The sequence below is a fragment of the Tachyglossus aculeatus genome, chromosome 3 (genome assembly GCF_015852505.1).
Source record: "Tachyglossus aculeatus isolate mTacAcu1 chromosome 3, mTacAcu1.pri, whole genome shotgun sequence".
Taxonomy (NCBI): domain Eukaryota; kingdom Metazoa; phylum Chordata; class Mammalia; order Monotremata; family Tachyglossidae; genus Tachyglossus; species Tachyglossus aculeatus.
The window spans coordinates 64,609,078-64,897,435 of record NC_052068.1 but is presented as its reverse complement, the minus strand read 5'-3'; the positions used below and the strand labels follow the sequence as shown (position 1 = coordinate 64,897,435).

The following is a 288,358-nucleotide window of genomic DNA, read 5'->3' as shown; positions in this document are numbered from 1 at the left end:
GGAGGGTGTGGGCTGGGCTGTAGAAAGAGAGAAGGGAGGTGAAGTAGGAGGGGGATAGGTGATGGAGAGCCTTGAAGCCAAGAGTAAGGAGTTTTTGTTTTATTCATAGGTTGACAGGCAACCACTGGAGATTTTTGCAGAGGGGATGACATGCCCAGAGTGTTTCTGTACACAGATAATCTGAGCAGCAGAATGAAGCATAGACTGAAGCGGGGAGAGACAGGAGGATGGGAGATCAGAGAGGTGGCTGATGCCGTAATCCAGATGAGAGATTGAACCAGCAAGGTAGCAGTTTGGAAGGGGAGGAAATGGCGGATCTTGGCGATGCTGTGGAGGTGAGACCTGCAGGTTTTGGTGACAGATTGGATATGTGGGGTGAATGAGAGAGCGGAGTTGAGGATGGCACCGGAGTCGAGGATGGCACCAAGGTTGTGGGCTTGTGAGACAGGAAGGATGGTAGTGCCATCTACAGTGACGGGAAAGTCAGGGAGAGGACAGGTTTGGGAGGGAAGAGAAGGAGCTCAACTTGGACATATTGAGTTTTAGGTGGTGGGCAGACATCCAGATGGAGATGTCCTGAAGGCAGGAGGAGATACGAGCCACTTTGGCAATCTGCTCCTAAAGGCTCCCACTTTGCATTTAGGCACTAGCATTTTTTTGTATTTAAACCGTGTTTTTAGTCACACTTACTATCTTTAAGATGGTATATTGGTCCATGACCAATAACCCTTTCCTCGGTATCTTCTCTTGAGCACCTCCTGGGCTATTTATTCTTCTGCTTAACTTCAAAACTAATTAGGTCAGTCTCCCAGAATGGGGTGGGAAAAATCCAACTTGACAGGGAATCTAGAAATTTTTTCTTGTGCCCTCCACCTCAGCCATTCCCATCCGCAGTCCCTTCCTCCACCTTGCATAATAATAATAATAATAATGGCATTTGTTAAGTGCTTACTAAATGTCAGGCACTGTACTAATGGCTGGGGCGGATACAAACAAATTGCAGTGGACACAGTCCCTGTGTCACACAGGGCTCACAGTCTCAATCCCCATTTTACAGATGAGGTGAAACAGTTAGGGAGAAGTGAAGTGAGCTGCCCAAGATCCCACAGCAGACAAGTGGCAGAGCTGGAATTAGAACCCATGACTTTCTGAATCCCAGGCTCATGTTGTATCCACGATGTCATGCTGCTTCTCCATCTTATCTGCAGTGGCCTCTCCCTTCTCTTCACTGAATCAGGTCCCTTTCCCCCTCCTCTCCCACCTCCACCAGGAAACATTTTTGATTAAGGCATCCCACTAGGCCGATATGTTCCAAGCACTTACTTTTGTATCTGTCAATGATAAGTTTGTGTTCTTCTGTACCTTTTTCCATGTACAGAGTCTTCATTACTGGTGGGCATAAGACATACCTTTCCCCTTTCAGCCATAAGTGTCTGAGAAATACCCTCCCTGAATGACAAGGGTCAAGAAAAGGGGCCCTGACTATCTTCATGGGCAAGCAGCATGGCTCAGTGGAAAGGAGCGTGGGCTTTGGAGTCAGAGATCATGGGTTCAAATCCCGGCTCCACCAATTGTCAGCTGTGTGACTTTGGGCAAGTCACTTAACTTCTCTGTGCCTCAGTTACCTCATCTGTAAAACGGGGATGAAGACTGTGAGCCCCCCATGGGACAACCTGATCACCTTGTAACCTCCCCAGCGCTTAGAACAGTGCTTTGCACATAGTAAGTGCTTAATAAATGCCATTAAAAAAAACAAAAAACTGTGCAAGTGTGCAAGAAATTCTCTCTTGTGGATACAATCCTACTGTCAACAGCAATGTCCTTGAAGTAGCATGGCCTAGTGGATAGATCATGGGCCTGAGGGTCAGAAAGACCTGGGTTTTAATCCCACATCCATGATTTATAAATGATATCATTATTATTATTTGTCTTTAAGGCAAATTGCTTAACTCCTCTGTGCCTGTTACCTCATCTGTAAAGTGGAGATTAAGACTGTGAGCCTCATGTGGGACAGGGGCTGTGTCCAACCTAATTAACTTGTATCTACCCCAGGGCTTAGGACAGTGCCTGGAACATAGTAAGTGCTTAACAAACACCAAAAAAAGGGCAATGCTACTATGTTTATTAGATGTTTGTGCATATTTTCTCTTCCCTTGTAACTCTTTGTCTTATTAATCCTTTCTAAATCCCCTGGGTGCCTGATAAAGGGCTCTGTGCACAGTACAAGCTTGGAATATACTGTCATCTATCTACAGTTAATAATAGTGGTGGTATTTGTTAAGCGCTTACTGTGTGCCAAGCACTGTTCTAAGCACTGGGATAGATACAAGGCAATCAGATTGACCCACGTGAGGCTCACAGTCTTAATCCCCATTTTACAGATGAGGTAACAGACACAGAGAAGTGAAGTGACTTGTCCAAAGTCACACAGCTGACAAGTGGCAGAGCGGGGATTCAAACCCATGACCTCTGACTGCCAAGCCCGTGCTCTTTCCACTAACCCATGCCCCTTCTACAGTTAATCAATCGATGGGATTTGTTGAGTGCCAACTGTATGCAAAGCACCATACTAAGTGCTTGGGAGAGTACAATAAAGTTGGTAGACAGTTGACATGGGGGCAAGCAAGCAAGGACCCAAGAAGTCACTAGTCACTCTCCCAGGCTAGGCAAACCCAAAGCTGACCCACACAGGTTTTTTTTGGTATTCTCTGAAGTGCTTAGAAGAGTGCTCTCCCAGAGCGAGCATTCAATAAATACCACTGATTGATTGATTGATTGATGCCAGGGAGAAAGCAGAAGGCTTGGGTAGAATCAGCACAGGAGTTGGGAGAATGCGTAGATTTTAACAACATGCCTACATGCAAATGATATGCAAAAAGTACTGATTCTGTGACAACCACTCATGCACTTTTGTATTACGCCTACTGCGTCCTTCTCACCTCTGCTATATGAGTAGGAGACAGTAAGAACAAGGTGAAACAACCTTGTAGGAGCCAAGTTAAAGCCACAGAGCCCATCTGCATCTGCATTCTTATCCCCCAAAACAATTTTATTCAGAAAGACAATCAATTAGGTTGCTGTTTGGTAATGGCTCATTTCCCTTTTTAAGGCTCAGCGAAGACTCAGCGAAATGAAACCCAGCTCTCCCCCACCCCGCCAACCCAGCAGCTAGCAAGCTCTCTGTTGCAGGGAATGAGGTCTGCCCCACTGTCTGGCCCCACCGGCCAGCCCCCTGCTGCAGATCTGAGACCTACCCTGTCCAGGGAGCGGAGGAGGAAGTGACAGGACTTTCCAACAAGCTGGAGAGCCAGCCAGTGAAGCCCTGAGAAAGATTTTCATGGTTTCTACTTCCCCCTTCATTATTTCCAATTGTGGGTGGGCTTTTTGCCTCTCCTGCTCCCTCCTGGGGTAAGTTCAAGTTATTGAACGCTCACCAAGTACATAGCACTGTACTAAGTACTTGGGAGAGGACAACAGACACATTCCCCACCCACATTGAGCTTACAGTCTAGAGGGGGAGCTGGGCATTAATAGAAATATATAAATTATGGATATGTACATAAGTGCTGAGGGGCTGGGAGGGATGCTGAATAAAGGAAGCAAGTCAGAGAGATGTAGAAGGGAGTGGAAGAAAAGGAAAAGAGGGTTTAGTCAGGGAAGGTTTTGGTCAGGGAAGCAGCATGGAATAGTGAAAAAACCATGGACCTGGGATTCAGAGGACCTGAGTTCTAATCTCAGCTCCACCATATGTCTGCTCTGTGACCTTGGGCAAATCAGTCAGTCAGTCCATTGTATTTATTGAGTGCTTACTGTGTGCAGAGCACTGTACTAAGCACTTGGGAGAGTATGATATAATAAACAGACACATTCACTGTCCACAGTGAGCTTGCAGACTGTGCCTCAATTTCCTTCTCTATAAAATGGGGATTAAATCTTATTCCCTTCTATTTAGGCTGTAAGCCACATATGGGACAGGGACTGTGTCCAACCTGATTATCTGGTATCTCCACAAAGCTGAGTATAGTGCTTGGCACATAGTAAATGCTTAACAAGCACCATTATAATGATAATTACAATTAGGGAGAGTAGGGGGTGGGAGGGGATGGAGGAGGTGGAATAAAGAAAATGCTCACCTGGGGAATGTTGTTGTCTTATGCTGTCAAGTTGTGTCCAACCCATAGTGATGCCATGGACACATCTCTCCCAGAATGCCCCATCTCCATCTGCAATCGTTCTGGTAGTGTATCCCGAGAGTTTTTTTGGTAAAAATACAGAATTGGTTTACCATTGCCTACTCTTTGCTCTCAACTCTCTCCCATGCCACTGCAGTCCAGCACAGGTGAGTTTTGACTTTGTAACGGATTGCTTTCCACTCACTAGCCACTGGCCGAGCTAGGAATGGAATGGGTATGCCTCTGCTTGACTCTCCCTACCCTAGATGAGACTGGTAGAGTACCGGAAACTCTCCAGGTGCGACTCTTGAGAGGTGCACCTGGGAAATAATGAGAATGAAGTTTTAGGTCCTGAGAGCAGACCACACATGCTCAGTTCATTTGTTCACTGAGTCTTCCTACTCACAAACACTTGTAAGAACCTGTTGAGTGGAAATCCTTGCTGATTTAGAGCTTTCTGGGGCCCCACCTTAGATAAGGGAGAAGTAAACTTAGTCCTGGGGAATAAAGACTCTGTTCTGGTCTAGGTCATCATAGAGGGATATAGGCAGAGACCCAATGCTCCTGCCCTCTGGGGGTGGGGAGTGAGAGGTTAACATCAAGGAATCCCCGACCAGTGCTTAGTATAGTGCCTGGCACATGGTAAGTGCTTAACAAATGCCATTATTATTATTATTTCCCCTATGACATCATTGTTCCATTGGCTGGATCCACCCGATAAGAGGGACCAGGAATGGTCTCTGCAGAAGAGCATAAAAAAGAGAACTAGTACACACTGGAGTTACTTCTTCTTCAGAAGATCTCTGAAGAAGAGAAGGTTGGCCATTTCCCCTTCTTCAAACTCCAGAGCTAGGCCAGCAGGGCACCATCCACACAGACGGTGTAAACAGAGAGAACAGCTTGGATGACAGCAAGGGAGATTCCTGTTGGACGTCAGGGCACGGATTCCAGGGAACGGGGATTTTTTAGAAACTGGATACATTCCCAGTTGTGGGAGGGGTTGTCTTGTCTGATGGCGGGGACTGGACTAGGAGGCATGAAGCTCTGAAATTAGGGGAATTTTTTTTTTAGTGGGAGGGGTTAGGTGTGCAGGGCAGGAGTGTGGATGGCTAGAAGATTGTACTAATGTCCCATGGATGGACTTACTGATTAAGTCAGCGTGGTCTAGTGGAAAGAGCAGGGGACTGGGAGTCAGAGAACTTGGGTTCTAATCCTGGTTCCGCCACTTGTCCTGCCTCCTCACTCACACTCCTTTCCCCTGTAAATCCGTTTTACTCCCTCACAGAGATCTCCGCTCTCTGGACCCCACCCATCTTTCGGAGCGCCTCACACCCCACCTCGCCGCCCTCTCCTCTCTACCCAGTCTTGATGATCAGATTACTGCTCTCAACTCTACCCTTTCTACTCAGCTAGACTCGCTCGCTCCCCTTTCCCTTCGCCGCTCTCGCACCACTAACCCACAGCCCTGGATCACTGCCACTGTCCGCCTCCTTCGCTCTTATGCTCGAGCTGCTGAACGCTGCTGGCGAAAGTCTAAACACCATGCCAACCTCGTTCACTTCAAGTTTATCCTTTCCTGCCTTAACTCAGCCCTCTCTTCTGCCAGACAAAACTATTTCTCCTCCCTTATTGACACCCATGCCCATCACCCCCCGCCAGCTCTTCCGTACATTCAACTCCCTTCTCAGGCCCCCGGTTCCTCCCCCTCCTCCTTCCCTCACCCCCAACGATCTGGCCTCCTACTTCATTAACAAAATTAAATCCATCAGGTCCGACCTCCCCAAAGTCTCTTCCCCCCTTTCTCCAACCCCCCGGCTCTCAACACTCTCTGCTACTCTCCCATCCTTCCCAGCGGTATCCTCAGAGGAACTCTCCTCCCTCCTCTCAAGTGCTACTCCGGCCACCTGTGCTTCTGACCCCATTCCCTCTCATCTTATGAAATCTCTCGCTCCATCCCTTCTCCCCTCCTTAACTTCCATCTTCAACCGCTCACTCTCCACTGGTTCCTTCCCCTCTGCCTTCAAACATGCCCATGTCTCTCCCATCCTAAAAAAACCCTCTCTTGACCCCACCTCACCTTCTAGTTATCGTCCCATATCCCTCCTACCATTCCTTTCCAAACTCCTAGAACGAGTTGTCTACATGCGCTGCCTAGAATTCCTCAACAACAACTCTCTCCTCGACCCCCTCCAGTCTGGCTTCCGTCCCCTTCATTCCACGGAAACTGTGCTCTCAAAGGTCACCAATGACCTCCTGCTTGCCAAATCCAACGGCTCATACTCTGTCCTAATCCTCCTCGACCTCTCAGCTGCCTTTGACACTGTGGACCACCCCCTTCTCCTCAACACGTTATCTGACCTTGGCTTCACTGACTCCGTCCTCTCCTGGTTCTCCTCTTATCTCTCCGGTCGTTCTTTCTCAGTCTCTTTTGCAGGCTCCTCCTCCCCCTCCCATCCTCTTACTGTGGGGGTTCCCCAAGGTTCAGTGCTTGGTCCCCTTCTGTTCTCAATCTACACTCACTCCCTTGGTGACCTCATTCGCTCCCACGGCTTCAACTATCATCTCTACGCTGATGACACCCAGATCTACATCTCTGCCCCTGCTCTCTCCCCCTCCCTCCAGGCTCGCATCTCCTCCTGCCTTCAGGACATCTCCATCTGGATGTCCGCCCGCCACCTAAAGCTCAACATGTCGAAGACTGAGCTCCTTGTCTTCCCTCCCAAACCTTGTCCTCTCCCTAACTTTCCCATCTCTGTTGACGGCACTACCATCCTTCCCGTCTCACAAGCCCGCAACCTCGGTGTCATCCTCGACTCCGCTCTCTCATTCACCCCTCACATCCAAGCCGTCACCAAAACCTGCCGGTGTCAGCTCCGCAACATTGCCAAGATCCGCCCTTTCCTCTCCATCCAAACTGCTACCCTGCTCATTCAAGCTCTCATCCTATCCCGTCTGGACTACTGCACTAGCCTTCTCTCTGATCTCCCATCCTCGTGTCTCTCTCCACTTCAATCCATACTTCATGCTGCTGCCCGGATTATCTTTGTCCAGAAACGCTCTGGACATATTACTCCCCTCCTCAAAAACCTCCAATGGCTACCGATCAATCTGCGCATCAAGCAGAAACTCCTCACCCTGGGCTTCAAGGCTGTCCATCACCTCGCCCCCTCCTACCTCACCTCCCTTCTCTCCTTCTACTGCCCAGCCCGCACCCTCCGCTCCTCCACCACTAATCTCCTCACTGTACCTCGCTCTCGCCTGTCCCGCCATCGACCCCCGGCCCACGTCATCCCCCGGGCCTGGAATGCCCTCCCTCTGCCCATCCGCCAAGCTAGCTCTCTTCCTCCCTTCAAGGCCCTGCTGAGAGCTCACCTCCTCCAGGAGGCCTTCCCAGACTGAGCCCCTTCTTTCCTCTCCCCTCGTCCCCCTCTCCATCCCCCCGTCTTACCTCCTTCCCTTCCCCACAGCACCTGTATATATGTATATATGGTTGTACATATTTATTACTCTATTTATTTATTTATTTATTTATTTTACTTGTACATTTCTATCCTACTTATTTTATTTTGTTGGTATGTTTGGTTCTGTTCTCTGTCTCCCCCTTTTAGACTGTGAGCCCACTGTTGGGTAGGGACTGTCTCTATGTGATGCCAATTTGTACTTCCCAAGCGCTTAGTACAGTGCTCTGCACATAGTAAGCGCTCAATAAATACGATTGATTGATTGATTGATTGATTGATTGTCTGCTGTGTGACTTTGGGCAAGTGACAACTTCTCTGTACCTCAGTGACCTCAACTGTAAAATGGGGATTAAATCCCCCTCCTTCTGACTTGGGCTATGAGCTCCCTATGAGGCTGGTCACCTTGTATCTACCCCAGCGCTTAGAGTAGTGTTTGCCACATAGTAAACACAACAAATTTGAAAATAACTGTAATTTACTCACTTATATTGAAGTCTGTCTTCCCTCTCAGACTGTAAGCTCATTGAGGTCAGGGAATGTATCTGATATTGTTATATTGTACTCTTCCAAGAGCTTGGTACAGTGTTCTGCACATAGGAATATGATTAAATGAATGAATAATAATAATGATAATGATTGATTGACATGTGGACAGATGGGGCGGATGGACCAAAGCCCAGGTTGCGCCACACTCCCCTCTGCAACAAGAGCCAAAGCATCAGGCAGCACCATCCTGATCTTGGTCTGAGACACTCCACGAGACCCCCAATCCGTAAAGTCTCAGGCCGTGACACTTCCCCTTCCGCACCACCTGCCCTGTAAATCTTTCCCTCGGCTCGGCTGCGTTTTATGTTCCAACAGCCTATAAAGCCTGCTGCCTCTGTTACCAATTACCAACGATCCCACACTAAATACTGCAGAAACACTTCATTCAGTCACGGTAACCGCTGTCATTCACTTTCGACGGATTAATTCAGCGTTGCTGCACTTGCTAGCGGAGCGGCTTCCCCATACCAAACAGCAAAGAGGGGCGGGGTCGGTGGTGCCCTACTTGCACTTCACAGAACACTGGCACCTGCGGATGCTCTCCTGCAGACACCCCCTATACCATGGTTGGCACTGCCAGATGCCCAATGCTGCGTTGGTGGATTGCCCTGGCTCGGACCCCCGACAACCAGTGATGAGCGTCTCCCTCTGTCAAGGGTGAAATGCACGAAGATCTCCGTTGAGGTTGGGATAATGAAGTTAAATTGGCACTGGGGGCCTGGAAGCACCCCAAGACCACCCCACCACATGTGCTGGTCGAGCAGAAGCTATTTGAGATCTTGGGCAGAATGTAGAGGTGAGTTGAATGAATCCTTGGAAAGAAATATTCTCTTCTGGCCCTCCAATCCCAGCAGAGTGTGGGTGGGGGGAGGTGAGAACTGGCAGCAAGGTAAGAGTTTCCCCAGAAGTCGCTGCCTAGTGGAAAGAGTCTGGGCCTAGGAGTCAGAGGAACTGGGTTCTAATCTTGCCTCTGCCACTTGCCTGCTGTGTGACCTTGGGCAAGTCACTGCACTTCTCTGTGCCTGTTTCCTCATCTGTAAAATAGGGATTCAATACCTGTTTTCCCTTAGACTGTGAGCTCCACATGGGACAGTGTGTCCAACTTAATTACCCGGTGTCCATCCCACTGCCTGCACATAGTAAGCACTTAATAAATACCATCAGCATTAATCAATCAATCAATCAATGGTATTTATTCATTCATTCAATCATACTTATTGAGCGTTTACTGTATGCAGAGCACTGTTGAGTGCTTACTGCATGCACAGCACTAAGCACTTGGGAGAGTACAGTATACCAGAGTTAGTAGACCCGTTCCCTGCTCACAGTAGTCTAGAGGGGGAGATGACATTAATATCAATAATTTATATTTTATAACATAGATATATTCCATCATCATCATCAATTCATAGGATTCCTGGAAGTCTGGGGCCTCTGCTAAACTGTTGTCTCTCAACCCCTGTGAGGAGAGAGCAAAGAAAAAAACCTAGAGGGGATCACAGAGAACAGAGCAGCGGAACTCCAACCAGCTTTCATCCCTGTCAATATCCCCAACTCGACCTTCTAACAGCTGATATCGACCTCCATTTGTGAATTCATACAAACTTCCTTGAATTTGCTGATGACTTTGTTCCTACCCCAGCGGTTAGCATAGTACTTGGAACATAGTTTGCACCTTACAAATACCATATTATTACTGATCATTTCTGCCAAACCAATTTAAGACTTCTCCCCACTGAATGAACAACAGAAGTAGTATGGTCTAGTAGAAAGAGCACAGGCTGGGAGTCAGAGGACTTGGGTGGTATTTTTTTAAAGGTATTTGTTAAGCACTTACTATATGCCAGGCACTGTACTAAGCACTGGGGTAGATACAAGATTGCCAGTTTGGGCACAGTCCCTGTCCCACATGAGGCTCATAGTCTTAATTCCCACTTTACAGATGAGGTAACTGAGTCATAGCAGTGAAGTGACTTGCTCAAGGTCACATACCACACAAGTGGCAGAGCCAGGGGAACCCAAGTCCTTCTGATTCCCAGATCTGTGCTCTATCTACTAGGCTAGATTGCTTCTCTCATCTGCTATGTGACCTTGGGCAAGTCACTTAGTTTCTCTGTGCCTCAGTTAGCATCATCTGTAAAATGGGGATTGAGACTGTGAGTCTTGTGTGGGACAGAGACTGTTTCCAACCTGATTCCTTGTAACTACCCCAATGTTTAGTAGTACAGTGCCTGGCACATAGTAAGTACATAACAAATACCATTTAAAAAAATGTTTTGTTTGATTTGAACCTCCAGCCATCTACTTGCCATGGGTGCTTCCTTGCCCAGGAGGAGTGGGATTTGGTAGAAAAACAATTTCAGATTTGCTTTGCCCTCACCCTTAATGATTCTTTAGACTTTCTTTAGACTTCAATTCCTTAGAATTTCCAGACTGAAGAATCCTCATCTCTTTAGTCCTTCCTTTCGGAAGCTGCTCTGACAGCCTTGGCATCTTGGTTGCCCTTAATCCTGCTGTTGGGAACAGGAAATAATGCCCACCAACAACATCATCTTTCAATACAAAGGTCGCTCCAACAACCTTTCCCATCTTGAGATTCACAGGGTTTAGGACTTACTTACTACTCACTTTTCCACTTCAGATTTAAGAAGTAGCTATAGTCTTGTTCAAGCTTTAATCAGAGCTAAGACATTGGGTTTTTACTGACGTTCATCACCCACTCTGAGTTGATTTTCACTTATCCATCGGTCCTCCAGCCGCAGGTCGGCATTTATCTCTGCATCAAGGACTTTCCAGGGAACTTTACTTGGTTCTAATTTGAGAGCACGCAAGGAGAGTGCACTAAGGGGATTTGGTAAGAAAAACCTCTCCTTCCAATCCTCAACTCCACGATGGGCCAGAATCTTCTAGAATTCCAATATAATTCTTTTAAGATTGAAAAGTTCTCTCATGGTTTTTTTTTTCATTTCTTTCCTTGTGAACTTGGATCCTGAAACCGAAGACCTTATGGGGGTGGTGAAGGGAGGCGGGGGATGGGAAAAATACAGTTTGGCCAGAATGAGAAGGGGTACCTTGCACTAAACAGCTCCCACACCAGGGGGTCCAAAGCCAAATAGGAAACAGCAGCCTAATAATAATAACTGCGGCATTGGTAAGCACTCACTGTGTGTCAGGCACGGTAGAAAGCACTGGGGTGGATACAAGCAAATCAGGTTGGACACAGTCCCTGTCCCACATGAGGCTCACAGTCTTAATCCACATTTTACAGATGAGGTAACTGAGGTACAGAGAAGTGAAGTGACTTGACCTAGGTCACATAGCAGACAAGTGGAAGATCTGGGATTAGAACCCATGGCCCTCTGAATCCCAGGCCCATGCTCAATCCACTAGACCATGCTTCTTCTAAGTAGACACATGATAATAATAATAATCATAATAGTAATAGTAATAATTATCAAGCAGTTATGTGCTGGGCACTGTACTAAGTTCTGGGATAGATGCAAACCAATCAGGCTTGACGCTGTTCCTGTTCCACATGGGACAGTCTAAACAGGAAGAATAGGGATTGAATTCCCATTTTACAGATGAGGTAACTGGGCCTAGAGACAGAGTGGAGATTAGAACCCAGATCCCCTGGCTCCTAGACTGGGGTTCTTTCTCTATGCTTCTCTCTTCTGCTTCAGCTCAGAGCATGGTACAACAGGGAGATGAGCAAGGACAAGGGTGGAAAAGCCAGAATGTGAGTCCTACATCAATCCTGGGGATGGAGAATCTTGATCAATGGAAAAATAAAAATCTAGAGAGGACCCCAACCTGAGGTAGTTTGAAGAGGACTCCACTGATGGACAGATTATAACCATGAAAGGATTACTGAGTGGAAACCTCTCGCACACTGTGCCCTTGGGGGTTTGCTAGGTGCCTTTCTGGCTGTTTGACATTTGAGGGGAAAATTTCTTTTATGGTATTTGTTAGGTGCTTACTATGTATCAATTACTGTTCCCAGTGCTGGTCAGATACAGTTCCTGTTCTGCATGGGGATCACAGTCTAAATAGGAAGGACAACAGGTATTTATCCCCCATTTTACAGCTGAGGAAAAAGGCACAGAGAAGTGAAGTGACATGCCCAAGCTCACACAGCAAGCAATTGGAAGAGCCAGGATTAGAACCCAGATCCTTCTGACAACCAGGCCCATACTCTTTCCCCTAGGCCATGCTGCTTCTCATAAGTATTGCTCAGGTAGCTGCGATTAAGAGGGGATATTGGCTGAAGGCTGCCAATTCTTCTCCCCAAACAGAGCAACTAGAAAGGAGCACTACAGACTGCTCGGAACACCACTGATAAGTTTTCCTGCCCATTTGCCTGCCTGAGGAGCTACTGAGCACCAAAATATCCAAAAGATGGACACCAGAAGGGAGGAGGAGAAGGAGGAGAAGCTCAGTAAACCCCCAAAGCTGAAGCAGTCCCTGAATAATCAAGGATTATCTATGTTTCTCCCTTCAGAGCAACAGATGTTAGAGATGGAAAAGACACATTCAATCACCTGTTCTGACCCTACCCAGCACAAAATCCTTCTCGGTCACATATTCTCCCACTCATCCAGGTTAATTGGAAATCATTTTTCCAGTGGCCCGCACATCGCTCCCCTTAGGAAACTGTGTCAGTCTGACAGAATCTAACTACAGGGAGCTTTCAAACAAACATTCCCTTTGGTACAAGTAATTCCTGAATGTCCCTATCCTTTTTCATGTCTAAAAATGCCGGGAGCTCAGATTAGTAATTCCACAGTAACAAACTGCTACGAATTCTCAAGTCTCCAACCCATCGCACATGCTTTTCCTTTCCCAGGGGACTTTCCCCCACCATCAAACCCACCAAACTGTAAACCTCCCTGCTTTCACAACCCGCCAGAAAAGCCACCTCTCCCAAAAAGACAATCTCTAGTAAATTCCTTACCTTTCTACAATGCCAGCCGATAGTCATTTCAAACACTCATAGCAGTAGGAAGAGAAATAGTATTCATTTAAGTGCTTACAATGTGCCAAGCACTATACTAAGCTCTAGGAAATAGACATATGGATGAGGTATATACATGGTCTCTGGCCCCCAAGGGGCTCACAGTCCAAGAATGATGAGGCAGGGAAAGGCATAGGGAGGGTTGAGGACTGGCAGCATGGCCTAGTGGATAGAGAACAAGCCTGGGCTTCAGAAGGACCTGGGCTCTAATTCCAGCTCTCCCACTTGTATGCTGTGTGACTTTGGTAAGTCACATGACTTCTCTGGGCCTCAGTTACCTCATCTGGAAAAAGGGGATTAAATCTCTGAGCCTAGTGTGGGACAGGGACTCTATCCAACACAATTACCTTGCATCTACCCCAGCGCATAGTACAATCACTGACACATAGTAAGTGCTTAACAAATACCACAATTATTATTATTTTTACTGGCATGTAAGCAAAGGCAAACAAAGGCACCAAAGCCAAAGATGATGTCAAACAGGAAAGGAGTGCAGGATTCAGTCTTCTTCATTCATTCAACCTTATTTATTGAGCGCTTACTGTGTGCAGAGCACAGTACAAAGCGCTTGGGAAAGTACAATATAACAATAAAGACACACATCCCCTGCTCACAGTGAGTTTACAGTCTAGAGGGGCTCCTCGCAGCTCAGGCCAGGAGTCCTAGAGGTGGTTATGGCCATAAGTGACCTCATTGTTCCAAAAATTGAGAAGGCCTCCCACTGCTGATGGTTCCAGGTTGGAGCAGGGGCTGGTGGGAGACCCGGTGTCCTGGGGGTGGCGCAGAATCCCTCCTGTTCAGCGGGGCCATGGGATTAGGTGTGAGCGGAGTGGTGGAAGCTCACTTGGGTGTCACCAAGGGAAAGCTGCAGTTTTCAGTGATTTCTCCCAGCCGTCTGGTGGAGCGAGGGGCCAAGGGGAGCACTGCTGTAGCTTAAATCCCGGTGGGCACGGGGTATGTCAGGAGCAAGACCCTCAACGCCCCGGTGGGAAGGCACAGGATTCCCAGGGATTTTGCTCATTGTCTCATGCTGCTTTCTTTTCATGCTGATCATTCACATGTACATTCTTCTTACTTGAATGTTTGGAGCTAATATCTGCTTAGGTCCTCCATTACTTTGCAGGCTTGTGGAGGGGAGAGGTTATGTCCTTTTTGGCTCCCAGGTACCCAGCAAAATGCTCTGCACAAATTAGGGTTTTCAATTAATAGCATTCATTGATAGGCCATGCTTTTTACTTCATTTGGATGTTCCTAAGTACCTACTACAGTGCTCTGCACATAGAATTAATCAAGGAATAATATCTGTTTTGTCCCTACTGTGTGAAGAGCCCAGTATTTAGCACTTGGGAGAGCCACGATAGCATTAGCAGACATAAACTCTGCCCTCTAGGAGTTTAGCATTTAGCAGGGGAGATGGATGCTAAAATAAATAACAGGAAGGAGGAAGTAAAATTAGATATATAAAATATATATAATTAGATATTAAATTAGATATATACATAGGTCTCACAAGCCCGCAACTTTGGTGTCATCCTCGACTCTGCTCTCGTTCCCCACACATATCCAATCCATCACCAAAACCTGCCGGTCTCACCTCCACAACATCGCCAAGATCTGCCCTTTCTTCTCCATACAAAACGCTACCTTGCTGGTTCAATCTCTCATACTATCCCGATTGGATTACTGCATCAGCCTCCTCTCTGATCTCCCATCCTCCTGCCTCTCCCCACTTCAGTCTATACTTCACTCTGCCGCTCGGATCATCTTTGTGCAGTAATGCTGGGCACATTACTCCCCTCCTCAAAAATCTCCAGTAGCTGCCTGTCAACCTATGAATCAAGCAAAAACTCCTCACTCTCAGCTTCAAGGCTCTCCATCACCTCGCCCCCTCCTACCTCACCTCCCTTCTCTCCTTCTACAGCCCAGCCTGCACCCACCGCTCCTCTGCCGCTAACCTCCTCAATGTACCTCATTCTCGCCTGTCCCGCCGTTGACTCCCGGCCCACGTCCTTCCCCTGGCCTGGAATGCCCTCGCTCCACACATCCACCAAGCTAACTTTCTTCCTCCCTTCAAAGCCCTACTGAGAGCTCACCTCCTCCAGGCCTGACCCAACTGAGCCCCCTTTTTCCTCTCCTCCTCCCCATCCCCCTGCCCTACCTCCTTCCCCTCCCCACAGCATTTGTATGTATATTTGTACATATTTATTACTCTATTTTACTTGTACATATTTACTATTCTATTTATTTTGTAAATGATGTGCATATAGCTTTAATTCTATTTGTTCTGACAATTTTGACACCTGACTACATGTTTTGTTCTGTTGTCTGTCTCCCCCTTCTAGACTGTGAGCCCGTTATTGGGTAGGGACCGTGTCTATATGTTGCCGACTTGTACTTCCCAAGCGCTTAGTACAGTGCTCTGCACACAATAAGCACTCAATAAATACAATTGAATGAATGAATAGGTGCTCCTGGGGATGGGAAAGGGGAGAGGAAAGAAAGGCAGAGTACTTTTAGACTATAAACTTATTGTGGGCAGAATATATGTCTGTCAACTCTGTTATATTGTAATAATAATAATAACTGTGGTATTTGTTAAGCACTTACTACGTACCAGGCACTATACCAAACACTGGGATGGATACTGCAAATCAGATTGGACACAATCCCTGTCTCACATGGGGCTCATAGTCTCAATCACCATTTTGCAGATGAGGTAACTGAAGAAAAGAGAAGTGAAAAGTTTTGCCCAAGGTCATGCAGCAGACAAATAGGGGAGCCAGGATTAGAACACAAGTCCTCCTGACTTTCAGGCCCATACTCTATCCACTACACCACACTACTTCTCTATTGTTCCCCCCACAAGTGCTTAGTACAGTGTTCTAAACACAGTAAGCATTCAGTAAATATCATTGATTGGTTACCTAATTGCTTAGGTAATGTGGAAGTACTGAAGTCACAATTAGGATATAAGGCAGGGAGATAAGAAATTAAGTGAGGAAAGCCTCCTGGAAGAGATGTGATTTTAGATGGGTTTTGAAGATGCAGAGAGCAAGTGAACTGCTGGATGTGAAGGGAGAGTGAGTTCCAGGAAGGAAGGAGGGTGTGAACAAGAAGTTGGTGGTAAGATACCTGAGTAACTTACCACTGAGTAGTAAGCACTTAGCACAGTGCTCTGCACACAGTAAGTGCTCAATAAATATGATTGATTGAATGAATGAATACCTGAGAATGAGGGATAGTGAACAGATCGGCTTGAAATGTATGAGGAGTGCAGGCTGCGTTGTAGTTGGAAAAGAGAGAGGTTAAGTAGAAAGGAAAGAGTTGCTTCAGAGTCTTAGGATCCATGATCAGGAGTTTCTGTTTGATGTAGAAAGAGGTGAGCAACCTCTAGGGGTTTTTGAGAAGTAGGGAGATAAGTGCATAAAGTAGACACCAGTACAGTGCTTTGCACAAAGCAGGGGGCCAGACTGTATTCTGCACACAGGAGGTATCTAGTACAGTGCTCTAATCAGAACAGGCAGCCATCGCTGTACTTGGCACACAATAGCTACTACCCAGTACCATGCACTGCACACAGTAAGCATTCAATAAATGCAGTTGATGAAGACGACAATGGTCAGAGGTTACTCTTAAATAAGAGATCTTCTGAATGTCAGAGACAAAATAAACCTCTTAGACCACAGGCAGTTCAGGCTTCCAAAGGGTTATTCTAGGCAATCTGGGGAAGTGAGAAAAACAACCAAGAAAAAAACCCAACAACAAAAAAAAAGGTTTGAAGTTTTTAAAAAGGTTTCAAGTTTCTAAAAATCCTTCAAGAGTGTCCTCTTCAATTCTCTGGCCAGAAAGAGTGAGGTTTACCAGACTGAGACGGTTACGATGAAAGCTGCTGCGGCTAGCAGATTAGTGTCCGTCTCCCATTTTAATCAGCCGTCTGCAGCCCAGGCCGAGGACACTCTGAGGGAGGTTGATCGCTCCGCCTGAGGCTGCTCATCCACTGGCCCGGGGCTCCTTCCCCAGGGAGTCCTGGGAACCCACATGGCCTAGTGGAAAGAGCATGGCCCTGGGAGTCAGGAGACCTGGGTTGTAATCCTGGCTCCATTCTGCTGCGTGACCTGGGGCAAGTGGCTTAACTCCTCTATGCACCCCATCTGTACAATGGGATGAAATACTCACTTCCCTTCTCCTTAGACCAAGAACCCCATGTGGGACAGGGAAGGTACCTGACCTGATGTTTCAGCCCCAGGGCTTAGCACATAATAAGCACTTAACAAATACCACAATAGTTATCATCAGCACTCTTTTGGTCTCTGAAAAGCCATTCTGTTTGGGTAGACTGCTCTTTCTCTGCTCTCATTTGTTCTGCCAGAGGTCCACCCCTCCACAAAGTGCATTCCAAATGCCTCTCTGTCAACTTCCAGGCCTCAGGGCCACCCTGGAGGCTAAATATCCCACAGCTATCTCTTTTCAGCAACCATTTGGAATCTGCAGTGTCTACCAAGCAAAGAGGCAAGTCAAGGGAATCATCCAGCTGATCCCAGGCCAGCAAATTGCCACCGAGGCAGTCAGGGCCTGAGGGACAGACTGGCTGGGAGCCTCACCTGGGTGCTCTAGAGAACTGAATGCTTCCCTCCCTCCGCACAGACACCGCCCAAGGCAGACCCCACCCAGCTCCCCACAAGTGCCTCCCAGGACAGTTGGTAGCTGGGGCTGGTGGATCACAGGAGATGTAGTGAGACTTCATTGGGATGCCCAAGTTGGGCTAACCAGGTCCCCTCGTGCCATACCTAGTCTAAATACTCAAGGAAGGGCAATTGGTTTGAATCTCAGATCCCAGAAGATAGATGATGGGGAGAAAGGGTCTGCTTGACTGTAAAGCCCCACATGGTCGTTTGTTAACTGTCTCCCCAGCTGGACAACACAAATCTCTCCAGCCCAAGCCACGGAATGAGTGAATGGCTGGATGGGGCATGCTGGTCACCAGCCCCGGGCACCCTTTGCCCTGGCACATTCACTCTTACAAAGGGCCTTTCTCACCATGTTTTGGACAGGCCTACCCAATGAGCATTTCCCTAGGAGTGGAGGGCCGCTCTGCTCCTCTAGATGAGATGCACCACGAGGACCGAGAAGGCCGAGCCCAAGGCCAAGCCAAGACTGAGGAAGAAGGACATCACCACCCCGGTTGCCTCTGCCAACTCTTTGGGCATGATCTTGGGTCCGTATATCAGGGCAAGGGTGCTGAGATAGCCATTGCTGAACCCTAGGAGAGAGATGAGGATGATAGGGAACACATCAGAGTTCAGCAGCACTTGGTCCACGTGGGCCCGGGGCTGGTAATTGCAGAAGATGAACAGGGGGATGAAGCAGGTCCTCAGGACCACCAGCCCAGGGAGCAGCTTGCTTTTGGGCCCCGGGACCTGGATCCAGGCCGTGATCTGTCGGCCACACCAGTCAGCAAAGTTAAACAGGAGGAAGCTGGTGAGAGGGACAAAGAATTTGTTAGTCCACAATGACCCCGAGTTCTTGCTGACCGACTCGATGTTGGAAGAGATGGAAGGGAAGATGATGATGGAGACGAAGAAGACGTAGACCACGCAGAAGCCCAGGCTGGCTGTCTTCTTCAGGATGGGGCGGAGGGGCGGGGGGCTCGGGGAGCTGGTCCCTTTGGCCAGCTGGGGGGCTTGGGGAAGATCTAGGGACTGGGCCTCTTCTCCAAGGGGATGGCCACAAAACCCAGGGGCAAGTCGGGCTGGCATCACGGAGCTCCTCATGTAATATCTGATGGAAAGGCAAGGTGGGACACGGTCACGAGAACGAGAAGCAACTGAGTACGATGGTGGGGGATGGGCAGGGATGAGAAACAGAGGCGACAAACAAAAAAACAAACCCAGAATCTTTCATTCCCTGCACATCCCAGCAATCCTGCAAGGTTTAAATCTCTGAATCCGTGGACTTCAGGATTTAGCAAATGCTCTACCTCACCTCTTTGTGTTCTTCATCATCATCATCATCGGTATTTATTGAGCACTATGGGGCTGGGGCTCAAGCAATCACATCATTTTACATCAATCAATCAATAAATGATACTTATTGAACAATTACTATGGGCAGAGCACTGTACTAAGTGTACTGTAGAGCACAAGAGAGTTGGCAGACAGGTTCCCTGCCCAAAACATGCTTACAGTCTAGAGATGAGCTTACAGTCCAGAGTCACCACGGAGTAAAATGGCAGGTATTGGAAGGTGGTAATTTGTCTGTTAGGTAGTAAGCTCCTTGAGGGCAGGAATCAGGTCTACTAACTCAATAGTGCTCTCCTGAGTACTTAGTCACAATAAATAATAATAATAATAATTGTGGCACTTGTTAAGTGCTTGCTATATACCAAATTCTGTACTAAGCGCAGGTGGCCACCTCTCTGCAGTGTGACATTGGGCAAGCCACTTAACTTCTCTGTGCCCCAGTTACCTCATCTGTAAAATGGGGATTAAGATTGTGAGCCCCACGTGGGACAACCTGGTTACCTTGTATCTATTCCAGCACTTAGAACAGTGTTTGGCACATAGTAAGCACTTAAAAATATCATTATTATTATTATTATTACAAGATAATCTGGTCAGACACAGTCTCTAGCCCACATGGAGCTCACTTTTTGAGCAGGAAGGAGAATATGTATTAAATCGTCATTTTACAGATGAAGAAAGTGAGACACTAAGAAGTGAATTGCTTGCCCGAGATCACAAAGCAGGCAAGTAGTATAGTAGGGGTTAGAACCCAGTTAGCATTCAATAAATACTAGCGATTGATTGATTTGTTGTGGGCAGGGAATGTCAGATAACTCTGTTGTACTGTACTCTCCCATGTGCTTGGTATAATGCTCTGCACATAAATGCTCAATAAATACCATTGATTTATTGATTGATTGTGGCAGTAATGCTACAGGACAACCCCAAATGAGTTACAAAGAGATCTGTCGTCTTCATTCATTCAATCATATTTATTGAGCACTTACTGTGTGCAGAGCACTGTACTAAGCACTGGGGAAGTACAAGTCACACTCTGCCTTCTAATTGGCTGGGGAACCACTTCCAAAACACTAACCCTCTTTTGTGCTGCTACCTTCCCAATCAGAAAATGAGAATATTGTCTGATCTCCTAATTTGGGTGTGGGGCAGATGAATGAAATAGCTGAGGTTTGAAGCAATTTGAAGTTTGGGGATGTGCCAGGAACTGTACTAAATGCTGGGGTGGATACAAGCATGTGGTACCCCCCTGTACCACATGGGGCTCATGTTAATCCTCATCTTACAGATGAGATAACTGAGGCTCAGAGAAGTGAAATGACTTGCCTAAAGTCAAACAGCAGACAAGCAGCAGAGCCAGAATTAGAACCCAGGTCCTTCTGACTCTCAGGCCTGTGTTTATCCACTAGACCATGGTGCTTCTCCTTCCAAGCTCTCGCTAACCATGCTGGCCCATGGTTCCCGTCTGCCTGAGACATTCCAAAGAGATAGAATTTGGGCCCCTCGGATGTCCGCCGGACTGTTAGGGGCACTGGGTTCTTCCATCCCACAACCAGGAGTACCCAACTCTGATATTCAAAACAGGAACCAGTAGCTACGCAGCTGCAGGTTCACAAGCTAAAAGCTTCGAAGAAGGCAGGCAGAGGTGGCGAAGTGCAGTGTTACTCCAGAGGGTCCTTCAGACTCCCACAGTCTTTCAGCTCACCTACCGCCCCCACCTGCCGAAATCTCTCCTGAGTCCTTGAGCCTCAGTCCTGCTCAGACTACGGTTCAGCTGGGAGCTTGAAATCATCCCTGGGGGGCCAAGGCTTCGCTGGCTCATGAATTTCCAGCCAGATGCATGTCCCAAGATCTCATCTGGTCTTTCTTTCCCTGAGAAGCAGCAGCATGATCTAGTGGAAAGAGCACAGGACTGGGAATCCAAGGACCTGGGTACTAATCTCAGTTCTGCCACTTGCCAGCTCTATGACCTCGTGCAAGTCATTTACTTTCTATGTGCCTCAGTTACTTCACCTGTAAAATGGGGATTAAATACCTGTTCTCCCTCTCCCTTAGACTGTGATCTCCATGTGGGACAGGGACTGTGACTGACCTGATCTCGTATCTACCCCAAAGCTTTATTCAGTGCTTGCTACAAGTATGCACTTAACAAATTCCACAGTTATTATTTTACACCAATCTCAATCTGTGACCCTAGTTGCAGTCCAAAGAATACCTCACTTAAAATAATATATTGCCAAGTCCCCACTTTGTTCTTTTCTTTCAGAATAATACACTTTCACAGTGATCTGGCAAATCCCTACTCATGACTTCTGCTTCAGGAAAACTTGCTCAATAAATACCTTGATAGATTGATTGAGATGAGAGATTAATCAGGGAAGGTCTCTTGGAGGAGATGTGATTTTTGAGGGGTCTTTAAGGGAAAGCAGTACTTTACCTGGAGTATTCCAGCTTGGGAAGAAGCAGGTAGAGAATGATGCAGGCCACGATGAAGATGTCTGCGGTCAGGAAGAAGGCCAAGGTGCTATCTGTCACGTGTCTGGCTGCTGCCATGTCCACCAATGAAGCCACCGCACTGATGGTCCCCCCCATGGCTCCGCCTGCAGGAAACAACCAGGGGAAAGAACCTGGGAGTCAGAGGACCTGGATTTTAATCCCGGCTCCACCACTTGCCCAGTTCTGTGACCTTGGGCAAGTCACTTCACTTCTCTGCACTTCAGTTTCCTCATCTGCAGAATGGGGATTCAATACCTGCTCTCCCTCCTACTTAGATTGTGAGCCCCATGTGGGACCTGATTATCTTGTATCTACCCCAATGCTTAGTACAGTGCTTAGACTTTGAGCCTGTTGTTGGGTAGAGATTGTCTCTATATATTGCCAACTTGTACTTCCCAAGTGCTTAGTACAGTGCTCTGCACACAGTAAGCACTCAATAAATATGACTGACTGAATGAATGAATGGTACATAGGAAGTGTTTATCAAAATGACAATTATTATTATTATTATTATTAGCTAAATTTATGCCAGGCTTGCCAGAGTTCAGTTGAGCGTAGCACCTCTCCAATTATCTGTTCAGAACCATAGCTCCTCTGAGCGTTCAACTGCAAAGCTGCGGCACCTCTATGCTTGCCACTTCTTTTTCAAACTACTGTATTTTCTGAGCACTCAGTGCAGAACACTGTAGTAAGGGCTTGGGACAGTATGGTCTAGTGGAAAGAGCACGGCCTGGGGAGTCAGAGGTCATGGGTTCTAATCTCAGCTCCGCTACATGTCTGTTGTGTGGCTTTGGGCAAGGCACTTCACTTCCCTGAGCCTAAGTCACCTCATCTGTCAAATGGGGATTACGTCTGTGAGTCCATATGGGAACGGGGACTGCGGCCAACCTGATACTTTGTTTCTACCCCAGAGTTTAGAACAGTGCTTGGTACATAGTAAGCGCTTACCAAACACCACAATTATTATCATCATCATCATTATTATTATTATTACTACAATGTTATAGAGTTGGTAAACACAATACCTGCCCACAAGGAGCTTACAGTCTAGAAAGGGAGACAGACATGAAAATAAATTATGGATATATACATAAATGCTGTGGGGCCAAGGGTGGAGTGAATAAACTGTGAAAATCCAAGTGCAACAGTGATGCAGAAGGGAAAGGGAGTAGGGAAAATAAGGGCTTAGTCAGGGAAGGCCTCTTGGAGGAGAAATGATTTTAATGAGGCTTTGAAGATGAGGAGAGTGATGTCAGAGAGAGAGTCAGTCACGGAGTGGGAAGGAGTTCTGGACCAGATGCAGGATGGGGGCTGGCATTTCTCTCATAATGTCAAAATAAAATCTGTGTTGTACATTAGTAGACATGCTAGCTGTAACGAGCCTCAAACACTCCTCTAGGACTATCCCGGAAGGCTGCTCTTTCAAATACACTTGCGATAGCTCTGTTGGTGGCAGTGATAGTGATGTTGACAGTATTACCCCTGTGCACTCCTTAACATCACTACTAATTGAACATAGAACTAATTGAACATTCCCTCTAGATTGTAAACTCATTGTGGGCAGGGAACTTGTTTACCAACTCTATTGTACTGTAGTAGTAATAATAATAATAATGGGATTTGGTAAGCACTTACTATGTGCCAGGCACTGTACTAAGCTCAGGGATGGATATAAGCAAATTGGGTTTGTACTCTCCCAAGCACTAAGTACAGTGCTCTGCATATAGTAAGAGCTCAGTAAGATGCAGAGTGGCTTAGTGGAAAGAGCATGGGCTTGGGAGTCAGAGGTCGTGGGTTCTAATCCTGGCTCTGCCACTTGTCTGCTATGTGACCTTGGGCAAGTCACTTAACTTCTCAGTGCCTCAGTTACCTCATCTGCAAAATGGGGATTAAGACTGTGAGCCCCATGTAGAGCAACCTGATTACCTTGTATCTATTCCAGTGCTTAGAACAGTTCTTGGCACACAGTAAGCACTAAACAAATACCATTATTATTATTATTATTATTATTAATAATAAAATACCACTGATTGACTGATTGAGGTAAAATGATGTAATCACTTGAGCCATGGCTCCATTGTCTCATGTTCCCTATTACCCACCTGGAGGGGCCAGAAAGAGAAATGAAAGCATTTACTCACGGCCTTCCCTTACTCTACTATTTCCCCTATACCTAATCTATTTCAATCTATTTTCATGTCTGTCTCCCCTGTGGACTGTAAACTTTCTGTGGGCAGGCATCCACCTACCGACTCTGTTGTACTTTTCCAAGTGCCTAGTACAGTGCTCTGCATAAGTGTTCAGTACATATCATCGCTTGATTGATTGAGGAAGCAAGTCGATAAGGCTGTTTCAACTACCAATTCATTTGTTCATTCCATCGTACTTATTGAGCACTTACTGTGTGCAGAACACTGTACTAAGTGCTTGGAAGAGTACAGTACAACAATAAACAGACACATTCCATGTCCACAAAGAGCTTACAGTCTAGTCAATTTCACTTGAGACCCAAGCTCTCTCTGGAGGATGATTCTCCTCTCCCTGGCTGTCTGCATGCACCCTGGTCACCACAAAGGCTCCCCATTGCCCCCTATTCCAAGCCAAGGAAAAGCAGCATGGTCTAGTGGATAGCAGTGGCCTAATTCATTCAATAGTATTTATTGAGCACTTATGGATAGAGCACGGGCCTGGGAATCAGAAGGACTGAATGCTGGCTGCGCTACTTGTCTGCTGTAAGATCTTGGGCAATTAGCTTCTTTGTGCTTCAGTTGCCTCATCTGTAAAATGGGGATTAAGACTTAGAGCCCCACGTGGGATAAGGACTGTGTCCAACCTGATTAGCTTGTATCTACCTCTGTGCTTAGTTTACTACTGGGCACATGGTAAGTGTTGAACAAACACCATTAAAAAAACACAAACCTTACCTTCCAGCGAGATCCATCTCTGATCTCTGAGCACTTGGTATCATCTCCCAAGAGGTAAAGGAAAGGGCACAACAGGCCTGGGCAATTTTTATTACCGCCGCAGAAGAAACCCCCTCATAATCACAGTAGAGTGTACTACACACAGAAAGTGCTCAGTAAATAGAACCGACTGATTAATTGACAGACCTAGGATTAGAAACCAGGCCTCTTGACTCTCAGGCCTGAGTTTTTTCCACTAAGCTATGCGGCTTCCCTAATGCTCAGATTTTATACTTCCCAAGGGAATTAAAAGGGTTAGAGTTTCCCAAATCCAAATCCCCTTTTTCCTCTCCTCCTCCCCATCCCCCCGCCCTACTTCCTTCCCCTCTCCACAGCACCTGTATATGTTTGTACAGATTTATTACTCTATTTTACTTGTAACATATTTACTTTTCTATTTATTTTGTTAATGATGTGCATCTAGCTTTACTTCTATTTATTTTGATGACTTGACACCTGTGCACATTCATTCATTCAATCGAATTTATTGAGCGCTTACTGTGTGCAGAGCACTGTAGTAAGTGTTTGGGAAGTACAAGTTGGCAACATTTAGAGATGGTCCCTACCCAACAGCGGGCTCACAGTCCACATGTTTTGTTTTGTTGTATGTCTTCCCCTTCTAGACTGTGAGTCCGTTGTTGGGTAGGAACCGTCTCTAGATGTTGTCAACTTGTACTTCCCAAGCGCTTAGTACAGTGCTCTGCACACAGTAAGTGCTCAATAAATACGATTGAATGAATGAATGAATTGAGTGGAGCCATCCTACCCGAAGGTGTTATTAACCTGGCTGAAGTTTCACCCTCTAGCAGCTACTTTGGAAAAACTGTATCTCACTCACAACTGTGTTCAACTTAATTAACTTGTGCCTACCCCAGTGCTTAGATCAGTGTTTGATACATAGGAAGTACTTAACAAATGCCATTAAAAGCAAAACAAAACTTGGGGCTTAATTCACTTAAGAAATACCCATGCTTTCCATTAGTAGAATATCTAACAGTCTTCCCAAATCCCCAACACTTGATCTTCCCTTCTTTCTCTCTCCTTCACTGTTTTCCTCCCTCCCACTCATGGAAAACTTAAAATATTATCATCAACAACAGGCCAGCCCCCCAGGGAACCCATCAATCATGACTGGGTACTTTTATCTCATCAGTTATGGAAATGAATGCAAATGCACTTAAAAAAACACCAGCACAAAACAAATGAATTGTTTCCTGAGATCCAGTCAACTGTATCTGGGGTCCTGGTTGATGGTCTGGAGCCAAATCCCCCCAAAACTTTTCAGGATGTGGGCATTGCTCAAGCCCAGGTCGGCTTCCGGAGGGCAAAATCTATGCCAGTGGTATGCTCACTATGGTCATATAATAGTTCAGGCTTGCAAATATGCAAGTTTACCAGCCAGAAATGTTTTCTATCTGATTCTGCTTCCTTCCCTGGGGAAGTACATAAGTAATGAAATAAATGAAACCAGCCTTCTCTCCCACTCAACTGGCATGAATTATGGCTTGCTCATGGCTAGTCTCTTAAAAGTTCCTGAAGTGGGTATGATATTAAAAATGAGCACTCTCTCTCTCTCTCTCTCTCTCTCTCTCTCTCTCTCTCTCTCCCTGTTGCCTCGTTTTTCTTAATGATATTTGTTAAACGCATTCTAGGTGTCAGGCACTATACTAAGCTAATCATGCTGGACATAGTCTATGCCCCACATGGAGCTCACAGTCTCAATCCCCATTTTTACAGATGAGATAACTGAGGCACAGAGAAGTTAAGTTACTGGCCTAAGGTCACATAGCAGACAAGTGGTGAAGCAGGATTAGAACCCAGGTCCTCTGACACTCAGGCCCATGTTCTTTCCACTAGGTCACCCTGCTTCTCACTAGGTCATGCTGTTTTGCCAACCTCTTATAAGGTCCTGAAATATGTATGGCATTAAAAATAAACTCTCTCTCTGTCTCACTCTGCCCACCCCCCCCCAACACTTGTTCAGGTATGGGAATGTCTTGTCTGACTTTGTGCCATGGTGTGGGCAACCACAAGGCAGGATCAAGCTACCCTGCCACGAAGAAGACTGGTAACAGATTTGGAGAAACTGAAGAGTCAGGCCACATGACTGGGGTCTCTGGAAGGCAGCTCCTTGTAAGCCAACTTCTTCCTCTTCTCTCAGTAGGTCATCAAGCCGAGTGTGACTGGGCCCCCCAGACTGGAGAACTGACCTTCCCCAGCCAGGGTCACATGCTGGTATCATAAGGGAAATGCCAGCAGAACAAGAATTCTGAACTTTCTTGAACTTCTTGTCGATACAGATGACTCGGTGCCCCTTCCAAAGACTCCTGCTCGTGGGAGGAAGTGATGAACCATGGCCCAGAGATTTCAACCCACCGAAGGGTGTGGTCTGTCAGTCAATTGTACTTATTGAGCGTTACTGTTTGCAGAGCACTATCCTAAGCACTTGGGAGAGGACAATGTAACAGACACATTCCCAGCCCACAGTGAGCTTACAGTCTAGAGTGGAAGACAGACATTAATATATATAAATACATTACAGATACATAATAAGTGCTGTGGGACTGGGAGGGGGGATGAATAAAGGGAGCAAGTCAGGAAGATGCAGAAGAGAATGGAAGAAGAGGAAAAGGAAAAAAAGACTTAGGTTGGCTGTGTCTGTGCCTGGAGGGCAACTGCTCCCAACTCCACCTGGCTTAAAGCCACCCTAGCAAAGCTGCCACACTTCCTTGCTCTTGCTACAGAGCTGAGAAGCACAGGGAGAGCGTGGGGAATGGTTGAGTCCTTGGAGGGGAGAGAAAATGTGGGAAGGGTCCTACTGGAGGTGACACAATTGACTTCATCATGGTCAGCAGCAGCATAGCCTAGTGGAAAGAGCATGGGCCTGGGAGTGTCAGAGGATATGAGTTCTAATCCTACCTCTGCCTCTTGCCTGCTATGTGACCTTGGGCAAGTCACTTCACTTCTCTGTGGCTCAGTTACCCCATCTGTAAAATGGGGAGCCCCATTTGGGATGGGGATTGTGTCCAGCCTGACTACCTTGTACCTACCCCAGTGCTTAGAACAGTGCTTGGCACAGAGTAAGCACTTAAATACCACAATTATTATCACCAATCCTCTTGTTGGTACCCATTTGGTTTCACTCAAAATACTGAGGGCATCGGAGGCACATCTCACAAAGATGCAGACCTAGGGCTAATGAAACAGACAGAATATTTTAGTGCATTCATCTCTCCATCTAACGTAGAAAGGGACTCTGCCTGTGTCATCTCCTCCTCACTCTTTAACTGACTCCCAGGCAGCAGAAAAGAGGGTTGGGCTTGGGAGGGACAGAGGTAGGGATGGGGGCAGCAGCAATACGGGAGCAGGGGACTGGAGGCAGAGGGGGAAGAAGGAAGAAGGAGGACAATCAGAGGGGAAGAATAGGAGGGAGCAGGAGAGGTAGGAGGGCCGAGGGTTTGCAGAGGGAGCAGGAAGCAAGGCAGGGACAGCCAATCTCAGAAAGGGCATTTCTGCTGGACTTTTACATGGTCTTTTGGGAATAAGGCCATAGGTGTCCACTCCACAGGGATGCTAGGGGGTGGGGTCCACCCACAGCTGTGTATGCTGGACTCCCACCCTCATTCTTCCCTGCCCTTGGACAAGACCTGAGAGTTTCAAGTCACGACTGAAGAGAATTCAGTTGATGAAATTAAGACCCATTAGCCTTTTGAAGACTGCAAATCCCCGCTAAAATTCTAGCCCCCTTCTTGTCCCTGTGCTCACAATGAAAGGCCCGGCATCTCTGAGCTAGAATCTCCATGGGCTGTGGAAGGGAGCATCTGACATTAGATAGTACATCTCTCACCAAGCTGGCCGGCCTTTTCAATCAATTCATCCACCAACCAATTAACCTTGGTATTTACAGAGCACTTACTCCATGCTGAGCACTGTACTAAGTGCTCAGGAGGGTAACCCAGAGTCAGTAGCCATAGCAAAGGGTAGCTCTAACCTGATATCAAAGCCTGGGAATTCCTCATGGGGAAAGAGCCCGTCATGCCGAAAATGCTGCTGTTGAAGATAGTGGAGGCGCTGCTGAGGACCACGACACATGCGATGGTGATGGCAAAGAAGGCGTGGGTCCAAGAAGAAGTGTCCACTTTCACCAGCACAGTCATCACCACGAAGATTGCCAGCATGATGGACAAGGAGGCCAAGACCCGGACGTTGACTGCCACCCTACCGATGAGAATTGATACATTTCCTTTATTTGTGCGTCACAAATTCAATCAAATTTATTGAGTGTTTACTGTGTGCAGGACCCTGTACTAAAGCATTTAGGAGTTTACAATACTACAGAGCTGGTAGACAAGTTCCCTGCCCATAACAAGTTTACAGTCCATAAATGTATTATGGATATATACATTAATGTGGTGGGACTGAGGGAGGGGGTTACTAATGGAGACAAATCCAAGTACAAGGGTGTCACAAAAGGGAGTAGGGGAAGAGGAAATGAGGGCTTAGTCCAGGAAGGCTTCTTGGAGATGGGTTTTTAATAAGGTTTTGAAGGCAGGGAGAATGATCGTGAATAAAGAGGGAGGGAGTTCCGGGTCAGAGAAAGGACGTGAGCAAGAGATTGGTGGTGAGAGAGACAAGATTGAGGTACAATGAGTAAGTTGATGTAAGATGAGCAAATCACGCAAACTGGGTTGTAGTAGGAAATCAGAGAAGTAAGGTAGAAGGGGAAAAGGGACTGAGTACTTAAAAGCTTCAGGAAATGACTTTCTGTTGGATGTGGAGGTGGGTCGGCAACCACTGGAGGTTCTTGAGAAGTGGGAAAACATGGACTGAATGGCTTTTTTAAAAAATGATCTGGACAGCAGAGTAAAGTACGGACTGAAGTGGGGAAAGGAGATCAGGATAATTGCTTGGATTAATATGGTAGCAATTTGGATGGAGAGGATAGAGCAGACTTCAATGTTGTTAAGGTAGAACCGATAAGATCTGGTAACAGGTTGAATACATGAGTTGAATGAGAGAAATGAGTCACGGATAATGCCAAAGTTACGGGCATGTGAGACAATGAGGATGATGGTGCTGTCTACAGTGAGAGGAAATTCAAGGGAAGGACAGGGTTGAAGTGGGAGGATAAGTTCTGTTTTGGAAATGTTTAGCTTGAGGTGCTGGCAGAACAACCAAGTACAGATGTCCTGAAGGCAGGAGGAAATGCGAGATTGCAGAAAATGAGAAAGTTCAGGGCTGTAGATGCAGATTTGGAAATCATCCACAAAGAGATGGTAGTTGAAGCATGGGAGTGAATAATTCTCCAAGGGAGTGGGTGTAGATGGAGAATAGAAGGGGATACAGAACTGAGCCTTGAGGGACTCCCACAGTTAGGGGGTGGGAAGGAGAGGTGGAGCCTGTGAAAGAGATGGAAAATGAGTGGCCAACAAGATAGGAGGAGAACGAGAAGAGCACAGTGTCAGGGAAGCCAGTTGGATAATGTTTCCAGGAGAAGATGGTGGTCAATAATGTCGAAGGCAGCTGAGAGGTCGAGGAGGATTAGGATGGAATAGAGGCCACTGAATTTGGCAAGAAGGAGATCACTGGTTACTTTTGAGAAGGGAATTTCTGTGGAATGAAGGGGGTGGAAGCCAGATTGGAGGGGGCTAAAGGAGAGAACTGGAGGAAAGGAAGTAGAGGAAGCAGGTGTAGACAAAACACTCAAGGAGTCTGGAGAGGAATGCTAGGAAGGAAATGGAGCAATAACTGGAGGGAGCCATGGGGTCAAGGGAGGCTTTTTTAGTTTAGGGAAGACATGAGCATGTCTGAAAACAGTGGGGAAGAAGCCACTGACAAGTGACCAGTTGAAAGATGGTGGTCAGGGAGGGAAGAAGGAAGGGGGCAAGTGTTTTGATAAGGTGGGGAGAGATGGGGTTACATATGCAGGTGGAGGGGGTGGATTTTGAGAGATGGCAGGAGATCTCTTGAGATACTGCTGGGAAAGATAGGAGAGTTGGAAAAGGGGCAGTAGGAGGGAGGCACTGGATTCTACTCTTGGGATACTGTGGGAAAGATAGGAGAGTTGGAAAGGGGGCAGTAGGAGGGAGGCACTGGATTCTACTCTTGAGATACTGTGGGAAAGATAGGAGAGTTGGAAAAGGGGCAGTAGGAGGAAGGCACTGGAGAGGAGCAGCGGAGATTATAGGGAGTGCATGCCTCATGGTTTCAATTTTCTTAATAAAGTACATGGTTAGGTCTATAGAGTTAACATAAAAAATTAGATGGGAGAGGTGGGGGGCAGGGAGTTTGCAGAGGGAGTTAAATGTCTGAAAGCTAGCAGGACAATGGACATGGGAGTCACTAAGGATGGAAAAATAATATTGCTGGGCAAAGGAGAGGGCAGAGCTAAAGCAAGGTAGAAAGAAGTTGGGGTACACAGTTTGCACTGATATCTGGATTTCTGCCAGTAGTACTCTGCAGCTCATGTGTAAGAGCAAAGGAAGCACACTGTGGAGATGATCCAGGGCTGTGGGTTAGTGGTACAAGATTGGCGAAGGGATAGAGGGGCAAGTGAGTTGAGTTCAGCGAGAGGGTGGTGTTGAGGACGTCAATTTGGTCCAAGATCCAAGGTCTCAGCCAAATTGTAAATAGCGACAGCAGCTCCAGCCCCAAATGGGAGCTAGACCACCACCTCATCCAAGACAAAGCTGGTTTGGGAAATGACGGCTGGCAGGGATGAAGCAATCGCGAGCTTGTCCCTACAAGGTAATTAATTGTCTGGACAGGAAGGTGACATAACACACTGACAGGGCTTCCTTACTGGATCATCCCCTGGGTAGGACCCATCAAGGCAAGGGAGAGGAGGGATAAGGAAGCTAAGCACAGAGGGAAACTCATCCCAACCCCCGATGGAATATCCATCATCTAAACGGCCTGCTTCGATTCAAGGCTTCCCGATTTTCCGAGTACATTATACCTTCTAATTACCCGCTGCATAAACTGGCCCCATGGTCCTCGGCCGCCCTGTGTGAGTGTGAGGCCCTCGGTAATTATGCCCTGGGTGATTTGTAAATGCAATAAAACTTTATGAAATGGTGCTAGAAGCCGAGAGGCCCGCCTGAGTGGGTCTAATGTAGCCTCTGGAACCTGTTCAGACATCGGGGCCAGTCAGCTCAGGGGAGGGTCTCACCAGGTCATGATGTTATCCTGGTGGTTTTTGAAGCAGCGTGGCCTAGTGGATACAGCATAGGCCTGGGAGTCAGAAGGTCATGGGTTCTAATCCCGGCTCCACCACTGGTCTGCTCTGTGATCTCAGGCAAGTCATTTAACTTGTCTGTGCCTCAGTTATGTCACCTGTAAAATGGGGATTAAGACTGTGAACCCCAAAGCGCTTAGTATAGTGCTCTGCACATAGTAAGCACTCAATAAATATGACTGAATGAATGAATGTGGAACAGGGACTATGTCCAATCTGATTAGCTTGTATCTACCCCAGAGCTCACAACTGTGACTGACACATAGTAAGCACTCAATAAATACCATTACTATTATTATTATTCCCATCACTTCTTAGGTGTCTGATGACAGTCCCCTCCCCCACTTTTCATTCATAGACAGTGAGCCCCACAAGGGACAGGGACCAAGTCTAATTCCCACCTGTCGCGTATTCTTTCCTAGTGCTTTGTGTCAGTGCTGTGCACATTGTAAGAGATCAATAAATACTATTGATTCCACTACTACAACTACTAATGATAATAACTGTGGTATTTGTTAAGCTCTTACTGTGGGCTAAGGACAGAACTAAGCTCTGTAGTAGCTATAGTATAGGCAGTTTGGACACATTCCCTGTTCCACATAATAATAATAATAATGTTAGTATTTGTTAAGCGCTTACTATGTGCCAAGCACTGCTCTAAGCACTGGGGGGATACAAGGTAATCAAGGTTGTCCCACGTGGGGCTCACAGTCTTAATCCCTATTTGACAGATGAGGAAACTGAGGCACAGAGAAGTTAGGTGACTTGCCCAAAGTCACACAGCTGACAAGCAGCAGAGCCAGGATTAGAACCCATGACCTCTGACTCCCAAGCCCGTGCTCTTTCCACTGACCCACGCTCCTTCTCTCATAGACCTCATGATCTAAGGACAGAAAACAGATGAAGAATAATAATTCATTTAACAAATGAAGAATAATAATAATAATGATCTGAGGCATGGAGAAATTAAGTGATGTGTCCAAAGTTTCACAGCAAGCATGTGACCTTGATTTCACCTGTCTACATGTTTTGTATTGTTGTCTGTTTCCCCCTTCTAGACTGTGAGCCTGTTGTAGGGGAGGGACCATCTTTATATGTTGCCTACTTGTACTTCCCAAGTGCTTAGTACAGTGCTCTGCACACAGTAAGTGCTCAATAAATACGATTGAATGAATAAATGAATGTGACAGAGCCTGGACTAGAACCCAGGTCTACTACTAGTCCTTTAGGCTGTAAGCTCATTGTGAGCAGGGAATGGGTCCACCAACTCTGTTATATTGTACTCTCCCAAGCTCTTAGCACAATGCTCTCCACACAGTAAGTGCTCAATAAATACAACTGACTGATTGATATTACTGCTACTACTACAACTATCAACCCAAGAGGAGAAGCTGCATTTCTCTTGAACAGAAAACAGAGAGGTACTTGGGAATCTCCCTCCCTAGAGATGTTGAGGAGAAAAAAATTTGTACTTTGTATTTTTATAGTTGATTTGTACTTCCCAAGCGCTAAGTACAGTGCTCTGCACACAGTAAGCACTCAATAAATACAACTGAATTGAATGAAAAAAAAGGAAGCTTTATTCCTAGGAAGGTTCCCAGGCAGCCCTGCCCGAGATCTCAAGATCTTGAGATCCCATCAAGGCCTGGGATACTAGGTGTTTGGGGGAGCACTTTGTCAAACGGTTCCTGCCACCCTGGTGGAAATTCTAGCATCCTCTGAAGTTGGTGTATAATGAAGATGGACCCTTCCCCCACCACTCTCCTTCTGTGTGAGTGATATGAACCCCAGGGGACCGATTTCCTCAGAAGCCTCCAAAATGTAAATCTTCCTCATAAGTATTTATGATGCTGCCAATTTAACATAATAAAACACTTGGTGATTATGGATGAGCCAGTCAGAAAAAGCCGGGGTCCTTCTCAAGGAATAGAAGGCAACATTTCAATCTCACACATTAAATAAAAAATAGTTTAGCAAAAAAGCCACCTCCCCGAACCAGATGAGATAACTGAAAACGTTTCCCAAAGCTGGCAATCCCTTCCCCTTCCTCGTTTCCCATTGTTTCATGCCATTTTTTTTTTTGTATTCTAGGGAACTGGGAATGTGTCCACCAAGTCTGTGATACTGTACTCTCCCAAGAGCTTAATACAGTGCTCTGCACATAGTAAGTGCTCAATGAATACAACCGATTGGTTGGTTGGTTGTTTGGTTAACTGATCAGGGATTGTCATCTTCCAGAGACTGACCATTACTAGCCAAGAGTTTCAAAGCCCCATTTGTTTCCAGATGAGGAAGTGGGGGCACTCTACCTCTCTCCTGGGCACTGTAGTTTGTGGCCAATTCATTCTCGCCTTTCTTCCTTGACTTCCTTCCCCTTCTTCTATCGTTCTGAGATAAAGGCCCTGCAACCAGGCTCAGGCTGTTGGAGATTAGGAGTTCTCTTTGTTCTATCTGGGACTGGGGAAACCCTTCTTCTCTGCTTATCCTTTCCTCCGACCCTGGAGACAGGCTGCCAGTGGGCACCAGAGAAATCTTCTCCGTACCACCAGAAGTGCCAAACTGGTCCAGACTCCAGAGTTGGGCGTTGCAGCCCTCCACAGGCCTACTGTGGACTGGACTGGCAGTGTACCAGGTTGGGGGCCCCAGCGCTTAGTATAGTGTCTGGCACATAGTAAGTGCCTAACAAATACCACAAATACCATCTTCCAGGTTCCTCATTTTGAGATTAGCGGACATTATCACTTCCCTACTCTAGGCTTCCCCCTTTGCATCCCCCAGTATATTATTCATTCATTCAATCATTCATTCAGTTGTATTTATTGAGCACTTACTGTATGCAGAGCACTGTTCTAAGCACTTGGAATGTACAATTCGGCAACAAATAGAGACCATCCCTACCCAACAACAGGCTCACAGTCTAGAAGGGAGGAGAAAGACATCAAAACAAGTAAACAGGCATCAATAGCATCAATATAAATAGAATTATAGACCTATACACATCATTAATAAAATAAATAGAATAATAAATATGTACATATATACACAAGTGCTGTGGGGTGGGGAGGGGGTAGAGCAGAGGAAGTCAGGGCGATGGAGAGGGGCGGAGAAGCAGAGGAAAAGGGGGGCTTAGTTTGGGAAGGCCTCCTGGAGGACGTGAGTCTGTCTCCCGCTCTAGAATGTAAGCTCATTGTGGGTTAGGAATGTGCCTGTTTCTTGTTATATTGTACTCTCCCAAGCACAGAGTACAGTGATCTGCACACAGAAAGTGCTCAATAAATACTACTGACTGACTCCCCCAACCCTTAGGAGAGACAATCTGGAGTTTACTGTAACTTTGCATCATGCATGTACACAAAGTGAAAAACAGAGTCTAGTTTTGTTCACAGATATGTGACCTTTTCCAGTTTCTGAGTCTGGATTATGTTTTCCTTCACAACAGCCTTACGTTTAGGTTCAAAAATTCAACCAGCCCAACGCTGACACTCAACTTTCTCCTCCCCACCCCATGTTTATTAAGATCTTTACTTGGTCTCAGCCATATTTCTTTTTTTTTTGGCTCAATTTATTTTCTTTGCTTCAGTGCCTTACAGGCTGAAGACCTCAAAATACATGGCAATCTGGATTCTTAATCGTTCCCAGAGGAAGAATATTTAGCATTTGGAGGTGAAGTGATTTGCTCCAAATCATCCCATGAGTCAGGGTGAAATCCAGGTCAGAAGTCCTGACTCCTGGCCCAATGCTTTAAAATGAAAGGTCCTAGTTAGGGTTAAGGCTAGCAGGGTAGAACATTTAATATCAGGAAATTTCACCCTTTACCAAGACTTCCCTCCTTAGGCCTTTCTCCAGAAAGGACTTCAAAAATGGCCACGAGAAGAGAGAGGAAGAAAACCAGTTTGTTTTAGACCTGGGTCCTCATTTTCTTTTCTGCTGAACCTTTCCCCAGGGGAGATCCCAACCTGGCTTCCAGTTTTGGATCCTGCTTGCCAGAAGCAGAGTGGACTAATAATAATGACTATGGTATTTGTCAAATGCTTACTATGTGCCAAGTGCTGTTCCACATGGGGCTCACAGAAGCTTGGAAACGGACTGTTTTGTATCTGAGCAGGGGGAGGGGGACCAGGTATTGGCACTTACCTGTTAACCAGCAGGAAATTCCCAATGAGACACAGCACTGAAGGCACAGTGGAAGCGATGGAAATGTAGCTCTCGAAATAGTTCTACCCAGACACAGAAAAACCCCCCAGAAAACATGGTGAGACGTGAAAGACCAGGAAGGAAGTATGAGGAAGAGGTAGCTTTCTCTCTGGATGAACATCCCTAGACCAGGGAGCTAGAAGGAGTGATTGGCCAGGAAGGAGTGAGGCTGAGGCAGTGTAGTTCATCATCATCAAAATCGTGATGAATAATTCCACTCAGAGTGTAGAATGCCTGTATCCAAATGGACTCAAAGTCAATCTCTGGCAGGCTTCTAGGAAGTCCTAGACTCATATGATAATCACGGGGGAAGGGGGAAAGGGGAATCCAGGGAGGGCTGCAAGGAAATGAACTGAAAAAGATGGCTGGCTCTCCTTTTCCATTAGAGGCTCCACAAATCCCCTTAGCAATGCATCCCTCAATCCCCCTGGCCACAACTCTGGGGGCAACTTGGTCTCAGTCCTAAGGCCACTCCCCATCCCCAACCTCAATTCACACATCTTTTCCTGCTTGGTTCACAATGAAATCACAGCAGTGCCTTCTGAAACATCTGCAGACATTTGAAGACTGGCATTTGGGGCTACTAAAGGTATTGGGCCACATCAGCCTAGAGAGCAAAGTTTAAGGGGAGTCTGTTCCAAAACCCCCTGCAACTCTCTCTAAGCTGATCTGGCCCAATTCTGTTAGTCCTGGTTCACAGAGGGGAGTTCCCAAACCTTGAATCATTTGAGAGGTGCTAGACCAGCATTCTAAGACTCCTGCTCATCCCTCCATTTGCCCCTGAAGAGCAGGTGGATGTGTTTGTTCCAACTGATGGGCTGCTTCCAAGAGGAGACCGAGGAGAAAATGACCAGTCAAGAAATTGATCCTCCCAATCAAGGGCCCCAGTCATTCACTCATTCAATTGCATTTATTGAGCACTTACTCTGTGCAAAGCACTGTACTAAGCACTTAGTCCAGATGGCCAGCTAGGGGTTGCTGTGACAGGAGGGCTGGTCAGTGAGTCCAAAGACAATGTGGGGAGAGGGCCGGAGGATGAGTCAGAAGGCCAGGACTCTGGTGCCAGACTTGGGTTCTTGGAGGAAGGCTTCCCAAAACAGGATCCACAGGATCATCAGGCTAGACGGCAGAGATGCCCGGGATACTCATTCCACTCTGTGGGGCCCTGACAAGGTGATAACTCAACTTCCAGCCTCAACTTCCTCACCTTTCTACAGTCAATTTCCTTCTCTGATAAATGGGTTAAGCCCACCATGACCTATACATAGTCCGCTGATACCTGGTCTTGTCTTGTCTTATGCTGTCGAGTCGTCTCCAACCCATAGTGACACCATGGACACATTTTACCTAGAATGCCCTACCTCAATTTGCAATTGTTCTGGCAGTGTGTCCATAGAGTTTTCTTGGTTAAAATACAGAAGTGGTTTACCATTGCCTCCTTCCACGCAGTAAACTTGAGTCTCCACTCTTGATTCTTTCCCATGCTGCTTTTGCCCAGCACAGGGAAGTCTTGATGTGGAAAAGACTGCCTGCCACTCACGAGCCACTGGCCAAGCTAGGAATGGAATGGGTATGCCTCTGCTTGACTCTCCCTCCCATAGTCGAGACTGGTAGAGTACTGGAAACTCTCCAGGTGCGACCCTGAGAAGGTGCTGATACCTGGTAGCCCATTAAAAAATAGCCTTCCACCTTTCTCCCCAGCCCCTCAAATACTTCAGCTGTCCCATAAAAGGAGACAGTGGGCTGGGGGTGGAGGAGCAACTCTCGAAAAGTCTCCTCAGGTCTGGTTTTCAGGAGGGTGGGACTGGTCTCCCCTCAATCCTGAGTGTCAGTGAGGCCACTGCAGAGGCTGAGGGACTAACTAGCTTGTGTTGGTCTGCAGGATTACCTGCCCTGTCTTTAAGAAAGGGAAGGACTTTTGATTTTTCTTCCAAAAACAATGACTGGAAGAGTGCTGGATGGATGCCAGGACTCGAGGTCAGGACAAGGAAGCGATTGGATGCTGCTGAGCTCGGAAGAATCACTCATGTAGACTAAGAACCCCTCAGATGGGGAATCCTGGACTACCCTCCCCACCCCCTGCTTCTGGCCCAACTCAAGGAACTTCTTTTCTTCATCTCTTTGCGGGTCTCACCTAACTTAATCCAGATAACAGGCCAACATTGTCCACCTCAACATCCTCCTTGCCTGCTTTACCTCTGCCCACTCCTCTGCTTGGCAACATTATTTCTCCATCCTTATTGACTCCTGTGCCCACTGCCCTCACCAGTTGTTTCAGACATTTAACTCCTTCCTCAAATCCCCAGGCCCCCTACCTCCACCATCTTGTGTGCCTAATGATCTGGCCATGTACTTAATTGAGAAAATCAAAACCATCAAGTGTGATCTCCCTAAAATCTCCCCTGCTCCTCTTCGGTCCCTCTGTTCTCCTGCCTCTTCTTCAACTCTCCCATTTTTCATAGCAGTATCTCAAGAGGCGATCTCCTCCCTTCTCTCAAAATCTATCCCCTCCACCTGCACCTCCAACCCCATCTCTTGGAATCTTATCAAAGCACTTGCCCCTCCCTTCTTCCTACCCTTACTACCATCTTCAACCATTCAGTCTCCAATGATTTTTTCCCACTGCTTTCAAGCATACCCATACCTCCCTTATCCTAAAAAAAAAAAAAACACTTTCTTGATCCCCACAGCTTCCTCCAGTTATCTCCCCATCTCCCTTGTACCATTCCTCTCCAAACACCTTGAGCAAAATGCCTACACTCACTTTCTCCAGTTCCCCTGCTCTATTTCTCTCCATGACCCTCTCCAATCTGGCTTCTGCCCCTTTCACTCCACAGAAACTGCCTTCTCCAATGGCACCAATGATCTCTTTCTTGCCAAATCCAATGATCTCTACTCCACCTTAATCAACCTTGACCTCTCAACTGCCTTTGACACTGCTGACCACCCCTTTCTCCTAGAAATGTTATCCAACCTTGGTTTCACTGACTCTGTCTTCTCCTGGCTCTCCTCCTGTCTCGCTGGCCACTCAGTCTCTTTTGCATGCTCCCCTTCTGCTTCCCACCCACTCATGGTGGGAATCCCTCAAAGCCCAGCTCTAGATCCCCTTGATCCACTACCTTGGAGAACTCATTTGCTCCCATGCTTTCAACTACCATCTCTATGCAGATGACTTCCACATATACATTCATTCATTCAATCGTATTTATTGAGCACTTACTGTGTGCAGAGCACTGTACTAAGTGCTTAGCAATCTACATCTCCAGCCCTGATTTTTCTCCTTCTCTGGAGTCTCGCATTTCTTCCTGCCTTCAGGATATCTCTATTAGGATGCCTCACCAACACCTTAAACTTATCAGATCCAAAACAGAACTCCTCTTCTTCCCACCTAAACCCTGTCCTCCTTTTTAATTTCCTGTCACTATGGGCAGCACCACCATCCTCCCTGTCTCATAAGCCTGTAACCTTGGTGTTATCCTCAAATTACCTCTCTCATTCAACCCATGCATTCAGTCTGTCATCAAATCCTGTTGGTTCAACCTTCACAGCATCACTAAAATCTGCCCTTTCCTCTCCATCTAAACCACTACCACGTTAATCCAAGAACTTAACCTAGCCCACCTTGATTCTTGCATCAGCCTCCTTGCCAACCTCCCTTCTGACCTCCTCTCTGCCTCCTATCTCTCCCCACTCCAGTCCATACTTCACTCTGCTGTCCAGATCACTCTTCTACAAAAATTATCGATCCATGTTTCCCCAGTCCTCGAGGCCTTCCAGTGATTTGCCACTCCTTTCCAACTGCTTTAAAGCACTCAATCACTTTGCCCCCTTCTACCTTACCTCCCTGATTTTCTACAATCCAGCCCGCACACTTTGCTCGCCTTATGCTAACCCACTCACTGAACCTCAATCTTGATTATTTCACGACCAACTTCTCACCAACATCCCACCTCTGGGCAGGGACTCTCCCCTCCTTCATATCAGACAGACGATCTCTTTCCCCTTCTTCAAAGCCTTATTGAAGACCCATCTCCTCCGACAGGCATTCCCTGACTAGGCCCTCATTTCCCCTTCAATCAATCATATGAATTGAGTGTTTAGTGTATGCAGAGCAGTGTACTAAGCACTTGGAAGAGTACAATATAACAGAGTTGGTAGACATGCTCCCTACCCACAATGAGCTTACTCTTCCCCAACTCCCTTCTGCATTGCCCTTGCACTTGGATTTGTCCCCTTTATTCTCCCCCTCCCATAGCCCCACAGCACTTATGGTCATATCTGTAATTTACTTATTTATACTAATGTCTGTCTCCCCTCTAGACTGTAAGCTACTAACTCTGCTAAATTGTACTCTCCCAAACACTCAGTACAGTGCTCCGCACACAGGAAGCGCTCAATAAATATGATTGATTGATCGATCTCTTCAACCAATGCCATCTGCCCAAAATACTGCTTGACACTGAAACAGATTTTTAAAAATTCTAGAAGCAGCATGGCTCAGTGGAAAGAGCACGGGCCTTGGAGTCAGAGGTCATGGGTTCAAATCCTGGCTCTGCCACATGTCTGCTGTGTGACCTTGGGCAAGTCACTTAACTTCTCTGAGCCTCAGTTACCTCATCTGTAAAATGGGGATTAAGACTATGAGCTCCACGTGGGACAACTTGATCACCTTGTAGCCCCCTCAGCGCTTAGAACAGTGCTTTACACATAGTAAGCGCTTAACAAATGTCATTATTATTATTATGTAAAACAAAGGGATGTAGAGGGTGAGGCTTTGAAGAACTCAGATTTTCTTGAATACAGAAAAAAAATATCTAGGAACAGTACATAAAACAATTATCTATACCTATGTCTGTTGTTTCTGAGCTTCAGTGGTCAGGTTTTCTACCTTTGTATCTCCGTGTGTCTGTGGATGTGTTTCTTTGTACCTATGTCTGATGACAAACGTCTGTGAACGTATATGTGTTTGTTGAGTTCACCTTTACCTTCCAGCTATCTCTGACCATCTCAAATCTGAGAAGAAGGCTCCTTCCCTGCCTCTTCCCTCCATTACTGCAGTATTCCTTGTCTTTGTGGGCACCCAAACGAGTCACATGTAACCAATGCAATTGCCAGACACAACGGAAAACAAACACTTTCTGCTTGAGATCAAAATCTGCCTGCCTTTGGAGGGCTGTGGCAAAAAGAAATGGTCAAGTGAGTTCCCATGTTCCTTGTGCACTCTAAAGTCATTTTAAAAATTCTGTTCTCTTGCCTCGGATTTCTATATCACTTTTTTTTTTGAGGATCACAATACTTTAGACACATGGCCTCTCACAGACCCCTGGAAGAAGTACTGCCATTAGAAGCAGCATGGCCCAGTGGATACAGCATGGGCCTGGGTTCTAATCCTGGCTTCCACCACTTCTCTGATCTGTGACCATGGGAAGTCACTTCACTTCTCAAGGCCTCAGTTCCCTCATCTATATAATGGGCACTGAGACTATGAGCTTGTATCTACCCCAGAGCTTAGAACAGTGCCTGGCACATAGTAAGTGCTTAACAAATACCACAATTATTATTATTATTAGAAACCTTCAAAGGGTATTGGGATGAGAGATTCAAAAAACTACCCTCTATTTACAACACAGACTCTGAAGGTTGTTGGCAAGCCTCGAGACTTAAGACAGTAAGAGGGACATTATGATTCTCATTTTATGGATGGGGAAACACACACTGAAAAGAAGGGACAGGTAATGAGACCTATAGTTTAGCAAGGGCCATGTCAGACGAAGAAAGTGCTCTGACTTTTAGTCCCTTTTCCTATACTCACTCGATAACCTTCAAAGCATACAGGAGCCAAATTACATCATCAAACAACTTCAAGTCATAACAGCTTCTTCCTTCCTCTTCCCATTCCCCTCCAGGGGTTGAATGGAGGGGCCTGGCTTGGTGCGTTCTCCAGTGGGTTAAGCTCATTGACCCCCATGCTTTATGCATCATGGTAATAATAATAATAATAATAATAATTACGGTATGTGTTAAGGGTTTACTATGTTCCAAGCACAGTTCCAAGCATTGGGGTAGATATAAGGTAATCAGGTTGTCCCACTTGGGGCTCGCAGTCTTAATCCCCATTTTACAGATGAGGTAACTGAGGAACAGAGAATTTAAGTGGCTTGCCCAAGGTCACACAGCAGACAAGTGGCAGAGCCAGGATTAGAACCCACATCCTCTGAGTCCCAAGCCCGTGCTCTTTCCACAACTCACACTTCAAGGCTGTACCTATCTCTTTTTGCTGGCCACTTCATCTTGCCCCAGAATTTGAGTCATTTTTATTCATTTCTTTTTTCTTCACAAGATCCTTAGCAGAGGAAAAGAATATTAAGTCCCTCTTTGGCTTATTTTTTAGATATAGAAAAATATGTCTACTTGTGAAAGTCTCTGAACAACACACAAAAAGACACAAACATTATTAAAATTTCCAAGTTATATATAACCTGGATAATAGTGAAGGGTCTTCTTCTCCTGGTGCTTTGCTTTTACTTTCTTTCATAGGTTAGGCACTTTGGGAGGTGCACTTACTTCCTCAGACCTCTCTGTTTAGTGGGCTGCCTCATCTTCCCCACTGACTGAGTCCTGATTGGATATAGGACACTATAGCACTTTGTGGGTCAGTGGAAGGAGCATGGAACTGGGAATTGGAAGACCTGGTTTCTTATCCCAGCTCTTCCACCAGCTGCCTGAGCTCAATAGAGCAAAAGGCCTTGGGTAAGCCAATGAACCTCTCTGGGCCTTAATTTCCTCATCTGTAAAATGCATGTAAGATACCTGATCTCCTTCTCTCTTAGAATATGAACCCCATGTGGCTCTGAGCCTGTGTCTGGTTTGATTATCTTGTACCTAGTCCAGGGCTTAGCACAAAAATAACTTAAATACCATAATTATTAATGCTGTAACATACAGTCACTAAAAGATGTGAACCCTGTTCTCAAAGAACTTACAATCTAATGGGATGGCAGCAACAAATGCACCATGTTGGCCTGAAAGCATGGTGATTCTGACACACTACAAAGAAGTATTGTATGGTAGTATTTAGGTCCTGAGATTGTTTTTTCACCATTACACATAGCCAGTGTGCTAGGGACTATTCAAAGTCTCTGTCCCCAGTAGAGTAACACTTACCCTCTATACTGTAAGCTCACTTTGGGCAGGGAATGTGTCTACCTACACTGTTATATTGTTATACTGCACACTCCCAAGTGCTTAATACAATGCTCTGTACACTATAAGCACTCAGTGAATACAACTGATTTACTGACTTACAAAATTTCTGCCTAGGTGGCAGAAAAGGTCCTAAGTAATAGATGAGGGGATCCAGCTTGTCCATGGGAATGAGCTCCACACACGTGGCTCCTCTATTACCAATCTACTCAATGTGCACCGATCTCATCTATGTTGCTGCCGAATCCTCACCTATGTCCTACCTTCGGCTTTGAATTCCCTCCTTCATATCTGGGCGGGAACATCACTAAAATTCACCACTTCCTCTCCATCCAAACTGCTACCACATTAATGCAAGCACTTATCCTAACCCACTTTAATTACTGTATCAGCCTCCTTGCTTACCTCTCTGCCTCCTGTTTCTCCCTACTCTAGTCCATACTTCCCTCTGCTACCCAAATCATTTTCCTTCAAAAACATTCAGACCATGTTTACCCATTCCTCAAGAAACTCCAGTGGTTGCCCATCCACCTCTGCATCAAATAAAAATTCCTCACCATTGGCTTTAAAGCACTCAATCACCTTGCCCCTTCCTACCTCACCTCACTACTCTTCTACTACAACGCAGCCCAAACACTTTGTTCCTCTAATGCTAACTTTCTCACTGTGCCTTAATCTCTTCTATCTCACTGCAGACCTCTTGCCCACATCCTACCTCTGGCCTGGAATGTCCTTCCTCCTCATATCAGACAGATAATTGCTCTCCCCCACTTCAAAGCCTTATTGAAGGCATATCTCCTCCAAGAGGCCTTCCCCGACTACGCCCTCATTTCCTCTTCTCACATTCCCTTCTGCATCACCCTTGCACTTGGAGTTGCCACCTTTATTCACCCCACCCTTAACTACATGTCCATAATAAGCTCCCCTCTAGACTGTAAGCTTGTTGTGGGCAGGGAATGTGTCTGTTTATGTTTATTGTTGGATTGTACTCTCCCAAGAATTCACAACAGGGCTCCACCCACAGAAAGTGCTCAATAAACACGACTGACTGAACAAATAAATTTGTTTATATTAATATCTGTCTCTCTTTCTAGACTATAAGCTCCTGGTGGGCAGGGAACATGTCTACCAACTCTTGTTATATTGTATCAATCAATCAACCAATTATACTTATTGAGCACTCGGGAGAATACAATATAACAGTTGGTTATACTCTCCTAAATGCTCAGTACAGTGCTCTGCTCAAGAAAGCACTCGATAAATTCATTCATTCATTCAATCGTATTTATTGAGCTCTTACTATGTGCAGAGCACTGTACTAAGTGCTTGGGAAGTATAAATCAGCAACATATAGAGACGGTCCCAACCCAACTACAGGCTCACAGTCTAGAAGATAAATACAGTGGATTTATTGATTAAGCTCCAATCTCCACTATAGGCCTCCAACAACGGGGTCCTAGAACTGTGAACGTAACGTCCAACAGCAAATCAGGAACAGAAGTGGTGACTCACTCTTTTTCTTGAATATGTGACACCATAGCCCCTTTTACGGTCCCAAGGTAAAGGAGGTCCTTTTTTTCACGCACACCTTTCGAAGCCAGCTGGCTGGATTTTAGACCCATTTTACAAGGAAAATTTCTTCCCGTCTGCCATGCTGGAGGATCCAGAAGAATTTAATTTGGGGCTCTAAATCCAGGTAAAGAGGTTTCTTAGGGAGCGGAGGCTCTGACATCAGTCAGTGTGTATCCGGCTGGCCCCAGTTAGGCTTTCTATACACTGAATGCCATTTGGGTGCTTTCTAAAAACTGTAGCAAATTAGTCATGAGCCGCAGCAGACTGTGCCCCCGTGCTACCGAGCAGCTTCGGCAAAGTAGCTTTTGTTCAGCTACCGCCTCAAGAACTCCGAGGCAGAGGCAGCTGGGCTCCTGCTGGGTGAGAGAAAGCAATTCAAGCCCAGGGTGGCGGCTTGAAGCAGCAGAGCGTTACCTGGCTCATAGGGCATGAAATTAGCAACAGAATGCAGGCTGGAGCCAAGAAGACTTTGCCGCTGCAAACTTGCCCTCGCCTAGCCAAGTCCCAGTCCTGACACTGCTGCCATGGTGTCCACCTGCCTCTGGCCCGGGCACAATCCCATCCAGAGAGGGCAAAGCAGATGCTGCCAGGCCTGGGGTCCCATTGGACCTAGAGTTGAGTTTGCCCAGCTCAATGGAATGTCAAGAGGAGGCTCGGACTCGTCGTCGCTGGGTTTTGGTTTCCAAAATGGCCTGGGTGATTAGGGCCTTAAGCGATTCATCCTCTCTTTTAAGGGCTTTTGCTCTATGACTTTGGCCACCCTGATGCAGAGTATGTCCACCTGGGAGAAATGGTCCTTTGGGAAATCAGCTTCCCCATAGCCAACATCCAGAGATAGGCCACAGGTTGAACTGCAGCGGTTCTCTAGGCTGTCCATGCCAAACAAACAAGGGCCTCTACCGGGCTTCGGCAATTTTCGGTGCTCAACAAACACTGGCCGATGTCCCATTACTCAGTTTGGAGATCTCTAGTCCTGGCAAACATGACATGGAGGCCAGATACCACTTTCGAGGATAGAAAAGCATGTGGTCATATATACGTTTTTTGAACCTCATAGACTATCAGAACTGGCTTTTTTATGGTATTGAGTTCTAGAAATTTGTGATGACCTCTCAAGAGCTTTCAAGTTATGTGTCACATAAGAGTTCCGGAGGAAGAAAGGCTAGTCTACCTTATGGCTTGATTTCTGGAGCTGTGAGCAGTAAGTTCCATGCTAATCAATCAAAGGTATTAACTGAGCACTTATTGTGTGCAAAGCACTGTACTAAGTGCTTGGGATAGTACAACAGAGTTGGTAGACATGTTCCCTGCCCACAAGGAACTTAGAGTCCAGATAATAATAATGATGGCATTTATTAAGCACTTACTATGTGCAAAGCACTGTTCTAAGCGCTGAACATGGGGAAGACAGACACTAATACAAATGAATTACGGATATGTACATAAGTGCTGTGGGGCTGAGGGTGGGATAAATATCAAGTGCTCAAAGGGTACAGATTCAAGTGCATAGGTGATACAGAAGGGAGAGGGAGTTGGGGAAAAGAGGGCTTAATTGGGAAAGGCCTCTTGGAAGGTTTGAGGGTGAGGACTTTGAAGGTGCTAAACACTGGGACTTTGCATTTCTGCAAACAGCTCAGCAGCCATACAACCTGCTCTTGATAACCTGTGGTGACAGAATCCCCATCCTCTCTCCAGCTATTCAATTTTACACTTCTTCCTGCCTCCAGAACACCTCCACTTGGATGGCCCATCAGTACCTCCAACTCAACACCCAAAGTGAAATCTCATCTTCTCACCTAATTTTCTCATTACTGATAGAAGCATTAAGCTATGTGTTAGACAGTGGCAAGGATACTAGAGCATCAGAATTAGGATGGCCCATCAGTACCTCCAACTCAACACCCAAAGTGAAATCTCATCTTCTCACCTAATTTTCTCATTACTGATAGAAGCATTAAGCTATGTGTTAGACAGTGGCAAGGATACTAGAGCATCAGAATTAGGCATAGTCCCTGTCCCACCCAGCGCTCACAATCAAAGGGGCCCTGGTCCAAAAGCCCACAACTAGCAGCTCTCACACTCAAATCAAAAATAAAATCCTGCCTCCTCCGCTTCTTCCTCTCCCATGTTTGCCCCATCTACCCCTTCCTGTCCACCCAAGAAACTACCAACTCTGGTCCAAACTCTCCTAACCCACAGTTACATTACTGTGTCAAACTTTTCACTGGTCTCCCCCATTTCCCTCCTCTACCTCCTTCACTCTATACTCCACCCCACTGCCTGAATCACCTGCTTGAAATTTCCCTTAGCACTCACCTCTCCATTCCTCAAAACCTCCAGTGGCTATCCATCCATCTGTCTCCTCCTCCTCGATCAATCAATGGTATTTATTGAGCACTTACTGCATGCAGAGCACTGTGCTAAGCATTTGGGAGAGAAGCAGCATGGCTCAGTGGAAAGAGCCCGGGCTTTGGAGTCAGAGGTGATGGGTTCAATCCCGGCTTCGACAGTGGTCAGCTGTGTGACTTTGGGCAAGTCATTTAACTTCTCTGGGCCTCAGTTCCCTCATCTGTAGAATGGGGATGAAGACTGTGAGCCCCACGTGGGACAACCCGATCACCTTGTAACCTCCTCAGCACTCAGAACAGTGCTTTGCGCATAGTAAGTGCTTAATAAATGCCATCATTACTATTACAATATAACAGAGTTGGTAGATGCATTCCCTGCCCACCATGTGTTTACAGTCTAAACCCCTCACCCCTAGGTTGAAGGTCTTTTAGCAACTCTATGTAACCCATCAACTCACTTCAGCTGCTGCCCCCACAGTGCGACTCTTCTCTTTGCCCCAGCTCACCTTCTATTGATACCCCACTCTCGACTCTTCCACTTCTTACCCTCACTCACGCTGTTCTCCTAGCTTGGACCTCCCTTCATTCTCCAGTTTCCCAGAAACACAGCTCTCCTCATTCTCAAAGCCCATCTTGACCTTCAAATCCCACATCCTCCAGGGTTCTTCCCTGATTAATTCACAACCCCCTGGTCACGTCACCCCAACAGCCACCTCTGCAGTATGTTGTATTTTAATATTCAATTATTTATCCAGCTATTAATAGTTGTAGTATTTGCTAAGGACTTACTATGTCCATGCACTTTAATAAGTGCTGGAGTAGATACAATATAAGCAGATCTGACACAGTCCCTGTCCCAAAATGGGACTCGCAGTTTTTTTAACGTTCATTTTAAACATGAGGAAACTGAGGGTCAGAGAAGTAAAGAGTGTTGCCCAAGGTCACACAGCAGACAAGCAGTGGAGTCAGCATTGGAACTCAGACCCTCTTACTCCCAGGCCCATGCTCTACCCACTGGGCCATGTTTCTGACATTTATAATTCTGTTATATCTTTTATATCCTTGTTTATTCTCTGGCTCTCACCCCTAAATTAATTGTGTTGGGTCTCCCCCTTTAGACTGTAAACTCTTCGAGAGCTTCTGTCTCACTCTCTCACACACTTCATATACTGCATTTTACTAAATATGTGCTCAGTAAATATGACTGGTTGATTAGAAACCTAACTCATGAACAATTGAAATGTAAAGATAATTTAAAAAAACTTCATGTTGGCCAATAAATTACCCTCTTCCTCCATCAAACCTTTTATCAGGAGGATTAACAGAAGAAAAATGAATTGGTGTGAGGTTCATTTCCTTTCTATTCTTCTGCCCAGAATACCACAAAAGTGCTAATGAGCAGTGAAATGCCAAAAGCCAGGAGGACAGGTGGGCAACAGGGTCAGTCCATCATATTTACTGAGCACTTACTGTGTGGAAAGGCTTGAGAGAGTACGATATAACAATAAACAGAGACATTCCCTGCCCACAAATGAGCTTACAGTCCAGAGGGTGGTGATTGAACCACTGGTGGGCTAGAAGTAAGCCTCGGATGTTCTGGGGGTACTACTACTAATAATAATGATGGTATTAGTTAAGCGCTTACTATGTGCCAAGCACTGTTCTAAGCACTCAAGTAGATACAAGGTAGTCAGGTTGTCCCCATTTTACAGATGAGATAAGTGAGGCCCAGAAAAGTTAAGTGACCTGCCCAAATTCACACAGCTGACAAGTGGCAGAGCCGGGATTAGAACCCATGACCTCTGACCCTCAAGCCCGTGCTCTTGCCACTAAGCCAAGCTGCTTCTCTAACTCTGTACTAGTTTTACAATTCCCAATAGTCCAGGGGCAACCAAGAGCATATGGGCAACAGCCCCGCAGACTGGAGGCCAGGGCCACTGCCAGTTTGGGCTGGGCTCACCGGCAGTCCACCTCACAACATACTATGGTGAGGGCTCTGCTTGGGCCTGTCCAGACATGACAAGGGCTAGGGTGACCTGTGCTGGCCATTTTTAATCAATGCAATTATTGCATGCACAGCACTGTAGCAAGTGCTTGGACAATGCAGGGCTCTGAGAGAAGAAGAGGGGAACCAAGGAACTTGGAGGATCAGCTTCTGTGTCCCCCAGAGCTGGCAGGAACGGGCCTTAGCTCTCTTTCCTTTGTTCTGACCATGGCTGGAGTGGGAGGAGGAAGAGTATCACGACGGCTCACAGCCTGCCGCTGGCGGCAGTCAGCTGACCCAGACAAGCCTCGTGAGTCACTCCGGCCCTACCCTGCTTCTGCTGGAGTTTGGAATGATTGTTGATGCCGCACTTCATCTGCTTCCTGGTGTGTCGCTCAATGCGGTGGAGAGAGCAGTCCTTTGGGGCTCCGACAGCCAGGACCCTGGGGGGAACCTTGCCCCCTCCTACTTCACCTCACTCCTCTCCTACTACAATCCAGCCCATGCACTTCACTCCTCTAATGCCAACCTTCTCACTGTATCTTGATCTCAGTTATCTCATGGCTGACCTCTCGCCCACAACCTGGCTCTGGCCTGGAATGCCCTCCCTCTTCATAGCTGACAGACAATTACTCTCCCCACCTTCCAAGCCTGTTTGAAGGCCCATCTCCTCCAAGAGGCCTTCTCTGACTAAGCCCACCTTTCCTCTTCTTCCATTCCCTTCTGTGTTTCCCTGACATGCTCCCTTTATTAATCCCCCCTCAGCCCCACAGCACTTATGTACATACCTGTAATTTTATTTATTTGTATTAATGTCTGTCTGCCCCTCTAGACTACAAGTTCATTGTGAGCAGGGAATGTGTCTTATATTGTACTCTCCCAAGCACTTAGTACAGTCTTCTGCATACAGTAAGTGCTCAATACAGTAAGCGCTCAACAAATACAATTGACTGACTCAGCCAGAAGAGCCCACTGGGTAACAAGGAAGGGGCTCGCACCTTCCCTGGTTCAGGACTAGACCTATTCTGTTAGTTGATAGATACAACTGCACCACTGCCACAATTTGGCTTGTCTCTGAAATCCCAATCTAGACAGAGGCTTCTCCGGAAAGGATTGTTGACGGAAGGCATGGAGTGGTAAGTTTCTGCCCCCATCTTCCTTACCCATGACTCAGCTAGGTGAGCTCATTCTCCTCAGGGCAAGCCCCCAAAGGGCCTCCCTTCCACAGGCTGAGAGGAGCCTGCCCAAAAGATTCTGGGATGGATGGTTCTGGGAAGGCAACAGCAGACAACCTAATTAAGGGCTGTGCCACACCAGGCTAAATGTGCCAGGCCCTTTCAGCTGAATGACTGGAGGTAAATAAGAGGCTTTGGCGCCTCGGTGGAAAGACTCTAATTTGGATTACATTCTCCAGACACTTGTAGTAATCAATCGCATTAAAGAGAGACCCTTGAGTACTAAAGACCTAAACCAGGTTCTAATTTGTTGGGGCAATTGCTTCTAGACGTTGAAGGGCTGCTTGGGAAGAAGTGAAAGGCAGCAAGTTGAGATCAATAACTGGACTTAGGAGGAAGCCAATGCAAAGGGAGGCAAGGCAGAATAGGAGCTCACGGGAAAAACTAGAGAGAAGTAGACAGTAATGGCGTGGAAGCAAGACTGGCAGTTGGGCTTTTTCCGCTCAGCACAGGGCACTGAGAAAGCTAAGTGCAAAAAAGGCATGTGGGCCTGCATCTAGGACTAGGTGGCTCACAAGAAAATATAGACCGACTCAAGGCTTAACTTCAAAAAATGGTTTAAGGGAGCCCCTCCTCCCATTCCCAATCCAGGCAGGTCCCCCTGAATGTCCAGGGCCTAAGAGGAATAAAGAGCCAAACCGACCAGCTCCCAGACTGCATTGCTCTGGCCCAGCCCCCTCCTTCCACTGGGAGATCTCTTATACCCTTTGCAACTGCTAAGTGGGCAGACCTGTGGGTATTGGCCACTCTGGCATGACTTCAAAGCCATGGCACACCAAGCCATTTAGATGGCACATGTGCCTTGGGCACAGCTGGGTACTCTCTGCTTCTTGGTCCATGCTGCCCCGGCTTGGGAGACCAACGCTGCCATCAGGATGCTCTTCTGCTGCTCTCCTCTGACCCCTTCCATGCTCTCTCAGCTACTCAGAGTGCTGTAAACCACCCCGCACCCCGGCCCACAATGGCAGCAGGGGTGTTTGGAGGGGCAGCTACAGCAGCCTGGCTCTAAAAGCAGCAGCTGCAGTTTAAACTCAGTCCCACTTCCCCAGGAACTCAACATGACCCCCCCCGCCCCGCCCCCCCCCCGGCTTCTCCCTGGAACCAACAAAGCAATGTACACTCATCCTGTAAAAATCCTGTAACCCGTTTAATTTCAAAGTAGAAAGCTTAGGAGCTGGAACTGTGTCTTTTCTGCATGTTCTGTGGAGCACCTAAAACTGGGATGCCTTAATAAGTATCCCAGGACTCCTGTACTACAGAGAAGTATTCTCACAAAATCTCCCCATAAAGAGAACTTTCAATGCAGTTCTAATAATAATGATGGCATTTGTTAAGAGCTCACTATAAGGGAAGCACTGTTCTAAGCACTGGGGGGGATACAAGGTGATCAGGTTGTCCCACATGGGGCTCACAGTCTTCATCCCCATTTTACAGATGAGGTAACTGAGGCTCAGAGAAGTTAAGTGACTTGCCCAAGGTCACACAGCAGACATGTAGCAGAGCCGGGATTAGAACCCATGACCTCTGAATCCCAAGGCTGTGCTCTTTCCGTTTTCACCCACATCCAAGGCCATGGATGCTCATAACCATTTCTTCCCAACATCAAACAACCCGAAGAGAAAGAATGCTCTTTAATTCCCTGATGGCGTTCTAGCCAGAATACTTGGCAAAAAACACACCTTAGGGAAGAAATGAGCTTCAAACCAACCCACCCATTCATCCCCAACTCTCCAACCTCAAAGATCATTTTTAACAGAATCCCAACATCCAAACTGGCATGGGCTTGATTAGGCTCCAGGCAGGAGATTTAATAATAATGATAATAATGACAATCGTGGTATTTGTTAAGTGCATACTATGTGCCAAGCCCTTAACTAAGCACTGGGGTAGATATAAGATAATCATGTTGGACACAGTCCCTGTCCCACAGAGGGCTCACAATCCTAATCCCCATTTTACAGATGAAGTAACAGGCACAGAGAAGCTAAGTGACTTGCCCAAGGTCACAGGTGGCAGAGCTGGAATTGGAGCCCAGGTCCTTCTGACTCTCAGACCCGTGGACTATCTACTAGGCAATGCTGCGATGACCCATTTAAAACAGGTCCTATTTAACAGCAGCTGCTCCACTGCACTATGTGGAGCCTGGTGTGAGTGGGCTTCCAGACAACATACAATAGTGAAACATTTGTTTTGGGGAGTCAGTAGAAATAGACCACTTGGCCTCGCTCCTGTCAGCTTCCAAAATTCCTTAAAAAATCAGTCACATTCCTTTTCAAGTTGAACGGGCACAGAAAGACTATGTGGAGTCTGGTGTGAGTGGGCTTCCAGACAACATACAATAATGAAACATTTGTTTTGGGGAGTCAGTAGAAATAGACCACTTGGCCTCGCTCCTGTCAGCTTCCAAAATTCCTTAAAAAATCAGTCACATTCCTTTTCAAGTTGAATGGGCAAGAAAGATTAACTGGTTTGCCCTGAGTCACCCGGAGACTCAATGGCACCTCTGGGAGGGAACCCAGGATGACTGCCTGCCAGTTCCACGCTCTAAGCATGATGCTGCTTTTGGCTGCAGCCTGGCTCCCTACTGTCTTGTTCCTCTCACTGAAGGCGTAAGTGGCCTTAGCTAAGATCCCATAGGTCTCTGGCCTTCTTCATTCTGGTGCCACTTAAAAAAGTTAAGTGAGCGAGGAGATGCAGTTCAAGGGGCTCTATAGTGTGTTAAGCACCTAGATTCTGCTCCTGGGGGTTTCTGTCAAAGGAAGGAGCAGCCTAGCCTACTGAGAAGCAGCGTGTCCTAGTGGACACACTTCCAGTCCTAGTGGAAAGAGCAGAGGACTGGGAGTCAGAGGACCTGGGTTCTAATCTCAGCTCCTCCACTTATAATAATAATGATGGTATTTGTTAAGCGCTTACTATGTGTCAAGCACTGTTCTAAGCACTGGGGGAGATACAAGCTAATTAGGTTGTCCCCCATGGGGCTCACAGTCTTAATCCCCCATTTTACAGATGAGGCCCAGAGAAGTTAAGTGACTTGCCCAAGGTCACACAGCTGACAGGTGGTGGAAACGGGATTAGAACCCACGACCTCTGACTCCCACGCCTGGGCTCTTTCCACTGAGCCATGCTGCTTCTCCACTTCTCTGGTGTGTGACCTTGGTCAAGTCACTAAACTTCTCTGTGTCTCAGTAACTTCATCTGTAAAATGGGTATTACAGCTCTGAGCTCCATGTGGGGCATGGACTGTGTCCAACCTATCTTGTATATACCCCAGAGCTTAGTACAGTGCCTGGCACATAAGTAGTGCTTAACAAATACCATTTAAAAAAAAAAACCTGCCTTAGGGCCCAAGCCACAGTCCTCTGAGGATCTCCTTCAATCAATTCAGGGCCAGAGGGCCACCCCCAAATCAAACAAAAATAGCTGGCAACACAGCCTAGGTATTCAGTCAAATAATCTGTTGAATTTGGTTTGATCCCCTCTCTCTGTCATCTCCCCCAACCTGCCGGACAATCATTTCCTATGCTGGTCGTATGTTGGCCAAGTAGTCCCAAGGCTTGTGCCATCATTTCCCCAGCTCCCAGCATCCGATGCTAGAAATGCTATTTCCAGTTTTTATTCCAGTTTCAACTGTCCCGGGTCTAATCTCTCTCAACCTCAGGCTCCTTGGCCTTCCCTAATTTCCAAGGCTGCGATTTCCATTTCTTATTTCAGCGGCTCCCAGGGAACCAAGAAAGAGAGTGAGACACTTTCGCAGCTATACCCGATCCAGCCCTAGGAAGACAGGAAGGGGCTCCAATTGGCTAATGAGCCTGGAGGGCAGCAGCAGGAAGGTGTGACTGATGGTGCCAAGCAGAGCCTTTTTTAAAAAACAGGCCCCACCAAATGGCCCCTTTCTCGGCAAAAAACAAAAGTGGCTAATCAGGCTGCAGGTGCTGGCTGGAGATGGAAACTGCTTGATTTTCCCCAAACCGGTCTTCAGGTGAGGATGTCAGATTAGCCGGGTGTCGCAGGAAAAATCAGGAAGAGCGCAGGAGTGAGGGGGGCTGGGAGGCAGGGAGCGACAAGGAATTAAGCAAAGAAAAATGGCCTAGAAAATGCAGACACACACTGGCATGTTTGCTTCCGAAAGCTTGGCCCATGAATCCAGAGGTGACATGTCTCCCATCTCAGGTGCCAAAAGCCAGAGGCTCGCTGGGGCACCAGGTACTCCATCTACACCTGCCAGCCCTTGGAAAAAAAGCTAGGAAGCATCAGAAAAGGCTGTGGAATGAGAAGCCACGTGGTCTGGGGAAAAGAGCTTGGGTCTGGCAGTCAGAGGACCTAGGTTCTAATCCTGCCCCTGCCACTTGCTTGCCGTGTGACCTTCGGCAAGTCACTTAACTTCTCAACACTTCTGTTTCCTGATTGATAAAATGAGGATTTGTTACCTGTTCTCCCTCTTACTTAGACTGTGAGCCCCGTGTGGGACAGGGCCATATCTGATTGTCTTATCTCTATGTCCAGGGTCTAGTACAGTGCTTGGCACATAGTAAGTGTGAGCCTGTTGCTGGGCAGGAACCGTCTCTATATGTTGCCAATTTGTACTTCCCAAGTGCTTAGTACAGTGCTCTGCACGCAGTAAGCACTCAATAAATACGATTGAATGAATGAATGAGTGCTTAACAAAAATCACCATTATTATGATTACTATTATCACAGTACTAACTACAGGAAGATGGAGAAGGCTCTACTTTGTCCAAGCTACCACAGGGGCCTGTCAGCTCCCCTTCTTTTAACACTTTTTTAACTCTCTCTGAAAATATTCCAGTAGTTGCCCATCCACCTCTGTATCTACAGAAACTCCTCACCATTGGCTTTAAAGCACTCCATCATCTTGCACTACCTCACCTCGTTTCTCTCCTTCTACAACCTAGTCCTCACACTGCACTCTTCCAGTGCTAACCTTCTCACTATTTGTGAATCTCGCCTGTCTTGCCACCGACCCCAGGAACACATCCTGCCTGTGGCCTAGAACACCCTCCCTCCTCAAATTCGACAATTACTCTCCCCTGACTTCAAAGCCTTATTGAAGGTGCATCTTCTCCAAGAGGCCTTCCCAGACTAAGTCCCACTTCTCCTCATCTCCCACTCCCTTCTGCATTGCCCTGATTTGCTCCCTTTGCTCTTCCACCCCTCCCAGCTGCACAGCACTTATGTACATGTCTGTAATTTTATTTATTTGTATTGCTGTCTGTCTCCCCAACCTCTAATTTGAAAGCTTGTTGTGGGCAGGGAATGTCACTGTTTACTGTTGTACTGTACTTTCCCAAGCGCTTAGTACAGTGCTCTGCACACAGTAAGTACTCAATAAATACAACTGAATGAATGAATGAATGAATGAATGAACGAATGAATGAATGAATGAACGAACCAACGAACGAACGAACGAACGAACGAACACACTGACTCCTTCCTGGGGTGGGAAGGAAGTGGAGGAAGAATGCTAAATACCAGTGGTCTTCACCACCCAACAGGACCTGTGGGATTCAAACTTGAGTGGGCGAGTAACAATGGGAAAAGCTTGAACTCCTCATAAGGAAAGGCAACTCCCAAATCCTTTTCAGAGATGAAGGATAACTGACATGCAAGAGATCTGACAAGCCTAGAATGGTGAGTCAAGAAGCGCTTAGTTCAATGCCTTGCATCCAGCGCTCAGTAAGGACTAATAACTACTACTAAGTTTGAATTTCAGTTCTGGGTACTACAATTCTCTGCTCCTATAATCCCATCTGCAAAATGGGTTTAAAAAGCCAGCCCCCAACTCCCATGAGAATTTGGAAATTCCCTTTGAATACCTGATTAGTTGATGTTCAGTACCTTTAGGACTTTGAGCTATTTCTCTTCTAAGTTGATGCATATTTTGTGAAAGGTTCTCAGGAGGGTCCCTTGCTTTTTTCCTGTCACCCTCATTCATTTGGGGAATTCTTCAGCTGCCATACCTAGGTGGGAGACTCACATATCTACCTGTCTAGCTCTGGGCCCTTCCCTGCTCCCCAATACCATATCTCCTCTTGCCTTGAAAACTCCACCTGGATGACTCAATGTATCTATACTGAACACTTCATCTTCCCAATCTCCCCATCTCCATTGGCAACACCACCCTTGAACCTGAAGCCCGTCACCTTGATTTCATCCTCGACTCCTCATGGCCATTCTGCTCTCACATCCAAATGAATCAATCAGTGGAATTTATTGAATGCTTACTGTGTGCAGGTCACTGTACTAAGTGCCTGGGAAAGTACAATACAACAGGATTAGGAGATGTGATCCCTGCCCACAAGGAGCTTACAGTCTAGAGGGGGAGACAGTCATTGAAAAAGATTAGAGATAGGGGAGATAGCAGTTTATAAGAATATTCACCTAAGCTAAGGGGATGGGGTGAGTATCCCCTACCAACATTTCTTCACAAACATCTCCTGGATTGGATATTTCCTTTCCACCTATTCAATCCCCACTAGCCTGGTTCAAGCCCTAAAATGTTAGAGAAGCAGCGGGCAAGAGACTGGACTTGGGAGTCAGAGGTCATGGGTTCTAATCCCACCTCTGCCACTTGCTGCTCTGTGACTTTGGGCAAGTTACTTAACTTCTCTGTGCCTCAGTTACCTCATCTGTAAAATGGGGATTAAGACTGTGAGCCCCATGTGGGACAACCTGATTACCTTGTATCCCCTCCAGCGCTTAGAACAGTGTTAGCACATAGTAACCACTTAACAAATATCATTATTATTAAATGGAATATAGTATTGCCCCCCCTCCTTGCCAGTCTCCCCTCCTCCAGCCTCTCCCTGTGTTAGTTCATACTCCAAGCTGTTGCCCAGATCATTTTTCTGAAACATCGCTCAGCAGATATTTCTCCTGTCCTTAAGACCCTCCAATGGTTGGCATCACCTTCCTTGCGGGCCTCCAGGCTACTCTCCAGCCCTCTCCGCTTTACACATCAGCTCTGCTCACACTTTGGCTCCTCCCAAAACCCTCTTGGCTGTGCCCTGTTCTCACTTTACCCACTTCCGTACTCTTGTGCTCACTGGCCCTGGGATCTTGAACTCCTTCCCCCTCAAACCAGCCAGACTGAAGCCCACCCCATCACCAAAGTCCTTCTAAAATCCCACCTCTTTCGATCAACCTTGACCGATTATTTGCAACCCCAATCAATTCTTTAGCTTCCTCTAGACTGATGTATTTATTCACGCCCACTCTCAGCATTTGAGTTTAGTGTATATTTGATTTGACACTCAATTTTATTTAAATTCCAATACTTGAGAATATTTTTTTATGGTTTTTGTTAAGCGGTTACTATGTACCAGGCAGTGTACTAAGCATTGGGTAGATACAACATAATCAGGCTGGACACTATCCTTGTCCCACATGGGGCTCACAGTCTTAGTTCCCATTTTACAGATTGAGGCACAAGTGGTGGACTACCTGTTGTACTGTATTCTCCTAAGCATTTAATACAGTGCTCTGCACAGTGTAAGCACTCAGTAAATACCACTGAATGATTGACTGTAGAGCCAGACCGTGGTAACTCCCACAGAGGGGGTAATTACCTGCTCTATTCACTGGTGATCTGTGCATTACCTGAATGTCAGAGGCTCCCTCAGGGGTGGGCTGGCTCGAGCAATTCTGGAGCTTGTAGATCCAGTACTCCTTGGCTGTGACGAAGAAATTCCAGGGCAGCAGAGAGCCAATCCCCAAGCAGAAGAAGATGATGTAGACCCCACTGAAGCGATCCTCAGGCTTATGCTGGCTGTAATGGCTACCTGTCTGCCCAGGTATTAGGGGCTCTTGTTCATCTGGGAAGGGGTCATCTAGTTCCCGGTATACAGAGTTAGAGCTGTGATGAAACCCATCTTCTGAGACAATGGCCACTGTTGGGAGGAAGGACAGGGTCTCAGGTCAGACTTCAGAAAGAAGCAGCATGGCCTAGTAGGGAAGCAGTATTGCCTAGCGGATAGAGTACGGCCTGGGAGTCAGAAGGACCTGCGTTCTAATCCCAGCTCTGCCACTTGTCTGCTGGGTGACCTTGAGCAAGTCATTTAACATTTCTATGCCTGAGTTCCCTCATTTGTAAAATGTGGGTTAAGACTGAGAGCTCCACGTGGGACAGGGACTGTCCAACCTGATTATCTTATATCTACCCCAGTGCTTAATACACTGCCTGGCACACAGTAAGCATTTAACAAATACCATAATAATAATAATAATAATAATAATAATAATAATAATTACTGTGATTATTATTAATAATAATAAAGATCATTTTTAAGGATCTGTGAAATGGGGAATACATCACCTGTTTTCCTTCTCTCTTAGACTGTGACCTCTGTGTGGGACAGGGACAGTTTCCGAGCTGATTACCTTGTAACAACCTCAGCACTTTGCACAGGGTTTGACGTTTAATAAATGCTATCATCCTTGTAATTACTCTTTTCTTTCTTTCCCCGGCCTTTTAGCCTTTAAGGTTTCCAAGGGTGAGGGCCAGTGTCTGAATTAATGCCCATGTACCTTACCCCAGAACCTTGTTCAGCACATTGTTAGTCCAGAATATCAGAAATCAAATTTGTAAATAAATAAGATATATGGGATGCCCTCCAAACCCCCAAATAGTGAATAACACCTAAAACACTTCTTCTAGACTGTAAGCCCATTGTTGGGCAAGGATTGTCTCTGTTGCCGAATTGCACTTTCCAAGCGCTTAGTATAGTGTTTTGCACACAGTAAGCACTCAATAAGTATGATTGAATGAATGAATAAAACACGAGGACTTAATTCAGGGTATCAGAGTAGTGGAAGTCAGTCCCCCTTCACTCTGCAAGGTGGCCCATCCTTCTGAGGAAAGGAAGAAAGAGGAAGCAGCAAGCTAGATTAAATGAACTATGAAGTCAGGACCAAATGGAGGAAGTTTCATCCCAGAGCAAACCAGACCATCCCGGACCAACTTCTACTGTAACATATGGTCATACACAGTAGCCAACATGCTGCCCCGTGCTGGTCGAGGCAATGTCAGCATTTCTATTTTAAAACCCATATTTCAGCATAGTTCCTCCTCAACTGCAAATCATCGATGTGGAGGTACAGCTCACCCCTAAAACTCACCAAAACTAGCCACCAGAAATAATGTAAAAGAATAAAATTTTAAAATAAACCCATGCCGATCGGGGCAAGACAACAAAAGAAAAGGGCCACTGCTATGATTCATGAGCCAGTCGCTTACTGTGGAGGGAAAAATGGGTGCAAAATCTGAAAGTCTTGCTCTGTGGCACATAAAATTCCAAGTCAATGCAGAGTCTAACTTTTTTTTGGTTCCTTGGAGGAAAGGAGTACTGGAGGTTGAACTGATTTCTCAAAAGAGGATCAGGAACTTTCCTCTGTCACGCCACAGAGGAAAAAAAATGACCTATTGCATTGTAGAGATGAGGACAGAAAGAGAATTAAGGACCCAAACAAGAAGAGGAAGCTGAGGCTTCCTTGATCTCTAGTGGACTGGTTAGGCCCCTGGGGTAATTCCTAAGGTCCTGGAAGGGGAGCCTGGCCCTAGATGATCATAACCAGCTTTTTGGCCCCAATGTCTTTCAGCCCTCCTGCAGTTTATTCAGTACTCCATGGGCTTCCTTTCTTCAGTGCAGAACACACAGGCTTCCAGGAGAACAGTTAAGGCACCAGACAGACAGGAGCGAAACAGACCTAATTCCATCGAATGGTCACTTCTAGCATCACAAACTCTTGTCTGAAGGAATCTCCTGGAAGAGAAGGGCAGGTGGGGGGCAGGGGGACTGGGTTTTAATAATTATGATATTTACTGAGTGGTTTTTTTGGTACATAGTGATAATAATAATGATGGCATTTATTAAGCGCTTACTAAAGCGCTTCCAAAACAAAACAAGTAGACAGGTGTCAAAATCGTCAAAACAAATAGAATTAAAGCTGTATTTATTCAATCATATTTATTGAGCACTTACTGCTACATGCACATCATTAACTAAAGAAATAGAATAGTAAATATGTACTGTAACACTGGGGAGGTTACAAGGTGATCAGGTTGTCCCACAGGGGGCTCACAGTCTTAAACCCCACTTTACAGATGAGGTAATTGAGGCATAGAGAAGTAAAGTGACTTGCCCAAAGTCACACAGCTGACAATTGGCAGAGCTGGGATTTGAACCCATGACCTCTGACTCCAAAGCCCGTGCTCTTTCCACTGAGTCACGCTGCTTCTCATGCTAGTAGCACTGAGTAGATAATCAATCATATATATTGAATGCTTACTGTGTGCAGAGCACTGTACTAAGCACTTGGCAGAGTATAAAATAACTGCCCACAAGCTTACAGTCTAAATAATCATATCTGTCCCATACTGTAAGAGAGAAGAAGAATGAGGATCTCATGCCAAGCATACAAACGAAGTCACTTGGCACTGACAATAATAATAATAATAGTATTTGTTAAGTGCTTACTATGTGCCAGGCACTGCACTAAGCACTAAAATGGATACAAGCAATCAGGTTGGACACAGGTCCTGTCCCAGGTGGGGCTCACAGTCTCAGTAACTTTCCCAGGGTCACACAACAGGGCAGTGGCAGAGCCAAATCTAGAACATGCTTCCTAGTCCCAGGCTTGCCAGGTATAGGCAGAATCTGATGGGAGCCATCCTGTGCCTCGCTTTCTCCAAGTGTAGGGAACAATCTTGCTCGATGGCCTTCAATCAACCAATCACATTTATTGATCACTTACTGTTTGCCGAGCACTGTACTAAGGGGTTGGGAGAGTATAAAAGAGTTGGTGGACCCATTCCCTGCCCATGTCCTGCCTGTGGCTTGGAACACCCTCTCTCCTCAAATCTGTCAATTACTCTCCCCCAGTTAAAAGTCTTACTGAAGGCACACTTTCTCCAAGAGGCCTTCCCAGACTAAGCCCCACATTTCCTCTTCTCCCACTCCCTTCTACTTTACCCTGACTTGCTCCTTTTGGTCTTCCCCCCATCCCAGCCCCAAAGCACTTATGTTCATATCTGTAAAGTATTTATTTGTACTGTTGTCTATCTCCCCCCAACGCTCTAGATTATAAACTTCTTGTGGGCAGGGAATCAATCAATCAATCGTATTTATTGAGCGCTTACTGTGTGCAGAGCACTGTACTAAGCGCTTGGGAAGTACAAGTTGGCAACATATAGAGACAGTCCCTACCCAACAGTGGACGTGTCTGTTTATTGAGCATAGGCTTGGGAGGCAGAAGATATGGATTCTAATCCCGGCTCAACCACTTATCTGCTGTGTGACCTTGGGCAAGTAATTTAACTTCCCTGTGCCTCAGTTACCTCATCTGTAAAATGGGGATTAAGACTGTAAGCCCTTCGTGGGACAACCTAATTACCTTGTACCTACCTCAGTGCTTGGAACAGACCATGGCACATAGTAAGTGGTTAACGAATACCGTTATTATTATTATTATTATTACTGTCCCAAGCTCTTCCAGTGCTTAGTAGGTGCCTGGCACATATTAAGCATTTAACAAATACCATCATTAGTATTATTACTACTCTCCCAAGCGCTTCCAGAGCTCAGGACAGTGGCTGGTACATAGTAAGCCTCCACAAATCTGCCAATCACTCTCCCCCCTTCAAAGCCCTGCTGAAGGCATAGCTTCTCCAACAGGCCTTCCCAGACAAAGCCCCGCTTTTCCTCATCTCCCACTCCCTTTCGTGTCACCCTGACTCGCCCGCTTTGCTCTTCCCCCCTTCTCCCCACCCCACAGCACTTATGTATAGATCTGCCATTTTATTTCTTTTGATGCCTGTTTACTTGTACTCACGTCTGTCTTCCCCCCTCTAGACTGTGAGCTCGTTGCAGGTAGGGACTGTCTCTCTTTACTGCTGTATTGTGCTTTCCCAAGTGCTCAGTACAGTGCTCTGCACACAGGAAGTGCTCAATAAATACCATTGAAAGAATGAATGAATATTGTTATTATGGTATTTCTTAAACATTTACTACATGCCAAATACTGTTCTAAGCAGTGGGGTAGATACAGGGTAATCAGGTTGTCCCACGTGGGGCTCCCACTTTTAATCCCCATTTTCCAGATGAGGCAACTGAGGCACAGAGAAGTAAAGCGACTGGGCCAAAGTCCCATAGCAGAAAGGTGGCGGAGGCGGGATTAGAACCCACATCCTCTGACTCCCAAACTCGTTCTCATTCCAGAAGCCGCTTTTGAGAAGCAGCAGGGCCTAGGGGCCAGAGCATGGGTTTAGGAGTCAGAGGACGTGGGCTCTAATCCCGACTCCATCATCGGTCTGCTCTGTGGCCTTGGGAAAGTCACTTCACTTCTCAGTGCCTTGGCTCCCTCATCTGTAAAATGGGGATGAAGACAGTGAGCCCCACGTGGGACAACCTGATGACCTTGTATCTACCCCAGTGCTTAGAACTGTGCTTGGCACGTAGTAAGCTCTTTAGAAATACCATCGTCATTATTATTATTATTTCCACTAAGCCACGCTGCTGAATACTTAGCGTTTGAGAAGCAGTGTGGCTCAGTGGAAAGAGCGCAGGCTTGGGTGTCAGAAGTCAAGCACTTAATACAGTGCTCTGCACACAGTAAGCGCTCAATAAATACGATTGAATGAATGAAGTCATGCGCTCAAATCCCGGCTCCGCCACTTGTCAGCTGTGTGACCTTGGGCAAGTCAGTTAACTTCTCTGAGCCATACCCGGCCCCCGGCCCCCATCCGGATTCATGTGCGTGGCTCGGTGGAAAGAACAAGGCCTTTAGAGTCAGTCATGGGTTCGAATCCCGCCTCTGCCACATGTCTGCTGTGTGACCTTGGGCAAGTCACTTAACTTCTCTGGGCCTCAGTTCCCTCCTCTGTAAAACGGGGATTAAGACTGTGAGCCCCCTGTGGGACAACCTGATCACCTTGTAGCTTCCCCAGCGCTTAGAACAGTGTTTTGCACATAGTAAGCGCTTAATAAATGCCGTTATTATTATTATTATCTGTAAAATGGGGATGAAGACTGTGAGCCCAACGTGGGACAACCTGATTACCTTGTATCCCTCCGGCGCTTAGAACAGTGCTTTGCACGTAGTAAGCGCTTAACAAATGTCATTATTATTATTATGGTATTTATTATTATTATATTATAATATTTGTCCAGCTCTTGGCACAAGGTAAGCGCTCCCTAAATAAGGGGGAGTGAATGAACGAAGGCGTTTACCCACCCTGGGCCGAGGATTTCGGGTCCGGGCCGGGGGAGGAAGGGGACGGGATGGGAAGGGGTGGGCCGGATAGTTTTCGGTGCCCCCGTGGGGGGTCGGGGGATGGTCCAGGAGATGGTCCGGGGGATGGGGAGGCTACTCACTGCTGCCCGCGGCTGTCCACTCCCACTGTGAGCAGCACGCTCCGCCGGGGCCTAGCCGACGGCGGTCCCCATCCGGCCCTCGCCCTGGACCCGCCCCTCTGTCCTCCCCCTGCTCCGGCCTCTTCCTTCCGCTCCGAGGCCAGCTCCTCCCGCTGCCCCTCCTCATCCTCCTCCCCTAGTCCCCCTGTCTCTGCCCGCCCTCCCATTCATTCATTTATTCATTCATTCAATCAATCAATCGTATTGATTGAGCGCTTACTGTGTGCAGAGCACCGGACTAAGCGCTTGGGAAGCGTGGCTCAGTGGAAAGAGCCCAGTGAGTGAGAGATCATCGGTTCAAATCCCGGCTCCGCCACTTAGCTGTGTGACTTTGGGCAGGTCACTTAACTCCTCTGTGCCTCAGTCCCCTCATCTGTAAAATGGGGATGAAGACTGTGAGCCCCACGTGGGACAACCCGATCACCTTGTAAACTCCCCAGCGCTTAGAACAGTGCTTTGCACATAGTAAATAAATGCCATTATTATGGCTCAGTGGGAAAGAGCCCGGGCTTTGGAGTCAGAGGTCATGGGTTCAAACCCCGGCTCTGCCACTTGTCAGCTGTGTGACTTTGGGCAAGTCACTTAACTTCTCTGTGCCTCAGTTCCCTCATCTGTAAAATGGGGATGAAGACTGTGAGCGCCACGTGGGGCAACCTCATCACCTTGTATCCCCCCAGCGCTTAGAACAGTGCTTTGCACATAGTAAGCGCTTAATAAATGCCATCATTATATTATTATTATTATTATTATTAAGTCGGCAACATATAGAGACGGTCCCTACGCAACAACGGGCTCACAGTCTAGAAGGGGGGCACAGACAACAAAACAAAACAGACAGGGGTCAAAATCGTCAGAACAAATAGAATTAAAGCTGTATTTATTCATTCAATCGTATTTATTGAGCGCTTACTGTTAAATGCACGTCATTAACTAAATAAATAGAATAGTAAATATGTACAAGTAAAATAAATAGAGTAACAAATCTGTACAAATGTGAGCCCACTGTTGGGTAGGGACTGTCTCTATATGTTGCCAACTTGTACTTCCCAAGCGCATAGTACAGTGCTCTGCACACAGTAAGCGCTCAATAAATACGATTGATTGATTGATTGATATACAAGTGCTGTTGGGAGGGGAAGGAGGTAGGGCGAGGGAGATGGGGAGGAGGAGACCCAGGACCCTCCCGCCGGATCCTCCCGCCCGGACCCTTCCACCCTACCATCTCACTGGATCCTCTCGCAGTACCCTGGGCCCTCCCACCGGACCCTCTCACTGGGCCCTCTCACCAGACCCTCCCACCGGACTCTCTGGGCCCTCTTGCCAGGCCCTCTCACCGGACCCTCTCACCAGACCCTTCCACCGGACCCTCTCACGGTTCCCTCTTGCTGGGCACTCCCACCGGCCCTCTCACCAGGCCCTCCCGCCGGACCCTCCCAAAGGCCCTCCCTCAAGACCTACCCTTCGACAAAGAGGTGTCCGGGGTGGTCCTCTTGGCCGCCAGACAGACCCTGACCCGACTTCATCGCCCCCCGCCTGCCCATCCAAGCCTTTACTGGGGGGGCAGGGGGTGCTGGGCCGCAAACAAACAAGGCAGTACACATGCTTTATGTGCAGTAATGTTTATTATTTTACTATACTTTTACTAACTTTGGAAATTGGTCTTATGGGCCACTCCCACACACTCTGATTAAATAACACCAGCAGGAGCAGTACCTCTGAGTTAACCTAACTTTTCTTTATACTATGTGAGGACATTGTACGACGGCCACACGACTCATTTGAAAAAGCCGCTTTCCCTTCCCATCTGGACACACTCTCTCCATGTCCCTCTCTCTAGTCATTCATACATTCATTCATTCATTTGATTGTATTTATTAAGCCCTTACTGTGTGCAGAGCACTGTACTAAGCACTTGGGGAAGTACGATACAACAATAAACAGTGACATTCCCTGCTCAATCTATCAATAGTACTTGTTGAGCATCTACTACGGGTGCAGAGAACTGTCCTAAGCACTGCACTTGGGACAGTACATTAGAGAGAAAGAGCGCAATCCCTGCCTTCCATAAGTTTACAGTCTAATGGGGAAGACAGACCCAAAATAATTTGCAGAGAAGGAAGAAAGAGGAAGCAGCTTAGAACAGTGTTTGACATATAGTAAGTGCCCACTGAATCCTGTAATTAGTATTAAATGTTTAAATAACAGTAAGCATATCAATAAATGAATTAGTGCAACAGGAGGTTTTGAGTGCAAAAGTGCTGTTATGATTGTTGAGAAGATGTAGAAGTAGAAGAAACATTAATGAAGCAAAGCTTCCTGGAGGAGTTGGGGTTTCAGAAAGACTTTGAAAATGGGGAGAGCTATGTCCTAGTGGACTTGAAATGTGTGTGTGTATGTGTGGGTTTGGGTGGTGGGAGCTGAGGGGGAAGTTCCAGGTAGAAGGAAGATCGGGATCGCTTCTTGTTGCTTCGACATGGCCGAGTCCCCTCTGACCTGGCTTTTGGGGGTGGGAGGCTCTTGGGACCCCAGTCTCACCCAAGCTGCCCAATTCCACCTTTCTGAACCTGCATACCTTCGTCCCAAACCAAGCAGGTGGTTCTTTGATCTTCTTTCCTCCTCCTATGAAAATGTCCTCTGTCCTGGGCATGCTTCCTAAGCTCACACAGCACAGTTCCCAGGATTTTTTTTTAGTTGGGATAGATACAAGCTAAACAGGTTGGAAAAAGTCCCTGTCCCACATGGGGCTCACAGTCTTAAATACTCATCTTACAGATGAGATAATTGAGAAACCAAGTGACTTGCCCAAGGTCACATAGCAGACAGGTGGCAGAGCTGGAAATAGAACCCAGATCCTTCTGATTCCCAGACCCATGCTCTATTCACTAAGCCACGCTGCTTTTCATCTAACTATTCTTCAATTTGGTGTGGGGGTAAAAATCATAGCTACTCTCTGGCCCAGGGAAAACATTCTAGGCATGTTTATGGAGATGGAGCCATTAATGGAAAATACCAATTTATGCAACCACTTTAGCCATCCAAACAGCATACAAATACACCTACAATAAAGCAGGCAACTGCAGTTGGCAAAATGAGATAGAATCTCTTGTTCTGAATATAGTCACTGGCACACAGAGTTACCCTATACAACATGACCTTCTCTTAGGGAAATGAGGGTGTTGGGGGAGGGTAACTACCTTAAAATGGGAAACCTGGATACCAGATTTATGGTCCCAATATAAGAAATTTTACAGCTTAGTGGAAAGAACACAGGCCTGGGATTCAAGAGAACCTCGGTTCTAATCCCAGCTCTAATCCAGATGAGTAGCAACTCATCTGCTATGTGACCTTGGGCAGCTCATTTTACCTCATCTGTAAAATGGGGATTAAGACTGTGAGCCCCATGTGTCCAATCTGATTAGCTGGCATCTACCCCAGTTCTTAGTACAGTGCTTGCCACGCAGTAAGCACTTAACAGATACCATTAAAAAACAAAACAAAACAAACAAAAAAAAAACTGCCCAGACTCTGTCTCTGCTGTTGCTCATCTTTGTTCTCAAATGTCATTTCTCAGGTATCATCCAGGTTACTGGGTAGCTCAAATTCAGATGGATTTAGGGCAGAGTTAGGCTTGAGTTAGGTAGAGATGTTTTGAGCCCAGGCCTGCTTGGGGTATAAGACAATCCTTCTCTAGCTGGAAGTCTGCTTACATGAATTCTGGATGGGTGGGTGAATCAGAGACAGGAAGTTTGTGGGGAAATGCAGCATAGTCTAGTGGAAAAAGCATGGGTCTGGGGGAGTCAAAAGGATCTAGGTTGCAATCCCAGCTCTGTCACATGTCTGCTGGGTGACCTTGGGCAAGTCACTTAACTTCTCTGTGCCTCAGTTACCTCATCTGTAAAATAATTAAATTCTACTTCATGTGAGACAAGGACAGTTTCCAACTTGTATCTACCTCATCTCTCCGGCATAAACCAAGTGCTTAACAAATACCATAAAGAAAATAAAAATTAAGGCTTGGGCTGATATCAGGATCTTTCCCTAAGATGATACAGTCCAGAGCTCTATACACTTTTTCCTCACCAAATGCAGTTTTGAGTATACACACTTAATATTCTGGATTCTCTTTTGGCCCTGAGGAGCACAGTTTTGAATAACCCTTTTTCCCCAGCTGCCCATCAGCCCACAGCCAGGATTTCTGTTCACCCCATCTCCCTCACCATCCCCGCACTCCCATTACACTGGGCTTGGCACTCTGAGGAGACCTAGGCACAATGCTTGATGGTATTCTCCTGAATTTGTTGCCCTTCATCATGGCCTCTGAACTCCCAGTGCGTGAGCCACCTGGGAAGAGGTGAGGAAAGCCATCCCTAAGAAAAGGAAATGAGATTGCTGGACTGTCCATCTTGAGAATAAGGTGGCATCTGTGAGTGTGTACAGCCCACCATGAGACCAGGAAGAAAAACGTGTACACTCAGTATGATGTTCATTCATTCAATCATAATTATTGAGTGTTTACTATGTGCAGAGCACTTATTTAATAAATTATGGATATATACCTATAATTCTATTTATTTATATTGATGCTATTGATGCCTGTTTACTTGTTTTGGCATCTGTCTCCCCACTTCTAGACTGTGAGCCTGTTGTTGGGTAAGGATTATCTCTATTTGTTGCTGAATTGTACTTTCTAAGCACTTAGTACAGTGCTCTGCACACAGTAAGCGCTCGATAAATACGATTGAATGAATACTAAGTGCTTGGGAGAGTACAATACAACAATAAGCAGATATATTCCCTGTCCAAAGTGAGCTTACAGTCTAGAGTATTGTACCCGGTGCCATTGAAACGATGGACTCCCAATCCCATTTGTTGTCCTTACCGATCACTGGGACTTCTTAGAGGTTGGGGAAGGAAAGAGAATAAGCTCTTCTTGGACAGAGATGATGTCTACCAACTATATTGAGTTGTACTCTCCCAAACATTTAGTATAGTACTTTACTCTCTAAGTGCTCAATAAATACCAGTGACTGAAGAGTTGTGCAGAAATCCCACCAGACCCAATTTCCTTCCTCTCCACCCAATACGGTGCTTCCTCCCCAACCTAGTCAGTCAGTCAGTCAATCGTATTTACTGAGCCCTTTTTATGGTATTTATTAAGCGCTTACTATGTGCCAGGCATTGCTCTAGGCGCTGGGGTAGATATGGCATAATCAGGTTGTACCCAATCCATGTCCCACATGGGGCTCACAATGTTAATCCCCATTTTCCGGAAGAGTTAACTGAGGCACAGAGAAGTGAAGTGACTTGCCCCAGGTCACACATCCTATGAGTGGTGGAGCAGGATTAGGACCCATGTCCTTCTGACTCCCAGGCACCATGCTCTATCCACTAGACCGCACTGCTTCTCTGTACTTCCCTGCAGAGTACTGTAATAAGTGCTTGGGAAAGTACAATACAAGAATAAACCGACATATTCCCTGTCCACAATGCGCTTACAGTCTAGAGGATTACCCAGTGTCATTGAAACGGTGGACTCCCAATCCCATTTGTTGTCCATAACAGACTAGGCATCTCTCCCCTATACATACCCCTCTGCTTATGTGGGATCAAGTGGAGCTATTCCAGCTGGAAATCTGATTGGGTTGTGCCTAGGTGGGGCCAGTAGGGCTGGGGGCTTTGCAGAATGATCATTCTCACATCTGTGGGGCAAAGCCGGGGACCATGAGTAAGCACTTAACAAATACCATAATTATTATTATTACTATTATTTGAAGGGTTTTCCTGAGGATTTCTGGCTGCTCTGACAGTCTGGGCCCTGGGAACTTCCAAGGACATCTCTGGCCTTGTCACACTTTGTAATCCAACAGCTCAGAAGGTTTTGCCAGATATTTCTATGCTGCTCTGGCCAATCATCTCAAAAAATCCCGCATCAAAGATGTGCTGCAGCTCAAATTAGCACAGGAGGCCTGACGGCCTAGGAGGGTAAACAACACAGGAATCTCTCAATTAGTATGGGCAGCCCATCTGGATCTAGTTGAAGCTGCTCCAGTCCTTCAGATAAATCTGAGCCCTTTAAAGGAAGCTCCAAGTGGGATGTGTTAGATCAGTGGTAGACTGAAAGCCTCCTCTGGAAACCATAGTATGTGTGCATGCCTTGGTTGCTGGGATTTGGGGCCACTCTGTTGGCTGTAGTCTTGAGATCCTAGTCCAAAGGTTTGGAAGTGTGGACTTTTTTTTTACAATACTTTTTACTTTTTTTTAATACAATGAACTCTATAAACAAAAAACCCTAGGGTGTACAAATTCAACAGGACAGCAGAGAAAGCCATTCATTCCAAGTCCGGGAATTAATGGAATCAAAGCAGCCTGGCCAAATGGAAAGAGCACAGGCTTGGGAGTTGAGGACTTGGGTTCTAATCCTGGTTCTGTCTCTTGCTTGCTATGTGACCTTGGGCAACTCACTTCACTTCTCTGTGCCTCAGTTTCCTCAACTCTAAAATGGGGATTCAGTACCTGTTCTCCTCCTACTTAGACTGTGAGCCCCATGTGGGACAGGGACTCTACCCCGGTATCTACCCCAGTGTTTGGAACAGTGCTTGACCCATAGTAAGGACTTAACAAACACTATTATTTTAAAAAATCAGACATTGGCTTGGGACACGTTCCTGGCTGAAGTATCTCAGTCCTGTCAAAGGACTTGTTCTGTAGCAAAACTAACCCACAGAGTAGCCCCGCCTTGCCCCCACCATGCCCCACCGAACACGCCCACTGGAAGATGGTGAACCTTTCACTTGACTCATAAATTAGAAGGAAAAGGGCAGGGGTGAAATATTACCTTTCATATGGTATTTGTTAATCACTCAGTCCATCACATTTACAGAGTGTTAACCGGGTGCAGAGCACAGTACTAAGCACTTGGGAAAGTACAATATAGCAACCTAGATAAATTCCCTGACCATAGTGAGCTTGCAGTCTAGTGGGGAGATGGATATTAATATAAATAAATAAAATTACAGATATGTACATAAGTGCTGTGGGGCTGGGAGAGAGTGATAAATGTCCTTTCCCTGACCACTGGTGAATGTTGCAACAAGGAGCATGGTCTAGTGGAAAGAGGATGAGCTGGGTGGGATATGGATTCTAATCCTGGTTCTGCCTCTTGCCTGCTGTGTGACCTTGGGTAAGTCACTTAACGTCTCTGTGCCTGAGTGTCCTCATCTGTAAAATTGAGATTCAATATCTCTTCTCCCTTTCCTTTAGCCAATTTGTGACAGGGGCTTTGTCCAACCTGATTATATTATACCTCAGCACATAATAGATGCTTAAAAGCATCACTGTTATTAGGGGGACATTAGAGGGACATTATTATTAGGGGGACATTGGCCAAAAGACAGGTTTAGTCCCTTCACCCTGAGCCTCCACCTCATCATCAGAACAACACACACATTTACAGGTGCAAGATGGAAAAGCCTTCTGGAAGTTGACTGTGAGGGGGCTTATATAAATTATATAGATCATCCTTGCAAATTATTGTGGGACTAGGGTGTCTTCCTTTCTTATTTTTTTTAACAAATATTTCCTTAGAATCTGGGGAGCATATGCAGACTGATACTTGTGTTCTCTCAGGTGAGGGTCATGAACAGCAACTCATTTGTGCCAGGCCTCAGTTAGAGCCCCAGAACAAGTCCTGGGGCTCAAGAGCTTTGGGGAGAGTCCCAGGAGGGATGCTGACTGGGCCTATAGAGGATCAGGATGGCCATGAGCCCGGAGCCCAGAGCCATCAGCTTTCCCAGGGACACAGCTCACTCTGTGTCTCCAGCTGGGGAGAAAAGGAAGGGGCTGCCTTCCATCCATGGTCACTCACTGGGAAAGTTAGAGGTGTTGGATAGGCCATCCCTATACATGAGGATTGGTGCCCAGGAGGACAGCCAGCACATTGGCTCTTCTAAGTGTCCTTCTCACTTCTCAACCCCATCCTACCATTCCCCAGCTTCCGGGTGGAGAGGAAGCACCTCCCTTCCAGCACCTCTTTTCCAGGGATCATTTGCCAATCTCCAGCTTGAATGAATGAATCAAGTGCTGGTCAAGAAGTCAATCAATAGCATTTACTGAGAGGTCATTTTGTGCAGAGAGCCGTGAAGTATACAGTTGAGAGAATACAATAGAACAATAGAGCGGGGAGACATGATCCCTGACCCCAGGGCGCTTACAATCTAGGGATTTGGCCAAGACAGGGAGAAAATGACAAGCAGAAAATGGGGTTGGGGCAGGCACAGTCTGGTGGCCAGAAGAATGGGTCCAGAGGGTTGAGAGTGGGGCTTTTTGGAGATTTTTTAATTCTGGATGACCCTCCTAAGTGGGAAACACTGTGACCCTGGCAGGGCAGGCAGCCCCTGAAGCCCTGCCCCAGAATGACCTTTCTTTTTCATTCATTTATTCAATTGTATTTACTGAGCATTTACTGTGTGCAGAGCACTTTACTAAGCGTTTAGGAGAGTACAATATAACAATAAACAGACACATTCCCTGCCCACAACAAACTTAGAGTCTACAGGGGAGGCAGACATTAATATAAATTAATAAATTACAGATATGTACATAAGTGCTGTGGGGCAGGGAGGGGGGATGGATAAAGGGAGCAAGTCAGGGCAATGCAGAATGGAGTGGGAGAAGAGGAAAGGAGGGCTTAGTCAGGGAAGGCCTCTTGGAGGAGATGTACCTTCAATAAGGCTTTGAAGTGGGGGAGAGTAATTGTTGGATTTGAGAAGGGGGAGCATTCCAGGCCAGAGCCAGGACATAGGCAAAGGGTGGATAGATGAGATCGAGGTACAGTGAGAAGTTTGGCATTATAGGATCTTAGTATGTGGGCTAGATTATAGTAGGAGAGTAGCGAAGTGAGATAGGAAGGGGCAAGGTGATTGAGTACCTTAAAGCCAATGGTGAGGAATTTTTGTCTGATGCAGAGCTGGATGGGCCACCACTGGAGTTTTTTGAGGAGTGGGGAAATATGTCCTAAGTGTTTTTATAGAAAAATGATCTGGGCAACAGAGGCAAGTATGAACTGAATGGAGGAGAGACAGGAGGCTGGGAGGTCAGCAAGGCTGATAGAGTAATCAAGGGAGGATAGGAAAAGTGATTGTACTAACATGGTAGCAGTTTGGATGGAGGGGAAAGGGCAGATTTTAGCTATGTTATGAAGATGAAAACAACAGGATTTAGTGATGGATTGAATATGTGGGTTCAATTAGAGATGCCTAGTATGATGCCTAGTATATGCTAGACGCTCTACGAAGTGCTGGGTTAGATACAAACTAAACAGATTGGACACCATCCATGTCCCACAAGGGGCTCACAGTTTCAATCCCCGTTTAACAGTTGAGGTAACTGAGGCACAGAGAAGTTAAGTGACTTGCCTAAGGTCACACATCAGACAAGTGGTGTAAGGAGGATTAGAAGCCAGTTCCTTCTGACTTCCAGGCCTGTGCTCATTCCACTAGACCTCACTGGACTTGCCTTGGCATGAGGAGCAGAATTGGTGGAGGTTTCTGTACCGGAATCATCACTGGGGCAGGCTGGTGGTTCAAGCAGCCAAAGATTCTGTCAACCGCAGAGCCACTGGCAGGACACTTGGAAGAACCCATGTGCTAGTTGCCCTCCTGGGCACCCATCCTCGTGGCTAGGGATGGCCCAAGCAACACCCCTAACTTCCCAGTGAGTAGCCATGGATGGAATTCTGTTCCTTTCTTTTGTGCCACCAGCTGGAGACACAAAGTGAGCCTAACTGAGATCTCTGGTGTCCCCAGAGAAGCTGGTTGGCACCAGCTGTGTTTCCTGGGGACAGAACAGACGGGTAAACTGTGGGGACCATCTCTATATGTTGCCGACTTATACTTCCCAAGCGCTTAGTACAGTGCTCCGCACACAGTAGGCACTCAATAAATACGACTGAATGAATGAATTTAGCCATGCAATGTTCCTAAACTGGAAGCCGTTCTGAAAAAGCTTTTAAATTTCTCTTCCACGGAGGTCTTGGCCAAGAGCACTGTAGAAGCGGAGTAATGGTTCCATCCTGTGGCCATATCTGGTAATTGCAGGTATATCCAAGCTGGGTTGCTGTTTAATTCATGGACGTCCACTCAGTAGCAGCAAAATAAGAATTGTGGCATTTGTAAAGCACTTACTATGTGGCAGACACTGTACTAAGCGCTGGGGTGGACACAAGCACACGGAGCTCACAGTCTTAATCCCCATTTTACAGATGAGGTGACTGAGGCACAGAGCATTGAAGGGACTTGCCCAAGGCCATGCAGCAAAGTAGCAGAAGTAGGATTAGAACCCATGACCTGACTCCCAAGCCCATGCTCTATCCACTGATTGTGAGCCTCATGCAGGACAGGGACTGTGTCCAACCTGATACCTTGTATCCACCTCAGTATTTAGTACAGTGCCTGGCACATAGTAAGCGCTTAACAAATACCACAATTACTATTATTATTTTTACAGATGAGGTAACTGAGGTAAAGAGAAGTGAAGTGACTTGCCCAAGGTCACACAGAAGACAAGTGTCAGTGCTGGAATTAGAACCCAGTTCCTTCTGACTCCCAGGCCCCTGCTCTCTCCACTTAGTAGTAGTATAGTAATAAATAATAATAATAATAATAATAATAATAGTAATAATGGTGAGAAGCAGTGTGGCTCAGTGGAAAAAGGACAGGCTTGGGAGTCACAGGTCATGGGTTCGAGTTCCGCCTCCCCCACATGTCTGCTGTGTGACCTTGGGCATGTCACTTCACTTCTCTGTGCCTCAGTTCCCCTCATCTGTAAAATGGGGATTAAGACTGTGAGCCCCTCATGGGACAACCTCATCTCCTTGTATTTCCCCCAGGGCTTAGAACAGTGCTTTGCACATAGTAAGCGCTTAACAAATACCAACATTATTATTATTATTATTATGATTATTTGTTAAGCACGTACTATATGCCAAGCCCTGTTCTAAGCTCTGGGGGAGATATCAGGTTGTCCCAGGTGGGATTTATAGTTTTAATCCCAATTTTACAGATGTGATAACTGAGGTACAGAGAAGTGAAGTGACTTGCCCAAGGTCACACAGCAGACAAGTGTCAGTCCTGGAATTATAACCCAGTTCCTTCTGACTCCCAGGCCCCTGCTCTCTCCTCTTTGTAGTAGTATAGTAATAAACAATAATAATAATAATGGCATTTGTTAAGCACTTACTATATGCCAAGCCCTGTTCTAAGCTCTGGGGGAGATATAAAGTTATCAGGTTGCCCCAGGTGGGGTTTATAGTTTTAATCCCAATTTTACAGATGTGATAACTGAGGTACAGAGAAGTGAAGTGACTTGCCCAAAGTCACACAGCAGACAAGTGTCAGTCCTGGAATTAGAACCCAGTTCCTTCTGACTCCCAAGCCCCTGCTCTCTCCACTTAGTAGTAGTATAGTAATGAATAATAATAATAATAATGGTATTTGTTAAGCACTTACTATATGCCAAGCCCTGTTCTAAGCTCTGGGGGAGATATAAGGTTATCAGGTTGTCCCAGGTGGGGTTTATAGTTTTAATCCCAATTTTACAGATGTGATAACTGAGGCACAGAGAAGTTAAGTGACTTGCCCAAAGTCACACAGCTGACAAGTGGCAGAGCTGGAATTAGAACCCAGTTCCTTCTGACTCCCAGGCCCCTACTCTTTCCACTAAGCCCCTCTGCTTCTGTATCTCTCAGGCCATTTTTCTGCCCCCCTTGGTAAGCCTAACGAGAGGCAGAATCTTGTGGCAATATAAACCCGGGAGTGCCTGCAGCTGAAACACTGTTTGTGGTGGTTCTGTGTGGTCACCACCTTTTAGAAAGGATCCCCAGAACTGGATATCAGGGGAGGGGACATTCAGAAGAGAACAGACTGAAAGGGCCTCAGGATTCTTCATTCCGGGGAGATAAATGAAGGAAAAGGACGTGACTAAAGCCTATAAAACCAGAAGGGGTGAAGGCAGGGTGAACAATCATACATACCAACATGGCCTAGTGGATAGAGCACTGGCCTGGGTGGTGGAGGACCTGGTTTCTAATCTTGGCTCTGCTGTGCTTTGTGACCTTGGGCAAGTCATTTCACTTCTGTGTGCCTCAGTTCCTTCATCTGCAAAGTGGGGATCCAATACCTGCTCTTCCTCCTACTTGGGATGTGAACCCAGTATGGGACCTGAACATCTTCTATCTATCCCAGTGCTTAGTACAGTGCTTGGCACATAGTAGCACTTAAGAAATACCACCATCGGGAAGAAGCATCTGTTGACTCCTGAGGGTGGGATGGTCAAAGTAAACAAATGGGCTTAGTTATTTCATTCATGTCCAGAGAGCAGGTGGGCAGGTCCTTTCCTCTAGGAATCTGCATGGGCAGAACAGAGGAGCAGATCCAGCAGGGGTTTGCACAGGGGTCCCAACAGCTCATTGGAGGACCAGGTAGGGATGGAGAGGGTCAGAGCCAGGGATGTGGGATGGCCCATTCCCATCTGCGAGAATGGACATCCAGAAGAGGGCAGCTGCCCTGGGGTTCCTCTGAAGATCCCAGGGACACTGCTGTTGGGAATAGGATGCTGGCTGTGTGGGTCGTGGGCCTGAGCCAACAGGTTTTGCCTGTGGTCCTGTGGGGTTGCTGAAGGGTGAGCTTAAGTTTGGATGGTACTTTTAAGCTAGAACCATTGGGATCCCAGCATAAGCTGGGCCTTCAGCAAGATCTGTGGTGGGAGACAGGAAATGGGTGGGAATCACCTGATGAACCATGGAGAGATGGCCACCGACGGCGGACCCCCTGTGGGGGAACGGGGAGGGGATTTTCTCAGTGCGGCCCTGCTCCGACTTTCGAGATCTAGCCCAATTCCTCAACCTTTTCTCCTGATTCCTGCTGCTACCCCTTAGACTATGGCCCACCAAAAGGATTCTGAAACATTCCAAAAGGGACTTCCCGTGAAGGATCAAGGGAACAAAAGAAAGAGGACTGCAGTCCTCCAACTGTAAGCTCCTTCTAGACTGTGAGGTCCTCTAGACTGTGAACTCCTCTAGACTGTAAGTTCCTCTAGACTGTAAATGCCTCCTCTAGGCTGTAAACTGTTTCTCTAAACTGTGAACTTCTCTGGACTGTAAACTCCTCCTCCAGACTATAAACTCTTCTAGACTGTAGCACCTTCTGGCCTGTAAGATCCTCTATACTGAACTCCTCCACACTGTAAGCCCTTCTAGATTCTAAAGTCTAGGCTATACACTCCTCTACACTGTAAACTTCCCTTGACTGTAAACTCCTCTTCTAGACTGTGAGGTCCTCTAAACTGTAAGCTCCTCCTCTAGACTATAAACTCCTCTAGATTGTAAGATCCTCTAGACTATAAACTCCGCTAGACTGTAAACTCCCTCTCTAAACTGAAGGCTCACTGTGGGCAGGGAATGTGTCTACCAATTCTGTTCTAGCATACTCTCCCAAGTGCTTACTGAAATTCTCTGTAAGCATTTTATAAATGCCATTGATTGGTTAATTAATTGAGGAGCAGAGAGGTGGCAACACTCACTTGTTTTAATTTCATTTTTTTATTAGACTAGGAAATATAATTTATCGCATAAAAATTAATTAATCTGTTACAATCGGAATGCTAAACTTTATTTACAGGTCTGAGTGTACAGAATAAACAGAGGCGGGGGCAGGCACCGTCACCAAGCCTTTCCCCAGCGTATAAATACGAAAAGAGAACACCAAGGACCAGCACTGCCCCATCCACCGGGAGAGGGATGCCCCACTGATTGTGCTTCGGTGGGGCCTGCCCTGCCCGGGGAGACAGCCTGCCTCCTCCCCCTGGCCTCGGGGGTGCCCGCCAGGTCCGGCACAGACTGGGGAAAGCCCCTACCTTGCTAACCCTGATTCACCAGAGGAAGAAACACAGAGAGAGAGAGACAGAGAGAGAAAGAGAGACAGCGAGAGAGAGGCATATAGAGTACACGGAGACTCTGATCCTGCTATCTGTGAGAGAAAGGTTCCCACCTTCCCCCAACTTCCTGACCCTGAAAACAGAGCTCAAGGGGAGAAAGTAGGCAGACCCCTACCCCACTCAGGCTCTCTGGCCAGCTGCACATCACTCACCCCAGCGCTAGGCATTGTTCCCATACACCTTGGCTCACCCTCTGACCCCATCAACTAGCTGAGCCAGGCCCCTCCACATGTATCAGTCGGAGAGGACTTCCACCCACCCCAACTACCAGAGGGGGTCACACCCCCTGCCCTGACAGATTCCTCGTTTGAAGGTCACATGCCATCTTGGCCCAAGCAAACAGAGAACAGCCTTGAAGATCACCCAGAGTAGGCCAGCTTAGCTTTCCAAGGAAGCCAAACTAGCCGTGGCACCCTCCCACCCCCAAGGAAGGAGCAGGCCACGGTCGGCTCTTTGCTCAGGGCCGGAAAACATGATGTCAGCAATCATACCTTAGTGGAGACAGACCTTACCCCTACCTCCAAATGGCTGCCTCCCAGTGGAACTCCCTCGCCCTTCCCAGCAGGCCTGACCCCCTTCCTCCAGAGAGGAGCTAATTCTGCTGACTGGGACCCCCTGCTTCCCCCTGGGAACAAGCAGGGAACCACGGGTCAGAGTGTGGAGAATGGACTACCTAGATTGCCCCAGGGTGCCTGGGGAGTTGGGAGCCCATACCACCAGCAGGAAGCTGTCAGTCCACTGCTCTCCAAATATGCCATAGTCAGAACCAGGGCTTGGGGCAAGGGGAAGACAGAGGGTGTTTTTTTTTTCATTTCCATGGGAGAAATCAGGCTGGAGCGAGCTTGTGTACCATTTCAAGAAGGGATAATCAATCCGAGATGCCCATGTTCTTTCAACCTCTTCAGGAGCTCCACCTGCTACTTCTGAAATGGGGCCATGGAGCTCCTCACCTCCCCCTGCCCCTGCCAGTCCACTCTCCCTTTGTCCACCCATAGCCTGACCCAGCTGGGAGCCCTGGCCTCCATGGGGGCCAAAGATCTTGAGCATCACCCTAGGATGCTCTGTGGGAGCAGAGTCCAGGGCCCTGGGCCTCAGAGCTTGTGATAGGTGTGTGTGTGTACACACACACACACACACACACACACACACACACACACACACACACACACACACACACACACACACACACACACACACACACACACACACACACACCCCCCCCCCCCCCCCCCCCCAAAGAGCCCTAGTCCCCCTCTTCTGTTCAGGCCTGGTCCCATCCCAGCCTGGGAAGGAAGAGGCAGCCAGTTTCAGAGCCGGATGCTGCCCCATTCCCCACATCTCCCCACCCTCAGCTCCCCTCTGCCACCGCCAGCAGCTGCCTTTGGTGAGAATGGCAATAAAACCCCAAACCCACGGCCATGTTTTTGCAACAGCGGCAGTGGCGGCACAGACTCAGACACCAGCCAGGACCACGCACCATAAAAAACCAAAACCTTCTTTAAATTAGCAGCATTTCAAAGGGCTCTGGGTTTGGGGCACTGGGGCCAGCTCCCAAGAACTGCACAGGAATACGTGTTCCCGCAGGTTCCTGGATAATAGCAGTGAGCAGCCCCAGAACTAATTACCGTGTAGCTCTCGCACTCGGGTTGGAGGGCAGAAATACTCCTCTGTTTATTGCCCTGTAAATAATAAATACCAGGCGATTACCGGGTAATTAGCCAGCTGGGCCAGGGGATCCAACAAAATCTGGGCCAGAAGGCAGGGGTCCCGGGCGGCTCTGAGGGAGGGGCCGGGGCCTAGGCTGGATTTCCAGGTGCTCTTCTGAGGTGGGCTCAGAAGGGAGAAAGGGACAGCCCAGCCTGATCCAGAAGGGAGTAGAGCCCACCGGCTCTCCACCTCTCCTCCCAGCCGTACTTACGCCTTCCCCATAGGTTCAGGATGGGAATCCAATGGGCAGGGGGAGGGTGGGCTGGACTGAAGGGGAGGGATGGTCCACCTGGGATTAAAGACCCTCTGGCACTGTCACCTCCCTGCAAGAGTGGGCTTACCCTGGGGAGGAGCTTGGGCGAGGGAATCATGGGGGAAGCAGAGATCAGAGCTGGGAAAGATGAGGCTCTGGTTAGCATTGCCAATCTTAGGCTTGTAAAACAGAGCATGGGCTTTGAGCCGGTCTCTCCCCACACCTCCCCGCCCCCACTAGCTCTTTCCCCAGGGGTTCCCTGCAGCACGCCCAAGGTCTTGCCCCCAGCACACCCAGGTGGGGGCGGAGGTGCAGAGGAAAAACTATCTTGGATGGATGAGTCTAGGGGAGCCCGGATATTTCCTCAGTCCAGAGTCCCAGGCCAGACGAGTCACCTGGGAGTCATGGCCAAAGGACGGGGGGGATGGTGGGCTGGCCCCGTTCTCTTCCACTGCCCACAAAACTCGTGAGTGGCAGGAAGGGAGACCTGTGCCCCAGGCTCTATCACACAGAGATCCCAACATCCAAAGAGGAAGCAGGGTTGTTTATCTGCAGAGAAGCTGGCCACAGCATGCTTGACCAACTCCTTTTCCCCTCCTCTGCAGAGACACTCCAATCTGCTTGTTGGGCCACTGGCTACTGTGGCCAGAGCTGTGGATCGGCTAGTTGGCCCATTCAGAGCTACCACAGATAGCAAATGGCTTAATCCCACTCTGCCCCGTGACCGGCATTCTCAAACATTCCCTGCCAGGTGCATTTCACAGCTGCTGAGTCTGAGTCGCAGACAAGGGGATTTCTCCTTTGCCTCTCTCTGCCTCTTACCCTTGGTGCCACACTTACGCTAGAACCAGGCAACCTACTTTCCCACCCAGCCTCCACACACTCACTCCTTCCAACCGCTCAATAAAACGGTTTTCAACTTTCGGCTTTTTTTTTTCATTTTCTTTTTCTTTTTTTTTTCTTAAAAAGGGTTCATCCAAAGATCTGGATAATAAATAATCTGCGTTTCCTAAGAAACTGGTTTCCTTTTTCCTCTTTTTTTTCTTGTGGATTGTTTTTCTTAGTCCTTCTTCTCTTAGTCTTTCTAGCTGTTTGGAGTTTTTTGGACAGGATAAAGCAGTTTGTCTAGATTGCAGTCTGAATCGTCAAAGGAGAAGGGTAAAGGAGAAAGAGGAGGAAGAGATCTATAATGCAGGATACCCTAACCCGACACCTAGAGATCTCTGGCTGAGCACGGCTGTGGGGGCGGGGACAGCGGTTGGGGAGAGAGTGCCCAGGGGTGCTTGGATCTCCTGCCAATTGCAGGTGTCATCTCTGAGGAGGATAGAGACCTGGAGGAAAAGGAGGAGGAGAAGGAAGAGGGGATTGGAGGATATAGAGATAGTCTCCCCATTCCTGTTTTCTTCTGAGCCCTGTGCCCTGTTGGAGGAGAGGTAACTGACCCTGGCATGGCCTGCATTCTTCCTCCTTCTCCTCCTCCTCCTTCTCACCCATCCACCCCCAAGTCCATCTGTCTTTTTTCAGGGGTCCCACACACCCATCAGGATCCAGGGAGCTGGGGACCGTCTCAGCAGTCGCCTTCTGTTGCCATGACCACCAGCATCTCACTCTTGCCCATCTCTTCCAAGGCACCTGCCAGAGTGTTGAGGTCTCCATCATCCTGGTGCAGAGCTTCCCATAAGTCCAGGATCACCCCAGTGGGGCTGGCTTTGGTGGCAAAATAGTTCAGGTACCTGGGAAGGGAGGAGAGATGGGTCAGGGAACCCTCGAGGCCTTTAGGGCAAAGTATGTGCACACTGCCACACGTGTATGTGGGTGTGTCTGCTCTGGGGTAGATAAGATGGGGTGGGTAGAAAACAGAGAGGTTACCCTGAACAAAGGACTCTGGATATGGAACCCCTGTTTTCCATCCCCTTTTTCCCCTCCCCATGTAGGCTGTGACCTTGAGTAAGCCATTTGACATCCCTGGCACCACTTCCCTCACCTGACCCGAGGGCAGATCAGTCTCAATGGCTCTAACCAAGAAATTTGTGAGCTTGCCCAAATGTAGGCAATTCTGAAAGCATTTGTTTTTTTTATGGTATTTGTTAAGTGCTTACTATGTGTCAAAAACTGTTTCAAGTGCTGGGGTAGGTAAAAGTTAATCAGGTTGGACCCAGTCCCTGTCCCACATAAGACTCACAGTCTAAGTAGGAGAGAGAACAAGTATTTAATCCCCATTTTACAGTTGAGAGAATTGAGGCAAGAGAAGTTAAGTGCCTTGCCCAAGGTCATACAGCAAGTAGAGATTAGAACCCAGGTCTTATAATAATAATAATAATGGCATTTATTAAGTGCTTACTATCTGCAAAGCACTGTTCTAAGTGCTGGGGAAGTTACAAGGTGACAAGGTTGTCCCACGGGGGCTCACAATCTTCATCCTCATTTTACAGTTGAGGGAACTGAGGCACAGAGAAGTTAAGTGACTTGCCTGAAGTCACACAGCTGACACTTGGCAGAGCCAGGATTCGAACCCACGACCTCTGACTCCAAATCCCGGCTCTTCCCACTGAGCCACGCTGCTTCTCTTCTGACTCCCAGGCTTGTGCTTTTTCCATTAGCCCATGTGGCTTCTCAATGTTGAGGCCACTGAGGACAGGCAGGGTGAAGGGGGAGACTGAGTCCTAGGAAGGAAGGCTGGCTCACCCCGTAGGAGGTGGGTGACTTGTTATGGGGGGAGGGGCAGAGGGAGGGGCTGACACCTACCGGTCCATACTGAGCTTCTGGGCCAGCAGCCTCCAGTCGTTGCCCCGGGAATTGGGGGCATCTAGGCTATTGCAGATTTTCTGGCGGATGGACATGGGGATCTTGAAGGCGTGTGGCCCCAGCTGGGTGGCCCCGGACATACTTGGGGCTGAGCAGAAGGCGTCCAAAGAACCGGCAGCTGTCTGGAAGAGGAAGGTCCGGGGTGGGGCAAGGGATTGGGGTTGGGCTAAGAAGAAGACCCTCCCTGATGCTCCCCACTGACCCCTCAGACTCGGACTGATCCCTGCCCTCAGCAAAGCCCTGCAGGGCCTGGGACGGTGCTACAGCCGCTTCCTCCTCTGAGTTCCATGGTCCATGGGACCACTCATGGCTCACTCTTTCTCCAGCCTCTCCCTGCATGGTGAATGGGCTGGGACCTCTCCTGGCCCTGCCTGTGCTGTCACCCTCCCTGCCTCTGCTCCATTCCGCTCACCTTGGCCAGTGTCCTGTGCAGCTGGACTACCTGCCCTTCTCCACCCCTGCTCCACTCGGCCAGCATCCTGTGCAGTTGGACTCCTGTCCTTCCCCACCCCCACTCCACCCTGCTCACCTCGGCCAGCGTCGTGTGCAGCTGGAATATCTGTCCCTCCCCCTCCACCTGCCGCACGCAGATCTTGCAGGTGAGCTCGGAGGACGCCAGGCTGAACCGCTCCAGTGTGAAGGTGCAGTGCAGGGCCTTCTGGGTGCCACTCCAGATGTGGCAGAAGGGAATTTCCTACCGGGGTAGAGGAATCACCAGGGCTGAAAGGGCTGGACCCTGAGATCCTTTCCCACCCCTGTCCCTCCCTCAGGTAGAAATGGACCCTTGGTCCCCTGCCCCCATTGACACAGCAAAGGAGGCAGAGCAAACACCAGGATCAAAGAATCAAGGCCCAGAACTTGCAATGAAGTAGCTAGACACTATTATTTTAACCGTGGGCAGCGACAATCTAGGCATGGAGGTCTGGTGTGCCCTCAACCATCTTTGATGGGACTCAATCAATAACATTGATTGAACAGTTACTCGGTGCAGAGACCTGTACTGAGGGCTTGGGAAAGTATGATAGAGTTAATAGGCACTATCCTTGCTCTCAAAGACCTTACAGTGTAGTGGAGAGACAGATATTAAAATAAATTACTAGTCGGGGTGAAAAACAGAGTTGAAAGATCTACACATAGGTGCAACAAAGGTGGTGAGTGCAGAAGTGCTGGGGGGATGGGCGACAGGGTGAGAAAGATGAGGGATGAATCAGGGAAGGCCTCCTGGAAGAGATGTTATTATAACAGGGTTTTGTATATGGGGAGAGTGGTGGTGTGCCAGATGTGAAGTGCTGGGTTGGTGAGCAAGAGGCTGATGGGGAGAATCAGGAATCTTCCCCCGCCCTGGGTCTGCCAGCCACACCGTGGCCGTGCCCTGACCCCCTCACCTGGAATTTGGCCAGTAGCTTGCTCCTCCACTGGGTGTGCGGGATGTCATGGATGGAGAGCCGCAGGTGGTGGTAGCTGTCCTTGAAGAGTAATGGCTTGGGCTCCTCCAGCAAGTACCCCCCCAGTGTCCGCTCCAGCTCCAGCACCTCCTGGGGGGCCAGAGAGAAGGGAGAGCTGGAGAGGGAGGGCCAACAGGGGCCCAACAGACAACCACCCTTCCCAAGAAAGGCCCAAAGCCCTGGGAGGCAGCAAATCTAGTGGAAAGAGCCAGGACTGGCAGTTCTGCCACTTGCATGCTGTGTGACCTTGAACAAGTCACTTAACCTCTCTCTCTGGGACTCAGTTCCCTCACCTGTAAAATATGGATAAAATACCTGCTCTCCCTCCCCTCTTCACAGGAAGTTTGTGAGGTTAAGTTACGAGAAAGCAAGTTGAGAAAAACAGAAGGTCCTTATAAATTCATGGTGTTTCCTATTCTTGATCATTCAAGGGATCCCAAGGCTCGGGCTTTGGGGGGGTCTCCACCCACCTTCAGTGCATCCGGAGTGTCTTCTAAGCAGTACACCCTGAGGCTGTATTCCAGGGAGGTGCAGAGGGCGGGGGCAAAGATGGCTAGCTGGAGTCTCTTGACAGCAGAGCGGGAATATGACTCCCCAACGAAGACGTAGGTGCCCAGCTGGTCCAGTAGGGTGTGGCAGAACTTGGCTTCCAGCTGGCAGAAGCATGGAGTGTTGAGGGTCTCCTCGCCCAGCGTCACAACTTCCTGCTCAAGCGGGAGAGAATGCCGAGCTGATGGGGCCCATCCCACCTGGGGCAGACTGGACTCTGAGCACCAGAGAGCCGGGACTGGTTCCCAGTCCTTTCCTCAGGGCATCTCAGCTGGCTGTTCTCACAGAACTTCCTGATGCCGGGATGGGGTGGCCAAGGAAAGCTGAGGAGCTTCCCATCCTGGGGATCCCGATGAACCGATCCATCTGGGTTGGCTTAGGCGAAGTGGATGGGGATGAGGGGTAGAAAAATGAACTGTTGCAGGAGATGCTGGACTTACAGGCAGAGCACTAGTCTTTGGACAGCTTTGGACAGGGGAGGCCAGGACTTTGGGAAAACAAGGCAGTTCTGCAACTGCCTCATTTGGCCCCACGAGGTGGGGGTGGGGAGTGGGGTGGAGGAAGGGCACGTTGGAGTGATCTTGGTGCCTCAGAACCACCTTGGTCATGCCTGGTCAGTCTCATTTTCCCCAACAGCCCATCCGTCTGGTCCAGCCCCTCTTGGGCCCCCTGTCCTCACTTCCTCTTTCCTCTTTCAATCAGTCAACTGTATTTATTGAGAGCTTGCTGTGCGCAGAGCACTGTCCTAAGAGCTTGGGAGAATACACTATAATAATGAACAAGTATATTCCCTTCCCACATCGAGCTTATAGTCTAGAGGGGGAGACTGACAGTATTAGAAATAAATTACAAATATGTACGTAAGTCATGTGGGACTGGAAGGCGGGAAGAATAAAGGGAGCAAATTAGGGTGAGGCAGAAGGGAGTGGGAGAAAGGAAAGGAGGGCTTAGTTAGGGAAGGCTTCTTGGGAGATAGGTGCCCCCAATAAGGCTTTGAAGTTGGGGAGAGTAACTTCAGGCACTACTGACCTCCCAGCTCCCTTGATGCGACTGGGTCTTCAGCTGGAAAATCCAGTCCGGGGAGCTGACGTCCGCACAGTGAGGGATGGTGAGGATGACCGGGCGGCACAGGAGCAGGCCGGTGGGCCCGCAGGTCACCATGGGGCTCAATACTGTCTGGGTCCCTTCCACAGGAGAGCTGAGGGTGACGGCAGAGAAAGCTCAGGGTCAGGAGGGCCCTGCGTCCCGGCACCTCCACTCTCCGGGCATGGAATGTGGCCACCCTGTAGCTCGCCTTCTTTCAAGCTCGTGGGATCCCACTGGGAAGTCCGTAAACCTCCGCTTTCCTACTACAGGGTCCGGGAACAACCACCATTCCTGACTTGGTCTTTCTCGTCCATCAGACGGGTAGGTGGCTGTCTGGTGAGGTTGCCTCCCAGCATCCCTGGGTTGGTGGCTACAGGGGAAGTGTTGGAGCACTGCAATGGCCAAGGGGGAGCAGGAGCACTCTGGCTGCCCAGAGACCTCTTGTGCCTGGGCACCTGGGATGCTGGACTGACAGGCAGAGCACAGTCCTTCAGCTTTGGAGAGGGAGAGGCCAGGATTTGAGGAAAATAAAGCAATTCTGCCCTGGCCTCTTTTGGTCCCACGAGGTGGGGGTGGGGGGTGGGGTGGTGGAAGAGTTTCTTGGAGTGATCGTGGTGACTTGGAGCGACCCTGGGCATGCCTCAAGTGACCATGCCCCCACAAAGAACTTTGTAGTCAGAGGATGTCTTCTGGACTTATATGACAAGGGGCCTTTGGGAGGCCCTAAGCTTTGGCCTAACATTCTCCTCTCTTTCCTTGATTCTCTCCTATCCACTGATGGTCCAAGAGATCCCAGAGCAGAGCCGGACTACTCACAGGGTGTTCTCGGCCTTGTTGATGATCAGGTACATCTCGTAGAACTTTCCCTGAGGAATGGCCCCATTGGGCACCAGCAGGCTGATCCCTGGGAGAATGGGAGAGAGATCGAAGGAGCCCAACCACGGCCCCCTGCCCAAACACTGCCTACGCTTGGTCATTTCTTGGTGGGGGTCCTTTCCTGGGCAACTGTAAGAAACCCCTGGAGAGTGTGGGGGGCAGGACCTGTCACAGAGAGGCTGCCTGGGGACCTCTTCTGTCCAGTTGCCAGAGTGGGTATAGAAGCACCTAGTTCAGAGCCCTGAATAATTTCCCCCCTTTCGAGCCTCAGCTTATCCTTCTGAAAAGTAGGGGGGAATGATCCTCTGGAAAAGGGAGAGGGGCCAAGTTGGGTGTGAGTGTGGCTAGAGGTCCAGCAGAGCAGCTCATCAGGCAGGACAGGACTGAAGGAGATGGCCGAGGAGCCGGACACCTCCATCTTGAGGTAGGGCAGGGGAGGGTGGATCATGGGGGCTTTCTTTATCTGTGGGGTCCTACGGTGCACACTTTGGGTGGTGGTGGCTGGCCACCAGAACTGGAGGTACTGGGTGATGTCCTGGTGTGTGACAATGTCATGGGGCTGCCCTTTCTGCTGCCCTCTCTACGTCCCCCGCCCTTACCCTAGGCCGCACCTGTGTCTGGAATGGTAAGTCGTCCACCGAGGCAGCCGAAGGTCCCACTGGCACCGAGCCCATGCTCCCTGGGGGGGCCTAGGAGGGTCTGCGAGCCCAGTGTCCTGCTCCGCATGTTCAGGAAGGGTTGTTCCTCTCCCAGGTAGGGTCCCGAGGGCAATCCGCCCAGCAAGTCGGCCCCGTCAGGCAGGCCAGGGACCCCGGGGGTGCTGAACACCTTGATCTTGAGGTTGGGCAGGGGGTCGAGCAGGGGCGAGTTGGTCATGGGGATCTTGTCGGCGGGGTCCTGCAGCGCACACGTGGGCCCGCGGTAGATGCCGGCGCTGGCTGTCAGGTCCGGCTGCATGGATGGGTGCAGAAGCTGGGGATTGTCTGCCGGAGGGGGTGGGGGCACACATTCAGAGTGCAGAAAAAGATGGGAGATCCCCCAGTGGCCCCCGGACCTACCTCACTGGCCTCTAAACCAGCATCTTTACCCTTTGCTACTTCCCCTACCTGCAATTTATTGTAATGTTCATTCATTCATTCAATCATAGTTATTTAGTGCTTACTGTGGGCGAAGCACCGTACTAAGCGCTTGGGAGAGTACCATACAACAAACAGATACATTCCCTGCCCACAGTGAGCTCACAGTCTAGAGGTGGAGAATCTGCCTACCCCAAGAAACCATAAGCTCCTTGTGGGCAGGAATCATGTCTAACAACTCCTACTGCACTGTAATCTCGTAAGTGCTTAGTACAGTGCTCTACACGCAGGAAGTGCTCAATAAATATTATTGATTGATTGATGGATCCATCCCTTTCTGTCATCCCTGGGTGCAACTAAGGGAGCCTCCATCTCCCAAAGGGAGAGGAACTGTCAAGCCTCGTCTTGGGGCTGCTTGGGGTGCTCGGGTCAGCAGGGGATTATGTGTGGAATCTGTTCCCTGAGGAGGGCAAGCAGCATAGCCTAGTAGAAAGAGCCTGGGTGTCAGAGGATCTGGGTTCTAATCCCAGTTCTACCACTCGTCTGCTGTATGACCTTGGGCAAGTCACAATTTCTCTGTGCCTCAGTTACCTCATCTGTAAAATAGGGATTAACACTATAAACCCCATGTGGGACAAGGACTGTGTCCAACCTGATCAGCTTGTAAATACCCCAGCACATAGTACTGTGCCTGTCACATGGTAAGCGCTTAACAAATACCATAAAAAAAGGAGATGATACAGGGCCTGAAGCCTTGATGGCTTCAGGAGGGTTTGGAGAGATTCCTGGTTGAGCTACCATAAATAGCAGGAAAGTTAGGGATGCAGAGTAGGGGGTTTGGGGATGGATCCCTAAATGTGAGAAGGAACATCGGGTTTCAGCAGGGCAAACCAGACACTGTTCCTCTCAGCTCCCTGGCACTGCTGCTGTCCGAGACAGATGACTGTCTATCCAATCATCCCGTGGGGGCCTCCAAAATGGGCCAACCCAGGACCTGGAGGCCTGGCAGGGATTGGACTGGGCTTGATCGAAGCAAGTCTGGCTTCAGGAGAACTGGATTGAGGAGGTTCAGCCCTGGGACCACCGTCAAACCCCTGGAGTCCCTAGTTTCCTGCACCCTTCAGACTGACTGAGACTTTCGCCTAAGAGGCCAGCCTGTCCCAGTGTCACGTGGTTTGGCAGCATGGACAGATTCTTCCCTGGCTGGGAAAATGGGGTAGGGCTGAAAGTGTCCCTGCTGGATCTTGGCTCTTGGACTCCTGCCCTCCACGCCACCCCCAGCTCCCTCCCCAGCTGGCTCCATGGGGCCTGCCCCACTCCTTACTGTGCCGGGCAGTCTTGAAGTTGACAGGGTGGAAGCCACCGGTAAGGGCAGAAGATGAGTCAGTGATGTTCGTGTCGAAGTCCCGGCGGCCACGCCGATACACGACCACCCCGACGGCCATGAGGATGACCAGGAAGACGAATATAGCCACCACCAGCCCAGCGTAGAGAGCCACGTCCCCTGTGGCTTCCATCACTGGGGAGAATGACAGGAGAGAGGAGTTGTCAGGAGGAGGAGGATGAAGTAGAGCATCCCAGCCCATCCCTGAGTAAGACTGAATGGAGTACCGAGGGGGCTAGGTGGTGGGGGGCCTGGCGGTGATGTGGGGAGGGGATGCCAAGTCATCTACACCCGCTGCCTCAAATTCCTCAATGCCAACTCTCTCCTTGACCCCCTCCAATCTGGCTTCCGCCCTTACACTCCACCGAAACTTTCCTCTCAAAGGTTACCAATGACCTCCTTCTTGCCAAATCCAACGGCTCCTACTCTATCTTAATCCTCCACGACCGCTCGGCTGCCTTGGACACTGTGGACCACCCCCATCTTCTCAACACGCTATCCAACCATGGCTTCACAGACTCTGTCCTCTCCTGTTCATTCATTCATTCAATCGTATTTATTGAGCGCTTACTGTGTGCAGAGCACTGTACTAAGCGCTTGGGAAGTACAAGTTGGAAACATATAGAGACGGTCCCTACCCAACGGTGGGCTCACAGTCTAGAAGGTTCTCCTCTTACCTCTCCTGCCATTCATTCTCAGTCTCCTTTGTGGACTCCTCCTCCCCCTCCCATCCCCTTACTGTAGGGGTTCATCAAGGGTCAGTCCCTGGTCCTCTTCTGTTCTCTATCTACACTCACTCCCTTGGTGAACTCATTCGCTCCTACAGCTTCAACTATCATCTCTACGCAGATGACACCCATATCTACATCTCTGCCCCTGCTCTCTCTCCCTCCCTCCAGGCTCATGTCTCCTCCTGCCTTCAGGACATCTCCATCTGGATGTCTGCCTACCACCTAAAACTCAGTATGTCCAAGACTGAACTCCTTATCTTCCCTCCCAAACCCTGCCCTCTCCCTGACTTTCCCATCACTGTAGATGGCACTACCATCCTTCCAGTCTCATAAGCCCGCAACCTTGGTGTCATCCTCGACTCTGCTCTCTCATTCACCCCACACATCCCATCCGTCACCAAAACCTGTGGGTCTCACCTCCAAAACATCACCAAGATCCACCCTTTCCTCTCCATCTAAACTGCTACCTTGCTTGTTCAATCCCTCATCCTATCTTGACTGGATTACTGCATCAGCCTCCTCTCTGATCTCCCATCCTCCTGTCTCCCCCCACTTCAGTCTATACTTCACTCTGCTGCCCGGATCATATTTGTGCAGAAACACTCTGGGAAAGTTACTCCCCTCCTCAAAAATCTCCAGTGGTTGCCTGTCAATCTACACCTCACACTCGATTTCAAGGCTCTCCATCACCTTGCCCACTCCTACCACACCTCCCTTCTCTCCTTCCATAGCCCAGCCCGCACCCTCCGCTCCTCTGCCGCTAACCTCCTCTCTGCACCTTGTTCTTGCCTGTCCCGCTGTCGACCCCTGGCCCACGGCCTTCCCCTGGCCTGGAATGCCCTCCCTCCACACATCTGCCAAGCTAGCTCTCTTCCTCCCTTCAAAGTCCTACTGAGAGCTCACCTCCTCCAAGAGGCCTTCCTAGACTGAGCCTCCTTTTCCCTCTCCTCCTCCCCATCCCCCTGCTCTACCTCCTTCCCCTTCCCACAGCACCTGTATATATATTTGTATAGATTTATTACTCTATTTTACTTGTACATATTTACTATTCTATTTATTTTCTTAATGATGTGCATATAGTTTTAATTCTATTTGTTCTGATGATTTTGACACCTGTCTCCATGTCTTGTTTTGTTGTCTGTCTCCCCCTTCTAGACTGTGAGCCTGATGTTGGGTAGGGACCGTCTCTATATGCTGCCGACTTGTAGTTCCCAAATGCTTAGTCCAGTGCTCTGCACACAGTAAACACTCAATAAATACAATTGAATGAATGAATGAATGCTGGTTCTCTGGAGGGATTTGAGAAGAGGGAGAGCCAGACTGGCATGGTGGGGAAGGAGGAAGGATGGCAGGATGCAGAATGAGATAAGGTGCATGACAATGAAGCAGGGAAGAGGGAGAGGGATTAGGGAGGGATGGGCTCATCCGTCCGTCCCCCCGTCCCCCCCCCCCCCCCATTCCTCAACACTCCAGGGCTTTTCCCTCCTCTCAATCCACATGATATTTCCTGCCCTCCTCCCCAAGCCAGAAGATATGTAGGGAGTCAGTCAGCTCAGGGCCAGAAAGTGTCCTTAACCAGATGCTGCCCCTGCCTGGAGTAGCGGGAAACATCTGGGCCTCGTCATCCAGGGAAAGCAAGACCCCCAAGACGAGAGAGCTGGGGGTGGAATCTGACTGCCAGCCCTAACTGTATTTATTTTATTAATGATATGTATATATCTATAATTCTATTTATCTATTTTGATGGTATTGACACCTGTCTACTTGTTTTGTTTTGTTGTCTGTTTCCTCCCTCTAGACTGTGAGCCCATTATTGGGTAGGGGCCATCTCTATCTGTTGCCAAATTGTACTTTCCAAGCACTTAGTACAGTGTTCTGAACACAGTAAGCGCTCAATAAATATGACTGAATAAATGAATGAATGAATGAACTCTTAGGTTTGGCAGGGGTTAGCACAGCCACCCCTCAATTTGGGGTCCTCAGGACCCAAGATTCTGGAGTTCAAAGTTCACAAAGGGATTGGCTCAAGGAGATGAGTGGGAGGATTTTGCACCTCTCCCTGCTCTAACCTGCCATGAGTGCCCAGTGCCAGGGTATACTGGGCATCTGCTCTTTTCTTTGGGATTTTTGGAGGGGGTGGTTTCAGAGAGTGGGGAACAGGGAACAGGGGACCAGAAAGCCTCTTCCATCCAGCTTGAGGACTGTAAATAGGAGTTGGGGAGGGGGCGCAGCTCTGCACCACAGATGATCTCTTTTTTTATTTAGTGTTTAGTTCACATTTGATTATCTTCTGGTTGATTAACGACCACTAATTAGTCAAGCTGCCCACTCTCTCACACCCCCACAGTGTGCTGGATGTGTGAGGACTATTGCTAATTTTAGCCAACCAGCAGCATCGGACTACTGCGGCTGAATGACCGCCGGGTGAACTGGTGGCTAGGGCTTTGTAGCTGCGGGGCCATTCATGGGGATGGGACCGTTCCCCCAGCTGGCCCCCTGGAAAGGCAGGGGGTGGCCTGAGACTGCCAGTCTCTGCAGACCTCTGTCTGATGGACACCAGGGTTAGGGGACCCAGGATTGGGGCTCTGTTCTCTTTCACGCTATCACTTTGCCTCTCTCCCTGGGCCCAGGTCCTGACAGTTGGTTCTCCTAAACCTTGAGGTTCAGGGATCTATCACTAAGCACGAGAGACTAGAAAGTGGACTCTAGACTGTGAGCTCCTTGTGGGAAGGGAATGTGTCTACCAACACTGTTAGACTGTGCTCGGCACAGAGTAAGCACTCAATAAATACAATGGATTGATTGATTGAACTGAAGCTCACTGTCCATGAAGATGTCTCTCCAGACAGTGTGGCCCCCCCTGTTCAGCGGCGGGCAATAACCATCTCGGCCACCCAGGGAAGAGCAGGAAGAAAGTGGCCCGGGAGTCAGGATGAAGACCCGGTCATCAAGGGCAGGGCCAGCCCCTGTTGATGCTCTTCCTTCCTCCTTCTGGCCTCAGAAGAGGCCAACTTCATACCCTTTCAGGACTCCCTCTCTCCTTCCCTCTTTTCCAATGGGGGAAGAGGACTACACAGGAACTAAAACCATTCTCCCTCAATGGAGGGGACAGGAGAGATGGACAGGAGGAAGGAGTCATCAAGAGGAGGAGGATAATAACAATTATAATAATAATGATGACATTTCTTAAGTGCTTACTATGTGCAAAGCACTGTTCTAAGTGCTGGGGAGGTTACAAGATGATCAGGTTGTCCCATGGGGGGCTCACAGTCTTAATCCCCATTTTACAGATGAGGTAACTGGGGCACATAGAAGTTAAGTGACTTGCCCAAAGTCACACAGCTGACAATTGGCAGAGCCAGGATTTGAACCCATGAACACTGACTCCAAAGCCCGTGCTCTTTCCACTGAGCCATGCTGCTTCTCTAAGGATGAAGTAGAGCATCCCAACCCACCACTGAGTAAGACTGAAACTTACTCCCCCAATACCACTCACTTCCCTCTCTTCTTCCAGGGCAGTCTTGGCCCTCTCCCCACTGCTGGCCTGGTCTGTGTTTTATGGACTCCCTCCCTGAAAACCACCCACTTTTCTCTCTTTTTCCATTGCCCTCTTGGCCCTCTCCCTACTGCCAGCCTAGTCTGTATTTCCTGGGCTCCAAAGACTGAGCAACCAAAGAAATAAAGAAAATCAATATGGGGTGGGGGCTCTGCACTTGCAGGTTCCTCCCCCCAGGAGCCTCTGAGACTTCCCTTTCTCCTTCCCTCACAACTGTGTTCTCCCTTCCTGTACAGGGAAAATTCAAGGAATACTAGTGCCAGCACAAGGAAAGAGAATGGAAATGAAATGGAAACTTACGGTCACCTTTGGGTTCGCTTAGAACTCTCTTATCTGTTAGGGAAAATAGAGTGAAACCAAAAAAATGATCAGGGTGCAAATGATGGCGATGAGAATGGCAAAGAGGGGGTGAGATGTGTGAGCCCCTGCAGCCCCTATTTTGCAGTGCCTAAAGCCTGGCACCACTGTAACTGATTGGCTAAGACTTCCCCTCGCCCCACTAGACTGTAAGCTTATTGTGGGCAGGGAATGTGTCTGTTAATCGTGATATTGTACTCTCCCAAGCACTCAGTATAGTGCTTTGCACACAGTAAGCACTCAATAAATACCACTGACTCTCCTGTGGGGAGAGGAGCAGGCTTTGGGGAGCCACCACATAGACCTAGGCTGTGGGCTGCTCCCTCCCTCCCTCCCGCCCCCCCGCCCCCCTCCCCGCCCACCCGCCAGTTCCTCCGACACCCCTGCCCCCCCCCACCCCCCCCCCAACCCAGCCTCCCACCACTCTGACTCACTTTGCATGCACAGGCCGTCAGTGCAGTTCTTGGAATCGAGCAGCAGGCCGCCGCAGTCCCGCCCCCCGTTCTGGGGAGCTGGGGCCGTGCACTCCCGGCTCCTCCAGTGTGTGCACTCTGTGCTACATGCTGACCACTTGCTCCACTCAGTCCAGGCTCCATCTACTGTGAAACACACACACACACACACACACACACACACACAAACACACACACACCACACGCCCCCAGACCCAACCATGCAAGAAACACCCAAAAATGAATCCACCCACAAACATACACAGGGACAAACCCACCATCGGACAAACACAGAAGCATCAACACATCCCAAGTCAAACACAGATGACAAAGAGAAAACAATTCATTACAAGATTAGGGGAAGGATGGGGATTTGAGTCAGGGAAAGGGGGATGGGGAGCAGGGTCCTTTTGTAGGAAGAGTGGATGGGCCCGGAGCTGGACTCTCCGAAGGAGATGGGGCCCCGGGGTGGAACCTGGACTCAGGATAGTTTCCCTGGGTTCCTAAGCAGGACTCAGGAGGGCATTGGGAGGGCTTGGCATTGTGGGCTGTCCAATCCATGGTTTCACTGGACCTGAGGGTGGGAACCTCATGGCCCCAGGGAGCCAATTCTCAGAGCCAACAATGGGGGCAGATGGGGTGGTGCCCTGCCCTGACAGGCCCAGGATCCGGGTCTTGGGTAAGAGCAAGAGGAGCTCCTGGGGTCAGGTCTGGGGGCTCCCCCAGGGCAATAGGGGGAGAAGAAATGTTGGGAGGAAGGAGGACCCTGTCCCCCTAGATCTGGGGCCCCAAAAGGCGGTTCCTACCTGGACACATGGTGGTGCAGGCAACCTTCTGGAAAGCTGGGCCCTCACAAAATGTGCCACCATTGAGCGGAGCCGGGTTGGTGCAGGTTCGGGTGCGCTTCTGCCAGCCGCGCCCACAGCGGTTGTTGCATGAGGACCACTCTGACCATGTGGACCAGCCTCCATTCACTGTGGACAGGGAGGAAAGGAGAGAGGAAGGCTGCTGAAGGTTTCCGGTCCTGCCGGGGTGGGCCATGGGAGGGCCTCTCCGGGGAAGGGGGGCAGAAGACCATGTGAAACACCTCAGGCTGGTGTTCACACACCAGGGGAGGGTAAGTTGGGACATGCCCCTCCCCAACAAACCCCAGGACTTCCTGCAAGTCCCCACTAACAGCAGGGCGCTCCCCTGGTCACAGGTGTGGGGCTCGCCCTCGCCCCCTGGGGCACCAAGCCACAGCAAGGGAAGGTGGGGGTGGGGTGTCCACCTCCGCTGAATTCCAGGGAAACGTTCATCTTGCCAGCGGGATCCAGGCCCGGGTGGATCCGGGCAGACAGGAGCCGACAGAGTGTGGTTTGCAGAGAGGAGGGATCGGTGACTCAGCCCCACCTCCGGCCCTGGCTCCCATCTCCCTCCCCCACATCAACACCTCCTCCCAGCCTTCAGAGGGGTCAAGCCCAACTGGGATCCAATGGATGCTGGGAATGCTCTAGCTGACTTGGGTTTGTTCGAGGCAAAAGCTCTGGAGGCAGGGTTTGCCTTCTGCCGGGAGGATGAGGGTCTGGGAATCCAGTGAAGTCGGCCCCCTACCGCCTTTCTGCACATCTCAGCCTCCCTCCAGGTGCCCCCCAGAGCTCAGGTGCCCCAGAGCACCCCCTCCCCCACCTGCAAGAGGAGGAAAGACAAAGGTACCATAGACCACAATGGTGGCCGTGGTGCTACGGCGCTTAGCCACAATGTTCTTGGCCACACAGGTGTAATTGGCGGTGTCCGCCAGTCGGGCCTGGCGAATGATGAGGTTGTGGTCGATGGTGAGCAGATAGTTGGTGTCCTGGGATGGGTCGATGATGTCTTCGTTCCTTAGCCACTCCACCTGGAGGGGATGGGGGTTGGGGGTGACCGGCCCGGGAGAGGGAGAGCAGGGAGGGCGAAGGGAGGAGACAGCGGAACAGCAGGGTGACAATCTGACTAGCTGTTAGGTGGGGGGACACGGAGCGGGGCCTGTGATTGGGAAGCATGCTGAGTAAAAGCCATGACCTCATCCGGGACTCTGATCCCAAGACCACCTGGAGATGAGCTGGCTGATGTTCACCTCTAAAAACTCTACTGGAGATCAGGCCTTCTTAAGTATCCTGTAGATTTTGTTTGGCTTTTTAATCCTCCCAAAGATCTAGGGAGATCCCTCCCTGCTAAACTGCAAGCTCCTCGAGGGCTACTCGGTCTTCTGACAATTTTGTTCTTCCCAAGAACTGAGTATGGTGCTCAACACAGAGGAAACCCTCAGTAAATACCTTTGGTTGACTGAATGATTAATTGATTTACGGAAGTATTTTCCTGGGAGGGAGCAAATCCTAAAATGAAGTTTTGTTAAGGACAGAGACCAGACACAGAACATTAATTTCCAACTTGTCAGACCCCAGACCACTGCCTGTTTCATCATTCTGGTTTGGTCACAGGAAACTGAACCAGGACCGGATTGGGAGCAGGGTTCGGGCCAGAACTGGAGAAAGAAGTTGAATGGAAAGAAGGAAGAAAGAAAGGAAGATAGGAAGGAAGGAAGCATTTATTCTGATTGGGGTTCTGAAGGGGGCAGAGGGCCCTAACAGTCCATAAAAAACCCTGGTTCCTGAGAGAAATGAATAAAGTCTAGAGAAGGAAAAGACCAGGTTTTTGTAATACTGAATCCTTCAAACACTCTACTCTCTCCATATCACCTCCTAATTTCCCTATTTACCATTAGTTCTAAGTGAAATATGTTTAGACCTTTCCAAAAGAAAGTTACACAGTGCCAGAATCCTGCTCACACTGCTGAGAAAGGGAACTGAATGGGTCCTAATTCAACAGCTGCATTCCTCCTATAAGAGAAGCAGCATTGCCTAATGGATAGAGAATGGGCCTGGGAATCAGAGGACCTGGGTTCTAATCCAGCTCCACCACTTGTCTGATGTGGGACCGTGGGCAAGTCACTTAACTTCTCTGGGCCACAGTTTCCTCATTTGTAAAATGGAGGTTAAGACTGTGAGCCACATGTGGGACAGGGACTGTGTCCAACCTGATTAGTTTATATTTACCCAAGAGCTTAGTACAGTGTCTAGCACATAGTAAGCAGTTAACAAATACCATTAAAAAGGCTGAGCTAGACAAACTGAATCCTGCTTGCTTCCAGGGCTGAGGTTGGGGCTTGGGTTGCTGGGAGGTGCCGTCAGGGTAGACTCTGAAGTCTATCAGTCAATCAGTCAGTCAGTCAATTGTATCCAGCTCTTAATACAGTGCCTGGCTCATAATAAGCTCTTAAGAAATACCACCATTATTTACTGAGTGCTTACTGTGTGCAGAGCACTGTACTAAGTGCTTTGGAGAGTACAATATAGCAATATAACAGACACATTCGCTGCCCACAGTGAGCTTACAGCCTAGAGGGGGAGGTTACAGTCTAGAGTCTGCAACTCCTTGGAATGGGGGAGTGCTCTGGAAGGCATACTGGAAGGCTGGAACCGTTGGGTTAACAAACCTCTGCCTTGTTTGGTCAGAGGAAAGTTCTTGGGGGCCACTGGGTAAATCAGGCCTGGCACAGACCCAGGTGAGCCTTAAAGGGTTTGGAGGCAGGGAGAGGGAGGGACGGTGTTGGAGAAATTACAACCACAGAAAACCTGGAGGGGCAGGTTTAGACCAGAAAAGTGGTGTGCCTGACTGTAGGATTGTGTGCATATGTGTGTGTGTATGTGTGTGTGGTATATGCATGTGTGTGCGCGTGAGGGTGTGTTTTATCTGAGTATGCACACGAGCTTCTGGCTAAGAGTGTGTGCTTTTGAGAGGGGTTGCATATGGGGAGGATTCTCTGAGTGCAGGTCCCGGGGTGGAAAGAGGAGGTATGGGGGATAATCAGTGGGAGTGCAGGAGTGGCTAGAGTGGTTGTCTGCTTCCCATCAGGCCTTGGGGGTCCTCTGAAGTTAGGTCCAGTCCAGGATTCTTATGTCTGGAAGCCTTGTCTGGCAACCAGTAATTCAATTCAATTCAATTCAATTGTATTTATGGAGTGCTAAGTGTGTGGAAGGAACCATACTAAACATTTGGGAGAGTACAATATAACAATAAAGACACTCCCTGTCCACAACAAGCTTACAGTCCAGATTAATGGGAGCCCAGCAGTTAACTTCCCTTCTCCCCTCCTTGGCCAGCCCTGGGCTTCTGCAACCCCCAGGGGTGAGAAGGAAAGAGCCACTGAAGGGGGATGAGAAGACAGGCAAGGGAGCAGAATCAATTTTATTTATGCCTTATTACTCCTGCATCTATCTGTGTGCCAAAATCCACAAAAAGTATGTAAACACATGTGTTTGTGCACAGTGATGGGTGACTGCATTGTGGTGTTTTACCTGCATGTGTATGCATGACTTTAGGTGAGAGAGAGAGAGAGAGAGAGAGAGAGAGAGAGAGTGTTTATGAGAGAGTTTATGGAGCTCGTGGCCAAAACAGAAGCTGTTGCAGAGCCCAGGAAGACTGAACAGGTGTTGAGGTTAAATGTGCAATGAGATGTCAGAATAACAGATCCACTGTCCAAAATAAACATTCCTGCTGAGTAATGGGAGCCGACGGCCTCACTGTGGGCCCATCCATCATGGCCATGATCCGTCTGTGCAGATGGGGTTAATCTACCTCTCTATCTCACCAGCAGTGTGTGTGCTCTTCACTCCAATTTACCAAGCACATGGCTGAGGGGCTGGAGGCCTCTGGGAGCAGCCCTGTAGGGTAGGGAAGGGGTCTGCAGAGGAGAGCTGGAGGGGGCCTGGCCCCTTCCTCTAGATAGTCAATCGATCAGTTAATAATATTTGCTGAGTGCCTACTGGGTGCAAGGCACAATAGAGTTAGTAGACATGATCCCTGCTCTCAAAGAAGAAGAAATGACAAATAAATTTGTCCTTAAGTCCAGACAAATGGAGTTTTGAGCTCTGACGATTTCCTAGCCCTACCCAGATGCCTACATGTGCACTCACCCTGCTTCCTACCCCCTTCCCTAAATAGAAACTGAGGTCTAAAGAGGAAGTGTTTTGTCCCCTGGAAGGCCACTGTCTGAGTGGTGCTGGCTACCACTCAAAACTCCAGGGCCACCCCAGGAAGGGGAAGAGGCTTGGTGTCTGCTCAGCTCTGAAAGCAAAGATGGGGCTATTATCAATGCAAACTCCTCGGGCGGCAGGCACCCATGCAGGGTGGCAGCCGGATGTGGGGACCTTACCTCAGCCGGGGGCACCCCTTCCGGAGGGCGGCACTGGAGCAGGACCTCTTGTTCCAGGGGCACCTCCTTCCCCAGGGGCTCCTGGTCGAAGTTCTTCCGCAAGTCTGGGGGAGGGAGAAGCCCATGAGGCCACAATGTGGGGCGGGGAGAGGAGAGAGGTGAGGAGGCACCCGTCTCCAGGCCCAGCAGAAAATGGGCCTGCTGGATCCTTTGGAGAGCCAGGAATGGGAGGTGAGCTCAGCCCTCTTCCACCACCAGGGGGCAGGTTACTCCACGGGATGGACCCATGCCCCCGGAGGGCAGATGAGGCAGGGCCTGGGCTGGAAGGACCAGGGCCCATATTAGGTGGTTGGGGCAGGATCCAGGAGGGAAGGAGCTGGGGAAAGGGGCTTCTGGGAAAATAGACCTCTGGGGGGTTGGCCTGAGGAGGGGGAGGATGTGGCTGGAACGATGGAGCTGGAAGGGGACTCCGAGGACCGGAGCCCCAAAGGCCCACGGAGAACGAGAAGCACCTACAGGCGATGCGGACGTAGGCGCGGTGGCTCTTGGTGGTTCCGGCAGAGCTCCAGGCCACGCACTGACACCAGTAGTCCTCCAGCCCAAACAGCTCCTCCACCTGTTGGCGGGACACCTCAATCTGGACCTCACGCACCAGCAGACCTGGGAGCCGAGAGACGGTTGTCAGGCACAACTCTGGCAGATATAATAGCACGTCAAGAGTGGGAAACAGAAGGGAGAGGGTGGGGGCTGAGGAGACCCTCTCCAGGGGCTAGCTATATTCAGAGAGAGAACTGGTGATGGCCCTTGAATGCAGGGGACCAAGAGAGGTCATCAGAGCCATTCCCTTGCCTCAACAACTTGGGAGTGGGGTCTGAAAGTTGGCTTTGTTCATGGTGTTGGGGTATCTGAGTGGGGGACAAAGACTCTAGGGGAGGCAGAAGAGTCTCCTGGGAAATCTGTTTCTAATCCCAACTCTTCCACTTATTTGCCCGTTGTGTGGCCTTGGCCATTCGCTTAAGTTTTCTGTGCCTCAGTTTTCTCAACTGTAAAATGGAGATTAAATATTTGTTCTCCCTCCCTCTTAGACTGTGAAGGATACTTGGGACAGGGATTGATCTGGTTATCTTGCATCTATCCTAGCATTTAGTCCCATGCATACAGTGAGTGCTGAACAAATACCAATATTGTTTATTATTATTATTATTATTATCATCACTATGACCCATAAAACCTCCAAAATTCCCAGTCCCTTCCCTCAGAGCTAGGGAGAAACTGAGGTAGAGAAGGTGGTAAAGAAGTCACAGCAGTGCCCTAACCTGGGTCTCCAGACCATGGCTCAACTCTGCTCAAAAGACATTGCCCTCCCACCCTCTGATTCTGCTCACATAGTGGATTGCCTGTCACCCTCCTGCCTATTCTAACTGGTGCCTCTCATTCCTTCTAGACTCAGGCCAGGGTAGACCACTGGAGCACTGTCTTGTGAATGGCCGGGGTGGAGTCTGGGCATGCCCCATCTGGCAGCCCTCCCCCTATCCCTTGTACAGTGCTTTGTGCCCAGCACTGGACACCAGATGGTGGACCCACAAGGGAAGGGAAACTCAGGCATCGATTGTGAAGAAATCAATCCCTGAGTGGACATCAGAAGTCAAATGGAATCTTCTGTGAGTTGGACCATGAGATCCACTGGGGCAGGAGCTCGTCTGCTGCCTTTGCTTTCTGACCCCCATGAGAGTCTGCCCAAGGCCCCCCACCCAGAGGCAAACAGCAACAGAGACCTGGCCGGGACTGCCCCTGGCCCCAGAGCCATGAATTAGGCCAGTCCCTGGGGTCCCTGGCACCCTCCCCTAGGCCGACAAGTTGCAGAAGGCAGGGCTAGCAGGGCTCTTTTCCAGGTCCGAGCCACTTAGTGGCCATGCCCCAATTTCTCACAAGCCATGGGGCCCGGTAGGTACCGTGGTCATTTCCGTGTAGGACATCTGTGCCAGTGGGCAAACCTGGGGACAGGACAGGTTAGGGAACCAGACAGAGTCTAAGAGAGCTGGACAGGCAGAAGTGACATAAGAGTGTGAGACAAAAGAAAATGAGGGAAAGAGAGAGAAGAGGTCAGGAGAAAGGGAGGAAAGGAAAGAAGAAATGAAGAAGCGTGAGAGGAAGAAAGTGAAGGAGAGGGAAAAATGGTGAGGGACAGAGAGAGAGAATGATCTGATCAGTCAGTGACTGAGTCTGTGTATGTGTGTGTGTGAGAGAGAGACAAATAGATATGTGTGAGAGTAGACATATGTAATAATAATAATAATAACTGTGGTACTTGTAAACTGCTTTCTGTGTGTCAGGCACTGTACTAAGTGCTGGGGTGGATACAAGCCAACTGGGTTGGACACTGTCCCTGTCCCACTTGGGGGTCACAATCTCAATCCCCATTTTGCAGATGAGGTCACTGAGGCACAGAGATGTGAAGTGACTTGCCTAAGGTAACACAGCATACAAGTGGTGGAGTCGAGATTAGAACGCATGACCTTCTGACTCGCAGGTCCATGCTCTATCCACTGCACCATGCTGCATGTGTGAAACAGTAGGTGTGTGCATTGTGTGTGTGTAACTGAGTACATCTGAATGAGTATCTGTGATTGTGTGTTTGAGAGAGTTTGTGTGAGTGTGTGACTGGGTGTGTTCGTGTAACTCTGTGAGCGCACAAGGGAGGGTAAGTGTTTGGGTGTGAGGCTGTGAAGTGGGAGAAGAGGAGGAAGCTGGATGGAAGGTGGTGGGTGTGGCCAGAGAGGCAGGAGCTGGCCGGTCGGTGGGCACACTTACCAGTGCCCTGGTCCAGGCTCTCCTTGGTGAGGTGGTCATTCTGGTTCACCCACTCGCCGTTACACTTGAAGTAGATCTGGGTGGCCGGGCTGGCGCGGCACAGCAGTTCCACAGGCTTGTTCTTGACGATGTAGGCGTCCCCTGGCTCCTGCAGGAAGTAGGGGAGGGGCTCGGCTGGGGCTGACGGGAAGGAGTCCGGCAGGGTGTCACCAAACTCGAGCCCTGTGAAGAGATAAGGACAGCATGTGGGTACAGCTGGCAAGAAGGGACACTCTGGGGCCGATCAGACCAGCCCTCTGGGTGGTCAATACCTGACACCCCGATCGGCCAGCCTCGGGACGTCCCTTGCCCGGGGTTGCTAAGATGATGATGGTATTTGTTAAGCACTTACTGGGTGCCAGGCACTGTACTAAGCACTGGGGAGGACACAACAAATCGAGTTGGACACAGTCCCTATCCCATGTGGGGCTCACAGTCTCAATCCCCATTTTACAGATGAGGTAACTGAGGCACAGAGAAGTGAAATGACTTCCCTCCAGTTCACACAGCAGACAAGTGGCAGAGCTGAGATTAGAACCCGTGATCTTCTGACTCTCAGGCCTGTGCCCTATCCAGTATGCCATGCTACTTCTAACTATGCCATGCCCTCAATCTGATACCTGCATGTGTCAATCCCCGGCCCTCATCTTGGCCCCCTACCCCCACCCTGGTCCCTCTTCTGGCCCCACCCATCTCCTAGAAGGCATTATGACCGCTGAGGAGGCCAACCAGCTTCGGGGTGGGGAGGGAACAGGAGAATGTTCAGCAGAGAGGGGAAAATAGAGGAGGTGGAGGGGGTCTTTCAGCTCCAGAGATGGGGTGGGGGCTCACATAGACCTCACCACTCTCTTGTCAGAAGCTCAGAGAGCAGCCCCTATGTGGGCTGACCTGCTTTTGCACCATCCTGAGAGGTGGGGAGAGCAGGTATTACCAATAACACTTTACAGCCCAGTGAGGTGAAACAACTGGCTCCTAGTCACTCGGCAAAGCTAGGACTGGAATCCAGGCCTCAGCATCCAGTGGCCCTGATGTTTTACAGGTGATGATCTCCTTACTGCTCCTCTATGCTCTCAGGCCTGTGCCGTGGCACCAGGACTGGAGGCAGGCTCGTTGGATGGCGTACACTTGTTGGGCAATGCCTCAGGTAGAGCACAGGGCAACGTCCCCACTGAACGTCCCGCTGGGCAGAGCCAGGCAATCCTCTCGGGTCCAGGTACTGGGCAGCAGGCCCCAAATGAGGGCTAAAACTAGGGCAGGTGGAGCTGTGGAGAAGAGCTGCCCTTTCCTACTTGTGCTTAGTAGAGTGTTCTGCACACAGTAAGTGCTCAATAAACATGATTGATTGATTGATTGTCACTGTCATCTGCCAGGCTGAACAAATAGCAAGGCAGACAGGTGGAATGAAGCCAGGCAGGGGGACCTCTGAGAGGATGGAGGCTGGGCAGGAGGCTCTGGCCCAGGCGGGTGGGAGGGAGAACAGGGTGAAAGGTGGTATCTGGACTCTCATCCTCGGTGTCAACTGCCTTGCTCACAGGAGGAGCTGGCCCAGGCACGGCAATAATAATAATAAAAATAATGGTATTTGTTAAGTGATTACTATGTGCAAAGCTCTGTTCTAAGCACTGGGGAGGCTACAAGGGGATCAGGTTGTCCCACAGGGGGCTCACAGTCAATCCCCATTTTACAGATGAGGTAACTGAGGCCCAGAGAAGTTAAGTGACTTGCCCAAAGTCACACAGCTGACAATTGGCGGAGCCGGAATTTGAACCCATGACCACTGACTCCAAAGCCCATGCTCTTTCCATTGAGCCAAGCTGCTTCTCTAATGCACCCACAGGCCTGCCCAGAGCACAGGAGAAAGGAATGCCCAGGGCTGCTCCACACTCCACAAGGCGGCGGGAGCCACGGCGAGCCTCACCACAGCTCTGCCTCTGGCTCAGCTCCTCTCTCCCCAAGGGGCCCCATGCCCATTTCCAGTACAGCCTCCTGCCCAGGCTGGAGCCCCAGGAATGGGGCTGGAAGAAGAGATGACTCAGAGGCAGCCTGTCTGTCTCTGGTTCCTCCTCCCTCTTGCCAAGGGGACCGGGAGTTAAGAGCTGATGATCCCAGCTGGTCCCTGGGGAAAGCCAGGCTGGCTTGGAGCCTGGCCTGGCTCCCATTCTCTCTGGGCTCTCAGTTTCCTTCCTGGGTGAGGTGGACTGCTGGACATGGTCTGGGGCCCAGGCTGGGACAGCTGGCCTGGTGGATGCAGGGGAATGGACCTGATGACCTCCTGGGGCCCCTTCAGCCTCAGGAACCCAGTTGGCCTCCAGTTTTCCCTTCCCATCCCCCAAAGCCCAGCCTCAGTGAAAACCAGAGCCACTGGGAGAAGAGAGGTGAACCCAAGCCCAAGGGCCAGACACCCAGCCAGGAGGGCCACAGAACGTCTGCCTGCCGGCCGCCGGAAACCAAAAAGGGAAAGAAAAATCAAAGGAAGAAATACAAGCTGGAGAGGTCAGTGGCTTAAAATCCACTTAGGAAAATTGACTTTCCATTTCCATTTTATCTCAGCCCAGAGAGAAGGCAGGGACAGGCTTGTCCTAATCCATTAACAGCTTCTTCGGAAACACTGAATTAAACTCCAGGATAATTCCTCTCTCTTGATCGGTCCTGGCTGCTCCCACCCAAGACTCCTGGCAGCCCCATGGGTTCTTGGCACCTTCCAATGGAGGTAGGGGAAGCACAGAGCCGGCAGGACCCTCCACAGGTCCCTTCAGGGCAGACAAGGGGTACTGCTGATGTGGGCGTTCAGGGTTGACACCTGGAACCTCTTCCCAGGGAATGGGAAGAGGCTGGATTTTCAACAGTGCTTGTGTTTACTCATCTATAAAATGGACAGGATGATCCTTGCCTCTGCGCCATGTTCAAGATGATGCTGCGGTATCAGTGTCAATAGTATGGACAGAGTGAGAAGGGCACTGTACTGAATGCTGACTCTGGGTGGGGCACTGCATTGAGTACCTACTGTGGGGAGGGCACTATACTGAGTGTTTCAATTTGGAGGGTTTTTGTTTGTTGGCTGTTTAAGGTATTTAGTAAGTGCTTACTATGCACTGTGGTAAATGCAAGATAATCAGGTTGGACACAATGTCCCACAAGGGGCTCACAGTATTAATCCCCATTTTACAGGTGAGGTAACTGAGGTACGGAGAAGTGAAGTGACTTGCTCAAGGTTACAGAGCAGACAAGCTGAGGAGCTGGGAACAAAACCCAGGTCTTCTAACTCCCAGGCTTATGTTCTATCCACTAGGCCATGCTGCTTCTCATCCCAGCCTCAAAGCAGGCTGGAGGCTCCCAGACTGAGCCCCATTTTTCCTCTCCTCCTCCCCATCCCCCTGCCCTACCTCCTTCCCCACCCCACAGCACCTGTATATATGTTTGTACGGATTTATTACTCTATTTATTTTACTTGTACATATTTACTATTCTATTTATTTTCTTAATGATGTGCATCTAGCTTTATTTCTATTTATTCTGATGACACCTGTCCACATCTTTTGTTTTATTGTCGGTCTCCCCCTTCTAGACTGTGAGCCCATTGTTGGGTAGGGACCATCTCTATATGTTGCCAACTTGTACTTCCCAAGCGCTTAGTACAGTGCTCTGCACACAGTAAGTGCTCAATAAATATGACTGAATGAATAAATCTATATTTCCGTGTTAGGACACTGAACTGAGTACCTAGTGTGCACAGGACATTTTATTAAGTGCCTCTCAGCAGAAAGGTCATATTTACTACTGTATATAGGGCAGTGTATGGAGAGCCCTCATTACAGTGGCTACAGTACTGAGTGGCTACCCTATGCATGGCACTGTATTAAGTACCTACTGCATGCAGAGCACTGCACTAAAGGCTTATATCAGCTGGGTCATTTCTGTTACTGTGTTCAGGGCCCTGCACTGAGAATCTACTGAGAGCACAGCACTGATCAGAGAACTTCCTGTGAGCCAAGCACTATACCAGATACTTGGAGACATGCAAAGGAAGACATGAGCCTTTCCCTGATGGCCTTGGCTTTGAGCCTGCAGAATGGCTCCTAGCTTTATCCATGGCTCATCCCAAACTGGACCTCCTCCCCTCAAGGCAGGCTGGGGACGGACAGATGGCCTTAGAGTCCTCTGCACTGTCGGACAGTCTATTTGCAGGCTGCTCCTATTAGGGTGTCAATCACTAGACTGGCAGCTCTTTGAGGACAGCGGGAACCACCCTAACCATTTACTCACCTGGTAATGAATTAATGACGGGAGCTGAGGAACCCAAGCCCCAAGAAGCAGAAATGACAAATGCAAGAAAAAGAAGGCCCAGCTATTCCAGAGAGCACAGGTGGGGCAACATGGATTGCTAGCCACCCTGAAAAGACACCTGGACCCAGAGATGGGGGAAATGCCCGGAGCCCTTCCTAGAGGCCAGGACCCTCTGGCCATAGTGCCTCCCTGTCCTCTCGCTGGTCTCTGACCCCTCGACTCTGCCTCAGTGCTAAGCAGCCACAAGGTTAAACTGCAGTTTGGGAGCTGGTCTGCGCAGTCCTGACCAGGCTGGTGTTGGGGGGATGGGGACCACCCCTCCACAACCCCCCCAGCCCCCAACCCTGGTCTTAGCCATGGGACCTGGGGAAAATGACACAAGCCTTCCTCTTGGGAAGTAATAGCTAATAATAATAATAAGTATGATGGCATTTATTAAGAGCTTACTATGTGTAAAGCACTGTTCTAAGTGCTGGGGGCAGTTACAAGTTGATCAGGTTGTCCCACAGGGGGCTCACAGTCTTAATCCCCATTTTACAGATGAGGTAACTGAGGCCCAGAGAAGTTAAATGACTTGCCCAAAGTCACACAGCTGACAATTGGCGGAGCTAGGATTTGAACCCATGGCCTCTGACTCCAAAGCTCGTGCTCTTTCCACTGAGCCACCCTGTAGCTGTGAGAGATTCTGGCCTGAAGCAACCGCAGGCTGAGAGATGAACCCTACCTGCCCCCAACCCTATTATCTCTACCACCAAGGCAATCCAATTCCCTCCATCGCTGGGGCACTCCTCCCATCCTCACCACATAGGCAAATCCTTCTGCCCACCTCCTGCCCCATGGCCTGGTCAACTCTGCCTGCTTGGGGCCACAGCCGGCGGTTGTCCTCCTCCATGGCTACTAAAAGTAATAGCCTTCTATACTCCTCACTGAGCGCCCGCTGATTTCCTGACTTTGTTTTACAACTCTAATGCAGCAGCTGGTTGGAGGAGCGTAAACATTAGAGATCCATTAGTCTGTGCAAGTGAATGCCTCGATGTTATTCCCTCCCGCTCCTCCCCCTCACCACTGCCCTCTCCCTCAATCCCAGCGCTCTCAGGCACAGCAGAGGGGAATTTGCTCAAGATTACAAATACTTAAAGACATATCACCTTGCCCTTGGCCACACTGCCAGCCCCAAAACTAAGGGGCCTGCTCGCTTGGCCTCTTATTTAGTTCTTTTCCATGCCACAGCTAGCTTCTCTTCCACTCCAACTCAGGCTGGGATGGGATTTAAAAGTCCTGGGATGAGGGCAGACTAGACCCCTGTGGCCGTTAAGTGGGTGGTGGGAGAGAAAGGGGGTCGGGTCCCGTTGCCTCCCTCCTCACCCTCGATGACTAATGATCCCAGCATCCTGCCTATTCCAGATACAGGGCTCTTGTGGGGAAGGTTTCTGCCTGCGCATCAGGCAGAAACTCCTCACCCTGGGCTTCAAGGCTGTCCATCACCTCGCCCCCTCCTACCTCACCTCCCTTCTCTCCTTCTACTGCCCAGCCCGCACCCTCCGCTCCTCCGCCGCTAATCTCCTCACCGTACCTCGTTCTCGCCTGTCCCGCCATCGACCCCCGGCCCACGTCATCCCCTGGGCCTGGAATGTCCTCCCTCTGCCCATCCGCCAAGCTAGCTCTCTTCCTCCCTTCAAGGCCCTGCTGAGAGCTCACCTCCTCCAGGAGGCCTTCCCAGACTGAGCCCCTTCCTTCCTCTCCCCTTCATCCCCCTCTCCATCCCCCCATCTTACCTCCTTCCCTTCCCCACAGCACCTGTATATATGTACATATGTTTGTACATATTTATTACTCTATTTATTTATTTATTTTACTTGTACATATCTATCCTATTTATTTTATTTTGTTAGTATGTTTGGTTTTGTTCTCTGTCTCCCCCTTTTAGACTGTGAGCCCACTGTTGGGTAGGGACTGTCTCTATATGTTGCCAATTTGTACTTCCCAAGCGCTTAGTACAGTGCTCTGCACATAGTAAGCGCTCAATAAATACGATTGATGATGATGATGAAGGTTCCTGGACTAAAGGCCCCTGCCCTGGGTGGGAAGGGTAACCAGGCCTACACTCTGCCAGCCTTCTGCTATGTTTCTGACTGACTGTTGACTTCTGTTTTTCTCTCTTGGGATGGACCAGGTGCCAGCAGGCAGGGTGGTTTGTCCTGGTGTTAGTAGCTGAGGGCTTCCCAGGGGCTCTCCTGCTGCCTGGCCTGGCAACTGCTGATCCCAGCCCCGGCCTTGAGAATCCCCCAGGGGCCCAAGGCCAGACTCCAGTATGTCCTGGATGTTTCCTCTCCCTGGTTCTCTCTGAGGGAGTCAAGCCTAGGAAACGCAGATAGCCTGCCACTCAAAGAAACAGAGCTTGTGGCAGGGGTCACCCTAAGATTCACCCCAAATTTGCTCCAGTTTTCCAGGATCCTTTCTGAGCCTGAACTGGGCCTTAGCCTGGGGGCAGGGAATGAGAAAGCAGGGGATGGGGCTAACAGGGTTAGACTATGTCAGGGATCAAGGGGCTTCTTGGATTTACAGCTGTGGGGAGCCACTGTTCCCACCCCCAGAGCTCATGTGGACCTCCAGCCTCCCTCACCCCAAATCTCCACCCAGACCTGAGAGTTTCTGAGTGACAATCAGCCCAAGAGAGGAAGTTTTTGGGTAGCAGGAAAGGCCCCCTAAAGGGTCTTTGAGGCTTGTCAATAATAATAAATGTGGCATTTGTTAAACGCTTACTATGTGCCAAGCAGCATGGCCAAGTGGATAGAACACGGGACCAGGAGTAAGAAGGACTTGGGATCTAATCCTCACTCTGCCACTTGTCTGCTGTGTCACCTTGGGCAAGTCACTTCACTTCCCTGTGCTTCAGTTACCTCATCTATAAAATGGGGATAAAGAGTGTGAGCTCCATGTGGGACATGAACTGTGTCCAACCGATTGGCTTGCATCTACCCCAGTGCTTGGCACGTAATAAGCTCTTAACAAATACCATAAATAATAATAATAATGATGGTATTTGTTAAGTGCTTACTATGTGCCAGGCACTGTTCTAAGCACTAGGGTAGATACAAGGTAATCAGGTTGTCCCACGTGGGGCTCACTGTCTTAATTCCCATTTTACAGATGAGGTAACAGTCACAGAGAAGTTAAGTGGCTTGCCCAAGGTCACACAGCTGACAAGTGGAGGAGCCAGAATTAGAACCTATGTCCTCTGACTCCCAAGACCATGCTGTTCCCGCTAAGCCATGCTGCAGTGTGCTAAGAGCTGAGTTAAATAAAGATAATCAGGTTGGACATATCCCCAGTCCCATTTAGTCTTCTAGACTGTGAGTCCGTTGTTGGGTAGGGACTGTCTCTATATGTTGCCAACTTGTACTTCCCAAGCGCTTAGTACAGTGCTCTGCACACAGTAAGCACGCAATAAATACAATTGAATGAATGAATGAATTTAGGGTGGTTAGCAATTGGGAGTCCACCTGCCCTCCCCCAGCCCCATCCTGACAGTGCTTTCCTCAACCCCCCTTCACAAAATAGGCCAAGATGTGGGGATCTGGGGAAGAAAATTCAAAAGAGGCACCTGCAGCTGGGGCCTGTGTTGCTGCCCCCAGGCAGTGCTACCTTCTGAGCTGGCAGGAATGAAGAGCAGTGGTGGGGAGAGAGGGGGAGAATAGGTGCCCGGGAGGGGGTGAGGGGAGCGAGGGGAAGAGAGAAAAGTTCCACACTGAGCACATTTATCATAGGCAATCACAACGGCCTTTCACAGACCCCTTCCTGCCCCACAACTCTCGCTAATTCCAGACAGGCCCGACCACCTACGGCCTGGGAAATCTTTTCCTTTCTCTCTGCTCCTCTGAGAGGCTCAGTTGGAGGAAAATAGCCATTTATTATGAAGTTAATGTATATACACACACAAACACACACACAAAAATGCAATTCCAATCCAAACTCATCCCTCCCTTTTCCCAGCAGAAAGCTTCTCTTCCTCCTCCTCCTCCTCTTCTACCTCCTCTTCCTCTGGTGGTTTAAATGGGTGGCAAGGCCAGGCCAGGTGGGCTCAGAGAAGACACAAAGGACATTCTCAGAAACCTGAAAAAGAGCCCTTCAGCCCCCCTCCCCTGCTGCTGACAAATGGGATCTGGGAAACAGGGAGATTATTCATGGCCAAGGAGACCCCAGGAGACCCTGGGGCACAGGGAAATCCAGGACTCACCTTCCCAGAGTCCTTTGAGTCTATGGATCTCACTTCCTGCAGTGAGGTGGGGCATTGGGCCACTGCTCAGTCAGGCTGGAGGCAGTGGTGAAGAGGTCAGAAGTGGGACCAGCTCCACGGTCCCATCCCCCACGCTCCTATCCCCCTCCCCCCGGCCCCCAGTCAAGGGGTCTGATTGGAGGCCTCACTTCTTACCTCCACTCCATCCCCTGGGGCTACTAGAATCCCCGAGGGTGACATCACAACTTGTTACCATGGAAATGGCTGTGATGTCACACACCCAGGGCTGCGATTCCCCCGGTGCCCTTTCCTCTTCCCTCGCACCTGAACCCTCAGGATCTGGGAAAACAGCTTCCTGGGAGCCAACTCACAACTAAAAATCGATCTAGGTGGCCAGTTTTCTCCCATTTTTAGGGAGCTGCCGATTCCACCCTGTCAGCAAATCCATGATAACTTCCCCTGTGACAACCTGTAGTGCAGTCCTCTGGGGTCCTGCTCCTTACGATTCAGGTTACCTCTCCGCATACTCCCTCCTCCCAAAAAGAACACTCTGTGGCAAGGGAAGAGAGAGGGAGGGCAGGAGACTCGACTTCCATGTAGGCTCAGCCTCGGGAAAATACCCTAGCCACATGGCAGAGATGATTGTCCGAGCCTGAGCTTATGGAGAATACCCTAGCCACATGGCAGAGATGATAAAAACAGCACCACTAACCATGGCACCCCACCCACCCCTCTCAGGCAGGCAAGGGTACTGGTGACCAGTCTCTTCGCCCTTGGAGCCAGCTGCCCAGGGTTGGGTCATGGCTCCGGGTTAATGTTTGCTTTCAGATGTCAAAACCCCTGTGGGCATCTCCTGGCTCATCATCCCTGGGGAGTTCTTCCAAGTGCCCGACCCACTCATCTCACCCCTGGGGCGAGCAGAGCCCCCTGCAACAGAAAGCAGTCCAGCCCAGGACCAGGGAGAAAAGGAGGAGACAAAAGTCCGGTTACCCCAGATCAGCCAAGCTGATTCTCCACCTAAATAGGTGAATAATCCTGATATTGTTGCCAGTGTGAGTCTATTCCACTCTGTGCAATCCTGACTCTGCTCTAGCCACAGCCTGCTCAATCTGCCACATGCTCAGTTTTTTCTCCCATACTTCCTTCACTCCAAAACAGCTCTCTCCAGATGTAGACCATTTATTCTCATTCTCTCTCTCCCTCCCTCTTTCCTCTCCCTTCTCCATCTCTCCCACCTATCCCTCTCTCTTACCCTCTCTCAATTAGTCATATTTTTTAGCATACTTGCAGTCCACTTGAGAGTTCACCTCCTCCAGGAGGCCTTCCCAGACTGAGCCCCCTTTTCCTCTCCTTCTCCCCATCCCCCCCGCCCTACCTCCTTCCCTTCCCCACAGCTCTTGTATATATATTTGTACAGATTTATTACTCTATTTTACTTGTACATACTTACTATTCTATTTATGTTGTTAATGATGTGCATATAGCTTTAATTCTATTTGTTCTGATGATTATGACCCCTGTCTACATGTTTTTTTTTGTTGTCTGTCTCCCCCTTCTAGGCTGTGAGCCCATTATTGGGTAGGGACCGTCTCTATATGTTGCCAACTTGTACTTTCCAAGCACTTAGTACAGTGCTCTGCACACAGTAAGCACTCAACAAATACGATTGAATGAATGAATGGAGAAGAGTACACTATAACTACGTAACAGACACATTCTCTGCCCTCAGTGAGCTCTCCCTCTCCCTCTCTGTCCTCTGGTTAGAGTTTCCCCTTCTGATAGGATGAGGTTTGTATATATCCAGAGAGAAGGGTCCAGCAGGGAGGGCATGGGCTACTCCCCAGGAGCCAGACTCTGGCCAAAATATTCCCAGGCTGACCCTGCAGCTAGGCTTCCTTGGCGATTCCCAGGGGCCTTTGCCTGGGGGAAGAGTGGAGTTTGGAAATTGCTGGCCACACAATTGTCCCCACCCCCACCCCCATCAACCCCCGAGAAACTCCCTCTTGTCGGAATGGCTGGCTCCCCTTGGCTTTTACTGGCAAGACTAGCTAGTGGAGGAATGGTCAAACGAACACGATCGGCATCTGCTGAACAACCATCTGCGATACAGAAGCATGAGGGGAGACACACCCATTGGGTACCTCCAAAATGGTGGGTGCCACTGTTCCCCCTACCCCGACATACGCACTGTTGATTTCACTGTTCCTATAGACACTGCCAGGTTTTCTGACAAGCCGAGAGGTGACGTGTCTCAGCTTGAATGGCTGCCCAAGGGGAGGTGAGCCATTTGGAGGCGGCTGGTGGGGAGGGTACCTCCCTGATTCTCCCTGGCTGGCAGGAGCCTGGGGAAGCAGGGAGGGAGGGAAGGAAACTGGAGAAAACTCCTTCTTTCTCACTGTCAGTCTTGGAGGCCAAGGTCAAAGCTCTCCCTGGCCACCCTTGGAGACATGCTTGGGGAGACAGGACAGGGGGAATTCCACAGGAAAGCAGTGTGGCCTAGTGGAGAAGCACAGGTCTGGGGGTCATAGGACTTGAGTTCCAATCTAGGATCTGCCAGTTGCCTGCTGTGTAACCCTGGGCAAGTCAGTTGATTCTTCTATGCCTCAGTTTCCTCCACTATAAAATGGGGATTCAATACCTGTTCTCCCTCCTATTTAAACTGTGAGCCCCCTCTAGACTATAAGCTCACTGTGGGTAGGGAACATGTCTACCAACTCTGTTATATCGTTACATTGTGCTCTCCCAAGTGCTTAATACAGAACTCAATAAATGTAATTGATTGACTGATTGATTGAGACCCATGTGGGACAGGGACTGTGTCCAACCTGATTAACTCTTATCTACCCCAGGGCTTGAAATTTATCATGAATGTTGTTGTTATTATTGTTATTATTATTATTATTATTATTGTTATGAGGTCAGGGCCCCTGTCCACCAGCCAAGGTGAGTACTTGCCAAAGAGAGATTGGTCCAGGCCTTCCATGGGCTCCTCTATCTCCTGAGGAATGGGGTGGCCCAGCAGGAAGCTCCCCACAGCACAAGTCGGAAGATCTGTGTTTTGATCTCAACTGATCTTCAGAGAGAACCAATTCCCAACTCTGCAGTTGCCTTGCAGGGTGAACCCAGGCAATCGCCTTCCCTTTCTGACCTTCTGTTAAATGGGAATGAAGCACACAGCTACCTTAACTCCTGGCCACATTAGTAACAACTTGGCCTTATGGGATGGAAGGAAAAAGGCTTCCAGACACCCAGATTCTTTGGGCTAGCAAGGCCCTCCGGAGGTCAACTAATCCATCCCCCTGCTCCCAGACAGGATATGCTTTCAGTCCCGTTCTTAAACACCTCCAGAGACAGATTCCACAATCTCTCTCACTCCACAATTTCCAATATTTAGCAACTTACTTTTTTTTGCATCAGGAAAGTCTTGGGAGGGAGAGCGTGAGAGAGACCCCAATAAAAATGGCAGCAAAGCAATTTGCAAGTTGAAAATATGAACAGTAAACAATACTTCTCCCTGAGGACTGCCTTCCCTCAAAATTCCTTAGGCTCTTCCATACTAGGTATTATTTGTTTGGGGGAGGCAGCAGGGTCGGGGACAGGGAAAGTTTAAAACAGAGATCTAAGAAGCAGGGAGAAATTACAGTGGGGCCATGTTCACCCAGGACAATAGAACATTCATTCAATCATATTTACTGAGTGCTTACTCTGTGCAGAGCACTGTACTAAGTACCTGAACATGCATATGCAAGTATGCATACACAGGCACATGAATGCACATGCCCCCAAATGCACAGGTAACCACACACACAAACATATACATGCACAGTGTGGAAGCACAGTGGTCTAGGCCTTGAATTAGCCCCCTCTCATCCAACCATTCCCTATGAGCTGTTTTGTTTCTATGCCTGTTTGATTGTTGCCTACCCATCTTGTTTAAGTGAATAAGAATAGCTCTGGGGACTCGAGTACCTAGGAGAGATGGAACGTGATGAGCCTTTCGGCTTGGACTTCAATTTGTCTGGCAAGCTGCGGTTTACTCAAAGTGGACATATCAGGTATCCTCCTCTCTCCTTTGTTTTATCCTATCTAGGGACCTGATTATTAGGAAGTTTGGTTTGTTAAGGTCTTGGTCATGGAAGAAGGCAGGTCAGGATTCCTAACCTGCTTATCAATAGTGTTTGCCCACCAGATCCTTATAATGAAGAGAACCACCGAAGGGTCTAATAATTACCCCAAGTAGAATTTACTGTTGTTTGTATTAAGGTAGATACAATGATCTGTGCCCTGCAACCAGGTGTGAAGTTAAGATGCCGAACCAACTGTATACAAAGAAACTCTGTATTGCGTGGAGCCAGGCTGGTCTTGACTAGCAGAGTAAACTCTGACTGTCAACCACCACTCCTACAAGTGCTAGAAGAAGTGCTAGTACTAATAAACTTGTCTTGAGAAGCAGTGTGGCTCAGTGGAAAGAGCACGGGTTTGGAGTCAGAGGTCATGTGTTCAAATCCCTGCTCCGCTAATTGTCAGCTGTGTGACTTTGGGCAAGTCACTTAACTTCTCTGTGCCTCAGTTACCTCATCTGTAAAATGGGAATTAAGACTGTGAGTCCCCCGTGGGACAACCTGATCACCTTGTAACGTCCCCAGCGCTTAGAACAGTGCTTTGCACATAGTAAGCACTTAATAAATGTCATCATTATTATTATTATTATACCCTTTTGACCACAGTGCAGAGTCCATGAAGTTTTCTTCCACAATAATTTGGTACCGTGACTCGCACTACAACACTCAACAGTGGTCTGGAGCAGTCTGTCCCTCAGTGACCCCCAGGAGCACAACCCAAAAAGGTAAGAGACCTTTAGAAATCTCTATTGGGGCTTAGAGAAGAAAGGACTGTGGCTATTTGACCAAATGAGCTTATGTCATTTGACCGCTTGGCGGAAGATACGTTAGGCCCAAGTGAGTAATTTGGTCCATTTAATAACACAGACAGGATTTGGAATTTTCTGATCACTAAATGCCAGGGAGTGGTACAGGGGACAGGACTAATGCAAGGCGCAGGCTGCCAGGTTAATGTGTGACTGATTGTGTGAGTGTGGCCCCAATTGAATGCTTATGAATAGCTGCATCAGTTCTTGGACTTAAACCAAGTCTAAACGCACCGCGGTCATCCTAAGTGACGTGCTGCAATAGCTAGTGGGCTTAGTGGAACTCCAAGAATCCAGCAATTGAAAGCTTCCCCTTGTGTCTCTCTCACTGCCTGTCTATAAGCTGCTGCACCAGTTCTGAGATCTAAAGCAAGTCTGTATACCGCCACTCTGTAAAATAGTCGATTGGGAAAGCAAGTGAGCTTGGTGGAAACTGGTGAACCCAAAAGCAGTTGTCTATCTTCTGTCCAGTCTGTCTGCTGAGAGTTGATACCCATTCTGTGTCTTCCCCAATCGAGTGTAAGGCATAGATAAGCCTTCGGTTGGATAGATGAAGGGCATCAAATTACACTAGTCTTCAGAAAATGGAAAAGGAACACTCCAAAGAGGTACCTCTGCTGCCAGAGGGAACTCTTGCTTATTAAATGTAAATTCATTATGGACCTAAAAATTGCAATTTCTTAGATAAATGGAATTTTATACCTGGGATAACCCTACTAAACAAATCCTCAATGAAGGAACCTTTAATCTAGATAAAGTAGTTCACTTCCACAGAGCATTAGTGTCTAAAAAAAGCAAGATTGACCAGGGTCACTGGGATTTAGGATTTACTAGCTGGAAAAGTGTTTTTGTCATTTCTCTTTGCTTCATCTATTTTTCTATCTCTGTCCTGCTGATTGGCAAGCCACCTCGGGCACACCTAGCAACCATTTCAGACGGCTCTGTGCAGGACCCTCCATGTCCAAACAGCAAAAACTTGGGTGGTCCATTCTATTCAATCAACCAATCAATGGTATTTATGGAGCACTTACTATGCACAAAGCATTGTACTAAGTAAGCGTTGGGAGAGTCTGACAGAACATAGCCGTTAGACATGTTCCCATCTGACTCTGCCATCTGACTCTGCACTAAACCTCTTTCCCGTTTATACAATATGTGTGTCAGAAAGAAGCTCCATGCTCAGTATGAAGCCTACCAGGTGACTAAGGTCAGTGCAAGGGTCAGGAAGAAAGAGACCCAGTGAGACCTTTGAGCAAATAATGAACAAACTCACTGGGGAACTTTCCTTTGTATTTACCCTGCCTGGACTCTTGTTGTCCCAGAGTTCAAGTAATGAAAACTGTAAAATGGGACTGCATCTGGGGCTCCCTGGGATTGGAGTATATGCTTAAATCACTACTAACCAAGTTTAAGTTGCGGGCACCAAACTAGCATCTAATGAAAGCTCTTTACCCCCTATTAGTGCTAGAATAATAATAATGATGATGATGATGGCATTTATTAAGCGCTTACTATGTGCAAAGCACTGTTCTAAGTGCTGGGGAGGTTACAAGGTGATCAGGTTGTCCCACAGGGGGCTCACAGTCTTCATCCCCATTTTACAGATGAAGGAACTGAGGCCCAGAGAAGTTAAGTGACTTGCCCAAAGTCACACAGCTGACAATTGGCAGAGCCAGGATTTGAACCCATGACCTCTGGCTCTAAAGCCCGTGCTCCTTCCACTGAGCCATGCTGCTTCTCAAGAAGAAGAAGTGATAGTAGTAATAAACTTGTCTCTGACATACCCTTTTGAACACAACGAAGAGTCCATGAAGTTTTCTTCCACAACAGACCTTTGAGCAGAAGGAGGGTGACAAAAGGCCCTCTCTGAGGGAAGGATGGGATCGCTTTGCACTTTGCTCTACTACACTTTCTTCCCTTATACCAGTATGTAAAGCCTCCCCTGCCTCTCCCTTGTCTCGTCCTCCTCTACCAGCTTCTCCCCTCCATCCACCCACCGGGCCCCTATTCAGAGCCAGGGATAGTGTCTTCCACTTGGGTCTTTGAGGGGAGAGAGCTGGGCTTCGTTGACAAGTGGAGTAGGGTTAGAGGGGGGGAAAAGGGAGAGGGAGGGCCAGGGGAGAAACGAAGTGACTTGCTCAAGGTGGAACCGGAATTAGAACCCAGGTCCTTCTGATTCCCAGGCCCGTGCTCTATCCACTAGACCACACTGCTTCTCTGGATTCGGAGTTGGGATTCAGTGGACCGTGAACCGGCCCCTGGGGGGGCAGCTGGGGGCAGCAGCAGGAGGGAAGCAAACTACGCCTATGGGAGTTCAACCTGCCCAACCCCAGCAAACACAGAGAGTGTCCTCCTCTGTTAGGCTCAGAGGAAGCCAGTCAGGCACATGTTCAGAGGCAAGCTGGGCCCTGCTCGGAGTTGGGACACCAAGAGTCGTCCCCCACCATACCACTCTCATTGGCATCATCATAGTGGGAGTAATGGGGTCTCTCTGCTGCCCTGGAGAGAACAGACAGAGATTTATTAATAATAATAATGGCATTTATTAAGTGGTTACTATGTGCAAAGCACTGTTCTAAGCGCTGGGGAGGATACAAGGTGATCAAGTTGTCCCATGTGGGGCTCACAGTCTTAATATCCCCATTTTACAGATGAGGTAACTGAGGCACAGAGAAAAAGTGACTTGCCCAAAGTCACACAGCTGACAAGTGGGGGAACCGGGATTTGAACCCTTGACCTCTGACTCCAAAGCTCATGCTATTTCCACTGAGCCATGCTGCTTCTCTAGGTATGGGCGGTATGGAGTCAGGGATGGGGAAGTTAAAACCAACTAAAAACTACCCCCTCCCCCATATTACCTCAGTTCCTCCATCTGTAAAATGGGCAGATTGGCTAGGGAGAATTTCCCCAGTGATGTGCTGGTTGTGGGTGACAGTAATTGTGTTGTTTTTCTGTTAAGCTCCGTGTGCCAAGCACTGAACTAAGCTTTAGTGTAGATACGATGTAATCAGATTAGACGCAGTCTCTGTTCCACATGGGTATCACAGTCTAAGAAGGAGGGAGAAGAGACATTTTATCCAAACTTCACAGAGGTGGTAACGGAGGCCCAGAGAAGTAAAGTGGCTTGCCCAAGATCACACAGCAGGCAAGAGGCAGGGCTGGGATTAGAACCCAGGACCCCTTCCTATTCTCTTTTTCCTGGGAAGGATTGGAAGACTGCATGGAGGAGGGAGTTGATTCTGGTTTCCCAGCTGACCCTAAGGGGGTGTTGAGCGGACCAGCCCCAGGATACATAGAAAGAAACTCTGAGTTCTAGACTGTGAACTAATTGTGGGCAGGAATATGCCTGTTTGTTGTTACATTGTACTCTTTCAAGCGCTTAGTACAGTGCTTTGTACACAATAAGCACTCAATAAATGTAATTGAACAGAAATAGGGAACAGCAAACTGGCTTCCACACAACACATTCAATCGATATTTATTGACCACGTATTATGCGCGGAGCACTATACAACAGAATTAACAGACACATTCCCTGCCCACAATGAACTTAGAGAGAGACATCAATATCAATTATTTATAATATATAATTTAAAGATATATACAGAAGTGGTGTGGGTGGGGCAATTATCAAATACCCAAAGGTCACAGATCCAAGTGCATGGACGATACAGAAAGGAGAGCAAGAGAGTTTGAGCAAGAGAGCTTGAGCAAGAGAGCAAGGGAGCCCACTGCCCTTTCTCTCTGGTTGAGAGCAGGGAGTTGGGAGCCACCAGGGTCAGGCCTGGCTGTGGGAACGACAGGGATCATGGATATTAATCCATCCTCCCTGATCCCAACTTTCTGAACAGATGTTGTTCTCTGACAGCTGATCCACACGTCAACAGCTGACTTCGAAAAAGCCAACCTCCATGCTTGCATCCTGCACGGGCCGGGGTTCCGTCGAGGAAAAGCCTCAGGACTGGATGGGGGTGGGGGCAGAGGGGCAGATGAGGGGGCAGACTCTTGGGGTTCATGGAGCCAAGCCTGCTAATTTGTAATGAAAGAGGTTGCAATAGTAATAATAGTGATAATAATAACCGTGATATTTGCTAAGTGCTTACTATGTGCCAAGCAGTGTGCTTAAGGGCAGGATTAGATGCAGGAGAGTCAGGTAGGACAGTGCTCAAGAGATGAAGTGGTCTTACATGTGAAATTTCTGGTGATGTTGTCATTCGTATTGATGACAAGCATACATTCAGGAGTAAGTTGATTGGAAAGAGCAGCCGACTAACAGAGACTAACTCTGGTCCATCCAACAGAGTCTCCACAGCAGCAGGTACTGCTTTGCTCTGCCCACTATGCTCCCAGCATTCTGAGCCCCCTGGGATCCAAAGGGGCTGTGGTCCAGTGAACTGTAGAGTGGCTACAATGGGTCACACCCAAAGGGAATTCTGATCCAGCTGGGAGCTGGTCTGAAGAAGGGTCAGATGCCCTTATAGCTCAGTTCAGGCCCAGGATTTGCTTGGGCAGTTGGGTTGCTTATGGGGTGGTGGGCATTATACACAAGAGCTGCAGCTGGAACTCTGCTGTATCATGGCTGTATCCCACCGCCTCTTGTGTAACCCACCGCCTTGTCTGTATCCCTCCACCTTGACTGTATCCCTCCATCTCAACTATACTCCTCCACCTTGACTGTATACCTTTTCACCAGGGCTCTATCTCTCTGCCTCAATTTTACTCCTTCCCCTCAACTATATCCCTGCGCCTCAGCTATATCCCCTCAATCGACCTGGAAAGAGACGACATTGGAGAGATCCACCTCAATTCCAAGTGCTTTTCCTCCAAGACTGCTATCTGATTTTAATCATTTTCTCTAAAATTACCACATCCAGAGAGGTCTCGGCACTTGGTTTCCAATGGAAACGGAACAAGGATTCTGTCCAATCTGCCTAAATTGTAAGCATTCTGGTACAACAGAAAGCCTGGCTGGCACTCCAGATACAGGCAGAGAGGACTCTGCCAGCTGGCCCGTTGCCCCTCCCTCCCCTTGCCCAGCCCTCAGAGGCCACCAGACCATCCCAACTCCTCTTCGGCCACCCCTCCAGCCAGGTTTTCTGGCTCTGGGAGAGAGCTCGGCCAGGCTCCAGCTGGCCCTTCTATGTTTATGCGCCTCGGTCCCCAGCGTTTCTCCAAATGAGCCTGTGCCTGTCCTGTTAGACTGAAGGGATCCGGCGGGGACCCATGACCTTGGCTTCCCCCAGAACTGCCCGCAGTGTCCCCTTGCCCTCCCTTCTCCTCAAATGCAAATTGTATTTACCATTCTCCACAGGAAGGAGTAATCACTACTGCCCTAGGGAAGAACTTAGGCCTCAGCAAGAACTTGGGGGTGGGAGGGAAACTGTTTCCCTAGTGGAGGAAGGGGGCAGGGTGGGCTGGAGAGCAGCAGGAGCTGAGCAGGTTAAGGGGTTCCCAGAGAGAGGATGTGAGACTACTAGTCCTGGTCCCTGCAAGACTGCCATCACTGAGTAAAACAATAATAATAATAATTATGATACTTAAGGGCTTACTATGTGCCAGGCACTGTTCTAAGCACTGGGGTAGATACAAGTTAATCAGATGGACAAAGTCCCTGAACCTCATGGGGCTCACAGTCTTAATCCCCAATTTACAGATGAAGTAACTGAGGCACAGAGAAGTTAAGTGACTTACCCAAGGTCACAGAGCAGACATGTGGGGGAGTCAGGATTAGAATCCAGGTCCTTCTGACTCCCAGGCCTGTGCTTTACCCACTAAGCCATGCTGCTTCTCAAGTGACAAGGTCTCCAGAGTGGAGTTTTTCATGCAAGACAGACACTAGACTTTCAGTTCCTTGAGGGCAGGGGGCATCTCTTCTACTATTACCAAAATAATAAATAATAGTTATTATGGTACTTTCTAAGTGCTTATTATGTGCTGAGCACTATTCTAAGTGCTGAATTCTGTACAATTCCAAGTACTTAATATGGTGCTCTGTGCCCAGTAGGTACTCAATTAATACTGACAATGACAATGATGATTTCTTTCTCCCCTAGTCCCTTGTTGACCCCATTGTTGAGTAGGGACTGTCTCTATGTGTTGCCAACTTGTACTTCCCAAGCACTTAGTACAGTACTCTGCACACAGTAAGTGCTCAATAAATACGATTGAATGAATGAATGAATGCAGGGCCAAGCCAATCTTCAACTTGTGCAGGAAGATGGGGGCAGAAATTAAATGGCTCTCAGTTGCAGAATCCCCTGCAAATCGAAGCTTCCAAATGGGCTACGGCTAGCTGCAATGTGATGAGCCAGAGTCCTGACCCAGCCAGGCGTCCCTGCCACAACAGGAGGAAGCAGGATGAAAAATACTCGGTGGATTTCCTCCTTGTTTTCCTCCCTCTCCTGAGCAACTCTTCATTCTGAAGAGGTGTCGGGTGTTCCCCAGCCCAGAGGGGACAGACACCCCCTGAAGGAGCAGTGAGGAGTGATGGTAGAAGGTCTCCTGGTGGGGTCAATAATTATCGTTAGTGTAGTATTTGTTAAGCACTTACGCTGTGCCAAGCACTGAACTAAGCACTGGGAAGAAACAAGATAAGTCAAGCTCCCTAGTGTGGACACCTAGCTCCAAAACAGGGTAGGATAGCCCTTGGGAATACTAATCAACCAATCGATTGTATTTATTGAACACTTACGATGTGCAGCTTGGGAGAATACAATACAACAATATAACAGACACATTCCCTTTGCTGTTTTGGGTCTTCCAGGCACTCCATGAGCTCTCCCTCTTCTACTTACAATAACAATGGTATTTGTTAAGCACTTAGCAAGTGTCAAGCACTACTCAGTGCTGGGGTAGTTACAAGTTAATCAGATTGGGCACAGTCTGTCTCAGGACTCACAGTCCAACGGGAAAGGAGAAGTAATACAGAGGAGAAAACTGAGGCACAGAGAAATTAAATGTCTTGCCCAAGGTCACAAGGTGGGGAACTGGCAGTGCTGGGATTAGAACCCAGGTCCTCTAACTCCCAGGTCTGCGCTGTTTCTCTTATCCATTCCTTTTCCCACAATACACCAACTAGCATTCTTCATTCCTCTCATGCCAACATATTCATTTTGCCTCGTTCTCATCCCTCTCAGTGTTGACCCCTTGCTCCAACCCTCCCTTCTGCCCAAACTCCTTCCCGCTTCACATCTGCAGATCACTGCTCAGGTCAACTTCAAAGCCATTTTAAAATTACATCTCCTCCAGGCGGGCTTCCCTGATTAATCTTTCATCTCTCTACCCTACTTCTCCCCCTACTGCCATTTCAATACTTTTGCATCACCTAAGCACATGGGTGCATAACATTTCTTTACAACTTCCTCTTACCTGTAATTTATTTTAATGTCTGTCTCTCCCACTAGACTATAAACTCCTCGGGTTACAGGAGCACATCTACTAACTCTACTGACTCTCCCAAGTGCTTAGTAATAATAGTAATAATAATGGCATTTATTAAGCGCTTACTATGTGCAAAGCACTGTTCTAAGCACTGATAGAGTTCTGCATACAATAGCTGCTTTTTTAAAAAATGCTTTTTTTAAAAATGCAATTGTTAAGCGCTTACTGTGTCAGGCACTGTACTAAGAGCTGGGGTGGGTAAGCAGCGTGGCACAGTGGAAAAAGCCCAGGCTTGGGAGTCAGAGGTCATGAGTTCTAATCCTGCCTGCCACTTGTCAGTTGTGTGGCTTTGGGCAAGTCACTTAACTTCTCTGGGCCCCAGTTACCTCATCTGTAAAATGGGGATGAAGACTGAGCCCTACGTGGGATAACCTGATCACCTTCCCCAGTGCTTAGAACAGTGCTTTGCACATAGTAAGTGCTTAACAAATACCATTATTATTATTATTATTATAAAAGATCAGGTTGAACACAGTCCAGGTCCCTCATGGAGATCACAGTTCTAATACCCATTTTACAGATGCTGTAACTAAGGCCCAGAGAAGTGAAGTGACTTGCGTAAAGTCACACAGCAGACAAGTGGTGGAGTCGGGATTAGGACCCAGGTCTCTGACTCCCAAGCTCATGGTTTTTTCACTAGGCCATGATGCTTCCCTTAATAAATACTACTGATTGATTGATTGGAAGTAATAGGTTAGGTTATGTTTTGTGGATACACAGTTCAGGCAATATAAAGTAATGATGTTATCAGAACCTTCTGCAGGAGCCCACAGAACCTAGAGTGTTGAGTTGGGAGTCTCTCTGCCTCCCCAACCCACTTGCTCCAGAGCCATGGGGCTCCTCTCCCAGAAGGTCACGGGTTCTAATCCCAGCTCCGCCAATTGTCTGCTGTGTGACCTTGGGTAAGTCACTTCATTTCTCTGGGCCTCAGTGACCTCACCTGTAAAATGGGGATTAAGACTGTGAGCCCCATGTGGGACACTGACTGTGTCCAACTTGATTAGCTTGTATCTACCCCAGTGCATAGAGCAATGCCTGCCACTTTGTAAGCACTTAACAAATATAATCATCATCATCATTATTATTCCAAGCCATTGGCATTTGACGGTACAAACCACGACACAGGGAGGCTGAAAGCTGAAAATAAGAATATTGGACATAAAAGTGTATGTGCCAAATCCAGACTGAATGGGGCCAGACCACCTGAAACTGGCCACCCTGGGCTCTCTTTTAGGAGGAAGGGGCTGCTCGGTGCTGACACGGCCCCCTTTGCCCCCCCCCCCCCCACGCTTACTCCCACCTGCCCATTATCCCCCCAACATGAATATCCTGCCTGAACCCCCACATCTGAGAAGCCTCATGGCTTAGTGGAAAGATCACAGGCTTGGGAATCAGAGGTCATGGGTTCTAATCCCAGCTCTGCCACTTATCAGCTGTGTGACAACTTCACGCAAGTCACAACTTTTCTGTGCCTCAGTTCCCTCATCTGTAAAAGAGGGATTAAGACTGCGAGCTCCACGTGGGACAACCTGATTTCCTTGTATCTACCCCAGTGCTTAGAACAGTGCCTAGCACATGGAGAAGCAGCGTGGCTCAGTGGAAAGAGCGCGGGCTTTGGAGTCAGAGGTCATGGGTTCAAATCCCAGCTCCGCCAATGGTCAGCTGTATGACTTTAGGCAAGTCACTTCACTTCTCTGGGCCTCAGTTCCCTCATCTGGAAAATGGGGATTAAGACTGTGAGCCCACTGTGGGCCAACCTGATCACCTTGTAACCTCCCCAGCACTTAGAACAGTGCTTTGCACATAGTAAGTGCTTAATAAATGCTATTATTATTATTATTAATAATCATCATCACCTAATGCCCTTTTAAACCCTAATAATAACAATAATAATATAATTATTATGGTACTTGTAAAGTACTTACTATGTGCCAAACACTGTTCTAAGTGCTGAGATAGATACAAATTAATCAGGTTGTACCCAGTCCCTGTCCCAGATGGGGTTCACACTCTTAATCCCCATTTTACAGATGAGGTAACTGAGGCACACAGAAATTAAGTGACTTGTCCAAAGTCACAAGGCAGACATGTGGTGGAGCGGGATTAGAACTCAGGTCCTTCTGACTCTGAGACCCCCTCCTCTACTCACTAAGCCACATTGCTTCTTATCCCTGATAGTGAAGGGCTTTTATTGTCTGCTTTTTATTCCTTCATCTTCTGCCACTTGACTGACATACAAACTCAGTATCCCTTGGGAGAAAAATGTCCTCTCTGGGGTCTCCCTGGCATCCCTGCCTTCCAGCCACCAGGACAGCCCAGCTGGTAGAAGGGAAGAGGGAGGGTCTCAGGGGAACTCAGCCCTCCCCACCTTCTGGATGTGCTGCATCCACCAATCCAGACAACAGGTAGTGTTTCCTGAAAAAGCACAGGGGATCCAGGAATCAGGAGGCCAGGATCCTAGCCCCAGCTCTGCCATTTCCCTGCTATGTGACACTTAATTTCTCTAGGCCTCAGCTTCCCCATCTGTGAAATGGGAATTATGCTTCCTGCTTCTAAGGGATGTTGTGAGGATCATATGAGCTACCTGAAGCAAATGCACTTTGGAGAGATAAAAATGTACACAAATTCAAGCAATTCACCTGTACATATGTATATATATATTTGTACATATTTATTACTCTATTTATTTTACTTGTACATATTTATTCTATTTATTTTGTTAATATGTTTTGTTTTGTTGTCTGTCTTCCCCCTCTAGACTGTGAGCCCACTGTTGGGTAGGGACCGTCTCTAGATGTTGCCAACTTGTACTTCCCAAGCGCTTAGTACAGTGCTCTGCACACAGTAAGTACTCAATAAATACGATTGAATGAATGAATAAATACAATTGAATGAATGAATGAATGAAGCACTAATTGCGTTGTAGGCATCCAAGTGTTTGCCCAGCCAACAAGACACCGCCTTTCCTGACACCACGTCTGCCTTCAGCATGGTGATGAGAAGGCTTGGAGAATGGAGATCAGGGCTTGAACTCATCTGCCAACCCAGCACTCTGTGCCTCTGTTCGCACACCTGAGGAATGGGAGCAGCAGGGCCCAATCCCTTCCTCAGAGGTGGAAGGGAGAGGCTTCTAGTGATCATTCTCCCTGACCAGCTCTTCCTGCTGCAGTGGCCAGGTGGAAAATGAGTCAGTTGGTCCCAGGGCCAGGATGCCTCTGAGTGGGCTCTGAGCTTCCTGTGGGCAAGAGCTATTCCTCACCATCACTACCAGGTGTCTGCAGGCCGAGCTTATTTCCTTAAGATTTGGTGAGACCTTCCCACTTCCTCCTTCCTTCTCCTCTGGGGCTCGGTGCCACTCTAGGAAACCTGGAGCTGGAGGCCCGTTTGGGCTGGCCAGCACCAGCATTTCCCCCACCCACTGCTGCCATGGTCCAGGCTCAGCCACAGACGTAGCCCTACCACAGCCCAGACACGGCCCTGACACAGTCCTTCCGGATCAGCGCCGGCCCCTGGGTCCTCTCCGTCTTGGCTGTGACAACACAGAGCTGCAAAAGGCTGATGCAAGTTGGGAGACGGCGATGAAATAGAGAAATCGAGAGGCCGTGGGGCCCTGTCATTGCCCTCCCTGGAGAGTGGCGGGTCCCTTCTCTCTGCTGGGCGTGTGCCGTTCGCTGATGTAACTCCCCAGCCTCATTAACTCAAGAGAGGGCAGGACATGCTACCCTCTGCTTCCAGGCCAGTAGAGGGACATGGAGGAATGGCAGAAAGGGCCGCAAAGGTGTCTTTGGAGCTCTGGAATGATAGAACTTCCTCTCTCACCTCAGGGTCCCTCCAGCCAGCCTGGAGAGACTCCACAGGGAGCCAAAGACAAACCCCTCCGTCGCAACCTGGGAAATAATTACTGGTCTTGGGGAGGAGAGAAGCTGGCACACTGCACAGTTGTAACCCAAAGGCTAGTCCCAGAAGTCCCTTCACTGGGACTGTTTTCAGTGGAATGTCCGGTGGGGTCGGGGGTGGTGATGCTGGGGGCTCATTCTGCACCCCACTCAGTGTTGCTTGTGAAGGGAAATGTATCTAATTTTGTTGTATGCTCTCAAGCACATTATAACCACTCAACAAGTACCACTGATTGATTGATTGAGGAGGAAGAGGAGAAAAAGAAGAGGAGGAAGAGAAAGAGGAGGAGGAGGAGGGAAATGGTGGCACTCAAGAAAAAGAAGACACTACAACTATGGCTACACTAACAAACTCGTTTGTACAATTCAGGCCCATTTACTTAGATGATTTTGACCAGAGCTTCCTGTTCAATTGAGGGCAAGATGCGGGTGAGGTGAAGCACAAGGGGAAACAATTGGATGTCCCAGAGAAATGGCTAGCCTAGACCCAGCTACCGGTAACCCATTAGGACAGGGCAGGGGTTCCCCATCCCCATTCCCAGGGTGAGGAAGCCCCCCACCATCCCTGCCCCCACTGTCCCCTGTTTTCCCTCTGATGGGCCGCTCTCCCACCCAGAACCCTGATCCGTACTCCATTGACCCTGAGAGCTCAGCCACCTCGACACTCCATGAGCCCGTGACTTCATTTCCTGTTCTGTGAGCTTTTCCCAAAATACCACTCCTGTGATCTCGCCTGCCCCCATTCTCTCTAGGGTCCCCCCGGGTCAAAACAATAGCGGCCTTTCCTTGCCCTTGAGAGAACAGTTTATTAAGTGCCTAATTTTAGCCAGGGAAATAGTTGACATTTTCCCAGCCTGCGTTCTCTCCCAGACAAAAGTGTTTGTTTCCCCCTCCCCAATTGTTCTAGTCTGGAGTCTCTCTGGCTGTTTGGCGGCCACTGGCTGACAGGGCCGCAGGACAATCCCCTTTGTGGCTGCTTCCTGGGGTGCTCTGACAACTAAGCTCCGGCCCAGTCCTCCGGGTGGGGGAGGCCCCGTCTTCTGGAGGCTATTCTTCGGCCTTCTGGCATGTTGGACCGACCCTGTGTCACTTCAGAAAGCATCCAGTTTATGGTCCTTCTGGAGACACCTGGCCCTCTCGCCTCAGCCTCTGTCCTCAGGAGCCACAGTAGTGCCCCCAGCAGCCCCAACAGGGGAGAGATAGAGGTGGGGTGGAGGCTATTCCTTGGTCTCCTGGCACGTCAGACCAACCCTGCATCAGTGTCTTCAGACACTGTCCCATCAAGAGTCCTCCTGCTTCAGACTCCATCCTCAGGAGCTCCAGCAGCCCCAGCCTCTGCCAGCCCCAGCAGCCCCTGTAGGTGAGAGGTGGAGGTGGGGATGGGGCAGAGAGGCCCAGAGTCCTCCAGCCCCTGCCCCAGCCTTCCCTGCCTCACGAAGCATTGCTCTGGACTGCAGCGTACCATGGTAACCTGAGGTGTCCCACTATGCGTCACAGTGCCCTGCAATATCCCACAATGGATCACAGTGGGTTGCTATGCTGGGGTGTGCCACAGTGTGCTGCGGTGTATCACGGGGTCCCGCAATGTGCCCTAGTGTGTCACTGTGTGTCATGGTATACCGCTGAGTGCCGTGACATACCATGATGTGCCACATGCCTCAAGGAACTTCAGAAATACTCTTCCTTGCCCCGACCTTCTCCCCTCCAGAAAGGGCATCCCTATGGCCCTCCCTTAGGGCAGTCCAAGCCCTGTCTGCCCCCCTCCACTCACTGGAGAGATCAATCTCCTCCTTTCTGCAAAGGCCCTGGGGACCGGAGGAACTAACAACCTCCATGGTGTTCTCCCTACAACATCCTGGCTGACTTCCTACCCGGTGGGACCAGTGACCCCAGCCCCTTGATACTGTTTCCGTGCCCCTGCTCCATCTCTAACCCCTGGGCCCGCATGCCCAACTTCTTGCTCCCAGCCCCAAATCTCAGCCCTATGCTCCCAACCCCGTTATCCCAGATGAGTCCTCCCTTGAGGCAGAGGCTCTCTGGTCCAGGGAGACTCCAGACTAGAACAATTTTGAGAGGAGGATGAGGTCTTCATCCTGGACAGTGCAGCCCCCTGCCTCCTTCCCCAACTCTTCTGCATCACTGACTCCCTTCCAGGGGATAACCACACCAGCGGCTAGGTCCAGGTGGGGTCTCCTCCACACCTTCCCCTCACACTGCAGTCCACGCAGGGCCCAGGAGGGGCCGATCAGAGCTCAGGGTTCCCAAGGGAGGCCAGACACAATAGGACCTACATAAGATGGAAGTCTGGCCTGACCATCTCTGCCCCTCAAGCTGGGCTCACCCTTTCTCCTCCCCCTCCCACCCTCTCAGCTAGGTCTCGGGCCATGGAGATGGGACGGTGGCAGCCCCCTCCCTCTCCCCTCTAGACTTCCTCCCCTCCGCCCCTCCACCCCTTCCTCCAGCAAACGCTATAATTACTGCATTCCTTCCAGGCTCCGGTAATAAGGGGGTGCCCATGCCAGCAGTAATTGCAGAGCTTTTAAAAGGAGCAAGAGCCTCCGCTGAGCAACATGTACAAGTCTGTGGCTGGACTCTGCTCTCCGGGCTCTGTCCTAGTGGGCAGGGATGGGGATGGGGGTAGCCAGTGGTTCAGGGGAAGTTTACAGGGCACGCCCATGAAAGCCAGCTTCTCTCTTGGCAGTGTAGCCTGAGACTGGGTGGGGTTTCAATGGGCTGTCTTGGGCCAGAGGAAGAGTTAGGAACTGGGCTGCCATCCCCATGGCCTTGCCTGGGGGCATTCAGCCTCAGCAGGTGAGGCCTCCTCCGCCTCCACCTAGGCCTTGGGACCTCATGGGACATCTGGAAGTGAGTCAGCTGACCAGCTACGTGAGCCAGTGGTGCAGGGAGAATCTGCCTGCAATCTTTGCAAGCTTACACTCCACCCATACTCCTTGCCCTACCCATCCTCCCCGACCCTCTCTGGCCACTCAATGCCATCCTAGTTTCCTCTTCCTCCACTGCTGGCACAGCCCTCCTTTGCACCCCATGGGCATGACAGCTTCCAGCCAGGGCACATCTGAATGCAGCCCTCACCCCCTTGGATGGGAAAGAAGCTGGAAAGGGGAAGCCCTGTCAGTCTTCCCAGACTGGTCAGATCTCAGGCCGGCTGGAGATCTGGGACCAGAACCAGCAGCAGCAGGAAACTCGATTCAAGGTCCTGGCCAGACTTGGGTGGGCATGATGCAGTCTAACCCTAGTGCCCAGTTTCTGAGGCAATACTTCCATGAGGGCAGCAGAGCACCAGAGACAGGGAGGGGGAAAATAGGCTCTGGAAAGACATGGGCACCTTGTTGAAGGGCTATCAGGACCAGAGGCCACAGCCGCTTCAGGAAACCAGAACATTTTCGAGAGTTTACTCTCCATTCTTTGGATTCTAGAGAATGGGCCTGTTTGAGAAACAGCTTGACCTAGTGGAACGATACAGGCCTGGGAGTTGGAGAACTCGGGTTCCAATCCTGGCTCTGCCATTTGTCTTCTGTGTGACCTTGGGCAAGTCACTTAACTTTTCTATGTCTCAGCTCACTCATCTGCAAAATGGGGATTATCTACCTCGGTGCTCAGTACAGTGACTAGCACTTAGTAAGTACTTCACAAATACCATTTAAAAAAATGGCAGAATGTAGGGGTAAGTACGAACAGAATCAGACTCAGGAGTCATAAGAAGTCAGAGCTTGATCCAACAGGCCCCATTCTGTCTCCCAAACATCCTCGGGACCCCTTCAGACTCCCTTCATTCTGTGGAGTCGTCTTGTAGAGTCTTTCTGAGGAGCCTCTTGGAGAACTTGAAAAGAACAGGCACACACTTGTATTAAGTGATTGACTAATTCACTGGGTAGAGGCAAGGTGCTGGTCCACATGACTCTAGAGGTTCCTTCCTACTGAGAAACTGAGAAGCTGTGAGGCCTAGTGGAAAGAGCACAAGCCTTGGAATCAGGACACTTGGGTTTTAATCCCAGCTCTACCACTTACTGGCTGCCTGATTGGGAAAGTCACTTAATTTCTCTGGGCCTTCGTTTCCTTGTCTGTAAAATGGGGATTCAACACCTGCTCTCCTTCCTGTTTAAACTGTGAGCACCCTGTGGGACAGGGATCAGATCTAACAATCTTGTTGCTCTCTCAGCATTTAGTGCAAAGCTCGGCATATAGTAAACACTTAACAAATACACTATTTATTATTATTATTACTTTTACGATGATGATTATCTCCTACAGGATCAAACTCCTCCGGTTCCCCACATCACTGCACATGGTTCTCAGCAGCAATCCTGTTGGCTGAATCAATGTTCACAGCCAAGGAGATGAGGCAATTTTTCACACAGATGTAGGATTGCAATGCTCAGCGGGCCCCTCTCCAGAGAGCCACCTGCACCCCCTGCTTTCAGGAGAGGCCAGGTCCAGGGACTGGCCAGTTCTTCTGGCCATTTCCCCATTTGTCCCAGTTCACAGAGCTGGAACAAAGAGGCTAGTTGTTCAGTGACTCCTAAGGTGACACCTGGCCTGGCCAACCCAAACACCTCTGGGCCCACACTCCTCCCCCAGGGACTCCTCCTCGGGGTCCTCTGGCCAGGAGAGGGGTGGTAGCTACACGTTGCCCACATGCTGCCCACACAAAGTCTGCTGAGTCTTCAAAGCCAGCCTGTCAGGGCCTGGCCTCTCTGCGAGGGGGAGGGGGAGGAGGGCAGGGGGCCACTGTTCTTCTCATTTCATAGATAGGGAAAAAACCAGGGTGGAACAGAGGCTCGGTTTTTGCCCAAGGTCTCCCAGGAAAACCCCACTCCCACTGCCAGTCCCTGCCACAGCCACAAGACACAACCAACCCCCTTTGAAGGCCAAATGGCACCTCAGGCCTCAGCTGAGGCAGGCAGCCCAAGGGCACTCCACCATGAGATTTTTCCAGTTAGATATAATAATATTAAAAATAATAATAATAAGGATAATAGTGCTGTTTGTTAAGCACTTACTTAATTCCAAGCACTGTTCCAAGTGCTGGGGTAGATACAAGATAATCAGCTCAGACCATCCTTGTCCCACATGAGGCTCGCAGTCTAAATACGAGGGAGTAAATTTGTAAATCCGTAATCTGTAAATCCCCAATGAGAAAACTGAGGCACAGAGAAGCTAAGTGGCTTGCCCAAGGTTGCATGGCAGGCAAGTGGCAGAGTCAGGTTTAGAACCCACATCCCTGGATTCCCAGGCCTGTGCTCTTTCCACTAGGCCATGCTGCTTCCCTGCAGAATGAGCAGGGGTAGAGGCCAGATGCCTGCCCCTGAACACCCTAATGAACAGCCCTCTCTGGAGAAAGCTGGCACCCTCTGCTACTCTGAGGGGCCCAGAGGTTCCAACACAAAGCCACTTCCAGCTGGCTTCTTAGTGGATAGAGTTTGGTCCTGGGACTCAGAAGGACCAAGGTCCTAATGCTGGCTTCACCTCTTGTCTGCTGTGGGACCTTGGGCAGGTCACTTACCTTCTCTGTGACTCAATTACCTCGTCTGTAAAATAAGGATTAAGGCTGTGAGCACCATATGGGAGAGGAACTATGTCAACCTGATTTGCTTGTATCTACTCCAGTGCGTAGTACAGTGCCTGGCATATAGGAGACACTTAAAAAAATGCTACAGTTCTTATTAATTTCCTTAGCTGAGATTGCATGGAGAGAAATCCCTAGAATAGGCCAGCTGAGCTCTGCCTTGGGGAATAATAATAATAACAATTATTAAGTGCTTACTATGTGTCAAGTGTCAAGCACTGTTCTAAGCACTGGACTAGGTAGAAATTAATCAGGTTGGACATGGTCCTTGCCACACATAGGGCTCTGAGCCTAAGTAGGAGGGAGAACAGGAATAAACCAACCAATTGTATTTGAGCACTTACTGTGTGTAGCGCACTGTACTAAACATTTGGGGGAATACAATATAACAGTTGGTAGACACATTCACTGCCCACCAGGCAACCATCCATTTTTGGATCCTCCATTCCCAGCTACCCCCTCTCTGACCCTCCTTCCAGCCAAGTCTTTCCTGAGCAGCTCACGGCCCCAAGGCCAGATCTTCCCACTCCAAAGCACGAGCCAAGAGGCGGGCAGATCTGGTGTCAGGTGGGGAAGAGGGGCTGGTCTAGGAGATGGAGGGTTTGGGTGCCCAACTGGGACCAGACATGTGAATTATCAACCTTGAGACTTGGATTGATCCGGAAAATTGGGTGTGGGGTGTGATTGCCTTGAAATACCTGAATAATTCACTCAATTTTCCAGAATTATCAGTGTGGGTAAGCAGCACTGAGCCTTGGCTTCCCAGGATGCCCTTCTCTGAGGGCCTCAATTTGTCCCCCTGAAAATGGGTGATTGACACTCACATCTTTCTTTCTGGGCAAGAGAGAGTGAGATTATGCCCATAAAGTGCTTGGAGATCCCTAGAACCTCAAGCCTTTCTTGTCCTCTGCACCCCCTGCCCTCCACCAGTCTTCCCCTAACTCTCCCCCTATCCTCCTCAGCACTGTGGCTGGATGCTTATGTGCCATGGCCATTGTTTGCCCGGACTAGAGCAGAGCTGGCCTAGGGAGTGGGAGGGGGGGGGACAGCCTGCACAATTCCAAAGGCAGGAAATCCATTCTGAAATCAGAATCCTTTCCGTGAACAGGTCTCCATTGACGGAGACCATCAGGTTCCTCTTACATTGTGACACTGGTTCCTACGTTTGTGAGAAAACCCTCCTCCTGCTCCCGCTCTAGGGGCTGCCTACCTCCCCCTGGGGCTGCAACTTGCTGACTTCCCTATGGGGCGTTTCCTGGAATTGTTTGGGGTGCCTCAGCCCAGCAGGTCTGGTGCCCTCCCTCTCTTCATCTCTCCCTAGCCCATCTCCAGACTGAGACTGAACCTGGTTTCCTCATCCAGCTGCCCTTGCCTCCAGTTGCTAACTTGGGCATCCAAGGAGGGCAGTTCCTGGTCCCAGCACTACCCCCCTCCAGATGCTTAGCCCTGTTTCCAGCTCTTAATGCCATGAACACGTCACCCTATCCCCTCACCCACAGAGCAGCTTTCCTCCCCATGTGATCAAACTCTGGACTAGGGCAGCAGCCTCAACATCTCGGGGATTGGTCAGGAAGGACTGCTCCCATTTTACAAAGGGCGAAACTGAGACACGGGGTATGGGTGCCCTTTTAGGAAGGACCACTCCCATTTTATAAACAGGGAGACTGAGGTATAATGATGACATTTATTAAGCGCTTACTATGTGCAAAGCACTGTTCTAAGCACTGGGGAGGTAACAAGGTGATCAGGTTGTCCCATGCGGGGCTCACAGTCTTCACCCCCCATTTTACAGATGAGGTAACTAAGGCACAGAGAAGAGCAAAAACACCCAAACAGGGGTCGAGGTGGGGAAACAGACCATCCTCTTTCCTAGTGGGGGACTTCTCTGGGTCTTCCGGCTATCATGCTCAAGATAATGCTGCACATTCAATCTCCGGGGGGTTTCCATGCCAACCCGAATCTCTGGCCTAGCTGCCTGGGTCCCTGCTCTGACTGAGCATCAGATTCCCTGTGGAAGGGCTTCCCCATGACTGGCAGAGGCTTATCTGGGGGCTCTGACTCTCCTGCTTCTGGTCCCTCAGCCCCCAGGATGCAGGCAGAGAAGGGTCAGTGGGAGCTCTGAAGCCACAGGTGACCAGGGTGGGTCAGGCCTCCCCAGTGGAGGAGACGGGACATTCTGGTACTCCCACTAAAGGCAGCAAAGGTTGTGCTGTGGACGGGAAGGGGAGAAAGAGAAGATGGGCTTAGTTTTCATCCCACCTCCTTCCTGGAACCCTACTTTCATTCATTCATTCAATCGTATTTATTGAGTGCTTACTGTGTGCAGAGCACTGTACTAAGCGCTTGGGAAGTACAAGTTGGCAACATCTAGAGACGGTCCCTACCCAAAAGCGGGCTCACAGTCTAGAAGGGGGAGACAGACAACAAAACATATTAACAAAATAAAATACATAGAATAAATATGTACAAGTAATAGAGTAATAAATATGCACAAACATATGTACATATATACAGGTGCTGTGGGGAGGGGAAGGAGGTAAGGGGGGAGGGGATGGGGAGGGGGAGAACGGGGAGAGGAGGGAGGCGGCTCAGTCTGGGAATTAACTTGTATCTACCCCAGAACGTAGAACAGTGTTTGGTACATAATAAGGGCTTAACAAGTACAATTATTATTGTAATATTACTACTCTCCTCCATGGTAAACATGCGGAACCCATTCTCACAGGAAGACAGGCCTAAGAATAAGAAGCCGTGGGGTCTAGTGGTAAGAACCTGAGCCCAGGAGTCAGAGGACCTGGGTTCTGACCCTTTCTCTACCACTTGTCCACTGTGTGATATTGGACAAGTCACCTATGTTCGCTATGCCTCAGTCACCTCATCTGTAAAATGGGGATCAAACAGAAACTCCTTACCGTAGGATTTAATGCTCTCCCTCAACTCGCCCTATCCTACCTCACCTCACTGATTTCCTACTACAACCCAGTCTGCAAGCTTCGCTCCTCTAGCGCTACCTCGCTCACTGCCTCAATCTTGTCTAGCTCGCTGCCGAACCCCTTCCCATATCCTCCCTCTGGCCTGGAATTCCTCCCTGTTCCATCTACACCAGACAGCTACTCTCCCCACCTTCCAAAGTCAGCCTTCTCCAATAGACCTTCCCCAATTGAGCCCTCTTTTCCCCAACTTGTTCTCCATTCTGCGACATCTCTGCACTTGGAGCTCTGAAGAATCTGCGCCTAAGATCCTACCTGGAGGTGAAATAGGACCAATGTCTGCTGTAGGGGGAGGGGAAATAGGGCCAGTATTTGGTTGAGGAGGATGGAGGAGAATCGAGGGGAGGGAATAGCGTCTTGGCTGCAGGCTCAGCTTCAGCGGGGCACGGGAACCCGGGGAGAGATGAGAGATAATGGTGAGGTAACAGAGCGATGGAGCCAAGGCTACCAACCTGGATGACCCTTAGCATGGGAGGCACCTTGGAGGGGCAGCCTGGGATCTCAGATAATCAGTCAATGGTATTGAGCACTTACTGTGTGCACAGCACTCTACTAAGCACTTGGTAAAGTACAATATGACAGAGTTGGGCGACGCCAATCCCTGCCCACAAAGATCTTACAGTCTATGGGGGAAGCAGACATTAAAATAGATTATAGATATGGTAGATAGTAGAGTATAAGCCTACCTCCTCCCCCTCTCCATCCCCCCCGACTTACCTCCTTCCCTTCCCCACAGCACCTGTATATACGTATATATTTGTACGTATTTAATACTCTATTTATTTTGCTTGTACATATCCTATTTATTTTATTTTGTTAATATGTTTTGTTTTGTTCTCTGTCTCCCCCTTCTAGACTGTAAGCCCACTGTTGGGTAGGGACCGTCTCTATATGTTGCCAATTTGTACTTCCCAAGTGCTTAGTACAGTGCTTTGCACACAGTAAGCACTCAATAAATACAATTGATTGATTGATATTATAGGGCTGGGGTGAGAATCAAAGTGCTTATGGGATACACAGCCAAGTGCATAGTTGATGCAGAACGGGGTGCTGACGGGGAAATGAGGGCTTTGTCAGGTAAGGCCTCTTGGAAGAGATGTGATTTTAGGAGGGCTTTGAAAACGGGGAGAGTGATGGTTTGTCAGATATGAAGGGAGAGGGAGTTCCAGGCCAGAGGCAGGATGTGGGCGAGGGGTCGGTGGCAGGATAGACAAGATCAAGGTACAGTGAGTTGGTTGACATTAGAGGACCAGAGTGCGTGGGTTAGATACAGATGCAATTTCTTCCTGCTTACTGGCTACAACCATTCCATGCCTTCTCCCATGCCCTTCTGCCCTCCTTGCTGCCCTACTGTGCAACATCAGCTGACAGCCTTTGGTAAGAGGAGATGGCTCCAGAGGGATGCAGGGTAGCCAGGGGCAGTCGGTCATCAGCCCCTTCCTGGGTGGCTTGAGAAGGTCATCAGGCCCAACCACCCACCCCGCAGTTTCACAGCGATTGGGGACGGGGCCAGGAAGAGGCTGGAGAGTAGGGGAGAACTAGTAGTGTGGCCTGTCTCACACAGGGCTCAGAGTCTAATGGGGAGGGAGAACAGATAACGTAAACCCAATTCGTGGCCTAGTGGATAGAGCCTGGGCCTGGGGGTCAGAAGGACTTGGGCTCTAATCCCAGCTGTGCCTTTGTCTGCTGTGTGACCTTGGGCAAGTCACTTCACTTCTCTGGGCCTCAGTTACCTCATCTGTAAAATGGGGATTAAGACTGTGAGTCCCACGTGGGACGGGGACTGTGTCCAACCTGATTAGCTTGTATCTACCCCTGAGCTTAAAACAGTGCTTGATACATAGTAAATGGTTAGATGGGTACACTGAGGCCCACAGAAGTTAAGTGACTTGCTCAAGTTTACACAGCAGGCAATTACACCATCCCCCAGTCTCCTAAATCCACAACATCCCCTGGACTTCTGGCCCCACATAATCTCTGAGCAATGGAGAAGGAGCAGAAGATAAACATACATTTCCCGGCTGCTGGCCCCTGCCATTACTGTTCATTGCATCAGGCCCAGAGGCTCCCAGCTGGCAACCCTGTTTGTTGCACCCAGGAGCCCGATTGAGGGGGTGTTCCCGGGCTGGGGGTGCTTGATGTCCCTTCCTTCACCCCCTCCAACAAAGGCCCAGGAACAGCAGGAGGGCAAGGCTGAGTGGGCAGCCAGCCAGGGGAGCTGAGATGGGGAGAGGGCTGGATGGAAGCAGTGGGATGAGAAGCAGCATGGTGTGGACAGAGAACAGGCATGGGAAGGACATAGGTTCTAACCCCAATTCTACCAGTTGTCTGCTGTGTGACCTTGGGCAAGTCACTTCACTTCTCTGTGCCTTGGTTCTCTCATCTGTAAAATGGGGATTGAGACTGTGAGCCCTTCGTGGGACAACTTGTACTTCCCAAGCGCCTAGTACAGTGCTCTGCACACAGTAAGTGCTCAATAAATACGATTGATAATGATGATGATGATAACAGGGACTGTGTCCAACCCAATTTGCTCATATCCACCCTGGCGCTTGGTACATTGCCTGGCACATAGTAAGTGCTTAACAAATACCATCATTTTATGGGACTTTCATGAGGTGTTGGGGGAGATGCCCCTCCCCGTGGAGACTCTCCTGAAGAGGCATCAGTCTCCTCTCTCCCCGGTCTCTCTGGGAAATTCTAAAGCCACCACCACAAAGAGTCTCACAAATGTCATCCAACCAGGACAATTTGGTTCCAAAGCACTCTGACATAGATTAGCTCATGGGCCCTGGAAGGCAAGTATCACTCTCCCTATTTTACAGGTGGAAAATTGGAAGCACAGAGAGATCAGAGGCTTGCCCCAGGTGATCCGTTGACATGACTGAGTCTCAGAACTGACTTTCTGGCTCTTTGCTCAGGGCTCTTCCTAACAGTCTCTGCTGTCTGCAGTGGAATCAAGAGAGAAGTCTGTCTGCAAAGGAGACACATAAGGTCTGTTTAGTTTAGGTTTGCCAGAGACCCAGAAAGTCTGGAATGAAGAAAGACCCCACAGATTCCAGAACTAAGTCATCAGTAGCTCCTTAATAATATTAACTGTGGTATTTTTTAAGTCATTACTTTGTGCCAGACACTGTACTAAGCCCCTGAACCACTGGGGCTCTCAATCTCCGTTTTACAGGTGAGATAACTGAGGCACAGAGAGATGAAGTGATTTGCTCAAGGTCACACAGCAGACAAGTGGAGGAGCCGGGGTTTGAGCCCAGGTCCTTCAGACTCCCAGGCTGGTGCTCTATCCACTAGGTCAAGCTGTTTCTCCTTGAGTGGACAGCATTAGACTAGACAGTAGGAGCCCTGGTATTTAGACAAAACTGATCCCAGCATTCTCACTGCTTTGGGTGGCTTCTGCCCTCAGGTATGGTGGCTTTCCAATCAATCATTCAATCAATCAATCGTATTTACTGAGCACTTATTGTGTGCAGAGCACTGAGAAATTGGGAAAATACAATACAGTAGTGTTGGTAGGCATGATTCATGCCAGCAGGGAGCTTACAATTTATTACTCTATTTATTTTACTTGTACATATTTACTATTTATTTTGTTAATGATGTGCATATAGCTTTAATTCTAATTGTTCTGACTATTTTGACATCCATCTACATGTTTTGTTTTGTTGTCTGTCTTCTCCTTCTAGACTGTGAGCCCGTTGTTGGGTAGGGACCGTCTCTGTACGTTGCTGACTTGTACTTCCCAAGTGCTTAGTACAGTGCTCTGCACACAATAAGCGCTCAATAAATACCATTGAATAAATGAATGAGGAGCATCCCAGCATCCAGAAAACCATAGGAAGTATAGTAGTAGTAGTAGTAATAGTATTTATTAAGTGTTTTACTGTGTGCAAAATGCTGGAAAAGAATACACAGATGGGAATTAGACATGGTGCCTGTCCCTCAGGGGGTGTACACTGGGTGGGCTTAACACTGGCAGAGAGGGCTAAAGGAGACTCAAATCCAATCTCTCTTTCCTCCCTATTCCTCTATTCTCCTGCTTTCCCAGCTCAGACAGTTTATTGGTCCAGGGTCTGAGGAAGAAAGAGTGGGAGACAGGGAGAGGAAGGGCAGGGGGGGGGGGGGGGGGGGGAGAGGAGAGAGAGGAGAGACAGAGAGACACAGAGAGAGAGAGAGTCCTGAATCTAACCATAAACTCATCTCGACACATGAACACTGATTACTGCTGTTCTCCAGACAGTCCCCTCCTTGCCCTTCCCATCAGCACTTAATCATTTACAAATGATGACATGAGGGGCAGGCGGGAGGGAGGCATAGAGAGGTTGCCAGATTTCCCATAATGTACTTGACAGGCTTGGGTCCAAAAACACACCAAACACATACTTCTATTTTAGCTGAAGAGACAGAGACAGGGAAAGAGAAGGGGGTGGGAGGGGGAGAGGAAGAGACAGTCCTCAACATAGAGCCAGAGTCAACCAGAGAGAGATAGAGAGACAGAGACAGCGCGAGTGAGAAGGACAGATGCAGACATGAAGACTAGCCCCAGGACAAGTAACTGCTCGGCTGCCTCACTGTGGCTCTCCCTGATTTCCTTCCAGGTGATCTCCTCTGCCAGGGAAGCTGGAGGGATCCCAAGATGCCACACTGAGCCACCCAGCATTGCCTTTTGGGGTATGGGTCTGCCTCAAGGCTGGAGCCAGGGCTGGGGCTTCCTCCCTTAGGCCAGGAACTTCCTCCCGCTTTATATTCGACAGAACCTTCATAGCCCTGTAAAATCACATCTCCTCCAAAAGCCCTTCCCTGATTAAGCCCTCCCTTCTGCATCACCTATGCAATTGAATTTGTACCCCATAGTTCCGTAACATATCCAACTGTCTTCCCCTCTGGACCATAAGCTCCTTGTGGGCAGGGATCAGGTCTACCAACTCTATTGTATTGAAGCAGTGATGCCTAGTGGATAGAACATGGGCTTGGAAGTCAGAAGGACTTGTCTACTGTTTGACCTTGGGCACAGTGTCTCAGTTACCTCACCTCTAAAATGCAGATTAAGACTGTGATCCTCACGTGGGACAGGTACTCTGTGCAACCTGATCAGCTTGTACCTACCCCAGCGCTTAGTTCGGTGCCTGGAACACAGTAAGAGCTTAACAAACACCATAAAAAACCTCTCCCAAGTGCTTAGTACAGTGCTGTGCACACAGTAAGCACTCAGTAAATACCACTGATTGATCGAAAGATTGATTGAACTAAGGCACCCAGGGTACAGCCATCCACCAAGGGCTTCCCACCTGGGAGTCCAAGTTCAGTTCAGTTTGCGCCCTCGATCGTCCTGCCCATATCTCTTGTGCCCGGGCTGGGGGCTGGGCTCCACCTGCAGCAACTCCTCAGGAACCCCCTGGTAGGAATTGGTGGTACCAGGCCCGTTTTCTCACTGGGGCTCATGGAGATGTAGGAGAGGGCAGGGGGAGGCCAGCATCTGGGAAGGGGGAGGGCGCACATGCCCCTGATCCCCTCCCTGCCGCAGGGCAATGGACACAGTAGTTGGGGTGGGGTCTGGTTCCAGGTGCATTCTTCTTTGGCACACACATCCCTCAGCCCTCTCAGCATCACCCCCCACCCCAGCCCGCCACCCCACTGGTTAGGCAGCTCATGGATTTGGGGAGCAGGAAAAAGCGGGGATCCCTGGGACACAGTCAACTACACACCGCCCCCAGAAGATGCTGCTGCCAAAGGTGGTCTGAAGTCAGGCCTCTCAGCTGCCCCACAACCCCAACCGCTGCACCGACTGCTAGACCACGCGGCCTGTCACCAGAGGCCACCCAGATGTTGTGAACAGAGCGATCTTGGTGCAGAATCTGTCAATCCTCATGTTGGAGCCCACTGACAGTCCCACTCCCCATGGAAAAGGGGTTTGGCTGGGCCCAAGCCGTTTCCAGCAGATAGGGAGACGTTGAGGGTCCTGGTGGATGGACAATTGGCCCATCATCATGGTCCACCGGTTGTGTCCACAGCTCTGGGGCCAATGTCCCCTAGATGCAGTGAAGTCTCTTATTCTGGGGCCTTCAGCCCCACTGCCGCTGGGGCTGACCCAGCTGGGGTCACATGCATGTGAAGTGATGCTGGCAGGTGCACAGCTCCCCGCCCCACTCCCCAACCCTCATCACACACAAAGAGGGAGTCTTACTGGCTGTCACTATTGTGCCCTGATTGCCACGATGCTCCTGGCACTTCCACAGGGTAGGCAAAGGGGCCAGGGGCCAGGCTGATACCGTGGGTCTGTGCCAGTCTTCAATCCAGAGTCCTGGGTGAGGCTCCAACTCACCACCACCCCTTCAAGGTGGGGGCAGGGGACACTGATGGAGGGTACTGATAGAGTCCAGAAATAAAATAATAATAATAATGATGGCGTTTGTTAAGCACTTACAATGTATCAGGTACTGTACTAAGCACTAAAGTGGATAAAAACAAATCAAGTTAGACACAGTCCCTGTCCCTGTCCCATGTGGGGTTCACAGTCTCAACCCCCATTTTACTGAAGAGGTAACTGAGGCACAGAGAACTGAAGTTACTCGCCCAAGGTCACACAGCAGACAAGTGGAGGAGTCGGGATTAGAACCTATGACCGTCTGACTCCTAGGCCCGTGCTCAATTCACTACGCCATGCTGCTCACCTGAAATGAAAAGTAGAGACAGCCAGAGGGACAGTGGGTGCCCTGAGGCAGCCTGTGGCTTCCTCACAAATTTGAGGCTCTGGGCGCTTGCCACCCAGCCCACCTACATCCGAATCTAGCATTGCCCCGTGGCAGCCCAGCTTTTAACACACCAGGGTGGGCCCAGGCTAGGGTCTTGGACAGGGGCCCCAGCAGGTCATAAAATACTCGTGTGGCCTCAAAGACATGACACTTGGCTTCACAGGTGCTGCCAGTGTTGAGAGGCTCCTGTTTAAAGATCCTGCTCCTGGGGGTGGCTGGGTGTGGGGGGTTCAGGGCTGCAGGGTTAGAGAGTAGCACACTGGGTACCTGAAAGGGTGTGTGTAAGTGTTAAAGTGGTGCCAATGTGAGTGAGTGAGTGTTTGTGTGTGCGTGTGCGCATGTATGTATACAATCCTGGGTGTTAAAGTAACAGCCTGAAGGTGTAACAGCCTGAAGGTGTAAAGGGAAAGGTTGAATTCCAGGAAAATGCGGGTGTCATTACGCCAACAGGGTGTCCTTTCAGACCAATATATAAATTACTAATGGAAATTCATGGATCATGGAGGCCCTTTGGTTCTAAATATTCAATTATTTAACAAGCAATTATGAAGGAGAGAGAACTGGAGGAAGAAAGAGTTTAACACCCCAAATAATGCCATCTTGAAGAACAAGCTGTTCTTCCCTCTCTTCCATCAACCTCGCTCCTCCCTCTCTCCCTCCCTTCTCTGCTGGCTGTTCAGTATTTCCTTCTGAAGGATAAATGAGAACTGAATAACTTGTGATCTCTCTCTCTCTCTCTCTCTCTCTCTCTCTCTCTTTCTCTCTCTCTCTCTCTCTCTCTCCTCCCCCCCCCAACTCTCCAGGGTCCTGCCTATTTATTCCCCTCTTTTTCCTACACACACACTAACTAACCTACCTGAGTCCACCTGCAGTCTCAGGCAAGCCAGCCTAGTGTATGGAGTGACTGATGGTGGGAACAGCTTAGAGAAGCACCATGGCTCAGTGGAAAGATCCCGGGCTTTGGAGTCAGAGTTCAAATCCCAGTTCCAACACTTGTTAGTTGTGTGACTTTGGGCAAGGCACTTAACTTCTCTGGGCCTCAGTTACCTCATCTGTAAAATGGGGATGAAGACTGTGAGCCCCACGTAGGACAACCTGATCACCTTGTAACCTCCCCAGTGCTTAGAGCAGTGCTTTGCACACAGTAAGTGCTTAATAAATGCCATTATTATTATTATTATAACAGCTGTCCATCCTGGGGACATATCAGTATCTCCTCCTCCTCCCATCCCAACCTTCCTGGGATGACCAACCAGTGTCTGCGGACAATACTAGTGTCACTGGGACCCATAGAATTTGGATGATCAAGGGCTCAGAGCCCAAGGCCTTAAACTTCTCCCCTTCTATGTCAGATCTGAAAAAGCACCATTTTCAATTAGTGACCTCCCGAGTGCTCCGTTGAGGGCTTAGAACTCTTTCTTTAGGGTCATAGAGTGGAAATGAGGCAGAGTCATTGGCCTCAGAGTGCTTCCAGTCTAGGGGAGAGGGGATGGGTAAACACAAGCACAGGCAACATAACAAATAATAATAATTATTATTATGATGGTAATTGTGATACTATGTGCCCAACACTGTTCCAAACACTGGGGTAGCTACAAGGTAATCAAGTTGGACACAGTCCTGCATGGTCCTCACAGTCTCAATCCCCATTTTACAGATGAGGTAACTGAAGCACAATGAAGTGACTTGCCCATGGTCACACAGTAGAGCCAGGATTAGAACCCATGTCCTCTGACTCCAAACCCCCTTATAAACATGTATCTAGCAACACACATGAACATGTGGAAGGCTGGTAGTGATGAGGCTATTTGGACTTGTACCTCATTCTGATTGGGCAGGGGAGGCTTCTTGGAGGACATGAGCTCTGAATCTTCTTAGAGGAGGGCAGGGAGTTGGGCAGAGAGGGAGGGACCCATAGAAAGCTGGCTAAGGAGCAGGTGTGGGGTTCAATTCCCCTGCCTGGTTACCGATCTCTCCCATTGCTTCCCTTGAGGTCTCATCTCTCTCCTGCTGGTAGGAAACTGAGGTGAAGGCCTACCTTCTCGTGAGCATAGGGTGAGCCTTGACTGCACCCTTGCCAGATTGCCAGGTAGGAATTGAATACGGCCATGCAAGACCTTTCCCCAAAGCGCAACGAGTTTGTGATAGCCCAACCCACACTAATTAACTTCCCTCAGTATGGATGACACTTGTTTTCCCTTTTTGGGAGGGGGAGGTGGCTATTATATCCCCATTTTACAGATAAGAAAACTGAGAGCAAGTGACTTGCTCAAGGACACTCATCTAGTCAGTGGTGGAGCTGGGAGCACTGCCTGTATCCTGCCTCTCAGACCCGAATTCTTGCCACAAGACCAGGTTGCCTTCCATCCTCTCCCCAGATCTCTGGGCTCTGAGAAGCTCAATGTTCACCCTTGGCATTGCCTCTCAGAGTCCCCCACTTATCTCTAGATTCCCATGAAAACCAAAGAAGTGAAAAGTCGCTGCCTGATTTTCCTAGACCCCACTGCCTGATTTTCTGGAGACTTACTTTCCTGGCAAGTTTCAACGGCTGCCTCCAACCTCCCAGTTGCACAACTGACCCAAGAAAGGGACTAGGGTCAAACTCATGGCATGGTTTTCCTCTTCAAATAGTCCACATCTGGGCAAGCAGGGCAACCCAGGACAAAACAGAAATGCCAAACCCCCTTTTTATGTTATTTAAGAGCTTACTATATGCCGGACACTATAGTAAGCACCGGGATAGACAGATTGGACACAGTCCCTGTCCTACATGGTGCTCACAATCTTAATCCCCATTTTACAGGTGAGGTAATTGAGGTATAGAGAAATTAAGTGACTTGTCCAAAGTCACACAGCAGGCAGAGCTGGGATATGAACTTAGGTCCTTCTGATTCCCAGTCCCATGCTCTATCCACTAGGCCATGCTGCTTCTCAATCCCCTCCCTGTTTCGTCCCCTGCTATCCCTCCTCTCCCCCTCCCAAAAAATATTGAGGGGCTCTCTGGAGGATGGGGAGTAGAGGGGCTTTGGGCACAGTACCAGGGCTATTCTTCCCATCTGAGAGAGACCCCTTCCCTGTGTCCCACACCAGGGCCAGGGCCACCAGGGGAGAGATCCCGAGTATGGAAGGGAGGAAGAATCCTGCCTTCTTCCTTCCCAGAAACTAGGGAGCTGGACCACAGAGGTTGGGAGTGGCGGGGGCACAGTTGGGAAGGGATCTGTTGATGCCAGAGGCCACACATACCCAGCTGGGGAACCCCAAACCAGATCATACATCTAAAGCAAGTGTCCTCAAATCCCAGGTTATTCAGGCACACAGAACGAGAGATCAACTGGTCTATCCCTGGGCCCTCCAGAGAGAGGACTCTCTGAGCCAATGTGGTGGTGGGCAGCCACATTTTTGGTACAGAGCTTGGAATGGAGACCCTTGCTCCCTTTGGGAAGCCCACACCAGTAACGATCACCCTGATCGGGAAGTTTTTCCTTCAGTCCAACCTACATCTCTCCTACTTTCAATGAGGCCCACTGAGACCGAACTGAGGTTTGGTCCTCAGTGGGCAGGGAGAGCCGCTGACCAGCCCCCACCCTATCAAACACCTTTGGAGAAGTGAAGATGGTAATTTAGGTGCCCTCCTCTCAGCCCCAATCTCCAGTCCTCTCTAGGTTAGGAGTCCCTACTGGGCTCTCAGGGTCTGTTTCCCACCCTTTCATGGAACTAGCCTCTGTTCTCCCCCAAGGGAGAAGTCTCCAAGGGAGAACTGGAAGAAGGATCCACCTACCTCCCTGACTCCTGCCTGGAAGGCTGGGTACCTCAGAGCAGCCTGGGAAGTTACCCAAACCCTGCCCCAGGACTCCCAGGGAAATCGGGGCTTCTGTGCCCCAGGAGGCCCCTCCCTACTGTGGCTGTCCCCAGTGTCCATCCCCTTGAGCCCCAGGTCTGCGGCTCTTCCCCACAGGAGGTCTAACTCTGGGTACCAACTGAGGATAGGGCTGGGGGCTTGAGGAAGACTTCCCCTGGTCCAGCCTGACCTCAGAGAAGAACACAAGTTCACACCCCTGTACCTGTGCCTGGAACTGCCTGCCACTTCTCCTCACTACAAAATGGAAAGAGGGATGAGTCTTCCCTCTGCAGCCCAGCTTTCTGAAGTCCAGTCCCAGTATACAGGATGTTAAGACAGTCCCCACCTGTTCTCACCATCCCCCCTTCCCCTACCCAACCTTTGTAAGGGGGCAGTCTCGAACTAGGCTTCCCAGACTAATCCCAACTAAACCTGCCTGCACCCTGAATCCCGAGGACCCTGGATTACTTTTCCCATCCTCCTCAGCAAACCTCCATGCTCTGTGATTTCCCCCAAACCCCAGCCTGCGAACAGGGGGACCAGGAACCAGCTGAGATCCCTGCAGAATGTTCCTCTACTCTGGATCATTACCTCCCCCACCCAGAAGGACATTCCCATAAATCCTCCTTCCCAGAGTGAACCACAGCCCCAATCCAGGCTGAGTTCAGCGCCTCCCCCGCCCTTCTCACTCCCTCCGCAATGCCCACCCCGGCCCCAACCTGCTTCCTGCTCCCCCTCTGCCATCCCCAAAAGCCCCTGTCACACATGACATTTCCCAGGGCTCCTAGACTTCCTGCCGCAGCCCCCACCGGTACCCAACTACCCAGGGAAAACCCGGCGTGTGGGAACGAAACCTGGAACAAAGGTTGGTTTGGGATTGAGAACGCCCGGAGACAATAGAGAATAGGTTTCGGATTGTTTCCTGAACTTCAGCTCCTCGTGGGAACGGGGTTAGGAAAACCTTTTTTCAAAATGGTTATTATTTTGTGGGTTGTCCAAAATAAACACCCGCACGCAGAGCACGGAGCCAGACAGGAAGTGAGAAACATCTGGGAGACATCTGGCCACTTGCTAGTCCATGAGCCAGAGGCTGCGCAGGGCTGGGGGACCGCAGTGATGCATGTGAGGGAATTACACATGCCGACGTGCGCACACCCACAAACGCATCCGCATACACTCACGCACATGTGCATGCGTGTAAACACATACAAATATACAGGGTTGGGACTTGGGCACTGTTCACTTCAAGGAGAGTTGGAGGCACATAGTCTCAACCTGCAGCAATGCTCCCCATGGGGCTTGTTCACACTCCCTCCTTCCATCTTGTCTGGCTCTGGCACCAGGCATCAACAGCAGGCAAGTGCCAGTTCAAAAGCCAGGACCACCTGCTATCTGCACGCCAGCCTTGCCTTGGCTGGGGTGAGATAGTGCTATGGCTTCTCTTTTCCTGCCGGACTCCTTCTGGCCAACCCAAGCAGGGGACAGCAAGCTCCCCATCATCTCCCCCACCCCTAAAAGGTTTGTGGTGTATCCATGGCAACCAGATGGCATGATGGGAGGCAGGGGTGTGGCGTATCCAGAACAACGGAAATGGTCCCTCTTGGATTGGGTTGGGATGCAATGGCCCACAGTGGTACTCTGGCTGGCCCAGCACCCGTCTCTCCCACCCACGGGATGGACCCTGGCCAGAGGCCCCTTCAGCGATGCTCCCTGAGGGTGAGCCATCACCCTGTACAATTCTGTCCTTTCTCCAGCCAGTACCCACAGGGCACGGGGGAGTACAGGCAACTGACTGGCTCTGTGGTCAGATGTAGGATAAAGTGCAAGGCCTCCACTTGCCCAAAGTCACACAGCTGACAAGTGCCGGAGCCAGGATTAGATCCCATGACGTCTGACTCCTAAACCTGGGCTCTTTCCACAGAGCCACACTGGTTCTCTGTAGAACCCAGACCCAGAACAGTTCCGGGCAACACTGAGCTCCGGGCTGGAAGCTGGAGGCTCTGTCTCTGAGATTTCGGTGAGGGTACAACTCCAAACCTCACAAGAGTCTGAGCTTGGATGTGGGATGAGTGTGACTGTTAGTCAGAAATAAAGGATTTACTTTAGCCACACCTCTCACACATGCACCACCCATCCACACATTCACACACACACACTCACACACACGCACTCATTAACCATTAAACGGCATAAACAGACCTCTCAGCTTAAAGTACCCAGATATTTCAGGATGTTGACCATATAATCCACAGCTTTGGGACTATGTGTCACTGGGGTATCGATGCCCTGCCATTGGATGAGTTGTTGCTTGGTAACTGGCAGGATGTAATGGGGGCTGGTTGGGTGCTCCAAGGGGCCTGGGCCTTCCCCCATGTGTACCCCAAAGCATTTTGACAGGAGGAGGAGGGCTGGAGTGGATGAAAGAGGCGAGGAGGAACTGGAAGGGTGAGGGCAGTAGCATGGGGCAGGGGTCAGCATCATTGTTAGCTCATTTACAGACAATCCCCTTTGCCGGGTGACCTCGGTTAAGGGTGACCTCGGTTAAGTCGTTTCATTGTCCTGCCCTTCAATATCTCATCAGTCAGAGGAAACAGGAAGAGACTCAGGCTCGAGCTTAAAGATGCTCAGAGAACAACAAGAATTCCCTGGGTCAGAGTCAGCACTCCAGTCTGCTCAGCCCAGGACCAGCAACTGGGAGTGGTACCAGGCTGGATGGGGAGAGGGTAGGAGGCTTGAGATGGTGGTGCCTTCCCTGGCTGATCCACAGCTCCTTGCGGAGGAGGAGCCGGGGAGGAGGCCCCTGCCAACCACCTGGGCCAGGAAGGTGGTACAGAGCTGGGGACCCTGGGGTATGACCAGGAGAACTGGCAGAAAACTTGCTGTAGGGCACAATGGGGTGGCTGCTTTCACTACAGACCATGAATTTGGGCGGGCAGCAGGGAGGAGCAGCTCAGCCATGGATGGGAGTGTCTTGTGTCTATTACATTGCTATGCTGTACTCTTCCAAGCACTTAGTACACTGCTTTGTACTAGTAAGTATGATTGACTGATTTACAGCTCCACTTCTGGGGTGCTCACACTCAACGAACCTCAAAAATGGAGCCTACCTTCCCTGGCAGTAGGGGTGTCACTGGTCCACTGAAACCCTCTTCCCTCGCTGCAAGCCGGGCAGCAGCCAGGGCCTGGCTCTTCAGCCCAAAACTGCATCCCACGGAGTGCAGATCCAGGCTGCTCTGACAGATAGTGGGTTCCCAGAAGCCATCCAATGATTGTACTTGAGATAAACCCAGCAGCAGAAGAAACAAGCACAACAGCCATTGCCTGTGCTCTTCAGTGCAGGGTCGAGATGAGAGCATCCTCACGTAAGCACCCTACCCCGCTCGCAAGCCCCTGCCCTGCTGCTGACAGCGAGAAACCTCCCAGCACACAGCCCCATTGGGGTTCAGGTGCCGTGCTCTCTGCCAGACTGGCCTCATCTGGGAAACCTCTGCCATCTCCTCTCTCCGCCACCCCCAGCCTCTCTGTTGGCACTGGGCAGTACTTCGGGGAACTGACTACACCTGCATGGCTGCCCTGCCAGTGGCCTCAGAGGACAACCTGGTCCTGCCACGGTGCGATGTAAGATGGGGCTGTCCGACAGCCTGGAGAAGAAGGAGGCGGAGGGCCTGCTCCTGGTGTGAGTGTGAATTCTTTAACTCCCTGCGCTCAGGAAATGGAGTCACACTTTCAGTATGCCGACACCAGCCAGGTCCCCAGCCTCAAGCTGCCAGGTGAGACAGGCCTTGGCACTCCCCATCCCAGGCAGCTTCCCCAGGTTGCTAGGAAGTCCCTCGAGGCCTTCCTGGAACATGGTTCCTGGGGGAAGAATGCCTCGGGCATATCCCAGAATGCAAGGCCAACAGGAGGGTGAGGGGGAGTAATAGCAGCTCCCTCTACATATCCCCATTGGATAAATGGGGAAACTGAGGTGGGCACACCTTCAGGCATGATCCCAGCAGCTGGACAGTGAGAGCAGGGACAAGAGGCATAGCCTGCTTAGCTGTTTCTGAAGTCTATTATTATACCAGCTGTGCCATTCCACCAGAGAAAATGTTGGTTTACCTTCCATAATAATAATGATGGCATTTATTAAGCACTTACTTTGTGCAAATCACTGTTCTAAGTGCTGGGGAGGTTACAAGGTGATCAGGTTGTCCCACTGGGGGCTCACAGTCTTAATCCCCATTTTACAAATGAGGTAACTGAGGCCCAGAGAAGTTAAGTGACTTGCCCAAAGTCACACAGCTGACAAGTGGCAGAGCCAGGATTTGAACCCATGACCTCTGACTCCAAAGCCCAGGCTCCTTCCACTGAGTTATTATTCCATCCTCTGGGGGTCAGTCAGTCAATTGTTTTTATTGAGTGCTTATTGTTTGCGGAGCACTGTACTAAGCACTTGGGAGAGTACAATATAGCAATAAACAGACATTCCTTTCCCACAAAGAGGGGTGTGCTACAGATACCATCCTCTCAGTGGTGACCCCATCCCTGTGAGCAGCAGGGGCCCACTTTTCTGGGCAGTGGGAAAAGTGGGGGCTGGAGCTGAGCCAGACCAAACCCAGGGGCAAAAATAATAATAATCTTAATGAGATTGCTAGACCCCGTCTTGCCTCCCAAAGCACTTTCCCATCAACAATCTCCTTTTAACCCCACAATATCCCTGAGAGGTAGGGAGAGGTGGCTATTTTATGGATGAGCAAATTGAGACCCAGAGAGGTAAAGTGACTTGCCTGGAGTCCCACAGAAAGTAGTTGACAGATCCTGAACTCTAACTCACTCCCAGATCCACTCTCCCCTCTGGAGCCAGAAGCAGCTTCATAAACTGGGGGAAATTCCGAGAAGGCGCAAGGTACTGTCTAGCTGAAAAGATTGCAGCCATCATGAACCACTGATCCTTCCAAAATTTTCTTATCAGGCACTGGGCAACAGCAGCCGATGCCCCAAAGGCAAGGGAGAGAATGGGAGATGAAGGTGGTTTCAGCCAGCCAAAGGGCAATCAGTTTTGCTCAATCCACTCTACTGGCTTCCTCCCGGTCCTGCCCCTTGACCTCCCGGCCTTTCAATTAGGAGAGGAGGGGGCCTGGGAGAGTGTCTGGGATGCCAGTGTTACATGGCTAATGCAGTAAAGTCATCAAATTAAAGCCACCTCCAGAATTGCTTCCTTCCTTCCAGAAAGGCCAGGGAACTCTCATGTACAACTTCCTCCTGCTATCTTCCTCTCACACCCCTCCAATATTTGGCTCTGGCCTACACATTAGTCTCTTCCCAGGCTCCCTTCATTTCCAGGAGGAGCAGACTGTGATCAGCCTTTGGAGAGGTGGCTGGGGCTCTGTAGGCTGACTTGATTAGGGGCAGATCAAGGGGGCCCCATTGATGTCAACCATGCTCCCGCTACTCCTGCTCAGGCAACTTCCACTCCAGACTGGGTGCAGCCAGGCCTCTCTAAGGCTGGACTTCAGGGGGACAGATAGAAAAGCCCCTCAGCAGTGGAGAGGAGCACTGACCAGCCTCCCTTCCCTCTTGGTCTCTGTCATGAGCTGCCATTTTCTCTTTCCCTCTTATCAGGGCTGCCCGGGCTTCTGGAGGGCCCCAACCCAAGTCTCCATCTGCCATGTCATCTTTTTTTCCTCTCTTTTTTTCCTTTTTCTCCTCCCTTTTTCCTCTCCTCTTCCTCATCCCCCTGCCCTACCTCCTTCCCCTCCCCAAAGCACTTGTATATATATTTGTACAGATTTATTACTCTATTTATTTTACTTGTACATATTTACTATTCTATTTATTTTGTTAATGATGTACATATAGCTTTAATTCTATTTGTTCTGACAATTTTGACACGTGTCTACATGTTTTGTTTTGTTGTCTGCCTCCCCCGTCTAGACTGTGAGCCCATTGTTGGGTAGGGACTGTCTTTATGTGTTGCCAACTTGTACTTCCCAAGCACTTAGTACAGTGCTTTGCACACAGTTAGTGCTCAATAACTATGATTGAATGAATGAATGAAATGTCATGGTCATCTCTACGGACTCTGATAGGGGTCTGGGGAGGATGAACCCTGCCACCCTCCCAATCTCCAGGAGGTCACAGCACAAAGCAATTCTGCTCTCTCGGACAACAGAGGCTTCTCATAAACACCTGGCTCTCTTTATGAAGTGTAAGGCTGCAACAAAGGGGTTTTAGGACATGGAGTTAAAACAGGGGCTCGGCCCTATGGCTTGGGGGAGCCGGAGGAGTCCTCTCTGTTGCTGGCCAGCCCGTGGGTCTGGGTTTCATTGGGAAACCACCTGGGGCAGGAGTCCACTAGCCTCCAAAGCTGGTTTGAGACCAGTTAGAGAAGCTGGCAGCCCAGCACTTGCGGACTGAAGGGGGAGTTATGTTCTTCTGGGGCAATAACTCTCTGAGTTAACACAAAAAGTAACCCAAGGGAATCTCAAACTCACTGCTGCAAATCCAACGGGTGAAGAGATACTGCTTATTAAGAGCTCACTTCCACTGGAGAAGATGGAAAATCAGGCCCACATAGGTGGGAATCTAAAACCTGGTGCTATGAGCATGAACCTCTGCAGGAGCCCAAGGCATGTCAGGAGCACAGACAGAAATCAGGCCCTGGGATTGGGTGTCGCCCTGGGACTCCTGTCCTGACTGGACCTGGGGACCCAACAGGTCTCAGAGCCAGGAGAAGCAGCATGGCCTAAGTAGACAGAGCACAGGCCTGGGAATCAGAAAACCCTGGGCTCTAATCCCAGCTCTGCCACTTGTCCACTGGTTTACCTTGGGCAAGTCACTTCACTTTTCTGTGCCTCAGTTCCCTTATCTGTAAAACGGGGATTAAGACTGTGTGCCCTATGTGGGACAGGGACCGTGTCCAACCCCATTATGTTTTATTTACCTCAGTGCTTAGAACAGTGTCTGGCACAGAGTAAGCACTTACTACTATTATTATTTTTATTATTATTATCAGAACAGGGAAGCACAGGAAACCCAAATATCTCCAGGTAACACTTGCTCTCCATTTAGAAGCGGCTGCCACCTCACAGTACCGGCCAGGATGACCAAGGCCCAGACAAGCTCCACACCCCTCTCAACAGCCCCTGTTTACCCCTCATCCCCCACTCGGTGACCCTGCCTGGCAACATCACTCTGGGAGAGTTAAAAGTTAGAATTTTCCTTTTACAATGATTATTCTGGTATTTACTGATTTCCTGAAAGTTCCCAAGTTTTTATCTGGAGGAATTCCAAAGAGACAGACTCTTTTAATAAGCTTAATGAGGTGGTGGCCAGTCAAGCTGCAAGACTCCAGCCCCTTCACAGCCCTCCTTCAAAGACCCCTCACCAAACTGAGCAGAATTACCCATTGGCCCTTGCCCTTCCTCTCCATGTTTGGGCTAGGTCCTGCTACTTCCAGTCTCCGTTGGGCCACTCCCTCGCCCAATAGCTCCTCAATCTCTGTAATTTCTAAGAACAAATCTAATTCTGAGTTCTACGATGTTTTATCACCCTAACACAAACATTAAAAGTTTATTAAGAAAACTATTGTTCTGGAGCCCAGGGAGACAAAAGCAGCCAGCAGCCCTGAACTAGCAACTAGCAAGAATGCCACAGGCGGGAGGCCCTTGAGCTTCAAGGGAAACTGTGGGTGTGTGCTCACATGTGTATTTGTTCATGTATGTCAGAGTGTGTGGGGGGAGGCACAGAAAGAGTTGGAGAGGCACTGGGACCCCCTACCCCATCCCCAGACTTGAGAGTGGGGGGAGCTAAGAGCCTCTAATAATGATAATAATTATTATGGTATTTGTTAAGCACTTACTGAGTGTCAAGCACCGTTCTATGTGCTGGGGTATATTAAAGTTAATCAGATTGGACACAGCCCTTCTCCTGCATGGGGCTCACACTCAATCTCCATTCTACAGATGCAGTAACTGACGCACAGAGAAGTTAAGCACCTTGTCCAAGGTCACACAAGTGGTGGAGCTGGGATTAGAATCTAGGTCCTTCTGACTGCTACTGTGAAAACAGCGGGGCTTTACTTTGCTGGCCTCACCAAAGGGAAGAGAGGATTTGTGCTCATTTTCACAAGACAGCAGTGGCTCGAAAGGACCCCAGCAGTAACAGTAGGCCCTGGCTGGTCTGAACTCTGTCTCGGACAGCAGCACCAGGACATGTGAAGGAACTGGGGATGGCTGCCCGCCCAGCTGTTCGCCAATCCTCATGGTGGCCGGTCCCTCACCTCTGCTTTCCCTCTCAATGACCTGCGATGAACCACCCAACCATGACTTGATTGAACCCCTCTAGAACCTGCTGTTCTTCGCAGAGAAGCAGCGTGGCTCAATGGAAAGAGCACGGGCTTTGGAGTCAGAGGTCATGCGTTCAAATCCCGGCTCTGCCAACTGTCAGCTGTGTGACTTTAGGTGAGTCACTTAACTTCTCTGTGCCTCAGTTACCTCATCTGTAAAATGGGGATTAAAACTGTGAGCTCCACGTGGGACAACCTGATCACCTTGTAGCCTCCCCAGCGCTTGGAACAGTGCTTTGCACACAGTAAGGGCTAAACAAATACCATCATTATTATTATTATTATTCCCGTGGGAATGTTAAATTTTTCTCCCTGGTCTGAGGGACTCTATACCCAGGAGCCCTCTGCACCCTGGCAAGGAAGCTCACGCTCACCCCAGGGGCCCTGTTGCCTTTAGGGGTCTGCAGGTCCTCTCAGACCCCCACTATAAGGGCGTGGATGGAGCTGGGAGCAAATGAGCAGGGTTGGGCTGACAGCTCCCACCTCCCTTAAGGGCTAAATTATCCCCTCCTCACTCCCCCTACCCCCGACTTTGGTGAGAAACAAAGGTGTGCCCTTTGAGGGCCCCAGTGATCCTTGGGATAGACTGAGGATGATCTTGCCTCACTCACCCTTGTTCAGCCTTGACCTTCGGCCAGAGGTCACAGGGGCCCAGCCCTTTGGCCCGGGGCTCATCAAGGTCTGGCCCCGAGCTGACAGAACCAGTTTATGCCTTCCTAAGTGGGGAACCCACTGACAGCTTAACAGCCATCTCTAGATCTGCGGCTTGGTATTTACAACCTGAGAGGGCGGGAGCAGTGCAGCTAACCGAGGGGTAAGCAGCCGCACAGGCTAGCAGAACTCCTGCTCCAGGAAGCCATAAACATGATTTTACCTCATTTTTCCTCCCCGGAATGGGTGGGAGAGAGGTGGGGAAAGCTCTTGACTTTTTTACAACATCCGTCCAATCAAATATTCATGGAAAGACATTGTTGAGTGACCCCATCTGGGGCTGCAGCACTCCCTCACCCCCCGCCCCACAAACACTGAGGGCAAAGGGGAGCGTGGGAGCAGGGGCCAAGGGGGTGGATGTGGGGCTGCCCTCTTCAAGTTCCCCCAGGAAACACTGAGCTTCCTGTATAGGAGGCAGTGTGGATAAGTGCGTGGAAGGCTAAACGGTGGGGGGCAGTTGAGATGGAGAGGGGAATGAAGCCAGAGATTGGGGCTCTAGTTCTGGCTCTAGTTGGGCTAGTCACTTCACTTCTCTGTGCCTCAGTTACCTCATCTGTAAATTGGAGAGTAAGACCGTGAGCCTCACGTGGGACAGGGACTATATCCAACCTGATTAGCTTGTATGTACCCCAGTGCTTAGTACAGTGCCTGGCTCAGAGTAAGTGCTTAACAAATACCATCAAAAAAAAAACAAAAAACAGAGTTCATCCCCTTAAGCCGGCACTGCCCTGGGGGGAAGTGGGGAAGGGGTGCAGCATGTGGTTTGGGGGGTGCGGGGGGAGCCTATGTAAGAGGACATCAATATGGAGCCCTGGGCCAGAGGTAGGGCTCAGATCCTGCAGGGGGCGCCATGACATGGGGGAGATAGGAAACATGTGGGGACTTAAACAACCCAGCCTCTTATGGCTCCCCAAACTCTACCCCACTGGTTTCCCCCTTCCTCAGCTGCTTGCGTGTCCAGAGGAGGCTTGGTCGGCCTCAGTGGGCCAGCTGGTTCCCACAATCTGTCTGTGGAAAGCCTCAGCTCCTGCAGGATGTGGCTGTCTGAATGTCGCCTTGACCACAGCCCCTCTGGGAGTTTCTCCAAGCTGGGCTGGCAACCCCGATTACGAGGCTACTCCACCCCCAGGCTCTCCGCCCCGCTGTCCCTCATTGATCTGGTAAGCATTCAGGCTTCTTCCAAAGGGACAGGGGCACGGACACTGATTCCCCCCTCTCTCCTCCCCCTTCCCCCAGGTGCCTATTCCAGTCCCACAGGAAAGAACCCAGAAAGGTGGTGGGAACAGGGAAGGAGATGGGGGCTGGAGAGGGAGGGACTCCTAGTGACAAAGATTTTTGGGGTCCTGACTCCCTGGGCCACACTGGAAGTTTGTCTCCTTACAACTTTTGGCCACGCTGGATGTCTACCAACTCTGTTGTACTGGTACTTACCCAAGGGCTTGGTACATTTCTCCACTCAAAGTAAGCACTCAATAGATACCACTGATAGATTTCTGTCTGCTGCCTCAGAGTCAGGAATCTGGGCTCTCTCCCAAGCTTGGTCCCACTGCCCCCTCTGCAATACCTGGGGACATGATGTGGACCCTTGGGGCTTAGATGGGTCTCCAACCCCTTCGGCCCCTTCCAGATGTCAGGGAGATATGGGGAGAGGGTGTGTTGGATAGAGGGAGGGAGAGGGTGGGTCCTTCCTTCCCAGACTCCCCTCTCTTCCCTCCCATACCCACTTCCTCCCCACTCCCCATCATTCTTTATCTATCCGTGGCCTGGGGCTCTCAGACCAGGGGCAGCGGGTCTGCTGATAATCAGGGAACAGATTTGCAGAGGCAGGCGCCAGACAGGATCCTTATCTCCTCCAGAAGAGGAATGCTGAGCACAAGTACAACATTTTTACAGAAAAGAGAGTGGGGAGACAAGAAACACACACTGGTCCACCGTAAACAGAAGGCCAGGGGAGTGGGGGGTTGGGTGGGGGTTCTGCCCCCAGGGCTGGTGCTTGTGCTGTCCACTCAGCAGGGGTAGGGCAGAGAAAGGGAGGGGAGAGGGTATGAGGGGTCAGGCGACAGCAGGGCCCACAGTAGGAGTTAGCTAACCCAGGCTCTTGGCCAATGTGACTTGCCTCCAGGCTGAAAGCTCCCCGAGTGAACCTTATTTCAGTCAGATCCAGCTCAGTACCCCAGCCCAGGAGTGGCTGCCTTTCTGCCAGGCTTGAGTAACAATAGTAATGATAATGATAATAGAAATTATAATAATAGCAGGATTTATTAAGAGTTTATTGTGAGCCCCACATGGGACAGGGATTGTGTCCAACTTGATTAGCTTGTATGTACCCCAGCCCTTAGTTCAGTGCCTGGCACAGAATAAGCTCTTAAATACCATTGAAAAAATCAAAAGGCAAAATTCATCCCTATGATATCAGCCCTGCACTGGGAGTTTTAAGTGTTGGTGTAGATACAAGTAAATCAGGTTGGACACAGTAACTGTCCCACATAAGACTTCCAGTCTAGGTAGGAGGGAGAATAGGTATTGACTCCCCACTTAACAGACGGGAAAACTGAGGCACAGAGAAGTGAAGTAACTAGACTGTGAGCCCGTTGTGGGCAGGGATTGTCTCTTGCTTAACTGTACTTCCCAAACACTTAGTACGGTGCTCTGCACACAATAAGCACTCAATAAATACGATTGAATGAACCCAGGTCCTCTGACTCCCAGTTCTAAACTCTATCCAGTAGGCTATGCTGCGTCTCAAAAGAGGCATTGCTCCCAATGCTTCCTCAGAATCAGGTGCTGGTACTTATTCATTTATTCAGTAGTATTTATTGAGCACTTACTGTGTGCAGAGCCCTGCACTAAGCGCCTGGGAAGTACAAATTGGCAACATATAGAGACGGTCCCTACCCAACAATAGGCACACAGTCTAGAAGTGGGGCTCACAGTCTAGAAGGGGGATTCCTTACTTTGTACAGAATACCATGCTAGGCCTTTGGGAGCGTAAAATACAGCCAGTAGACCCAATCCCTGTCCTCAAAGAGGTTACAATCTACCCCCCAGGCTCATAGTCCCACAGAGTGGTCAAAGGCCCAGCCAGAATGAGTGGAGGACCCAGAAGCAATGGCAGCAGGCAGGAATTTCACCCAGTATCCAGGCTGGGGGATCTTGTTTCTTAACCTGATTCCTTTCTTTTCTGACCTGATGTCAGGTGACCGGTGGCCTTCAAACAGATTCTAAGGTGGTGCTCGGGGAAGCCTGATCGAAGGACAGGGAAGTGGGAGTGACCACTGGACATCAGGCTACTCTGAGCCTGTCCCTGCCCAGCACAAGCTGGCTCCTGGATTTCACTGAGAAACAGGAATAGATCCAGGCATCCTGCTTCCTAGCCTCATTTAACTTCCCAAGCGCTTAGTACAGAGCTCTGCACACAGTAAGCGCTCAATAAATACGATTGAATTAACCCCGCACTGCTCCAAACTATTAACTTTCAGCGTGGCTCAGTGGAAAGAGCACAGGCTTGGGAGTCAGAGGTCGTGAGTTCTAATCCTGGCTCCGCCACTTATCTGCTGTGTGACCCTGGGCAAGTCACTTCACTTCACTGTGCCCCCGTTACCTCATCTGTAAAATGGGGATTAAAACTGTGAGCCCCATGTAGGACAACCCGATTACCCTGTATCTATCTACCCCAGTGCTTAGAACAGTGCTTGGCACATAGTAAGCACTTAAATACCATCATCATTATTATTATCATTATTTCAGTACAGTGGCTTAATTCTCTATGGCTAATGAAGGACAACTGCAATGGAACTGTGATTTCATCATCATCATCCCCATCATCAACATTTTCTGAGTGCCTATAGTGTACAGGGCACTATCCTGGGCACCAGTTGCCTGCAGAGCACTGTTTTGGGTTCTTGCTGCCAGCAGGGGACTGAAATGGGTGCCTACTTGTGGAAGGTAGGGCCCAGGGCACTGGAGAACGTACCCTACAAGCAGAAGATACAGTCCTGCCTCCTTCCTCTTTGTGTATGTACCAGAAGGGTCATGGGGCGGCAGCTGCTGCTGAGTCCTGATTGCTGGCTGAGTTTGACACAGTCCTTGAGAGTGTCCATCCCGCTGGGAGAGAGCAGGGGAAAACTTTAATAAAGCCCCTTAACAGACGAAAAAATTGACCCCACTGACATGTTTGTGGCTGATTAAAGGATCCTTCCGTTCCGCCTGCTCCCTGGGCTTCCCCCTGCCGGCCCTCCTGCCCACCCCCCATTCCCCCGCTGTCTGCGGATGGGGCTGTTTCTCATTAGCGGCCACCGTGGGTAGGAGCCAGAGCTGCCTACCGAGCTTTGAACCAGCCTCCCGCTCAGGTCACTGCTGCCTTCCACAAACAGAAGCCCCGTCTGGGCCGCTGCTTCTCTGTGCCTCAGTTACCTCATCTGTAAAATGGGGATTAAGACTGTGAGCCCCACACGGGACAATCTGATCACCGTGTATCCTCCCCAGCACTTAGAACAGTGCTTTGCACATAGTAAGTGCTTAACAAATGCCATCATTATTATTATTATTCCATCCCTCGGCCAGGCCTGTGATGGGCAGCCAGGCTGGGAATGGCAGAGTCAGCAGGAGACACTGGGCTGGGATTTGGGGAAGCCTTATTTATTGCAATGCTTGGGATGCAAATTTGTTTTCTCGCTCAATCCTCACCCTGGGTGCTGGTGGCTGACTGATTGGTAGACACACTAAGAGCCCATCTCACTGCTCTGCAGCTAAGAGGTCAACCCATTCATTCCATTGCCTTTAGGCAGGGCCCCACCCCAAAATTAAGGGGCCCCTCTACTCACCCAGGAGAGGCATCCCTGGGTTGCAGCTCCTGGCACACCCGTACCTCCCGGTGCTATGCCAAGGGAGTGTCCAGTAGTCAGGTCACACTCTTGGGGAGTTCTTGACCACTGCTGTTCTCCCTGTTTTCTCCCTGGCTCATTATCAGGGAGGAAAAAACTGCTCAATGTTAAAGGCCTACAAGCTCTGTGGCTCTGTCCAAAGCAACTGGCTTCCTCCTGCTCCCCTCCCCCGACCTCTGTCAACCCAGACAGGAGTTGGTGGGATGGGGACAGAGTGGCCGTGTTGAGAAAGAGACAGTTTGGGCTGGAGAGGTCTCTGCCGGCTCTCGGGAGCAGTTTCTGCTGGGTCCAGGGGTGCAGGATCGTTTGGTTTTGTGCCTAGCTGGACGGGTCCATAGCAGCAAGGGTCTCACCAGCCAGCCTCCCCCAACCCACCCAGGAATCTGATTCACACTTGGGGAGGGGAGAAAGGGAGCGGGACCAAACATTCCACCAAGAACTGAAAACAGGCTACACCCTAGCCCTTGCACCCCCAATCCTCTTCAAACTTTGCCTCCCCCAGGGCAAGCCAGTCACCACCGGGCAGGCTAAGCCACCTCTGGGAAGGCTGGCCAGGATCTTGAGCTGGATTTACTAATCACAATCTGGACCCTAGACTGTAATCTCATTGTGGGCAGGCAACGTGTCTACCAACTCTTTTATACTGTACTCTCCCAAGCACTTAGTACAGTGCCCTGCAAACAGTAAGTGCTCAATACAATTGATATGACTGATGATCCTAGAGCTATGGAACAAGGTGTGTTGTGGGGAGATGGGGCAGGAGTGACATTAAACTGAATCTCCCAGACTACAGATCAGATAGAGCCATGTTACCCGCCCTCAATGCGGTTGAGTGTCATCTTGATGACAAAAGAGGAGCCCCAGAGGGTCCTTTCTGGGAACCACAGGGAATCTTAGAGCCCACCAGGTACAGTTCCTCCAGAGTTTCCATTCAGGACATGCTGTCAGTCAATCACCTTCTTTATTGGGGTCCTCAAGTTAGGAGGACTCAGGGGAATCAGCAGGTTGGGGGCAGGGGAAAGCATCAGAGGTCTGTCCAGGTCTTTTACTCTTTGGCCTAGTGGATAGAATACGGGCCTGGGAATCAGAAGGTCATGGGTTCTAATTCCGGCTCTGCCACTTGTCTGCTGTGTGACCTGGGACAAGTCACTTCATTTCTCTGTGCCTCAGTTTTCTCATCTGTAAAATGAGGATTGAGACTGTGAGCCCCACGTGGGTTAGGGACTGTGTCCAACTCAATTTGCTTGTATCCACCCCAGGGCTTAGTACAGTGCCTCGAACATAATAAGTGCTTAACCAATACTATTATCATCGTCATCATCTATTCTCTGCCAAGTGTTCAATTCAGCAGTAAGGGAAATATTGTGGCCTAATGGAAAGAACAGAAAGTCATCTGGGAGACAGAGGACTTGGGTTCTAATCCCGGTTCTGCCATTGCCTATTTGTGACCTTGGTCAAGAACTTAATTTCTCAGTGCCTCAGTTTCCTCATCTGCAAAATAGGGATTTAATACCTGGCCACCCTCCTACTTAGACTGTGATCCTCATGTGGGACCTGATTATCTTGTATTTATCCTACTGCTTTCTACAGTACTTGGCACATAGTAAGTGCTTAACAAATACCACAATTATTATTATTATTTCAGTGCTCTGCCCATAGTAGGGGCCTGATAAACACCATTGATTGGCTGAGAGGAGAGAACAGCAGGTCACTAATGAATCCTGTAGGACTCCAGCTCAGCCCAACCCTGGCATGTCTAAGTTGGAGCAGAACCATCCTGAACCACAAAAACACGGGCATCTGCAAGTCTTCCAAGGACCACCAAATACGATCTTGGTTCCATCCAACGCTCTCCCTCGGGAAGCACGGAAGTTTGTCCCAATACTGACAAGCCATCAGGGTGGGGAGGATGAAACACATTCTGAGCATGGCCTCGGAACCAGTTTCCACCACAGACTCCTGTGAATAATCTTGCAGCCCTCTTTCCCATGCCTACAAGACACTTGTCTCACATGTGAGAGTGTGAATTTTGGTAAATAAAAAGCTCTCATTTAAAACAGCGTGGAACCAGGGGAATGAGTACAGACAGGTTCTGACAGAACTCCTAAAAATATCTTTCCAAGAAAGCAATTTCTACTGGGTGTTGAGGGACCACACATAAACCACCCAGGAAGGGGCAGAAAGTGGACCCAAGCTATTTCTGGGTATTATATTTATTGAATTAATGGTATTTATTGAACACTTACTGCATGCAAAGCACTGTACTGAACGCTTGGAGGAGTTTCATATGACAGAGTTAGTTACGACATGTTCCCTGCCCTCAAGGAGCTTAATGGCCAGAGGGCTAAATCAGCTACAATGTACTACTGTTTCCAGCGAAAGATGAGGAAGGGAAGAAACCTCATAAAATAAAAGTTGCTGTGGGGTTCGGGCAAGTAACTCAACCTCTCTGTGTCTCCGATTTATCATCTGTAAATTAGCTTGCCTTTACGATGGAGGCTCTGAAGTCCCCATTACAGAGCAAGTCAGGGCGTCCTACCCTGGAGCACCAGGGATGGTGATAATATGGATTTCATCCACATTTGCAGGTGAACTGCTGATGGTGCAGAGTGTGTGAGCCTGGCTGAGCGTGGCTGAAAAGGCCAATACCAAACCCACAGACCTGACCACACTGAGCACCAGAAAATGATAATAACCACAACCTCTTAAATGTGTAGAGTGCTTCTATTTTTTCCCCAAGACATTCTCAGATCAATTACTAAGTCTATCCTGAGAGGAGGTATTGGGAGCCCCATTTTACAGATGAGGAAACAGGCCCAGAGAGGTTGAGTGTGACTTGTCCTTGGTCACACAGCAAAGTCGGGCACCACTTCAGCGTGGTGCCAAAATCACATCTCTTCCAGTAAGCCTTCTCTGATTAACCTTTCATCTCCCCACCCTATTTCCCTCCTTCCTATATTTATCACATTTATTGAGTGCTTACTGTGTTCAGAGCACTGTACTAAGAGCTTGGGAGAGTGCAGTATAACAATAAACAGACACATTCCTAGCCCAAAACAAGCTCACTTGAGTCCTTTAAACCCTAAGCACTTATCCCAGTGCCTCACCATACAGCACTCATATTCAGATCTTTAAATTCTGTTGCTCCCACTAAATACAATTTAGACTAGATCATAAGCTCCTTCAGGGCAGGGTCACACCTACTGATTCTACTGTATTCTCCCAAGTGCTCTGCTCAGTCAATGTTATTGATTGACTGGTTAGAGGCAGAGCTGGGACTAGAACCCAGGGCTTTTCTACCTAGGCCTCAACAAGAGTTGCATTGCCTCAACAAGAGTTTGAGTGTTAAAATGGTTGAAGCAGCATGGCTTAGTGGATAGAGCCCAGGCCTGGGCGTCAAGAGGACCTGGCTTTTAATCCTGGCTCTGCCACTTGTCTGCTTGTAACTTGGGACAAGGTACCTCAGTTACCTCATCTGTAAAATGGGGATTAAGATTGTGAGCCCCAGTAATCCAACCTGATTACTTTGTATCTACCCCAGGGCTTAGAACAGTACCAGGCACATAGTAAACACTTAATACCTTTTTTTAAAAAAAAGGGATCCACCCTAGCTCCATGGGCCATACTTTTCTCTGGCCAATAATAATAATAATTATGGTATTTGTTAAGCACTTACTATGTGCCAAGCACTGTTCTAAATGCTGGGGTAGATACAAGGTAATCATATTGTCCCACGTGGGGCTCATAGTCTCAATCCCCATTTTACAGATGAGGTAACTGAAGCACAGACTTGTCCAAGGTCACACAGCAGGCAAGTGATGGAGCCGGGTTTAGAACCCACGACCTCTGGCTCCCAAGCCCATGCTCTTGTTATGCTGCTTCTCAACAGGCCAACTGTGGGTTCTTCTGAGTCAGGCCATTGCAAGTGGTTAGATAGTCCCCAAGTGTGGCGGCGGGAAGGGACTGTGCCCCACTGGGCTTCTGACCTGACTGCTCAGCGACTGGCATGGGGAGAGAAGCAGCATCCCATTTCTTCAACCCATAGCCCCCTGGGAGGGGATCCGGGAAGGTGCCGGACCAGCTCTGGGATTCTTGGAGGCTGACCACTGCACCATCTGGGCCCTCTGACCCCATATTGAGTGGGGCGGGCTGGTCACAGTGGACAGGACAGGTGAGAATAAGAAAATACCCCAGGTCACTCAATGTTTGGAGAGCCTGTAACAGGCAGAATGGCAAACTCTAATTCTGCCCCTGAAGCTTTTTCAGCTGGGAGGCTCTTCGGCAGTCAGCCATGGAGTCTGCAGGGCAGGGGAGAGAGCATGAGGTGGGAAGGTGGGCTGGGGCTCAGCCCTGTCCCTGCCTCCCGGGAACCAGAGGCAGCAAGAGAAGCTTTCAATTCAATCAATCACAGTATTTATTCAGCACTTACTGTGTGCAGAGCACTGCACTAAGTGCTTGGGATAATAATAATAATAATTGTAGGATTAAGTGGATACTATGTGTCAGGCACTGTACTAAGCACTGGGACAGATACAAGGCAACTGGGTTGGACACTGTCCCTGTCCTACATAGGGCTCACAGTCTTATTCCCATTTTACAGATGAGGTAACTGAGGCACAGAGAAGTGAAATTTCTTGGACAAGGCCACACAGCAGACAAGCAGCAGAGACAGGATTAGAACACAGGTCCTTCTGAATCCCAGGCCCGTGCTCTATCCACTAGATCACGCTACTTCATAATTGTGGTATTTATTAAGTGTTTATTATGTGTCAAACACTGTTCTAAGCTCTGGGGAAGATAACAGGATAATCAGGTTGGACACAGTCCCTATCCCATGTAGGGCTCACAATCTAAGCAGGAATGAGAACAGGTATTAACTCCCCATTTTACAGATGAAGAGAGCACAGTACAATAGAGTTGGTAGACATGTACCCTGTTCACAATGAACTTACAGCCTTTCAAACTTGTCTTCCCTTTGCCCGCGGAGGGCTGAGTGCCCACGGGCAAGCAGCAACCCCTTTTCATTCATTCATTCATTCAATCATATTTATTGAGAGCTTACTGTGTGCAGAACACTGTACTAAGCGTTTGGGAAGTACAAGTTGGCAACATATAGAGACGGTCCCTACCCAACAACGGGCTCACAGTTTAGAAGGGGGAGACAGACAACAAAACATGTGGACAGGTGTCAAGTCATCAGAATAAATAGAAATAAACCTAGATGCACATCATTAACAAAATAAATAGAATAGTAAATATGTACAAGTAAAATAAATAGAGTAATAAATCTGTACAAACATATATACAGGTGCTGTGGGGAGGGGAAGGAGGTAGGGCGGGGGGGTGAGGAGGAGGAGAGGGAGAAGGACTTTCCAGGCCTTCACCTCCGCGGGGGCCAGGGAAAGGGAGACCACCACAGCCTCTCTGTTCCACAGGACCATGGAGACACATTTGCTCTAATGTGACTCTCTCGAGATCACCGTGCTGAACCTTCTCAACCGGGACTGCTAATGACAAAGCAGCATGGCCTACTGGAAAGAGCAAAGGCCTGGGAGCCAGAAGGTCATGGGTTTGCTGTGTGAACTTGGGCAAGTCACTATGCCTCAGTTACCTCATCTGTAAAATGGGGATTGAGACATGGGACAGGGACTGAGTCCAACTCAATTTGCTTGAGACCATCCCAGCATTTAGTACAGTTCCTGGCACATAGTAAGCACTTAATACCATTATTATTATTATTATTATTATTATTATTATATAGCAACCAAAGTCATTCATTCAATTCATTCATTTGTATTTATTGAGTGCTTACTGTGTGCAGAGTACTGTACACTAAGTGCTTGGGAGAGTACAATAAAACAGAATAACAGATACATTCCCTACCCACAACAAGCATACAGTCTAGGGGGAGACAGGCATTAGAAGAGAAGCAGCATTGCTCAATGGAAAGAGCATGGGCTTGGGAGTCAGAGGTCATGGGTTCTAATCCCAGCTTCACCACTTGTCAGCTGTGTGACTTTGGGCAAGTCACTTAATTTCTCTGTGCCTCAGTTACCTCATCTGTAAAATGGGGATTAAGACTGTGAGCCCCATGTGGGACAACCTGATTACCTTGTATTCCCGCCCCCGCCATGCCCCCCCCACCCCCCCCGGGCATAGAACAGTGCTTTGCACATAGTAAGCACTTAACAAATGCCATTATTATTATTATCATTATTATATGACTAAATTACAGATATGTACTTAAGTGCTATGGGGCTGGGAAGGGAGATGACTAAAGGGTGCAAGTCAGGGCGACACAGAAGGGACTGGGAGAAGCACTTAGTACAGTGCTCTGCACACAGTAAGTGCTCAATAAATACGATTGAATGAAATAGGAAAGGAGGGCTTAGTCAGAGGAGGCCTCTTTGAGGAGATGTGCTTTCAACAAGGCTTTGAATGGGGCCAGGAATTGCCTGTTGGAAACAGACTGCCTACCCACAGGTGAGGCCTGTGGTAAGCAGCAGCCCATTAAGTCAGGTGGCTACATCTTGCTCTCTGCAAGTCTCCCTAACCCTCCAGGGTTTTGACGGGAGGGCTCCGGAAACTTCCTGGGAGCCACTGTATCTTGAGTACAACTCCTTCAATTACGCAGATGTTATCAGGAACCCTCTGACGCACGCCCCTGAGGCAGACTAAGCATACCAAGATGTGCCACAGGTACACTGGAAAAGACTCCCTGGCCCTGGGAACCGGAGAGGGTGGACGCCTGAGAGGTGGGACTGGACTTTCTTCCCAGCATGGCCACATGTTACCCAGCCTTGTCCCCTGGCTCGGCCTTGACTCTCTTGGGCCTTTCCATATTCTCAACCCTCAGGCAGAGGGGCTGGGTGTCAGGGATTTGGGCAATCTTCCTTGGCCTCAGTTTGGTTCTGACTACCAAGCAGGACTTGAGATGGAAGACTAGGCCCAAAGACTCCAGGTCTGGTCCAGGCTGAGTGGCCAGCGACAGCACCTCAAAAATAAAGATGCCGAAAAGCCTATGATGTCACCCACACTACGGTGGCAGGCTCTGTCGGGGTCCCTGGCCCCCAAAGCTGTTCCAGAGCCTTTAAGTTCCCCACCCAGGGTCTGTGTGAAGTATGGCACAGTGCCAAGCCATGGAACCCAGCCACATCAGAGAGAAGCTTGGCACTGAAAATAGAAAATGGACATAGAGGTATCAGATACACATTGGAAATGGACAGGCCCACTGAAAACAACACTGTTTGATGTAAAACCAAACTCTGGCCACCATCTCTAGACTACAAGCTCACTGTGGGTAGGAAGTGTGCCTATCAGCTCTGTTGTAGTATACTCTCCCAAGTGCTTAGCACAGTGCTTTCTAAACAGTAAGCACTCAATAAAAATCATTGACTGATCCTATTCTGGCCCATTTCTAGCCCCTTCCCTGCTGGGCCTACCTGGTAAGTTCATGCCCTGCAAGGAACTACTGTGGTCCTGGGGGTTGGGTTGGGTTGGGTAAGGCCAGGCAGCAGGGAGGGAAAGGGCTGGCTTAGGGATTGGGCTCTTCAGGACTGGAGGAGGAAGAGGAGGAGGAGGAGGAGGGCTGCAGGAGACATAAAGCTTCCCAACATTATTAGAAGATGCCTGCCCTCTTATAAGCTCTCCACTGCTCTGCCAACCCCTCTCCTCCACCCCTGCCCCCCACCCCGACACACATACAGCCTCACCCTCTCTCTGTAGCTGCACAGGATACTGGGAGAGAGGACCCTCGGGTGTAATAAACCACTTATTGACTACTGTTTTCAGTCCTTTAGATTTAAAATCTGACCTTCCGGCAATAACATGCTGACAGCCTCCTCTCCGTCTGCTGAGTCTCAGAGCAACAGACTCTCTCCCTCCCTCAATTAAGTCAATCGACTGGTGACTGCACTACATACATACCACACTACACTACAAACTCCAGGTGACTCCCCATCACCACACACTAGACATCACGCTACAATACATAATAAATGTGACTTTTTACTTCCACCAAGAGCCTATACACTTTCCCGGGGGGACCATCACTATGGCAGTGTTGCATCACAGACAGAGACACACACACACACACTCACACTCTCTCTCTTCTTCTTCTCCTCCTCCCCTTCCACCCCCCCCACCACAATTCCACATCTCCAGTTGACCCTGGACAGGAAGAAGGAAAAAGTCCATAGTCAAATCCTTCTGCAGACACTAAGTGATTCCCCCAGATGTTTTGCAGAAACAAGCGTGTGCGCACATGCGCACACACACACGCGTGCATATCCCTCAATGGCCTCTGCACTCTTACTCTAAACCAGAAGGCAGGCAGAGATGGGAATACATCATTTATGTGTGTGTGTGTGTATTCACAACACACATATATACAAGATATGTATATATGTATACAATTATGTAATATAAATTACTTATTCATATTAATGTCTGTCTTCCCCTTTAGATTGTAAACTAATGGTGGGCAACATGGCCTACTGGATAGAGCACGGGTCTGAGAGTTAGAAGGTCTTGGGTTCTAAGCCCAGTTGTGCCACACTTCTGCTCTGTGACCTTGGGCAAGTAACTTCACTTCTCTGTGCTTCATTTACCTCATCTGTAAAATGGGGGTTGAGATAAAATGGGGGTGGAGACTGTGAGCCCCACAGAGGATGGTATCCAACACTGTTTGCTTGTATCCGCCCCAGTGCTTGATACAGTAAGTACTTAAATGCCACAGTTATTGAGAAGCAGCATGGTTTAGTGGAAAGAGCATGGGCTTGGGAGTCAGAGGATGTGGGTTCTAATCCCATCTCTGCCACTTGTCTGCTGTGTGATTTTGGGCAAGCCATTTCACTTCTCTGTGCCTGTTACCTCATCTGTAAAATGGGGATTAAGACTGTGAGCTCCACATGGGACAACCTGATTACCTTGTATCTACCCCAGCACTTAGAACAGTGCTTGGCACACAGTAAGCACTTAACAAATACCACAATTATTATTATTATTGTTATTAAACTTGTTATGAGCAGGGAATGTGCTAATTCTGTTGCATTGTACTCTTCCAAGCACTTAGTACAGTGCTCTACACATAGTAAATGCTCAATAAATACCACTGATTGATTTATTGATCTTTAACTCTGTGGAAGAGAGACATGAGAGTTTGCTTGAGCCAAGGGAACCTCCAATTTATGTGTTTGGGAACAGCATGGGACAGGGAACTGAGGAGGAGAGAAGAGCAGGAGCTGGATGGACAGTGAAAGGATTGGGAGTGGGAGCTGAGGGATATTTAGGGAAGGGCTGGGGAAACCCAGGGGCCTGGGGAAGGGCTGGGGAAACCCAGGGGCCTGGGATTCCAGGGAAGTAACTATAAAGCAGAGCCTGCCCACCACAAGCAGCTTCCATAATCCTTTGGACCTTGGTTTCCGCTTCCTGAAGCGTGGCTCAGTGGAAAGACCCGGGCTTAGGAGTCAGAGGTCATGGATTCAAATTCCAGCTTCACCAATTGTCAGCTGTGTGACAATGGGCAAGTCACTTAACTTCTCTGTGCCTCAGTTACCTCATTTGTAAAATGGGGATTAAAACTGTGAGCCCCATGTGGGACAACCTGATTACCTTTTATCCTCCCCAACACTTAGAACAGTGCTTTGCACATAGTAAGCGCTTAACAAATGCCATTATCATTATTACTGGGGCCTTTGGACTTCCCAACTTCCCCTGCCTCCTTTCGGGTGGAATCAGAATCCGAATCAGCACTGGCCAGATAGCATCCCAGAGGGCTGGATCAGGCTTGCCCCAACCGGGAGTACACTTTGGACAGGAGAAAGAAGAGGCAAGCAGTTCCCAGCAACTCACGAGCAATTTAACCAGATCCTAGGACATAAATCTCCACTGCCCGGTTCTGCTTCTGTCTGTCAGCAGTTGGGTGGAATAGGTAATTTGGAAAAGTCCCTTCTAATCCTAAAAGCCTAAGTGCAATTTTTGACAATTTCCCCCAAAGACAAACAGAAGGTCAGCCTCTTCTATTTAGGTAGGTGCTTTCTCCAGTGAGCTCAAAGTCCTTCACAGACATAAACTTGCTAATAATAATAATAATAATAACAAAAATTATGGTATTTGTTAAGGGATTATGTGCACAGCACGGTACTAAGCACTGGGATAGATTCATTCATATTTATTGAGCACTTACTGTGTGCAGAGCATTGTACTAAGTGCTTGGAAAGTACAATTCGGCAACAGAGGCAATCCCTACCCAACAGTGGGGTCACAGTCTAGAAGATGGAGAGACAGACAACAAACCAGAACAAGTAGAGAGGTGTCAATACCATCAAAATAGTTAAATAGAATTATAGATATATACACATCATTAATAAAATAAATAGAATAATAAATATGTACGCATATATACACAAGTGCTGTGGGGAGGAGGGTAGAGCAGAGGGAGGGAGTAGGGGCAATGGGGAGGGGAGGAGGAGCAGAGGAAAAGGGGGGCTCAGTTTGGGAAGGCCTCCTGAACGAGGTGAGCTTTCAGTAGGGCTTTGAAGCGGGGAAGTGTTTGTGAGGTGCAGGAAGTGAGCTTGTCATCACCTCGCCCCCTCCTACCTCACCTCCCTTCTCTCCTTCTCCAGCCCAGCCCGCACCCTCCGCTCCTCTTCCGCTAATCTCCTCACCGTGCCTCATTCTCGCCTGTCCCGCCATCGACCCCCGGCCCACGTCATCCCCGGGGCCTGGAATGGCCTCCCTCTGCCCATCCGCCAAGCTAGCTCTCTTCCTCCCTTCAAGGCCCTCCAGGAGGCCTTCCCAGACTGAGCCCCTTCCTTCCTCTCCCCCTCGTCCCCCTCTCCATCCCCCCATCTTACCTCCTTCCCTTCCCCACAGCACCTGTATATATGTATATACGTTTGTACATATTTATTACTCTATTTATTTATTTATTTTACTTGTACATATCTATTCTATTTATTTTATTTTGTTAGTATGTTTGATTTTGTTCTCTGTCTCCCCCTTTTAGACGGTGAGCCCACTTGTACTTCCCAAGCGCTTAGTACAGTGCTCCGCACACAGTAAGCGCTCAATAAATACGATTGATTGATTGACTGTTTGGCAGATGTGGGGATCGGGAACTGGATCCAACCTGATATGCTTGTTTTCACCTAAGTGCTTAGTACAGTGCCTGGCACAAGAGTTCATTCAATAGTATTTATGCAGAGCACTGTACTCTGCACACAGTAAGTGCTCAATAAATACCACTGATGATGCTTGAGCACCCTTTGGAAACAGGGCCCTGTACTCAATGATTGCGGGGGCAGGGCACTGAACTAGCATCTTGGAGAACAAAATATTGTGCACTGAACTAGCATCTTGGAGAACAAAACATTGTGCCTCAATCTCGCCTGTCCCACCGTCGACCCCTGGCCAATGTCCTACCTCTGGCCTGGAATGCCCTCATTCCTCAAATCTGCCAAACAATAATTCTTTCCCCCTTCAAGCCCCTACTGAAGGCTTACCTCCTCCAAGAAGCCTTCCCAGACTAAGTCCCTCTTTTCCTCAGCTCCCCCTCCCTTCCATATCACCTCAACTCACTCCTTTTAATCTTCCACCTTGTCATTGATTCATTCATTCAATCGTATTTATTGAGCACTTACTGTGTGCATTTCATTTTACTAAGTGCTTGAGCACTGTACTAAGCACTTCTGTATATATGTACATCTATAATTTTATTTATTTATATTGATGCCTATTTACTTGTTTTGATGTGAATATATATGTTTATATAATTCTATTCATTCATATTGATGCCCATTTACTTGTTTTGATTTCTGTCTATCCCCTTCTAGACTATAAGCTCGGTGTGGGCAGCAATAGTCTCTCTTTATGGCTGAATTGTGCATGGTTCAGTGGAAAAAGGACAGGCTTGGGAGTCAGAGGTCATGGGTTCTAATCCTGGCTCTGCCACTTGTCAGCTGTATGACTTTGGGCAAGTCACTTAACTTATCTGTGCCTCAGTTACTTCATCTGTAAAATGGAGATTAATACCATAAGCCCCAACCTGATCACCTTGTATCCCCCCAGCACTTAGAACAGTGCTTCACACATAATAAGCACTTAACAAATGGCATCATTATTATTATTATTTCCAAGCGCTTAGCACACTGCTCTGCAGACAGTAAGTGCTCAATAAATACGACTGAATGAATGAACAAAACCTTCTCTCCAACAAGGAGCTCTTTGGTGCTGAATGTTTGAGAAATGGTTCAGAACTGGGCCAGAGGCCCTTTCTCCCTCCTTTTGGGTCAGCAGCTGGCTGGACGTGCCAGAGTGCATAGACCTAGTACCTTATCATAAAGGGCTAACCTAGGGCCAGATAAAACTCAACATCCCTGACAAAGCCCTAACTGCCCCCTCCTCCCCCTCACTCTGCACATCCAGGAAGCCCTCTCAACTGGACCTGCAACCTAATAATAGGTTGCCTGCAGCATAATAATAAGCATAACTGTGGTGTTAAGTGCTTACTGCATGCCAAGCACTGCGATAATACAGTATAATACAATATAGATACAATAAAATAGGATCAGATGCAATTTCTGTCCCACCTTGGGCCCACAGTCTAGACTGTGAGCTCATCATGGGCAGAGAATGTGTCTACCATCTCTATTGCATTGTACTCTCCCAAGCAGTTAGTACAGTGCTCTGCACACAGTAAGTGCTCAATAAATACCACTGATTGATTGATTTAGGGGGTGGGAGGACAGGTTTTGAATGCCCAGTTTATAGATGAGGAGACTGTGGCCCAAAGAAGTTAAGTGACTTGCCCAAGGTCACACAGCAGGCAAGTGGCAGAACTGGGATTAGAACCCAGGTTTCTTCACTCCCAGGCCCGGGCTCTTTTTACTAGGACATGTGGGGAGTTTGTTCTGATGGAGTAAGACTGCCCCCAAAACACAGACACTCTTGCCTACTCCTGGTTCTTCCAAATGAGCAGAAAGCAGGGTGGTGGGGAGGCAAGGGGGCCAGGTTACTGATTTTTCTCAATAGCCTCAGGATATACCTTTTGCTTAAAGAAGAGATAAGTCCCACCCCAACCCCCAGGACATTTTGAAGGGTTCCATGAATCCTGGCCAGGACTACCCTACGAGACCATAGGATGAGTACCAGATCCATGTGACCCCCCCTCCTTTTTTAATGGTACTCATTAAGCACCTACTATATACCAGGTGCTGTACTAAGCCCTGGGGTAGATCCAAACTAATCAGGTTGGACACAGTCCCTGTCTCACATAGGGCTCACAGTCTTAATCCCCACTTTACAGATGAGGTCACTGAGGTCCAGAGAAGTGAAGTGACTTCCCCAAAGTCCCACAGCAGAGAAGCGGCAGAGCCAGTATTAGATCCCAGGTCCTTCTGAGTCCCAGGCCTGTGCTCTACCCACTAGGCCAAACTGTTTCTCCTGTCCCTCCCAAACCCACAGGCATGTCCGGAATGCCTCCTGGGGCAGAGCCTGACAAGCCTCGGAGACCATTCACATCCCCGCAGCCTTCATCCACGGTCCTGCTTGGGGGTAGAACACCACTCAGACCAAAAGGCTCTGAAGTCCCAGCCCCCTCCAGCATCCAGCAGCTGTGGAGTGGCTTCAGACAAAACCCTCTCCTATCTCTAAGCCACTCTCCTCTTGCTGTTCCAACTCCTCATCTACCTCTAGCTAGAATATCCTATTTCCCAGCATTTCCCCAAGAGAGCCTTCTGGGAGAATGAAATGCCACATCACTCTTGGGGAGACATCATACTGTCCCCTGGATGCCGCTGGTTCATGGAGCAGGCCCGGATTACAGGGGCAGACCTGTGGGCCGCCTGGTCTCCTGAGGGAGGTAGCAGGGGAAGAGAGGAGGGGGAGGCCTGAGCTACCACGTCCCTTCAGACCCAGGAATGAGGCCAACAAAACTCGGCCCAGTGGCTTGCCTTTCATGTCTTCATTGATAGCATGGGGACTCGGGACCCAAACCGTGCTGCAGGCCCCAGAACTCACACTCGTGCTTCTCTTGTTAGATTGGAAGCTCTTTGAGGGCAGGTTCGGTGTCTACTAACTGTACGGCACTGCCCCAAGCACTAAGAACAGGGGTCTGGACATGAGAGTCTGTTATTGGTATAATGCACTCTCCCAAGTGCTTAGTACAATGCTTTGTACATAGTAAGTGCTCAATAAATACAATTGAATGAATGAATGGTAAGCACTAAAGTATCACAGATTGATTGCTGCTTCTCCAGCCACTACCACTGTTAAGGTGGTCCTATATCTTGGACCCAATATTGCTGGGCCTCGCTTCCACCTGATGTGAATGTCTGAAAGGGCCCCACATCCCTGACCCGGGAAGTTCCCTGGGGCCTGGCTGGGGAAGGGAGAGCAGGCAGATGTGGCTTGCGGCAGGATAATGGTTCGGGCTCCAGATGCCCCCCCTGAGTCTCACCAATTCCACTAGCCATGTGGCCTGGCCTGTGCTCTGTCCAGCTGGGCCAGAGCTCTGACCTGATAAGATGGGTTACAGGGAGAGGGAGGGTGTCAGGAAGCGTTTTCCTGGAATTTCCAATTCGGGTTCCGGTCACTGTGCTCCTGGGCACCCCCAGCTGTGAAGGGAAGCTCTTGGTTGGGTTACCAAGCTGCTGTCTTTCTCTTCAGCCCACTGGTGCCACTCCACCCATGCTTCAAGTCAGTCAGTCACTCGTATTTATTGAGCAATTACTGTGTGCAGAGCACTGTACTAAGTGCTTGGGAGAGTAAAATACAAAAATAAACAGACACATTCCCTGCTCAAAATGAGCCTACAGTCTAGAGGGGGAGACAGCCATACTATAAATACATTACCGATATGTACATAAGTGCTGTGGGGCTGGGAGAAGGGGGATGAATAAAAGGAGCAAGTCAGAGTGACACAGAGGGAATGGAATAAGAGGAAAGGAGAGCTTAGCCAGGGCAGGCCTTCTGGAGAGTAACTGTCTGTCAGATATGAAGAGGGAGGATGTTCCAGGCCAGAGGCAGGACGTGGGTGAGAGGTCAGCAGCAGCATAGATGAGATTAAGGTACAGTGAGAAAGTTAGCATTAGAGGATCAAAGTGTGAGGGCTGTGTTGTAGTAGGTGAGGAGGCAGGGTGATTGGAGATCAATCAATCAACTGTATTTTTTAAACACTTACTGTGTGCAGAGCCCTGTACTAAGCACTTGGAAGAGTATAATATAACAGAGTTGGTAGGCATGTCCTCTGCCCAAGAGGAGCTGACAGTTTAGAGGAGCAGAGACAGTAAAAACCTTTGCTCCACAGCATGCTCAGGTCCCAAATCAACCCAACCCAACCCAAACAAAGACCTTGGACTCAAAGGGGCCAGTGGGTTTACTCTTCCTACGTGGAAAGAAAGCAAATGTAACCGGTATCATCCTCCCCAGAGACCCAATGTGGGCCAGGGCAAAAGCAGGTTGTGGGGAGGGAGAGAAGTTTATCCTCAAATGGGAACTAGAGCAATAACTACTGGTATTGAGAAGGGGTGTGTCCTAGAGGAAAGAGCCCAGGACTGGGAGTCAGAGGAACTGGGTTCTAATTCCAGCTCCACCACTTGTCTGTTGCGTGACCTTGGGCAAATTGCTTAACTTTTTGTTCCTCATTTGCAAAACTGGGATTAAGACTGTGTGCCCCATGTACGACAGAGACTGTGTCCAACCTGATTAGTTTGTATCTTCCCTAGTGCTTAGTGCAGTGCCTGCCACATAGTAAGTGCTTAACAAATGCCATATGGGGATTAAGACTGTGAGCCCCATGTGGGATATGGACTGTGCCCAACCTGATTAGCTTGTACCTAACCAGCGCTTAGTACAGTGTCTGGCACATAGCAAGTACCATATTTTTAAAAAATATTAATAATAACTAAATTCAGGTTCCTGAAGCCCCCTGCTTCGCTGGGTGGCCCCACCTGCCCTACCCAAAGAAACCCCACCCCCACCACCTAGCAGCAGCCACAGAGGGCTGGAACACAGAGATCCCCACTGGGCCATGTTGGCAGGCACCGGGCCCAGGTGATCACGTGGGGAGGGACCCTGAATGATTTCTTGGAGGCTAAGACTAGCTCCAAGACTGCTCCCCCAAGATCAATACTGAGCGCTTACTATGTGCAGTGCACTGTACTAACTGCTTGAGAGAGTACAATACAACCAAACTGGTGGTCACGTTCCCTGCCCATAACAAGCTTACAGACTAGAGGGAGGAGGCAGACATTAATATAAAGAAGAAATTTATAATATATAATTCAAAGATTCATATATTAGTGCTGTGGGGGTGGGAGTAGGTGAATATCAAATGTCCAAAGGTCACAGGTCCAAGTGCATAGATGTACAGAGCACTGTACTAAGTGTTTGGGAATGTACAATACAACAAAATTAGCAGACACATTCCCTGCCCTTTATGAGCTTGGAATCTACAGAGGGAGACAGACCATTAATATAATTAATTTATAATATAGAATTTAAAGATTTATATACAAGTGCTATGGGGTTGGGGTGAATATCAAATGTCCAAAGGTCACAGATCAAAGTGCATGGATGACGCAGAAGGGAGAGTGAGTGGGGAAAAGAGGGTTTATTCGGGGAGCGCTCCAGAGGCTCCACAGGAGAGAAGCTCCCAGCCGGGAGCACTTTATTTCTGGCGGTACCATTCGTGGCCAACGATTCTAGGAAAAGAAACCGAGGTAATAGTGCCGGCTGATTTACGACTTGGAGAGAGAAAGAGAGAGAGAGACCCAGGGACGGGTAATGCACACAAGGGCACTCCAGTCGATATATCGACGGGCACTTCAGGAGGGACCTTTTGGAAACACAAGTTGGTCGAGAGTGCGTGCATATGTGTCTGACAGGCTTCCAGGCAGATTCTTCGACTAAGGGGAGGAGGCGGGGCTGGAAACCAGTCTTGCCCCTTTGGGGTAATGTGGAGCAAGTGCAGGAAGGAGCATGGCCTAATGGATAGAGCGTGGGCCTGGGAATCAGAAGGACCTGGGTTCTAATCCTGGCTCGCCACTTGTCTGCTGTGTGACCTTGGGCAAGTCACTTCACTTCTCTGGGCTTCAGTTACCTCAGATGTTAAATGGGGATTAAGACTGTGAGCCCAGTGTGGGACAGGGAAGGGGTCCGATCTAATTAGCTTGTATCTACCCTGGCGCTTAAAATGTGCTTGACACATAGTAAGTGCTTAACAAATACCATCATCATCATCATCAGGGTGAGGCTGTATTGTGGCCACTGGCCATCCAGTGAGACTGAATCCTCAACAGAACCACAGAGGCCTGACTTCCTTCTTTATCCAAGCACTCATAACCTTCCTGCCCTCTCTCCACTCCATCCTTTTCCTTTCTCTCCCACCCATGCACTAACAGAGAGACTGGGGCATCTGCCCAGGAGGGCCACGGTGAGGTCACAAGCTTTTCTCTTCTGGTGGCCCCAGATAGAGGCAGATGGAGTCAGTTGGCATTGAACTTCAAAAAATCAGATTTTCCATGCTCTTTCCCTAAGAAGTCATCCTGGGGCCCCCAACCAAGAGGTTGACAAAAGGGAATGGAGGAAGGGGGGAGGAGGAGGAAGGAAGGCGTGGGCGGGGGATTGTGTCTGTGTGAAGAGACGTGAGGGCAGTGGGGAAGAGCTGTGAAAGCCACTGGAAGCAGCATGGCCTAGTGAAAAGAGCATGGGTAGTCAGCACTCAGTAAATAAGATTGAACAAACAAATGAGTCAGAGAACCTGTGTTCTAATTCTGGCTCTGTCAATTCCTTGCTGTGTAACCTTGAGCAAATCACTAACTTCTCTGTGCCTCGGTTCTCTGATTCTCCCTCCTACTCAGACTGTGAGCCTCACTGGGGACAGGGGCAGTGTCCAACCAAATTAACCTGTACCTACCCCAGTGTTTGACACATAGTAAGTGCTTAATACAATTAAAAAAAGAAAAAGGTACCCTCTCCAGATGCTCACCTCTCTGTTTCCAGATCATGAGTGTCAAGGCATGGGTTGAAATTTACATTAAGTTGGTACTGACCGCAAGTGAAGCTTTCTTTAATGCTTTCTTCAATGCAACTGTGACTGGCTGCCCTTTTCCCTCCAATTGAAACCCTATCTGCAGGGAAGGCCAACCTGCCGAGAGGCCAACCTGCTCCTGAACCCCAACCTCAACAGCCTTTCCGGTAGTCTCATAATAATAATAATAACAATAATAATAATAATAATAATAATAATAATAATAATAATGGCATTTGTTAAGCACTTACTATGTGCCAAGCAATGTTTTAAGCGCTGGGGTAGATACAGGGTGAGCAGGTTGTCCGATGTAGGGCTCACAATCTTAGTCCCTATTTTACAGATGAGGGAACTGAAGCACAGAGAAGTTAAGTGGCTTGCCCGATGTCACAGAGCAGACAAGTGGTGGAGACAGGATTAGAACCCACATCCTCTGACTACCAAGCCCCTGCTCTTGCCACTAAGCCACGTTGCCATTGGACATTCAGTTGCCCTGAACTAGAGCACATAGAGACTCTGACAAACATGCCATTTGTTCTGCTGGCCTGCAGGGGAATGGACACAGGACAGGACAAACGTCCCCATTGCTCCATCTTAAAGTCCATCAGCCTGAGGCTGAGGACAGCTGCAGGCCTTGTCGCTTGTGATGGCTGACAGTGCAAGGGGGTTGTCTGGCTCCGGACCAGGGCCCCAGCCTCTGAAGTGGAGCCTCCTTCAGAGAGTGGGATGGAAAGGAGCTGTGGGATGAGATGTCAGGAGTGATCTGCTCCCTTCCACTAATGCCTCCCCTCTCCATCACCTCAGACAGCCCCTTTTCTGCATAGGCCCTGCCTCCTGGATTCCCTCTGCCTCCCCTGGAACACCCTCCTAGGTCTCTACCAGCCTTACCTTTCCAGGGGGAGAGGGTGATGGGAAGGAAAGAGCAGGAGGTTGTTGTATTGGAGAGTTGAGGGTGAGGTACTTGGGCAAGTGAGTTTGGAGTCAGGGGTGGGCGAGTGGGGACGTACCTAATGTGGCAAGGCCACCACTGTCAGGACTCCCAACCCCAGCACCGTGGGGGCACTGAGCCAGCAGAGCAGGGGCAAGTCACAGCTCAAGTCACTAAATCAATCATTTGCAGATACAGAACTCATCTCCTCCAAGAGGCCTTTCCTAAGCCCTCCTTTCCTCTTCTCCCACTCCCTTCTGTGTCACCCTGACTTGCTCCCTTTATTCATCCCCCCTCCAAGCTCCACAACACTAATGTACATATCTGTAATTTATTCATATTAAGTTCTGTCTCCCCTCTAGACTGTAAGCTTGTGGACAGGGAATGTCTGTTATATTGTCCTCTCCCAAGTACTTAGTACAGTGCTCTTCACACAGTGAGTGCTCAAATACAATCGACTGACTATTAAGCACTTGGGAAAGTACAGTATAACAAGAGTTGGCAGATACGTTCCCTGCCCACAGAGAGCTTAGATATCTTCACAGGAACGTCAATTCAGTAGAGCCTCAGAGGGTGGGAATGGGTAGTCAGAAGCAGGAGAGAGAGAAGCAGTATAGCCGGGTGGAAAGAGCACAGGCCTCATGTCAGAGGACCTGGGTTCTAATCCCAGCTCCTCCGCTTGCCTGCTGTGATGCTTCCCTGTTCAAGTCACGTAATTTATCGGTGCCTTGTTTCCTCATCTGTAAACTGGGAATTCAATATCTGTTGTCCTTCCTGTTTAGACCATGTCTGACCTGATTATCTTGCATCTACTCCTGCGTTTAGTAAAATAATTGGCATTTAGTAAGTGCTTAACAAATACTATGATGGTGATTATTAATTGTTAGTGGGAAGGCTCTTCTCCCATCCCAGAGATATGGCACAATGGGTAAAAGTCCTTGCTCACTAATTCCCCAGATGGTGCACCCTTCCCGCTTCTTGTACCCTACGCCTCTCCTAGAAGCCTGCAAGAAGAGAGGTGGTCTTGGAGCCAGGAGGCCCAGATTCTAGCCCTGACTCTGACCCTGTGGCCTCAGCCAAGTCACTTAATGTTTCCTCATCTGTCAAATAGAGATAAAAATATCCATCTGTCTCTGCTTCCCAGTAAGGATCCAATGAGAGGGTGGAGAGAGTACTTTGGAAAATAAAAGCATGGCACCAATTCAAGGTGTTGGAGTTAATTAGTATTAGAAATGCCTGCACCATTCACGGCATAGGGGTAAAAGAAAACACGGCTTCCTTGGGTAGGGACGCTGACTGGGGCCATTCACCCAGGGCACAGCTCTTGGCATTAGGTCTGATTCCTTGGCTAGAGAGGCAGAGGAGGCTGTGGGGGGAATGGACTCAAGAAGGCTGGACAGAGCTCACCTTTGGTCATTGGTCCCATCCAACTGAGAGCAGACCTTCAGGACCAGATCACAGACAACACCACTAGGGCTGGTGGGAGGAGGGCTTGGAATTATCTTCCCCTGCTTCCATTCTGGTCCCCATTCTTTTTAAAATGGCATTTATTATGTGTTTACCCAGTGCCAGGCACTGTACTAAGTGCTAGGGAAGATACAGGGTAATCAGGTTGGACACAGTCCATATCTCACCTGGGGCTCACAGTATTAATCTCCATTTTACAGATGAAGTAACTGAGGCACAGAGAACTAAAGTGACTTGCCCAAGGTCACAAAGGAGAAAAGTGGCAAAGCCGGGATTAGCACCTAGTGGATTAGCATCCATTCACTAGGCCATACTGCTTCTTTCCTGACTCCCCTCTACCATGATTAATCAATCAATGGTATTTCTTGAGCATTTACTGTGTGCACAGCACTGTACTAAACACTTGGGAGAGTACAATACAACAGAGTTGATAGACACAGTCCATGCTCACAATGAGCTAGAGAATGTGCTCACTGAGGAGTCCATTCATTTATTCATTCATTCAATCACATTTATTAAGCGCTTACTGTGTGCAGAGCACTGTACTAAGCGCTTGGGAAGTACAAGTTGGCAACATATAGAGACGGTCCCTACCCAACAGCGGGCTCACAGTCTAGAAGGGGGAGATAAACAACAAAACAAAACATATTAACAAAATAAAATAAATAGAATATGTACAAGTAAAATAGAGTAATAAATATGCACACACATATATACATATATACAGGTGCTGTGGGGAGGGGAAGGAGGTAAGGTGGGGGGGGATGGGGAGGGGGAGAAGGGGGAGAGGAAGGAGGGGGCTCGGTCTGGGAATTAATTTGTATCTACCCCAGAACGTAGAACAGCGTTTGGTACACAGTAAGGGCTTAACAAGTACAATTATTACTGTAATATTACTACTCTTCTCCATGGTAAACATGCGGAAAGGCTTGACTAGTGGGGATTTCATTTCACTTAAGCTAGCGGCCACTTTGGAATTGATGCCAAGGGGCCAAGCAGCCCATCCCACCTGGTGACAGGAAGTGAGGTTCAGGCAGACATCCCAGCCCCCAACTCTGCAGGCCTCTTCCTCTCAGTCCCTTTCCTGCTAACCAGACAGAATGCCTCCCTGTCACCTCCCTGGGCTGTGGAGCCTATTTACTGGTGCCCAGGGCAGGGAGAGTCAGAGCTCCAGGAGGGCTTAACTTAATGTCTAACGCCAAAGCAGGATCCTGGAGATTGGCCTCTGAAACTCTGTCTGCCAGGGCACTGGCTCCTTGCAAGCCAACGGACACAGTGTTCGCAACAGGAGAAGAGTGATCATATTCGAAATGCAATGTGGCCTAGTGGATAGATCACAGGCCCAGGATTCAGAAGGACCTGGGTTCTAATCCCGGCTCTGCCATTTGTCTGCTGCATATCACTTCACTTCTCTGTACCTCAGTTATTTCCTCTGTAAAATGAGGATTAAGATTATGAGCCCCTTGTGCGACATGGACTGTGTCCAACCTGATTATTTTGTATCTACCCCAGTGCTTAGTACAGTGCCTGAAACATAGTAAGCACTTAACAGCTACCATAAAATAACAAGCTCAGAACACCCACTCTTGCCAAGAGGGGCATTTACTGTAGCCAAAGGACTGTGAAGACCTCTCTCAGGCCACTAATGCATGCATGTTTATTGCCCCCACCCCCAACTCAGACAAACATTCAGTGAACCACCTCCATAAATGTTCATGCCTAGATTCCTACAGCACTTGCATACCCATAGAGGCTTGCACAGTTGTGGGCTTACATGGTTTATGGGGGGAGTGTGTATGTATGTGTGTGTGTGTCTGGTAATAATAATAATAATAATAATGGCATTTGTTAAGCGCTTACTATGTGTAAAGCACTGTTCCAAGTGCTTGGTAGGATACAAGGTGATCAGGTTGTCCCACGGGGGTGCTCACAGTCTTCATCCTTGTTAAGTGCTTACTACATACCAGGCACTGTTCTAAACACTGGGGTGGATAGGGTGGACACAGTCCCTGGCCCTAAGGGGCCTCACAGTTTTCACCCCCATTCTACAGAGGATGTAAGAGAGGCCCAAAGAAGTTAAGTGACTTTTCCAAGGTCACACAGCAGACAAGTGGCAGAGTCAGCATTAAAACCATGTCCTTCTGATTCCCAGGCCCATGCTCTATTCACTAGGCCATGCTTCCACACACTTCACAAACACACGATGACACTCGCGCTTCCACGCAACACTGGCACACACCCTGCTGGGGAGGTGCTCCCGGGCAGCCGGGGGGTCGGTCACTTGGACTTACGGATGACTCTGGTCTCGCATTCGGGCAAGTCTAAAGCTCTCTGAGGCATCACTGGTCTGGGGGTGGGCAGGCAGCGTGTGGCCATAGGAGGGCAAACAAAGTGCCAGAGGGTGGCAGCGGAACAGCACTGAATTAAATCCACTTTGCCAAAGAAATGCTAATCAGAGCTCTTTGTGAGTGAGGTAAATGAGGGGGCTTTTCCAGGGCCTCTGCCTTGGCTGGAGCAGGGGAAGAGGAAGCAAAAAGGAGGGTCGGAGGGGGGGGATGAGACAAGGGAGGAGGAGGCCGGAGCCCATGGTGATTTATGCCTGCACTTGAGCAAATGTTTTTGCTGGCATTAGCATTGTAAAAGCCAAAGGAGACAGAGTGAATGGGAAACAGCAGGGACCTGTGGCTTTAAGGGGCTTGCATCTGCTCTAATGAACTCCAGAGCCTCTCCTCTTCTCCTCCCCCACCCTCTGCCATGCCTTGGGTGTCTCTGTGCTTTTGGCCTTCTGACCAGCCCCTGGGCATCTCTGGATACTCACTGTGCAGCCCCTGCTCACTCATTCATTCATTCAATCGCATTCATTGGGTGCTTACTGTGTGCAGAGCACTGTACTAAGCACTTGGGAAAGTACAATACAACAATTAGCCATGACAGTCCCTGCCCACAATGAGCTCAAGGTCTGGGGAGGGGTGGGGGAAGGGGGGAGTGGAGACAGACAACAATACAAATAAACAAAATTACAGATATGTACATCAAGCAATCAATGGTATTTATTGAGCAATGACTATGTGATGAGCATTGTACTAAGCACTTGGGAGAGTACAATACAGCGCTTAGTACAGTGCTCTGCACACAGTAAGCGCTCAATAAATACGATTGAATGAATGAATACAGCATCTAGGGTGAAGCCCCAGATGCAGTGGAGCTTAGACAGGGGACCGGTGGCTGTGACCTCTAGTCTAATTCAGACACTGATGAATCAGCTGTGGGACTCCAGGCAAATTTGGGTTGTAGGCCCCCACCCTGCTGTAGGGGGATAATCAAGTTGACCTCTACAGGATGATCTGATCTCCAGGGGACTGAGTATAGTCTAGTGTGTGACCTTGATCAAGTCAATTAGCTTCTCTGTGCATCAGTTCCCGCATCTGTAAAATGGGGACTGAGACGGTGAGCTCCATGTGGGACAGGGACTGTGTCCAACCCAATTTGCTTGTCTCCACCCCAGCGCTGAGTACAGAGCCTGGCATATAGTAAGCAATTAACAAATGCCATTATTATTATTAGTCGGAAAGAGTTCGGGGTTGGGGTTCAGATCTCAAGTCCAATGCCAATTCTGCCACAAATCTACTCTCCTTTCTAGGCTTCAGTGCTCTTTTCCATAAATGGGGAATAATCCCCTCTTCTCCCTACCTCAGAGATAGTGAGCCTAAACGGAGTTCACTGATGTGAAAGCAGTTTGGGAATAAAATAGCTCCATAAATTCAAGGACCAGGAAAGGAAGGTGAGCCACCTTTAGGGTCAAGGGTCCTCCATGGGACTAGAGATGGAACCAATGAACCAATGGAGAAGTCTGTGCTGAAGGGAGAACCCAACAGGGAAGTCCTGCATCATCGTCCCCACTAAGGTCACCAGTGATCTCCTTCTTGACAAATCCAGTGGCCTCTACTCCATCCTAATCTTAGACCGCTCAGCTTCCTTCGAGACTGTGGACCCCTTCTGAAATCATGACCCAACCTTGGCTTCACTGACACTGTCCTCTCCTGATTCAATCAGTTAATCAATCACATTTATTGAGACCTTACTATATGCAGAGTACTGTACTAAGCACTTGGGAGAGTACAACACAACAATATAACAGACACATTCCCTGCCTACAGTGATTTACAGTCTAGAGGGAGAGGTAGACATTAATATACATAAATAAAATGTGGATATGTACACAAGTGTTGTTGTGTAGGGGTGGTGAATAAAGGGAATAAATCAGGATGACACAGAAAGAAGTGGGAAAAGAGGAAATGAGGGCTTGGTCAGGAAGGCTTCTTGGAAGAAGAGATGTGCCTTCAGGGAGGCTTTGAAGGTGGGGAGAGTAATCATTTTTCAGATATGAAAATGAAGGGCACTCATTCATTCATTCATTCAATCATATTTATTGAGCCCTTACTGTGTGCAGAGCACTGTACTAAGCTCTTGGGAAGTAGAAGTCGGCAACACAGAGACGGTACCTACCCAACAGCGGGCTTACAGTCTAGAAACTCCAGGCCAGAGGCAGGACAAGGGCAAGAGGTCAGTGGCAAGATAGATGAGATCGAGTACAGTGAGAACGTTGGTATTAGAGGAATGAAGTTTGTGGGCTGGGTTGTTATAATAATAATAATGATGATATTTGTTAAGCACTTACTATGTGCAAAGCACTGTTCTAGGCACTGGGGGATACAAGGTGATCGGGTTGTCCCACGTGGGGCTCACAGTCTTAATCCCCATTTTACAGATGAGGTCACTGAGGCCCAGAGAAGCAAAGTGACTTGCCCAAAATCACACAACTGACAAGTGGCGGAGCCAGGATTAGAACCCATGATCTCTGACTCCCAAGCCTGGGCACTTTCCACTGAGCCATGCTGCTTCTTTATTGTAGTAAGAGACTAGTGAGGTGAGGTCAGAGGGGGCAAGGTGATTGAGTGCTTTAAAGCCGATAGTAAGAAGTTTCTGTTGAATGCAGAGGTGGATAGGCAACCACTGGAGGTACTTGAGGAGTGGGGAAATATGGACAGACTATTTTTGTAGAAAAATGATCTGGGCAGCAGAGTGAAGTATGGACTGGACTGGGGAGAGACAGGAGGTAGAGAGGTCAGCAAGGAAGCAGATATGGTAATCAAGGTGGGATAGGATAATTGCTTGGACTAAAGTGGTAGCACATGCACCTGTATTTATTCATTCATATTTATTGAGCACTTACTGTGTGAAGAGCACTGTAGGGGACAGTGCATATGGACAGATGTCAAGTCATCAGAATAAACAGAAGTAAAGCTAGATGCACATCATTAACAAAAATTAATAGAATAGTAAATATGTACAAGTAAAATAGAGTAATAAATATGTACAAACATATATACAGTTGCTGTGGGGACGGGAAGGAGGTAAGGCGGGGGGGATGGGGAGGAGCAGAGGAAAAAGGGAGCTTATTCTCCTTATTCTCTGGCTGCTCCTCCTCTGCCTCCCAATCCCTAACTTGGGAGTTCCTAAAGGTCAGTTTTAGGTTTTCATCTATTCTCCAGTTATACCTACTCCCTTGGAGAATCAATCAATCAATCAATCGTATTTATTGAGCGCTTACTATGTGCAGAGCACTGTACTAAGCGCTTGGGAAATACAAATTGGCAACACATAGAGACAGTCCCTACCCAACAGTGGGCTCACAGTCTAAAAGGGGGAGACAGAGAACAGAACCAAACATACCAACAAAATAAAATAAATAGGAAAGAAATGTACAAGTAAAATAAATAAATAAATAAATAAATAAATAGAGCAATAAATATGTACAACCATATATACATATATACAGGTGCTGTGGGGAAGGGAAGGAGGTAAGATGGGGGGATGGAGAGGGGGACGAGGGGGAGAGGAAGGAAGGGGCTCAGTCTGGGAAGGCCTCCTGGAGGAGGTGAGCTCTCAGCAGGGCCTTGAAGGGAGGAAGAGAGCTAGCTTGGCGGAGGGGCAGAGGGAGGGCATTCCAGGCCCGGGGGATGACGTGGGCCAGGGGTCGATGGCAGGACAGGCGAGAACGAGGTACAGTGAGGAGATTAGCGGTGGAGGAGCGGAGGTTGCGGGCTGGGCAGTAGAAGGAGAGAAGGGAGGTGAGGTAGGAGGGGGCGAGGTGATGGAGAGCCTTGAAGCCCATGGTGAGGAGTTTCTGCCTGATGCGCAGATTGATTGGTAGCCACTGGAGATTTTTGAGGAGGGGAGTAATATGCCCAGAGCGTTTCTGGACAAAGATAATCCGGGCAGCAGCATGAAGTATGGATTGAAGTGGAGAGAGACACGAGGATGGGAGATCAGAGAGAAGGCTGGTGCAGTAGTCCAGACGGGATAGGATGAGAGCTTGAATGAGCAGGGAAGCAGTTTGGATGGAGAGGAAAGGGCGGATCTTGGCAATGTTGTGGAGCTGAGACCGGCAGGGTTTGGTGACGGCTTGGATGTGAGGGGTGAATGAGAGAGCGGAGTCGAGGATGACACCAAGGTTGCGGGCTTGTGAGACGGGAAGGATGGTAGTGCCGTCAACAGAGATGGGAAAGTCAGGGAGAGGACAAGGTTTGGGAGGGAAGACAAGGAGCTCAGTCTTCGACATGTTGAGCTTTAGGTGGCGGGCGGACATCCAGATGGAGATGTCCTGAAGGCAGGAGGAGATGCGAGCCTGGAGGGAGGGGGAGAGAGCAGGGGCAGAGATGTAGATCTGGGTGTCATCAGCGTAGAGATGATAGTTGAAGCCGTGGGAGCGAATGAGGTCACCAAGGGAGTGAGTGTAGATTGAGAACAGAAGGGGACCAAGCACTGAACCTTGGGGAACCCCCACAGTAAGAGGATGGGAGGGGGAGGAGGAGCCTGCAAAAGAGACTGAGAAAGAACGACCGGAGAGATAAGAGGAGAACCAGGAGAGGACGGAGTCTGTGAAGCCAAGGTCAGATAGCGTGTTGAGGAGAAGGGGGTGGTCCACAGTGTCAAAGGCAGCTCATTCACTCCCGTGGTTCAATTACCATCTCTATGCAGATGATTCCAAAATCTACATCTCCAATCTGAACTCTCTCTTCTACAGCCTCACATTTCTTCCTGCCTTCAGGACAACTCTAAAGGATGTCCTAACATCTTAAGCAAAATATGCCCAAAACAGAACTCTTCATCTTCCAATTGAAACCCTGTCCCCCGCCCCCATGTATCTTTCCCATCACTACAAACAACACCACTATCCTCCGTCTCATAATTCTTTAACCTTTTCATTATCCTTGACTCACCTCTCTCATTCAATCCACATATTCGGTCTGTTACCATATTCTGTCAATTCTTACTTTCACTTCTCTAAAGTCCACCCACGCTTCTCCCTCCGAACTGCAACTACACTGATCCAAACACTTATCCCGCTTTGATTATTGCATCAGCCGCCTTGTTAACCTCCCTGCCTCCTTCCTCTCCCCACTTCAGTCCATACTTCACTCTGCTACCCAGATCATTTGTTTCCTAAAAATACCATTAGTTTCACATCTCCCTAAACCCTAAAAAACTCCAATGGTTGCTCATCCACCTCCGTATCAAACAGAAACTCCTTACCATCGGCTTTCAAACCCTCGATTCAAGCTCACCCACTCCTCTCTTACCTCACTGATTTCCTACTCCTACCCAGGCCTCATACTCACTCCTCCAATGCCAACCTACTCATCGTATCTTGATTTCATGTATCTCAACACCGAATGCTAGTCTGTGTCATCCCTCTTGTCTGGAATTCCTTCTCCCTTAATATACAACATACCACCACTCTCCCCACCTTCATATCCTTATTAAAATCACATTTTTAAAAATAAATTTTATTGGTATTTGTTAAGCACCTATGTGCCAGATTGGACAAGTCCATGTATCACATGGGATTCACTGTTTTAATCCCCATTTTACAGATTAGGTAAATGAGGTAACATAGAGAAGTGAAGTGACTTGCCCAAGGTCCCACAGCCGAGGAGTGGTGGATCCGGGATAGAAACCAGGTCCTTCTGATTGCCAGGCCCAGGATCTATCCACTAGGCTAGGCTGCTTCCCTCACATTGCCTCCAAGAGACCTTCCCTTACTAAACCCTCATTTCCCCTACTTCCTCTCCTTTCTGTCCCACCCATGGACTTGGATCTGTACCCTTTAAGCATTCATTCATTTATTCATTCATCCAATCACATTTATTGAGTGCTTACTGTGTGCAGAGCACTGTACTAAGAGCTTGGGAAAGTACAATACAGCAATATAGAGAGACAATCCCTGTCCACAGTGAGCTTACAGTCTGGGGGGGTAGATAGACATCAATACAAACAAAACTACACCCCACAGCACTTATGTACATATCCATAATTTATTTTAATAACTGTATCTCTCTCTAGAATGTAAACTTGCAGGCAGGGAACATGTCTACCAACACTGTTGTATTGTACTCTCCCAAGCACACAGTAAGTGCTCAATAGAGACCAATCAATCAATCATATTTATTGAGTGCTTATTGTGTGCAGAGTACCATATTAAGCATGGGGAGAGTACAGTATAACAGACACATTCCCTGTCCACAACAAACTTAGAGTCTTTGAGAGGTAGTTTACCATTGATTGATTGTTTGATTAAATGAATGCCATTAAAGTAGGGGAAGGACCCAGAAGGCACCTCCTTCCCCAGTAGTGTCTGGAGAGAGAAGCAAATCCCCCTGCTGGAATAAAAGCCAAAGGCCCAGGCACCCACCTCCTCAAGGCTCTCTCTTCAAGCCTGCGGCTTGGATTTTGTTATTTCCATTTCCCTTTTTTCCTCTAAGAAAATCACAGATTGTGTTTGTTTTGCTTTCGTTTTTCTGTGTTCGTTCTCCCTCCCACCCTCCCATCTCAGGCTTAGTGAGGCTGAGGAAAGCTGAGCAGAAGACTAGGCAGGCCGGGAGCTGCTAAAGGCCCGGTTTCCTTTTCCCCACCCCAGCTACCCCTCCCAAATAACACCCAGGGTTCAGCCGTTCTCCACAATGGGCCCTGGGCCTGTTGCCCCTTCCTCTGCTGCTCAGCTCTGCCCCTGCCATTCCCTGCTGAGCCCCTCTCACTCCACCCATTCACCTGGGGGTCAGAGTCAAGCTGGTCTCTCCCTGGCTCAACCACCGGCAGGCCCTTGTGCTCTGCAGGCCCTGGGTGGATGGCCGTACCTGGGGCCCCAGTCCCATTTCCCAGCCCCAGCTCTGCTGAGATGACGGGCTCAGAGGTCTGTGCCCAAGGGGCACCTCTGCCCTGCTCCTGGCATACAGTCTCCTGGAACATCCCGTGGAAAATCCCTGGCTTTGGCTCAGTTGCTTCCTGGACAAGCCCTAGCCCTGGACAAGGTCTGGCTCCACCAGTTCCCCTTTGCCTTAAAGGGAAATGTGGAGATTCCACCTGGAATTTCAATATTGCTGATGAGCCCCCCCCAAAATGCCAAAACAGAGTGGGCATCTCCAGCCAGTTGATTTGTTTTGGGTTCCTCCTCTGCCCCCAGATCTGAGTTGCTTCTGAATGAAGTGACAGGGTCTCAGGCCGACCCAGCAGGGTGTGAGCACGTGGGCAGGGAATGTGCAATTCTGTCTGCTCCTCAGCTTCCCCAAGCTGCAGGCTAGGCCGCTAACCACACTCGGGCCTGACCCCAACAGACAGAGACCTCAACTCAAACCCTGGATCTGACCCATTGGAGGGCACAGGAGCACACTGGGAAGCACCAAGTTCACCCCCTCCCCCGTCTCTACAGTTGGTGTTTTCCTGCCTCTAGCCGTACCCTCCGTCCCCGGCACATCTGATGCTCTTTTTAAGACTGGGAAATGCCCGGCAAAGGGAGAGGCAGGGGAGAGAGGCTGGCATACAGCCACTAAGGTGGATTCGTGGATTCCATGCAGTTACCCTAGGACCCTCACCTCTCTCTCTCAGTGCCCGCTTGAGCCAGCCTGCATCTAGGTCTCCAATACCACTGCCTGTCTGAGCTCCCTGTCCCCACAGCTGGCAGCTATGCCCTCCCCAACACCTCTGCCCAGGAGCCTCCCTGGAAGCTCCTGGCCCGTAAAGGTGCCCAGCCTATGCCACAAGGGAGGGAATGGGGCAGACTTAACATGGGCCCCCTTGAAACACAGGCAGGGGCTTCCACCCACTCTCCCCCTCCCCCATTTCCACTTTCCATACGACTAGGGGAAGCAGCAAGCCTAGTGGAAAGAGCAGGAGCCTGGGAGTCAGAGGACATAGGTTCAAATCCCAGCTCTTCCCCTTACTCGCTGTGTGACCTTGGGTTCACTTCTCTGCACCTCAGTTTCTTCATCTCTGAAATGGGAATTCAATACCTGTTCTCCCTCCTACTTAGGCTGTGACCCCGAAGAGGGATGGGGAGTGTCCAATCTGATTATCTTGTATCTACCCCAGTGCTAACTACAGTGCTTGACATATACTGCTTAATTAATGCTATAATGATTATTATTGTGGTGGATTAAATAAATAAATAAGTTATGCCTGCAGCAGTTGGGGCATTTCCACTTTCATGAGCAAACACATTATGTCATTTTAATTTTTCCACTTGTTGAAGAAGATGGGTATTTTGGATAAAGCAAAGTTTAGGAAAGGACACACCTGTAACACTGCCACACACCACAAAACTCTCATTCTACACCACCGGGCACACCAACACGCCTATGATACACCAAACACATTTATACAATCAAAGCCTTACTCCTCAACTTCTAATTCCTCTAACTGGATTCAAAATGAGGAGGGTTTACCAGGGGATGCTGATGAAATGAGGATGAGGAGGGAGGTGGAAAAAAAGGACAGAAAGGGCTATCTTGCAGTGGACTCGGGAGTCGCTGCCTCCCCTCCCTGAGAGACCAGGCACTCAGAGCCGGAGTTTTATGGTTAGCCTCTCGGGTTCCGCAGCCATCAAACTTTATGGCCTCCTGGGCTTCCAAGCAACCAGAAACCGTCTGTGCTTTAAGGCAGAGGGCTGCCATCTCGACTCTCCCGGAGGCAGAGGGCACGGGCAAGGGTAGACGGATGACCATGGAGCAGAGGACCTAGAAACAAGTCAGCCTTGATGTGAAGGGACCTGTCCTTTAAGACAGGGATTTGGAGACATACTTATAATAAAAATAATAATTTATTGTGGTATTTGTTAAGTGCTTACTATGTGCCAGGCATTGTACTAAGTGCTGAGGGGGTGGAAACAAGCAAACCCAGGTAGACACAGTTCTTGTCCCACATGGGGTGACTTAGTGGAAAGACCACGGGCTTGGGAGTCAGAGGTCATGGGTTCTACTCCTGGCTCCGCCACTTATCAGCTGTGTGACTTTGGGCAAGTCACTTAACTCCTCTGTGCCTCAGTTACCTCATCTGTTAAATGGGGATTAAGACTGTGAGCCCCACGTGGGGCAACCTGATTACCTTGTATCTCTCCCAGCGCTTAGAACAGTGCTTGGCCCATAGTAAGCACTTAACAAATGCCATAATTATTATTATTATTATTAATAATAATCTCTATTTTACAGATGAGGGAACTGAGGCATAGAGATGTGAAGTAACTTGCCCAAGGTCACACAGCTGACAAGTGGTGGTGCCAAGATTAGAACCGAGGCTGTTTTGACTCCCAAGCCTGTGCTCTATCCTCTAGGCCACATTTTGAGGGAAAAATGGATCTATTTACTGGTGCTCTGTCTTCCATCTACCACTACGCCCCCCCCCCCGCCTCTCCAGGAGAGGGCACGGGAGTCAGGACACCTGGGTTCTAGAAATCCCACTGCCTCCAACCCCACTGCTGGGTAGGGACTGTCTCTATATGTTGCCAACTTGTACTTCCCAAGCGCTTAGTACAGTGCTCTGCACACAGTAAGCGCTGAATAAACACGATTGATGACGATCAATCACAATCGCTCACTGTAGACACTCAATATAGGTCCACCAGGCAAGGTAGAAAAAGTAGAGCAGATGGTTTCTGCCTTCATAGAGCTGACCACCTAAAGGAGGAGACAGGCCGGACAAACAAGCATGTACCAGCACATTTCGGTCAGCATCTCAACCATCCCATCTGCCCTGTAGGACTCTGGGGAGATTCCTTTGATTCATCTTTATTCAACCCTCCCCCAGACCCTCAGCACTTATGTATATATCCATAATCTATTTATATTAATGTCATCAGTCTCCCCACTCTCGCTCACTGTAGGCAGGGAGCGTTTCCACCAACTCTGCCATGTTGTACTCTCCCTAGCACTAAGTACAGTGCTCTGCAAATAGGAAACACATAATAATAATAATAATAATAATAGCATTTATTAAGCACTTACTATGTGCAAAGCAATACCATTGATTCATTGCCTGATGAAATGAGATCTGGTTGGGAGGTGAAAAAGGTGCTCTTCATGTTTTTAAGAACATGGGATGTAGACACCTCCCTGACACACCACCAACCCCTAAAGAAACACAGAGTTTCAAGTACTGGATGCTTTCTCACCCTGATGGACTCCAAAGGAAAAGTTGCAGAAACAATAACACGTTCACTGCCTTTCCGGGCAGGTGTGCAGTTGGTACCAGTGAGCAGGCAGTACTGAGCAGAGTTCAATCCCAGACTTCACTCAAGAATGAGAAACCAAGATTTGTTATTGGCAGGTTGGTCAATCGGTCAGTCAATCGTATTTACTGAGCACTTACTGTGTGCAGAGCACTATACTAAGTGCTTGGGAGAGTACAACAAAAAACAGACACATTCTCTGCTAACAATGAGCTTATAGTCTAGAGGGGGAGACAGACATTAATATAAACAAATTGCAGACATGTACAAAAGTGTTGTGGGGCTAGGAAGGGGGATGAATATAGGGAGCAAGTAAGGGTGACGTAGAAGGGAGTGGGAGAAGAGGAAAGGGGGGCTTAGTTAGGGAAGGCCTCAGAGGAGGTGTGCCTTCCATAAGGCTTTGAAGTAGGGGAGAGTCATTGTTGGATTTGAGGAGGTAGGGTGTTCCAGGCCAGAGACAGGATGTGGGAGAGAGGCTGGTGGTGAGATAGACAAGATTGAGGTACATTGAGAAGGTTAGCATTAGAGGAGCGAAGTGTGCGGGCTGGGTTGTCATAGGGTCATTTTCACTGGGGACTCTAGGGATGAAAAGTCCTCATTCTGAGTGTGGAGGCAGAAAGGGGGAGAGGTTCAAAGCGATGGGGGCAAACTTTGAAGAGCTAAAGGGTAAGAGACTCAATCTGGGGTCCTTTCAGCTCTGCTTGGAGGCTCTTGGCACATCCTAGCCCTGCGTGGGAAGACTTCCAATCTGGTCAGAGGTGAGGAGCCCAACTCAGACAGCTGTGGGTGTGAAACACACTCTCTATCACCAACTAGCTGGGCTCCCTCCGAAGCACTTGGTCCCCATTTCATCCCCAAATGGAGGGGACTGGAAATTCCCCTTAGTAACAGGACCCCCGGCTCTGGGGGGAGCAGTTGGTCCGGTAGGAGGACAGAGGCCCCGCACCACAAAGTTAAAAAGGCAATGTAGCCCCCTGGCCCAACCCCCTCCCCACTCTTCAGCTGGACCTCAGCTCCTGAGCTCTACCTTTGGGGCACTGCGGAAGCTGCAACTTTATTGCCATGCTTTAAAGAGCAAAAGGACCTGGGTCTAGTCCCTGCTCTGCCACTTTTCTGCTACGTAACCTTGGGAAAGTCACTTTCCTTCTCTGTGCCTCAGTTACCTCATCTGTAAAACAGGGATTAAGACTGTGATTCCCATGTCCCACATGAAGGGTGTCCAACCTAATTAACTTCTATCTGCCCCAGAGCTTAGTACAGTGCCTGGCACAAAGTAAGTGCTGAACAAATACCATAAAAAACCCCAGTATCCTGCCACCTCCACCAGGCAATTCCCAAACCGACTGATTCAATTCCAAGACTCTCCTGGATTTCTTTTTAATAGCCTAAATCGTTCATAAAAAAATATTCTTGAGCCTTCCCCCACCCCGTGACACCCCCATCCCACATTCCCAAATCCCTTTAAACAATGTTCTCCATTCAGCAGGCTCCTTTCCCCCCTATCATTAACTTCCAACTTCAAAATGCATCTTTAAATACTAGACTCTGCCCAAATGATAATTAACTCGGATCAAATTATAAGTGTTGTAACTTTGCAGCCCGGCAGCAAAAACAACTGCCCTTGTAGAGCTGTGTTCTGTTCCCGACACCGGGTGGACTCGCAAAACCATTAATCACCACATCACTGGCCAGCCATTGTCTGGACTAACGGGGGCGGGGCGGGCTGGGAAGGGGGCAGTTTTGGACACCATCAAAATCCAGAATAATTTCACCCCCTGGTCGGCATCTCCGCTAGCGCCCAGGACTGCAGAAAAGGAGCCTCTGATGCAGTTTATATGTATATATGTTTGTACATATTTATTACTCCAGTTATTTATTTATTTATTCATTTTACTTGTACATATCTATTCTATTTATTTTATTTTGTTAGTATGTTTGGTTTTGTTCTCTGTCACCCCCTTTTAGACTGTGAGCCCACTGTTGGGTAGGGACTGTCTCTATATGTTGCCAACTTGTACTTCCCAAGCGCTTAGTACAGTGCTCTGCACACAGTAAGCGCTCAATAAATACGATTGATTGATTGATTCTAGGTACCCCACCCAACCTCCCCCAGTACTACCCCAAAGCAGCAACCAAACCCATCTGCTTTCGACCTCTCACACCTCCACTCCTCGGTGGAGGAGCCCCATACGGTGCCAGTGGGCAAGCCAGGGCGGGAGCGAGGCAGGGGCGAAACTTGGAGGCCTTGGTCACTTCCCTGTCCATCTTCTGAAAAAAGAACACTTTTCCCCACATTATGAGCAGAGGCCACAGAGAGCGCGCTGGATCTATGCCCCTCTTGTCGGACCAGGCGGGCAGGACCCCTGGACACCACCTCCCCTCCTCCTAAAGAGTTCTGGGGGTGTCTAAAGACTTTGGAGTGCTTGCCTTGCCTTCAGGATAGGGTTCATTGCCTTGAAAAAAAATCAAAAAGGCCCCTGACACAAAGACCCTCTGCAGTGCCCTCGTCTACATCAAGACAACCCCGACAACCCTGAGGTGGGACCTCCACCATCAAACTCTCCCCGCAGACACAGGACGATTCGCCCCTTCACAGGATTTAAGTCCTTAACTCCCCCCTTCCCTTCCCCGTCTTCAGCCACCCGAGAAACACCCCTTTTCCACCCAGGAGGGAGAAAACAAGGCAGGCTCGAGTCAGTCGGTAGATCCAGAAGCAGTGTGGCTTAGTAGAAAGAACACGGGCTTGGGAGTCAGAGGACGTGGGTTCTACTCCCAGCTCTGCCACTTGTCTGCTGTGTGACCTTGGGCAAGTCGCTTCACTTCTCTGGGCCTCAGTCACCTCCTCTGTAAAATGGGGATTACGAGCAACGAGCCCCACGTGGGACAATGTGATTACCTTGTATCTACCCCAGCGCTTAGAACAGTGTTTGGCACATAGGAAGTGCTAAACAAATACCATCATTATTATTATTAAGACTGTGAGCCCCATGTGGGGCAACCTGATTACCTTCCATCTACTCCAGCGCTTAACATATAGTAAGCACTAAACAAACACCATTATTATTAAGACTGTGAGCCCCATGTGGGGCAACCGGATTACCTTTTATCCAGTCCAGCGCTTAGAACAGTGCTTGGCACATAGAAAGTGCTAAACAAATACCATCATTATTAAGACTGTGAGCCCCACGTGGGACAACCTGATTACCTCGCATTTACCCCAGCGCTTAGAACAGTGCTTGGCACATAGTAAGTACTAAATAAATACCATCGTTATTATTATTATTAAGACTGTGAGCCCCACGTGGGGCAACCTGATTACCTCGCATCTACCCCAGCGCTTAGAACAGTGCTTGGCACATAGTAAGTGCTAAACAAATACCATCATTACTATTATTATTAAGACTGTAAGCCGCACGTGGGGCAACCTGATTACCTCGTATCTACCCCAGCGCTTAGCACATAATAAGCGCTAAATCAATCAATCGTATTTATTGAGCGCTTACTGTGTGCAGAGCACTGTACTAAGCTCTTGGGAAGTACAAGTTGGCAACATATAGAGACAGTCCCTACCCAACAGTGGGCTCACAGTCTAACACGCTAAGCACGCTGAGAAGCAGCGTGGCTCAGTGGAAAGAGCACGGGCTTTGGAGTCAGAAGTCGTGGGTTCAAATCCCGGCTCCGCCAACTGTCAGCGGTGTGACTTTGGGCAAGTCACTTAACTTCTCTGGGCCTCAGTTCCCTCTTCTGTAAAATGGGGATAAAGACTGTAAGCCCTCTGTGGGACAACCGGATCACCTCCCCGGCGCTTAGAACAGTGCTTTGCACATAGTAGGCGCTTAACAAATGCCATCATCATCCTTATTATTGTTGTTGTTAAACAAATACTAGCATTATTGCTATCATTAGATCCACCCCATCAGTCCGGAGCCTCTGGTCCCAGCCAAAGGCGGATGACCGGGCGCTCTTCTGCCCCTCGCCCGTCCGGGCTGGCTGACCCTCCCCGCCCTCAGCCCTGGTGCCCGCTTCCTACCGGCTCTGCCCAGCTCCGGGAGGCAGCTCAGCAGCAGTGCCAGCAGGAACACGCCCGGAGCTCCGCCCGTGCCCGGGGGCATCGCCACCTTCGCCGCCCGCCGCATCGCTCCCCCGGCCGGCTCTCTTCGTCGTCGTCGTCCTCCTCCTCCTCCTGAGCGCCTCCGGCCGTGCCAGCCCGTGCCAGCCCGTGCCCACCCGGCAGGCGTTGGCAGCCACGGGGTGGCACGGGGAAGGACCGGCCGAGGGGCGCAGGGGAGGGCAAGGAGTGGCAAGGGCGCTGCCGCTGTCCCGGCGGGGCTGAGCCCCCGTGCCCGCTCGGGTGCCAGCCCTGTCGGTGGGATGCCAGCCTTGTCGGAGGGATGCCAGCCTAGCAGGAGGCTCGCATCCCGCCCGCACTCCACACTGCCGGGGCGTCCCGTTCTCCGGAGCCCTGGACCAAGGGGGCGGGGCCCCGGACAAAAGGGGCGTGGCCTCGATAAAGCCACGCCCCTCCGCGCAGATACAGCCCTGCGATTGGACAACAGCCACCGGGGGGCGTGGCCCGCATGGGCACGGTGCGCTGGAAGACCCGGCTCCCCGGACCCAGCGCCACCAGGACGGGAGGCACGGCTAACTTTTAGAGCGCCTCTCTTCGGCTTCCCTTCAATCACGCATTCATTCATTCAGCCGTATGGATTGAGCGCTTACTGCGTGCAGAGCACTGGACTAAGCGCTTGGGAAGTACAAGTTGGCAACATAGAGAGGAGAAGCAGCGTGGCTCAGTGGAAAGAGCACAGGCTTTGGAGTCAGAGGTCATGGGTTCAAATTCCGGCTCTGCTAATTGTCAGCTGTGTGACTTTGGGCAAGTCACTTAACTTCTCTGGGCCTCAGTTCCCTCATCTGTAAAATGAGGATTAAGACTGTGAGCCCTACGTGGGACAATCTGATCACCTTGTATCCCCCCAGTGCTTAGAACAGTGCTTTGCACATAGTAAGCACTTAACAAATGCCATCATTATTATTTTTATTAAAGAGAGACAGTCCCTACCCAACAGCGGGCTCACAGTCTAGAAGGGGGAGACAGACAACAAAACAAAACATATTAACAAAATAAAATAAATAGAATAAGCATGTACAAATTCCCAAGTGCTTAGTCCAGTGCTCTGCACACAGTAAGCGCTAAATCAATACAATTGAATGAATGAATGAATTAATGAATTAAGACTGTAAGCCCCACATGGGGCAACCTGATTACCTTGTATTTACTTCAGCTCTTAGAACAGTGCCTGGCCCATAGTAAGCTCTTAACAAATGCCATCATTATTTCTAGACTGTGAGCCCACTGTTGGGTAGGGACCGTCTCTATATGTTTCCAACTTGTACTTCCCAAGCGCTTAGTACAGTGCTCTGCACACAGTTAGTGCTCAATAAATGCGATTGAATGAATGAATGATGGCAGTTGTTAAGTGCTTACTATGCGCCAGGTACTGTTCTAAGAGCTGGGGTAAATACAAGGTAATCAAGTTGCCCCATGTGGGGCTTACAGTCTTCATTCATTCATTCATTCATTCATTCATTCATTCATTCAATCATATTTATTGAGCGCTTACTGTGTGCAGAGCACTGGACTAAGCACTTGGGAATTTGTACATGTTTATTCTATTTATTTTATTTTGTTAATATGTTTTGTTTTGCTCTCTGTCTCCCCCTTCTAGACTGTGAGCCCACTGTTGGGTAGGGACCGTCTGTATAAGTTGCCAACTTCTACTTCCCAAGCGCTTAGTACAGTGCTCTGCACACAGTAAGTGCTCAATAAATACGATTGAATGAATGAATGAAAAGTTGGCAGCATATAGACAGTCATTCATTCATTCATTCAATCGTATTTATTGAGCGCTTACTGTGTGCAGAGCACTGGACTAAGCGCTTGGGAAGTACAAGTTGGCAACAGAGAGACGGTCATTCATTCATTCAATCGTATTTATTGAGCACTTACTGTGTGCAGAGAACTGGACTAAGCGCTTGGGAAGTACAAGTTGGCAACATAGAGAGAAGGTCCCTACCCAACAGCAGGCTCACAGTCTAGAAGGGGGAGATAGGCAACAAAACAAAACATATTAACAAAATAAAATAAATAGAATAAATATGTACAAGTAAAATAGAGTAATAAATACGTACAAACATATATATATATATATACACAGGTACTGTAGGGAGGGGGAGGAGGTAAGGCGGGGGGATGAGGAGGGGGAGAGGAAGGAGGGGGCTCAGTCTGGGAAGGCCTCCTGGAGGAGGTGAGCTCTCAGTAGGGCTTTGAAGGGAGTCTTTTAGAGCCTCTCGCTCGGGGTTCTCCCTTCGGCTTCTCTTCAATCACGCAATAATGATGGCATTTGTTAAGCGCTTACTATGTGCCTGGCACTGTTCTAAGGGCTGGGGTAAATACAAGGTAATCAGGTTGCCCCATGTGGGGCTTACAGTCTTAATAATAATAATGATGATGGCATTTATTAAGCATTTACTACGTGCAAAGCACTGTTCTAAATGCTGGGGAGGTTACAGGTTGTCCCATGGGGGGCTCACAGTCTCAATCCCCATTTTACAGGTGAGGTAACTGAGTCACAGAGAAGTCAAGTGACTTGCCCAAAGTCAGTCAGCAGACAAGTGGCAGAGCGGGATTAGAATCCATGACCTCTGACTCCCAAGCCCATGCTCTTTCCACTAAGCCACTCATTTATTCATTCATTCAATCGTATTGATTGAGCGCTTACTGTGTGCAGAGCACTGTACTAAGCGCTTGGAAAGTACAATTCGGCACCAAATAGAGGCAATCCCTACCCAACAACGGGCTCACAGTCTAGAATCAATCAGTGTAGAATCAATCATATTTAGTGGGCGGTTACTGTGTTCAGAGCCATGTGGGTTCTAATCCCGCTCCGCCACTTGTCTGCTGTGTGGCCTTGGGCAAGTCACTTCACTTCTCTAGAAAAGAAGTGGCTTAGTGGCAAGAGCATGGGCTTGAGAGTCAGAGGTCATGGGTTCTAATCCTGACTCCACCACTTAGCAGCTGTGTGACTTTGGGCAAGTCACTTAACTTCTCAGTACCTCAGTTCCCTCATCTGAAAAATGGGGATTAAGACTGTAAACCCCACGTGGGATAGCCTCATTACCTTGTATCTCCCCCAGCGCTTAGACCAGTGTTGGCACATCATAAGCGCTTAACAAATATCATTGTTATTATTATTACTATTCTCTGGGCCTCAGTTACCTCATCTGTAAAATGGGGATGAAGACTGTGAGCCCCACGTGGGACAACCTGATGACCTTGTATGTACCTCAGTGCTAGAACAGTGCGTGGCACATAATAATAATAATAATGGTATTTGTTAAGCGCTTACTATGTGCAAAGCACTGTTCTAAGCACTGGGGGAATACAAGGTGATCAAGTTGTCCCACGTGGGACTCACAATCTTAATCCCCATTTTACAGATGAGGTAACTGAGGCACAGAGAAGTTAAGTGACTTGCCCAAAGTCACACAGCTGACATTTGGCGGAGCCAGGATTTGAACCCATGACCTCTGGCTCCAAAGCCCGTGCTCTTTCCGTTATCCTCATTTTACAGATGAGGTAATTGAGGCACAGAGAAGTGAAGTGACTTGACCAAAGGATCCCAGGATCCCTGGAATTCTGAACGTCTTCTTGCTCCAGTCCACCCTGGGCAGCACAGAGATCATCAAACCCCACAGGCCTTGGCCCACATTTCCCCCGGGGGACTGTCCCCTAGGCTCCTCTTCCACCCCCTGGAGATTGCTTGTGGATTTTCTGGTTTGGAGGAGGCAGGGACTAGAGCAGGTTCCTCACGGGGCCGATTTTTGTACTGTTCCCTGAATTTTCCCGTGAACTGTTGTTGTGGGGTAGGGGTGGGGTGTTGTGTGCAAGGGCAGAGCCAGAGAGTTGGTAATTGTCAAAAATTGGGCTGCGGAGGCCTGTCAGTTCCTACCTCTCCAGGTAGCTGGACAAAGGATTTGTCCTGGGGGACTCCCACAGCTGAGGAAGAGTGTGAGGAGGAGGAGGGTGTGATAAGGAGGAATTAAGGGATGGGGGGAAGGATGAGGAACGGGAGAGGGGAGAAAGAAGAAGGGGTGAGCAGGAGGAGGAAAGAGAAAGGGAAGGGGAGGTAGTGGAGAAAATGTTGAGGAGAAGGGGGATGGGGAAGTGGGGGGGCAGGAAAACATGGAGGAGGAAGGGGTGAGGAGGAGGAGGGGTGAGAAGTTTGGTGGGGGAGAAAGGGGAGAGAGACAGGGAAGATGGGTGGAAAGAGATCACCATGTCTAGGGCTTCCCCAAGGTCTGTAGCTCCTGCACTTCATTCTGGGGCTATCTGATGAGCTGGTTCCATTTCTGATAGGGGCTGTTGGTTATTGAAGGGAGGGGTGCTTCAGACTGCAATGCTTTTTTAGGAACACTATCTCTTCAAACAATTAAAATGGAAAGAAGAGTAGAGCCCCTGTTGTCTGGGTGAATTACTGGTCACTGCTGGTCCTTGCCCCCAGTCCTGTTGGAGCCCCTTTATACAGGGGGTTGATTTGGTTTGTTGGGGGAGATACAGTAGCCTCCATTTCATTTCTGTCATTTCCTGCTGCCAGGTTTCTCTAGGTGGAAAGTTCTGTGTCCTGTGGGACAACTCTTTCAGCTCTGGGGCTGTGTGCTGTCTCCCCTCCCTATCCCCAGCCCATGACCGACAGTGGAATGGAAAAAAGTGGTGGAACCAGCAGCCAGGCTGGGGAAGCGTGTTTGGGGACTTGGCTTGTCTGGGACATGCCAGGGCTGGGACTGGGGCTGGATGTGAAAACCTTAAATTCTAAGAGCTAAATGGTATTAGTTAAGCACTTACTATTTACCAGGCACTGTACAAAGCACTGGGGTAGATACAAGCTAGTCAGGTTGGACACAGTCTGTGTCCCACTTGGGGTTCACAGTCTTAATCCCCATTTTGCTGATGAGGGAACTGAGGCAGAGAGAAGTTAAATAATGTGCCAAGGTAACACAGCAGACAAATGGTGGAGCCAGGATTAGAACCTAGGTCCTCTGACTCCCAGACTGGAGCTCTTTCCATTAGGCCATGCTGCTTCATGGGCCTAGAACATATGTGTGTGTCCAGGAGCAGGGGGATTGAAGCAGAATCTCTGAAACCTGGAGGAGTAGATCCTGCTAATCAGTAGTACTTAATGAGCACTTCATGTGCAGAGCACTAAACTAAGTACTTGAGAGGGTGCTCTGCACACTGAGAACAGTGCTCTGCACACAAAAAACACTCAATAAAATAGAACTGAATGGTAATAGTAGAGTTAGTAGATGCAATCCCTGTCCTCAGAGAATTTACAATCTAAAATTGTTCATACAGTTCACAAAGGTGACTGGGTGTTGAAGCGTGTGTGTGCGCCTCTGGGCTTCTGTGTGTGCTTCTGGACCTAAGTGTGCACACGGGGTTTGCCTCTCTGTCCAGGGGCCGACCCTGGGGGCCGTTGATACTGGACCACCTTTGCTCCCCTTCCCCAGGCCAAACCGAAGGGAGGGTTTCAATCGTACATCGGGAAAGGCAGACAAAACCAAGTGGGAACTCGGTTGGGTTCGGGTGTGAGCCCAGTCATGGCCTGTAAAACCTCTCTCTCTGCTAGCCCGCTGGCCACCCTCAGGTAGGGGAAAGGGAGGGGAGGGGGCTGTCCCAGACCCCGGGCCCCCTAACCTGGCGCCACCACAATCGCTCCCATTATCCCAGCCCCTCTCTGGAAGCTGACACCAGATCGTTGATAACGCCTGCGCTGGTTGAGGGAGGGGAGGGGAGGGAAGGAAAGGGGAGGGGAGGGGACGAGAGGGAAGTGGGGAGAAGGTTGGGGAGATTGTCTGTGCCTTATCTGTCTCCAGCGGCTGGGGCCCAGGAAGTAAAGGATGATTTTAACAACAGCCTTGGAGACCCCCTCTGTATCTGGGAGAGGACTAGCTCCCACCTTCCTCTGGACTCTAGGACTTGTCAGGAGCCAAGGTTATTTCTGGGGATCTTTCTTTCCACTTCACTCCATGCAGGGTCTCCCTCCATTCCACCTTTGCACCATTTATTCCTTCCGCTGCCCTGGTTCCCTGCAGTTTCCAGGACCAGCAGCCCCACAGTCTTGAACTCCACCTTAAATCTCTCCCATCCCTCAACCCACCCAGACCTGGGCTACCCACTTCATTGTTCAGTACACTGTGCCCTAAACCAGTCCACTTGGGCACCTTGTATCAGAGTACTCCCATTTGAGGCCTCTACCCTGTGGGCCTGGTGTCTCCCTGTTCCTCCACACAGGGTTCAACTGAGAATGAAGTAATTCAATCAATCAGTCATATTTATTGAGTGCTTACTATGTGCAGAACATTGTACTAAGCACTTGAGAGGGTATAGTACAACAGAACTAGCAGACATGTTCCCTGCCCATAACAAGCTTGTAATCTAGTGGGGGAGACAGACACTAATATGAATAAATAAGTAATTTATAATACATAATGTAAAAATAGGTACATAAGTGCTGTGGGGTTGGAGGTGGGGAAAATATGAAGTATCCAAAAGTCACAGAGTGAAGTGCATAGATGATACAGGAGGGAGAATGAGCCAGGGAAAAGAGGGCTTAATCTGGGAAGGCCTCTTGGAGGAGATGTGACCCACAGCTATTTAGGTGCACCCAGGGATTCTGTCCCTGAAAATAATAATTGTGATATTTGTTAAGCACTTACTATGGGCCAAGTACTGTACTAAGCACTGGGTTAGAGGTCAGATAATCAAGAGGAGTTAACCTCATCTGTAAGATGGGGATTAATACTGTGAACCCCTCGTGGGACGTGGATGGTGTCCAACCTAATTAGCTTGTATCTTACCCCAGAGCTTGGTATAGTGCCTGGTACATAGTAAGCACTTAACAAATACTGTAAGAAAAAAATCAGGTCAGACAAAGTCCCCATCCCACAGCCTAAAGGAAAGGTATAACAGATATTAAATCCTCATCTTTCACATGAGGGAACTGAGACACAGAAAAGGTAAATGACTTACTCAAGGTCTCACAGGGACAAATGGCAGAGCCAGGATTAGAACCCAGCTTTTCTGATGTCCAGAGCTGGGTTCCACTATACCACACTGCTTCCTGATTCCTAGCAGAATCAAAAAGATCTCAAATTGGGTCTTTGCATGCCATTAGGCTTTTGGAGCCTGTCTCCCCTTCTCCTCCCCAACCCAGCTCCCCCTCCCTCCTCTCTCCTTATTCCTGGTCCCCTTGCTCCAGCTTCTCCCCAGTGAGCTGTGGTCACCTATGACCACGGGGTTTGCTTTGTCCCAAGATTGGCTGGAAGAAAGTGGGGCAATGTCTTTGCCTCCCCAGGCATCTCCCCAAGCTCAGGGCTGACTCCATCAACATGGCGTAGTGGATAGAGCACGGGCCTGGGAGTTAGAAGGTCATGGGTTCTAATTCCGACTCTGCCACTTGTCTGCTCTGTGACCCTGGGCAAGTCACTTTTTACTTCTCTGTGCCTCATTTCCTCATCTATAAAATGGGGATTGAGACTGAGCCCGACATGGGACTTGGAATGTATCTAACTCGATTTACCTGTATCCACCCCAGTGCTTAGTACAGTTCCTGGCACATAGTAAGCGCTTAAAAATACCATAACAATAACAATAATCAGTTATCATTATAATACATAACACTATAATTATAGTATAATATTTATTATATACTATAATACAAAACCATAATATTATAACTGTGTTCTATAATATATTATATTACAATATTATATTATAATAATCCATGATAATTATTAATTATTATTATTATTCCGGTGTGGACCAGGTGGATGAGAGGGGCAGGTCCCATCAGCCACTCTGTGGCCTGTCTCCTAGGGGATGGAGCGGGTTGGGGCCGCTTTCGCAGAGAAAAGCAAGAGCGGTTCTCAGGCAAAGTAATTGTAGAGCGCAAGGCGCATTCATTCAATTCAATCGTATTTATTGAGCGCTTACTGTGTGCAGAGCACTCGAGAGACAGCAAGCTCTCCTTGGCTTCGCTGCCCTGCGGGCCCGCCCTCGCGCCACCAGGGGGCGCCCTGACCCGGCCGGAGGCTGCGGTTGACCAGTCAGCTCGCCCGATCCTAGAGCGCCCCCGAGCGGTCCAGGCTGCTCCAGGGTAGCCCAGGCCCACTGCTCTCTTCATCTGATTCAAAATTATAATGATAATGAATAATAATAACATTTATTAAGCGCTTACTATGTGTCAAGTCCCCTCTCCGGTTGGCACCTGCAGAGTTTCCAATACTCTACCAGCTTACTATGTGTCAAGTCCCCTCTACAGATGGCACCTGCAGAGTTTCCAATACTCTACCAGTCTCTGCAACAGGAGGAAGAGTCAAGCATGCCCATTCCATTCCTAGCTTGGCCAGTGGCTAGCGAGTAGAAGGCTATCTGCTACTGGTCACAACACATCTGTGCTGGACAGCAGCGGCACAGTCTCCATCCCCCCCCGCCTTACCTCCTTCCCTTCCCCACAACACCTATATATATGTATATATTTTTGTACGTATTTATTACTCTATTTATTTTACTTGTACATATTCTATTCTTTTTATTTTGTTAATATGTTTTGTTCTGTTCTCTGTCTCCCCCTTCTAGGCTGTGAGCCCACTGTTGGGTAGGGACCGTCTCTACATGTTGCCAACTTGTACTTCCCAAGCGCTTACTACAGTGCTCTGCGCACAGTAAGCGCTCAATAAATACGATTGAATGAATGAATGAATGAATGACAGAAACGAGGGCGGAGGGTCAAGCTGACTGTGCAGAAGAAGACAATGGTAAACCTTTTCATATTTTTACCAAGAAAACTCTAGATCCACCTCCCTCCTACCTCATCACTCTACCAGAACCATTGCAGTTGGAGGAGGGGTTTGCTGGGAGAGATGTGTCCACGGAGTCGCTATGGATTGGAAATGACTCGGCAGCGTAAGACAGGAATGTGTCAAGCACTGTTTTAAGCACTGGGGTAGACACAAGCTAAACAGGTTGGACACAGTCCAGTCCCACGTGGGGTACACAGTATTCATCCCCATTTTGCAGATGAGATAACAGAGGAACAGAGAAGTTAAGTGACTTGCCCAAAGTCACACAGCAGACAAGGGGCAGAGCCAGGATTAGAATCTAGGTCCTTCTGATGCCCAGGCCCATACTCTATCCATTAGGCCATGCTGCTTCCAGAACCCCCTCCCCAATTTCTTAACCTAAATTGTGAGCAGGGCTATCTCCCAAGGCTCAATTAAAATAATAACAATAACAACAATAATGATAATTATAATGGTAGTTGTTATGTGCTTACTGTGGGCCAAGCACTATATTAAGTGCTGGAGTAAATAAAAAATAATCAAGTCCTGTATGATTCTTACATCTAAGTAGGAGGGAGAAGAGGTATTGAATCCCTATTTTGCAGATGAGTGACTGAAACACAGAGAGGTTAAGGGACTGGCCCAAGGTCACACAGCAGGTAAATGGCAGAGCAGGGATTAGAATCCAAGTCCTCTGACTCACAGACCTGTTCTCTTTCCACTGGCTACACTGCATCTCTAGGCCCCCCTCTCTTTTCCACTTCCTCTCACTCCCTGGGGGAGCTCACCTGCTCCCATGGCTTCAACAACCACTTGTCACATGATTGACTCCCAAATCTACTGCTCCTTCTCCGACTTCTATCTTTCTCTGTAATTCTTCAACTCCTCCAATCTCGGGGACAACTCTTCATAAATGTCCAGCCGGCACCTCAAGCTTACTGTATCCCAAATTGAATGCCTCATCTTCCCTCTCTCACATGTTTGTCCTCCTAACTGACTTTTCATAGTGGACAATGCCACCACCCACTCCATCTTGTGAGTCCACATTCCCCCCCTAGCCATTATCCTTACTTGGTCCCTGCCTGTTTCCCAACCCACATACTCAGAGACTTGGGACTTCCTCCACAATATTTCCAAAATTCATTGTCATATTTATTGAGCTCTTACTGTGTGCAGAACACTGTACTAAGTGCTTGGGAAGTACAAGTCGGCAACATATAGATACTGTCCCTACCCAACAACGGGATCACAGTCTAGAAGGGGGAGACAGACAACAAAACAAAACATGTAGACAGGCGTCAAAATCACCAGAATAAATAGAATTGTAGCTATATGCACATCATTAACAAAATAGAATAGTAAATATGTACAAATAAAATAAATAGAGTAGTAAATCAGTACAAATATATACGAGTGCTGCGGGGAGGGGAAGGAGGTAGGGCAGAGGGGAGGATGGGGAGGAGGAGAGGGAAAAGGGGACTCAGTCTGGGAAGGCCTCCTGGAGGAGGTGAGCTCTCAGTAGGACTTTGAAGTGAGGAAGAGAGCTAGTTTGGCAGATGAGTAGAGGGAGGGCATTCCAGGCCAGGGGAAGGACGTGGGCCGGGGGTCGACGGCGGGACAGGTGAGAACAAGGTACAGTGAGGAGGTTAGCGACAGAGGAGTGGAGGGTGCGGGCTGGGCTGTAGAAGGAGAGAAGGGAGGTGAGGTAGGAGGGGCGAGGTGATGGACAGCCTTGAAGCTGAGAGTGAGGAGTTTTTGCTGGATTCGTAGGTTGACAGGAAACCACTGGAGATTTTTGAGGAGGGGAGTGACATGCCCAGCTCATTTCTGTACAAAGATAATCCGGGCAGCAGAGTGAAGTATAGACTGAAGCGGGGAGAGACAGGAGGATGGGAGATCAGAGAGGAGGCTGATGCAGTAAACCAGTCAGGATAGGATGAGAGATTGAACCAACAAGGTAGCGGTTTGAATGGAGAGGAAAGGATAGATCTTGGTGATATTGTGGAGGTGAGACCGGCAGGTTTTGGTGACAGATTGGATGTGTGGGATGAATGAGAAAGCAAAATCCTCCACTTCCTCTCCATCCAAAGGATCACTCTGCTGATCCAGATTTTTGACGGGGCTTTCTTCTTCCAGTCTCCTCTCTCTAGTCCATACTTCCTTTTACTGCCTGGATCATTTGTCTACAATGTCATCCTGCCCAGTTCTTCCCACTCCTCAGAGCCTCCAATAGCTGCCCGTTCTTCTCTGCAGCAGGTAGAAACATCAGACCATTGGCTTTAAAGCACCCAAACACTCTCTTCTACTTATCTACTCTTGTCACCCACTATACCCCACCTCGCACACTTCATTCCTTCAAGTCAATTATCACTGACCTCTCTTTTTCTCGCTCTGTCCCCTTCATGGTACTCCCTCACTCTTCATATCCAAGACACTGCAGCTCTCCCCATCTTCAAAGACTTCTGAAATCACCTCTCCTACCCTAAATCATAAGATAGTAAGCTCCTTGAAGGCAAGAATCATGCCTACTAGCTCTACTGTATTGTACTTTCCCAAGCATTTAGTATAGTGCTCTGAACACAGTAAGTGCTCAATAAATACTTGATGGACTGAATTAAATAAATTGATTGATTAGGAAGGCTTCCTGGATTTCTCTTTAATCTTCCCACCTAATAATCCCCCAACAGCCACATTTTTTTTTAGTGGAACTTGTTAGGCACTTACTATGTGCCAGGCATTGTCCTAAGTGCTAGGGTAGCTACAAGCTAATCGGGTTGGACATAGTCCATGCCCACATGGAGCTCACAGTCTTAATCCCCATTGGATTTGGGAGTCAGGCATGTGCTTGTTTACTTGTTTTGTTTTGTTTTGTTGTCTGTCTCCCCCCTTCTAGACTGTGAGCCCGTGGTTGGGTAGGGATTGTCTCTATTTGTTGGTGAATTGTACTTTCCATGCATTTAGTACAGTGCTCGGCACGCAGTAAGTGCACAGTGAATACGATTGAATGAATTTTACCAATGAGGTAGCTGAAGCCCAGAGAAGTGAAGTGATTTGCCCAAGGTCACACAGCAGACAAGAGGCAGAGCAGAATTAGAACCCAGGACCTTCTGACTCCCAGGCCTGTGTGCTCTCCCCGCTAAGCCTCGCTACTTCCCATTTTAGCCCTTTCATGCCACCTAAGCACTTAAGCCTTCATCATTCTCCAGAACAAGTATTAAACATTTTTTATATGCTGCATTACTCCCCTGTCTGTAATTTAAGTGTCGGTCTCCTCCCCTCTCTACCCCTCGTTAGGTTATCTTTTAATTATTTTGTGCTCTGTACATAGTAGGTGGTCACTAAATGAACACCATCATCAGCATCATCAAGAGGGATTAAGCATCTATAATAGGCAGAACACTGAATTAGATTCTCGAGGAGTAACAGGAGTAAAGAAGCAACATAGTCTAGTGGTAAGAGCATGGGCTTGGGATTCAGAAGATTTATGCTCTAATCCCAGCTCTGCCATTTGTCTACTGTGTGACCTTAGACAAGTCACTTCACTTCTTTTGTGTCTCAGTTTCCTCATCTATGAAATAGGGATTAAGACTGTGAGTCCCATGTGGGACAGGGACTGTGTCTAACTGATTATCTTGTATCTGCTCCAGGGGTTAGTACAGTGCCTAGCACGTAGTAAGCACTTAATACCATTAAAAAATAGTTAAAGAAGCCATTCCACCTGAGTCACAGTGTAATCAGGAGTCCAGACACCCCGTGCTAATATTCACTAGTTTAAAAGTGAGTGAATAAATGCAAATAATAATGATAATAAACACAACTATAGTATTCATTAAGCACTTTATTATGTGGCAATAATAATAATAATAATTATGGTATTTGTTAAGTGCTTATTATGTGCTGAGCACTGTTCTAAGCGCTGGGGTAGATACGAGGTCATCAGGTTGTCCCACTTGGGGCTCACAGTCTTAATCCCCACTTTACAGATGAGGTCACTGAGGGACAGAGAAGTTAAGTGACTTGCCCAAGGTCACACAGCAGACAAGTGGTGGAGCTGAGAATAGAACCCACATCTTTTGACTCCCAAGCCTATGGTCTTGCCACTAAGCCATGCTGCTTCTATAAGCAGTGCCAAGCACTGTACTCTGTCCTAGACTAGATATAAGATAATCAGGGCAGATACAGTCAGCTTGGCTCAGTGGAAAGAGCCCAGGCTTGGGAGTCAGAGGTCATGGGTTCGAATTCTGACTCTGCCACATGTCTGCTGTGTGACCTTGGGCAAGTCACTTAATTTCTCTGAGCCTCAGTTACCTCATCTGTAAAATGGGGATTAAGATTGTGAGCCCAACATGGGACAACCTGATCACCTTGTATCCCCCTCAGTGCTTAGAACAGGGCTTTGTATATAGTAAGTGCTTAACAAATGCCACCTTTGTTATTATTATTATTATACAGTCCCTGTCCCACATGGAACTCACGGTCTAAGAGGGAGGGGAATCGATATTGAATCCCCATTTTGCAGATGAGGAAACTGAGGACCAGAGAAGTTAAGTGACTTGCCCAAGGTCACTCAGCAAGCAAATAGTGGAGCTGGGATTAGAATCCAGATACTCAGACCCCCAATCCTGTGGTCTTTCTACTAAACCATGCTACTTCTCTGTTAGTCAACAAATGAATTAACCACAAATAAATGATAGACAATACATGTGTTCTAAGGTGGCTGATAGGGTGGCGTGAGCAGGAGAGTGGGAGGGGGGAATGACCCTAAAAGGAGAGCTAGGGATGGTATTTCCTTCTGTTGTACTGTACTCTCCCAAGCAACTAGTACAGTGCTCTGCACACAGTAAGCTCTCAATAAATACAATTGATTGATTGATTGAGTAGCTATGAAGGAGAGTGATCATCATCATCATCATCAGTATTTATTAAGCACTTACTATTCATTTATTCTTTCGATCATATGTGTGGCGTGCTTACTGTGCGCAGAGCACTGTACTGAGTGCTTGGGAGAGTGCAATACAGCAATAAACAGGCACATTCCCTGCCCACAACAGGCTTACAGTCTACTATGTGCAGAGTACTACTGTACTAAATGCTTAGGAGAGTACAATGCAACAGAGTTGGCAGACACGTTACCTGCTCACAAGGAGTATACAGTCCAGAGGGGCATACAGACAATTTAAAGAAATAATTTAGAATATACAATATTTTGATATGTACATGAGCACTGTGGGGTTTGGGGGTGGAGGGTGGGATGAATATCAAATGACTGAAAGTCAGAGATCCAAGTGGACACATCATGCAGAAGGAAGAGATTGGGTCAGGCCAGAGAAAAGGAATAAGCACTTGTCTGAGACAGGAGAATTGTGAGTGAGGAGGGATGGAGTGCTTAGAACAGTGCTTGACCTATAGTAAGCACTTAATAATAATAATAATAATGTTGGCATTTGTTAAGTGCTTACTGTGGGCCAAGCACTGTTCTAAGTGCTGGGCTAGATACAAGGTAATCAGGTTGCCCCACGTGGGGCTCACAGTCTTCATCCCCATTTGACAGATGAGGTAACTGTGGCACAGAGAAATTAAGTGATTTACCTAAGGTCACACAGCTGACAAGTGGCAGAGCCTGGATTAAAACCCATGACCTCTGACTCCCAAGCTCGTGCTCTTTCCACAAAACATCATTATTACTATTATGATGAGGAGGTGAACTCGGGAGAAGCCAAGAGCAGATTTTGGCATGTGATGGGAGAAGAGAGTAGATAGTAAGGGGAGCCTTCCTAAAGGGATGGAGGAAGGCTACCAAAAACAGCACTATCAATCAATCAATCAATCAATTGTATTTATTATGTGCAGAGCACTGAACTAAGCACTTGGGAGAGTGCAATCTAACAGAATTGGTGGACACATTCCCTGCTGAACTTACAGTCCAGAGGGGGAGGACCTTTCAGGCAGTGACCAGTGCACACTGAGGATATGCTTGGCTGTGCAAATGATTTTTCTGCTTTCTGGAGAGTGTGTGTCGTTGGGGGGAATCCTCCTTCCCCACCCACCTCCCTGCTCCAAGGCCACCTAGAATTAAGTACTGAAGCAAGGTTGAAAGCCATCCCCTCTCCTCCTTTCCCCCACACTACCATCCCACCAGAGCCTGAGCAGAAAGACAACCGCATCAGTTGTTTCTGTTTGGCCTGAAGGCTCCCCTGGGGAGGCGATGGGCTTTTCCTGTTGAACTTTAATTTATTGTGTCCCACTAAGCTAGCAAAAGTGCTTACCTCGGGAAAAACATGTTGGGAAATAACAGACTTGCAGCTCACTAAGACAATGTGTCCTTTTAATGTTTTTGAACATTTACCCTGATGTTAGTGGGTTGCAAAATTAACCAAAAATTATTTTTCTTTTCTCCACCATCCGAACATAAACCTTGGCTGGGAAGGAGCAAACCCAAGTGGAAGACAGACTGCACACAGACATACATACATGGGTGCACAAACACACAAAACACACACACACACACACACACACACACACACACATCTATATACACCTTCTGGGTCTCTGGGATGCCTGAAGTGCAGTTTCTAATTCTTGGGCTGGGTTTTCAAAGTTATCAGCTGACCTTGAGGCTGGAAGGGAGCTGGTAGGGGGAGGAGGAGGGGAGGGGAGGTGTGGGAGGAATCTGTCACTGAAGTGAGTCTGTCACTTCAGGCTGTATGAATCTGTCACTCCAGGAGAGAGGGCAGGAAACCCAGAGGGACCCCTTCATTGCTGGCTGGAAAGTGAGGCTATTTTAGGAGAGAAGTGGGCTGCGAAGGATGAATCAATACCAGAGGTATCAATGGTTAGTCAGGGTAAGTGTCGTCTGAGCTGTCTTTGGCCTGAGAGAGAGCCTGTGGGTCTGAAGACTAAGGTATCAATCAATCCATGGTATTTATTGAGCACTTACTATGTTCAGAGTACTGCACTATGCACTTGAGAGAGTTTAAAACACTGGAATTTGCAGACACAGTCCCTACCCATTATAAGCTTAGGGTCTAGAGGGCCATCCTAGAGAGGTATCTTAGAGGGGAATCCTTGGAGGGGCAAGATGATTAACTATCCCCAAAGGAACTGCCTTGACCCAGAATTAAAACCTTAGTCCTGAGTCAAAAGGAAGACTGGACTATCTTATATTCCCCAAATTCCATACTGGTGTGGTGGCAGCAAAGACCAGTAGCCATATCGAGTTCAAATCCCGGCTCCACCAATTGTCAGCTGTGTGATTTTGGGCAAGTCACTTAACTTCTCTGTGCCTCAGTTACCTCATCTGTAAAATGGGGATTAAGACTGTGAGCCCCCCATGGGACAACCTGATCACCTTGCAACCTCCCCAGTGCTTAGAACTGTGCTTTGCACATAGTAAGTGCTTAATAAATGTCATTATTATTATTATATCACCTGTATGGATTCAGAGAAGCACTGTTCTGAGCAGAGATCTGTATTGAGTTCCCTCTGGGTGCAGGACTCTGTACTGAACACGTGTTGAGTGTAGAACTCTTTTTGAGCATCTGATTTGTGCAGAGTACTGTCCTGAGCACCTGTTATGTATAGGGCACTGAATTGAGCCCTTAGTACAGTGCGCTTAGTACAGTGCTCTGCACATAGTAAGCGCTCAATAAATATGACTGATGATGAATTGAGCACCTACTGGATGCGGGACACAGTGTCAAGTACCTACTGAGGTAAGGCACTTGGAGAACATCCAGTGCTTAGTACAGTGCCTGGCACATACTATTATTATTATTATGATTATTATTACAATATAAGTGAAATAAAGAGATCTTTACCTCAAGGTACTTACTGTCTAATGGGGGACACAATAGAAATCAATTGGTGAGTTCACCAAGAGTTAAGAGTTAGGGATAGATATTGTGATAAATGAATCGATCAATAAGAAAGAAGTAAGTGGCTAAATGAATCAGTAGCAAACAAATAGATGAGCTCATGAGTGCAGAGAGGGTTGGGGGGATTCATCAAGGAAGACCTCCTGGAGATAATAATAATAATAGTGATGGCATTTGTTAAGCAGTTACTATATGCTAAGCACTGTTCTAAGCACTGAGGGGGATACAAGGTAATCAGGTTGTCTCACATGGGGCTCACAGTCTTCATCCCCATTTTACAGATGAGGTAACTGAGGCCCAGAGAAGTTAAGTGATTTGACCAAAGTCACACAGCTGACAAGTGGCAGAGCTGGGATTAGAACCCACGATCTCTGACTCCCAAGCCCTGGCTCTTTCCACTGAGCCACACTGCTTCTCCTAAGATGGAGATGTTTTCAGCATCCCAAAGGCAGGACTTGGGGTCTTGCCATAGAAGGTCAGAGACCCTAGGATCAAAGATCGGGGGACTGTGGAATCCAACATCGACAGCACTTCTACTTATCAGCCAGGTTGATCCAGGGAATGGGAGAGGGGAGTCCTGCCTCCCAAAATCTCTCCAGCCACCATTCTGATTGAGGACCAAGGGACCAGGCCAGGCCCAGAAGAAACGGATGCCTGTCTTAACCCAGACAAAATCCAGGTTAGCACTCTGAGTGGCGAGGCAGAGCACAGCCTGCCCACACTGGTGGAGGGAGGGAGAGGGTTTGGAGGGGTAGAATGGGCCCCCCCGCACACATACACACACAAGGGGACTAGTACAAACAGGGGACAGAACAGCTGGGCCTGGAGGCAGGCCTGGCTCTTTGGTGATGTTGCCACATGGCCCCTCTATGGCAATACCAGCTGCCCTGTGGAATGTGCCTTTTAGTGGAACTGAGAAATCGTAGCACTCTTGTAGTGGAGCAGGGATTAGTTGTCCTTGATAGTCACCTGTGGAAGCAGCGTGGCCTGGAGGTAACAGCATGGGCCTCCGAGTCAGTGGGCCTGGTTCTAATCCCAGTTCTGCCATTTACCTGCCATGTGACACTGGGCAAGTCGCTTCATTCCTCTGTGCTTCAGTTCTCTCATCTGTAAAATGGGGATTCAATGCCTGTTCTCCCATCTACTTATTAAGTGAGGCCCATGTGGAACCTGATGATCCTCTATCAACCCCAGTGCTGAGTACCGTGCCTGACATGTAGTATGCACATACAGTGTGGCCTAGTTGAAAGAGCACAGGCGTGCGGAGTCCGAGGACCTGGGTTCTAATCCTGACTCTACTTCCCTGCTGCATGAACTTGAGCAAGTCACTTCACTTCTCTGCTTCAGTTCCCTCATCCGCAATATGAGGATTCAATACCCTGACTCCCTACTACTTAGAATGGGAGCCCCATGTGGGACATGATTATCTTGTGTCTGCCCCAGTGCTTAGTTTAGTGTTTGACAGGAAGCACGGAACAAATACCATTATTTTAATTGCTGTTGTTAGTACAGTGCTTTGTGCACAGTAAGCACTCAATAAATGCGATTGAACGAATGTTGTTGTTACTACTTGATTTCTATCTGGGGCCCAGAGAGAGGCTGTGTTTAACCCAAGGGCACAAAGATGAGCAGCAGCAAGGAAGGCTAAAAAGGACAGAGAGAGGCAGGGCAGCTTGGCAACTCGGCCAACCAGGTCCCTGGGGCCGGGCAAGCCCTGCGCGTCCCAGACAACCCCTTGTGGACTCCACCAAACATTAGGCAGAACCATCCAGTGTCTCATCCCAGGACTGCTTCTCTTGGGACCTGGGTTCTAGTCCTGCCTTTGCCTCCCACCTCCCTGTGCTCCCAAGATTTTTAATCTTAGTTGTCTCTTCTCAGTGACCAGACTCCCCTCTCCTTTCAGCTTCTATTCAGTTTTCTCCTCTGCATCCCTGTTACTCCTGTTTATTGGGCTTCCTGACTCCTCAGAGCCAGCTTCTTCACAGATCCTCACAGGCCAGGACTCCCTTCTCGACTTTCTCTGCCCCCAAAGATCTCCTTCTCTCTCCCCTTTCCTGTTGCCAAACCCTCCATCTTAGTAAGTTCAAGTCACTCAGTTTCTCTGGGCCTCCTCATCAGGTTGGACTCAGTCCCTGCCCCACATGGGGCTTACAGTCTATGTAGTAGTGAGATCGTGTTTGAGTTAAATGTGTGTGGCCTAGTGGAAAAGGCATGGGCCTGAGTGTCAGAGGACCTGAATTCTAATCCTGTTGCACCATTTCTCTGCTCTGTGTCCTTAGACAAGTCACAACATCTTTGTGCCTATATTTATCATCTGCAAATTGTAGAATAAATCCCTCTCTCTCAAACTTAGACTGTGAACCCCATGTGGGACAAGGACGATATCCCAGACTGAGCCCCCCTTTTCCTCTGCTCCTCCTCGCCTCCCCATCGCCCCTACTCCCTCCCTCTGCTCTACCCCTCTCCCTGCCCCACAGTACTTGTGTATATATGTACATATTTATTATTCTATTTATTTTATTAATGATGTGTATATATCTATAATTCTATTTATTTATACTGTTGCTATTGATGCCTGTCTACTTGTTTTGTTTTGTTGACTGTCTCGCCCCTTCTAGACTGTGAGCCTATTGTTGCGTAGGGATTGTCTCTGTTGCCGAATTGTACTTTCCAAGCACTTAGTACAGTGCTCTGCACACAGTAAGCATTCAATAAATACAATTGAATGAATGAATGAATGAATGAATGAATTGGGTACTGAACCCCGATTTTACAGGTAAAGGAACTGAGGCATAGAGAAGCGAAGTGCCTTGCCCAAGATCACACTGCAGACAAGAAGCAGCAGGCATAGTGGATAGGCCAAGGGCCTGGGAATCAGAAGGTCATGAGTTTTAATTACAGCTCCCCCAACTTGTCATCTGTGTGGCCTTGGGCAAGTCAGTTAACTTCTCTGTGTCTTAGTTACCTCATCTGTAAAATGGGGACTAAGACTGTGAAGGACTGTGTCCAACCTGATTTGCTTGTATCCACCCCAACACTTAGTACAGTGCTTGGCACATAGTAAGTGCTTAACAAATACCACAAGTATTATTATTATTATTATTATTATTATTATTATTATTATTATCATTATTGTTATTATGTGGCAGAGCTGGGATTAGAGCTCAGGTCCTCTAACGCCTAGGCCTGTGCTCTATCCGCTAGACCACACTGTTTCTTTCTAGACTGTAATTTCATTATAGGCAGGGAACGTATCTGCTGCTAGTTCTGTTGTATTCTCCCAAGCGCTTAGTACAATGCTTTACACATAGTAAGTGCTCAAAAAATGCCACTGACTGATGGAGTGATTCGGCAAAATGGGGAGACCCTAACCACCCATGCGATCCCCTGTGTTGGAGAGTCAGCATGAGGATAAATGAGGGAAGTTGGAGCCATGGCCTGGTCACACTAGGAGCACAGTGGAAGGAGGGCTCCGGGCAGGGCTGCTGAGGGATTCATTTGAGTAAAGAAGGAGTGGGGAGCTCCACTGGGTTTTCCTCCATCTGGCTGACAGCATCAACAGTACCCTCAGCAGCAAATACCACGTAATAATTATAATAATTATTATTATGGTATTTGTTATGTGCTTACTGTGTGCCAGGCTCTGCACTAAGCACTGGGGTGGATACAAGCAAATAGGGTTGGACACAGTCCTTCTCCCATGTGAGCTCACAGTCTCAATCGCCATTTTACAGATGAGGGAACTGAGACACAGAGAAGTGAGGTGACTTGCCCAAGGTCACCCAGCGGACAAGAGGTGGAGCTGGGATTAGAGCCCATGATCTTCTGATTCCCAGGCCTGTGCTCCATCTACTACACTCTGAGGACACACTTTCCCCCGCAGTTCTTGGTGTCTTTTTCCCCCTCCACATCCCCATCCCCTCATCAGGCCAAGGGAGTGAGAGCAGGCTCTTTCCCACTGTGCTTACCCAAGGGCGAAGGTGAAAGGTGAAATCAACCTACCAATCAGTCAATCGTATCTAATGAGTGTACTAAGAGCTTGAGAGAGTACAGTTTAACAATATAACCAACAAATTCCCTGCCCCTAGGTCTTCTCCCTATCAGGACACCTGCTGGAGAGAGACAGGGACATTAGAGAAGCAGCGTGGCTCAGTGGAAAGAGCCCCGGCTTTGGAGTCAGAGGTCATGGGTTCAAATCCCGACTCTGCCACTTGTCAACTGTGTGACTTTGGGCAAGTCACTTAACTTCTCTGTGCCTCAGTTCCCTTATCTATAAAATGGGGATTAAGACTGTGAGTCCCCCGTGGGACAACCTGATCACCTTGTAACCTCCCCAGCGCTTAGAACAGTGCTTTGCACATAGTAAGCACTTAATAAATGCCCTTATTATTATTATTATCCCTTTTTGTGGTATTTCTTAAGCGCTTACTATGTGCTAAGCACTGTACTAAACCCTGGGATGGATTCCAGGTGATCAGGTTGGACACAGTTCCTGCTCCACATGGGGTAGTCACTAAATAGGACTAACCACCTAAATAGGAGCTAGATCAGTTATTGAATCCCCATTTTGCAGATGAGGGGACTGAGGCACCAAGAAGTTAGGTGAGTTGCCCAAGGTCAGACATCAGACAAGTGGTGGAGGCAGAATTAGAACCCAGGTCTTCTGACGCCCTGGTCTGTGCTCTATCCACTAATACATGCTGCTTCCCAGCAGCAACAGGGTTCCAGTGGGAGCATTGTCCCTAACCTGCTACCAAATTCTGGGCACAGTGATGGGTCCTGAGATCTGTGCTGGTCTGGTCTGATCTCCCACGTTGGGCACGGTGATGAGTCCTGAGGTCTGGGCTGGGCTAGCTCCCCACGCTGGGCACAGTGATGGGTTCTAAGGTTTGAGCTGGGCTGCTGAGGCTTGTGTGTACACCAGGGCTTAGGAATGTGACTGGCACATTAAGCACTTAACGAATACCATAAAAGAGAAGCAGCATGGCTCAGTGGAAAGAGCATGGGCTTAGGAGTCTGAGGTCACAGGTTCAAATTCCGGCTCTGCCACTTGTCAGCTGTGTGACTTCGGGCAAGTCTCTTAACTTCTCTGTGCCTCAGTTATCTCTTCTGTAAAATGGGGATTAAAACTGTGAGCCCCACGTGGGACAACCTGATCACCTTGTAACCTTCCCAGCACTTAGAACAGTGCTTTGCACATAATAAGCACTTAAAAATGCCATTATTATTATTATAAAAAAAAACCTTGCCTCTCCCTCCCTGATCTGATAGTACCCAAATCTCACCCCCCTACATTCACACACACACACACACACACACACACACACACACACACACACACACACAGAGATGAGAGGCCAGAGCTCAGAACTCTCCCTCCAATCTCAGCCCACACAAATACACACACCATACACGCATACACACACAACCCTCCCATCTTAGTCTGTTTTCCCAGAAGCCTTTGCTCAACAGGACCAAAGCCCGAAGCCCAGTTCTACAAGTGAACTACCCTTGTGAGCCTCTCTCTGGGTCTTGGATTCCTCCTGAGGGAACATTCCTACTAATTCCCACTCCTGAAGTAGAATACGTAGGAGCTCAAAGCATCTTACCATGTAGTATTGGCAAAGCTGCCCAAGGAGCTTCCCGGACCAAGGATGCAGACGCTGAAGCTAAGGTACTCTGTTCCCAAGTCAGGAGGTGGGGGCCTGGTTTATCACCAACATCCTGACCGTATTCACTGAACAATAAGCAGAGGCCTTCACCAGCCCTGTCTGTTTTCCAGACATGGTGTCTGCCCTCTTCCCCAAGGTAAGTAGCCATGTAGACCAGGTAAGGGCTCAAGGCCATAGAGCTTATGTTTCTCCCCTCGGGGAAGAGGGATGAGTAGGTGATGTTTGATTCTTGCTCCTGAGTGCTGTTCCACACTCTCTAACTTCCCTTCATGCTCACAGGTGCCGGTGCGGCTGGTGGAGTTCCACTTCGGGTGCCAGTGTGACTGTGAAAAAGCCACCACAGGCCCTGCTGACCCTCTGTTTTAGACACACACACACACACACACACACACACACACACACTCCCCGCCCCCCCTCCCCCCCCCCCCCCCCCCCCCCCCCCCGCCGCCATTTTCCTGTTTTCTGAGTGTGGTGCCTAGCTGCTGTTTTAGCTTGGCCCTCCGTGTCTCAGGCCCCTGTAGGTTCCACAGTCGGTTGCTCTGGACACACACACAAACACCGTCCTTTGTTGTCCTGTTTTCTGCTTGCGGTGCCTGGCACTGTTTTAGCTCAGACTTCCTTGTCTCTCTAACCTCACAGAGCTTCTGTTCAAAAGAAGCGGTTTCTTTGTTGACTGCAGGGCTCCACGCTGGTCTCTCTGTGCCAGTTTTATTCCTGATTTGTATCTGGGATGCAGCATATCTGAAGCTTTTTCAGAGTGTAGCCTTTAAAACATTTTCTTTCTCCTCCTTGCTTTTGGTCTCCCAGGGTCCCAAAGTGATCTGAAGGCACCTTGTGATCTGGGATTGTTCGGTTGATGTTATTCTTCAGTAGTTGGTCCAGGAGGACTCTGGGTGAGATCTTTAATTCTAGGATGACCCCAGACCCCAACATCCCCCAGAGCCTCCCCCTCTCCACCCTGGTGTGGCCTCCAGTCTAATTTTTTTAATTGTATTTGTTAAGTGCTTACTACGTGTCAAGCACTTTCTAAGTATTGGAGTAGATACAAGTCAATTAAGTTAGACACAGTCCCTGTCCCGTGTGGGGCTTACAGTCTAAATAGGAGGAAGAACAGGAGAACTGAGGTATGGAAAAGTTAAGTGACTTGCCCGAGGTCACACAGCAAGCATTTGGCAAAGCTGGAATTAGAACCCAGATCCTCTGACTTCCAGGCCTGAGCTCTTTTCACTAGGCCATGCTGCTTCTCTATTTGTCAGCCCTACACCTTCGATTCTCCTCTCATTTCTTCAGCATCTGTCCTGCTTGTCCTCTTGTTCTTGCTCCCACCTTGGACCTGGAAAGTGAAGACTGGAGGCAGGGTTGATGGGAGAGGCCCTGGTGAGCCTCTTTGCAGGGGAGAGTTGAATGGAGTCCTTGGTAAACTGCTACTGCTGCAGTCAGGGTGCACTGAGGAGTTGGAGACCAGCTCTGGACAATAATCTTTGGGTGCCCCTGGGTCCCTGGGCCCTGAGGACCTCAGGACTGAGGAACAGCCTTGTCTCCCTGTCCCCACTACTGCCCATCTCCATTTGAACAAAATTGGGGACCACAGGATGGGTTCAAAGGTGGAGTCCTTGATACCTCCTCCAGCCTCCCGTCCTTGTCCTATCAGGGTTTTCCTGGGAGCTGCCTTCAGAGCAGGAAGAAGGCATCTTGGAGCATCTTGACCTAGTGGAAAGAGCACAGACCGGGGAGACAGAGGACCTGGGTTCTAATCCTGACTCTTCCACTGGCTTGTGTGTGACTCTGTGCCTCATTTTCCTCATCTATAAAACAGTACCTGTTTTCCCACCTATTTAGACTATGGGCTTCATGCCCAAGCACTTAATCCAGTGCTCTGCACACAGTTAGTGCTCAATAAATATGATAGAATGAATGAATGCCGGACAGGGACCGTATCCAACTTGATAAACTTGTATCTATCTACCCCAGTGCTTTATACAACGTTTGATGCATAGAAAATGCTTAAAACATCCCATAATGTCTGCCTCCCCCTCTAGGCCATAATCTTGTTGTGGGCAGGGAACATGTCTAACAATTCTATTGCACTGTGCTCTCCCAAGTGCCTAGGTCATTCATTTATTCATTCAATCAATCGTATTTATTTGGCACTTACTGTGTGCAGAGCATTGGATTAAGTGCTTGGGAAGTAAAATTCAGCAACAGAAAAAATCCCTGCCCACAACAGGCTCACAGTCTAGAACGGGGGTGGGGGTGGGGAGACAACATTAAAACAAGCAAACAGGCATCAGTAGCATAATTATAAATAAATAAAATTATATATATATATATATACACATCATTAATAAAATATAATTATAATTATAAATATGTACAAATATACACAAGTGCTGTGGGGTGGGAGGGGTGTAGAGCAAAGGGAGTGAATGGGGGTGATGGCAGGGGAGGGGGAGCAGAGGAAAAGGGGAGCTTAGTCTGGGAAGGCCTTCTGGAGGAGGTGAGCTTTCAGCAGGGCTTTGAAGGAGAGAAGTGTGCTAGTTTGGCGGATATGAAGAAGGAGGAGTTCAGTGCTCTTCACACAGAAAGTGCTCAATTGATAATGATGAATCAGCATGATTACCTGGAAGATAAGGCAGGAAATTACTAGGACAGCACAGAAGATGGGCAGGGATGGCATAAGGCAAATGGCGGAGCTGGGTGAGAGACCTCTCTGGCTCAGTGAACAAGCTCCATTCATTTGTTCATTCAATTGTATATATTGGGTACTTACTATGTGCAAAGCACTGTCCTAAGCGCTTGGGAGAGTACAATGTAACCACTAACAGACACATTCCCTGCCCAGGACGAGTTTACAGACTAGAAGGGGAGACAGACATTAATGTAAATAAAGAATGTAATGTGGGTCTGGGACTGGGGATTAATAAAGGGAGCAAGTCAGGGTGAAGCAGAAGAGAGTGGGAGAAGAGGAAAGGGGGATTGGTCCAGGAAAGGCCCTTGGAAGAGATGTGCCTTCAATAAGGCTTCGAAGGAGGGGGAGAATAATTGTATGTCAGATTTGAAGAGGAAGGGTGTACCAGGCCATAGGCAGGAAGTAGTGAGGGGTCGGTGGCGAGATAGACGAGGTGGAGGTACAGTGATAAGGTTAGCATTAGAGGAGCAAAATGTGCAGGCTGGACTGTAGTAGGAGAGTAACGAGGTGAGATAGGAGGGGGGCAAGGAGATTGAGTACTTTGAAGCCCTGGTGGCTTCTGTGGAGGAAGTCATGGAGTGGGACATATCTAGGGATCTGGTCAACCCCAGCAGCTCAGTGTGGTTCAATAGAACGAGTCTCAGGCTCGGACTCAAGGCCCTACTGAGAGCTCCAGGAGGCCTCCAGGAGGCCTTCCCGGACTGAGCCCCCTCCTTCCTCTCCCCCTCTTCTCCATCCCCCCCGCCTTACCTCCTTCCCTTCCCCATAGCAGCTGTATATATGTATATATGTTTGTACATATTTATTCCTCTATTTATTTATTTTACTTGTACATATTTATTCTATTTATTTTACTTTGTTAATATGTTTTGTTTTGTTCTCTGTCTCCTCCTTCTAGACTGTGAGCCCATTGTTGGGTAGGGACCGTCTCTATATGTTGCCAACTTGTACTTCCCAAGCGCTTAGTACAGTGCTCTGCACACAGTAAGTGCTCAATAAATACGATTGAATGAATGAATGAATGAGTCACCCAGGTTCTAGTGCCAGTACTGCTCCTGGCCTGCTGGGTGATTTGTGGCAAGTCACAGAACCTCTGTGCTTCCATTATATCATCTGTAAAATGGGCGAAAGATACCAGCTCTCATTTCTCTTATACTATGAAACCCAGGAGGGATAGGGTCTGTGTCTGATTTGGATATCTTGTATAATAATCATGGTATTTGTTAAGTGCTTACTAGGTGCCAGGCACTGTTCTAAGCACTGGGGGTGATACAAGGTAATCAGGTTGTCCCAGGTGGGGCTCACAGTCTTCATCTCCATTTTACAATGAGGCAACTGAGGCACAGAGAAGTTAAGTGACTTGCCCAAAGTCACACAGCTGACAAGTGGTGGAGCCGAGATTAGAACCCATCACCTCTGACTCCCAAATTTGTGCTTTTTCCATTGAGCCATGCTGTATTTGCCCCAAGCACTTATCTCAGTGCTTGGATTCAAAGAATGACAATGAATATCATAAACACAAATACCATAAATACCCTCGGAGGAATTCATACCATGTTGGGGTCTGGAAGGGTTGGAGAGAATGTTGGGAGGATGTGGGAGAAAAGTCCAAGAGAGCAGTTGGCAACACCAAATGGGGAGCCCTCTGCTGGGATTCATTTGTCAAGGAAGAGGAGATCCATCTCTAGTGCAATAAGAGGGAGTTGGGTTAGGGAGAGGGTTAGTGAAAAAGACTGAGAAGACCTAGGGCCGAAAACCTGAAAATTGCACTTGTTCAGAGTGCATGCCCCACCGACCAAGCAAGTAATAATGGTAGGTAGCAATCAATCAGTCAATCATGCAGTGGTATTTATGGATCACTTATTGTTTACAGAGCACCCTACTAAGTGCTTGGGAGAATACTACACAATAAAGCTAGGAGACAGACACTACATTAAATAACAGATAGGGGAACTGTGGCAACTGCTATTTTCCACCATCCCACTGGAGTCCAAAGAAGCACGCAATCAAGTTGGCAAACCCAACTTATTTCATGAACCAATCAATCAAAAGTACCTATTCTATGCAAAAGACTGTACTAAGTACTTGGGATAGTACAGTGAAATTAGTAGATTTGATTCCTGCTCTGGAGAAGCTTGCAATCGGGTGGGAGGACAGAGGCTAAAATTAATTACAGGGAGGAGGAAGGGACAGAGAATAAAGATCTATGCATAAGTGCTACAGAGGCAGGTAAATACCCAAGGGCTTAGGTGGAGTGGAAGTCCTGAAGTGGCCATGGGGAGGGTAGTTATAAGACCGGGAGATTATAAATTAATGCGGGAGGCCTCGGAGTAGATATGATTCAGAAGGGCTTTAAGGATAGGGAGAGCAATGTTTTTTTTGGACGCAAATGAGAAGGAAGTTTCATGATGGTTGGGAGGGTGTGAACAAGAGGTCTGCAGTGGGAGAGGTGAGAGCAAGACACAATGAATAGATTAGCTTGAAAGGAATTCATTCATTCATTCAATCGTATTTATTGAGTGCTTTGTGCAGAGCACTGTACTAAGCTCTTGGGAAGTACAAATCGGCAACATATAGAGATGGTCCCTACCCAACAACGGGCTTACAGTCTAGAAGGGGGAGACAGACACAAAACAAAACATGTAGAAAGATGTCAATACCATCAGAATAAATAGAATTACAGTTATATACACATCATTAATAAAATAGAGTAATAAGTATGTAAAAATATACACAAGTGCTGTGGGGAGGGGAAGGAGGTAGGGCAGAGGGAGGGAATGGGGCGATGGAGAGGGGAGGAGGAACAGGGGAAAAGGGGAGGGCTCAGTCTGGGAAGGCCTCCTGGAGGAGGTGAGCTCTCAGTAGGGCTTTGAAGGGAGGAAGAGAGCTAGTTTGGTGTCCTTGCCTTCCTTCCCCCAACCCCAAAATGGGGATCATAGCTCTGAATCAGGACAAATGTTTCCTATGTTGACCTCTTCCCTTGACCACACTGCACCACTACACTGATGCTGCCCTGGTTTCAAAGGAGTTGTTCTGGTAACCTGATCAATCTGGACGAGAAGCAGTAAGAGAGGAGATGAGGGAGCTGGGGAAGCCTACTGAGACTTCCTGGTTACCGGGACCCCATCCCCAGGGAAATGAACTGGCATCAACCCTGAGACAAACCATTGTCTGGGTTGGCCTTGATTCTCAGTCACCAAGGGGCTTCCCACAGCCATCTGGCACATGTGGCCCCAGGAGGGATTTGGGGGCCTGGGTTCTAATTTTGCCTTGCTGTGCATCCTGGGCTAAGTTGTTGTCCCATTTTGGAGCCTTGATTTCACCATCTGGGAAATGGGGAGGATGCTAGTGACCAGCTGGGAAGGTAGCTAGTTCAGGTAGTGTCTGAACAGCTTGTGCTGTTCCCCAGACATCCCCTGACTTTCATGGTGGGGGTGGGGGTGGGGGTTGTGTGTGTGGGGGGGGGGGGAGTGTGGGTGTGTGTGTGGAGGGAGTGGAGGCTGGGGTGCAGGTGGCATATGGAAGTTTCTGCATTCATGGATCTCACTTCCCCTGGATTCCCTGTTTTCTCCCCCATCTCCTGCCTGACAAGGTCACTCATTCATTCAGTCACATTTACTGAGCACTTACTGTGTGCAAGGCACTGTACTAAGTGCTTGGAAAGTACAATTCAGCAACAAAGAGAGACAATCCCTGCCCACAACGGGCTCATTGTCTAGAAGGGGGCAGACAGACATCAAAATGAGTAAACAGGTATCAATAGCATCAGTATAAATATTATTAGAGATATTTAAATATATACACATCAGAACAAGTAAAACAGGCATTAATATAAATAAATAGAATTATAGATATGTACATATATAAACAAATGCTGTGGTAGGGAGATGGGGTAGAGCAAAGGGAGTGAGTCAGGGTGAGGTGGTAGGGGACAGGGAGCTGAGGAAAAGGGGGCTTAGTCTGGGAAGGCCTCCTGGAGGAGGTGAGCCTTCAGTAGGGCTTTGAAGGGAGGGATTGCAGGAAACTGCTCCCAGTGTCCTGTTCCTGGGTGTAGCTAGGGATTTGGGCCTGAACAAATGGGAAGGAAAAGGGGAAGGGGTGCAGGGGAGATAAACAGTTGGTGAAAATTATAAATTCCCAAAAGGCAGGGATTGTGTCTTCTGACTCTATTGTACTTTGCCAAATGCGTAGTACAGTGCTCTGCTCAGAGGAAGCATTCAGTAAATATGACTACTACTAACAATGGTGGTATTTGTGAAACACTTAAAATGTGAGGCAGTGTGACTGAGTGGAAAGAGCACACACCTGGGAGTCAGGAGATTTGTGTTCTAATTCTGGCTATGCCACTTGTTTCCTGTGTGACCTTGGGCAAGTTGCACAACTTCTCTGTGCCTCACTTTTCGCCTCTGTGAAATAGGGAATACATTACTTTTCACTCTTATTTATACCATGAGCACCATGTAGGGCAGGGACTGTGTTCAATCTGCTTATATTGCCTCCACCCCCAACACTTATTACAGGGCTTGGCACCTAGAAATCGCTTAACATAATTCTGCTATTATTATTATTTTGTACCAAACACTGTGCTGAGCTCTGGGATAGCTACAATCCAAACAGATCAGAGGGTTGTGTGGACTGACTGAGAAGCAAATATATACAAATACACACTCCCACCTCAACTCCAATAAAAACAACACATGCATGTGCTCCTATCCACTTGCAGAAGCCCACAAATGAATCACGTACACACTCACACACATTCACTTACACGCCTACGTATCCAGATATCCCTATGCACTCAGGTGCAGACTGCCTGCCCCCCTACCCCAAATGCAGCCCACCCCCCAAACCCGGCCTCTGCGGAAGCCTCATTTTCCACTCAGTATGTCACCTCAATAACGTATCGTCCGGAGGGCACTATAACTATCCATAATTCATGGGCAATAATGTTCTACAAGTTCAAACTGACAATTCCGTTATTCCACATGTCTGCAGGCTGCGGTGTGGCTCCAGGGGTTCAGACCCCAGTGCTGCCTGCCTTCCTCAGACCTCTTTCAGGCCCAGCAGGAGGAGGTCTTGTTAAGGAAGAGGGGAGGGGCTGGGGATTGAAAGAGGGGAGCTCGAAGAGCTCCTCTAGGACCAGAATTGGGACATTTACTTCCACTGTATGCTCCCCAAGAGCTTAATACAGTGCTCTGCACACAGGAGGCATTCTGTCCAGTATCCTGAATACATTAAGTGCTCAGAGCAGGGCTCTACCTCCAGTACAACTCAGTGTAGTACTCTGTACACAGTAGACACCCAGCACAGTGCTCTGCACACACTAGGTTCCCAATACAGTGCTATGCACACAGTCCTTTGCACTTGGTAAGAATTCAGTACAGTGCTGTGCTGTGCATAGTAGGCATTCAAAAAAAGTAAAATCGCCCACAGGTTGGGGCTATTCCAAACCCAGTGGCTTTAGCCAGCCTTGCAAATTACACCAAAAACGTCTGTGGCTGGAGTAGTTAGTAGTGACTCTGTGTTGCATCCCTGGAAATACAGCCTGTGGTCTAGAAAGGTGTGTGTGGTTGGGGCCGGGGGGAGTGTCTCTTAGCAACAGTGAAATCAGGGAGTAGGGGGAAAACCCTTGACTGGCTAAGCCACCTTCCTCCAGGGAGCTGGAATCATGACCCTCACTCCTTTCCTGAGACTCACCACCCCAACACAAATCCTGGCCAGCCTAGGGTCACTGGGTCTTTCCTCTCCAGCTCCCACCTCCAGCCATGACCCTCCAACCCTGGACATGGTTGGGTTTAAAGTTTTTAGAAGGACAAAAAGGGTGGTGGTGGATGGTTTTCTTGGAGCTAGAAGAGCTAGGCTTTAGTTGTGTCCCCATCGTGACCTGCTAGACAATAGAATGTTTATCAACTACCCTCCAGCCTTTCCTCTTGAACCAGAAATATGATCTGAAATGATCCCGTGCAGGCTCAGTTGCTCTTGGTAGCCCTGAGCCTCCTGGCAGTGGCCCCTCTTGGCCCATCTGAGGCTGATGAAGTGGATACAGCAGTGGCCTGGTACACAGGTGGATGGTGAGGAAGTTGTGAGCTTTCTGGGGTCTGACGGCCTCCCAGGCTTGCCATCAAGCATTGCAGCCAGCGGGGTCTGAAAGCAGCACTTTTAGTTTTCTAAAGGGTTGTCCCATCACTCATTTCATTTGATCTTCTGGAAGGTATAGAGGGGAAGGTATTATTGTCTCCATTTTACAGATGAGGAAACTGAGGCTCAGAGAGGTTGCATGACTTGCCTGAAGTCATGCAGAAGGCATGAGAGCACTGAAACCTTCAAAGCCACTGCTTCTAGGTGCCTGCGGCAGGTGCCAGGGGTATACTCCCTCCTCCTCCCCCTCCTTTCCCTCTATCCACGCCCTCCCCTTTCCCCTCCATCCCCTCCCCTTCCTCCTCCTAATTCCCCTCCCCATCTCCTTCCCTTCTTTCTCCTCCTTCTGCTCATTTTCCCTCTCTGACCTTCTTCGGCTCTGCCCTCTGGGGAAATCATCCTTGTCTCTCTCACCTGCATCGTTGATTTCCTTTTCTGCCCATTCTCTGCTCTCCTCCAGAGTTGTTCCCCAGCCTTCTGCAGCCCCCTGCCCCCAGATCCCCCTCTCCCTACCCACTCACCCCCAACCTCCCAGACCCCAACTTCCTTCCCAGGACAAGCAGAACCCTGGATGCCTCTGTCCTGGCATTTGGGGCTCAAGATGACCCAGGCCACCACAGCCACTATCACCTTGACGCCACCATCCCTCTGTGGTGAGCCGGTTCTGGTGCTGGCAGATCAGCCTGGCTCAGGGCCAGAAGTGGTGCTTGGGAGGAGAATATGTCCTGCCTGGGCCCCTAGGGCACCCAGCCCCAGAGAAGCCAGGCAGCAGGAGCTGCTAGGGTGGGATGGAGAAGTGAGATGGGAATTGCAGCCTTCTAGACTGTGAGCCCACTGTTGGGTAGGGACCGTCTCTATATGTTGCCAACTTGTACTTCCCAAGCGCTTAGTACAGTGCTCTGCACACAGTAAGCTCTCAATAAATACGATTGAATAAATATGATTGAATGAATGCAGGATTGGGGGCAGGATAGAGGGAGAATAATAATAATGATGATAATTATGGTATTTGTTAACTGCTTTCTACATGCCAGTCACTGTATTAAGTGCTGGGGTAGATATAAGCAAATTGTCTTGGACATAGTCCCTGTCCCACGTGGGGCTCACAGTCTCAATCCCCATTTTACATATGAGGTAAGAGAGGCACAGAGATGTAAAGTGACCTGCCTTAGGTCACGCAGCATACATGGCAGAGCTGGGATTTGAACCTGTGATCTTCTGACTCTCATGCCCATCTCTATCTAATAGGGGCCAGGATGGGGGAACAGGATGGGGTGGGATGGTGGTGAAGGTTGGGGGCAGCATGGGGGAGTAGGATTGAGTAGCGGGATGGGGGAGTGGGCAGGGGGAGAAAAGGAGGGAAGGAGGAAAGAGGGATAAAGTGAAAAGGGAGGAAAGGTAATAATTGGGAGTGAAGGGAAGCAGCTGGAGGAGGAGCAGGCCCTGAGCTCACACTCAACTGTTCCCTCTCTTGTCTCCTCTTCATAGCTCCAGACAATCCCATCCCATGGGTTTTTTTTTCTTTTTTTGGCGGGGGGGGGGGGGGGGACCCTTGGACTGACCCCCGGATGAGTGGATGTCCCTTTGCTGATGGGGAAGGGATAGGTAGGTGGGTGAAGAGGAAGAGAAAAGCTAAGGGACCCTCTGCCCATCCATCCTGCTCCACCCACCAGGGCCATGGGCTCCAAGATAGTCCCCTCGGCCAAGATCTGGGACAGAGAGATCAGGGTTGGGTGTAACCATACCCCGGGTGGACAGGGATGGGGATTTGTGCGGAGGACCACTTTTCAGTCAGTCCGGGTCCCCTTAGGTTCTGATCCAAATTTGCTTGATGTGGTCAAGGCCCGAGGCCTTAAAATAATAATAATTTTGGTTTTTGTTAAGCGCTTACTATGTGCAAAGCACTGTTCTAAGCACTGGGGAGGATACAAGGTGATCAGGTTGCCCCATGTGGGGCTCACAATCTTAATCCCCATTTTGCAGATGAGGTAACTGAGGCCCAGAGAAGTTAAGTGACTTGCCCAAAGTCACACAGCTGACAAGTGGTGGAGCTGGAATTTGAACCCATGACCTCTGACACCGAAGCCCGGGCTCTTGCCACTAAGCCAAGCTGCTTCTCTTGTAGGAGGGGAAAAAGTGACAGTGATTGTCCGGGGCACTTGCTATTGTTTCCTAATCCAACCTTCCGGAGAAAAGCCCAGCAGCACATCCTCTATCCTGGGCAAGCAAGGGGCCAGTTGGGAATGTCCGAGGGGCTGGAGTGTCCTTCCAGGAAAGAGGGAGGGAGGGAGAGAGAGAGACAGAAGCACACGGAGAGTGAAAAAGAGAGAGAAGGACACAAAGACAAATATACAGAGTGTGAAAGGCAGGGGAGAGACAGAGAACAACAGAGACAGAATGGGAGACAGAGAGACACAGAGAGAGAGAGAATGAGAGGAAGTGAGAGAGACAGAGAGAATGAGAGGAAGTGTGAAAGACAGAGAAAAACAGAGAGACAAAGTAAAAAAGGTAATGCATCCTAGGGAGACAGAGACAGTCATCAGTTCTTATAGATGTCTCCTCTCTGTATTTCCTCTGTCTTCCCCAGCCTCAGCCTTGAGAGGGTTAAGACAAGTCTATTACCATTCGCTTGTCATTCTGTCACCTATCTAATGACCGTTGATAATAGTTGAATAAGAATTGATGGAGAGATAGATTTAATTAACCCTGGTGTCAGCAGGCGGGTTGGTGTGTTAATGGAGGGCCCTGGAGGAGGGAGTGGTGGGCTGCGGGAATCTCCCTGGAGCTTTGGGAGAGCCCAGGCTAACAGGCAGGTAGGTTCTGCAGCCAACACCTTCCAGGTGGGTATGAGGGGTACTGTCACACTTGCACCTCCCACACCCCCACAGACTGCAGTCACCCTGGAGCACCTGCCCCCTCTGCCCTGCTTTGCCAGCAGCTCCCCCCTCAGCCTGGCAGCTGGATCTCTTCAGCTTCAGGACCCAGGAGAGGACGTTGTCAGTAGGTACCAGAGAGGACAGGAAGAACGCAATGGAGAAAGGGAGGAAAATTCGTTTATCAGCATGGAAGCAGGGGCCTGGATGAGATGACCTCTTGAGATTCCATCCCCCGTCCCCTGTTCCCCGGCTGTGATTTTCTGGTTCTAGGAAAATGCTTTCCCAAAGGGAGATTTTAGGACCAGGTTTGTCCTCTCTGCCCTCTCCCAAATAGTGGGAAGCCTGAGCATTGACTAGTAGCAGGATTTAGTGAGTGCCCTTTATTATGCTATTTGTTAAACACTTACTTTGTGCCAGACACTGTACTAAGCGCTGGGGTAGATACAAAACAATGAGGTTGGACACAGTCCCTGTCCCAAATAGCATTCATAATCTTAATCTGTATTTTACAGATGAGGTAACTGAGGCACAGAGAAGTGAAATGACTTGCCCAAGTTCACACAGCAGAAGAGTGGCAGAGCCGGGTTTAGAACCCAGGTTCTTCTGACTCCCAGCCCTGTGCTTTATCCACTAGGCCATACCACTTCTCAGCTGAGGGCCCTTACCAGTGACGAATTCTCGGATCTGGAACCTAAGCCAGGCCCAGCCTGCTGGGAAGCCACGGGGAAATGAGGTGGTTGGGGGCTGAGGGCTTAGTTCTGGGAGAAGGCAGCAGAAGAAGTGATGGCTGAATTGGGATCCAGCCAGCAGCAGCAGAGTGCTCTGTGGACATCTCCCCTGCTTCAGGGTTCTTTCTCCCCAGCCCAAATACCAACCACAGGGAAGGACTACAATTCCTTACATTTTCTGAGCTCTGCCAGGGCAGAGAGGAGGGTAGAAGAGAAGGTACCAACAAGAGCAATGCAAACCTGCCACTTGCCCCAGAGGGAGGCCTGGACCAAGGATGCCAACCCCACATTCTCAGTTGCTGAGACCAGTACGGAGTGACGGCCAGGCCCAGTGGCATAAGGGAGGAGCGGCCAGGCAGGCTGGCCTCCTCCTTGGAGCTGTGTCTGGCACCCGAGCTCTTTTCTTCACACCTCAGCTGCCTTTCATTTTCAGCTCTGATTGGCTTCTTGTTTTTACATGTCCCTGTTTCCCTCCCCCCATCCCCCACCTGTCCACCCCCCTACTCCATCCCTAACTCCCCCTCTGCGTCTCTACCTTAGGCTGGCTCTAGCAGGGGGGCAGGGGGGAGGGAGATGTTGGGGGGTGGGGAACGATGGAAATTCCTCTTGGGGCTTTGCTGAGTGGGGCTACTTTTCAGAGGATGTGGGAATGGGATGGAGGTGTGGGGAAAGAGAACAAAGAGATGGGGAGAGAGGGAAGGGGGAGGGGAAGAGGAAAAGATAGGGAGAAGGATGGGGAGAGAGAGAAGGGAAAAAGAGAAAGTGAAGTGGGGAGGGGAAGAAAGGTAAAGAGAAGAGAAATGGGGAGAGGGAGAGAGAGACATGAGGGGCAGGTCCAATTAGGTAAACTGAGGCCCTATGAAGGATTGACCAGGCCTTTCACTGGTAATCTGACCTAAGGTGTAGGGAGATACTCTTTCTTTTGTTCCCCTGGGGTCATGTGACTCAGGGCAAGGCCGATGCTCCTGCCTTTCCAAAGGGCTGGCTATGAGCTCTATTCTTAGGTTGGAATGTAAATCTGGGTCAGGACAAACTCTGGGCAACCAGAGACCTGGGATCTACCTCCAGCTCTGCCTCTACTGGTCTGCTGTGTGACCCTGTGTCATTTAGTCTCTCTGAGACTCAGTTTCAGGAAACATGTCTATAAATTTTGTTGTATTGTATTCTCCCAACACTTAGTACAGTGCTCTGCATTCAGTGAGCACTCAATGAATACCACTGATCGTAAAAAGGGACAATAATATCTTCCTCACAGGGTTATTGTGAAGGTCAAGCTAGATAGCTAATATAGAGGCCCTTGGGAGAAATAGATGCATTGGACATATTCAAGATGTAATTGGTGCTTAGTATGGTGCTTTGCACACAGTAAGTACTCAATAAATATGATTATTATTAATAATAATAATAATGAAGGGCAGATAGCCATGAGGACCTCAAAATAGCCATCCTATCCTGGATTGGCAAAAAAACTTTCTCCCATTTATATGCTCCACACTATCCTTATCATCATCACAGCCTGGATTTTACTCCAAGCACAGAGGGGACTTAGCCATAGAGAAGGGTAGTGTCTTTTCCAAGGTCACAAGGGATATTGAGACTGCTAAGGGATCTTCTCAAATCATTTTTATTTATTGAGTGCTTACTGTGTGCAGAGCACTGTACTAAGTGTTTGGGAGAGTAGAACATAAAGTTGGGAGACACATATCCTGCCCACAAGGAGATTAGGGTCTATACAGGGAGGCAGACATTAAAATAAAATTACGGATATGTACATAAATGCTGTAGGGCTGAGGGTGGGGGAGTGACAGTGTGGCTCTGTGGGGCTCATCGTTTCATCGTTTCCATTCCCACTTTACAGATGAGGTAACTGAGGCACAGAGAAGTAAAGTGTAAAGTAGAAAGAGCACAGGCTTTGGAGTCAGAGGTCATGGGTTCAAATCCTGACTCCACCAATTGTCAGCTGTGTGACTTTGGGAAAGTCACTTCATTTCTCTGTGCCTCAGTTACCTCATCTGTAAAATAGGGATTAAGATTGTGAGCCCCACGTGGGACAACCTGATCACCTTGTATTCCCCCAGCGCTTAGTACAGTGCTTTGCACATAGTAAGAGCTTAACAAATACCATCATCATTATTATTATTATAAGGGTACAACTCCAAGTGTAAGGGCAATTCTGAAGGGAGTGTGGGATTGGGGGAAATAAGGGCTTTGTTGGGGCAGCCCTAAGGGAGATGTGCTTCTAATAAGGCTTAGAAAGTGGGGAGAGTACTGCTTTGTTGTATATGAAGGGGGAGGGGGGTCCAGTCCAGGGGCAGGACATGGCCAAAAGTCAGCGGAGAGATAGATGAGCTCGAGGTACAGCAAGTAAGTTTGCATTAGAGGAGCCAAGTGTGTGCACTAGATTATAGTAGGAAAGCCATATGTTAAAATAGGAAGGGGAGAGAGCTGAGGAATAGTATTGCCTAGTGGATAGAACACAGGCCTGAGAGTCAGAAGGAGCTGGGTTCTAATCCCAGCTCTGCTGCATGTCTGCCAGGTGACTCTGGGCAAGTCACTTCACTTCTCTGTACCTCAGTTACCACATCTGGAAAATGGGGATTTAGACTGTGAACCCCATACACAAAAGGGGCTGTGCCCAACCCGATTTCCTTGTATCCATCCCAGCACTTAGTATAGTGCCTGGCACATAGTAAATGCTTAACAAATATTATTCTTGAGTGTTTTAAAGGTGATATTAGGGAGTTTCTTTAGATGCAGGGGTGGATGGGCAACCATCGGAGGTTCTTGAGGAGTAGGGAGCCGGGAGCCCCACAAAGGAGATAGGTTGTCCTTCGGCACCCCAGAGTGAAATGGCCTGATTTTTGTCACTTGCTGAGCTGTCCTTGGGCAGTGTGTCATCCCCTGATTTTAAAACTGCAAAACATGGAAAAATCTTCCCATCACCTATGTGCATCAGTGTGATAACTCAGCAAACGTGGCATTCAATTTGTCCTGGAAAGAATCCTGGCTTCATTTATTCTTCTTCCTGTTTGCCACTGCATGGGGGTAGCGCTGCGCTGTGGATCTCTGTATCTACCCATTCATCCATACTTTCTTATCGAAATCCACACAACCTTATTCAGGAGTGAAACATATTCCCACCCTCACCTCCGCTCACCGCATCCTTCCCTCCCACTGATACCCACTCTCACCCCTTTTTCTTTCCTCAAACTGCGGGAGCAAAAGATCACTATGATTCATCTCCCGCGGCCAGTTTTTCCCCCTGTCCCGTCAGTGGTGGGGGTGGTGGCTGGAGTGGAGGAGAGTGGATGAAAGATAGGTGGAAAAGCCCCATCTGCCAGAGACAAACATGCTTTGACCTCTCAGGCCCAAGTGCTGACAGAGTTACCGGTGGGAGGAAGGATGGGTCTGCTGGAGATGGCTCCCTCCTGTTTGGATTGCTGTGGTCCTGTCCTCTTAACAATGTGTGTCACTGCCCAGTTGGGACACATCCTGTTGGGAAATCACAGGTGGGCTTGGCTCCCTTCCTTTTTTTAAAATGGTATTTGTTAAGCACTTACTATATGCCAGGCACTCTACTAAGTGCTGGAGTAGGATCACATGTGGGCTTGGCTCCCTTCCTTTTTTTATGGTATTTGTTAAGCACTTAAGTGCTGGGATAGGGTCATAGGTAGGTTTGGCTACCTTCTGATTTCTTTTAATGGTATTTGTTAAGTGTTTACTATGTGCCAGGCACTGTACTAAGCACTGGGGTGGATACAAGCAAATCAGGTCCCACACGGGGCTCACAGTATTAATCCTCTAGACTGTAAACTCACTGTGGGCAGAGAATATGTCTGTATCATACTCTTTTCAGTGCTTAGTACAGTGCTCTACACACAATAAGTGCTCAATAAATATGATTGATTGACTATTAATTCCCATTTTACAGATGAGGCAACTGAGGCACAGAGAGTTGAGTGACTTGCCCAAGGTTACACAGCAGACAAATGGCAGAGCTAGGATTATAATTTAGGTTTTTCTGACTTCCAGGCTCACCTGCTGTCCACTAGGCAACACTGCTTCTCATCAGCAGCGTGGCTCAGTAGAAAGAGCAGGGGCTTGGGAGTCAGAGGTCATGGGTTTTAATTCTGACTCCACCACTTGTCAGCTGTGTGACCTTGGGCAAGTCACTTAACTTCTCTGTGCCTCAGTTACCTCATCTGTAAAATGGGGATTAAGACTGTGAGCCCTACGTGGGACAACATGATCACCTTGTATACCCCCCAGCGCTTAGAACCGTACTTCATACATAGTAAGCCCTTAACAAATACCATCATCATTATTATTATTATTATTAACAGCAGGCCATCTCCACTGTGTGACCTTGTGCAAGCCACTTAACTTCTCTGTGCCTCAGTTTCCTTATCTGTAAAATGGGGATTAAATACCTGTTCTACCTTCTTCTTAGACCATGAGCCCCATGTTGGACAGGGACTGTGTACAATCTGATTAGTTTGTATCCACCCTAGTGCTTAGTACAGTGTTTGAAACTGTTTGACAAATACCATCAAGATTATTGTTATCATCTTGCACTGTTGATTTTGTAATTTAATTTTGTTTGTATTTCACCATTGTTGTTTGATGTGCCTGTTTACCACCATGCAGATTATGGGACAGACTAGATCTAATTGATTTACCTTTTAGTTGCCCCAGTGGTTAGTTTGACATTTATAGTGGACTTAACAAATACCATTTCTATTCTGCTATTGGCTTGTTGGGTGAACTTGGACAGGTCTCTTCTCCTCTCAGGGTCTCATACCTTCAGTCTCCCCATCTATGAAATGAGATAAGCAACTTCTGTCCAAAGGCCAACAGCTGGAATGATGTGGGAGGGTGACTGACCTTCAGTGGCTCCAGAAATGGCCCAAAGTCAAGGCTAAGGCTGTGAAGGGTCTCTCTCTCTCTTTTTCTCCATTGCAGCCATCTCTGAGCTGAGGTGGGTTGAGGTTGCCAGGGAGGAGGATGAAAAAGGGCAGGCTTGGAAAGGAGAGATGGCCTACCTCCCAGCTGGCTCCAGAAGGCTCCAGGGCTTGAGCATGGATAAATTTTCCATTCATTTACTGGCAGTCCCAACAAGAGTGCTCCTTGTTGACTCACGCTGTACCTGCAACCTGTTGGTGACTGAGTCAGTGTCTGCGAGGGCATCTGTGGGGCCATAGGGGGCTAAACTGGGAGCATTGCTGGGCAGTGTGCCAGCCTCACCACGCTTCTTTTCCCACTCCTCCCAGGCCTCTCCCAGCTCTGAGTAAGGTCAAAGGGAGTAGGGTGAACTTCGTGGGTTCCCATGTGTACCAGACAGGCACACATGTGACTGATGCTGGGCACCTGACATGAGGTAACAGCATCACACACACCATTTGGGGGAGTCCTTTCCAAGACACCAGAACAGAGAGGGTTTCTTCCGGGGCACCCAGACTCTTGCTGGGTTCCCCACTCTGCCCCTGGACCCCATCTCACCCAACTCAGTGGCAGATGCTGAGGCAGAGGAGTCTGGAAGCAAAATGAAACTACCAGTCAGAAAGACATTTTGTTATACAGTGCGACTGAACAGAGGACATACCAGCTGAAAACTGGAATGTCCAGCATAAAACTAGGCTTGGGCCATCCTAATGAAAAGGCAATGATTAGTGCTGCTCCAACTACGCAGACAGTCCTGTGACCACCAATTTCCAGTAGCTACCGCCTTTAGGCTGAGAGGAGGAAGGAAGGGAAGGAAAAGAGGAGGAAGAAAGGGAGGAGTGACGCAGAGAAAGTATAGAAAGCGGACAGAGACCCAGGTAGAGAGATGGGAGAACTGGGATATGGAAGAGAAGAGAAGAGAAAAGAGAAGAGAAGAGAAGAGGAGAGAAGAGAAGAGAAGAGAAGAGAAGAGAAGAGAAGAGAAGAGAAGACAAAACAGGACAGAACCACAAATTGGCCCAGTTGTTTGGGAAGGCATGAGTGGAGGGAGGCAGGTGCTGAATGCTGACCCTGATGAGGTTTCCAGAGTCAGGAGGGAGGGAGGGAAGGAGGAAGGGAGAGAAGGTGTACCAGGTTAAGGGGCTGGGGTAGATCAGTAATGCTTGCTCTCTATGTAAGACTGTTTCCTGGCTAAACAATGCTTTCATCCCTCATGAAAATCCCAGAGTTCAGCTAGTGGGGGCCATAGGAGAGGGAGGCTAGAAAATCTGTGAACTAGATAATAATAATAATTTAAACATTAATTATAATTATAATTATAATTACAATGGTGCTTGTTAAGGGCTTACTATGTGTCAAGCATTGTACTAAGCGCTGGGATGTTTTCAAGTTAATCAGGTGAGACACTGTGGGTCTCATATGGGACCCACAGTCTAAGTAATGGAGTTCTAGCCCTGCTGTGAGACTTTGGGCAAGTAACTTAACTTTCCTATGCCTCAGTTTCCTCAACTGCAAAGAGGGGATCAGTATCTCTTCTCCTTCCTGCTCCAGATGCGAAACTTGTGGTCAGGGAACATGTCTACAAACTCTGTTTTCTTTTACTCTCCCAAGTGCTTAATTCAGTACTTTGCCCATAGTAAACACTCATTAAATGTGATTTATTGATTATTAAGACTCTGAGCCCCATGTGAGACAGGAACTGTCTCTGACCTGATTAACTTGTATCTGCCTCAGTGCATAGAACAGTGCTTGAAGCATAGTAAGCATTTAACAAATAACATTTTAAAAAATAGTGGATATAGAAGGGAATGGGAAAAGAGGAAGTGAAGACAGTGAGTGTACAAAATTGGTTGCAGAAGTTTGGACAGATATGAGCAGAGGAAGATGGGGCAATAGATGGAGAGTACAGTAGAGTCTGGAGTAAGAGGGAGAGGGGCTGGACCAGGCTGGGGGCACAGACAACTGCTATCTCTGCCATTGAATTCCAAGCACTGATAAATAAATCATCCCTGCTCCCCATCAGGTGAGACCTTTGGACACAGGGCATGATACAAGTGTTTGGACATGCCATGATCCAGGAGCCTGACAGCAGGCTGTCATCTTTCCCCCACCCCATAATCCTGCTTCCTGATGCTCCCTGTCTCCTGCTGCTCACTGTCGGCATTGTCCCAGAGACTTGGCCCTTTGCCAGGGCCCCAAGAGCTGTGGTCAGCTCTTTCCATTCCCCATACATGCCTGCAAGCTCGCCTCTCGGGTTGTGCAGTCACCTTAGCAACCAAGTTCCCTCCATCTTCCGGGGAAGAGAGAGGAGAGGTTAAAAAGGCATACAAATGGTGTTATTAGCATCAAGGGCAGAGGCAGGTTCTAAAAATCCATTAGATGTCAGAGAGTGCCCAGGCAGGCACTCTTCCCAACTCGGGCAGTGGCCTAGTTGGAGAGTCAACTTGTCTGTCCCAGGTAGGGCAGAAGGCTAGGGCAGGGGCTGCTGGGAAGAGCCAGCCTCTTTCCAGACTGCAGAGAATAGTCTCTTCTTTTTCTTTTCTTTTTTTTTTGCCTTACTCCGGTCCCCTTGGCCTCACTGTTTGTCCTCTAATGGGTCTCCGTTTCAACCCACATATTCAATCCATCACTAAATCCTATATGTCCCACCTTCATAACATAGCTAAAATCTACCCTTTCCTCTCCTTCCAAACTGCTACCATGTTAATACGATCACTCATCCTATTCTGCCTGGATTACTGCATCAGACTCCTTGCTGACCTCCCAGCCTCCTGTCTCTCCTCACCCTATGCCATACTTCACTCTGCTTGCTGGATCATTTTTCTTAAAAAAAAAGTTCAGGACATGTTTCCCTACTCCTCAAAAAATTCCAGTGGTTGCTTGTCCACCTCTGCTTCAAACAAAAACTCCTCATCATTGGCTTTAAAGTACTCAGTCACCTTGACCCCTTCTACTCTTAACTCACTACTCTTCTACTACAACGCAGCCTGCACTCTTTGTTCCTCTAATGCGAACCTTCTCACTGTATTTTGATCTCTTCTATCTGTACTTTGATCTCTTCTAGCTCTCTGCCGGACTCCTCACCTGCATCCTGCCTCTGGCCTGGAACACCCTCCCTTCTCAAATCCGACAGAAAATCAGTCATTCCCCCCTGCCCCATCAAAGCTTTATTAAAGTCACATCTCCTCCAAGAGGCCTTCCCTGACTGAGCCCCCCTTTCCTCTTCTCTCACTCCCTTCTGTGTCACCCTGACTTGGTCCCTTTTTTCAGCCCCCTTCCCGACCCCACAGCACATGTCCATATCTGTAATTTAATAATATTAATGTCTGTCTATCCATTTCTAGACTATAAGCTCATTGTGGGTAGGGAATGTGTCTACTGTTTTATTGTACTCTCCCAAGCACTTAGTACAGTGCTCTGTACACAGTAAGCATTCAATAAATATGATTGAATGCATGAATGAACGAAACTGCCTCAGTGAGTGAACGGCCAACGAATCAGTCAAGAGTGGCCTCCGTTATTAGGCATTCTTAGCCAGGCAGCTCTTCTCCAGAACCTCTTCCCCTTCCACAGAAACAAACCTTGTCCTTTGCCCTCCTGGCTCAGAGAGAAGGCTCTGGAGGACTCCTTCAAAAAGCACTGTCTTTTGCTGGGTGTGCCTAGCACACTGAGAACCAGCCCCATGCCAGCTGGGGTTGGAGAGAAAACAGGCAATATGCCCAAAGGACATCAGACAGCAGCTGAACTGAATGGTTTTGACTAGGTCCTGCTTGTCCTTCAGTTTCCCTCCAAGTTGGGGGATTTCCAAGGATCTGGGTCTCCGGGATGGAAGCCACTTACTAGGTGTTTGCTGAGTCCGGCAACTTGGGCCTTGTTGGGGCACTTGGCTGGAAAATGAGGGGGTGGCCTTAGGGTCACTTTGGACTGGCTGGTGGCTTATTAACTGACTTGTTGGAGGGCTAGCAGGGACCACCGTGGTTTGGTTCCTTCCCTTATCTTTGTCTTACTGCCATCTTCAACCTTTCCCACCTCAGTGGCTCCTTCATGCTGCCTTTTGACATGCTCAACTCCCCACATACCAAAAAAAACCCTTCTTTATTACCCCAATTACCTGCTCCCATTTCTGTCTAAAATCCTTAGAAGGGTTTTTCCCACCCTCTTTATTTCCTCTCTAACACTACCATCAGTTCTTCATCCCTTCATTCCACTGAGCCTGCACTCTGAATCCCCAGTGACCTCCTAATCAATCAATCAATCGTATTTATTGAGCGCTTACTGTGTGTACAGCACTGTACTAAGCACTCGGGAAGTACAAGTTGGCAACATATAGAGACAGTCCCTACCCAACAGTGGGCTCACAGTCTAAAAGGGGGAGACAGAGAACAAAACCAAACATACTAACAAAATAAAATAAATAGAATAGATCTGTACAAGTAAAATAAATAAATAAATAAATAGAGTAATAAATATGTACAAACATATATACATATATACAGGTGCTGTGGGGAAGAGAAGGAGGTAAGATGGGGGGATGGAGAGGAGGACGAGGGGGAGAGGAAGGAAGGGGCTCAGTCTGGGAAGGCCTCCTGGAGGAGGTGAGCTCTCAGTAGGGCCTTGAAGGGAGGAAGAGAGCTAGCTTGGTGGATTGGCAGAGGGAGGGCATCCCAGGCCAGGGGGATGACGTGGGCCGGGGGTCGATGGCGGGACAGGCGAGAACGAGGTGCGGTGAGGAGATTAGCGGCAGAGGAGCGGAGGGTGCGGGGTGGGCTGTAGAAGGAGAGAAGGGAGGTGAGGTAGGAGGGGGGCGAGGTGATGGAGAGCCTTGAAGCCCAGGGTGAGGAGTTTTTGTCTCCTAATAATAATAATAATAATAATGGGAATAATTATTACAACAATAATGATAATAATGACATTTATTAAACACTTACTATAATGTACTAAGCCCTGAACTACGCATGAAATAGAGACTAGATAATCAGGTTAGTCCTTGTCCCTCATCGGGCACACAGTCTTAGCAGGAGGAGCACAGATATTGAATCCTTATCTTCCAGATGAGGAAACTGGGTAACAGAGAAGTCAAGTCAAAGTCAAGTCAGATGGACTCTTCTCCTTCTCAACCCCCTTTGACCTCTCTGCTACCTCCAATGCTGTGGACTACTCCCTTCTCCTTGAAACTTTCAGATATTTTTTTTAACCAGTAAATTCCTTACCTTGTTCTCCTCCTACCTCTCTGATTACTCCTTCCCAATCATTTTCCCTGGCTTCTCTTCCACCTCTCTTCCCCTAACTGTGGTTGCCCCCAAATCTCTGTTCTGAGTTCCTGATCTTCCCTCTCTAACTTCACTCCCTTCAGGAGGTCATTGGCTAACAAACTTTTAGCTCCCACCTCTTCATGGGTGGACCCCAGATTGACTTCTTCAGCTCCAACCTCTCACCTAATTATCTACAATCCTGCATTTTCTCCCTCCTCCAGGACATAGATGCATTATCTATTTATTTTGACCACTCTAATGTATATATTTCTGTCCAACTCATTACAGTGTAAGTTCTTTGTGGGAGAAAACATGTTACTTCTTTTTTCTGTACTTCCCAAATGCCTAAGATTGTGCTCCACATTCATTCATTCATTCAATTGTATTTATTGAGTGCTTACTGTGTGCAGAGCACTTTACTAAGTGCTTGGGAAGTACAAGTTGGCAACAAATAGAGACAGTCACTACTACTACTACTACTACTACTACTACTACTATTACTACTACTACTACTATTGTTACTACTACCACTATGTGGTTGTTCCCCATTCTCTTCAAATCATTTTAAAATTGTGTACGTATTTTAAAATTATATGTTATAAATTATTTATTTATTCATATTAACGTCTGTCTCTCCCTCTAGAATGAAAGCTTATTATGAGCAGGTAACATGTCTGGTAATTCTGTTTTATTGTACTCTTCCAAGTTCTTAGTAAGGTGCTGGGCACATAGTAAACACTCAATAGATACCATGGATTAATCGATTGACTGATTCTCTTCGCCAACCCTCCGCACCTCAGATCTGGAACTGAACTTGTCATCTTTCCTCCTAAACCACTTCTCTTCCTGTCTCTCTCTTCTCTGTTGGTCATCTCTAAGAAGAATGAGGGCATGTCTCAATCAATAGTATTTAATGTGCACTTACTGTGTGCAGAGCAATCTACTAAGCTCGTGAGAGAATGCAATAAGGAGGGTAGATGGGAAAATCTAGATTGGGAGCAAGAGAAAAGACCTTGATCTCTACCACTCAGTTCACTAAATCCCTTGGGTTGGAGTTCCTCATTTCTCGATCACACCCCAGGGTCCAGGTGCCCCCTAGTCAAAGCATCCCAATCCCTCAGCCTGGAGGAGAATCTCCAGGTCTCTTTCTGGGCTTTCTGCCACTTCCTCTCTTGGGCAGTTCCAGGAATCTGAGGCCAGGTGGTGACTGGGTAGCGGGGTTGGCAAAGGAGGAAGGGAGCGGTGTTGGTGTCTCTAGGCTCAAAGACACTTCCTGGTGATGGATGATTTGTCCATGTCAGACACCTCCCGAGAAGCAGCACTTCTCCTCTCCCTGGCTGATATGGTGATCACTCTTGATGACAGGACCCTGCCTCCTGGGGGGTCTCCCCAGCTCTATATTCCGAAAAAAGCCAGGTTCAGTGTGTTTGGAGAGCTTTCGCCTCAGTCTCACCCAGAATCCTGACAGCAGGCAATATTCTGCCTGTCGATAAGCACTTACCCTGCTCTTTCTATTGGCAAAGGGCTTTATCATCCTGGCTCTTAGCCCCCACTGCTGGGTTGGAGGTGTGGAGGGCTAATCCCCTTGCATGGAGACCATGAGAAGCAGAGTGAACTCGTGGATAGAGCATGGACCTGGGTCCCAATCATGGCTCTGTCACTTGTTTGCTGTGTGTCCTTGGGCAAGTCACTTCACTTTGTGCCTGAGTTACTTCATCCGTAAAATGGGGATTGAGACTGGGGCTGTGTTCAAACTGATTACTTTCTAGCTAACAATAATAATTATGGTATTTGTTAAGCGCTTACTATATACCAGGAACTGTACTAAGCACTGGAGTGGATACAAGCAAATTGGGTTGGACGAAGTCCCTGTCTCACATACGGCTCACAGTCTAAATCTGTATTTTACAGTAGAGGTAACTGAGGTACAGAGAAGTGAAGTGACTTGCCCAGGGCCACACAGCAGACAAGTGGTGTGGAGCCAGGATTAGAACCCATGACCTTCTGACTCCCAGGCCCATGCTCTATCCACTATGCCATGCTGCTTCCCTCCTTAGAATGGTGTCTAGCACATAATAAGTGCTTAAAAAATGCCATTAAAAATGGAGGGGAAACTAAGAGAGAGAAAGAGAGCTGACTGAGTGCCTTAAAGCCAATAATCAGGTATTTTTGTTTGATGCAGAGAGGATTGGGAAGCTACTGGAGATTGTTGAGGAGTGGGACGATGTTTGCAGTCCAACATTTTAGAAAAATGATTCAGGCAGCAGACTGAAATATGGACTAGAGCAGGGAATCCCTGGAGGCAGGGAGGTCAATAAGGACACCGAAGCAGTAGTCAGGTTGAGATGTGGCTAGTGTTTGGACCAGTGTGGTGGTGGTTTGGATGGAGAAGGGGCAGATTCTGGAGATGATGTAGAAAAACAGCTGACAGGATTTAGTGACAGACTGAATATGTGGGCTGAAAGAGAGGGAGGAGTGAAGGATAATGTCAGGGTTCTGGGCTTCAGAGCCAGGATGGGTGGTGGTATTGTCAACAATGATGGGAGAATTCAGAGGAGGACATATTTTGGGTGGGAAGATGAAGAACTCAGTTTAGACACGTGGAGCTGAGATACCCCCAGGACATCCATGTAGAGATGTCCTAGAGGGAGGAGAAAATATGAGATTGCAGAGAAAGAGAGAGGTCAGGGTTGGAGAGGTAGATTTGGGAGTCATCTGTGTAGAGGTGGTAGTTGAAGCCATGGAAATGAATTTAAAGTGAGATGAGAAGAAGACCCAGAACAGAGCCTAAGAGACACCTCGCAGCTAGGGGGTGGAAGTCAGAGGAAGCGTGAGGGAAGGAGACTAAGAAGGCCTAGAAGTCAGAGGACCTAGGTTTTAATTCTGTCTCTGCTAATTACTTCCTGGGTGACCTAGGACAAGTCACTTTACTTCCCTTAGCCTCAGTTTCCCCAACTATAAAATGGGGATTCAATAACCTGTTCTCCCTTCTACTAAGACTATGAGCCTTATGTGGGACAGTGATTGTATCCAACCTGATTATTTACCCCAGACCCTGATAAGTCACTTATAGAGATAACACTTCTCTGTGTCTCAGTTACCTCATCTTTAAAATCTGTACAATGTAAGTCTGTGAGCCCCATGTGGGACTGGGACTGTGTCCAACCCAATTTGCTTGTATCCACCCCAGCACTTAGAACAGTGCCTGGCACAAAGCAAGTGTTTGGCAGATACAACAATTATTATCATCATTATTAGAGAATTCAAGAGGTAGTGAGAAGAGAGACAGTAGAGGCAACGGGTATAAGAAACCCAGTGTTTCAATATAATCATAATCATGATAATAATAATAATAATAATAATAATAATAATAATGAGGGCATTTATTAAGCACTTACTATGTGCAAAGCACTATTCTAAGCGCTGGGGAGGTTACAGGGTGATCAGGTTGTCCCACGGGGGGCTCACAGTCTTCATCCCCATTTTACAGATGAGGTAACTGAGGCACAGAGAAGTTAAATGACTGGCCCAAAGTCACACAGCTGACAATTGGCAGAGCCGGGCTTCAAACCCATGACCTCTGACTCCAAAGCCTGGGCTCTTTCCACTGAGCCACGCTGCTTCTCAATGATGACTGTGAGCCCGTTGTTGGTTAGGGACTGTCTCTATACGTTTCTGACTTATACTTCCCAAGTGCTTAGTATAGTGCTCTGCACACAGTAAATGCTCAATAAATATGATTGAATGAGGAGGGCGTTCCAGGCCAGGGGGATGACGTGGGCCAGGGGTCGACAGCGGGACAGGCGAGAACAAGGCATGGTGAGGAGATTAGCGGCGGAGGAGCGGAGGGTGCAGGCTGGGCTGTTAAAGGAGAGAAGGGAGGTGAGGTAGGAGGGGGCGAGGTGATGGAGAGCCTTGAAGCCGAGGGTGAGGAGTTTAGCCGAGGGTGAGGAGTTTGAGGCTAGTGTTTTCCCACTCGGGGCCAGGAGACCTTTTTGTTAATGGTATTTGTTGAGCACTTACGATGTGTCAAGCAGTGTTCTAAGCATTGGGGTAGATACAAGTTAATCAGGTTGTACATAGTCCCTTTACCACTTGGGGCTCACAGTCTAAGTAGTAGGGAGCACAGGTATTGAATCCTCATTTTACAGTTGAGAAAACTGAGACACAGAGAAATTAACTGACTTGTTCATGGTCACATAGCAGAAAAGTGGTGAAACTGGGATTAGAATCTGGGTCCTCTGATTCCCAGGCCTGTGCTCTTTCCATGGTGCTTCCTTTCTAGGGAAATGGGAAAAGGCAGTCTAATAAAGGGAAATCTACACTTTGGTAATATCCATTCTCCTGAACCTCCTCTTCCTGATCCGGTAAATCCCAGTGTCTTTCCCCAGAGATCCATTTCAGGACACTTCTTGCTGAGGCCTCAGAGGAGTTTCACAGAGATCGAGAGGCTAAGGGTCCTATACAAGGTCACTTAGTCCTCTGAAGAGGGCAGGATTAGAATTCAGAACCTGCTAATCAGCAAGCCTAGGCTCTAGTCACCCCTCCAGTCAACGTCTCTAGACACTCACACATTGAACTCAAAGGACACCTGACAAATCTGTAGCTTGTCTAAGAAACACCATGAATCAAGCTCAAAATTGAGAAACTGACAAAACACAGACAGCTTTAATATAGGAAAAACAATCCACCCGTCGGAGTTTTTAACTTATTTCTCCCCGCAGGTGCCTGCAATGCTCCTGGGATACACAGATCAGGAGCCTAAAGAGGAGAAGAATAGAACCACATCACAGGAGTCATGGAACAAAGGTGGGTTCTCAGAGAGGAAGGTCAGGCTGTGTGACAGGAAGTGACACTGGACAGAGGGCAGACAGCAGAAGCTTCAGCAGGAAGTGCTTACTTTTATCAGGGAAGACTGCGTGGTGGAGAAGGGAGTCAGTTATCTGACACAGGCTGAGGATAATGTACCCCTCTTCATCATGGCCCCACACAGAAAGTGGCCAGATCCAGATCTCCTCTAGGCTGTAAGCTCACTGTGGGCAGCTCATTGTGTTGTACTCTCCCAAGCACGTAATATCAATCAATCAGTGGTATTTATTGAGTCCTTACTGTGGGCTGAGCACTATACTGCGTGCTTGGAAGAGTACAATATAATAGAGGTGGTAGATACGTTCCCTGCTCACAGTGAGCTTACAGTCAACAGTGCTCTGCACATAGTAAACACACAAAAAACACTGATTGATCATGGGTTTCTGCCTCTTCTAGGCCTTGAAGTGGCAGCTGCAACAGATGGAGAGAAAAGCAAGGGAGTTGGAGTTGCAACCCCGCCTCAAGGGTATAGGCTGAGAAGACCCTCCCTTGAAACCCTGCCCTCACTGGAATGTGGCCCATAGTGACTTCTCTTCCCTCAGGGCCTGACAACAGGGTCGGGTCAGAAAGGACGGGGAACATTCTCTTGGTTAAGCTGCACACAGCCTGGACAAACACTTTGAGAAACAGTGTGGCCTAAAGGAAAGAGCTTTGATCTGAGAGTCAGAGGACCTGTGTTCTAATCCTGGCTCTGCCACATTCCTGCTGTGTGACCTTGAGCTAATCACTTCACTTCTCTGGGCCTCCATTGCCTCATCTGTAAAATTGAGATTCAATCTTACTCCCTCCTACTTAGAAAGTGAGCACCATGTGAGACAGGGACTGTGTCCAGTCTAATTTACTTACTTAGAACATAATAAGAGTACATAATAATAATAACAACAATTCTCTTCTCTTCCTTTTTCTCCTTCTCCCTTTCCTTTTTCTCCTCCTTCTCCTCCTTCTCTTTTTTCTCTTCCTCCTCCTCTTCATCCTCCTGCCCAAGCTCTGAAGGAAAGGTGAACCAGGAGACCCAGCATGAACCTCTGAGGGATATTTCTCTGTCTCTTCAAGCTTTCACTGACCTAATGCTTCTCCGTCCCTGTCAGACCCCTCCTGCTCACTGGATGCTACTCCAGTGTACATCCTGGACCTTGTTTCCTCAGGTCATCAATAATCCAGGCCTGGTGAGTGGATGCGCTAAATCCCTTTAATTGTGGTATTTGCGAAGTGCTTACTATGTAGCAAGTACTTCGGTAAATGCTGGGGAAGATACACTCTAAATATCAGATAATCTCTGTCCTGCAGTTTAAGGGGGAGAGAGAAAAGATATTGAATTCCCATTTTGTGGATGAGGAAACTGAAGCATGGAGAAGTAACCTGCTCAAAGACACAAAACAGGCAAGTGGCGGACCTGGAACTGGACCCCAGGCTCTGTGGCACCCCCGTTAGCCCCGGTTGTGTCTTTTGGGAGCAGAGCATGGTGGGAGGCATCCAGTTATGTGCAAAGTGGCCTCACTACTGTCAAGGAGCTTCCCCACAAATGGGGAGGACTAACCAGGATCCATGAAGCAGTTCTAATCTGGTCCTGAGTTACGAAAGGGGTGGGGAGGCGGGAAAGGGGGCCCCTTTACACATGGCCTCTCCTTCTTTTAATTTTCATCTTTCAAGCCTATTGTAACACTTGAGTGAAGCTGGCCTCACCATCCCCCTCCCCATTACTCCCTTCCTCCCCTCTTGGGGCTCCCCCCGACAAACTGCATCTGACAGCTGGATCATCCACTTTCATCCTCCCTGTAACCACAGTGGAGAAGGAGGTAAACTCTGCTGATAGGCTGGCGCTCCTCACCCCAATTGTCTGTGCTCCTTGGCACGTTTTAAAGGGATTAAGGTCCTTGGCCCCGGGGGAGCCTTGGGGGATCCGTGCGTGGTGGGGCGAAGATGAGATTTCCCTTTTCTCCCCACCTTTCCATCAAGCTTGCCCTGAAGGACTGGGGAGGGGGAGATGGATGGGGTGGATAAGGGGGCATCCAATTAATTCCAATTTAAACACAATTTTGCTTCCTTTATAATTAGAACAGCAGGCGTGTTTTAACAGTGGATTATCTCTTCTGGGCAGTTGTTCGTCATCTTCTCTTTGCTCATGTCAGATATTGTTAAGTAGGGCAACATGGCATCCTGATGCTCGGAGAGAGGCAGGCGGGTAGGCCTGGCCTGAACCTCTGGATCACTCTGGGCCACTCTGGGGGCTCGGCCTTAGACCTTTAGACTTGGGGGGACTTGTGTGCACTCAATCACCTTGCCCCCTCCTACCTCACCTGGCTACTCTCCTACTACAACCCAGACTGTAAGCTCGTTGTGGACAGGGAATGTGTCCATTAGATTATTGTGTTGTACTCTCCCAAGAACGTCATACAGTGCTCTGCAGCCAGTAAGCACTTAATAAATATGATTGGTTTCATCCTCAACTCCACTCTCTCGTTAACTCCACACACCTAATCCGTCACCAAAGCCTGCCGATCTCACCTCCACAACATCGCCAAGATTCACCCTTTCCTCTCATCCAAACAGCTACCTTGTTGGTTCAATCTCTCATCCTATCCCGACTGGATTACTGCATCAGCCTCGTCTCTGATCTCACATCCTCCTGTCTCTCCCCGCTTCAGTCTACACTTCACTCTGCTACCCGGATTATCTCTGTACAGAAACGCTCTGGGCATGTCACTCCCCTCCTCAAAAATCTCCAGTGGTTGCCTGTCAACCTACGAATGAAGCAAAAACTACTCACTCTCGGCTTCAAGGCTGTCCATCACCTCTCCCCCTCCTACCTCACCTCCCTTCTCTCCTTCTGCAGCCCAGCCCACACCCTCCGCTCCTCTGCCACTAACCTTCTCACTGCAACTTGTTCTCACCTGTCCTGCCGTCGACCCCCGGCCCATGTCCTTCCCCTGGCCTGGAATGCCCTTCCTCCACACATCCGTCAAACTAGCTCTCTTCCTCCCTTCAAAGCCCTACTGAGAGCTCACCACCTCCAGGAGGCCTTCCCAGACTGAGCCCCCTTTTTCCTCTCCTCCTCCCCATCTCCCCTCTGCCCTACCTCCTTCCCCTCACCGCAGCACTCATATATATTTGTACTGATTTATTACTCTATTTATTTTACTTGTACATATTTACTATTCTATTTATTTTGTTATTGATGTGCATATAGCTATAATTCTATTGTTCTGATGCTTTTGACACCTGTCTACATGTTTTGTTTTGTTGTCTGTCTCCCCCTTCTAGACTGTGAGCCCATTGTTGTGTAGGGACTGTCTCTATATGTTTCCGACTTGTACTTCCCAAGTGCTTAGTACATCATCATCATCATCAATCGTATTTATTGAGCGCTTACTATGTGCAGAGCACTGTACTAAGTGCTTGGGAAGTACAAATTGACAACATATAGAGACAGTCCCTACCCAACAGTGGGCTCACAGTCTAAAAGGGAGAGACAGAGAACAAAACCAAACATACTAACAAAATAAAATAAATAGAACAGATATGTACAAATAAAATAAATAAATAAATAGAGTAATAATAAATAAATAAATAGAGTAATACAGTAGTAGAGTAGTACAGTGCTCTGCACACAGTAAGTGCTCAATAAATACAATTAAATGACTGAATGAATATGATTGGTTGATCGATAGATTGGGTAGGTGTATGTGGGTGGGTGTATGATAAGCAGCATGACCTAGTGGATAAAGCACAGATCTGGGAGTTATGAGGACCTGGGTTCTAATCCCAGCTCCACTACTGGTCTGTTGTGTGACCTTGGGCAAGTCACTTAACTTCTCTGAGCCTCTGTTACCTCTTCTGTAAAATGGGGATTAAGACTGTGAGCCCTATGTGGGACAGGGACTTTGTGCAACCTGATTAGCTTGTATCTATCCCGGTGCTTATAACAGTGCTTGACACATAGTAAGCACATAGCAGATATCATTATTATTATTTGTATTGCGTGTTTGGCTCAAACAATTGGCCACATGTTTCCCCTACGGGCTCCCGATATGTCTCAGCCAGGGTCGGCTCTGACTGACCAATCTTCCAGAACAGAGGTCCCTGCCCACCAGAAGTTTGAGCCTGGAGAGCAGAGGATGCTGTTCATATTGGGGGCCCCCAGTACCCTCTCAAAGACTGACCACTATGGTGGCCAGAGACAGGTCTGCTGAAACCAGGCAACCTCACCCGGAGTAGGCCAGCTGCAGCATGGTGGGACATTGCAGTTAGGTTACTATTTTTTAAGGAAATCCACCTGATTCAGCCTAAATTTGCCAGAACCTAGACCCCTGATCCCTCCCCCAGTGGCCCCAGAATCCTGTACTCTCCTTTCAGGTCTATGTGACCTTGAGTACCATATCCAAGCCTTAGAACGCAGCAGCAGAAGTGGTGGCAGAGGTTGGCACTGAAAATTCAAGAGTCTTATTCCAACTCCATATCGGGAGTTGGGGAAAAGAGGCTCCAGGTGAAAACCAGACTTGCTGTTGTGAAACGGGAGGAATGGCTATTTCAGTCACCACCTGGCTGGAGGGGAAAAACAAGATGGTGGTGCCCTCTTTAGGTCGGGCTTCAGCAAACTCTCATGTCTCAGTGGTTGGAGGCTCTAGGCCAGGGGTGGGAGGCACTACAAGATGAGGAAACGGAGGTTCCAAGACGTCATATCACCAGGGACAAAGCCGGGTCTCTCAGCAACCAGACCGTTCCTCTTCCCCCAAACCAGGCTGACTGCTCCCCAGGTGGGAGAGACCCACTCTTTGCCCTTCATCACCCTCTGGCCCCTTCTCCTCCGGGCTCACCTGCTCTCTTTCCCACTCACCTCTGTCCTGACCCCCTGCCAGAAGCCGGCTCCAACGGCCCCACAAATCCTCTGAAAGACATCTAGGTAATTAGGAGATTCTTCATTTGCTGATGACACTTTTCATTACGCAGAATGAACATTCGGCTGTTCCCTCCGCGGGGCCCGGGCCAGAGGCCGTTGGTTACGTCTCACTGGATGGATGGCCTCAGTGCTCCATGAATAATCCCTCCCCATGTTCTAACCATCCCAGGGGCCACTGGGCCCCACGACCACCCAAGCCAAGCCAGGACCCTCTCAGGTGGTGATCCGGCACAGTCTGGCACCCTAGGTGGGGAGGTGGCAGAAGCTGGAGAGGCAGGCTAAGTGCCTGGCTTCCTGGGTTCCCCCTAATCTGTGGGTATCTGCAGCAGGACTCCCCCTCTGGAACCAGAGCCCAACATCCCAGGGTCTAGGAGAAACCGGACAGGGGAAGGTGGCCAGGAATGGGAAGGGACTGCATCCCGGTGAGTGCCCCTCTAGACTGTAAGCTCATTGTGGGCAGGAGATGTCTCCATTCATTGTTAATTGTACTTTCCCGAGGGCTTAAGTACAGTGCTCTGCACACAGTAAGAGCTCAATAAATACAATTGAATTAATGAATGAATGCATACAGGAGGGAGAGGTGAGCAAATGAGGGAATCCAAAGTGTTGATAACTAGGACTACACTTAGAGGACAGGAGCATGTTCTTCTGCATGTTATTCATAAGCTGGCTGGAATCCCCGGGGGTGGAGGGCTCTTGGAGAGAGTTGGGATTGGCTGGACACGGGCTTACCCAGTTCCCTGCAGGTTCCATCATTTGTGGATCCCTTCTTCCAGATCAAATGGTCAATCCCCAGAAGCACGGGTGGGGCAAGGAGGGATGCCTGCTGCTGGAAAGTCCCTCCTTTTTTTCTAATTTGAGTCCCATGTGCTGCAGAGGAGAGGGATCTCAGTATTGCATAGCCAAGCCCTGAATCTCATTTCCTTGATGACATTTTAGCCTCTGGCATGATCAGTAAGGCTGGAGCCAACTGAAAGATGTTCAGAAACAGGAACCCACCAGTGAAGTGGAGTTATTTCAAAATATTCTGGGATAGTAATAATAACCTTCATCATAATAATAATATTTGTGGTACTGGTTAAGTGCTTATTATGTGCCAGGCACTGTACTAAGCAGTGGGGTGGATACAAGCAAATAGGGTTAGACACAGTCCCTGTCCCACGTGGGACTCGTAGTTTCATTGCCTGTTTTACAGATGAGGGAACCAAGCCACAGAGAAGTGAAGTGACTTGCCCAAGGCCAGACAGCAAACAAGTGGCAGAGCTGGGATTAGAACCCATGATCTTCTGAATCCCAGGCCCATGTGCTTATTCACTACACTCTATCTAAGCAGCTGTGGAGTGTCTGAGAACTCCACAACTAGAACGAGATCTGAAAACTGACAAGGGAAATTGTGTTAGCGGGACGACTCTTATTTCCGGCAAAATTCTTCACCTAAGCAGGTCGCAGGCTTCATCTCTGGCTTAGGAGGAAACAGGAGGAAGAAAAAGAGGCCTAGCCACCAGTTGACTTATGGCTCGCAATTTATAAAGCATTATGTGCTATGGATCTCAACTCTATTTATTGCAATCCGACTGCTAGCATTTCAAAAATCAATTTAGCAAATGTGGAGGGAAAGGCTGGAATTATTAATGTGGTTTCCAACCCCGCCTCACCTGATTCTTTCCCTGTAAATAACCCTGAGCCCTTGGCGGAAGTAAAACTCAGTGCTGGGGTTGGGGGTGGCCTCCCGCAGCAGCAAGGATAAGGCTAGAAACACTCTGGATGGTCCTCACCCCTCCACAGTCAAGCCTCCAGCTGCTCCTGCTGCCATAATGCTGCTGACTCTTGTTTGCTGCTGAATCATAATCAAGACACCTTTCCTCCCTGAGGAAGCAGGGAAGTGGTGTGGTCTAATGGAAAGAGGACAGGTGTGCGAGTCTGCAGACTAATCCCTGCTCTGCTACTTGCCTGCTGCGTGAACTTGGGCAAGTCATTCAATCGTTCATTCATTCATTCAATCGTATTTATTAACCGCTTACTGTGTGCAGAGCACTGTATTTAGAGCTTGAGAAAGAACAATACAACAATAAGCAGTGGTAATCCCTGCCACAACAAGCTCACAGTATAGAGTGGCGGGGTGGGGTGGGTGGGTGGGGGGGGGAACAGACAGCAATACAAATAAATAGAATTGCAGATCTATACATAAGTGCTGTGGGGCTGGGTGAAGCAAAGGGCAAAAGGAGCAAGTCAGGACGACATAGAAGGGAGTAGGATATGAGGAAAAGTGGGGCTTAGTCTGGGAAGGCCTCTTGGAGGAGATAAGTCCTCTTGGAAGAGTCATTTGACTCTCTGCATCTCAGTTTCTTCTCTATAAACTAGGGACTAAATTCCTCTTTTCTCTCTCCTTTAGAATAGGGGGTTGTACTGAAAACAGGAGGAAATGTGAGATTGCGGAGAAGTAGAGTTCAGCCAACACTACTGTATTTTCCCTTAGTACAGTGCTTAGTGCTTAGTACAGTATTCTGCATTCAGTAAACACTCAGCTAATCAGCAAGGTCTAGTGTAAAGACCATGGGGCTGGGAGTCGGAGGACCTGACTTCTAATCCCGGCTCCTCCACCTGTTTACTGTGTGACCTGGGGCAAGTCACTTAACTTCTGTATGCCTCAATTATCTCCTTTGTAAAATGGGAATTAAATCCTCCTCCCTCCAACTTAGTTTGTGAATTTTACGTGGGACAGGGACTGTGTCCAACCTGATTACCTTATATCTACCTTCTGTTCTCTATCTACACTCACTCCCTTGGTGAACTCATTCGCTCCCACAGCTTCAACTATCATCTCTATGCTGATGACACCCAAATCTACATCTCTGCCACTACTCTCTCTCCCTCCCTTCAGGGTTGGGTCTCCTCCTGCCTTCAGGACATCCCCATCTGGATGTCTGCTCGCCATCTAAAACTCAATATGTCTAAAACTGAACTCCTTATCTTCCCTCCCAAACCCTGCCCTCTCCCTGACTTTCTCATCATTGTAGACAGCACTACCATCCTTCCCGTCGCACAAGCCCGCAACCTTGGTGTCACCTCAGCTCCGCTCTCTTGTTCACCCTTCACATCCAAACCATCACCAAAACCTGCCGGTCTCACCTCCGCAACATCGCCAAGATCCGACCTTTCCTTTCCATCCAAACTGCTACCTTGTCTCCTACTGCACCGCCCTTCTCTCCTTCTACAGCCCAGCCCACACCCTCTGCTCCTCTGCCGCTAACCTCCCCACTGGGACTCGTTCTCGCCTGTCCCGCCGTCGACCCCCGGCCCACATCCTTCCCCTGGCCTGGAATGCCCTCCCTCCACACATCTGCCTAGCTAGCGCTCTTCCTCCCTTCAAAGCCCTACTGAGAGCTCACCTCCTCCAGGAAGCCTTCCCAGACTGAGCCCCCTTTTTCCTCTCCTCCCCATCACCCCCTCTGCCCTACCTCCTTCCCCTCCCCACAGCACTTGTATATACTTGTACAGATTTACTACTCTATTTATTTTACTTGTATGTATTTACTACTCTATTTATTTTGTTAATGATGTACATATAGCATAATTCTATTTGTTCTGACCATTTTGACACCTGACTACATGTTTTGTTTTGTTGTCTGTCTCCGTTTTGACACCTGTCTACATGTTTTGTTTTGTTGTCTGTCTCCCCCTTCTAGACCGTGAGCCCATTGTTGGGTAGCGACCATCTCTACATGTTGCCGACTTGTACTTCCCAAGCACTTAGTACAGTGCTCTGCACACAGTAAGTGCTCAATAAATATGATTGAATGAATTAATGGTTCAATCTCTCATCCTATCCAGACTGGATTATTGCATCAGCCTCCTCTCTGATCTCCCATCCTCCTGTCTCTCCCCACTTCAGTCTATACTTCACGCTGCTGCCCGGATTATCTTTGTACAGAAACACTCTGGGCATGTCACTCCCCTCCTCAAAAATCTCCAGTGGTTGCCTGTCAACCTACGAATCAAGCAAAAACTCCTCACTCTCGGCTTCAAGGCTCTCCATCACCTCGCCCCCTCCTACCTCATCTCCCTTCTCTCCTTCTACAGCCCAGCCCACACCCTCCACTCCTCTGCCACTAACCTTCTCACTGTACCTCATTCTCACCTGTCCTGCCATCGACCCCCGGCCCACATCCTTCCCCTGGCCTGGAATGCCCTCCCTCCACACATCTGTCAAACTAGCTCTCTTCCTCCCTTCAAAGCCCTACTGAGAGCTCACCACCTCCAGGAGGCCTTCCCAGAGTGAGCCTTCTTTTTCCTCTCCTCCTCCCCATCCCCCCTGCCCTACCTCTTTCCCCTCCCCACAGCACCTGTATATATGTTTGTACAGATTTATTACTCTATTTATTTTACTTGTACATATTTACTATTCTATTTATTTTGTTAATGATGTGCATCTAGCTTTAGTTCTATTTATTCTGACTTGACACCTGTCCACATGTTTTGTTTTGTTGTCTGTCTCCCCCTTCTAGACTGTGAGCCCGTTGTTGGTTAGGGACCGTCTTTATATGTTGCCAACTTGTACTTTCCAAGTGCTTAGTACAGTGCTCTGAACACAGTAAGTGCTCAATAAATATGATTGAATGAATGAATGAATCTACCCCAGTGCTTTAGAACGGTGCTTGACACAAATGAAGTGTTTAACAAATACCATAAAAAATTAAAATGAATGCCATTGATTGATCGATTGAGAGAAGTTAGGGCTGGAAAGGTACATTTGAGAATCATCTGTGCAGAGGTGATAGTTGAAGATATAGGAATGGATGAACTATTCACTGGAATTAAGGGTATTGTGAAAAAAGAAGACCTAGAACTGAACCCTGAATTCTAGTAAAGTGCTAAGTACTTAGTACAGTCCAAGTATTAGTACAGTGCTCTGCACACAGTAAGCACTCAATAAATATCATTGATTCATTGAGAATTGCCACAGTTAGGGGGTTGGCTGCAGAGGAAGAGTTGGTGAGGCTGCCTAGCCATCAAGGAGAATTAGGACAGAGTAGGTAGTGTTTACTTCTCCGAGGTTTAAAAAACAAGTCAGTTATGAAATTGGAACAGGGTTCCAGGATCCAGAAAGCAGCCCACTGGCCCATCCAATCCAGTGGCAACGTTCAAAATCATCCAGCCCTCTTCGAGCAATTTAATTGATCAATCAGTTATATTTATTGAGCGCTGAGAACCAGAGCACTATCACATTCCCTGTCCACCTTGGGCTGACAGTCTAGAAGCAGAAATCTCATGGCTCTTCCTCCCTTTAGCATTCTGGTGTTTTTCTTTCTTTTTAATGGCATTTGTTATGTGCTTGCTATATGTCAAACACTATTCTGAGCAATAGACTAAATACGAGATAATTAGGTTGGACACAGTCCCAGTCCCACATGGGACTCACAGTTTAAGTAGGAGGGAGAACAGACACAGAACTGAGGCACAGAGAAGTTAAGTGATTTGCCCGAGGTCACAGAGCAAGCATTTGGCAAAGCCGGGATTAGGACCCAGGTCCTCTGACTCCTAGGCCTGTGCTTTTTCCACTAAGCCATTAGTCCACGGGTGTCTCCGCTTGTGCCCCAGCTGGCCGGCAGGCATCGGTCAGCCCCGGCTTTAACTGGCTCCTGAGAATCTGGCTTTTGACCTTTCTATCCAAATTCAACCTTGCCTGGTGCCTGCTTTCTTCTAGACCCAGCCTAATCTCTTTCTTTTCCCCAACTTCCCCAGAGCAGAGTGCTGGCTGAGGGTGGTGGGAAGAGTTTCTTTTCTGGATCTTGGAGTCTCCCTCAGCTGTCCAATGAGTGTCTGCCCTCCTGACAGGCAGAGTGCAGAGGTGAAAACTCGGCTCTCCCTACTTGCCTCCAGCTCTCTCCTAATGAAAGACCTATACCTCACTGATTCATTAGGTGGCCTAACCAGCAGGTGAGTCACCTTCCTGGACCCTAAAATAGCTCTGGTATGGTGTTCTGCCTGCAACAGAAGGTCAGGAGAAAAGCCTGTATGTCCAGGGAAATGACTTAAAGTGTAGCCTTTTATTGCATCCATCAGTGGTAAATTGACAGAATGGGCTCAACGGAAAAGGAATTAAAGGAAGGAAACAAAAGATAATGATAATTGTGGTATTTGTTAAGTGCTTACTAAGTACCAGACACTGTAATAAGTATTGGGTAGATAAAAGATAATCAGGTCAGGCACAGTCCCTGTTTCACATGGGGTCTCACAGTTTTAATCCTCATTTTACAGATGAGTAACTGAGGAACAGAGAATTGAAGTGACTTGCCCAAGGTCACACAGCAGACAAGCGGAGGAGTCAGGATTAGAACCCAGGTCTTCTGAATCTCAAGCTCAGGCTCTTTCCACTGGGCCATGAAGGGGGAAAGAATGGGAGCAGATGAATCAGCAGGGAGTTGCAGGAGGAGGGCTTGTGGGGATTCCAGTGTCAACTGTCCTGGTGCCCAGAGTGGTGCCGAGGGGCAGTGCACCATCCACACTCTCCACATCATTAGCCCAGAGGGAGAGGTCTCCATTGGCCCAGCCGGTTGCCTTCAGCCCTCCCCCGACCTTCCCAACCTTTGTTCCTGTGCCCGGATCCTAGCTCCCGAACTCAGCCCTGCATGTAACCTGCTTTCTCCTTCTGTCCTCCCCTGTGCCAGAGGGAATACTCCTGGATTGTGGCTACTGAAGGGAGGCAGGGGAGACCAACTTTCTCTTCCTTTCAGGCCGAGGGGCGGTGCCTGGAGGGGAGAGCCCACCGCCCTGTGACCTCACTTCCCTCACTGTTTGGAAACCCCAATCAACAAATCAATCAATCCATGGCATTTATGGAGCACTGCATTATGCACTTGGAAGAGTACAATGCCATAGAGCATGTAGGCACAATTCTTGCCCTCAAGGAGTTTGCAGTGTAGTGGGGTGTTTCACTGTTTCCCTTAAGTCTTTGGAAGAAGGAGTTCTGTGCAGGGAGCTGGACAGAAGGGTGGGCTCGGTCTCCTATTTTCCAGGCTCTCCCTACCAACTTAGTGGACCTGAGGGGTGAGGAGGGGTGAGAAGGGGTGAGGAGGGGTAAGAGGCAGGTGAGGAGATCAGAGGAGCAGCTGGTTTGGAGAGCAGCTCTCCCTGCTCTTGACTCCAAATCTGATGCCTTGCTTATGTACTGGGTCAGAGGCTTGGAGGGTACATATGTGCCTTGTCCTTGTCCAATCTAATGGGAGACAGTCCAAAATGATTTACAAATAATGGAAGCTTAAGGATGAAAAGGATATAAGAAGTAAATGCATTTTACCTGTCTGTGTTCCTCAGTCGATTCCAATCTCTTTCAGGACAGGGGATTGCCTTGTTTTTTTTAATCCCGGCTCCACCACTTGCCTGCTATGTGACATTGGATAAGTTACTTAACTTCTCTGTTACCACATCTGTAAAGTGGGAATTAAGACTGTGAGCCCCATGTGGGACATGGACTGTATCCAGCCTTGTATCTACACCAGCCCTTAGTACAGTATACTAAGACTCCTTTTGACTCCAGGCCTGTGCTCTACCCACTACGCTATGCTGCTTCTGTTAATAAATACTTCTGATTTAGTCCCCTCAAGGACAGAGACAAGTTCACCTTGGGGGGGAGAGAGGAGAATGAAGAGAGAGTTTAGCTAAGGCAAAGCCCCACTGTGAACCCACATGTTCCCTTCCCAAGGAGTTACTATTTATTCATTCAATCATATTTATTGAGTGCTTACTGTGTGCAGAGCACTGTACTAAGCACTGTACTAGCTGGGCTTGGTGGTGCCTGCCCCCCCAAGGTGATCGGGTGCCTGGCTAGCTGCTGTGGTCTGACTGCGGGTCAACGGGCCCCGTCTCTGCCCATGGCTGGTCATGATAAGACCTTCAATAATGTTTGTCAGTCAGTTGTATTTATTGAGCGCTTACAGTGTGCACAGCACTGTACAAGCTCTTGGGATAGAACAATATAACAATAGTACAGTGCTCTGCACACAGTAAGCGCTCAATGAATGCGATTGAATGAATGAATGAATGAATAGAACAGACACAGTCCCTGTCCATCATAAGCTTACAGCCTAGAGGGGCAGACAGATTTTAATATAAAAAATAAAACTACAAATACATAATAAATTATGTGGGGCTGGGAGGGGGGATGAATAAAGGGAGTAAGTCAAAGCAATGCAGAAGGTAGTGGGAGAAGAGGATGGAAGGGCTTATTCAGGGAAGGCTTTTGGAAGAGATGTGCTTTCAATAAGGCTTCGAAGGAGGGGAGAGTAATTGTCTGTAGGATTTGAGGAGGGAGGGCGTTCCAGGACAGAGGCAGGTTGCGGGCAAGAGGTCAGCGGCAAGATAGACGAGATGGAGGTACAGTGAGTAGGTTAGCATTAGAGGAGCAAAGTGTGCGGGCTGGGTTGTAGTAGGAGAGTAGCAAGGTGAAGTAGGAGGGGGAAAGGTGACTGAGTGCTTTGAAACCAATGGTGAGGAGTTTTTGTCCGATGTGGAGGTGGATGGGTAACCACTGGAGGATTTTGAGGAGTGCGGAACTGTGGTCTGAACGTCTACAAAATTATCAGGGCAATGTGTTTTCTTTGATCCTTTGCTCCTCCTCCCCAGGCACATCAGCTGGGCTCCACTGCTGGACCCTTACCCAGACATACTCAGCTTCACATTCTTGCTGACCCGGGGGCCTAGGCCAACCTCTCAGCTCTGTCCCCGGCTTCCAACCCTCCCCACCGCAGATCAAATCCACTGGGAGTGCTGCACTGACCCAGAAGACCTTCACCATACCTGACCCATTCTCAGACTCCAAGTCCCTTAAACTGATAATCTCTACTATCAAAATAACCCTTTCTTTCATCACAGCATCTGCCTTAATTACCAGGGGAAGCAGAAAGATTACTGCTCCGATTTTACAGCTGGGAATATCGAGACCCAGGGTGTTTGAGTGCCTCTCCAGAGTTCACACAGCACATGGGGGTATGAATGAGGAATCAAACTTGTATCTCTTTTCCTCTCCTCTCCTGTCCCTCTCCTGAGGTAGGTCCCCACAACCAGCCTACCTGCTCTGCCTTCCAGACCACAGAGTTGGAGTGGACTGTGAGCCCACTCTTGTAGACTGTGAGTCCACTGTTGGGTAGGGACCATATCTATATGTTGCCAACTTGTACTTCCCAAGCGCTTAGTACAGTGCTCTGTGCACAGTAAGCGCTCTGCACCTAGTAAACACTCAATAAATACTATGGATGATGATGATGGTGCAGGCAATGTACTGGGTACCCTTGGGTGCAGAGCACCAATCTGTACTACGTACCGAGCACTATCCTGGGCTAGGTACTTGGGAGCATACTACCAAAGTAAAAAGATGCAGTGAGGAGCTCATCTTTTACAGTCTTCGGCACATGACATTCTGTCTTCCTGGTTAATTTATGTTTCACCAGTTCTGGGAACATCAGTGTAGAAGGGAAAAGAGATTTTAGGGATGGGACTGAGCTCTGTTCGTGGCTTGCAGCTCATTTTATCCTCAGCAGACATTCTCAGCAGGCAACCTCAGAAGACATCCTCAGTGGACATCCTCAGTGGGCATCGTCAGCAGGTCTTCTCAGTGGGCACCCTCAGAGGGCATCTTCAGTGGGCATCCTCAGCATGCAACCTCACTGGGCATCCTCATTAGATATCTTCAGTGGGCATCCTCAGTGGAGATCCTCTGGGCATCCTCGGTGGTCATCCTAAGCAGACATCCTCAGAAAGCAACCTCAGTGGGCATCTTCAGTGGACATTCTCAGAGGGTACCCTCAATGGGCATCCTTAGAAGGCAGCCCAGCCTGAGGGGAAAGTGCCTCTGGAATGACCCAGCTCCCACTGGGGTGGGGATGGGGGCAATGAGGATGTTGCTGAGCTGTGGGGCCCAAGAAATGTCCCAAGAAAGACCAGCTGTGGATGGGGTGGGGTTCAGAAAATCCCTGGATGCTGCTGGCCCTGTGGCAAGAGAGCCAGGCAGGCACTTGCTAGGCAGAACATTACCCAGATCGAAGTGAACGACAGGGAAATTGTCCAAATATTTTGAAGTGATTCTGATGAGGGATGCAAACGCAATTCAATCAGCACAGTAAATGTTGAGGTGAGAGCCATCAGCTGAGATCAATGTGAGAAAATGGTACTCTCCTCCTTACCCTGCCCCCATCTTCCCTTCTCTCCCTCTCCCCTCCCCTCCCTCTGCCAGTGACCAAACCAGAGCCCCTTCCTCATCCCCTCACCCCATTCCTGTCTGGGCCCTGGTTCCAGGTGATCCAGCCAATGCCCCAGGGACTGACAAGCATGGGCCTCCAGCTAGGGTGGCCAAGACTGGTCCTGGCCCAGCCTGGCCCAGCAGCCAGTGTCTATCTGGAGGTGCCTGCCTGCTTGCCTGCCTGCCAGCTTGCCTGCCTGCCTGCCTGATTGATGCTCTATTCAAGAGATATGTTTCTTTCTTTCCACTCTCCCGCACTCCTTCTCCCCACTGGGTCTTTTCAGTCTGTAATTACAGATGAAGTGGACAATCTGTCTTTTTATTTTTAGGCCTGACGCTTAGCCAGGCAGCCCCAGCTAGCAAGTGAACGGGAAATCTGAGGTGGAGATGGTGGCTGTGGGGGAGATGAAGGGGCAGTAGAAGTTGTGGTGGTGGGGAGGTGGGGGGAAGGTGCATTGGCACCTGGGCCAGGGCCCCTGAGGAGATGGGGAGACTGGGGGTGGTCCCAACTGGGGAAAGTGGGGAGTGGGGTGGGCTGACTCTTGGGGTTGGGACCCCTTTGTGTCCTGGGGCTCTGAGCTGGGAGATGGCGGCAGAGGATGAGTCAGTGTTCATGACCTCGGGGCTTCCCAGCCGATGAGCAGTATCCCCTGTCTGACCCCAAGTACTCCCACCTATTGTCAGCGCTCTGTTCCCAGCTTCCCATCTTCCTCTGAGCCCTTCCTGTCTGGCTCACTGGGCATTGTTTGAGGTCCTGCCTGCTGTTCCGGCTCCCCAGTCCCTCCACCCACACCTGCTTGGACTCTTTCCACCCCCAGGGTCTGAGTCAAGGAAGTTGTGCAGTGTCCCCTCATCGACCACCCTTGGCTTCTGCTGGTCCAGATGTGGCCTAGCCCCTCTGTGGCTTCTCCATCCCTCACTTTCGCCCGACCCCAGCTTCTCCTCTTCCTCCTCCTTTGCTTCTTTCTCACTCAGTGGTATTTATAGCCCCCTTTTCTCTTCTCCCACTCCCTTATGCATCACCCTGACTTGCTCCCTTTATTCATTCATTCTTCATTCATTCATTCATTCAATCATATTTATTGAGTGCTTACTGTGTGCAGAGCACTGTACTAAGCACTTGGAAAGTACAATTTGGCAACAGAGATAATCCCTACCCAACGTGCTCAAAGTCCAGAAAGGGGGAGACCCCCTTCTCAGCCCCACTGCACTTATATCCAAATCTGCATTTTATTTATATTAATGTCTGTCTCTCCCTCAACTTAAGCTCACTATGGACAGGGAATGTGTCTGTTTATTGTTATATTGTATACTCCCAAGTGCTCAGTACAGTGTTCTGGACACAGAACTATGAATGAATGAATTGAGTCTTTACTATGTGCAGGGCACTGTACTAAGTGCTTTGGAGGGAATTAGCAAACACATTCCCTGCCCATAATGAGCTTACAGTCTGGAGGGGAAGACAGACATTAATATGAATAAATAATTTATAATGTATGATTTAAAGATATGTATAAAAGTGCTATTGGGTTGGGGGTGGGTCCAATATCAAATGTCCAAAGGTCGCAAATCCAAATGCATAGACTCCTCCTCTTTCGTCTCTTACCTCTCACTCAGTCCTTGAGGAATTCCTGTCCTCACCTTATTTTTTTCTCTCTTGGACCTGGCTCCGCCACTTGTCAGCTGTGTGACTTTGGGCAAGTCACTTAACTTCTCTGGGCCTCAGTTCCCTCATCTGTAAAATGGGGATGAAGACTGTGAGCCCCATGTGGGACAACCTGATTACCATGTATCCCCCCAGCGCTTAGAACAGTGCTTTGCACATAGTAAGTGCTTAATAAATGCCATTATTATTATTATTATTATTATTGGACCTAAAACTCCCAGATTTAGAAGGGACCATTGATCTCTTCCCCAGGATGGTTGGGATCTACATTTTTTCTCCAGATTTTTTCTTCTCTGGAAAATTAGGCCCAACAAAAGACAAGGTACTTTCCCTTTCATTTGTTCCCTGGCTTTCTTCTCATCTTCTTGTTAAGAATTTACTATATGCCAAGCACTATGGTAGATGCAATATAATCAGATCAGACACTGTCCCTGTTCTACACAGGATTCATAGTCTAAGTAGGAAGGAGTAGGATTTCATTCACATTTTACAGATGAGGAAACTGAAGCAAAGGAAAGTTAAGTGACTTGCTCAAGATCACAGAACAGGCAGGTGGTGGAGCTGGGATTAGAACTCAGGTCCCCTGACTCCCAGGTCTGTGATCTTTCCACTTTGCCAGCCTGCTACTCATCTTTTAAAGGTGACCACCATCCCCACCTCCCTCCTTACCAGCTTCCCACTGGACCCAGAAAAAGGGCTAATATCCTCCACCACTAAGCCCATGGATGCATTAGAGTAGATGTTTCAGGGTTGGGAAATCAGGCTGGGGTTCTAATCCTAGCTTCACAATTGCCTGCTGTGTGGTCTCGGACAAGTCACTTAACTTCTTTGGGCCTCAGTTTCCTCATCTGTAAAATGGAGTTCAATACCTGACATCCCTCCTACTTAAACTGTGAGCCCAATTTGGGAGGGACTTTGTCCAACCTGATTGACTCATATCTACCCCACTGCTTAGTAGTCTCTCTTAGTAAGCATTTAACAAATACCATAATTATGATTATTCTCCACAGATTATCATCTAATCTCATTTGAGTCAGTAGTTTGGTCCTCTCCACAACCGGACAATCTTCTCCCAGGGCTGTTGGCCAGGAGCTACATGGATGTACTGGAAAATTTTCCCTCCTCTTCCTGTCTCCCTTCCCCACCCAGAGGAGGTGGTGATGGATAGTGAATAAAAGGGGAAGTCAGGACGCTGGATGATACATAGGCTGGAAAGTTAGGTGCAGAATAGATGGCAGAGACCAGGGTCTTCCATCTCAGCTCAAGAGGCAGCAGAGAGCCAGGGGAAGATTATGACCTCTGCTCTGGGTCAGGGAATTTACCTCCAAGAGGACAAAGTGCACCTGCCGTTGAATTTTGTTCTTTCATTGCTTGTCTGATTCCTGGCCCCAGCTTCTGTCAGCTCCACTCCCTGCTCCCTTCATTGATTGCTACATGGTCTTGCGCCAGCAAAGAACTGATATCCCTCTGTGAATGTAAAGGGTTGACCATGTTCCTTGGCAGGAAGAGACCTGAAGTCTTGCTGAAGGCATCAGGAACTGAAGGTGGAATCTTCCTGTCTCCCAAAAAGCCAGGCTGATCTTTGAAGGAGGGGTCTGGATGCCCCCTCTAGTAGGAACTACAAGCATCAGGTCAGAGGTTCCTTTCTCCACCCCTTCTGGGGTCCTGGGGACCATTCTGGGTCTGAGCCAACTGGGAGTATGGATTCTCATGGAAGATGGGGCTCTGGAGGTAGAAGGAGGAAAACTTGGCTGGGAATTTGCTGTCTCAGAGGGGAGCTCTTTCAACACCAGGAATGCTTTCTTGACCTCCCTGCTGCTCCTAAACCTCCCAGTAGCTCTCCATCAAGGATCTGTATCAACAATCAATTAATCAATCAATCATATTTATTGAGTGATTTCTGTATGCAGAGCATTGTACTAGGCCCTTGGGAAAGTACCTTGAAAAAGAAGCAGTGTGGTCTAGTGGATAGAACCTGGGCCTGGGAATCAGCAGGACCTGGGTTCTAATCCTGACTTCACTACTTGTCTGCTGTGTGACCTTGGACAAATCACTTCACTTCTCTGTGCCTCAGTTCCCTCATCTGTAAAATGGGGATTAAGACTGTGCGGCTGTGAGTCCACATGTCTCATGGACTACGTCCAACCTGATTAGCTTATATCTACCTCAGTGCTTAGTAAAGTGCCTTGAATATAATAAGCACATAACAAATACAAAAAAAGAGTTAATAGACATGCTTCCTGCCCACAAAGAGCTTATAATCTAGAGGGAAAGATGGACATTGAAATAAATTATGGTTATGTATTTAAGTGCTGTGGGGCTGATGGTGGACTGAATGAAGGGTCCAAATACACTTGTATTTGGTGCAAGGCATTGCAAGAAGGGAGTGGGACTAGGGGCATTTGGGGGCTTAGTTGGGGAAGGTCGCTTGGAGGTGATGTGATTTTACTAAGGCTTTGGTGGTAGGGATTGTGATGGTCTGTCGGATATGAAGGGAGAGGAAGTTCTAGGCCAGAGGCAGGATGTGGGCGAGGGGTCGGCGGTGAGATAGACAAGATTAAGGTACAGTGAGTAGGTTGGTTTTAGAAGAGCAAATCGATCGTGCTGGATTGTAGTAGCAGTAGTACTAGGGGTTTTGTTGTCTGTCTCCCCCTTCTAGACTGTGAGCCCGTTGTTGGGTAGGGACCGTCTCTATATGTTGCCAACTTGTACTTTCTAAGCACTTAGTACATTGCTCTGCACACAGTAAGTGCTCAATAAATACGATTGAATGAATGAATGCATAGGCCACAGAATGGATTGAGTATCTGCTGTGTGCAGGGCATTGTCTGCGGTGACTACTGGTGTAGTCCCACTGGTGACTACTGGTGACTACTGCTTCCACAGTGCACAGGTTCCTACCCCGATTACCTACTATGTCCAAAGGGCTGACCTAGATTCTTGAGAGACAATCTTCACCCTCTAAATGTTTATTGTCTAATAGAGAAACAGCGAGGCCTAAGGGAAATAGCATGGAGCCTGGAAGTCTGAAGATCTGACTTCTAATCCTGGGCTCTGCCACTTGGGCAAAGTCACTTAACTTCCCATTCCTTTTGCCTTAGTTTCCTCATCAGTAAAATGGGGATTTGCTGCTTGTTCTCCCTCCTACTGGGAGGGACTGTGAGCCCCTTGTGGGGCAGGGTCTGCATCTGACCACATTGTCTTCTATCTACCCCAGTGATTTAGTGCAACAGAGTAAATGCTTAATAAATACCACGATCATTATAAATATTAATTATTAATAGGAACAATAGTAAAGTGGCAGATATAAATGAGTTAATGTTCAGTAGTAATAAATGCTGGGCTTATAAGAATAACTACATCAATAATAAACACATAAACAGATAAATACAACCGTGCTGAAGTAGCTGATGGGATGGCATAACTGAAAAGGTCAAGATTAAGGAAGGAAGACCTCTTGGAGGAGGTGGTTGTAAGGGGCCTTTGATGGAGCACAGAGATAGGGCTCTAAGGGGAAAGAGTATCAGGCAGTGGGGAAAGAGGTAATTAATCAATCGATGGTATTTATTGAGTACCGTACTAAGTGCTTGAGAGAGTACTATACAACAGAGTTGGTAGACACATTTCCTACTCGCAACGGGCTTGCAGTCTAGAGAAAGCAGCATGGCTCAGTGGAAAGAGCACAGGCTTTGGAGTCAGAGGTTATGGGTTCAAATCCTGGCTCTGCCACTTGTCAGCTGTGTGACTTTGGGCAAGTCACTTAACTTCTCTGTGCCTTAGTTACCTCATCTGTAAAATGAGGCTTAAGACTGTGAGCCCCACGTGGGACAACCTGATCACCCTGTAACCTTCCCAGTGCTTAGAACAGTGCTTTGCACATAGTAAACGCTTAATAAATGTCATTATTATTATTATTGTTATCATTAGAGGGGGAGACGGGAATGGCAAGCCAGGAACAGTCTGGTGGCTGTCTTGGGAGGAATGAAGGATTTGACTGGGATGTAGAGGGAGAACGTAGCTGTTGGCCCAACAGCACTTATGTACATATCGTAATTTATGTATTTATATTAATGTCAGCCTCCCCCTCTAGACTGTAAGCTTATTGTAGGCAGGGACTGTGTCTGTTATATTGCATACTGTACACTCTGAAGTGCTTAATACAATGTTCTGCATACAGTAGGCACTCAGTAAAGATGATTGTCTAACTGATTACGATGCTGGTGGAATTCTTGCAGCCAACAGCCAGGAGACTCTGTTTGGTGCATGAAGCAGTGAGGAGCTGTGGAGGCTTTTGAGGAGAAGAGTGAGAATTTTGAGAGTATTCAGGGCTGCCCCAGTGTTCTCTGCAGAATACCCCCACTGGTTTGAGGTGAGATTTGAGCTAAGTGCTTCTGGGCAGATTTCAGTAGGGAAATAGATGGTGTCTCGTCCTCACAACAGGTCCTTGACAGCGATGTCCACACCATTTTCCCCATACGCCTCTGTCTAAAAAGAAAGATAAATTGTTACCTTTCAATTGTCAAATTCTCACCAGGAAAGAGGCTTTGTTTTCTATTTCAGTGACTGTTACAAAGCAGATAATCGCTTTTTAAAGTCACTCCAAAGTCGGTCTCTGTTTGAAATTAGTTCTCACCAGGTCCCTCAAACCAAAGTTGGGCCAACTGTCATGGAAGCAAATAGAGGACTTTGAGGTGATTCTGCTCTCCTGCCTTGGGGGTGTCCCTCCCCCAGAGCTGGTCTCCTTCTGGGTCCACAGCTCCTGTGGCTATGACCTGTAGGGGCAGAGAACCGTTAACTCTTGGCTTGCTCAGAAACAGGAGAGATTCTAAACTGCCCAAGGTGACTGGGGTGAATCTTGACTGGAGGCAGGGGGATGAAGTGATTGACCTCTCTTGGCCCCTTCTGGCTTTGGGATTCTGTGGGAGATTTCTGCCTCTGCTTTTGTTCCTGGTGCTCAGCTATCTTTGCTATCTTCCTCCCTGTACTCTTGGCTTTGTGCCTGGGACAGGGGTGTGTCACAGAATATCTGGCATTTTCAAAAACCTGGGCAATACCCCTCTTACAAAAAGGAGGACCTATCAAATCACTTCCTATCCTATTCAATTCAATTATATTTATTGCTATTAGACTGTAAGCTCACTGTGGACAGGGAACATGTCCACCAACTCTGTTATACTGTACTCTACCAAACATTTAGTACTGTGCTCTGCACAGACTAAGTGCTTGATAAATATGATTGATTGATTACATACCCACACACATGGACCCCCCCCACCCCCAACACACACACGGTATAGATCCATAGACCCTCCCCCTGGGTCTCCTAGTGCTAGCACCACGTGGGTGAGTACTTCTAACTTAATGATACAAGATCAGGTTGGATCTTGCCATAGGAGAGGGATCAATAACTAACTTTCAGCAGGAGCATTATCCAGGCACCAAGAGGGCACTGGGATAGTTAGCCAATCCACTGGATTCTAGGGCTGTAGGGGGTTCAAAGGCCATTCAGTCCATCCCCTTGCAACCCATCACAGGTGGGGACCTACCTCTTGCCCTCATCCTTTCCATTCAGATCACGGATACAGCAAATGCAGCAAATGCATCTTCCAGGAGATATGGACAGGAGCTTGGGAGGGGGAGCAGCCAGCTGAGCTGGTGAGCTGGAGGAAATAGGAGAATGAGAAGCATGTGTTCCTCTCCCCCACTTCTTCCCTCTCCCCATTCTCCAATATGCCCTTAGGAATGTCAACTCCTGGAGGCAGGCTGAGACTCTGGAATCGCTGGCACACTGGCTTGGGTAGGGTGGTTCCCGGGGATGGAGGAAAGTCAGGAGTAGAGTACACATCAAAGGAAGAAAAAAAGAAAGATCTCTGGATGCCATTCTTTTTCACAGTGGGGTGACTGGACTCTCATCCAACTTCAGACAGAAGGGGAAGAAGGGACCCAGTTCTAAGGTAGCGGGGGTTGAGGGAGGGGGAGCTCTGGGAAGGGAATGTGCCTACCAACTCTGTCATATTGTACTCTCCCAAAAGCTGGAACAGTGCAGGGGGCACCTGGGGCTGCCACCACCCACTATCTCATTAATAGCAGAACTGCACTCATCCATCTCACAGGAATCATAACCATTCTAAGGTAGTTCAGTTTGTTCAAAAGTCTTTTAAACTCCCTGCTAGCAGAGTTCCTACACTAAGACTAGGATAGCCTTGGGGGCTGGGGGCATGGAACTGTGGGACCAGCACGATTAGGACTCATTCCTACAACAATCCTGAAACTTCGAGCTGGAATAATAATGATAAATGTGGTATTTGTAAAAGTGCTTACTGTGTGCCAGGCACATGGCTCAGTGGAAAGAGCATGGGCTTTGGAGTCAGAGGTCATGGGTTCAAATCCCGGCTCCGCCAGTTGTCTGCTGTGTGACTCTGGGCAAATCACTTCACTTCTCTCTGCCTCAGTTCCCTCATCTGTAAAAATGGGGATGAAGACTGTGAGCCCCCCCGGGACAACCTGATCACCTTGTAATCTCCCCAGTGCTTAAAACAGTGCTTTGCACATAGTGAGCACTTAATAAATGCCATCATTATTATTGTTATTACTAGGCTCTGGGGTAGATACAAGGTAATTGGGTGGACATAGTCCATGTCCCACATAGGGCTCCCAGTCTTAATCCCCATTTTCCAGATGAGGTAACTGAAGCACAGAGAATTGAAATGACTTGCTCAAGGCCACACAGCAGACATGTGGCTGAGCTGGGATCAGAACCCAGGTCCTTCTGACTCCCACTCCCAGGCTCTATCCATTAAGCCTCGCTGCCTCTCACTAAGCCAAGGCCCAGAGTTGAAACCAACATGCGGAACTCTATAGTTGGGGTAGGAACTGGCTTCATTTAGTCGGATGTGCCTGGGCTGACCCTTCACTCCACCCTCCTCTCCTTCTCTCCCTCTGAGCTACCATCTGCTGCCCCAGCTCCAGCACCCAGCCATGACCCAAAAGCAGCAGTAGGGAAGGAATTGGAGAAGCTCTGCTGAGTCCCTCATCTTCCTTTTCCTCCCTTTCACCTTCTCTCCTGTCTCTTTCTTTCCTCTTCCTTTCCCCCTCTTTTCTTCCCTTCTCCAGACTCACCCCCAAAACCCCAACCCTTAGACAGTCCACTCCCAAATTCACCCTCATGCTCAAGATGAAAAGCTGGCAGTCATTTGAGAGCTGTGAGAGGGAAAAGTATTCCCATTTCCCAGGAGCCATCTCTCTTTTTAGGCCCATCTATGCAAACTAAGATGGCCTGAGAATCTTTGGGTACTAGAAACCACCTTTGTGAGAAGGAGACAATCAGTCAATCTGTCACCTGTAATTTTCGAGGGTTCGTAATAATAATTATGATCTTGCATCTGTTAAGTGCTTACTATGTGCCAAGCACTGTACTAAGTGGTGGGGTAGATACAAAATAATCAGGTCCCATACAAGGCTCACAGTCTAAGTAGGAGGTAGAATAAGCATTGAATCCCCATTTTGCAGATGAGGGAACTGAACCACAGAGAAGCTAAGTGGCTTGTCCAAGTCACACAGCAGATAAGTAGAGGAGGGGGATTAGAACCCAGGTCCTCTGACTCCCAGGCCCATTCGCTTTCCATTGGACCATGAGCATTGAACACAGTTGCGTGGGGCATTTCAAAGAAAGGAGAAAACATAGTTCTTTCTCTCGAAGAGCTTATAGTCTATTTGCATATCTGTACTTGTTTTTCACCTTCCTTTGAACATAAACAACTGCATGCACTCAGCCAATCAGTCTTGTTTATTGAGTGCTTACTATGTGCAGAACACTGTACCAGCTTTGGGGAGAGTACAATATGACAGAGTTGGTAATCACATTATCTGCCCAGAGCAGATTTGGGAACCAGGACTTTTAGATTCTACTAGTCCCAGCTTTGCCACTGGCCTGCCATGGGTCCTTAGACAGTCACTTAGTCAGGCTGCTGCCTAGGTTTTTTATTTGTAAAATGGGGATAATAATATTTGCCTTTCCCTATTTCATAAGATTGCATGAGGAGAAAATGAGATCATCAAAGTCACAATACCTTGGAATATAAAGGGGCTATACAGATTCAAAGAATTATTATTATAGATGCACGACAACACAAAAAATGACTAAGAACCTGCAGATAGTTGAATATGTTATTTATAGAGATATCCCCAAATGTCAAGGGGTTCCTGGAATAATTGGATTGATAGGAGCCAGATGAGGTTCATCTGGGAGGGCTTCTTTGGGAGATGAGATTTTAGTGGAGCTTTGAAGGAAGAGTGAGACCCTCGGGGTGAGGAGGAAAAGAGAACAGGGCATTCCAGGGAGAGAGGAATCTGCATTGTCATAAAATACTTTTTCTAGGGTCAGATGGCATCTTTCTTGGTTCAGAAAGAGCCGCTCCCTTTGCCAGGGTCGCTATCACTGCTCTGGCATCTGTGTACGCCAAAAGTCAGAACCACTGCCCCCCATGCCACTCCAGAATGGCCTGGGAGACCACAAGCAGCCTGGTCCAGCCTCCCCTCCTCCCCCTTTCTGCAGAAGTTCCCTCACTCTGGCAACCACCATTGGGTTGTGGCTCGCAACAGCTGTTAGAATACAGGAAAGGTTGATGCAGATTGGAATCAGACTGTTTTCCCAGAGCAGTGAGGAACCTGAGTCCGCCCCATTCAAGGACCCATTACAACTGGGGTTTTGGACTGATGATTTTTTTTTAAAACAGTATTTGTTCAACACTTACTATGTGCCAGGCACCGTTCTAAGCACTGGGGTAGATACAAGCTAATCAGGTGGGAAGCAATCCATGTCCCGCATGGGGCTTGCAGCCAGAGTTTAATGCCATGTCTCAGTGCTTAGTTCAGTGCCTGGCACATAGTAAGTGCTTAAAACATACCATTATTATTATTGTTATTATTTATTCACATTTTACAGAGGAGGTAACTATGGCACAGAGAGGTCAAATGACTTGCCAAGGTACATAGCAGAAGAGTGGCTGAGCCTGGACTAGAACACTGATCCCTCTGATTCCCTGACCTATGCTCTATCTGTTAGTCCGTGTTGCTTCAGTCACCTCATTTTTCTTTGTGGCTCATTCTCTTGTCTGTTCTCCCTCCCTGTCACTTTGACTGTGAGCACGTGTTTGGGGAGGAGCCCGGGTCTCACTGATCATCTTGTACAGTGCTCTCCCTAATGCGTAGGGTAGTTCTCAGCCCAAAGTGAGTGCTCAGTTAATGTCCTAATGGTAATTATAGTATTCATGAAGTGTGTACTTTCTGCCCACAGCACCAGGCTAAGCATTGGAGAGGATACATCAGGAGCAGAGCAGGAAAAGTCTCTGTGCCAAACATGGCTCCCAATCTAAGCTGTGGGGGGAAAGAGAATTGCAGTAGTAATAATATTACAGTGGTAATAATAAACAGCTCAACCAGGTGTCCAGCCATGGAAAGAAAGGCTGGTCTCAGGTTGTTTTGTTGGGGGGGGGGTACAAGGAGAGTACAAGAAAACAATATAATGGACACATTCCCTGCCCACAGTGAGTTTACAGTCGAGAGGGGGAGAAAGACATTAATAGAAATAAATAAATTACAGATATGTGCATAAGTGCTGTGGGGCTGGGAGAGGGGGATAGATAAAGGGAGCAAGTCAGAGTGACACAGAAGGGAGAAGAAGAAAGGAGATCTTAGTCAGGGAAGGCCTCTTGGAGGAGTTGTGCCTTAAATAAGGCTTTGAAGGAGGGGAGAGTAACTGTCTGTCGGATATGAGGATAGAGGGCATTCCAGGCCAGAGGCATGTCATGGGCAAGAGGTTGGCAGCGAGAAAGATGAGAGTAAGGTACTTAGAGTAGGTTGGCATTAGAGGAGTGAAGTGTGCAAGCTGGGTTGTAGTAGGAGAGGAGATGGAAGAAGTAGGCGGGGGCAAGGTCAGTGGGGTGGGTGGAGTGGCAATGGAAATCCAGAAACAGAGGAGGCTTGGGATCTGCCCTCCCCACTGTGCCCTCTGGTGCTGCGGTACCCGTGGACAGAGTTTAGGCCAAAACTTCAGGAGCAGGGAAGCCTGTGGTGTTTCTGCAGGAGATACTTTCCATTTGAGGGGGAAACAGCACAGAGCCATGTCAGGGACCTGAGGGAATGGTTTGGCTCTGAAGTTTACCCTCAGCTCATCTTGTGCTCATGGTCCTCAGGCTTCTTGGGGACGGCACTCCCACACTGCACCTCAGGGAACCAAGCGTCATCAGAGGGGGACTCCAGCCCTCCCTCCCCCACCAACCCCAGATGGATGCCAGCTCAGGACCCCCCTGAAATCTGGAGGGGTTGGGGAAAGATAATCATCCCCACTTCTGGATAGGCCCTTGCTCTCCCTTTCCCTGCTCCACCCCACCTCATCCTTTGTTCCCAGATTTCCCTTTTTGTAATTAAGGGGTGCTGTTCTGGTCCAGTCCAGTGGGAACAAGAGGAAGAAGCTGTGACTTGGGAGAGACAAAATGCATCTTAACAGGAGTGTCCAGGTCCTCAGTGTAGCCCTTGACCCCAGTCAGCCCCAGCTAGACTCATCTGATTGCAAAGAGCATTTATCTCTGATTATTCAGGAGGTAAGGTGGGGGGCGGGGGAACAAAGGGGAAGCTCTGAATTAGCGGAGAAGAAGGGATTTTCATTTATTAAGACTTGGGCTCTAAGGGACCCACTTTAGCCGTCTGAGAGTATCTTTGCAGCTGCAGCAATGCTGGACCTCTCTTCCCACTGCTGATCCAGATGGGAGGCAGGGGACTGCAGAGAGGAGGAAAGGAAAGATGCAGAGAAGAGGTTGAGTGGGTGGGGTGGGTTGGGGTGGACTGACCCCCTGTCTGGAGAAGAGTAGAGGAATAAATTTAGAACTGGGCAGACAAGGGATTCCCTGGGCTGGTAGGGAGGAACAGCTCTCTGGGAGCTGTTTTGGTTCTGCCCAAGGGTTAACTTGCCTCTCTTTGTCGAGAGGGTTTTCTCCCCAGGCACTGGGGGGCCCAGGCATAGCCCTGCCTACAAAGGATCGGCTGTTTCTGGGGTGATTCTGAGCCCTAGCAGACAGGTTGGTCAGGCCTTGGAAATAAGAACCAAACTGGTGTCAACCTCCCCCAGCTCCAGAGCACTTCACCATGTCCTATTCACCCACAAGAGGAATGCTGGGGCATTCCAGCCCCAGGGGTCTTTTGTTATTCACAGCTGATGCAGGAGGTGGGCATGGCTGGTGCCGGGGTGGAATGCTTTGGCCTAGGTTCTACCTCGAACCAGGAGAAGGGGCAGGTGGCAAGCTTAGGGAATGGGTAAAGATTGGTTACAAAGAGCAGAGCCTAGGGCCAGGAGGGAGGATGGCTGCTACTATCTGAAAGGCAAGTCCCAATCTGTCGACTTGCTCGTGCTCATGTGAAATAGGAGAGAAGGTGCCCCGAGCCTCAGAAGCCTGTGGGTATTGGTGCTGATTCCCTCTGAATGGGTTTGCTCCTGGTTACTTCTTTCCTCCCTCTTCTCCCAGGGTCACACCAATCACTCAGTTGTATTTCATGAGCACTTACTGTGTGCAGAGCACTGTACTAAGTGCTTGGGAGAGTACACTATAACAATAGAACAGAGTTGGTAGACATGTTCCCTGCCCACAATGACCTTCTGTCTAGTCAAGCTACAGTCTAGTCACATCCAAGCAACATGGCTTAGTTGCACAGAGAGCAGGGCTGGGAGCCAGGAAAACTGGATTCTAATCCTGGCTCTACCCCTTGCCTGCTCTGTGATCTTAAGTAACTTATCTTATCTGTGCCTCAGTTTCCACATCTATAAAATGAAGATTCAATACCTATCCTCCTTCCCCCTAAAACTGTGAGCCCCATAAAGGACAGGGACCATATCTTATCTGATTGTATTATGTCTGTCCCAACATTCAAGGATACCAATGGGGAAGAGAGCTAAAGGCTCTGGCTTTTGCAGATCAGTCAAATAATCAATCAAATGAATTTTTTGAGAGCTTACTGTTTGCAGAGCACCGTATTAAGAACTTAGAAGAGGGCAGTATAGCAGATTTCATAGACATGTTCCCTGCACACAACAAGCTTACCATCTAGAGCTGGAGACAAACATTAATATAAATAAATAAATTACAGCTATGTACCCAAGTGCTGTGGGACTGACAGAGGAATGAATAAGAGGTGCAGATCTAAGTATATGGATGTGCAGAAGGGAGTGGGAGAAGAGGAAATGATGGCCTAGTTGGGCAAGGTCTCTTGTAGGTGTGCCTTCAATAAGGCTTTGAAGGTGGGGAGAGTAATAGTTTGTCGAATATGAAGAGGGAAAGCTTTCCAGACCAGGATGCAGATGAGAGATCAGCAGTGAGAGAGATCAAGATATGGTGAGTAGGTTGGCATTAGACGAGTAAGTGGATGGGCTAGGTTATAGATGGTAGGATATCAGCAGCATGGCTCAGTGGAAAGAGCACGGGCTTGGGAGCCAGAGGTCATGGGTTCTTGTCCTGGCCCTGTCACTTGTCAGCTGTGTGACTTTGGGCAAGTCACTTAACTTCTCTGGGCCTCAGTTACCTCATCTGTAAAATGGAGACTTAAACTGTGAGCCCCAAGTGGGTCAACCTGATCACTTTGTATCCCCCCCAGCGCTTAGAACAGCGCTTTGCACATAGTAAGCGCTTAACAAATGCCATCATTATTATCATTATTATTATTAAATCATGGAGGTAAGGTAGGAGGGGCAAGGTGATCGAGTGCTTTAAAGAGTTTCTATTTGATGTGGTGGTGAATAGGCAACCACTGGAGGTTCTTGAGGAGTGGGGAAACGTGGACTGAATGTTTTCGTAGAAAAATGATCTGGGCAGGAGAGTGAAGTATGGAATGAATTGGGGAGAGACAGGAGGCAGGAAGGTCAGCAAGGAGGCTGATGAAATAGTCAAGGTAGGATAGGATAAGAGCGTGGATTAATTGCAGAGGCCAGAGACCACCAAATGGAAGGGGAGAGAGGACTGGGCTGGGGGCCAGAAGCCCTGGGTCCTAGTCTCGACACTCCCACTGCCTTACCCCATGACTTTGGCCAATGCACACCCTCTCTAGTAGTTAGTAGTAATAGTATCTATTAAGCACTCACTGTGTACAAAGCATCGTACTAAACACTGGGAGAGAATACACAAATTGGAATTAGACATGGTCCCTGCCCACACCTCTCTCTGCTTCAGCCTCCTCCTGAACTGGAGGCTCTCACTCTCTCCAGCCCTGGGGAATGAGCCCCTCTGAGCCTCTCCTTGCTTGAGCCATTTCCTGAGCTGGGGGCGTCAATCAATCAATCAATCAATCAATCAATCGTATTTATTGAGCACTTACTGTGTGCAGAGCACTGTACTAAGTGCTTGAGAAGTACAAGTTGGCAACATATAGAGGCAGTCCCTACCCAACAGTGGGCTCACAGTCTAGAAGGGGGAGACAGAGAACAAAACCAAACATATTAACAAAATAAAATAAATAGAATAGATATGTACAAGTAAAATAAATAAATAAATAAATAAATAGAGTAATAAATATATACAAACATATATACATATATATAGGTGCTGTGGGGAAGGGAAGGAGGTAAGACAGGGAGGACAGAGAGGGGGACGACAGGCCCTGAGGATTGATCCCCTTGAAGCATCTCACCCCTCAGCTTCAGCAGGGAGAAGCAGCAACCAATTGGACACCTCTGGACAATTTAGGATCTTCATCAATTGATAGATCAAACGTACTTATTGAGAACTTACTCTTTGCAGGGAACTGTACTAAACGCTTAGGACAGTACAATACAAGGTAGACATGTTCCTTGCCTACAAAAACCTTGCAGCACAGAGAGGGATGCTTTGATATTCTGTGGCTATTTTGATTGTATCTTTTCCATTATCTGTTCTCATACCAGGAGTTTTTCTATAGCATCACCTCTCTATCATAATTTCACTGTAATCTCTCCAGCACCTAAGACATCATTCTGCACCCATAAGCTTTTAATACTGACAGTAAATAATTGAATGACTGATTGACGGGGAATGGGCAGTGGTAGTCTGAGAACTAGATGGTATGTCTGTCTGTGCATGTGTTTGTCTGCTCAATGTGTTACCTGCTTGTCCGTGATCTGTCTCTGTCCGTTTGTCTGAGTGATTGACCTGCCTCTGTGTTTGTGGGTATGTGTGTGTGTATCTTTGTGTGTGTGATTTTTTATATATTTTTTTATGGTATTTGTTAAGCACTTACTATTTGTCAGGCAATGTACTAAGTGCTGAATAGATACAAGCTTATCAGGTTGGACACAGTCCCTGCCCTACATGGGACTCACTGTCTTAATCCCCACTTTACAGAGGCCCAGAGAAGTTTAGTGACTTGCCTTCGGTCACACTGCAGACACATGAGGGCAAGTGAGTCTTTCTGACTCCCAAAGCCATGCTCCACAGACTAGACCATGCTGCATTTGCCTCACTGTGCATGTCTGTGCATGTGTAGTGTGTGTATGCATGTCAGTCTTTCTTTCTCATCTCCTGGGATCCTGGACTCAGGGGTCCCTACTCCTCCTGCCCAGTTGATGGGCTTCTGACAGGCCAGGGCATCCTGTCCTCTGCTTCCTCTCCAGGGAGAAGGAGGATGAGGGCTTGGAAAATTAATACAGCTGTCGGGTGCTTTGAGTTCCTTGAAGATAAGCAAGCCCACAAAGGCTGTGAGATTTCCAGTGAGGGGAGAAGACACAGAGATCACAGTGGATAGGGAGACAGCAGTCCGTGGCGGCCAGGCGCGGGTGACTCTTAGCTCTCTGCGTGCATTCTCAGCTGGATCTAAACAAGCACATTTTGTTGCTGAACAATGCTCCAATAAACCCGGGGCTAATCTGCCCCACTGAGACAGGCTTCCTCACCAGAGGGGCTGCAGGCACAAATTGGAGCGTCACATTGCATTACTTCTGCTTACCGAAGCCCCAATAACCCTCCTCTGTCCCACCAAGAACAGAGATGGCTAGTGGCTCAAGGCCCTCCCGATTCTCCTGCTTCAAAGGGGCAGGGGAGGGAGGCTGTGTTGGAGGGTCCCTGGGATATTGGAGGTGGAGAAGGGGTTGAATTCATAATGACCCTAATTCTGGGCAATTCGTTATTACTCTGATAAGGCCAGTGGGGGCTGTCATTCAGAGATGAGACTAGGAAGATTCCCTAGAGAAATGTTTCCATGTTCAAGCTAATCTTCTTATAAACATTGTTATCTGTTTTTTTTAATTTTATCCAACACGTTGTCAAGCAGCCCAGCTAAGCCTCTGACCTCTCAGGAGAGAGGGAGGATGGCTGGTTCTGGAGATGGTGCTGTCAGTCTCGGCCTGGCAGCCAGCCAGAGCAGAGGAGGTCTGGGTGGCGAGGGCTGATCCCAAAGGGGAGAATGGGCCACCCCAGGTCCTGGGATGGGCTTGGAGCCTGGGCTTGGCAGCTTCACTGAGCCATGAAGTTGGGCAGGACTAGGCCCTCACCTAGGGGGATTGGTTCCACCAGGACACGGCAGTCTTATGCAAAGGAAGGGAAGAGTTTTCTGTTTCCTGAACCATTTTCCAACCTGGACAGGGCTAGCATGGGGAGGACACTGCTACAGAAGTGGTGGGGCCTAATGCAAAGAGCACTCTGGACTAGACTGAAAGCTCTCCCTCTAGATTGTAACCTCACTGGGGGCAGGGTGTGTCTGCTTATTGTTATACTATACCCTCTCAGGTGCTAAGCACAGTGCTTTGCACCCGGTAAGTGCTCAATAGATACAATTGAATGAATGAATGAATGAATGATCACTGGCCTGGGAGTCAGAGGACTTGGGTTCTAATCCCCGCTCTACCAATGGCTTGCTGGGTGACTTTGGGCAAGTCACTTCACTTCTCTGTGCCTCAGTTCCTCAATTGTAAAATGGATATTTAATGCCGGTTCTCCCTCCTATTTAGACTGTGAGTCCCCTGTGGGACAGGAACGGCATCTGACCTAATTAACTTGTACCTTCCCCAGGGCTTAGAACAGTGTTTGACTCATAGTAAGCACTTAACAAATACCATAAAAAAATGGGCTGCCATCGCAGCAAGACAGAGTTAGGTTAGACCTTACGAAGAACGTTTTGATGGTGGGAATGTTTAAAATAGGGAATGGACTTTCAAGAGAGGTTGAGCCATCCCAGCACTGGAGGATGTTTCAAAGAAGAGTAAACTAATAACCACCCCACAAAGTTTAAGCATTACTAGACTGGAGGCAGGGGGCCTGGCCAGATGAGTTATTAAGGTTCCTTTCAGCTCAGACATTCTATGGTGTTGACTACCCACAGGAATTGAAAGGACAGGCTGCTTGTCTCTTCTTTTTTATGGTATTTGGTAAGTACTTACTATGTGCCAGGCACTGTATTAAGTGCTGGAGTAGATACAAGTTAATCAGATTGCACATAATCGGTCTCCAAACCATTCACCTTCCCTACAGGCAGAGCAGATACCAAAGTTGTATTGAATCTCAAGGGAGCTATTGCCTCACGTCTAATTTAGACCAAGGGTCCAAGAGTCTCAGACACTGGACCACTTAGCACTTATCATGGGGCTCGCAGTCTTAATCTCCATTTTACAGATGAGGTAACTGAGGCACAGAGAAGTAAAGTGACTTGGCCAAGGTTACACAGCACACAAGTGGCAGAGCCAGAATTAGAACCCAGGTTCTTCCGACTTCCAGGTCCATATTCTATTCACTGGGCACACTGCTTCTTGCTAGAAGAAATTCAACAAGCTGGCTTTCCTTTGGTCTTTGTTGCAGCTCTACAGTGGTCTGATTTCCTGGGTCTGACATGCCAAGGGGAACTCAGCGTGGCTGAGCAGTGTGGCTCAGTGGAAAGAGCCCAGGCTTTGGTGTCAAAGGTCATGGGTTCAATTCCCAGCTCCGCCACTTATCAGCTGTGTGACTTTGGGCAAGTCACTTCACGTCCCTGTGCCTCAGTTACCTCATCTGGAAAATGGGGATTAAGACTGTGAGCCCCACGTGGGACAACCTGATCACCTTGTAACTTCCCCAGCACTTAGAACAGTGCTTTGCACATAGTAAGCACTTAATAAATGTTATTATTATTATTATTATTAACTCCCACCCCACCCCCAGAAACCCACACCCAGTTGAGCCCCTTCCCTGGGAACTCTCTGTGCAGAGTTTTTAATAATAATAGTAATAATAATAATAATGGTATTTGTTAAGCACTTACCATGTGCCAAGCACTGTTCTAATCGTAGTAACACTCCCACCTTGAGGTTGTACAGTTTTTATTTTACCAAAGCATTCTCCCATCACTTATCTCATTTTATCATCACAATAACCCTGGAAGGTGGGGAGAGGCAGCTACCATAGTCTTCATTCTACAGATGACAAAATTGAGTAGCAGCATAGTTTCGTGGATAGAGCACAGGCTTAGGAGTCAGAAGGACCTCTACTCATTCATTCATTCACCCATTCATTCAATAGTATTTCTAATCCCAGTTCGGCCACCTGTTTGCTGGGTGACCTGGAGCAAGCCACTTCACTTCTCTGTGCCTCAGTTACCTCATCTGTAAAATGGGATTTAAGATTGTGAGCCCTGTGTGGGACATGGACTGTGCTAATCCAATTACCTTGTAACTAACCCAGTGCTTACCGCGGTGCCTGGAACGTAGTAAGCACTTAACAAATACCATTAATAGAAAAAGGCCCGGAGAAATCAAAATATTTCCCTGAGGTGACCCAGCAGGCCGGTAGCAGAGCAGAACCTAGAACCCGCATTTCCTGACAGCCAGACTCTCTGTCCTAGATTGCACTATTCCCCCACACGGCCTTTTTGAAACATCTCAAACACAGGACAAGGTGCTGTTATTTCTCCCTCCAGTGCCCTGCTTTCTCCCATTATAAGGAGTAGCAGGGGTCTGGGTCTGCCCGCCTCACACATGGAGCTGTTCACATTGTGCCTTGTTCACAACGGGCGTCCCTTGGCTGGGCCCGAAAGAACCATTTTAGAAACTTCAACTCAACTGGGAAGTGTTCTAACCCTAGTTTGGGGATAATCAAATTCAAGTGAAATTATCTTCCTGCCTCTCTAACCTCCAACTTGGAAGAGAGCAGCAACTGGGCTGCAGTAACATATTTTGGAAGCAGATATGATTCCTTTGAAAGGAGACTTAATAATAATCATGGTATTTGTTAAACACTTAGTATGTGTTGGATACTGTACTAAGTGCTGGGTGAGACACGAGGTAAGTATGTCAGCTACAGTCCCTGTCCCAAATTGGGCTCATGGTCTAAGGAGGATGGAAAACAGGTATTGAATCTCTATTTTACAAATGAAGAAACTGAGGCCCAGAGAAGTTAAGTGTCTTGCCTAAAGTCACACGGCAGGTGAGTAACAGAACTGGGATTAGAACCCGGGTTCTCTGACTCTCAGGTCTGGGTTTTTTCCACTAGGTCACACTGCTTCCACTATAATATGCTTGCTTTCTTCTCAAAACTCTGTATTTCAGAGCCAGTAAGGGTGAAGCCCAGAGCAGGGAAGCAGCTTGTCTAAAGCCATGAAAAAAGTCAGGGGCAGAGCCAGGCTTCTTGTTTCACAGCCCAAGGTCTGTCTCCTGACCCCAACCCCATCCTGCCCCAAGGCCAATAAGACTTGCTCACTGTGTACATCTCACCCAGCTCAGTTTGCCTTTCTACCTTGTACTATCCATTCCAAGGCTAGAGGGACGTTTTGTCAATCAGTCAATCAACCAATCAATGGAATTCAATGTGCACTTACTTTGTGCAGGGCACTCTACTAAGCTCTTGGGAGAGTATAACACAAAGTGGGTTGGTAGACACATTCCCTGTCCACAAGGAGCTTACAAATCCAGTTTTCTTTCTATTTGTACAGCACGGTTGATCCTGTTGGTGCTAGACAAATCATAAATAGTAAGGAGAAATTGTGGCCCTGGTTTCTTGAGAAACATTTGTTGTGGACAGGAAATGTGCCTACCAACTCTATCATATTGTGCTCTTCCCAGCACTTAGTACAGTGCTCTGCAAACATGCAAGCCTTCAATATATACCACTGATTGATTGATTGATTGAATGGACACACTTGATTCAGCAGAACGTGATTTCTTCCATCTATAGCCCTCTGCCGCCAAGTTCTTCCATAGCCACAGTTCTGATAGTGGGTCACTCTGTTCCTGGCCCTTTAGTGCCCCAGAAATGGAATAACAATAATAATAATAATAATGATTGTGGAATTTATTAAGTGCTTACTGTGTGGCAGATACTATTCTAAACACTGGGGTGGACGCAAGCGAATTAGCTTGGACACAGTCCCTGTCCCATATGAGGTTCACAGTCTCACTCCCCATTTTACAGATGAGATAACTGAGGCCCAGAGAAGTGAAGTGACTTACCCAAGATCACACAGCAGACAAGTGGTGGAGCCGCGATTAGAACCCATGGTCTTCTTACTCCCAGGCCCGTGCTCTATCTGCTTTTTCACTACACCAAGCTTCAGTGGGAATATTTAGGTACATGAGATCATTTCCCCGTCCCCTGTTGATGACAGGCACTGGTTTTCAGGGTGAGGAAAGAATGGAAAGATTTGATAATTAATTGTAATACTACAATTAATTAATACTACAAGTAAGCACTTACTATGTACCAAGTTTTGTGATAAGTGCTGGGGCAAATACAATACAATCCCATTGGTCAGAGTCTCTGCCCCACATGGTATTCACATTCTAAAGGGGAACTCCTACTGTACTGTAAGCACTTAGTTCAGTTCTCTGCACACAGTAAGCACTCAATAACTATGATTGATTGATTGATTGATTTATCCCCATTATACAGATGAGGAAACTAAGGTATATAGAAATTAAAGCCACATTTTTAGATGATGATGGCATTGGTTAAGCACTTACTATGCCCCACAAGGAGCAGAGATTGTGTTTAATTCCCAACTGTGTATTCTCTTCCAGTGCTTAGTGCAGTCCTCTGCTCATAGTAAACACTTAAATAATATTGCAAAACACCAGGAAGTGGCAGAGCTAGGATTAGAACCCAGATCTCCTGACTCCCAGCCCTGTGCTCTTTCCACTAGGCCATCCCACGCCTCCTGCTGATGCTCTGGGCTGAAGCTGCTGTGGCCTGCAGGCAGCAATCCTGGTCCACCCCACCCTCAAGATGTATATAGAATTGGCTGAACTCTCACACTCCAGTCCCTCTTGGGTGATGTGAAACCCTTTTTCCTCTTCCTAGGTCACTCTGGGAGAGTACACTATAACAATAAACAGATATATTCCCTGCCCACAACAAGAAGTGACTTAGTCTGCCTCAGCTCCTTTTATAACTCTGGGCAGACCCAGAGGCCCCATGCATTTGGAAAACATTTTACCTAAGGGGAAATGGAGGCTCAGAGATATGTCCTGGCTGTCAGTAGCTCAAGGAGAAGACCAGAAAGGCTCAGCCTGAGGAACGCGGTGGTCTCACTTGGTGGGACTGACTGCTGACTTTTCCTTTTTACATTTGAGGAGACTGAGGCCCAGAGAAGGGAAGTGTCTCACCCAGGGTCCCAGAGCAGAGTTTGGGCAGAGAGTCCACTTTAATAATAACAATGATGATGATGGTATGTGTGCCAAGCACTGTTCAAAGCATTGGGGTAGAGACGAGGTTATCAGGTTGTCCCACGTGGGGCTCACAGTCTTAGTCCTTATTTTACAGATGAGGTAACTGAGACACAGAGAAGTTAAGTGACTTGCCAAAGTCACACAGCTGACAGGTGGCACAGCCAGGATTCAAACCCACAACTTCTGACTCCCAAGCTGGTGCTTTTTCTACTAAGCTACGCAGAGCTCACTCCCTTGGGTTTTCAAAGCAGCATGGCTCAGTGGAAAGAGCATGGGCTTTGGAGTCAGAGGTCATAGGTTCAAATCCCGGCTCCGCCAACTGTCAGCTGTGTGACTTTGGGCAAGTCACTTAACTTCTCTATGCCTTAGTTACCTCATCTATAAAATGGGGATTAAAACTGTGAGCCCCCCGTGAGACAACCTGATCACCTTGTAACCTCTCCAGCACCTAGAACAGTGCTTTGCACGTAGTAAACACTTAACAAAAACCATCATTATTTATTATTATTATCTTCTCCAAGCCATCTTTTCCTCCTGCACACCCATCCAACCTCACCCCACACCATTCTCTCTCCCTTCTCTGGACGCACCCCCTCTGGGTCCTCAGCCCAGTTGCCATCCAAAGATGGACTCAAAATCATCCCCAGAGTGGCAGGAGTCTTCATGGGTTTCAAGTATCAAAGGGACCATTAATCCTGAATGTGTTTCTCTAGCTACAGCTGCACACATGGGCGAGTTCCGACCACTGCACACACAAATACACACACACACACAGAGGCATATACAGGCGTACCATTAAACACACACCTGCACACCTTTGAGCACACCCCGCCTTTTAACACACCCACTCCATTGAACACACACATACTCTATTGTACACACACACTCACACACACACATACGCCCTCACTCAGCGCCCCCCCTCACCGTCCCTCACAGCCACCATCAAAGATGAGGGACGGCGCCATGTCTGTTAATAACCCTGCAAGTTTGGAGGTGGCCCTACGGATTAAGAATTGATGGGAACACATTACGATATTAATAAGGCATGACTAAGGAACTTACCAACTGGGGCTCTAGTGATGGATAGCTCCCACCCAGCAGAACAATGGGGAGACCCGTTACTCTCTGTCAGAGCTTTGTACGGAATTTTCTGAGACAGGCCCGAGCCCGAAGGTGCCCTAAATGATTCACTTGGGATTCACCGCTCCCAGGGCCAGTCTGGTGGTGGAGGGATGGGGGAGGAGGGAGAGTCCTCCCCTGGGGGCGGGGGGAGTGGCCTGAATAACACAAGTATGGGGAGGTCAGAAAGGCTTCAGTCTCTGGTTTCTATCTAAGTTCATTTAATCATTCAGTTGCATTTATTGAGCAATTGCTGTGTGCCAAGCACTGTACTAAATGCTTGGGAAAGTACAATGCAACAATAAACAGTGGCATTCCCTGCCCACATCGAGCTCACAGTTTGGGGGCGGGGGGGGGGGGGGAGACAGACATCATTATGAATAAATAAAATGACAGATATGTACATAAGAGCTGTGGGCTTGGAAGGGGGAAAGAACAAAGAGAACAAGTCAGAGTGACGCAGAAGGGAGTGGGGGCTGAAGAAAAGTGGGGCTTTGTCTGAGAAGGCTTTTTGGAGTAGATGTGAGCAACACACATGCACATACTCCATTGAACACACACACACACCATTGTACATGCACACGTACACATATACGCATACATGCATATACCCCCTCATTCAGTGCCCCACCTCACCATCCCTCACAGATGCCATCAAAGATGAAGCATGGAGCCGGGTCTGCTAATAACTCTGCAAGTTTTAATAAGACTTTGAAGAGGGGGAAATCATTGCCTGTCAGATTTGAGGTGGGTTATATTAATGTCTGTTTGTATTGATGTCTGTCTCCCCATCTCTATACTATGAGCTCGTTTGGGCAGGGATTGTCTCTATTGTTGTATTGTTCTTTCCCAAGTACTTAGTACAGTGCTCTGCACATAGTAAGTGCTTAATAAATACAATTAAATGCATGCATGAAGGTGTTCCAGGCCAGAGGCAGGATGTGGGTGAGGGGATGGCAGGGAGACAGGTGAGATGGAGGCACAGTGAAAAAGTTATCACTAGAGGAGCAAAGTATGTGGGCTGGGATGTAGAAGGAGAGAAGTGAGGTGAGGTAGGAGTGGGCTAGGTGATGGAGTGCTTTAAAGCCAACGGTGAGGAGCTTTAATTTGATATGGAGGTGGATGGGCAACCACAGGAGATTGTTGAGGAACGGGGTGAGATGTTGTACAGAACTGTCTGGCTGGCTCAGTAATTCCTGAGTCTGTCTCCTTCTTATTCCACCTTCCTTGTCAGAAGGGGAAGAGGGGAGAGAGAATGTGTATGTCTTGTGTGAGTATTTCACTCCCCTCCTCAAAAATCTCCAGTAGTTGCCTATCAACCTTCGCACGAAGCAAAAACTCCTCATTATTGGCTTCAAAGCTCTCCATCACCTAGCCCCCTCCTACCTCACCTCCCTTCTCTCCTTCTACAGCCCAGCCCGCACCCTCCGCTCCTCTGCCACTGCTAACCTCCTCATTGTGCCTCATTCTCGCCTGTCCCGCCACCGACCCTTGGCCCATGTCCTACCTCTGGCCTAGAATGTCCTCCCTCCACACATCCACCAAACTAGCTCTCATTCTCCCTTCAAAACCCTACTGAGAGCTCACCTCCTTCAGGAGGCCTTCCCAGACTGAGCCCCCAACTTTCATTCATTCATTCAATTGCATTTATTGAGCACTTACTGTGTGCAGAACACTGTACCAAGCGCTTGGGAAGTACAATTCGGCAACATATAAAGATAGTCCCTACCCAACAATGGGCTCACAGTCTAGAAACAGGTTCACCTTATCCTCTGCTCCTCTTCCCCTCCCCATCGCCCCCACTCCCTCTGTTTTGTTTTGTTGTCTAGACTAGACTATGACCATTCTAGACTATGAGCCCATTGTTGGGTAGGGACCATCTTTATCTGTTGCCGAATTGTACTTTTCAAGAACTTAATACAGTGCTGTGCACCCAGTAAGCACTCAATAAATATGATTAAATAAATAAGTGTGTAAGAGAGAGAAAGAGAGTGTATGTGTGTGTGTGTGTGTGTGTGCAGTGAACTGATGGTCAGGACAGGCCTTAGGAGAGTAGCTGGGTGGTAGAGGAGATAGCAGAACAGGGCAGAGGAGGTTTGCCGTGGGCACTCACTGATGGGTTTATCAGAGCCCTGGGGGCACCGAGAGGTGGAAGCTATTAGAGGCAGCAGGTGGACAATTATCATGGGGAAGCAGCAGGCTTGGAATGACTGGCCTTGGTTCTTTCCCCCTCCCAGCCCCTCAGCACTTTTGTATGTATCTGTAATTTATTCACGTGTATTGATGTCTGTCTCTCCCTCTCTAGAATGTAAGCTCATTGAGGGCAGGGAGTATGTGTTTATTGTAGTATTGTACTCTCCCAAGGCACTTAGTACAGTGCTCTGCACACAGTAAGCACTCAATAAATACTATTGCATGAATTGAATGAATGACTGGTGAGCTCTGGTCAGTCCTTGGCTCTGCAGGTCTCCTCTAATAATAATTATAATAATAACGATAATAATAATAATAATAATAATAATAATGGTATTTGTTCTGTGCTTACTATGTGCCAGGTACTGTACTAAATGCTGGGGTGGATACAGGAAAATCGGGTTGGACACTAGACTGTAAGCTCACTGGGGACAGGGAATATGTCTATTGTTACATTGTACTCTCCAAAGTGCTTAGTATGGTGCTCTGCTCACAATATGATGGAATGAATGAATGAATGAATGGCCTAGGATTGGCCTGTCCCAGGCTCCTCTTTGTCTTCTGTCTGTAATAATCA

At 48.6% G+C, this 288,358-nt stretch overlaps 2 protein-coding genes and 1 non-coding gene across 7 annotated transcripts; all 3 read right to left on the bottom strand.

Annotated features, from left to right (window-relative positions):
* Positions 1 to 18,208: 18,208 nt before the first annotated feature.
* Positions 18,209 to 63,905, bottom strand: SLC29A3 (solute carrier family 29 member 3). 2 transcript variants are annotated; one of them, XM_038743972.1, is made up of 7 exons: positions 63,834 to 63,871; positions 60,169 to 60,224; positions 58,063 to 58,352; positions 36,044 to 36,126; positions 28,664 to 28,890; positions 21,651 to 21,813; positions 18,209 to 18,971 (listed from the first exon to the last, which is right to left on the bottom strand). In XM_038743972.1, the coding sequence occupies exons 2-7, from the start codon at positions 60,176 to 60,178 to the stop codon at positions 18,293 to 18,295; spliced, it is 1,452 nt and encodes a 483-aa protein (XP_038599900.1). In that variant the 5' UTR covers positions 60,179 to 60,224; positions 63,834 to 63,871; the 3' UTR covers positions 18,209 to 18,292. The 2 variants fall into 2 exon arrangements, with proteins under 2 accessions (XP_038599900.1, XP_038599901.1); XM_038743973.1 differs by lacking the exon at positions 60,169 to 60,224 and having other exon boundaries at positions 63,834 to 63,905.
* Positions 37,617 to 37,754, bottom strand: LOC119926446. Its single transcript, XR_005450321.1, has one exon. It is a non-coding gene; the product is annotated as a small nucleolar RNA SNORA7 (small nucleolar RNA).
* Positions 63,906 to 79,219: 15,314 nt separating the features above from the next.
* UNC5B (unc-5 netrin receptor B) lies at positions 79,220 to 197,442 on the bottom strand. Of its 4 annotated transcripts, none has more exons than XM_038744018.1 (17): positions 197,120 to 197,442; positions 102,183 to 102,404; positions 99,888 to 100,031; positions 99,372 to 99,475; positions 95,834 to 96,014; positions 94,945 to 95,112; positions 94,121 to 94,285; positions 93,630 to 93,662; positions 88,983 to 89,177; positions 87,194 to 87,565; positions 86,523 to 86,610; positions 85,650 to 85,818; positions 84,542 to 84,775; positions 84,012 to 84,161; positions 83,156 to 83,320; positions 82,567 to 82,748; positions 79,220 to 81,554 (listed from the first exon to the last, which is right to left on the bottom strand). In XM_038744018.1, the coding sequence occupies exons 1-17, from the start codon at positions 197,223 to 197,225 to the stop codon at positions 81,389 to 81,391; spliced, it is 2,844 nt and encodes a 947-aa protein (XP_038599946.1). In that variant the 5' UTR covers positions 197,226 to 197,442; the 3' UTR covers positions 79,220 to 81,388. The 4 variants fall into 4 exon arrangements, with proteins under 4 accessions (XP_038599946.1, XP_038599943.1, XP_038599942.1 ...); XM_038744015.1 differs by having other exon boundaries at positions 93,636 to 93,662; positions 197,120 to 197,352; XM_038744014.1 differs by having other exon boundaries at positions 94,121 to 94,282; positions 197,120 to 197,352.
* Between the last annotated feature and the right edge of the window lie 90,916 nt (positions 197,443 to 288,358).

Bases quoted from the DNA above. Each gene is read 5' to 3' on its own strand.
- SLC29A3 (XM_038743972.1), bottom strand. The intron at 36,127-58,062 runs GTAATGCACAGA...GTGTCTGGGTAG, and splicing joins AGGGAGCCTCTGACATTCAG to AACTATTTCGAGAGCTACAT. The intron at 28,891-36,043 runs GTAAGTGCCAAT...TCTCATCGGTAG, and splicing joins AATTTCCTGCTGGTTAACAG to GGTGGCAGTCAACGTCCGGG.
- UNC5B (XM_038744018.1), bottom strand. From the start codon at position 197,225: ATGCGGCGGGCGGCGAAGGTGGCGATGCCCCCGGGCACGGGCGGAGCT. The intron at 96,015-99,371 runs GTAAGGTCCCCA...CATCCCCTCCAG, and splicing joins AAGGGGTGCCCCCGGCTGAG to GTGGAGTGGCTAAGGAACGA. The intron at 85,819-86,522 runs GTGAGTAGTCCG...CGTCACCCTCAG, and splicing joins AACAAGGCCGAGAACACCCT to CTCTCCTGTGGAAGGGACCC.